The sequence below is a fragment of the Cuculus canorus genome, chromosome Z (assembly GCF_017976375.1).
Source record: "Cuculus canorus isolate bCucCan1 chromosome Z, bCucCan1.pri, whole genome shotgun sequence".
Classification (NCBI taxonomy): domain Eukaryota; kingdom Metazoa; phylum Chordata; class Aves; order Cuculiformes; family Cuculidae; genus Cuculus; species Cuculus canorus.
In genome coordinates this window covers 72,974,834-73,263,191 of record NC_071441.1, presented here as the reverse complement: position 1 = coordinate 73,263,191, position 288,358 = coordinate 72,974,834, and the positions used below count along the sequence as shown (strand labels likewise).

The following is a 288,358-nucleotide window of genomic DNA, read 5'->3' as shown; positions in this document are numbered from 1 at the left end:
TCTTAAAGAATGCAAGTAGTCTTTAGTTAAGGAATTAGAACCTGCTAGAAACCATGTTAATCACGTAGTAGTATGCTGTTCTTGAATTTCAGTGCTGTTACTACCTTCTCTCTCAAGAAGTGTGGCACAGGCTGCAGCTCTGCTAAGGGTAGTAAGACAAGAGGGAGAAGCCAAAGCCTTAGTGAAGTCAATGTCAAAACATACTGCCTTCACAGGGCTAAAAGTATGTCATACCATTTTGTCCATTTCAGAATGTAAAGATCATTTACAACCATCACAGAAGTACAGAAATGTGCATGCATCACACACATCTCTTAATCTCTACTAAGGAAGTAGAATGTGTATTGACTTTCAAATTCATTGTTTTCAAAGAGCAAGCAAGCTGCCAAATCAAATAAATAACTACCACACAGATACCTATAACTAATACCGTTATTTTGCAATCCTATCACTGTATTACAACAACTTTAACTATGTCATCAATATTTTGTTGATAACTTATTTGGTTTTCTGGTGTATAAGGTATTATTTTTGCTTGTTTCTTTTGCCTTCCTCCTTTCTGTGAAATAAAACACTCCCACAGATTCAAATTTAATAATCATAAAATCTTTGATCAAATCTTTATTTCATGTGTATTAAACTACAAAAGAAAGTGTCAAGGATGGGATTTCAGTAACTCTTTCAATCCTTCTTGCTTAAAAACAGTTTACTGAAGATTTTTTAAATTTACCTTTACTAATTTTTTCTTCAATGTATATTTAGAAAATTTTGTTTTGCTTAAGATCCTCTGCTTTCACTGAGATTTATTTCTCACATTGTTTTGTTCAGTCTTATACCTGACCATAAGAAGAGTTACATAACCATAGCAGAGTAAAATCATATTTCGTATGCAAATCAGCGTAACTCCATAAGTTACATCATTTTACACCATTTCAGAACACATAGTTATGTGATCTTTCATAAATCTTAATTCTGTTTTAAAGTTTTGTCACTATAATTACTTACAAATGGTTTTATTTCTTTTTTCTTTCATTTCCTCAGAAGTCATCTGGGCGTGGAGAATTACTGATCTCTCTCTGTTATCAGTCTACAACAAACACGCTCACTGTGGTTGTTTTAAAAGCCAGGCATCTACCTAAATCTGATGTGTCAGGATTATCAGGTAATAGTGGTATTGATGAATATGCCCTAATAATATAAAACAAACAGACAGAAAAGAGCTGAAATGTAGCATTTTAAAGACTAAAAATAGCCCATAAATGCACAAATAATGTCTCTATTATTTGCAGCCAATCCATGTTATTCATTTCTTGGTCAAGTCTTTATTTGTTCTTCAATCACATGTTAAAAAAACAGGACATGTATTAGGAGTAGAAACCAGTGAGTTTTGTTATTGTCTTTATTAGAATCTATCTGCCCTAAATGTGGGATGTTTTTTGCAGATACTAAGAACTTTTATTTATGACAAAATAGTCAGTTTATTTTCAAAAGATCAGTGTTGAGTGAGATCACTATATTTATATTTATTTCAGCTTAACACCAAGAAAAGCACCCCTTTACCTCTGTGCTGAATTTGGCCCACTGAATCCTAACATTCATTCAGTGAAGTGAAAAGGTGAACTGTGCCAGTGCTAAAAGTAAGCTGTAACAGAACACCCATGCTTTACTATAAGCTGAACTTGAGGTGCATGAAGAAAGGGCAGTAGATGAGTTTTCCAATCCCTTCTCCTGGTCTTGTTGTTCTATTTGGTATTCAATGGAATGTCCTTTGAAGCCAATACTGGAACTGGACTTACAAACACATTTTTTCTAATTAGAGTACGAACAGAATAATGTTTAATGTATTATGTACTAAGAATAAGACAACAGTCCCCCAAAACCACTATAAAATAAAGTACTATACAAACAGTAGCATATCTGCAGTTGATTCTGTACAGGATTGATAGTCTTTCATTTTACAGGATTTTTTGAAAGAAGCAGAAAAGAAGGTAGTTTTGTGAACCACTGAAACATAAGTACTTCAGCTAGTAATAGTCTTTTTACTTCTTATACCAACAAATACTGCAGTTTACACAGAAAGTTAACCCATCCTGGATACAATACAACAAAGCTATAGATATTTCCAATTTACACCATGAAGCTTCACTGAACTTTTCATTCTGATTTTAATTTTATTCACATATCATAAGGAGAAAATATATCAACGAAGCCTGGCAGTTTATTTCACTACACATGAGCCTATGTAAGTTTAATAATCAATCCCGAAGTCACAGCAAATAGTAGAGGTTTCATGAAGACAGCACAACAGCAAGCTGATCTCAACAGACCAAGTCTTGCTGAGTTTCACCTAGATGAGGACACAATCTGAAAACAAAAACCCTCCCTAGTCTCAGCAGCCACTTGGACTGCATATTGTGTGCAAACAATAACAGATTTGTTTACAGTACCTCATGAAGAAAGCTACAGGAATATAATATTTGTAAGACATACAGGCAACTTGGATACCCAGATCACTTAGATAGTTCTTTGTTATTTGCTGTTCATCAGCAAGGCCAAACTCAACAGGTATTTGAGTGTCAGTAACATACTGCACTGATAATAGTTCTTATTTCCTCTGTGAGTTTCCCTTCAGCCAAAGATAAATCTTGGCAAAGAAGAAGGATGAAACGGTGTTTCTATGGGGAAATCTAAACAACTGCATAACTCAATCTAGTTAAGAAAGTCGGAACTTTTTACTCAAAATCTGTTTGATTCCCACAACCTCTTTGATTTTCTTGATCATTAGTGTTAAGGTCTCTTAATAGATCTAGTAAAATCAAGAGGAACATTCTAGCCTTATTTAGTAGATGGCTAAAAGTAACAGTCAGAAAATGTCCTTTAAACAAAAATGAGCAACAACATGAATACACCAATGGATAGTCGTGTTTGTGTGCATAAATTCATTCTAAAATCAATGAACATTGTAATAACATTAAACTCTATTTTTAAAATGTTTATTATGGTGGTAGAGCATGAAAGTGAAGATGTATTCTACCAAACTTTACTCCTGTTAAACTGTTGCCAATTCAAGGAAATAAAAACTTTCCACTAGTCAATGTTTTCGGTCTAATAACCTTGGCATAGCATTTTTAAATGTAATTAAGTTTTAAATTACATTTTAAAAAAATATTCAATTATTCTTTATGATTATTATCTGTTCGTTTCCAACGACTGTCTTGTTTTGTTAGAAGGAATTTTATATTGCATTTTTGCACCATGAGAATTTGGACACAAGCCCACATTTGCACTGAAATAAATGCCAAAGTACTTGGATGATTTTTAAAACATTCTCTAGAATGTCTCTTATGGAAGAAATAGACCCATTGTTGAAGACAATAGGAAAGGAATCTTGCAACAGTTGAATAATTATGAGGAATACAAACACTCAGAGCTGGTTGATAGCTAAAAATATGGACATTTTCCCTTCCTTTTGTCAATGTTAGTACAGTACAGAAATAAAGTCAAGTACAAATCCTAACAGAAAACATATCATTACATTTAAAGTTTAGTGTTAAATTAGTTCAATGAAAATTGATGGAAGTAATTTAGCCAAGCTAATTGACTTTTGTAGAACCACAACAGAAATTAAGCATATCTAGTCGTCCATTCTCTAAGCATGATTTCATTCTCGTTTTTGAGACTTTTATTTCCATGAGTCGTAATAACAGTAATGATTATCCTCTACTAGTAGAATGTGTGAAAAGCAAATTTCTGTTACACATGAATATGTAATAATCCATGTTTTTCCATTAGGATTTTGTGTACTTACTCATGAAGAAGTCATCCATATTTGGTCAGATGAATCACACTCTAAACTTTACTGACTATTACGGTTACATCATCAGTAGCCACTGGGAACTTAAAGGGACTAATTAAGTTGTAAACACAGAAATTGTATGACATTAATCATCTTTAATAAGAAGAAGCCTCTATTGATGTAACTAATAACTGATTTGTGCTCCCTCTTTTCATCGCAGATCCTTATGTGAAAGTGAACTTGTACCATGCTAAGAAGAGAATTTCTAAGAAGAAAACTCATGTGAAGAAATGCACGCCCAATGCCGTGTTCAATGAATTGTTTGTTTTTGACATTCCTTGTGAGGGCCTTGATGATATCAGTATTGAATTTTTGGTTTTAGATTCGGATAGGGGGTCAAGGAATGAGGTTATTGGCCGGTTAACATTGGGGTCTTCAGCAGAAGGAACAGGTGGAGAGCACTGGAAAGAAATTTGTGAATATCCCAGGAGACAAATTGCCAAATGGCATATGTTGTGTGATGGTTAGCAGCTTAGAGAGGGGTTGGAACTTAAAAATATATTTCCATAGGCAAGGAGCAATTTTCTTTCTTTGCTATATATACTTACAGGCTTGTAACTACAAGACTTTTTTTTTTTGGGGGGGGGGAGGGCAATAAAAATTGGATTGAATTATCAAAACAGAAGGTAACTAAATTTTCACAGTAAATAAAGGACTTTCGGTTTCATTAGACTTTAACATAATTGGATTAGATTCAAATTCTTCTGGAGTTTAAGTAGTCTGAAACTTCTGAAGCAGTGTAAACTACAAGAACAGAACATGTTTTACTATAAAGTACAACCTTATTAGTACCATAAAAGAAACATTATTAGTACTGTTATACAGAAGAAGATAACCTCATTAAAATATATTGCTAGACCTAAAATTCCACCTGTGGCTTTCTGGGGAAAGGGACTGAGTTTATAAAAGCCATGGGGGATGAGGGTGACCAGGAGGGGAATTTCTTCTGTCCCTCCATCAAAAACCTTCTTTTATGAAAATTCAATCATTATTTTAAGTTTTGGTCACTTGTACTTTGATCATCCCAAAGACTGAAGAGATTTTCAGCAATTTGCTTTACATATCACATCATGTCTAACTAGTTGTTTTTAGTGTGGAAATACATATTTACACTTGGATTTTTTTAATATGTTCATATATAACTTGTTTTACTACAGTGACTGTAACAGATACATTCTACAAATTGTTGAGCAAGTTAACACTCACTTTTTTTGTTAAAAGGGCTCCTTTATCAGTGACTCCACATGTTACAGCATAGCTAGAATTTGGGTTTGAATACAGTTTATGCTTTTTTCCTCTAGCACAGATTACACTTTAAGCATTTCAAGCCATCAGAAAGCATTTCTATTGACATGAGGTAACATACTGGACATCACAGTCAACAATCTTTCACCAACTACATTTTAAGCCATTCAGGAAAACATAACAATGTTGTTTCTATATTTGTTTCATTCAAGAACAACCAAAATAGTGAGAAAGTGAACAAAACATTATTCTGCTGTTTAGCTTCCTGAACTGTGAGTGATGTCATTACAGTCAGGAAGACTACTCCAAATATACAAAGTTTATTGCATTTTTAAACTTTTGCAGGATGGGAAACAAAGATCACATTTTAATTCATTGAATATTGTGTTACACCAATTACTTTAAAAGTACATTTCACTTAGATTATATGCATTAATGTTCATTACAGGTTGTACTGAAAATTGGTCGTGATAAGAGGAAATAACAATCTGATTTCATGTCAGTGTGACGTGTGTGTTTAAACTTGAACTGCACCAGGGTAGGTCAGTATCAAGTGTAACATAAACAAGTGTATAAATAAAGCATTTGGATCTGTGAAATTTACCCTTGGTCACACCAGATAGATTTTTAAACTGTCAGAAATATAGCACAAATGTAAGCAGATCATTTCCTGAAGTTTCTATACTGATTTCTGATACAGAATAATTTTCAAATATTATTCTTCCATAATTTTCAATTATTACACATGAAGAATATAACTATGTTAGTTGTTGGCATAAGAAGGGTTTAAAAAGAAGAAAACTGTTTTCAGTATTTTTACATACATTATTTCGTCACATGTAGTGCCATTGTAGTGAATTATACTCTTTGGGGATTAAAATGTTGCTCAGTGCAAGTAAAGGTAATTAAATGGGCATGCCAAGTAAAAAAAATATACATTGGCTGTCAAATTACTCTCATTAAACAACAGATCCAGGTCATATTCAAAACTATTAGAGATTTGTTGTTGACTTTACTTGTTCTCATGCAGCCAAATTATGTTTGCAGTAAAGGACACTGAAATATGAAATATGCAAGTAGACAAATAGTACTGGAAGAATTCTAGCGAGGCTCTTCCAGGTTTTGTGTCAGTATTTTCTCCAGTTTTTGAGAATGTGTTTGATATAACAGTGTTTATAAAGTTCTGTAAAAATACATTTTCAAAATATCATAAACATGCTTTTTACGACACTGCTCAACATCAAAAACCTGCGTATTTTATGTATAAAGGAGAGGAATCTTTTTTGCTTATTTCTTCTGAAAGCTGATTAACTGCTTAAGGGCTAGAATCTGCCAGCCACATTCAAGCAGACCTAATCCAGAGCCACAAAGACAAAGAAAATATGCCCACAAGCTTCAATGGTTTGGAAGTGTAATCATGGAACAAAACTCTTCCTGTAAGACCACACAGCGATACCAATGGGCCTATGGATAAAAGGAAGCATGGTTTGATCTAACAGAGGCTGGGAGAGTTTAAGTCAGGACCATACTACCAGAGTTCCTACAATTTCTAGTAAGGAATCTTTACACCTAAAGTGATAGCATGGAAGAAAGTGAGACAGCTTATAACTAACAAAAAAGTCAAGGTTTTGTTTATTGGCCCATATTAGCTCGACAAATGAGATGACAAGAGTCATCTGTCTCCAATGGACAAAAATTCTGACATCAGGAGAAAAAAAAAATCCACTTTTTTGAATTAATCATGAGCTGTGGCCATCCTTCATTTTGCATTCAACAATTTGTCATCATTTTTTTTTGACAAGTTTCTATAGCGGTTTGAGGGTTAATATTTCTACCTGCTAAATGACAGCTGTTGTTGGGGATAAAGGGTAGAAATAAGAAAGGGAAGCAAAGGCATTTTTATTAAATCTAAAAAAACCTGTAAATAGATTTTTGTTTCTCATTTAAAGGAATGTTTAGCTTGGAAAGTTGAGTAAAGAAAACTTGTAACACATTTGTAAACCAGAAAAGTCTGGTGCGAATGTAGACGTGTACCGACATGAGAAATTCTGCTGTTTTATAAAGTATTCAATTATCATTGTGAATATCTTGAACTCTGTTAAGGATACTGTACTGTATTAAAAATGTAAAAAAAAAAAAAAGATGTTTGTCTAAGTAGCATACAAAAATAGGAACTCCTTGAATAGGAGGCTATCCATGTCTGGAGATCTGTCGTAACTAAATTCTTGATTTGTTATGGTGTTGTAACTTAATAGAAACTATTAGAGAGGAAGCATGGTGTATGAGATTTTGTAAGTTATTTGTGCTGGTTCTGTATGTTGTGCCATGTGTGTAAGACAAGAATAAACTGCTGCTTTTGTTCATCCCATCCAAAAAAAATTATCCCACCAATGTATCTTTTCCAAAGATTTTTCCTATTGTTTGTGTTCATAGTCTACTCTTTCATGCTTCTATCCAAATACATTTGCCTTGCAAACTCTTCCTTTTCTCACAGAAGTGGATTAGACTTGTTCTGCCAAATACTTCCTAGGCATATCGTATGTTCTGTATTTGTAGCTTCTTGCTGCATACTTACATTTGTCTTGAATTGCTCTGTACACTTGGGCTAAAACCAGAGACAGAGCCCATGACAGAAAATCTGAGTCCTAAACAGATCCTACAGGGACTAAAATATATATTTAATTAATAATGAATCCTAGCATATTGGGTGGAAGAATGCAGTTCGCTTACTATTAGAATCCTGGTGATATTCCATTTGTTTTCCAGAAGCAAAAATTAACCTTTGGGGAATCAAACTGTCCCACTCTTATTTCCTTTGATATGAGGAGGTCATGTCAGGCACCAGCTTGTCAGGTGAGTATGGAAGTTACAGTAGAGAAAGCATTTCTTCAGCTACTGTACACACATAAAAACTTGGCTGCTGAAGTCTCTAAGGTTATTAAAGTATTATATTACTACAGAATCTAAAGCTAGGCAAGAAAGAAGGCCGTTGCAGCTGTGATGCACTCTGACGCTTAATGACTCACATTTTGAGCCTAAAAGTGATTACCTGAAAGGTAATTTCTCTCCCCAAGAAACAGATATCAAGTGTGAAGGACTTTTTTACTCCATTCTATAAATCCTTTTTTCTTCCCTGCATTGTAGGGTTCTCCTCAAACAATGTGAATCACATTGGTTATGTTTCAGGGGTTTGTCTTCAAGACAGACATCAAGAATGCCTGTAGGTTTACCAATTATAATGCAGCTAAGTTTCAAGGGAAGTCTCAAGGCTACTGTCCTGATTGCTATTTATATCTTAAATTACTGCAACAGATAAGTACTGTGAGGCCTAAAGTAAGCCCTTACAGATGTCCTTCTGTCATTCCTGGGGTGTAACACTATTTTATAACCCCCTTGTATATATCTGACATAACAGACAGCAATAAGCAGCACACACAGTAATAATGTCTATTTCTTTTCCTCCAACAGGATTCAGATATGTTCCATGTAAGCTTCTGTAATGTAAAGTTCTATGATCATAGAAGTGAATGCTGTGATTTCACCACTAGCACAACAATGAAATGTTGTCCAGTCAGATGAGTAGATTTCTACCCTAGATTTTCACCCTAAGTAACAGGATTGAGGAGAAACCACCCAGGTCCCTATGCTGTACTCCTGCCCGCAGAGGTCTGCAGTCACTCTTGACATGCTCTGTGTTACCTAGCAGTACTGTCGCTGCCCACGTGTAAAAGCTGTAATGGTCCAACAGCTGGACAAGCCTTGCCAACATCCTGGATCCTAACCTCATGACAAGCACCATGATATCATCAGGGCAGGTCAGAAGATTGTATCTCTCTCTCCAGGTAGATTGTTTCTCCTGTAACTATCACACTCCATTTCTCCTTTATGAGGACACAAAATTTGAGCTCAGCTGTTTCTGACAAAACCCAGCATAAGAGGTTTGTCCTGAAGTTGGAGGTGGGATCACATACTCTTTTGGCTGTAGCCATAAGTAATAGAATCATAGCATCATAGAGTATTTTAGTTTGGAAAAGAACTTTAAAATCGTGGAGTCCAACTGCAAGTCTAACACTGCCAAGTTCACCTCTAAGCCATGTCACAAGCATTCAGCTTTCCCCACTCTGAAAGCCACCTGTCTACAAATGCTACCTTCTTCCCTAGCTCTGTCCGAAACCAGGCACCACTTAGTGTTGCAAAGCATGATTCTTAGTGTGCCGAGACTGCATAATTTTCCAGCAGCCATAGCCAGTCCTCTGACGCAGGGCCTCAGCACACAGTGATACACTAACTTCTGCTACGATTCCTGTGTCCGCTTTGCTGCTCAGTACTTCACTCTCCCCTGAATGGTACTAAACTTCCCCAGCAGCAGCCCGAAACATTAGGTGACTTCCAGCATTGGCAGCAGAGCCCAGAGGTACTACTGCATGCTCAGAGATCACTGGCTGCTGGCAGCCACCTGCTCGTTTGGACCGTGCCACTGTTCACAGTCCCTGGACTGCAAGGCTCTCCGAGGAACCACTCCACAACTGCCTGAAATGGCGTTGCTCTCAGGTGAGGCTTCCAGCCCCTCTACAGAAGACGTGCCCCATCTCCAGAGTCTGTAAACCTCTCCTGATGGACCTGTGTGCTGCCACCCACCCTTACTGCACCAGAAGCTGCAACAACCCCAGCCATGTATCTCCCAGGTATTATAAAGTTCCTGGAACTATTAACCTGTTTCTCTTTAGAGAGCAGGACGTCAGTCACTCTGAAGATTGAATGGGATGCCTCATTATGAATGTCTCTGGCAGTAAGATGTTCTTAAGCCATTAAAGAACCAGTTGAGTGTGACTGGAAAATGCTCAGCTTCCTCTTGTCCTGACAAAGGAGGTTTCATTCATTATTGAATCTTATTCTTCCTCTTTTGGCAGTCTCTCAAGAGATTTTTTTAGGTAACTGAGCTGTAAGAAGACATGTAGGTTTGCTTTTTTTGTAAGTGGACGATGTGGCAGGGAGTTTGGATTTACGTGAAATGTGCAGGAATTTAAGGTCCCACTGGGTGACAGATAAGTGCTGTATTATTGCAAGCAGCTTCACTAGGGCTGTGTTCGTGCATAGGGCTGAGGTTGTAATTGTGTGTAGCAGTTCAGAGTCATAGTGTTTTGTATTATGAGTTAATCAGCAAATACAAATTAGAATAGAGTGTTTGTAATATAAGTTAATGTTCCAAAAAGATCCCTGTCTTTCCTCTATGTCAGAAATATTGCACTATGAAAGGCTCTAGTTCTAATAAAACTCAAACCAATAGAGAAGAAAACACAGAATCCAAGGTCTAGAAAGTAAAAATGCACAAAGAAGAATGTCAGAGCTATTTTCCCTTGAAATCAACAGAGAAGCATCATTTTAAGACACTATCATTGCTGTTACACTTGTTTTTTTTCTCTAACCAGGCAAAGGTGGTGCTAACCATGAATTTTCTCTGACAGATGCTGTAAATATTTTACATGGCTTTGAAAACACAGCCAGTTTAACAGAAACAACAAGCATTTCACTCTACCACTAGCATTATTGATTAAATTTCAGTATTATCCTCCAAACAAGATTACCTTTAGGACTGTGTGAACAAAAGTTTCTAGTGGGACACTAACAGATGGACAGGGAAGCCTCTGTAAGTTAGCAACTGCAGTACCTACACACATTGATTTACAGGCAAACAAACAGTATTCTAGCCTCAATTTTCCTTTCAGTAGCATGGGATGAAGCTTAACAATATCAATAATAGCTACTAACTTTTGTTACGAATTATTATTTTCACTCTTCTCCAGGGTTGTAACGCCACTTGGGGGATTGCATTTTCTTGAGATAAATGCTTCAGAGCTGTGTGTTGTAATGGTATGTATGGAGAAGAAAAATAGCTGTGAACTACAAATATGCATACAAAAATGAGGAATTAAACCGGACTAAAATCGGAAGTGATGTTAAGAAACAGTAAATGTTATTGATGAGTAAATGAGCGTGGAGACAGTACACATAAGTACAATGTTGTTAACAGAGGCAAGGACGTAGAAGTTTGTTAGTTCTTCATAACGAGAAAAAACAGGTGTAAGCTGACTTCTGATACATATTTGTGTTTGTTGTTTTCCTCCTTATTCCCTCAATGAAAGCAACATATTCTTATTTTAGTTTGCTTTAGGTCACAACAGTTAATGGATATTTGTTCTAATTTGAAGTCCTCTGTGTGTGATTTGTCTTGAATTTGCTTTGAACAAGGGTTGCAAGAGTCGAGTATTGCATTTCTCTATGTGTACGAAAACTGCCTGAGGAAGTGCCAAGATTTTGCTGTTAGGATGTGCTTGGGATAAGGCTGATGTTGTCAAACCTGGACAGGCACAGTGATAATCTCAGTTTGTCTCAGGTGTTCCTCTGCTATTGAGGGGAAGTATGGAGTCCTGTAATCCAAGGAGAAATGGTTAGCATCCTGCTTTTCCACCTAGATATGCAGAAGTCTGTAGGACTGAATAAGAGTCAAACAAGGGTGCTGAAGAAAGTTGTCACTAATCCACTTTCCGTCATTTAGAGGAAGTTCCCACTAAGCAACTTTCCGTCGTTTATCAGCAGTCCCAGCTATATAGGGAGGTCCCACTTGGCTGAAGGTTAACGAATGTGAAGTCCATGCACAACAAGGATCAGGAGGATCTGGGAAGCAGCAGGTCTGTCGGCCTGACCTCGATGCTGGGGAAGGTTCTTCCTGTCTAACAATTTAAAACTTTATTAGTCTTCATGCATTTAAAGGCAGCCTCATTGAAGTTTGCCACAATTATATGAACAGTTCTCTTCCTAAATATCATTAGAACTGATCCTTAGAACAAATTAGATGACTCTGAGCTGGAAAGTTACTGGATATTAGAGACAGGAGTGACAGGAACTACTTATTTTTATGAACTTTAAAAGGGAAAACATTAATGATCGTAATATACTTAGTAACTCTCTGTAGCTTAGTATCACTTAAACACAAGTACAGCATTAAAATGAACCTAAAAACTTCTCAACTTCCTCTGCTGGCTTTCTGCCTAAATTTATAGGAGTCTCTCCACATTTGAAGTGTTCCCAGTAATCACAGAGAACTAAGCCAATGCCAATTTGGCAATGAAGTTCTCTTCAAAAGCTCATTTGTTCTTTACCCCCTGCTTGGAGAAGGAATTCAGCTAAAATACAGTCACCAGCATCAGAGAGAACAGTTACAGTAGTTGCCTACATAGTGCATCAGAAAAGTAAGACAAAATCTTTTTACTTTTGCATTTTGAATGAATCCTCTTTCTAATTTCCTACATAGATAACAGGTACACTGGACACCGTTCAGCATGAGAAATAACAGTTGGTATTTTAATTAAATCGAAAACCATAATTTTCCTGACTTTACAAAAAAAAAAACACCCTGTTGATACCTTTAAACAAAAATACTGCATTTATTTTGCAGAATTATTTCAAAGGGAATTAGAGACATCATTTAAAAAAGGACACTTGGAAAAAAATGAAAAGATAATATTGCACATTTTCATTGTTTTTAAGAACAGTTCCATTTTTCCACCCCAGAAGTAAAAATCTACAGAAGTAGCCCAATTTAGAGTGGTATTCTGACTGAAAAGGTAGCTGAAAAGGTAAAAATGGTATCTGAAATTATTGTCATCAAGGTTACATGAATTCTTCATAAAGACGACCAAACCACGTAATCATTAATTCAGTTGAAAGACAGAAACATTAGCAGTTATTTTTGCCAAAGTCATAAGTTTCATAATATAGGAATGCTATAGAATGACTATAGAATAATATAGAGTAAGAATTTTCAGTATAAAATTAATATATTGAATTAATTATATTTAAAATGTTAAATATTTCATTGCAACAGCTATATTCAGATAGAAATATGTTTTGAACAAAGCTTTTGCAGGGTAATGTTAAGGACTTTCTTTAGAAGTTTTTCTAATGCCTTTAAAGACTGTGTGATGTGGATCCCTTTTAGGGATCTGTTTTATCTAAAATCCCTCTTTATAAAAGAGTCATATAGATTTACAAGGTCATGCTTTACCAGCTTCCTCAGAGGGAGGAAGTGACACTACAGTCATAACTGAAAAGGAGACTTTGATTTCCTCGGGCTTTTTCTTTCAGTGGGATTATGGAACAAATGAATATCTAACACTCAAAGACAAAAATACTGAACATAATCTAATAAAGAATGCTTTTATTAGAATGATACTAATCTTCAAATGAGAGAGGGATGTATCTTAATGTTTTTATGACTTCCTGTGAAGTGGACAAGATGCTGCTGTTTCAGGTCAGATGTGAACAACGTTCATTCCATTGCCTGGATGAACTGGGAGAAGTAACATCAAAAAATGGCCCATTTTCATTCTAGTTGTATCAACAAAAAACCAAGATACTGCAGCAATGACAATTGAGAGGAGCAAAGCTGTCTGCGTTTTATGAATTAAAAAGTAAGTTGGAGCAGAACAGTCCACACCATGCTGAGGATGAGTAGAGCTTTTTTCTATGAATATTATTGGGATCACAAAGAACAAGATGTAGTTCAAACTTCCCTCTAATGTAAGTGTCACATTTTCCACGGACAGGCCAGGTCTCAACCTCTAGCCTTATGCTGCTCCCTTCCTATGTTGCAGAAGATAGAGGACGTTATAGTGAAGAATTGTGCAGCAATTGAAGGTTATCAGGCTTATAAACAAAGGTATACAGAAACTATCTTACAATGTATTTAGATGTGGTAAACAAAATAAAAGGCAGCAGGTTAAAAAAGCCACATCCAGACTGGGATGCTTTTGATGAGAAGTAACATCCAATGACCCAAGAAGAGCTTTAGTTCCAGAGAAGATCAAAGGAGATATAATTAAAATTTAATTTGACTGAAGAAATTATTTTCAAAAATAACATAGAAAAGTTATTAGTCTTTGAAATTTCTACTAAGTTTACCAACATATTGGCACTAAAAACACATCAGTTATAAAATAATGAAATTTGTACTCACTGAGTTCATATAAATTCTTTAAAAACAACAGGTTCATAGTGGCTTTATTGTAGCAGAAATTTAATATGCAAGAAACTTATTACAGAAGGGGATAGTCGAGATGGATTTCCACAACTAAATCAGGATTCTAAGTCTTAACTTTACTTACAGACCTGATTTCCCACAACTTTGTCCCTAAAACATCATCGCTTTGCTTGTAATCATCAGTCTGCAACAAAAGGCATGATAGTAATCTGAAAAAGAGGTCGGTGGTCTCTAGAGGGAAACAAAATTAGTACTGAGATGACCTTTATACAGAAATCTAGAAGGCTGTATAATCTGATTATCAGACTTTACTGCAACAACAGAGATTCATATTTATATGCTCAGGCAGGCGTTCATGTAATGATCTGATTTATTAATCCACGCCAATACTAAGTAGTATTTGTAAAAATAAAAGCTAGCAATGTGCAAAAGGAAAATACAGAAATGGAAAACTTCATTGTTCAAAACATGTTGTAACATGCAGAAAGAAAATATTTTATTAACTCTGTGCACTAATCTTAACATTTTAGTGATTTTAATAGTGTCTCACATTTTTATATTCCAAGGTTAAAAAACTCCATCAATAACAAAAATTCTGTTTGTTTTGGCTGGCTACCTGAAATGAATATAATTAAAGGCTGAGGTGAGTATTGAATTAGTAAAAAGAAATAAATTCTCTCTTAATTAACAACATTAAAATTAACATTTTTGGTTTTAACACACATGGAGTTATTATGTTTCTTTTCATAACAGCCAAGGAAATCATTGGAATGACAAAGGGCACCTATGTTTGTGTTAAATTCAGATGGAACCAAAGTGTAAAATAGCTTAAATTGTGCCTGGCATTAAGCTATCACATCAGCGATAATTTGTTTGGCCAAATGCCACCCTCTTTACTTGTATAGATGAACAAACATAAAAAGAATTTCAATAGAGAATGTTTTTGAGTGGTTTAAATATTTGTAAATAATGAACTCTGAAAACTGCAGTCAGACTTAACTGATTGGGGAAAAAAAGGTACGCAAATGTATCTTTTGTAGCTAGAATGGCACGGTGTTATTGCCATACAAGTTCTTAACAGTTCCACTGTAACTTTCAGAATAAGTAAATAGCCACAAATCCAAGACATCCTGTCTTTGTTGCTCTCCTCAGCTAGGCTGCTTGCTGAATAAACAAGGACCTCAGCAAAGTTGTGCAGAGGTTTCTCAAACATGGGCTCAGATATTGACTAAGCAAGGTAGTATTTTACTACTTTAGTGCAGCTTCATTAGAGTGTTTGATGTTGTGTCTAATTGTGAGTTGGAATGAGCAGTATAAATATGTCTTCGGAGGAAATAGTGAATCAGAGCTTCCAGTAGTTTCCTAGTCAAATCCTTGTCTGTCCTATAGAATTGATCAACAGTCAGGATTCATTTAGTTTAGCCATAAAACAATAATATTTCCCTAGAAAGGGAGTACAACTGAGTGCTTAGTGGCCTTCTATTCACTTTAATTCATCACCCCTCTAAGTGCAGTCTGATTTTTGTTTTTCTCCCGTTTTTGTTTTGAGACAGTAAAGGAATGTTGAGTATTCATCATATTGTTCTCTTAAGTGGAAACCCACTGCAACTGTGTCAGCCTCAATGCAATAATAATTTGTATTTACCACAAAAATAATTGTTGTTTACAAAGAAGCTATGGAATTCTTCTATCTTCTGTACAAGGAAGTAGGTCATAGTATTCCATTTTCCTCTTTGTCTCACATCAGCTTTACTAGAAGCACTCATGCAGAGAAAACATCTCCATTTCCCTCGTGCCCAGGAATAATCATTCACTGTTTAAAACTCTCTTGTCTTCCTTGATATTCTCTGTATTGAAAAAATATCCAGTTCACCAAACTCTCTTCCTAGTGGACAAGAATTTATTTTTAAATTTATTTTTTCTCAACAAATGCTTCCTGTGCTTTCTGGTGTTTTATGTGTGTGGTTTGTGTGTGAGTGAGTTTGTTGGTTTGTTTTTTTTTTTTTTAGTTCTCAGGAAGAGCATCCTAGACAGAACAAAAGCAATGCTATATATGCCATAAATTAATATCTTTAAGAGTTTGTAAGTAATCTGCTCTATGTCTTTATCAATGACCTGGATAAGGGGATCAAATGCACCCTAAGTAAGTTTGCAGACAACACTAAGCTGCGTAGAAGTGTGGATCTGCTGGAGGGTAAGGAGCCTCTTCAAAGGGACCTGAACAGGCTGGACCACTGGGCCGAGGCCAATGGCATGAGGTTTAAGAAGGTCAAATGCCGGGTCCTACACTTGGGGCACAACAACCCTGTGCAGTGCTACAGACTGGGGGAAGAGTGGCTGGAGACCTGCACGGAGGAGAAGGACCTGGGGGTGTTGGTTGACAGCCGACTGAACATGAGCCAGCAGTGTGCCCAGGTGGCCAAGAAGGCCAATGGCATCTTGGCTTGGATGAGAAACGGCATGACCAGCAGGTCCAGGGAGGTTATTCTCCCTCTGAACTTGGCACTGGTGAGACCTCACCTTGAGTCCTGTGTTCAGTTCTGGGCTCTCGCCACAAGAAGAATGTTGAGGCTCTGGAGTGTGTCCAGAGAAGAGCAACGAAGCTGATGAGGGGGCTGAAGAACAAGTCTTATGAGGAGCGGCTGAGAGAGCTGGGGTTGTTTAGCCTGGAGAAGAGGAGGCTGAGGGGAGACCTTATTGCTGTCCACAACTACCTGAAAGAAGATTGTGGAGAGGAAGGTGCTGGTCTATTCTCCCAAGTGACAGGGGATTTTTTTTTTTTCTTTGGTTTTGAGTCCAATAAACAGATAGTGGTGGTTGTGGTGAAATAATATGGAAGAATTATCTTTCCTCAAATTATTCATTTAAACAGTACAAAAAGAAGGAGAAGCAAAGACTGTATTGACAAGATTCTTGATTAGAAGTCTAAGAAAAGAAATACACATAGAAATGAGTGAAAGCCACTGCTAACAGGCTATAGCCTTTAAGAGAGGGGAAAAAAGAGACAAATCCAGCAGTGCAGTGGTTTTCAGCATATAACCTCTGATTGGAAGAAAAGGGCATTATCAAATATGAAAGTGGCAAGTCTGTTTCTAGAATCTCAGATATTCTACACAGCGTTTACATGTTTCCTGGAAAGTTTTTGAACTCTGCAATCAAAAAAAATGTAAATATCTTCAGTTTAAACTTTTTCAACAGAATCTTAGGGTGGTTAGACCTAGTGTGATTCAATTTCTGATTTTCAAAACAGAGATCCTTTCCAGGGTCCATTTAGAGGTCTTCACATACTCTAAAGGACTAAGATTTCATGAAATTTACTGAGGGCAGTCAATTGAGTCTGTAGAGCTAGGGGGCTTCCTGGATAGAACAGTTGCTTCAGAAAGAGCAATTCAGGGAATTCTGGAGCTGGTGACAGTGGATTGTTTGGCCCTGGGCTGAGTTACATATTAGTTCTAACTGATAAAAAAAAATCAGTTTCATTTACCTGGGTTTAGCTTGATGCACTGTACGGATCTTCACACTTACTGTGATTGAATCTGGCAACATACCTAACATTTGGAAAGATCTGACTCGTCTGTTCAGTTGAAATTAGTCAACCAGTCTTCCTTCTTAAGCAGTAAAGAACTATACGATGTTTATCTTAGAAATGTCCTTTAATGTAGCATAAACCCTCTTTGAGGTTTGTTTTTGCTTTTGACTCTAGAGAAAGTAAAAGCAACTATCATACACTGTGGAGTGAGATTCAAGTGAGATAAATGCTAACCATAACATTATATCTTTCTTGTCAGAGAAGAAAAAGGTAAAGATAGATAGATATGTGGGGAGAGAATCTTATTGAGCTGTGTTATTTTGCTCTGGGTTTTCCAGAGGGATTTTCAGGACAGACTTTATGTTGTGTGGGGGAAGGAAATTCTGCACCTAGCCTTCCAGTTTCTTTCTGAGTAAAGAGTTATACGATAGTATCCTGACATAAAATAATTTACAGTAAACATCATTGCATAAAAGTACAAATTACAAGTATACTATTCATAATTACATAACTTGAGTTACGATTCAAATCTACTCTTGTATTTAAGTAGTTGTTCTGAATTTGTTTTGGTTTTCTCTTTGTATTTTTGAATATGTTCCTTTCCTAAATCTTCTTAGTATCTGTGATATTTTTTTAAAAAGAAGAAATACAAACCATACTGTTCCACATAAGCATTGCAGCTGGAGAAACCTACACTTACAGTCTGCAAACATTTCCATTACACCTTTGTCTACTCAGTTGTTCATAACTTTCTGAAGCTTCAGGCTACAAGTTTATAATCTTGACATGACCCTTACAGTTTTTTTTTCTAGGAGTAAATGTAGCAAAGTCCTTTCTCACTTTCAGTTCTTCTACATGAAACAGAGCACCAGCGCATTATGAACATATTTTTCACTACGTTAATGGGTCACATAAGTGATCTACTTCATACATTTTCCTCGAGTCAGAGGTACGCATTGTTGCACCTGTACATATATATCGCTTATCAGTTATAGCCACATAGCTACAGATAATAGCTGAATGCAAAGCAACTGGATTATTTTGTTCTACAAACAGGGGATTTTGCCAACAGAGCTAAATGATTTCTTCTACCTCATGTCTTTCTTGGAGAACTTAGTGCTCCTATATGTTTTAGTAACATCCTTCACAACATGGAAATATCAATACCCATGATTGTTACAGAACTTGTCAGACTGGAACTGAAGGTGAAAATCACCCCACGGATAAAAGATTTTCCCACAAATATCTAGTACTCTTCCTCTGCAGCTCTCTTGATGGTTCATTTCCAGATCTAAGCTTATGAATCTGTAAAGAGAAATTCAAATCAGAGGACACAATTTGATCTTAGAAGCTGCTTAGGGCAGTCATCTACTTGTACCATTTACATTCCTGTATCTTATCCAGGTAGCTCTGAGAATAAGGTGAAAGTAGAAGCAGAGGTAGAGAAGAGGCTGTATCTGGTATTGCATTAAGGGTATTGTTTAAAGCAGAAATTATGGTGGCTTCTTGTGAAGGATTTTGTCTCTGTTGTTACTATCCACTTTGGGTCAAGATTTCTGGGCATATCTGAGGCTCCTGCCATATATTCTAAACTTCACTGCCCCAGCAAAATAAATTGAATTACTCTATACAAAAATATATATTTCTTTACTTCCTCCTTTGAGAATTTGAGATAATTTTTTTCTCTGAAAGGGTTTTAGTGCCATTAGTTTTCAACCTAAATTTCAACTGAAAATATTTAATTAACATAAGACTATGACCTACCAAACTTTTGGCTCGTAAACAACTTAGTAACTTTGTCACTTCTCATTTTTTCCCATGGTCTGTATGCACCTATTTATCATTGTTAAAATGGGGTATGCAAGGTCATTATTACTTCAAAGATATATATTGACACTTTCTTACAGAACTGAAACAGAATAATTTCACAGAAACACTTTTTTTTTCTCACCTTCATGAGGTGGGAAATTCATAAGATATGTACTTATACTGAACCAGAAATTCTTCACTGTAAGAGCTGTAACAACTTGTAATCTGTTGACACATCTTGTAGCCTATTAAGATATACATTAGTGTATTTATGCACAGTGAAATAACTTCTATGTTTCATTATTGGTTAATAGGCATTATTAGTCATTATTTTAATACAAGAACATATGCAATGCTAATCAAGTACAGAAAAAACAAGTGTGAGTACAGAATGAAAGACCTACTAAATGTTGTCCAATCAAATGAGCTAAATGGAATGGAACAGAGCTTTCATTGAAATAATGACTTGATAGTTTTATCCTTCCCTTTCTAAGAGTCTGATCCCACAAGAAACCCTGGATTGCAGCGTTCCCATAATGACAGGAGGTATAACATACAGTCACTTAAATACACTTAGAACTTGATCAAAATTTTATTTGTTAAGCTGAGCTCCCCATTCCCTTCCGTAGAAAATAAACTCAGCAGGTTCACAGTCACCAGAATGTCATGATCTATTGTCAGAAACAGATCTGTGATACCTCTTTAATGATATAGCTTAAGAATGTGGAATACCTAGTGACGGCTGCTATGTGAAAATAATCAGCATTCAATCAGTGCAAATGATCTCACAGTAGGCTTCTATAATTCAATAGCAAATGTTTAGAATAAACATTTTATTGGTGCAGAAAGGAAAAAGAATTAAGGAATAAACAGCTTGTCAGAAACCACATAGCAAGTTTGATTAGGGTTATACTATTACAAATATACTCTAGAGACAGAGAATAATATTTGGGATTTTTTCATCCAAGACTGCAGCACGTTGCTATCCCTGTTGATTTCATTTTTCTTTCTTTTTTCATAAATGCTCAATAATAGGAAATGAATTATTTATGGAAATACAAACTTGAAATGCTGACCTGCAACTTCATATATCAGTAAAAATCAGCAGTTTTAGCACCCACAACTAACAAGCTCTTGTTTCACTGAAAGTCACGGAGTTTCACTACTGAGAGCTGTTGATGCCTCTATGCTAACCCTGAGCTACTCCAATGGGTTCAACAGAAGCCATAATAATAAGCACAACGCAACAACAGATTATATGGAATTGGACATTTTGAACACATATTTTTGCGATAGGATTACAGGTTAGTCATCCTAAACTAAAATAATAATAATATTGCATTTTAAGTGCCTCAATAAACCACAAAGAGGTTAGATTCTATGGTACTGCTCTCTGACCTTGAAAAATCTTAGATGAATAACCTTTTTACAGTTACAATGGATAAATTAAGACCTGAGTTAAAAGACACAATGAAATTTGTATTTTGTGTAGGATGTAGAGTATCTTTGATTGTCCTTTTGGTCAAGTAGTTGGCATGGCAAGAGTGGATGTGTAAGGATAAACTGATTGCGTTCCTTACTACTATTTTATACAGTGATTGGTTTGACAGCAATGATAAATAGTGAATCAATTCATTAAAAATCAGACTTTTCCCCTCACTTTATTTCAGTTCTCTTTTAAAATCCCTTTAGGTTAGTTGATTTAGACACCGTTCCATAGTTATTGTAATGCCAGGACAGAGGGAGGCCTCATTTTTGTGCACAGAAGAGACTCACCTCTTATAAAACCTAAGCACATTTTGGAAAAAAAAGGAATTGGTTGAAATGTCCTGTCTGGGGAACCCCACTGAACTTTTTGGTAGAACTGAGACTGGATGTGATCCAATAAATTTTTCTAGTGCATACACTGTATTCATTTGACACATCCATTAATATATATTAAAATATTATTGCACTAAATACAGTGGCTTTAATAAACTTTTTCTCAGGAAGAAAGCAAATCCTTCACAAAGGAACATTTATTACACTACACATTACTTAAGGCTTTGTTCTTCGTCTCGGTAACTGTTTTATGCATCTTATGTCAGCAAAAAAATCTGTGCTGTGAAAAACTACATGTGAAGATTTTGTCATGATGCAATCTGATCACTGGACTCAAGACAAGAACAACTGTATTTATCTTCAAACTCTGGGACAGTTTTTGAAGGAAGATCAGCCTGCTGCGACTGTGAAATTAAACAGAGAGGAAAAAGGGAGTTGGCTCACTACCTCTATAAAGTGCCTATCCAAACCTGGCTTTATTTCACATGAGAACACAATTACTCTTACTGTATCTGCAATACTGTTTGAAACATTCCATTGGGTTCTTTTATTATTATTAATTTAATTGGTTTTTTTTTTTTTATCTATAGTCATTGTGTTCAAGTTGAAGTTAGCTGGATACTCTGGAAAGATATGAAAGATATGTCCCGGAGCATTTGGTTACAAAGCACATTAGTACATCATTCTGTTCCTTATTTCAAATGATGAGTTGCCTAAAGGAGGATAAATGGCTCATAAAGTTCTCAATGGCCGAAAAGCAGGACCATCTGTTGAAGTCATCAGTGACTTTGTGGCTGAGTTTAGCAGCTGGGAAGCCTTCAACTCATCAGCTCTTCCTTAATCAGGTAGGCATCTCTGAAGCCAGTGGGAATTATTGTAATAGATTCTCATAGCGCTGAGACAATGATAAGATCTTTGCCCATTCTGAAATTATATCCATATTTCAACTTATTTCCATACCCAGACTTTCAGTTGTTCAGGTACCTGGCACTCTCATGGTAAAACTGTTCCACATCTGTTCATATTGCTCAGAGAGATTTATCAAAATACTAGAAAGTGATGAAGATCCACTCGACCTTGATTTTTGATACTGCTGGTGAATTTGAATGCTCAGATTTACATACATGTTTGTAATCAATTATTGCTTTTGGATATTGTCACCCTTAGGAAGAGAAAGTATGAAATGCCAGGACAAAGGAAGAGGCTAAAATCTTGCTGCAAATGAGAAAGAATGTGATTTTCTTGTCCCCAGAAGACCTGAAATTTCTGTTTTCCGTTTCTATGTGAGCTGTAGAAATCATTTAATGTATACTTAGATTGATATATTTAAGTTTAATTACTGACCTGAAATCATATATAAACTCTTTAGGCACTACATAGGGAACGTGCTATGAATCAGAGTGCGACACGCAACACAAAATGTGGAGCGTAGACTGTTTCAGCTATTTACTAAGGCACCAATAGGGATAGAACTGGGTTTTACATGAACCTTCTTTGACAGGTAAATTGCTTTGACTTGTAACATTGTATATTCTCAATGAAACTCTCCCCAAAATGCAGGAAATGGATCACCACCTTTGAAACTTCTTTCAGGAAACTGGAGATAGATAGGAAGGTTGGTCATTCATGCAAAAGATCTCACCTACCCTTTCCAGTAACATAAAATAGTAAAATATTAATTTTAAAGTTATTTTTAAAGTAATAAAAAATTACAAAATCCTGTCCTTTCCCTAACAAGATTTAAACATGGAGATCTTGTTTTCTTAACCTCAGGATTTGGAAAATACTGCTTCACTCAGGATAAAAGTGTAAATGACAACAATTGCTGGATAATATATTTTGTCTGTTTATATATTTATCACAATTTTTTATGACTTCCAAAATGACAAATCAGTTAGAGAATGTACTTCATCTCTCTATTACCTGTATCTCCTTTGCCTAGTAGCTATTCTACACAAATTTCCATCAAAGTATTGGTACTGGAATTTCAAAAGAGACGTAAAATGCAAAATTATGACGCCCTTATGCACCAGTAATTCTGCTTATCTAAGAGAAATATTGTTATACTAATGTTGGGACAGAAGGTACTACTCAAAATTAGTTTGACTTTCACAGTATGCAAATTCAAAATATATTAATGGGAAATGTAAAATCCTATATACTGAAGATTAAATTCTGCAAGAAGTTTTTTACCCTTTTACAAATACACGAAGAGGAAAAAAATGACTCCATCGTAAATTTCCTTGTCCGTCCAGAATAAAAGCTAATATTTTGATACATCTTGTTTGTGATACTTCGTTAGATTACAGTTGTCTTACAAGACCCAACTCAAAGCCTATCAAAATCAGGAGGGAGAAATCGATTAACTGAGAAGGATTTCAATTGTAATTTGGGTGGTTTTGGTTGCATTTCTTTATTTATTGTGAGTTTATTAACCCCAGAAAAAGTAGAAGATTATGAGAAATAAGAATACCTGTTTTCTGTGTAAAGACATCCACTAATGCATAAATAGCCAGAAATAATTAAATAAAAAGTAGGTCTTGGTTTAGTTGGTATTCTCTTCCTGTAGTTTCACTATCTGAGGATAAAGGCTTTTTTGTGGATCACATCAGCATTCTTTTTCATATTATTACTATTTGAAGGAAAATTAGTAGACACTCAGCTTGTAAAGAAGAACTTGAAAGACATTGTGAACATACCGTCCCCTGATTAACCACCAATGAGGAAAAAAAATGAAATGTAATTCAAAATTACCTCAAGATTTTAAGCAGGTAGTACTTACTACTTCTACATCCTTCAAAGAATCATGGAATCATAGAATCATAGAATCAATAGGTTGGAAGGGACCCACTGGGTCATCAAATACAATCATTTGTTAATATTGGATAAATATCTTAAAGACCAAAACAACCTGGTTAGTTTCTTCTGTCATACGAGGAAGATTTTACTTTTGAGTGTCCTGTTGTGCTTTGTGTATTAAATTTTATTATCACAGCAAGAAGATCTGTGCAATTTTCTTTCAAGGACCTCAGGTAACATTTTTTAGCTTCTATATGAAACTGAATAAATAGCTAACTTCTTTTGTTGGGCAAATATTATGAGATCTGTTCAGCTGCAGCAAGTATATCAGAAACCACTGCATATTGCAAACCCATCTTGCGAGATTTCTTGCTTTTAAGTAGCTATCGCTCACAGAGAGAGACTAGAAAGACACAAGGCAACATACACATGGTTAAAACGTCTCGGTGCCCAACTGGGAGGCATATCCTGGGAAATAAAAGGAGTTAGAGAGAACCTGAAAGATAGGTTTTGTCAATCAACAAGTTTCTTGTTGATTGCTGGTTTTGTGATTGCGTGGTGGAAGCAAGGCTGGAGGCAAAAAACTTTGCAGAATTGGAAGCCTGTTCCCTTGCCGTCAGACATCATCACACATAAACCTTATAGGAAGGGTTAACTGGCTGCTGTATGCTCTCCTGCTCAGGGATAAGCGTATCATATAAAGGAGTATAAACTGATAATTTCAGCTTTCCTTCTCTTCTCACTCAGCAAGAGCCAGAAATACTGAAGCACTAATTTAAAACATTGCTTTGTGGGTTTTTTTTTCCATTTGTAAGTATTTTCCTTGCATTGGGAGTGGTTCTACTAAGGACTCAATCAGCATTACTTCTACTAAGTACTCAATTAACATTTCTTTTAGCCTTTTGATGGAAAGTGCAGGGCACCCTGAGTGAAGATTCTGGTTTCCTAATCGTCCAGGCAATCTCCTCTTAAGGACATGTCACACTGTGGTTGGTGAGCAAGAATAATAATGGAGGTGGGGTAAAAATGATTGGGATAGTCATAGTTCAAAAGCATACAGAGGTATTCATCCAGTGATTGGAAAAAGAAAGTACTCTAGAGTGTACTGTTGAAGAGACCGCTGTCTTATATAAAAACCACAGCTCACAGCACATTTGCATCATACCAGTTCCACCTGTCGCTGAGTCTTGAGATGCCTATGTAGTTGCATAAGACAGATAACCCTGATAGATAGGTCAACCTACTGTAACCAATAAGCAACAGCAAAGCAGCTGATCAGAAATTACTTGTCTGATGTGCATTAATACCTTACCCACCCAGTAATGTAGCGGTCTTGTATTATAAATTTGGTGTCAGAATAGTGAGGATTAGTCAAAAGTATTTTGTTTAATAACCTTGCTTCTCATACAGTTTTCCTGACGTAAATATTCATTTTCCTTCTTTCTATTCAGTACTTCCCACACTATCTGGCAGACCTCTGAATCACCCTTTCTTTGCTTATACAATATTCCTTCCTCCCCAACACATATCTCTTCTCCTGACTGCAGTAACCAAGCTTTGTCCTTCACACTTTTAACTCTTAGATAATTTCCAGGAACCACTCCATGTAGTCTGCCAGTCAAGTGGAGACTCAAAAAGTCAGGCTCTCCTGTTAGTGTTGTATGGTTCTATCCCCTGCTGAATGACTGCAATCACCAGCCCCAATAGCTGTGGCCCTTGGCCATTAAATATTTGATCGAAATGGAGGAACACGTGTACAGTTGTGAGCTGCCAAGTCTGGCAGGGCACATACGTAATTTGGTGGGAGTTAAACTGCATCATTGAACTGGCCTGTTAAAATCATTCTCCATGTAGAGAGCATTAAATCATTAGACTCATCTCAGTGGGTTGCCTGGAAAGCTGGCTAACATATCAGGGAACAAGAGAATACGATGATCTTAGGAAAGAAAATTGTGAACCTGGCTTGTACTTCAAGAAACATCAAGAGCGACTTTTGATGATCTTGCAGTTGAAATATTATTCTGCAGCTGAGAATGTTGTAAGTCTGAAGCAGTCAATGTGCCTGAGGCAAAGCCTTGCAGGGCCCCTCTAGATTTTGCAAACACTTTCCAGAAATTGAACTTTTTGTTGTTATGTCTATGTAACAACACTACATGAGTGCTTCTAGGGGAAATAAACCCAAAACATCCTATGAAGCTTTATGAAGTCACATCACTGTGTATAGGAAACTTTTTTCACTGGGAACAAAAGTTGACTGTAAGTACCAGGGCATTTAGAAGTACCTGGGTGTCAGCTAGAGCACAAAGATTTTCAGTAGCTCTTCTAAAGATAGCAGGAAAGAGGAAGAAAAATATGGCACTCCCAGTGATAAAGTTCAAAGGATAGGCTAGAAACCATACAGATTGAATAACACAGATTTAAGGATTCAAGGATGGTGTGATTGTGTAACAATTTTCCTCCAGATGGTCCAGAACTACTAGCTGATCTAGGTGAATAAACTGGATTTGTTTCGTATGATTTGAGTCTATTCCAAATGATTAAGCTCTGCAGATGGTTACGATGAGTGATATTCTGTGTTGTTACATTTTTGAAGAGCCATCTCCCTGTAAAAATGGAAAAGTCAATATTATTGCATCGATTGCAAAAGACTTTTTTCTTCTTTATTACTAAAGAAGATGTCAGTGTAATTTCATAAAGTGATATGATATCCTGAGTTACTAAGCTGGATGTTTGCTTGCTTGTTTATGATCTTTTTTCCTTCCCTTTTCCTAAACCCAAGAAACACATTATTATCAGGCCAAGTAAAGTAGTCTCCACTCAATAAGTATTAGTCAATCTTCAAAATACAGAAACAAGTTTTCTGGAACCTCTGTACCTCTTATGTCAGCTTATACACCTGTACAAGCCCCAAGGCACAAAGAGGCAAAGGTGAGGCTGTTTTAAGTATTCCACTCTAAGATCAAGCTCTTGGTTATGATTCTCATATTACAGTAAAACTAGAGTAAATCCAAGATAAAGCCAATGGAAACTGAGAATGCATTCTTATCCCTTTCTAGAATTCTATATTTTTTCCCTCTAAGCCTTAGCCCTTTCTTTCTCCCTGATATTTTTCTCTTTTTTCAGCCTCCTTGAGTTCAGCATGGTTTTCTCTTGATGTTTAGGCACTTAAGGAAATACTGGCTTGCTGTGTTATACTCTAGGAAGCTGCGAAAGCAAATGTTGTTTCAGCATTTTCTTTCATAATACTCATTTAAAATACTTCTGAAAATAATAAGAATAGTCATGTTCTCAGGTACTACTCTAGGATGGAGCTTTCTTAGTTGTGTTCTGGAACTAAAGCTCTATCTTTCCTATATGAATTGAATTTTACCTATTATAATGGAGACATGAATATACCGATGAAAATAGTCTCCGTTCTGCATTAATATTAAAGTGTACCTTCACTCTTGCTTCTTCACAGAAATAGTACCGCATCAACAATGTTTTCTTGGTTTTAATCACTTTTATATGTGTTCTTCTGAGCAAAAAATTATTAATTGTTCTGTAGAATACAGGACAGACTTCTGACGTCTTTTGGGCTAAGGTAAGTTATCATATTGAACAATGGAATTCTATCAGTCTGAAAACCAAATGTACTTCAGGCAACTAATTATTATATAGATGCTTCCCATTCTGGATCTTCTTTCTTATTATCAAGATTTGTTTTTTTTGACAGGATTTCACTTATCTATGCTAACTGGATGGTGAATATCAGCTGCAGGGGTTTTTTGTTTGTTTTTTTTTGTTTTGTTTTGTTTTGGTTTTGTTTTTTGGGTTTTTTTGCTTTTTGTGTTTTGTTTTTTTTTTAAAAGACTTTCAGTAGAGCATAAACAATCCTCCAGCAGTTATACTAAGAATTGTTTTCTTTCTGCCCCTGTCATTGCAAGAAACACCATGATTTAATCACCAACATAAGTCCTAACTTTAGCTAGGCAAGATCAGAGGGCTGAAAATACTATTTTTAAGTTCTTTTTCAGTAAAAAAGACAAATAAAGTGATCTAAAGCTCCCAGCCTTCAGCTGTACCTAAAGTTCCTTACAACTCAGAAGGTGGAAAAACTGCTCATACTGAAAGAACCCAAAAACTGAAAAGTGCTGCTGCTATATAAAATAAACAAGAGAAAAAAAAATTCTTCTCTCCTTCTCACAAAACTGTCTTCCCTATTGTTGATGTAGTAAATATTTTCATCTTACTTCTTGCTTAATTATAAGTGATCTGAGAGGCATATGCGGAACTGTATATCACTTAAGAAGGGAATGTCAAAGAAGAAGACATCAGGAAAAATAGATATTTTTTAAATCAAAAGGAAGAAGCTGTGCTTCTGAGATCAGGAAGAAAATACAAGTCTTATTTTACAGATATTAGTTTAGACATGTCACATTGTGTTGTGTCAAATATGCTTCTCCGTTTGAGAAGTGATGATGTGACTAATGCCAAAAGATGCATAGTATTATAACATTTTGTGTCAGAAAAAAACATTTCCAAACTATATTCTCCAAATCTTTAACCCTTCCCTTGCCTTGCAGTCTTTTTGAATGTGTTTTCAAATTTTTATTGTTTTATATTACTAGGGGTAAATTCCAAAGGCTTATTTATATATTATTACAAGTTTATAATCGCCTCTGTCAAGAATATATAATACAGTTTTCTGCTTCTACGTGTGGCTTCTAGTGAGGCAATGACACTGACAGGATTCATATCTGAGTCTTCTGCCAATAAGTAACAGCTTCAGGGTGGAAAAGACTAAAGTTAGCTGCATAAAGTAAAGCATTCAGAGTTTCAAGAGACAAGAAATTGAGCTTTTGTTTATCTTACCAGTAAAAATAGAATTAAAAAAATTCTTCTGTGAAGGCAAATTTAAACATTACACTGAACAAACCGATACAAAAGGATTTAAATTCATTGAGTTTCTGCGCTGAGAATTTGCCGGTGCAGTTTGAATGATAGCAAAGGGCATGATAATGTAACAGGTAAAAAATAATCATTATGGAGACCGCTGTATCAGAATAGAACCGCACTACACAGCAAAAATGACAACCAAAGAAAACAAAATCTTGAAGTAATCTATGACTTCTGAAGCCATTTGTTTGAGATTGCCAGCAGAAAAGACCCAGAGTAATGTTACCCAGGATGTTAATTGTGACAGTATATGAATGGGAACTGTCAGCTTGTAAGGGACTACTTTCAGTTTTATAAACTTCTATAAAACTGAGTACACTTAAGAGGATTTGCAGACATTTTACACTGCAGGTTGAAAACATTTGCATTACATCTTGGATGGATTTGTGTAAGACAAAGAAGAAATCTTATTAGACTATGAGGAAAAAAAGTATAGAAATTTTGTCATGACAGTGATAGCATCAATCAGAGAAAAGACTGAGGGCTGACGAAGATACTGGATACAGGTAGACAGGAAATTTAATCTGAGTGCAATCTCATTTGCCCAAATTGTCATCTATTTCCAGAACTACAGAAAGTCACTGTAAGTCAAGTTCCAGCCTAAGATATAAATCAAGTACTAGAAAAAACTTTAAGATGACTAACAGCAAGTCTGCCTCAGAGGCTGAGGTTCCAGTGTCACGGCTGAAATTCAGCTTTCCTAAATATAGCTCTCTAAAGAGTGATCATCAGGCTCTCCCTATGATCAGTGAGCACAGGTGAATAACTCACTTATCTGATTCAGTCTTGGGGTAGGAGGAATGTTAGCACTTTTCCATCGATCTGACAATGCAGAACAAGAGAGGTGATTCAAGAAAGCATGACTTCACCAAGGGCAACTCTTGTCTGACCAACCAAATGTCCTTCTAAGATGGAGTGACTACATCAGTGTACAAGGGAAGGACTTCTGCAAGGCCATTGAAAGAGTTCTCCACAAAATTCTTCTTTCTAAATTGGAGAGATATGGTTTTGATGGGTGAGCTATTTGGTGGAAGAGAAATTGGTTTAATGGTCACATCCAGAGGGTAGTGGTTAAGGGCTCAATGTCCAGATGGAGATGAGTGATGAGTGATATGCTTCAGAAGCCCATACCGGGACAATAATTGCTTAGTATCTTCACCAATGACATAGACAGTGCAAACAAGTGCACCTTACACAAGTTTTCAGACACCACCAAACTGAGCAGAGAGGTTGACATACCAGACCATTAGGACCTGGACAAGTTTGAGAAGCTGGCTCATGTGGACCTTGTAAGGTTCAACAACTCCAAGTGCAGAGCCCTGCACCCGGGTTGGTGCAAACTCCAATATTAATGCAACCTGGGGGATGATGGCATTGAGAGCAATCCTGAGAAGAAGGACCTGGGGATACCAGTAGATAAAAATATAGACATGAACTGGCAACGTGCACCGGCAGCCCAGAAAGCCAAGTGTATACTGTTCTGCATCAAAAGAAGCGTGGCCAGCAGGTTGAGGGAGGTGATTCTGCCCCCCTACTTGATCCTGGTGGGACCTCATCTGGAGTACTGCATCTGGTTCTGGAGCACTCAGCACAGGAAAGGCATGGACTGTTTGCAGCAGGTCCAGAGGCAGCCAGAAAAATGATCATAGGGATGTGAAGAAAGGCTATGAGAATTGGGATCATTCAGCCTCAAGAACAAAAGGCTGTTGGGAGACCTTATTGCAGTCTTTCAGTACTTGAGAGGAGCTTATACAAAAAATGAGGCTTTTTAGTAGCTCCTGTTGTGATAGGACAAGAGACAATGGTTTTAAACGAAAAAAAAACCCAAACATGTAGATTTACAGTAGATATAAGGAAGACATTTTTTCAGTGAGTGTGTTAGAACAGGAGTAGGTTACCTGGAGAGGTGATAGAAGCCCCATCCCTGGAAATATGCAAAGTTAGGGGTCTCTGAACAATCTGACTCAGTTGAAGATGTCCCTGTTTATTGCGGGGGGGGGGTTGGACTAGATGATGTTTGAAGGATCTTTCCCAGCCCAAACTATTCTACGATTCTGAGACCATCTTTACTAATAGGCTTATTAATCTAGGAAGGTTTTAAAACAGGTTTATTGAATGGTGGAAACCAATGTACACAGAACAGTGGAGAGACTGAAGGATAAGGCAGAATTATTTACTGGTGAAGCAATGGGCAATTTCCAGATTTCCCTTAAGAAGAAGTGTAACACAGACCTATCTCATGTAGCAGTGACAAATAAATGCACCTAGCAAAGCATAAACAAGAACCAAGTTAATCAGCATGTATGAACATGAAAACTTTCATGTAATAATTGAGCTGTGAAAATACCACAATGTTGTGGTGTATCTTACATTCTGGAAATCCTAATGAAGTGATGGTCATAGGTTATGTCAGGAAAGACAGGTAGGGAACATGAGCTGAGGAGGGATGGATTTTGTCTTCCAAGAAACAAATAGGACACAATTAGGCTTTATTGTTGAATGGATGATAGACATGTAAGAGAGGGTAAAACATTTTCTGGTCAAGAAGTTGGGTCAAGGCTTCTTGCTACAGATGGCAGAAGTCTGATTGCAGTCCCTGGTTCTTATGGACGACTTCAAATAACTCAGCCTCTGCTGAAATCATCGTATGGTGAGGAGACTGGATTGCCTGGAGATTTCTGAATTGTCAGGGGCATTGCCAGTACAGCAGGAGATGGAATGGATGGCAAAAGAAGGTGCTCTGTGGGATTTGATAATCATAAATAAGGACTAGCTGACCAAGGGAGAGTCTGAGGGAAATGAGTAAGTTGTTGACTAAAGATCCAGGAACTGTAGGAAGTAAACTTCAACTTGCTAAGTGAATGGGTACACAGTTTCCTTTGCGAAGTTCTTGTGGAGGACAACAGGACCGAGAAGAGTCCTGAGTGTCAGAGGTGACTACTTCAAAGCCTAAGAACTACCTGTCATGATTTGCACTAAAACAGGTAGAACTAGAAGCCAGATTAAAATCATCATAGAATGGTTAGTGTGGAAGGGACCTTAAAGATCATCTAGTTCCAATTCCCCTGCCATGGGCAGGGACATCCTACTGGATCAGTCTGCCCAAGGCCCATCCAACCTGGCCTTGAACACTTCCAGGGATGGGGCAGACACAACTTCCCTGGGAAACCTGTTACAGTGTCTCACCACTCTCATGGTGAAGAAATTGCCCAGCTTCTTTGAATAGGGAATTCCAAACTGATATTAGGCACAAAAGAAGGGAACACATAGGAGAAGTAGGGAAAGACAAGAAAAGGGGTATGTAGAAGTGTCACCTAGACTTTTTGGGATGGAGTTAAAGAAGAGCGAAACTGTATAGGACATGACGTGGAAGGAGGGTAAGGAGGACAATAATAAAAGGGCTTCTACGTGGTAATAACATGATTGAGGTGCTCAGTTGACTTCTTTGCCTAAGTCTGTTAGACCAGGTCTGCTGCTGAGCCTCCCTAGTCTCTCTGTATAGTTGCCAATATTTACAATGACAGACATAATACCCACAGCAGAAAAGAATAAAGTAGGGGATGACTTAGTTAACCTCGACAACCTCTGAGACCATGTAGAATGGGTATAAGCAGGTGTCTTCAGCCAGATAGAATAGACTGAAGGATCTGCATTGTGAGACTGTTCTGTCTCAGAGTTAAAGGTACTGTGGTGATACAAAAATGCAAACATTCCAGCAATATCCCAGACAGTTAAAAAATGAGCTAGAGATTGGACAGTCTCACTTCTGCCCCGGGGAATAAATTTTCAGGTACACAAAGGACAGGAAAATGATTAAGAAAAGCCAGCATGGATTTAGAAGGTTAAATTATGCTAGACCAACCTCATTACCTTTTTATTTTGAATTGACTAGGTCTATGAACAAGAGGAAGGCAGAGAAAGTGGCTTACCTTGATACTAACAAGACATCTGTTTGTCTGACACAGTATCTTACCAGTTAGAGTGAGGAGATGCAGACTGAACTGGTGCCTTAGGAGATGGATGGAAAATCCGCTAGACTGTTGGTTATAAAGGGCAAATGTCACTGATGGAAAGTCTAACAGGTTGCCAGACATGAGTAGTATTCCTCAGGGCTGCTGCTCAAAGGTAGTTAAACAGATTGAAGAGGGTGCTGATAGCAAACCTAGGAATTTCAACAGGCAAATCTGAAATCCTGTGCTGGGGACAGAAATACCCCATGCCTTAAAATATGCTAGGAACTGACTGCCTGGACAGTAGCTTCATATGTCCCTATACCTTGATAGTGGTTTTGACAAGAAGTTCTTCTTAAGAGAGGTGAGGAGGAGGGAAGAAGAGACAGCTAATATTTCTGTTATATATACACACACAAACACACACATATATATGTGTGTATATATCCATAAAAAGGAAACCAGAGCATCAATATTTAAGACTTTTTTCTTTTTTTTTGAGGAAAAGACAAGCTGATTTCTCTTCCATTCATTTATAAGCCTACAGAGTATTGGATGACAGGGACTTCTGTCATCCTTGCTTCTCAGCTACTGCTATTCTAAGCAAAAATACAATGCATATCCAAATTATTATTTGTCACCCACAAACATGTAAATGCAAAGTGATTCCTGAAAATGTTTTCAGGTCTAGAGGGTTCGATGTGTTTGAGGTTATTTGCTGCTCCAGTGGTTGATGTCAGTAGTGCTTTAGTACTACAGTCAGAATTTTGTGATCCTTAGCAGGATTGTTAGCCATGCAAGCAAGGAATAGTCCATTACTGAGCTTTAACAGTAAAGCCTAAAAAACACTGATTGTTTCTAGGGCTTAAATTACTGGCAAGAACCTTTGGCTGTTAGAACTCTAATTGTGCTATCAGTGTGAAGCATATCTTACTTCAGATTATATATAAAACAGAAAGTCGTTCTAACTCATTGTAAGAAGCATTACAAGACTCTATGGAAGTGAAACTCTGGTCTATTAAATCTGCTGTTGTATAAACAGTTACAGCAAAAATCTTGCCTCTATCACTAAGGCAGTAAAGTTATATAAATATTTTAACAGGTATTTCTGTTGTGGTGCTTGGAGAAATTATTCCCTGAAATGCTTAAAATGAGCATACGGGGTGTATATCAAACTGAATATAATACACAGTGGTTTGAATCACAAAAATAGGAAAAAAAGAAAAGTCTGGCAGAGCTTTTCTGAGAGGTGACAATACAGCTTTAAATAGTTTTTCACTCTGTGTTCCTGTAGAGATGCTCAGCAAAGAAGAAAATATCAAAATTTTATTCATAGGACTGTAACGTGAAAGGCATTATAAGGCTCTCAGGGTCTTATGGGAATTGTACTGGAACTCACAGTGTCACAAAACTAAATGCACCCTTATATTACAATTGGACATGAGAGGTTTTTTTCCATGGAGAATGTTTTTTACAATTTTTCCTTTGTAATTAAATAGATAACAGAATCCTCCCATTCTTGTGGCATTTTCTTATGTTTTACTATTTGCCAGGAAAAAATAATACAAACCACAGTCACAGAATCACAGAATCACAGAATCACAGAATCACAAGGTTGGAAAGGACCCATTGGATCATCGAGTCCAACCATTCCTAACACTCCCTAAACCATGTCCCTAAGCACTTCATCCACCCGTTCCTTAAACACCTCCAGGGAAGGTGACTTGACCACCTCCCTGGGCAGCTGTTCCAGTACCCGATGACTCTTACTGTGAAGAATTTTTTTCTGATATCCAACCTGAACCTCCCCTGGCGGAGCTTCAGGCCATTCCCCCTTGTCCTGTCCCCTGTCACTTGGGAGAAGAGCCCAGCTCCCTCCTCTCCACAACCTCCTTTCAGGTAGTTGTAGAGAGTAATAAGGTCTCCCCTCAGCCTCCTCTTCTCCAGGCTGAACAACCCCAGCTCTCTCAGCCGCTCCTCATAAGACTTGTTCTCCAGCCCCCTCACCAGCTTTGTTGCTCTTCTCTGGACACACTCCAGAGCCTCAACATCCTTCTTGTGGTGAGGGGTCCAGAACTGAACACAGTATTCAAGGTGCGGTCTCACCAGTGCTGAGTACAGAGGAAGAATAACCTCCCTGGACCTGCTGGTGACCCCATTTCTGATACAAGCCAAGATGCCATTGGCCTTCTTGGCCACCTGGGCACACTGCTGGCTCATATTCAGTCGGCTGTCAACCAGCACCCCCAGGTCCTTCTCTTCCGTGCAGCTCTCCAGCCACTCTTCCCCCAGTCTGTAGCGCTGCACAGGGTTGTTGTGCCCCAAGTACAGGACCCGGCATTTGGCCTTGTTAAACCTCATCCCATTGGTCTCGGCCCAGCAGTCCAGCCTGTTCAGTCCAACTGAACTCTTTTGGCTTGACATGCACTTCTGGTTCTTTGGTCAAAATTAACTCTACTGTAGGAAAAGTTTCCTATATAAATTCTTTTAAGGTCTTCATTTTGAAAATTCAAGAGCTTTAAATGATTTAAGTAAGCATAGATACATTATTGTGTCAATATGTAAGTGCGATGCTGAGACTTAATATCTCAAGTAGTCATATAAAAAACATCAAACCATTTTGGATTTGATTGAAGTCAAATAAACATTTGAAAAAGGCCACAATGTTTGGGGCATTTTTGTGACTATGGCACCTAATAGTGCTACATTTACTGTTGGAGAGAAGAAGCAGTAATACTAAGTGCCTTGCAGGAAGTCTGTGACAGAACCACAGATTTTGTGTCAGATCAGTACTTTAAACGTTACAGTCCTATGAATAAGTACCAATAATGTTGTTCCGTTTTGCGGATGCTGGAGGTAGACAGGTCTATCAACTTTAATTGAACAGTTCTGATTTTACATACTGACAAGTAAAAAACAGTTTGCTTCCTTTTGATATAATTTCATTCTGTGTTATGCTTAAATTATACAATAGTACTATCATTATTGTCCTTACGGAATTATATAAAATGGAAGAAAAAGACACAATTGTCAGGGATTGTAGAAGATTATGTAGAGATGATCTTTCCCAGAAATGCATGAAGCAGGCCAAGCTGGAAAAATATAACAGTGAAAGAGAAACGAGACAAGATGGTTACTTAACCTCTGTACTGTCACAGAAATTCTAATTTACCTATGAATGTAAAGGGAAAAGGAAAAGATAGGAAATCAGTTTGTTATGGTGACTAATAAACTGGGAAACCAGTAGGGAAAATTGATTTCTTCAATATTTCAATAATTCTCTCTCCCACTTTCCTTTTCTTCTGTTTCGGATGGATTTATCACCTCAGACTTAGGACTGATTGGCATTTAAACTACTTTTTAAAGTAAATCTATTTGGAGTACAGATATAAAAAATCCTACTTGTTTAAAGTCTTTTATCTGAGGAAGAAACAAAAAGAAAGAAAAAACCAAACCAAAACAAAACTCTACAGGTTTTGAATATAAGTTTATCCTTCATTTGGATCATGTGGGCTTTTTTTGCCCAGATGGTAAGTTGCAATTCATGTTATTGCTTGCTAAATTTTTACTCATTTTTTTAAGTGAGAATATACATATTCCTATGTAGACTTAGGCACAAATTGATTTTAAGATACACACAGTTCAATGTTGTGTTAACTAGGTACAGGAAACTTGCTTGATATATAGGAAACATTCTCAGAATTAAGTTTGCAATAGGAAAGGAATCATGAAAAAAAACAGAAAAGCTGGTTGTCTGTAGACAAGAACAGCTGCTGCAATAAAACATGAGTTTAATCCAGTTTTACAGCTTGGCAAGGGTAGTTCATTGGTGTTTACACAGTTTTATGAAAAAAAACAACTCAAAATATTTGTGTCCATGCATGTCACTTGGATTGTCCAGTAAAAGCGGAGGACTGAGTCGGTAGAAATAAACATAAGAATAAAACTGGCCAAATCAAATTTGGCTAACTGAAATTTCATTTTATAGAACAAATAAATGACAATGAAATAGTGTGGAAGCATCTCAGGGCTCCAGGCTTATTTGACAGTGAAAAATCAATGAATCCTCTGGAGAGATTCAAATTCAGATTCAGCTCCACATTGGCAGTATTGTATGGGACTCAAGATAAAAGTGATAAAGGGTAATTTAAAAGCTCCACTTGTATTCCAGTACTTAAAAGTTAGGTATAATGTTTTTTGAGATTGCTTTTAAAACTTGTGTTCAGGAATAGATTGACTTGCTACAAAAAATCGAGTAGTTAAATAAACAGAAAATATATGTTTTTAAAAAATTACATAAGAATTATTTTAAAAATGTGATTGTCATTTTCTCTTATCAAAATTCAGTGAGACCCCTCCTCTCTAAATTAACTTATTTAAAATAAATGACAGAACAATGCACCAATATCCCATTTGGGAACAATTTTTATCACAAAATAGAGTAAAATAAAATCAAGAGGTGGTCATTAGAGTTCAGCAAATACAGACTGAGTTTACCACCACTGAAAGGAAGATATTTATCTGTGTTTGAGAGAAGAACCTGACAAGCAAAGGGAGTAGCATTTTGAGAGTAAAGAAAGGCAGACATTCCATAGTTTGCTACGAACCACTGAACAGCAGATTAATATATGTCTATCTATCAGGAAGAGTGATGTTGCTCTGCTACTCATTAATACCAGGTCCTTTTTCATCCACAGAGTTGTCTCTGTGATGGGTGTTTTGTGTCTCTACAACTTTCCAAGGTTACTGTATTTATGATAGCTAATAACTTGCAAAATCTACTTATGTTACTAGAACTAACGGTCATTCTACCCTAAAATTAGAAATTACTAGCTATCAGTATCTACTGGGAATAGTTCTAACTCATACAAATACACTGGGAGCAGTAAGGTCTCAATTTGCTGATTTGTTAACAATCGACAAAATTATTTTATGGCTAAAGATTTTATTTACAAGAACTGAGATCCAGAGATTGCACTATCTGTGCAATACTATCTGTGTTTAATCAAAATAACATATTTTCTAATTTGCATCATTGTTATGAAATTTAAGTTTTTAATCAATGATTCCCTAAAGTAAAATAGAACCCTTTTTCTACAGTTTTTTCTAACACTACTGCTCATGTTTTGATATGCAATTCACTTTGGATTGGTGCTGTAAGTCCTTTTTGTACAAATCACAGTGAAAATTGAAAAAAAACACACAGAAGTTTGGAATAAACATATATTTGTTACAGTTTACTCTATTTGTAGCAACTTGATGAAAAATGAATTCAAAGAAAATTATAGAAAGCCAAATCATTACTTTGAGTACTTATTCTTTTAATAATCTCCCTTTTTTTTGACTTTTGTATATTTTTTTAAGAAACTGAAAACTTTTCATAACCTGTGTCTTATCCAGCCTGTTTTGATCAGAATATCTTTATACGTTATATGTTGTGTATTATATGTCTTTATATGTTATCAGTGATACACTTCAGCATTTTTCTTCTGTGTCCAAAAGATACCAAAGTAACCCAAATTCTGTGAGGTGAAATACGTGTTTTAGAGCAAAGTTAAATTACAGTGTCCATAACAAAAAGCTAAAAAAAAAAATAAATCACATCCATAATACTACATGCACTGATTGTGGGACAAAGTTGTCTATCGTTATTATAAAGGAAATGTGTTAACTAGGGCTAAAGGCATGGCTTTAGGATATAGTGTTCTTTTGGTTGACTCCTAATGTTCGTTGTTATGTCATTATGTCATACAGAAAAGTATTTTTAGCAGTCCGAAGATATTTACAGTTAAAAAAAAAAAAATCTAACTACTTTTATATGAATACTTCCATTTTTCAAGTAGTAATTTTCATACGATTTGTAGATTTGGACACCAAACTGAAAACTTCATTATTCATCCGGACCAATTCTATGGCATTGCTGAGAGGTAAATGTATTAACCTAAAGAAGCACCGGAGTTCTGTATAGTCTTTTTCCAAGTCTGTTTTCCAGTTACTGCTAGCTTTGTAGCTAATACAAATTTGCCTGTGACTGAACACAACTTCGCATTGGTGTCAAAATTTTGTATTGTAATGTCTGTATGGATGGACTATTTTTCCTTGCAGCATCCACTGTTGCTAGATTAAGTTACTTCTTTGTTATTCATGCATGAGATTACTCTCCTGCCAGTTTGTATCATTATCAACATGTCTTTGAACAGACACCTGTGCAGTAAGGATCCTTCCCCAGAACATCAGACTCAAACATGGCAATCATTCTTAACTCAAATTGAGAGTTTTTAATGAACCAGGCAGAGAAAAAATTGGGATTTTTTTTGGTCATACCACAGTTCATCTAAACAAAATGATAAAAAAAGAAATAAAAATAAAATTATTCTTCAATTCTATAAGAACATTTACCGAGTCAAAAGAAAAAAAGAAACTTAGGGTTTCCTAAGTGGAGTTTACAGATAATTCTGGACTGAGGTTCAGGAAATACAGGTGCTTTGTCTGTGCAAAGGTTATCTTGCCTAAGCTCATCTCTTCAAAGCGAAGTAGGTTGTCAACATTTTTAAGAAAATCTATAGCAAGCTGAAATCCATGAGGGAATCATAACTTTAATTTGAAGCAGCTGGGTAGCCTGAAAAATCTATTCGCTTTAACAAAGGACAGAAAAATATGCTAATACTGAGGCATAAGTCTTGACATGAGGTGCTGAAACCCTACAGCAGTTTATAAACCAAGCCTGCAAAAAAAAAATCAATGACTTAGCCCTAAGTGTTTAAATCAGTGTATATGGGTGTTAGTCATTTGAATCCTAACAGTCAATAGGATTTCCATATATCCCCAAACCATGCTTTGAAAATGCACTTCTTATCCAGAGCTGCCTGAAGCTGATGAGGGAAAAAAAATTCCTTTTGATTTCACTGTGCCCTGAATAGGCCACTTATGAAGAGCATATTTTTTCTAGGAGGCATCCCTAAAAAATCTATTATAGGACGGCCACAAAGATATTTTTGTAGGAAAAGAAAAATTATGTAGTTTAAAAGCAAAAGTGATGGATGCTTTTTTTTTGAGTGTAGAAGGAAGGGGTTTGTTAGTGAAAGGTGTTTCCTAGACAAATGCAGAAGTTGTATGAATATTTAAGACTAACAAGTACTGTAAATCATACAAATTACTACTAAGTTTAAGAAATACTTAAGAAAATCAACACAACTTTTTTCTTTTTTTTTTTTTTTTATCTTGAGTTTTGGGTTAAAAAAACAAAACAAACCTTACATAGAAATACTCTGCTCTTGCAGATGTTTAATGGGTTTTGATTCTTATTACAGTATGTCTGTTCATTCACAATTCCTGGAAAAATCAATAGGAAAGTAATGGGAAGGATGTCTCTGTAAACAGTGTTCAGAGAAGTTCACATAGCAAAAGACTTGCCACACTTCTGTGATTATCCTATGTGTATCACGATTGTATTTTACCCCAATTGTGTAGCTTCGTAATATGTAATTCAGTGCTAAAAAAAAAATCACCCGCCCCATCACTAAACATCTGAACGTGTAATTTAGTACACTTGACTGATATATTTTTCATTGATCAGTTATTGCTCTTCTGAGTTACACTACGTTTCTTTGACAAATTGAATGTAATGCCATTATTATATATAATTCTCTTCCTCAGCATTTGTAAACCTTGCAGATTTATTCCTTCTGAATAAAACAGCTACAGACTCAACTAAACTATCAAAAAGCAATTTGAAAGTTAGGGATGTTCCTAGTGACTGCCTGCAGTTCACATTGAATGAATTCTCAGATAAGATTAAGATTTAACTGCTACATATAAACTGAGCATTATTGCATTCAGAGTCACTAGGAAAAGAAAAATTACTGAGAATCTTAAAGTAAGGCATAAGCACAAGTTTTATTAAGTGCAAATATTCACAAGTAAGTTCATCTCCTCATCTGCTTTTGTAATCTAAAATTAAGTAAGAGGAATCCTCCCACACGTTCTTGTGTCTAAAACTGGGTTTCAGAACACTACTATCCACATGGCAAACAATAATGCAACAGCTGAAAACACCAGACACCACCTTAAACCCATCTTTGAGACTGGAAGAGATCACAGCCCTCTTTGTCTTGATGTGTCTTAACAAGCTGGTTTCTCTCTCATGATGTATATTGCACAACTGCAAAAGTATATGGCAGAGGGGGTTACTTCTTTCTAACTCTTCTGTACTAGTCTACAACTTGGGGGATCAGAATCAAACTGTAGCTTCCCAGTTCCTGCAGGAGTTCTAGATTTTTTGCAGAGGTTAGTATAAAAACGTAAGTAGCTGCACTGTGCTCTGTTACCTCTCATTCTTGCTTCATCTGCTTCATCTCTTCAGGAAGGAAAGGACATGAAACTGTCTCACCTCCAAATGAAATTAAACCTCTAAGTCTGTGCGGTTATTGTTTGCGTTAGAAGCTGCCATAAAGAAAACAAACCTGTGTGTCGGGGACTGAAAGAGAGTGCCATGATTGTTTACAAGTGCAAACTCAAGTTTATACTAGGCTTTTAGTTTTCATTAATTAGGGATATAGATTTACAGGAGAAAGTAAATATCCATTCCACTAACATTTACTACCAGTCACCTCTCTTGGGCAATAGCAGCCATTATTTGCTTTATGCACATTTTGTTCTATTTTATTATGGAACATTTTTCTTCATTTGTACATTTTGAATCTAATTCTCTCTACAATTCTCACAGTAAACTCAGCTTTCCACCTATACAAAGAACAGTATTTTACTCTTTTAAACAGTTTTATTCTTCACACATTCCACATTTCCTATAGATGTACTTCTTCAAGGAAGTTATTCAAGCGTGTATTCAGAGTAACAAAAATAGTGAATACCGTTTTATACATCTTGCAAGGCATGTTGTCTTCCATTTCTGTTATTTATATTTTTGTGTGTATAATTTGAAGATAGTAGAGTACTTTGTGTGGCACTGAAGCGAGCATTTAGTAGTGAATGTTTTCCTATGATTTTTCCTGTTATCAAATCTTTAAACATAATTATAAAAGTACATTGAGATTTGGACTTTGAAGGATGGGGGACCGTATACAAGTCTGCCATCTTAATAGAGTTTTATAGGCTATTTGCATCTTAGTTTAAGTTATGATGATGAACTGAATATGCATGAAATAAGGGTAAAAGGGCATGCAAGAGGAACTGAGAAGATGGAAGTTACCCCTCCAGTAAATATTTCTGCACGTTCTAGTTCAGATTTTGATGACTGTGTTGCATGGACACTCAGGCAAGAATCTGATATACTGAAATGTTAATTCATTATCAGAGTGAGTTTGGATCTGAGTAGGAGATGGGAGAAAAGCACATCATATTACTGATTCTGATATTTGTTCAGTATTGTGGTTAGAATTTACTGCCTTGGTGTCTGCTGAACTGCCTGTTTTGTTGTGTCCTCTTGTTCTTGCTTTGCACTAGCAAAAATGACACCTAGGGAGAACAGGGACAAGGGTGAATGCTGACCCAGACTTCAGTGAAATTTTGGAAAAGCATGGGATATCATGGGGTTTGATATTTTAAGTCATAGCTGACACCCAAATTTCTGAAAAGCTAAATTTCTGTACGAAACCCACAAATTGTTAGGTGAAGACTAGTAAGTCACTGAATGTTTATATTTGTCATTATGCTTAATGAAATAAAGGAATGAATGCAACTTTCTGGGAACTCATTTTCTTATATGACTACAGGGACTCAAGTCACTTGATACCTGTTTCATTCTTGATGGGAGGGAATGCTTGCTTGCAGTGGGTTAAGTGCAATCCATTTATTCTGCTTGAATGCCAATCACCAAAGGGTTTTTGCTACAAGGGTACATCACATTTTATACCCTCTATCATCACGCTATTTAATGCACATTCTCTACACAAGGAAATGATGCTGAACATGATGTCCAGCTTATCATATCAGTATCATTCATATCCATGTCACCAGTGATAATAAAAATCTAGGCTTACTGACAACTCAATGCCATCTCAGAGAAATGGGGAATGAGGAGCATGAGCCTGGTGCACAGAGCATTTAAGAAGTGCAGTATCACTATGATCATCTGAAATTATTATAGCAAGCCTAAATGTGTTTTTTGATGCAATGAAGGTGGAAAGGCATGAGCCTAGAGCTAGAGCTATGTAAATGCAGTAAAATATTGTGTTAGAAGTGATGATTATTTCTACAGAAGTTAAGGAAATGCTCTGTGTAAATGGAGTATAATTGCTGGGTCAAGATTTGGAGGTTTGCTAAAATGATCATGAATTTACATGCTGCCAAGGTTATGTCATATCTGCTCATGTATTATCTTATTCTGAAAACAGAAACATTCTCTTTCTGGCTCTGCTAGTTCACAGTAAAATACTGCTACTTCTCATATGACTAGCAATATATGAATTTTTCAGAAATCATCAGGTCACTCTTAGCTGACCAATCCAACAAGTACATCAGAGCTGTCTTCTTATAATACTCTCTTATCAATCCTGTTTGTCTCCCCAGTGGCAAAGTTGCAGTAGGACAAATTGAATCTGTCCTAGCAGCCAATATTCAGTGGTTTAATATGTTCTTCTGCAAGATGTGAGTTATGTGATTAAGTTCTTAAATTCTTTAAAGAGAGTGGTGAAGCTGGAATAATACTTCTGGTTCTTTTTTTCTTGCATTTTTGATGATGTAGTGTGCTGGCACAACAAATAGTAATGTTTCGTATCTCTCTTTTCCCTGAATTGCTCATAGGCTGAAACCAAAGGGTTTCTTCTATGGTATAGGAAATATGATTTCAAAGAGCTTCCGAACTGTAATGGGAAAAATGTTCTTTGAACAAAATGAGTTGTAGTTATAATGGCATTTTTAAAAGAAATGTCTTTTTCTGATGTGTCATAGACACACTTTAGTCATGTTCATTGGATAAAGAAACTGAAGAGAAATACCCAGAGTGAAACAGAAATGTAGAGTTTTCACTTTACCTCATTGCCAAACCACAAGGTTTCTGAGTGTGATAAGCATCACGGGAAACTTATGAACAGGCTAGGGAAGCAATTCCTTTTTAGATGCCCTAGCAATTGTTAGTGTTGGCTACTGATTTTCTGGAATATATGCAACCAGGGCGTTTAGGCATTCTAGGTTTTTTTACCTATGAAGGATCTAAATCAAACATCCCTCCTCTCTTCTCTGTGTATCTCTCTGGTATTTTTCTCTTCGTGTCCTTTGTCTTTGCCTTCCTTTCTCCTTTGCACTCTTTGACCTTTATTCCCTTTCTCTCTCTTACTTTCTTCTGCCTCTATCTCTGTTTTTCCCTTTAGGAGCCAAACTTATATTCTTACAACTAAAGTAGGAATTGCGCTGTTTCTGAAATTCCATTTGGCAGGATTACTGTTTTTCACACCGTAGCAAGCTAAGAAACACAGTGCTAACACTAAGGTTACTTTGCCACTGTGTTTCCCTTGCTAAATTCCTTCGCAAATTCTAGTTGTTGTTGCTACTAGTGTTGTGTTGATTAATAGATGTAAAAGTAGAACTTGTATACCCAATCAGAGAGGCAGTGAAACATTATAAGAATGTTGCTATAGGCACTCTTTCAGCCCTCAAGGGATGTTGTTTAAAATCAGGGCTTGTCATACATTATGTTAGGCCATATGCTCTGACTGTTCTGTGGATACTGTTCAGCACTGGTGCGTAGCCTTCAGTGTCAGATGTAAAATGAAACTCCAGTTTGAAATCTATAGCTGTCATGTTCTTGTGTTTTTGGGTCCCTGAGCACTTCGCGTAATTCCAGAGACACCTGTTTGTTAGAAATCCTTAAAAACAGTTTCAGGTTTTGAAAGTACTATACAGGCTTATGATTTATGGATGTGTCTGACTGTTGTCTTTATTAGGAGTTTTTAAGTACTTGAAGTAAGCATGCTGTAAACTTCGAACCAATTGTTTGTGGGAACTGAGATATGTTTTATTAAGAACGACATGATTTTGAAGTTTTAATACTTTTCTCTTGTAACAATTAGTGGCTTGTATTGATTTGGTTGGTCTTAACCCAGCACCAGATTAGAAGTAGTTCCACAGTAGCTTGAAAGCTACTTAAATGTCTCAGAGCTTTTCTGACTGGCTTTTTGAAGTAGATTTCTCCAGTCTGAGGGGTTTATTAAAGTACAATACTCCTCAAACACTCCTCAAACACTCCTGACACATCACCAGACAGCTATGAGTCAAGTAGAGAGAAGAAAAACATGATCTTCACCCTCCTTGAGACCAAAATATTGTAGGTTTGGCCTCAGGACTCACTACTGATTTCTCCCTATCGGGAAAAGATTTTATCCTGGGTTGGTTTACTAAGCTATGGATAGCTTTGGATGAGCTATCCTGATCTAAAAGCTGTGTAACAGGTTTAGTCTTAAAGCTCATTAGAAGTGCTGTTACTGAAATAAGACATGAAATATTTTTGTGAAGTGAGACCCTTGGTACTCAAAAAGCAATATGGGAAACTTGATACTGAAGCTTTAAATGGATGCAAAATATAAACAAAAATATATTTTATTTTGTAGTAGATAGTGCTAGACACCTTGCAACTCTTTACACTTCTTTTTTTTCAAGAATAGATTTTTCTTAAAACTATGATTTAAGCCAATATTACATTAAAAATATTGTAATTGTTTCCTTTTTCTGAAGAATGTTGAAATATTATTTTTATGGGAATAGAATTACTCTCTTATCACCACTTCATAAAGAACTGGTGAAACTGTTATACCCAAAACTACCATGTATACACATATATCCAGTTTTATCTTATCATATTTTCCAGCCCTTTTGCATATTTGCATATGCTAGTTCTTTGAAACTAGCAGTGTGAGGGAAAAAAAAATCACTAAACATATTACCGAGGGCAGCCAATTAATTTTCTTCAAAAGCACACTCCTAGTCCAAAGTAATAAGGACTTTTAAGGACTTCTACTGTTATACCCTGTAAAGTCTATAATAAAAAACAAAGCAAAACTAATCTAGTTCAGTTGAGGTTAAAACCAGTGCAGTGCCATTTTCGTTAGTAACATCACGGTAAGCAAGGTTAGATCAGACTCTAAAAGTCCCAAATATTATTGCCTGGTCTTTCTGCTGTGTGCTATTATGGTATATATGATAGAAACAACTAAGTTGGTTGACAGGGTCAAAAGCAGAAGGCAAAGTTATTATGAAATACAGAGGAACTGCTTGCATGGGTAGCATAAAAGCCCAAGATGAACACTTCACAATGTTAAAGTAAGCCAAAATAGAAATATCATGTAAGTGATCTGTAGTAAATTCAGATGGGTATCATATTCATTTTTTTGACCATTTGCCAATGTGAAAACTGTCAACTTCATGGCACGTTAGAGTATGTTTGCTGTCAAAACTGGGTGGTGTACTGTTTATGGAAGCATAATATCTGTATTTGGGTTAGGGGTTGGCTCTCATCAAAGCTTGTCTCTGATGCAGGTCTCAGCTGTTGTTTGTTCTGCACAATAAATTGAACAGATCTGTGACCTTAACAGCCTACAGAGGATCAGCTTGCTTCTCTGTCTTCAGTCATCCATCACTTAGAATGACTTATGAAATTAATACTTTTTTAAAAAGGAATTTTTTAAGGTCTTTATCTTAGAAAAGCCTATACCAAAAATTAGCACTATGTCTCACTGTTAATCAATGAGTCATGCTGATGAAGGTATGCAGAAACATAACAACTGGAGGCTTGGCACCTCATTTCCCTAAACATTTCAACTTAGTAAGTAAAATAGTTCTTCCCTGTTCTCCTACAAAGTCTCTCTAAACATTTTCTTGGTATATTAGAACAGAGAATGTTTTTAACTTGGGTTAATGAAGACCTGAATACCGATCTGAAGCATCTCATCTTTCAGACAGTTACAAAATTCGATATTCTGAATGTTTAGGGGCGTAGCAAAACATCGCAAACTTGAGGAGTTAGGATGTTGTGAAACTTCAAAGTGAACAAATCCTGTGGTCCATTTAACAGCAAAATGGGAAAGTAGAGAGACTGAGCAAAAGGATTCCTGGAATTATATATTACTTTCATAGTTTGAAAGAAGTATTTTGTGTTAAGACTTTGAACCCACTTAACTTTCTTTTCATTCCAATATGACTACTAAAGGGAAAAATAACAGAAATCCAGAGGAATGTGATTCTTATATTGAGGTCTTCTTCAATCTGACCACCGCAGGTACAGATTTACTTTAGTTAAAATAAAAATAAAAATAAAAATAAAAATAAAAATAAACATTCTGAGAAGTTATCATTGTTAGATAACCTCTGTCTAGCTTCAGTAAATACCTTGAGGACCCACAATCATATTTATCCACAGTAAGGATATGTATACATGCACAAATGCACAAGCACACACATACATCTCACATAATGAACAGTACAATGAGAAAATGTCAGTGCAAAAGTCTCCTGTGATTGTAAATGATTTTGAGGAAGCAATGTAATAGCGGTTATTGTTCTGGTGGATATTAATTTGTCAGACAGATCTCCATTAATATGAATCACTTTGAAGAAAAGTAGGTAGATGGGAGAAGGCCAGGTGGTTTGAATAACTGTTCAAGTCAGACTCCACTTCTGGTTTTCCCAATTTATGGTTAGTCTCAGTTCACACAAACCAAATCCAAAGTCCAGGAAAAAGAAATAAACCTTGATTTTTATTACTGAAATGTAAGAGATTGACTAACCCTGCCCAAAGATTAGAGGAAGCAACAAGTAACAGGCAAATTAGGCGTCCTCTACTATGTGCTTCAGTGAATTCTATGCAAATAAAAGGGTACCAGACGAAATAACGATGTAATTTCAGTTGTGAACTGGATATGATTGTGTGGAAAGAACATCAGAAAGATTTGTGAAAGAAATTTTATAATGGTTATATATGATATCCACATAAAATAGAAGTATATTAAAAAAAGAAAATATTAATAGATGAAGCTTTGTACATGAAAGAAAAAGAAGAGAATGTCATAAAGAACTATTCGTATTGCTAATGATTTAGGAAAGAAAATGAAAGCCCATTGAAAAAATAAAACTCAGTAGGAAACCATCTATTTGACATTACTGTCTTAGATACAACAGGATGTGAGGCAATCACCATCTTGTAAAGTGCATCAGTAAACAAATTGTGATTAATTGGACAGTCTTTGACAGTATCAGTCTTAATTGCCTGCCTTTAATTTGAGGTTTCCAAAGATTCAGAACTCTAAAAAATCAAATCTCCTTAAGTTCCAGTGGGCTGTCAATTAAATTTGACTGATTACACTCACCGTTATCCTATAAAGATAATCCACAATTAATTGCTATACTGTGCAAATTGTAGCAGGACAAGAATAGTTTACAGGCTTAGGGAAATGTATGGTAATGGGCACCCAAGCTCTCCAGACACCTGAATCTCAATTTTAATATTCCCAATGTCCTTCCAATGTCAAACTTAGTGATTTTTATGAGACTCATTATAGTGCATTTCTGCTGCAATTGGAAGATTCTTTAGCATGGTTCATGGCCCATACCTGCCAGATGAATCACTATTGCATATACATGAGAAGAAAAAGAAACATAGGCTGGCAAATTCAGTATTCCAGATTTGCTTTGGGAATGTTCTGTTCCAGATTCTGTGGGCTCAGGGAAGGAACTTTCTCCGGAGGGCTTTCTTTACTCTCTCTGTATGCGAGCTTGGCCATTAAAACTACCCTTATTTAGAATAAAACTGTGTATCATCTCATCATATGAATAGGATTTATAGGAAGATTTAAATTAGGTAATCCTGTCATTTTTTTTTTTTATACAAATGAGTGCTGACATTGAGTACAAATAAAAAAAAATAGCCAGAAACATGAACATTAGGCATTCAGCAGGTGTAAGTGGCATGCTGGAATAGCACTGTTAGACAAAAGTCCACTGGAGGTACCTACAGTTTGTGGAGAAAGTGGTCAGAGAACTGTTCTTCCCAAAAGAGTTGGGAGAGGGAAGATTGTTAAAAAGTAAGAACAAAATGGTGATGATTTTGGTTTTGCAAATAAAAAGACAATGTTTGTGTTGAGAAAATTTTAGCCATGACTTCTGCTTACTGTGAGTGGAAATTACTACCACATAGAAATCATAATCAAACTTATTTTGACTCATTAATCTCTTAATGTAATACAGATATTGTCAGTGACACTTTCTACAAAATCAAACAAATTTATGTTACTAAGAGAAATGAAAAAGGTGTCAAAGGTGATTAAGGAATTACTAAGCTAAGTCACTAGTCATGTAGCAATTACAGTAAGGGATTTCTTACTCATCTGTAAATGTATTTACAGTATCTCAAATATAGCTTTACAATGAATCGTTATCCTTGTATTTTGCTTTACCTTTCTATTTCTTATTTGTTAACTCATAACTTTATTTTTTTACTTTATTTTCACAAAGATATATCACTTAATTCATGGAATAATCTAACTGTGTTTAACAAGGTTCTTGAAAAATGTAGACAAAATTTATTTCAGGCAAACTAGAAACTGGACAGCCTTCTAAAAGAGCAGAATGAAGAGAAAAAAGAAGGAAGAATTCCATTTTAAATTTACACAGTTTCTCCTATGAAATCCTTTGCATCCCACAAACTTTCTAGGGAATGAGGGGATTAAATATTGTACAGAATTTTGATGTAGGACAGGCAACAGTTATGTCAAAGCCATAGAACACTTCTCACCTGCTGATTAAGACACTGGGAAAGATTTTTATTGGCAATACTTATCTAAGAGTGGGTCTTTAGATAAGAGCATGAGTTACTGTACTGTTTTGGGGATGTATATGCTTTACTAAAAAATTAAGAAGTTGTTTCTCAAGAAAAAATAAATTATCAGTATAATTTTGAGGAATTTGCAGAAGAATGGAGAGTGTTTTACAACACAGAAAGAGGAGAACCTTTCCAGGTATAATAGGTTAGACAAGGCAGTTGATTTTAGTATCATTAGAATGTGAAAGCATTTAGAGGCATTTAAGTATGAATGAAAATACAAACCTGGCAAACAGATCCTCCTAGAGGCACATGGAGGACAGAGAGGAGATTAATGGCAGCCAGCATGGCTTCACCAGGGGCAAGGCCTGTATGACCAATGTGGTGGCTTTCTTTGACAGAGTAACCACATCAGTGGACGTGGGGAAAAGCAATGGATATAACCCATCTGGACTTCCGTAAAGCCTTTGACACAGTCCCTCACAACATCCTTCTCATTAAGTTGGAGAGATATGGATTTAATAGGTGGACTCTTTGGTGGATGAGGAGTTGGGTGGGTGGTTGCCTTCAGAGAGTAGTCGTCAATGTCTCGCTGTCCAAATGGAGATCTGTGATAAGTTGTGTCCCTTAGGGGTCCGTACTGGGACCAGTGCTATTTAATATTTTCATTGATGATGTAGACAGTGAGATTAGGTGCACCCTCAGTAAGTTTGCAGATGCCACCAAGCTGAGTGGGGCAGTTGCCACATCAAAATGATGGGATGTCATCTAGAGGGAAGTGGACAGGCTGGAGATATGGGACTCTGTGAACCTCATGAGGTTCAACAAGGCCAAGTGCAAGGTCCTGCACCTGGGTCAGGGCAATCCACGGTTTCAATACATGAAATGTATTGATGTGATTGGGATGATGTGATTGAGAGCAGCCCTGCAGAGAAGGACTTAGGGGTGCTGATTCATGAGAAGCTTGACACGAGATGGCACTCACAGCCCAGAAGGCCAACGGTATCCTGGGCTGCATTGAAGAATCACGGACAGCAGGTTGAGGTGGGTGATTCCACCCCTTTATTCTGTTCTTGTGAGACCCCATTTGGAGTATTGCAGCCAGTTCTGGAATCCTCAACATAAGGATCCAGAGGTCCAGAGGGATGGCTACAAGGATGATCAGAGGGCTGGAGCACCTCCCATTTGAGGACATTCTGGGACATTTAGAGTTGTTCAGCCTGGAAAAGAGAAGGCACCTTATAGCGACCTCCCAGTACACCTGGGGGTGTACAAGAAAGTTGGAGAGGGACTGTTTACGGAGGCATGTAGTGCAGGATGAGGGGGAATGTCTATAAATTGGAAAGGAGAAGATTTAGACTAGACATAAGAAGGAAATTCTTCACAGTAAGGGTGGTGAGGCACCGGCACAGGTTGCCCAGGGAAGTTGTGGTTGCCCCGTCCTTGGAGATGTTCAAGGCCAGGTTGGATGGGGCCTTAAGCAGCCTGATCTGGTGGGAGGTGTCCCTGCCCATGGCAGGAGGGTTGTAATTAGATGATCTATAAGGTCCCTTCCAATTCAAACAATTTCATGTTTCTATGATTCAAGTCTTGTTGATCACGTGGTTTCAATAACCGATGTACCTCACTTAAAGTAGGCAGGATTTTGCCCCTTTATGAGTTTTCTAAATTGAAGTAAGACAGACATAAAGGGATTTAGCTTCCATTAACCCCTCTGAGTCCCTTCCTCAGGCTTTATTAACTATGGCCTTTTGAGATGATCCTCAGCATAGAATTTGAAAAAGCATGTTTTCTTTGTGAAGAGATACAAGTCCTCTTAAGAGAAGAAAATATTTGATTTTGCAATATTTGTTAAAAGAACACTTCACAGGAATAAGAAAGGTTTTATCAAGCTAACCACTCTTTAATGGTTGATGTCTTTTTCTTAATAACGTAGACTCAAATAATATTTTTAAGCATTTCTCTGTCATATATCATTTCCCAGAACTTTGCTGAAGACACTATGTCACCAAAGCAGGGTTAATTTGGCATTTTTTTGGCTTCCCTTCAGGATACATTTTTATTACTGTTATAGGAATATCAGGGAATAAATAAGTGAAATATTGTTTTTTGCTGAGCAGAGAGATTGCTGTTTGTGAGTATCTACAAAGTCTACTTTTGGCAATCTCACTATGTTGATAGCTGTAAAAAAGTCATCACTTTGTGAATTTAACCCCTCAACATGTTCAGTATTTTAATTTTCAGAGCTGTCACGTGTTTTTATAACTTTTCGTCCAGACTGTAGAGGGTTTTCTTTTCTTCATAGAGCAATGAAAACCAGACTTGGTATGAAAACTGACATAAAAGTTTGGAAATAGATTCATAGCACACCCAGTAGAAAGTATTGTCTTGAATGACCCCAGTAAGAGACATTGAGCATTTTGAATACTCAGAACCGGGGTTCTGATTTTGCATTAGTTTTCTGAATGAAATTTATTTTCCTGAAGCTGAACTTTTTAAAGTTAAGGAGTCAGTGATACAATAAAGCCTACAGTGATGGATTTTTCCACTCATGGTTAATTAACATTATAAAATTACTGCACTACTTTGCTTTTCATGAGATACAGAGGTTAGATTAGCTCTTTCCTAACACGTAAGCCTATTGATCTTAGAGTATTTTGTAGGAATAGTATCTTTAAACTGATTAACAGAATAGGGACAGATGGAAGTGTCTAGCATTTTTGATATAAGCAGTTTCTGAAGCACAGTAGACTCCACAAGTCGAATATTTTTTACAACACAGCTCTGTAAGAACTTTTAAAACAGATTACTTCACATACTTCTCTAGATCATAATGCATGTAGTAGAGTTTAAATGCAAGATTTTATCTCACATTTTTAAAACATAATGATAGCTTCCATGCAGGATTCCTAACGTTTTCAGTGCTATTTTTACCCATGAAACTGGTCCTTCTGTCTAGATTGGAAGCTTTCAAAATCCGTGGGTTCATCAGAATTCAAGCATGGATGTGAACCGAATGACAACAGAAACTTTCAGTCAAGAAAGTCAGTCACTGCTACTTTTGAAGACAAACCCAGTATTTATATTAATTTTTGTGTTGTTTCTTGTAATCCTTTATTCAGTCTTTTAGATTTCTGAGTCCAAACCTCCATTAATTTGAACTTACTAAATATTGCTCTGTTCAACATAGGGAACAACATGTCCAGTGGGAGACTTAGCTCATCAAATGTCTGAATTTTCTTTAAAAAAACCCTTTCACTGATGATTTTAAAGGAACAGATTGGTTTTGGTTTTTTTTTATTGTTGATAGAGTTGTTCAGATTAATTATACATTTAGAAGATTTGTTAATTGCAACAGATTTAAGAACTGCAAAATAATCACTTCAATTCAACCAATAGAATACCAATATACAATTTGATTTCTAGAATAAACCAATCTGAACATAGAAAATAATCTATGATATGAGGAAAAGCCTAAGTTAGAAAAAATTCAGATTTATCCTATTTGGAGTTTCCCTGAAGAAACTGAACATAGTCTCTGTAAATCTATGGGCAGCAAAGCAGAAGACATATAAATGACTGATTGCAGATCAAATTCAAGACTGTCTGCTACCATTTGACATTGTTCTGTGTTAAAAGTCGCACGCTTGAAGTAGAGTTCAGGAAACTATTTTCATATGTAAGGACTTCTGGGATGCAGTTATTATTGTCATCTAAAACCACCCTCAAGGAAGCAGTCAAAATAAGAGAACCTTCTTAAAAGAAGAAGAACCTTCTTAGAAGATAAACTAAAATTTAGAAACTGGTTCAATCAGAGAAAAATGTTATTTTACAAGATAGCATGCAAACACAGAATAAAAATACCAAAGATTTTCCATTTGTTATTGTCAATTGTCTGTGTTTATTGTAGTTATTTTAAGCTTGAATTGCACTGGTAGTAGGTGTAAATGCATATCATATGAAGTCTTGAAAGAATAGTATGGCCAGATTTAGGAAGCATGATTCAAAATAGACAGTGGATAACCTTCAGAGACAAAAGAAGCATAAAAGGTCAATGAATGATCTGTGAAGGAGGATTGATAGGGCTACCTTTCTGGTGAAATGGAAGAAGCATGAAAGAAAAAGAAGAGACAGAAGGCTGAAAAGAAATTTATATATTTACCATGGCCGTTTGATTCACTATCTCACTCTTCAAATGCATTCAGTATGTTCCCTATGCCTTTTCATAATATCTGTAGCAGGTGGGATGAGAAGTCTTGTTGTGTAGTAAAATACACAGATTTCAGATATATTTCTAATAAGACAGTGGGGTAATTTATTTCAATGTTTGTGAAATTGGGTAATTTCTCTTACTGGAAGACTTTAATGAAAGGTTAAGCAAATATTGTTCAAATTACTTAACTGGATTTGTGAAGTGTGGCAGGGATGAAAAATATGGTCTCATTGGAGCACTTCTAACTGATTTTTTATAGTATTTTGTATTATATCCATGCTTACGATTTTCCTTCTTAGCAAAAGCACTGGACGGTGAATGAATTTAGAATAAACATATGCTCATGCTCACAAAGAACATGTTTATACGTAGTTAAGGGTTTGAGATCCTTAAGATTTGCACGTCCTGAATATCAGTGTTGCGTTAGAAATTACAAAAGCCTTATCTATAAATGTAATTAAAATTCAACGGAAATCCATAAATGACCCACAATCATTAGTGTTCCTTGACAGTAAGATCATAAATCATTTGTGAAACCTTATTGGAAACCCAGAGAATATAGCTTTTTCCTTTGACATACTTTAGAACATGACCTTCAATATTTCTGTTCCATAAGAAGATAATCACATATAACAATTTTAAAGTTAACACTATTTGAGTGTTCTCAAGAATGTGACAAACCGCCTCTATTTTCCAAATGTTTGCACAGCAGGTAGTTTATTAGTTGCACTGGTTTGACTATGTTGCTCATGGCAAACATCCTTTATTTGACAAGACCAAAACCACAATGCTCCTTTGCTTTATGGATTTTGAAGTTGTTTCACAATTTCTGTTAATCTTTTGTTCTTTCATTTGTTTTTGACACTTAATGTACTAATAAGGCTTAGATTAAAATGATTTGTAACATAGGCGGTGGATGGTATGTTGTCTGACACTAGGGATTGAAATAAATACTTCAGAATAAAAGGTTTATGTCTTAACAGCTTGAGCTAGAGAACCGGCTTTAAGGTGGGATGTTGTCAAGTCCCCTATTAGGTATACTATGTGTGACACACTGAGTCATTCTACAGAAGAGTTATACAGAGAACAGAAAATGGATGAGGTTTAACTAAGGAAAACAGAGTGCCTATGGCAGATGGGTGATTGAACCACTGGATTTTTGTACTAGGAATCTTAATTCCAAAAATGCAAAGGTGTTTCTATGGTGGTTGGAGGTCCCTTAGCAATAACATTAGAGGAGCTCAGCATATTTAAGAATTAATACATTAAATCTGTGAACGTAAAATTTAAGTTAATATTTTTCAGGTCCTCTAGAAATTATTCTATTATGTTATCTTTATTCAGAATTGATCAATTTAAGCTAGTGTGCTAAATGCATTTTTTTCTCAGGAGCAGATTGAATTAGTTCTCCAGTGCTATACAATGATTTCTGCATTAGCACTCTTTCTTGTCATAGCAGCACTTCAGCAGTTCAGCAAGGTGGGTTTATATGCCCTTTTAAGGATGCTTTTTACATTTCCTCTCTCTGCTGTGCCTAATATGTAAACACAAGGGACAAAGACTGGTCAGTCTTTCCATAATGGCATGAACCCCAGTGGGCTCATGCATATTCGCTTATTATTTAATGTTCACATGCCTTTAAACCCATCACTTACTGGAGCAGAAATCAGTCAAGATTTGCATTTTGCTTACTATTCAAGTTTTTAAACTCATGAACTCCTGCCTAATTACAAGAATATTTATCCAGGTTAATTGATAAAATCTCCTCAACATAAAGAGCTCTAGGAAACAATTTCAGAACATTTACATGTCGTACTAACATCTCATTATTTTATTCAACACCCCATAGCAAGTGTGGTTGTAGGATGAATGGAACATGTTTTCTAATGGCATTTTCTATTGAAAAAGCTCATCTATTTCTCTTCAAATATACCTATCTGTAGCTTGTTTTTTCTTCAGACCTAAGCATCCTTTAAGATCCATGCATGCAACTATTTCAATATTAAATGTCAAAATATGAATTAAAACAAAACAATTGCTCAACTTTGAATACTGAACGCTTTCAGTTGATTGTTGTATTTTAGAGTGAGTTTGAATACCAAGTTAAAAACAACTAAAAAAAATCAGCAGATTTTGCTGTATGGTCATGACCAATATATAAATAGTATTACACTCTAAATTTGCTAAATAAATTATTCATTGTAGGCTAGTACCCCAAGCTTGTTTCACACCTGTGCAGCTACTCTTGTTTGCCTGAGGACAGTTTTCATTGAACTTACTTCACAATAAGTGTGTTCTTAAAGCAGAGGAACAAACAGATAAAGAGTAGGCAGTTGGAATTTTTTTGTGGAATGTTTCAGTTGTTGTAAAAACTCCAGTATCTCAGGTTCAATTGTTGCATTTGGTACTGTTTCCTCCTGTTCTCTGTAAAACATTTACAGAGGTGATTTCTTTACTGCATTATTCAGCTTTTCAAGCAGAGCTGTTTCAAATAATCTCAGAATTAATTTCATTGTCAAGAGACTGAAAGCAAAACCTTGTACTTTTCTGTGCAGGTAGGGGAAGGAAGACTGATTCACATTGTAACAAATGGGAATGAAGCTAAATACTTGTCCTCCACTACTGAATTGGAAGAAAATAGGGTGGAGTAGGGTGTTTGCTAATAAGAAGCTATGATGAAAATCAAGTAGAGTAAGTCCTGCATTATAAATGGGAATGTAGTATCACCTTTTAAAGCTCTGTAGAAGTTTGTAGCGTATGTTTATCAAAATAGTTATATAACGTAATAATAATGATTAAATTGTTAACGTTTAAAAAACCTTTTTATTTCTCCTAAAAACAATTATTTTAAATGGTTAATTCCCAATCAATACATTAAAAAAAAACATTTAATTCCACTCTTTCAGTCAGAAAAATGCTGTTTTCACATTTCTGGATTTCCTTAAAAGATCAGGAAGTGGCTTTCCATGCATTTCTATCTTATTGTGTTTCCTGCTCTATCATAACTTTATTTTGTAGCCTCTTCCATCTCTTATATTCCTCCTCTCTTTTCAGCTCTAAATAAAAAAAAAAAAAAGGTTACTTGCTACCTCTATTTGATGAACACCATTATCAGGAAAAATATCTGACATATTTGTTACATACACATAACTTTCACCAACATTTTGGGTTAATATATTGCTTAGCTTGTCTTTTGAATCACAGCAACAATCACTTACTTTCTTGACATTTTAATGTCAGCCAGATGTATCTACCACCTATGGGGTTTAAAGCTCCTGAGGTGGAGGTTGCTGTGTTGATGGAGATTACAAGGAATACTCATCTATTCTAAGGAGCAGTTTCAATATCATTATTAGTTTTATCTCATATGTCAATGCTGAACACTTGAGAGAAAATGGAATTCTAATCATGACACAGATTTATTCACCTATCTGTTGCTTTTTGCTGAAGTTCAATCTTTAGTTGTCATATTGTTATATTCAGAATTTCCTGGTAAAGTTTATAATTGGAAGATCAAATCCTTCATAATTCTGAGGTTAGCAGCCAGGCATCAATACAGCCAACCACTCCTTGTGGTACAAAGTTGCTCACAGCATGGCTAATACAGAAATCATCTAGGACAACAGGAGCAGATCCTGATTCTGTAGGAGTTCTTGGAACACAGGCTCTCTTGTTATCTTTTGATGTGGAGTTGTAAACAAGTCACCATACTTTCATTCTGCAGTATTTTCACAGGACCCATTAGTGTGAGTCTTCAGCATTACTCAAGCAAGGTGTGGTGACTTTAGTAGTCCACAGTGGATTTTGTACTACTCTGTATCCAAATTCCTTTTCATTTTAAGTTCATTTCCATCACCCAAAATGCCAAGTTCCTTAAGTCAGTGATGACACTTACAAGTACTTTGTTTTTGAACCCTGCTGCTGTCTGTTTCATCTGATGCTTCCTAATTTCTGTAACAGGAAGGAAAATGAGTATTAATGTTCTGTTTGGCTCCTTCGCTATAATTATATTTATATTATCATACCTCTGTATTTCTTCTCTTTAAACATCTATTTTCTTAGTCCATTAAACTATATTTCATACACGTTCTCTTCTATAACTTTTCCTCTCCTTCCTAATTTTCTTTAAATTATGTCCTTAATTAGGTTATGATTTTTTTTCTTTCTCTTTCAGTTTTTAATTCTGTATTCCTGCATAATGCTGTATGTTTGCTCTCTGTGAGGCAATTGAACGAGCACACAAGTGAAGTTGTCTGACTTCCTAGACTGATTACTTCACTCATTGCCTCTCCTGCTTCCATTTCACTGCCTCCTTAATAGCCGCACACTTCATGAAGCCCCAGCACTTTGCAAAGAAGACTAAGTTTTTGCTTCCCATTCCCTTTGCAGTATACGTTTTTTTGGTCCTCAAAAATATTGCAAATTTTTAAAGCTAGGCAAGTTTCTTATAACTCAGCATCATGTTCTTTAAATATACCAGATCTGTTAAGAACACCATTACAAATCAATTAATAGCTGCAGTTTTTCTTTATAAATTTTCACTGAATAATTCTAATGGTAGATTTTCACACAGGATATCATTTATAAACATTTTGTTTTATACTCTTCTTTTTTCTTTGGACTGACCAGGCTGGTTAGATAAACCACTTGATATGAGTATGAAATATTTATAACACTTTGTTTTTCTTCTTTACTTACATATATGTATTCTCAATTAATAGATCTCTCCCCCTCTTTTCAGTTCCAATACCCTTCAGAAATTTGTTCTAGAAAAAAAAAAACAACAACAAAACAATAAACAAATCATTTTTCAAAACACCTGGCTTAGTTATGCAAATAATCTGTGCAAATTGAAATTACAGAGACTTGATCTAGGAGCAAAGCTAATGTTAGAAAACCTCTCTGCTTTACACTAAGCTTCATGAAGAACAAAGACTCTGAGAAGTTGTTGCTTATTTCACTTCTAATAGTTTTAAATGTAAATCTAGCAAATATAATGAATATTTAACTCCAAGGTGACAGAGATTGTTTGGTCTGTTTTATTATTGTCCATGATTAAAGCAAATGCTGCATGGAATAACAAGCATAATTGGGAAATGTGAACCATTTTCTTTTTTCTGGAGGCTCTGCTTAATTAGACTCTAACGACACAGCAACACCCAGAGGTACCAGGGCTCTTGAGTCTCACAAAACTGCTTCTGTCCAGGAAGAGAAACACAGAGAACGATACAGAACTGGGAGGGGGCAGAGAGAGATTTTTATTGGAAGCTGTTAAAGTGGTTGCTATGAGACCTTCTCTAGCTAACACAGGCACAGCAGCGAGTGTGAGGCTGATAAATCGTACCTCGTGTATTATACCTTCCCTTTCTGCTTTTTTTCCCCCTAATACAGCTTTTATAGTTGTTTAAGATTAGAGAAAGCTCCTGCCAGTTTCTTTTTTCTCCCTTTTGCTCCCTTCTGCCTTGTGCAAGATGGAGCTAGAAAACGAAATGATCAGCTCTTCCAGCAATTCTTCAGCAGGCTCCAGAGAGTACAAGGTGGTGATGCTAGGAGCTGGGGGAGTTGGCAAAAGCGGTAAGTTTGAGCAATAACATTTTTGGGGAGAAGGGGTGAATTGGGAGTTTAAAGTTTACAGAACAAGAATGTTTTTTGGTGAGGGGTGTCAATGCTTTTTCTCTTGTACATAGACTGGATAAAAGATTATAATTCATGACTGGGGCAATGAGTCAGCTTAATTTGTTACAGACTGAAATGTTATAAGCCTTTTTAATTCATCATTTTTGTAGAATTCACCTTGGCTCCGTTGTATACAATGAGAAAGTGATCAGCTTGCTGCTGTTCGTGGAACAGCAAGTGGTCCTGTCACTCTAACACTTGATGAGGGGTAATAGTTTCCTGGATAGTGTAAATGTAACTTGCTGGCCTGACAGTCCTTGTGCTCAGGCAGAAATTAAACTAACTGCAAAGTAAGTCGTACATTGCAAAGTGTGGAGGATGCCTACAGTGATTCTCTTTTCTTCCCCTCATCTTCTTTTGACATTTTTGCTGAGAGTTGCTACGGCTCAGCCGGTCTTAGTCTCCTTTCCTATCCAGAGAGTTACAAAATGCATGTCTGAGTCTCACTTCAGGCGATAAGATAGATTTGCAGTATATTTTAATATAACTGTCCAGTGCTGGCAAGATATGCTAGTGTCTGACAATGGTATCTCTTCAGAGGAGTCATTATTTTCTCTGGACAATGTTTTCTTTTTCCCAGATATTATCACCTTTGATTTATTCTCACTGACATCAACATTCTCTGTTCTTAAGAAGACTTTGCTGAATGTGCAGTGTTTGTCTTAGAAGCCAGTGTACTGAGCTGGCCACACAACAAGCATCTGATTACTTCTTCTGGAAATTCAAAAGAAAAAGCGAAGAAGAAAACAAACAGCAAAAAAGGTTTATATAATATAATATACCCAGTGTAAATTACAAAGAAATCTGGGAATAAATTATCTCTGACATTAAACTGTAGTAATTTTATAGATCAAATAATTTTTATTTCTTACTCAAACAACTAAACAAATACAGATGCAAAAATTTAAATACTGTGAGTGGATATAACTTCCTCTCTGTATCTCTGTTTTCTTGTTATGTTTGGCTTCAGCTTCAGTGGTATCTTTCAGTGAAGGCTATTTCCCATCAATATTGCTTAACCAAGAAAAAATTCTTGCATAGATGTTATGCTTCAATTACTATAAAAAAAAATGAGAAAGAAGAAAATATTAGTTACCTCAGAGTAACTTTCTACAATTTAAATTTATCTTCTCAATAGTAAAACAGGTATCCAGGATGTGTCAGTTGAAACTTTCAGTAAAATGTCACTGTTTTTTTTCTTTTTTTTTTCTCCTGAGTCCATCCAAAAGATGGCAGCAATTTTTCCCAAACATATTATTGTAATAACAATGTCATTTCAAAGACTCATTCACCAAAATAAAAGCTGTTACAAATTATACCATATTCGTTGCATAACCAAGTCATAACAGACAAATTTTATTTACACATTGAGGAAATTTTAGAATTTCCATTTACTATTAGATAAGAATTTTAAAGTACAAATGAAGTTTATTCATATCTCCTTTTCAGAAATATTAGCTGTTGATTTAATGAGATGTGTGAATTACACAAGGTAAAGATACTTCTCCAAGGCTGAGGACCTCATAATTATTTAAGAAGATTTGAGTGTCTGTGTGGTCTAGAGAAATAAAAATAGCATGAAGTAGATAGTTATGAGTAAGATTAATGATAACTATTTGGTTTTTGTTTTCACAAAAGTGAAACCTCTTGGGGAAAATACTCCAACAACTGAGAAATAAGAGTACAGAAAAAAGAAAGTATACGTTTCGTCACATCCTGGCTATGAACTTCCAATGTGGAATGCGCATTAAATATTTTAGTAGAAACTTGAGATAGTCCAGCTGATAGAATTCTAATAGAGATAAAGAAGAACTGATGTAATTTCATAAATCATGAATTCATTCTGACTGTTGTATAGGCAGGAATAATTTACGCTGGATTAAAAGAAGAAAAAGGCCTGAAGGACTATTTTCATTGTCCAAGATGAGCTCTGCTTTCCCTTAATGACCTACATTCACTCTTTCAAGGAAATAATGAATTTAACCGTAATAAAGGGTCAAGGTAGAACAAGGATGAGAGATAAAAAAGTTCACTTTACAATTCAAAATTTGACAGATAGTGATATGTAGCATGATGCATTGATAATACCCTGGTTTCTTTCCCCTTTCTTCTCCCTCCTTTGGTTTTTAAGTCATAGTAAGAGCAGTAACAGCCAAAGTTAATTTGCTGAGTGGGAAACTTCTTTTAGATAAAAGACTTTCCATCTCCCATTTTCTTCACTATTAAATAATTCATGTGGGGAAAGAAGTTTCCTTAAAAACCAATCTACAAAAATCTTACAAGGTTTCTTTTTGCCCTGGACATGGATAATTTCTAGGGATCTCCTGTGTATTTTGATCTTCTGTTTCCCACCCTCTTCTACATTCTTAGTGTGTCATTTCATACTGTATGTGTGGAGGTCTTTGCACTGAAAATTTCATGCTCATTACAAGAGGCTGAAGGTGGTGATTGTATGTGTGGACAGGAATAAATGAGTATGAGGACAGCAACAATGGATGTTCCTTTGGTTTTGGTGTTTATAGAATATTTACTTTGGGTTGTAAGGCTTCTTTCTTCAATTCTGTCTTCCGAGAAGGCAGACGATAGAGGAGGATAGCCAGCCTCCTGTAATTAGGTCTATTGAATGTTCACCATAATAGATATTTTACAAGAATTGGTAGTATAAGATAAACTCAGCACATCTAGATCTGATATCTATCACATTCAGAGAAAAAATGTGGAAACAAAATATGATAGTTTCAGGTTCATTACTTAAGTGTCTTCACTTAAGTGAAAGAATTAAAAAAAAAAAGAATTCATGTTAGTATTTTAAAGGCGAACACCCCCCCCCCCCGAGCCTCAGAGTTCATAACAAACAGGTAATAATGGCATTTAATTAAAATGTAAAAAGCTATAAATTGGTAGTGTTAAGATTATGATTGGACTCAGTGATCTTAAGTGTCTTTTACAACCTAAATGATTCTACGATTCTATATGTAAATTTTTCTGGGAAGTGATTTGTGTATTATAATTACAGATTATAAATTCCCTAGAATGATTTATCCCTTCTAAGACTTCTGAAAATAGAACTATTTTTGTTTCCAGAGCAATATGCTAATTCGTTACTGTGCGTAGGTTGTGTCTGATAATCGAGAACAGCTATATACTCTGCTGTAAGTTCAAACCTAAACTAGACAAGGAACGAAAATGAAATGGTATACAATAAAATAAAAGTAATTTTTCTCCCAACTGTCATTTGATTATAGTCCACAACAAAATTAAACATTTTTAATATGATTGAATTTCAATTACAAAAATGATTTTGACACTCATTCTTCTCTGGTTCAAAGACAAATCTCAGGGTAGCTCAGAACTATTGAAATCTACCCCAAGTTACCTGATGTATGGTTTAAACCCAAAGAATCTCAATAGGTTTAAAACTGATTTTACTTATAAATACCTTCACAGTCCTGAATACGGACAGTGAAGCTAGCACTCTTATGGTCTTAGTCTGCTGCAGCTCGCACCTCTGGGTTTAGCTCTGTTTTTCTGTATTACAAAAAGTACACACAAAACAACTTCTAAATCCTGAGATAATGCATTGCTGGTTTATATTTAGCCAACTGATTGCACTAATAACAATAATTCACTGCAGCATATTCTGCAAAACGTTAGCAATAATTAACTGAGCAGTTGCACCCTGACTACCACAAACAAATTGATGTACCTGTGCAACTGAATAAGAGAGAAAACCTCTGTTTAACAACATTATTGTTATGTAGGCATCCTTCAAATGTTAATCAGATTGCATCGTAATCTAACTTTATGCTCATCTTTGTGGCTGAATGAGAATGTTGTTCTAGCTTTTGGGATTTTTTTCCCTAATACCAGTAAAAGTTGATTTATTTATGGGTGAAGATAATCTACTGTTATTTCTGGTAAATGGAATTACTTGTTTATCCACAGAATAAGTGTATCACAGATGCATAATGAATGTCATGCTAGCTATCTTGTGAAAGTCACATTTCAGATCAGAAGAAGATTTTTTAAAAATTCATAAACTAATAAATATTTATTACTAGTAAATTTGGGTCTTTTTTATCTTAGAGAAAATGTGTATTTTCAAGATTCATTTCTCAAACTAATTGCCAGTTTATTTGTTGCTATCATAAAAAAAGAAGGTATTTTCAACTAATTAACCTAAGATTTGCATAAAACTAACGTAATTTTCATTTTAATCTAGATGTTGGGAAGGCATTTAGGTATATGTTTCCAAACTTCAATCTTAAAAATTAAAAAGATGGGCAGAGAAGGGATTTTGAAAGGATCTCTTAGGTGTGTTAGAGGAAGAGTATGAAGAAATGTATTTCTCAGACTTATCTGGTGAAGGGAGCAATGCCTACCTCATTGATTTAATTAATATTTTTTTTTGCCAGTGTCGCACAAATGTTGTATTTCTACAGCTACAGGTGACTTATCCAATTAATTTCAAAATAAATAAAATAAATCTCAGAATATGTGAAAACAGCAAGTTTTTTGTGATGTGGGAATTTCTGTGATAAGAATTCGATTAAAATCTCAACTTTCTTTTATTTATGTGATCAAGTAACTTTTTTGTTTGATTAGTTTTATGTCTTCTTCTGTCTAGATATAACAAATTCTCTGCCTATTCATTACAAGCATGTGTTCATAACAACAGTCCTCAGTAAACAGAGTACTCGAGAACTGACTCACTCCAGTTGTCTATTAATCCATTGGAGATGAGTTAGTACATGATCCAGCCTACACTGGAAAAGGTTGAAGAGAAAAAGTAGATGTCATGGGCATCTAATGAGCTGAGGTTGAAAAGTACTTTATGAATATGCTGATGCTGTTTTAACGTCATCGCAAGACTCTCAGTATTGTGGAATGCACTTCATACCTTGACAAAGTAACTTCTCAGCGGGCTTTATTTTAGGGGGGTGTGTGTGTTGGTTTTTGGTTTAGGTTTTGTCTTTTTTTTCCCTCCTGAATATGTTCTCAGGTGTAGCTATGTTTCCTAAAGTGCCTGGTAAATGGAGCAAGGGAAAGAGTCTGGCCTTCTATTGCCTCTGAAATTAACCAATAGCCAGAGTGAAGGTGGAGGATTAAGTTACCGTTCAGTGTGAATCAGGGTGAAAAAATTAGATTTTCAAGTGCCTGGGCGTGGTGTGGATTACAGTTAAGCAAATCAATTTTTTTTTTTCCCCAACAAAGTCAATGTAAATATAGTCTGTTCCTCCTGTGACTTCACAAACACTTTTTTTTTTTTTTTGGAATAGAAAATGAGATATTGAACTCATAAAGACACACATCTGCATTTATCTGAAAAGAAAAGTTTGTTCACTTATCATCCTCTGCTTGAAAAAAATTGTTCTTTGGATTTTTAAAGCCAAGCATAAGACCTGGAATGGAATTTCAGGGGAAAAATTAATTAATTAATTATACTCATTCAGATGCAGAAAAAGAATTTTAAATATGGGAAAGAATAAAGGATATGTGTTTGTCGACTGGAGGAAAACTTCTTTGCTTGATGGTAGTTCTGAAAGTGTAAGGGTATCAAACAGTCAAAATAACACATAAATTCCATTAGTCACTTCATAGCATTGACTGCAGCCTGTGATCAGATGTGACCTGTTGTGTAAATGTCAGTGCAAAGCTGAGAAAAGAAGAGAGGAGGCAGCAGACACCAAGTGTGACAGCCAAAAAGATATAGTAGTATTTCTTGACAATCATGTATCTGTGGAGAAAAAGTCATAAATGGACACTGTAATCTACCAGCTAAGTTGGTCGCTTCTGAGATGCCTTAAACTGATTACAGTAGTACTCCTAATGAATGTACAGATATAGTACAAATGCTATATGCAGATTGGTGTTCATGTGAGTTGTATTTGATCCACGAAGAAGAAACTTTGTAGAGAAGGCCTATCAGATCCAGAGAACCATATTCCTAGACATGGGCAACTTCCATTTTTCCCCATAAACCAAATAATGCCTTGGAGATTTTATAAATGCAGAGTTTTGATATTTTTTTCATCTTTGGTAACAAAACTGATTTTATGTTTCAATTCTGTTCTCAGATAGGTTACTGATTTTTTAGTCAAGCTTGATTTTGTGTGAGCTTAACTTTTAACCATTTTATTATATTACTCCCTTGTTAAAAATTTTTAAAAACTCACTACTCTCTTACTTTCTTCTCTGTTAATATGTACAGACATTGATCACTTTACACTTTGATCTTCTTTCTCTTCATTGAGAATCTGAAACTTCACTTATAGAAGATTATTTTCCTGCTCAGAGTATTTTGTATCCTCAATTTGGGTGCCCTAGTATTTCCACATTGTTTTCTTAATAAGAATTCAAAATATTCACTTGCTGTTCTGTTAGTGGTCTTACTAGAAACAAGATTCCTAACTGATTTTCTTTCAACAGTCCTTTTTTTGTTCTTCTGAGAATGGATTATTTTGTCTAGGACTAATTCACAGAGATCATATATAGAGAAATATTCGCAGTAGCCCTTAAGTTATTTGTTCTTTCCCCAAACATAGTCACCTGTGTTATCACATCTCTAGTGAAGAGCTGAATTCTGTATTATCCTATTTTGGAAGTATTTTGTACTGTTTTGTCTATTGAAGTGCAGGATTCAAGTCATTCTGAACCCTTTTCTGGACCCATATTCTACATTGATCTTTAGAGTGTTTGTTATCTACTTGAAATGATTAAACACATTGCTTATTCATTAATTTTCTTGACTTTGGGCAGACCTTATGACCAGAATTATTTGTCTTGGGAAAATAAGCTAAAGAGTTTTTCATTATTTTGCCAGTTCACATAATTCAATGGCTGGGGGGCTGGAGGATTCAATTATGACTCCTGCATTTAATAGGATGGTTTCTGCATGTGAGATACCAACTGGCTACAGAGAAAGCTGTCTGCAGTTCTGGTTTCTTCAGTATCAGAAGCCATCCGATGAATAAGACAGAGTTCAGAGAAGATCAACAGAGATGATAAAAAGGCTGATACAATATGATTTATAGTGACAAATGACTATGACTATATTCAAATAGCTCTGTCAACTACTATCCAATAATTCTTTATTATGCAACTTGCATATATGTTTAGTGCTTTAATGTAAATGTGACTGGATGCAGCTGTAATGTGAATAGGTTGATCTATCCTGCTTCCCCCATCATAACATCGAGATGATGAATACCCACTTGGATAAGGCTAGCCAGTGGGCTGGTCACCGTCTGTGCCACTTTGGCACAGGAACAGGGAATTTAGGATATCTGAAGGTAATAAATATAAAGAAAAGAAGACAAGTTTTCCAAAATTTAAGGAGGAAGGGGGCCAGAAATTCTTAATGGGGAATAACCAAATAAGTGATAAAATTAGAATTAAAAAGTGCGTAATTAGAGATGTGTGAGATCTTCAGGCTCAACTTCCTTTGGTTAATAAGAGCAGTATATACCCTTAACAATTTGCTAAAAAGTAAGGTGGATATATGGTGGAATACTCTTGAAATGGAACAGGCTGCTGAATGTTCTATTAGTCTAATTGGTTTACACTAATTTAAGATAGAATAACACATTACGAAGACTGAGAACTAATGATCAAATACACCTGAACTGAAAACGCACTTACCGTCTTCATGCACAGATTCTCTTGCAGAGAAGAAATACTGTCATCCTCAAAATTTTAGAATGCACTAGAACTTATGAGGACTTCTGGCTGATATAGCATTACTAACATGTATAAACAGAATCTTTTCTTATGTTCAGACTGTTTCAGAGAGATCTTAAGGCTAAACTTGATGTTGCGTACAAAAAAGGCAATTTATGTTTCTTCACACAGAGAAAAATGCATCCTTTGGAGTATTACAGTCTTGTGTAACTGGAAACACATTAGGGTGTGTTACCCTAACAGTGATGTCCACGTAATGTATATGTTGGATAGTGGTGCAGCTGGAAAGTAAGTAGATCTGTAAGATCAACACTCATGAAAAAACTCTATTCTGTTCTGCTGATTGAAATGTGATTTACAGATCCAGGACCTTCATTTGAACCTCTTCTGTGTGAATGATGACATGAAGTGATTAGAATGCATAACTGTTTATACTAACGAATCTGCTTTTCATATGAGATTTAATGAAAGAAGCCTTCACTTACACAGTGAAGATTTCAGTGAGATGTATACTGCTCAATGTCACCCATCTATGCTGCTTTCTATCAACAGGTAGGAAACCTTCTGGGCTGTTCCTTAACAACAGGAATTGAACTATCAATGGCTCTCTTGGTTTCAACCACACACATTTGAAATACCCAGACTGAAGTCTCAAATAAGGGAACAAGCACTGTTTCATGACAATGACCGGGCACTGTCAGTATCTTTGCTGTAAACAATCTGTTGAGGCAGCCACAGGAGCTGTTTCCCTTCCAAGCCATCCCTGCTGCTGAGCTAAGCCATCTGCAGCATTTTTGGCACATGCTATCCGCTAGAATTTGGATGAGATTAAACCCATTAGGGACACTCTTGAAAGCACAATTAGGGAAGAACTTTTTTTTCCCCTTCTGTTGCTGTTTTCATATCTCTTCCTTCCATACTTTTCATTTTATTTCCTTCCATTCCTCTAGTCATCCTTTTCCACTTTTAATTTGTTCATTGACTTTAATTAGTCTCCCTTAATGCTTACAAAACTTTATAATTATTTTTTTTCTAGAAGCTAGAAGATTCATCATGCTCATACAGCTCCAGCAACAGGTACCAAACAGGGTCCCAGTTTCAGAGGTTTTGCTGTCATGGAAAGAAATTTTGCTGCAAGCTGTAGTGATTTGCTAATGCATTACCCACCAGCTAACCACGCCCTGGTGGAGACACCATCTAATATCACCTTGTTGCAAGTTTCGTGATGAATATCCAAAAGAATGGCAGAACAGTTTAAGTTGGAAGGGACCTTAAAGATAATGTAATTCCAGCCCTCCAGCCATATGCAGGGACACCTCCCACTAGATCAGGTTCCTCAAGGTTGCAGGACTCAGCACTTGGCCTTGCTGAACCTCATCCCATTGGTCTCAGACCATCAATCCGGCCTGTTCAGATGCCTCTGGAGAGCCTCCCTACCCTCAAGCAGATTAACACTTCCTCCCAGCTTAGTGTCATCTGTGAAGATACTAAGTGTACATTCAACTCCCTCATCCAGGTCATTGATCAAGATATGGAACAGAAATGGACCCAGCACCACGCTCTGGGGAACACCACTTGTGACTGGCTGCCACCTAGATTTAACTCCATACTCCATCACTTTTTGTGCTGGGCCATCCAGCCATTTTTTTACCCAGCAGAGGGTTTGCTGGTCCAGGACAGTGACAGACAGTTTCTCAAGCAGAATGTTGTGAGTAACAGCATCAAAAGCTTTACTAAAGTCCAAGGACATTCTATCCACAGCCTTTCCCTCATCCACTAAGCCTCTCCTTCTTGTCATAGAAGGACATCAGTTTAGTTTGTCAGGACCTGCCTTTCATGAACCCATGCTGCATGGGCTTTGTCTTGCATGTGCTGGGTGATAGTACCCAAGATGACGTGTTCCGTCACCTTTGCCCACACTGAGGTCAGACTGAGAGGCCTACAGTTTCCTGTATCCTCTCTCTGGCGCTTCTTGTAAATGAGCATAACATCTGCCAGCCTCCAGTCAGGCGGAACTTCCCCAGTCAGTCAGCATTGCTGGTAGATAATGGAAAGGGTTTTGGTGAGCACCTCCACCATCTCCCTTAAAAACATTGAGTGGGTCCCATCTGGCCGCATAGACTTATGAATGTCTAACTGGCCAAGCAGATGTCTAAACATTTCCTCTTGGATCATTGAAATGTTATTCTGCTCTTCCTCCCTGTCTGCTGTCTCGTGAGGCCGAGTACCTGGGAAATATCTTACTTTACTATTAAAGAATGAAGCAGAGAAAGCATTAAGTACTTCACCCTAATCCTCATCCTATGTCACTATGTCCAGTAAAGGACAGAGATTCTCCTTGGCCTTCCTTTTGGTGTTAATATATTTGCACAAAGATTTTCTATATTCTGTCACAGAATTGGTCAATCAAAGTTTCAGTTGGGCTTTAGCCTTTCTGATTTTCTCTCTTCATTATCCTACTTCACCCTTGTAGTACTGCTGAGATGCCTGCCCCTTCTCCAAAACTCATATACTTTTCACTTTCTTTTTTTTGAGATCCACACAGACCTCTCTGTTCAGCCAAACCAATTTTCTTTTCTACCTGCTCATTTTCTGGCACACAAGGATGGCCGGCACAGGCACAGTTTTCATAAACCTTTGAAACACAAAAGTTGTAATTGGCTGAGAGATTGATATATGTAATTCTTCTTTAGCTTATACAGGCTACAGCTATGAGAAGAGTTGTTTAATTTCATCCTTGCAATCTCATTGAAGTGGTATGCAGTAATTCCATGATTATCTTCCATTTTCACATGCACAAAATAAAGAAACCTTAGCTGAAATTCATATTCTTTGTTAGATCCTGTGATTCCTTTAGTACCTCTGCTAGCATGCTGCCTGCATGGTATCTTGTTGCTATACTGAACTGCTGCCTGCCTAACAGGATCTGCAGTGTCTACAGAAATGTCACTTTAGTAGCTCACAAAATATGTAAGTTTTTATTTTTCAAATTTTTACGCAGAAAGTTCAAAACCAAAACAAAGTATTGTCAAATTCATGATTATTTCATATCAGCAGAACTCTAGCTTCTTAGATCATACAGAATGCCTAGCAGTTTTCCTTTCATAGAGATGATGTTCCTTCCTGGATTTGAATAAAAAGTAATCATTAAACATTTTCTGTACTATGAATAATCATACTTGGGTTGCCTGTTAACAGGGTCCTTTGTTTAGTCATCACACACAGTATACCAGAGGTCTGCTTCCTGCAAGATCTGGCTCTGCACCCAGCCAAGGAATGTATGAGGATTTATGAGGTCCTTATATTTGTAGATATGCTCTAGAGACTCTTTTCCTCTACCAGGAATAGGAGACAAGAAAGAGCAGTCTACTACAGCAATCAAGTAGCCCTTCATAAGCTTCAAAAACCTAGTTTCCTGTGCTTTTCTTCCACCTACAGCAGTTTCAGTGGATTTTCCAGTGTTAATAATGGCTGTGAATTTTCATCCTAGTCTCCCTCACAGTGGATATTCTGTTTAATGATCTGGTTTTATAAAAGTGGAAGTCAAAATATCCAGTTTAGAAATCTTTTCTCCTTGAACATCATCCAAGAAATTTAAAAGTTATTAAATGTCTGACATAACAGTAAGTAGTAAATCACATCAGCTTCCAGATTTTATGCAGATAACATGCTGAAAATGACAAATGACTGAGATATTTAAGGGTGGTTGTTATAAAAAAGGGGAAACCAGAAGACACAAATGAAATGAACCAAGCATTGGGAGGGGGAAATGTAACAGAGATTAACTAAAACTAATGAACAAGGAATTATAGAAAAACGGAAGCATAGGAAAAGGACTAAGAAAACAGAAAACTAGACAGAGATCAGTCAAAGTAATGGTAGGGAAAAACAGGGATAAAAGGAAAAGGCAATAGTTCATTTGTCAAAGAGCACTACTCGTAAATGCTGTCTTTTTATTGTACATATTCTACCAGATACTACTGGCCCGTGGTTATACCCCAACATCTCCTGCAGGTACTGGTGGCTGAAACAAGTATGCAGAGCTCACATTAGTGTATCTTTCTACTGCCTCTGTGATTTCTTATCCCATATTTCTCACCCACTGTCTTTCTAGAATAGGGAGCTGGAGAGGCAACACCATAAACCTTCCGAACATGGCTCAATTTTTTTCCCAAGTCTTCAGGTGGTGTAGGAGTTTATCTCAGCCATGATCAAGGATATGTAAATCTAACATTGATATAAAATTATGGGTTGTTAGACAAAGCAATGCTTTTCCTGTGTGGTGTTTTTAGAATCATCCCGAACCAGGAAGAGTTTGTGGACCCCAGCTTTAGCAACAGGCAGAATCTAGTGAAATCAATTGGAGGCGCAGAATTTGTCAGACTCTTCTCTGTTTTTTGAAGAATTAGATCTATCCACACACCAAAATCTCAAACAAAATAATGAATCATAGTACTACTAGAGATATGTTTCACTCGACACCAGGAAATAAAATTAAGTTCTGTTTTTCCCAGTCTGGGAAAAATGTCAAGATGCAAAACAAGAATATATGCATTTATATTTCTTTCATTCTTTGTGACCCAGCTGTTATTGTCACTTTTATTCCCCAGCTTTTGTTGCTTATCACACTTTCCTGTAAACAAATATCTACCTCTCTATCATCAAAAGCGGACAAATGGCAGTAGGAGGAAAAATGAAAAAACAAAATGCCAATGACTATAAACAAATTTAAATACACATATCGTCAGAACACACTCATGTAAGACTTATTTAAGTGCAAAGTAATGCACATTTTCACTCTTTAAGCAAAATAGTTAATGCCAATGTGTTATTCAAAGAACCGTACATGACTCTGCAAAAAACAGTGAGATAACCACTTCTAGTGGTTGACAGTCACAGTGATTGAAAACTTTTATCACTCAATGCCATTTACATAAAAAGAACTACGGATCAAACTAGTTGCAAAACTACATCATATGTTTCTAAAGTGTCATTATATATACTGGATGAATATTAGTATGTTAAGGCCCAAGTATTAGTTAAACCCTTCACCTGTTCCCTTCCTGACTCTGAGTATCTCAAATGAAGTTGACAAAAATTATATGCTGTGAATACTTTACAGGGTGGTAACTCAAGGGAATATCTTTGGCACCGCTGATGTTAATTTAATCACAACAAATGGCAAGATGTGGATTGAGAACAGATTAGAAAGGCTGTAGTAGACATGACTGCTCAGGAAATGACCTAGGTAGACAGAATATCAGCTTGCACTGTGATGAAAGTTCCTGTGGGAATCAAAGGTTTCCCTGGCTCACAGTTCAAGTTCAATAAAACAGACAAATTCCATGAATAATTCTTTTAAGGTTTAGTCTATAACAGGTTGCTAAAAAATCATTAAGAGGTTGGTGACAGAATTACTTGATTCTAAGTACTCATTCCTTCCTTCCACTTTTCTTTCTTTTTTCTTGCAAGCTCTCTCTTCAAGCATATGATAGAATTTATGAGGGATGTGGGAAATGTAAAATACCACCTGTTCATGTTAGTACAGTGTGTGAAGCCCATAAGATCTTTCAAAATTCTTTTTTTCTTTCTCATAAACTTACTTTAAGTGTACTTCCTGCTAGTAAAATATTTTACCAGGAATGTGGCAGTGCTGAAAGGTGTAGATTGATAACCTATTGTGAAATACCTTTTCTGTTCCCATTTTGATTTTTTTTTTATGTTTCTATATCTTTATTTCTATATTTATACTAATTTCAGGAATAAAACCTACGATGAGTTTCTCACCATAGAATGGTGTTAAAAACTCACCTACCTTCAAAGCCATCTCTCTACACTGATAAACAAATACTTATTTGCTTACTTCTGCACTGGAAAATCAAGATAGTATGGGCCTTATTTGTTCTGTCAGTGTCTTTTGTGTCACGTCTGTTCAGCTCAATGATTACTGTCAGTATTGTGACATTTAAAAGAAGAGCTGAAGAGAGAGTGGAAATGCAATTTTTGTTCTGCATTGCCTCATGTATCACAAAGAAAACTGGCGGCTTAAAACAGACTCTTTACTTGACCTCAGCAGCAGAGCAGAAAGAATAGAGTTTTTTCTCTTATACTGAAAATTCCATCCAAATTAACGCCTCTTAATGCAGAAGCCACTCATACTGGAGTAGGTTGGGAGGGGAGGGAAAAACGATACAGATGAAGAAGAAATCTGCATTTGTTCTTGACTGTCTTTTTGAAACTACCAGAGAATGCCTCGACCTCTGTTTTCCGTCCTACTCATTCAAGTATCTGTATAAAAATAGCTAAATCAGTGCATGAAGATGAAAGAATTACTTCATCAAACATTGTAACAGAATTTATAGCAGAAATTAAAGTACAAATAACCACAAGTGTGTTTTGAGTTTGATGCATTATAGAAGACAATAGTTAACAGGATAAATGTTCCTGAGTTACAAAAAAGTTTCTGAAGTTTAAGACATAAGTTTTTGAGTTGGCAATTATGGCAGATTGACTCCAGCCAACAGCCAAACACCCACCCAGCCACTTGCTCACTCCCTTCTCCTACAAGAAAGAAAGAGGAAGACGAGAGGACTTGTGGTTCAAAATAGATAAAAGCATAAGGACTGAAGCAAAAGCTACACGCACAAGCAAAGAAAAATAATTTATTCCCTACTTCCCTTTGGCAAGGAAATTTTTATCCACTTTCTGAAAAGTAGGGCCTTAGCACACATAATGCTTACTCTGGAATACCAACAATATGACCATGAATCTCCTCACATCCTCCTTTTTCCCTGGGCATGACATCATAGGATATGAAATATCTCTTTGGTCAGTTTAGACCAGCTGTATCAGCTTTGTCTCTTCCCAGTTCCTTTCCTATCCCCAGCCTGCACGCTGGGGCCATAGTGGAAAATAGTCCTTATGCAATGCAATGCTGTACAGTAACAGCCAAACCATTGGAGGATTATCAACACTGGTTTAGTCAGAGATCCAAAACATAACACCATTAAGGCTGCCATCAAGAAAATTAATTCTATCACAACCAGACTCCATACAGCAATTTGTAGTTTAAAAAAAAAAAAAAGTAAAGGAGATATAATTTTTCTTTGTAGCTTTTTTTTTTCTGGCATCATGTCTATATCGTATTAACTGTATTTTGGTACTGCCATACTCTTCATTCTGTTGAATTGCTATTGAAGGCCACAAAATGAGCAGGGGTCAGAACTATTTTCCTTAGCTTTTCTCCTTATTTGTGATTTGACTATGAAAAGCTATCTGTTGTTTCTTCATTTCTTCACTTTTATTAGAAACATCATGGTTGGTATCTAACTATCGATGGGAATCTTGGTGGCTATACGCCTTACACATGTACTCTTTAATTGAAGGTCATTTCTGCAGAGTACACACAGTGGTTTAGAAATATTTGTTGTCCAGCTATCACATATTCCTGGAGAACACCAGCATTGAATCCAGGTCTTACTGTCAGGTGCTAAGATACTTAAGAGTTCTGTAGATTTTTCACACAGGAAGCTTTTTCACACATGCCATAATACATTTTTTTGCAATTGAAATGAAGAATGCTATATTTATGGTGTCAGTAAACCATCACTGGCAAAAGGTGGGTTGGTATCCCTAACATGTGGTGCAGCTGCTGGAGTACCTCTAGTTTCAAAGAGAATTAAATCACTTTGAACTGTCTTTCCTGGAAGGAACCTGTTGAAGCCCACACTGCAGTTCAGCAGCAGCCCGTATTACAGTGATTCTCCATACCAGGTCTTTGATTGTCAGTCTCAGGTTTCTCCATACAGCACAGCATTTGGAAGGTAGTCTGGGAAGCCAAACCGCTTTTGAAATCTAAGACTATTTAATTCAGCTGTTCTGTTAAGCTTGGTAACTCTGAGCCAATATCAATCACATGTAGAAATCAGACAGTGATGTTTTGCTGAGACAGCGGAACGGGTCAGCAGCAGTCTCCCTGGCAATTGTGATGTCATTCAGCATAGACACTGGAGCTGGATACTGACTCCATCTTCACACTGCAACTCTCGTCATTGCTGCGAGACTGCCTGCGGTATTCAAATCTCTAGGTGGTATTTTTCAAAGCCTATCAATTTCTTGACCTCACCACGATTCTTGACAAATCTTTAGATCTGCTCTGTGGTAGTGAATGACCAGTTCTGAATGGTTATTCCCAAAGATTGTTGACGAGTTTGTCACAACCCCAGTATAAAAAAATTGAAGTATCCAGACCGACTGAAGTGCCAGTTACTAAAGGTAAGATGAGGTTTGCATAGAATTATAGAATCACGACATTGGAAAATACCTTTGAGATCATCAGCTCCAACAATACCTGTCTACTAATCATGTCCTCAAGCACCTCATCTACCCATCTTTTAAACACCTCCAGGGACGGTGACTCAACCACTTCCCTGGGCAGCCTCTGTGCTTGATAACCGTTTCTGTGAAGAAATTTTCCCAATTTCCAATCTTAACTTCCGCTTATGTAGCTTAAGGCCATTCCCTCTTGTCCTATCAGCTATCGCTTGGGAGAAGAGACCAACACCCACCTTTCTACAACCTCCTGTCAGGTAGTTGTAGAGAGTAATAAGGTCTCCCCCCAGCCTCCTCTTCTCCAGGCTAAGAACCCCAGTTCCATCACCTGCCCCTCTTTCCTTCAGTTAAGTTAATTCTGTAGACATAAATGCAATTAAAATATAAAAATAAAAGCTAAAATTATTTTCTTCACTATTTCTTCTAACATAATGTTGTGCTTAGGATTGTAGCTTGAGGTTGTGTATTTCTGTGTTTTTTCCCCTGTTGTTGTCTTGGTTTATACATATGTTTACATAATTGTTATTTTTGGGGAATCGAAAAGACACAAAATGTTTGGGTGAACTAATAGTCCCTAGGCGGCCATAAATGTGCCAATAGGTTTTAATTTTCAGTTTTTAAATACATGGATCTGTATGATTAATTATCACATTATTTACCTATGGAAAAAAAAAGCTACATGATGTGTTGCAATCAAGTCACTGGTATTGTTATTGTGGCAACTAATGGATATACCAGTGGAAGTGAAAAAGATATTGCAAGCATAATACATGAGTACATGTAAATGTCTTTCTGGCCTAAGCTTCCTAATCCTCTGTCACTGGAACATGGCTCTGAGTTGATATTGATTATCTAAATGCAAGAATTTGTGTTGCTGCACAAAATCTTAGACTTTCTTTTGTTTTCTGTGGTTTATATTGTTTTGTGGTCTAGTGTACATCCCATCTCTCTGCTTCCCATCTGTAAAATATGAGCAGAAATACCTGTCTGTCTTTGTATGTAACAAGCTTTCTGACCTTCAAAATATCTTAACACTTCTTTAAAGCTATCAAATTAAACATCTCAGTAGATATTTAAGCCACTAGGGATCACGATGTACAGGATAGTTAAGTGAATGGCACCAGGTGGCAAGTTCTGTGAATTTTATTCAGCAACTTCAGAATCCATGTCATCTCAATAAGAAAATTAAAATCAACATGATAAACACAAAAATAAATTATGTGAATATGTTACAACTATGTGTAAAGATTCAAGGAAACAAAGTTTATAACATGCTTTGATAAATGAAGCAGTCAGTGAAATTAGCATATATCTCTCCAAACACAAAAGACATTGTGAATGCCTACTTGATACAGCCACCGAATTATTGAGCAGATGGGGAGGCACAAACAGGATCTTCTTGGCCATGTTATGGGCAGAGGGCAGTATCTCAGTATTCTTCTTCTTCTCTGAGAATTCTTCTCAAAATGAAACTCAAATAGCCAAATACAAATTTATTTTAAACCTGGATAGACTTTAATATGAAACACTTAATTAGGTATTCAGGATTCAGGCAGCTCTGGGATTGGCCAGGAAGAAGCACCTAAGAAACACTGTAGGGAGATATTTAGGTACTAGTACTGAAATTCATCTCATCTAAATTCAGCTTCTGAAAATGTTGTCTAAGTCTGGGTATGTAGGTGCTCTCTGTAGACTTGCACTGTCTTAGATATGTAATGATTTCCATTGTTTGAGAGAAGCCTGGCTGATGAGGCAAATATGATGACTAGCTGTCAAAGAATAGGTGGGAATGGCCAGATTTCAAGTGTTGGCAGGGGAGGATTTCATTGATATGGATAGTACTAGAGCATAATAAATTGTGATATTCAGTACGAGTTCCTATTACTACAGAATTTATCAATGTTTCCTCTTTTTTTTTTTTTGTAAGATATATATGATAGCTTCGCTTAAATTTGTTTTGAAGATGTTTTTCCTGTATTAAAACCTTCTGTAATTTCAGGGATACTGATGATCCCATTTAAACAGAGCATATACAGTCTGGGGGCCACTGTGGTGTGTCTTTCTCAGAGCTTAAGCCAGCAATATGTGAGAATTTTCAGTCCCCAGTCTAAAGAATTTATTTCTTTTAACTCTCGGAGAATGACGAATTTAACTTTGGAGTTCTCTCTTGTAATACAATAGCCTTCAACATGTCAAGAGGTGAAGCTTCCAGTCACGTTTTATTTTTATTAAAGTGAGTTAGAGTTATGGATTTTTAATTTCAGTGACGCAAACAGTAAGCAATTACCGTCCTCCTGAAATCTTCTTTTAATTCATTTTCCACCTGAAACAATTTAGTTTCTATTCATGAAAAAATTGTGGATCAGTTATTACTCAGGAATTGTTAATTTTTTCTGCAGTAAGTACCTTGAGTTTTAGTGACTTATTTACAAAATGCACGTTACTGAAAATTCCTCTAAGGATCTCATAAAGGAGAAGCACTATCTTCTTACAAGGAAGATTACTTCTCTGTAAGGAATAGTTTTAATCACAATGTATTTAAGTTTTCCAAAAATGCATGACTAAAGGTAGCTGACAGGATGCAAGACTTTGTTCTGCTTGTATTCAGGCAGAGAATTCTTACCAGATAAGTACTTGGTATTCGTAGTTTCAGTGAAGCAATTTAAATCAACAGTTTCAGAATGTATTGCCGTGTTTAGAGGGTTGGGTGAAAGATGAGTCAGTGCTACATGGAGCAGACATGTCTTCTGACATTGATATCATTTTGTCTGCTGCGCTTCTCACTTTTGCTGGCACTTGTTCTTGATTGATCTCTTGTTCTGTGCCACTTGATACATCACGGTCAGTGATGCAAGGGCATGAAAAATTCATTCCAAGACAACAAATACTTGTAAGTTTATGATATTTCTTTCTCTTTAGATTCAAGACAATTAATTCCTCCAGACAGGAGAAAAATTATGGAGTATGGAAATTCTGTCATTTCTGGGGTAAGACTGAGTAGAATCATAGAATCATTAAGGCTGGAAAGACCTCTAACATAAGTCCAATTGTCAGTCCAAAACCACCATGACTACTAAATCATGTGAAAAGCCACATCTACATGATTTTCGAACACGTTCGGGGATGGAGACTCTACTACTTTCCTGGCCAGCCTGATCCAATTCTACATGACTCAGTAGAGATTTTTTTTCCTAATATCCAGTCTAAATCTCCCCTGATGCAACAGGAGGCCATTTCCTCTTATTCTATCACTTATCACTTGGGAGAAGAGACAAATATCCACCTTGCTCAAACCTCCTTTCACGTAGTTGTAGAGAGTAAAAAAGTCTCAACTCCACTCCCCTGTTCTCCAGGCTAAACAACCCCAGTTCCTTTATCTGCTCTTCATAAAACTTGTGCTCCAGACCCTTCACCATTTTTGTTGCCCTCCTCTAGACACGCTCCACCTCCTCAATGTCTTTCTTGTAGTGAAGGGCCCAAAAATTAAACAGAAGATTCAAGCTGAGTCCTCACCAGTACTGAGTACTGGGGAGGAATCACTTCCATGATCCTGTTAGCCACTCCATTTCTGATACAAGCCAAGATGCTGTCGGCCTTCTTAGCAACAGGAGCACACTGCTAGCTCATGTTCAGCCAGCTGTCCATCAACACTTCCAGACCTTTTTCCACTGAGCTGCTTTTCAGCCACTCTTCCCCAGGTCTGCAGCATTGCACAGGACTGTTGTGACTTACGTGCAGGACCCGACGCTTGGCCTTGTTGAACCCCATACAACTGACCTCAGCCCATCAATCCAGCCTGTGCAGATCCATCTATAGTTCATTCCTACCCTGAAGCAGATCGACACTCCTGCCTGGTTAGGTATCACCTGCAAACTTACTGAGGAAGTGCTCAGGAAGTTATTAAATAGAACTGTCCTTAACAGTGAGACCTGGGGAACAGCACTTATGATGGGCTGCCAACTGGATTTGGCTCTCTTCACCACAAGCCTCCAGGCTCAGCCATGCAGTCATTTTTTACCCAGTGAAGAGCACACCTGGCCATGCCGTGAGACATCACCTTCTCGAGTGCTGTGGGACACAGCAAAAGTTTTACTGAAGATCAGGTAGATCACATCCACAGCCTTTTCCTCATCTGCTGCGCAGGTCACCTGGTCACAGGGAAAGATCATGTTGGTCGAGCAGGAGCTGCCTTTTATCAATCCGTGGTGACTGGGCCTCTTCACCTGATTGACCTTCATGTACCTTATTAGCTCTCCCAACATGAATAGCTCCATAATCTTCCCTGGTATTAAGGTCAGGTTGATAGGCTTGTAGTTTCTCATATCCTCCTTCCAGGTCTTTTTGTAGGCAGGCATTCACATTGGCAAACCTCTAGTCATCCAGGACATCCCCTGTTTACTTACAACTGCTGATAAATGATTCAGTGGCTTAGCTCCCTCTGTAGTGTCAGGTGGGTCTCATCAGAACCCACAGACTTATGAGTGTCCAGGTGTCCTAGCCAGTCACTTATTGCTTCCTCCTGGGCTATAGAGAGTTCATCTTGCTTTCCATCCCTGTATTCCTACTCAGGGGCTGAGTACCCTGGAGGTAATTGAGGCAGAGAAGGCATGAAGTACCTCAGGTTTTTCCTCATCTTTGTAACAATGTTCAACCCAGCATCCAATAAAAGGTGGATATTCTCCTTGGCTCTCTTTTTGCTGTTTTCCCTGCCAGTTTATCATGTGGCATATGGAGACAGCCTGTTTCTGCACTTTTAATAGTCCCTTCTTGAAGAAAGTCCAGCTTTTCTGGACCTCTGGGCCTCTTTTCCCTTCAGAACCATCTGCACACAACTCTCTCTACCAGTATTCTGAACAGGCCAAAGTCTCCCTGTTTTTTAAACTGCTGCCTTCATGCCTGTCCCTGCTCAGAGGTGCCCCTTGTCAGGACCTCCCCCCTTACCTCTGCGTCAGTGTATGTCCTGGGTTCCACTATCTCCATGTTGTTTTGTCAGCATGGTTTTGCCATCATACTTTTGCCACCATAGTTTTGCCACGTTAAGAAGAGTCTCCGAGTGCAGTTCTCTGCTCTGAGGCACTTTGTCTCTGTACACTTTTGTGTCTCCTTTCTCTCGTGCAAGAATAAACTGTGTGTTACAAAGCTGAATTACCTAAATAATGAAAAAAACTAATTCTCCTAAAGAAATGGGTTTTGCGAAAGAAATACTTTTCTGCCCTAGTGGTAAGTACTACTAAATGTTATGTGCTAAAATTCTAGGAAGATGTATGGACTTATATCAAAACCAATTTTCGTTGTAAGCAATTCCATTTTAGAATACTTATATTATTTGTGTAAATGCTGTTTAATATCTTCATCAATGACATAATAGGATTGAGTGCACTCTCAGCAAATTTGCAGCCAATTTGCAACCATACATTTGCAAGCTGTAGGGTGTGGTTGACACACCTGAGCAATTGGATGTCATTCACAGGGATCTGGACAAGGGCCCAAGAAGGGGTCAATGTAAACCTCATGAGATTCAATAAGGTCAAGCTCAAGGTCCTGCACCTGGGTCAGGATAAACCCTTGTATCAATACAGGCTAGGGGATGGAGGGATTGAGAGTAGCCCCACTCCAAAGGATTTGGGGTTAGTGGTGGATGAAAAGCTGGGCATGAGCCAATTATTACAGCCCAGAAGGCCAACTTTATCTTGGGCTTCATAAAAAGCATCTGAAAAAAAAAGCTTCTCTACTCCTTTCTGGCAAGACTGTGTATGGAATACTGCATCCAGCTCTGGACTCCTCAGCACAGGAAGGACATGGAACTGTTAGAGAGGGCCCAGAGGATGGCCAAAAAAAAATGATCAAAGGAATGGAGCATTTCTGTGAAGAAAGGCAGCCAGAGTTGAGTTTGTTCAGCCTGGAGAAGAGAATGCTCCATGTAGACCTTATAGGACCTTCGTAGTACCTAAAAGGCACTTACATGAAAGCTGTAGAAAGACTGTAGAAAGCTGTAGAGACTGGCATGGCTGAGTCAAGACCTGCTGATTAAACTAAAAAAGAAGGACCTGCACAGGCAGTGCAAGCAGGGACAGGGAACCGGGGGCATGTATAGAGACACTGCCGGGTTGTGTGAGGATGAAGTCAGGAAGGCCAAGGAGTAGCTGAAGCTGAACTTGTCAAGGGAAGTAAAGACCACCAAGAAGGGCTTCTACAGGTAAATCAGTCAAAAGAGGAAGATCAAAGAAAATGTACCCCCACTGATGACTGGAAATGGGGATCATGTATCAACAGAGGAGGAAAAGGCTAAGGCTCTCAACCTGATGGTCTTCACCAATAACTCTTCTCCTTGCCCCTCCTGGGTCATGGGACAGAAAGATGGTGACCAGAGGGGTAGACCCTTCCTACTGTAGAGGAGGAACATATATAAGTCCATGGGACCCGATGAGATGCCTCTATGAGGGAGCTGACAGATGTGGTGTCCAAGCCACTCTTCCTGACATTTGAAAAGTCATGGCAGTCAGGAGAATTCCCTGGTGACTGGAAGAAGGGTAACATTGTGCCCATTTTTAAAAAAGGTAGAAAATATAACCCTGAGAACTACCAACCTGTCAGCCTCACCTCTGTGCCTGGGAAGATCGTGGAACAGATCCTCCTAGAAGCACATGGAGGGCAGGGAGGTGATTAATGGCAGCCAGCATGGCTTCACCAGGGGCAAGTCCTCTCTGACCAACTTGGTGGCTTTCTGTGATGGGGTAACTGCAGCAGTGGACATGGGTAAACCAACAGATGTGACCTATCTAGACTTATGTAAAGCCTTTGACACGGTCCTTATCTCTAAATTGGAGAGATATGGATTTGATGGGTGGACAGTATGGTGGATGAGAAACTGGTTGGATGGTCATATTCAGAAAGTAGTGGTCAATGGCTCAAAGTCCAGATGGAGATCCGTGACAAGTGGTGTCCCTCAGGAGTCCGTATTGGGACCGGTGTTGTTTAATATCTTTATCAATGATATAGACAGCGAGATTGAGTGCATCCTCAGCAAGTTTGCAGATGACACCAACCTGAGTGGCGTAGTTGCCACACTGGGAAGGACAGAGGGATCTGGACAGACTGGAGAAGTGGGCCTGTGAGAACCTCATGAGGTTAAACAAGGCCAAGCGTAAGGTCCTGCACCTTGGTCAGGGCAATCCCCATTTTCAGTACATGGTGGTGGATGGCGTGCTTGAGAACAGCCCTGCAGAGAAGGACTTGGGAGTGCTGGTCAATGGGAAGCGCGATATGAGCCGGCAACGTGCGCGACCGGCCAACCATGTCCTGGGCTGCATAAAAAGCAGTGTGGCCAGCAGGGCGAGGGAGGGGATTCTGCCCCTCTATTCCTCTCTTGTGAGACCTCATCTAGAATACCGTGTCCAGTTCTGGAATCCTCAACGTGAGAAGGATATGGAGCTGTTGGAAAGAGGTGCAGAGGAGGGCTACAAAGATGATCAGAGGGCTGGAGCACCTTCCCTACGAGGATAGGTTGAGAGAGTTGGGGTTGTTCAGCCTGGAGAAGAGAAGGCTCTGAGGAGACCTTATAGCGACCTTCCAGTACATGAAGTTCAGAAGACTAATCTCTCATTTCTTTCTTTATGAGTTTTACAAAAATGTTTAAGAATCTGAGCATGATATAAGTGCTTGGAAATAAAAGGAGTAAAATTTTGACAATACAACACTGAAAGATGACAGTTTAGCCACTAGAAATTCATATTGAATGATAACGTGCTGAAGTTGATTTAATAATTTCAAAGGTTTCAGGTTCAGATTCAGAAGTATTTCCCTCTTTATGAAAGGATTGATCTCTGTTTCAGCATCATTTATACTTGCTAGAGATGGGGTTTTGGTAATTCTTGAACTGGGCTGTTGCAATTGTATTCAAAATCTACTGATCCATTGGAAAGTCCACCTAGATTCCCATAGACTTTGATAAAATATTATGGTGAGATAATGTCTTCTATTAGAATGTGTATTACATAGGAAAATAGCTTTCAGTCATGAAATGCCAATGTTTTAAATCAGCTGCCAGCGTTTCAATGTGTCGTTTCTATACTAAAGTGTCCACTGCCAGTTCTCTGCATTTTAGAAGAGATGGCCAAACTATGGTCTTAGACTTTGTGAGAAGCTTCTTTTCCTTTTCCATGGTACATAGTAACAGGAGAAAGGGGAGGGGATAATTAAGATATCATGGTGAGACTGATAGAAAGCTGAACGTAGTAACATATTAAAAATACAAGAGCTAATATTTCTTAGAATTCACAGAGCAAACAAATCTCTTGATTGTCACACTAGGAAGTAAGGAGAAGGGAGTAATTCCTGCCATGTGTCCATTAGAAAGATCCTGCTTTTGGTACAAAAAATACACTGTCTGCTTGAATTAAGTACCCAAGAGACTTCTGTGCAAGTATTATCTTGGAGGGAAGAGATGACCTATGTGCAACACCTATAACCAATAGTTATCTTTGTATCTGAATAAAGCCCCAGAGAGCCATCTCTATTCTAAACTTAACAAAGAAAAGCCAGGAATTACATGGAGAAGTAAAAATTAAATAAGGTTTTAAGGCAGATTTCAATGGACAAATTGAATTAAATTCTAATATTTGCTCTTTTTTAATCTTTCTGAAGATTAGCCAGCCTTATGTGTTCATAGCGCCACTTAAACAGTACAGCTACAGAATAGTCTGATAAGCTACTACAGTGCCCTGAAAAGGCTATTTGAGTGTTTTTATTCTACTTTGTCTCTATATACAGATTTGTTTAGTGAAAAATAGAGGTATTTACTGAAGTGCTGGGAAAATATTTCACCCTAACAATATATAAGCAAAGCAGATCACATATAATATCATTCACTTTAATTCTTATTTTTGCATTCTGCTAATTATTATATAATAACAAAAAGTTATATCGGAATGAGTACTGAAAAAAAGAAAAATCTGAATTAAAACCATAGATTACTTCAAAGAAACAAAAGAAACAATTTTCCTGAAAGCTTTGTTCTTGTAATATATGAACATAATCTTATAACAACTTGCTTTAAAGAAAAATGTCCAAGCCTACTCCTCTCTGTTTCGGACCATTCTTCAGGAGACAATTTCAAATAACTATGTTCTGACATAGAGAATGTATGAAGTTACAATGAGAATGCTTAAAGAATTTACTCTGTGATGTACCAGAGTTATCAGGGAGTATCAAGACCGTCCTAGATGAAGAGAACTAAGCTAGCTAGATTTCATGCATTTCATTCCCTGAATGTTGCTTGAATGGTTATTCAGTGTACACTAAGGGTTAATTTGTGCCTTTGTACTGTTTTGAAGAAATGAAGACACACCAAAAGAAGAATCTCAAGAGATATTTTCCTCGGGCAGAAACACTACCTATTGTTGACTCTTCCACTTTAGAGGTCTGATTCATGTAATTTGAAGGAAGTTGAAAGATTCCCTTGATACCAAGAGGCTTCTTAACTAGGTGGTTTAAAGAACACTGCTGTGTTCTTATGAGTGTTCAGAATTGGTAAAGTATGACTTTTAAAACCCTTTCTGAGCATGTCTGTTGCTGAGGTGGCCTTGAGTTTATGAATCACCAGAGGACTTATTTGAGAATAAATTTTACATCCACTTACTTCTGAGAAAGCCCAGAAACAAGTATGTTTGAGCAGATATGGTGAAAGTGAGTTTGAATAAAAAACCCTTCAGATATGATGAATGGATGCTTCTCCAGGCAACTGAGATAAGGTTTAGAAAGTTCAAATTTTGCGCGCAAACATTTCAAGTAGCGTTCAGGCCTAAATTTTCAGAAAATCAAAGTGTTAACTCTTACTCAAGTATACTCAATTAGTGCTTTAACTAAATGAATGTATAAGCCCTCAGGCTCTTATTAGACATATTCTGCATATGAAGACATGTTTATACATAGCTTGTACACCTTCTGAGAATGAAATATCAGACTAAAAACTCAAAAAAAACCCCAAAATTAAAATAAGAAATTATTCATAGCTCTTTTGTTCCATGGTACAATGGATGAAATAGAGCTGATTCCATAGACTTTAATGGATATGGAACAGATTCTAAATTAAGGAAGAGACACTAAACTCACTAGTTAAAATAATAGGATGGCTGAAACATTCTGTGTTAAATTCTACTCAGCATCTAAATAGAGAAAAAATGCAACTCTGCCTTTAAAGACATCGGTGAGAGTTGTCCAAGCATGTATGACTGAAAACAAAAATTACCTGGTGGGAAGTACTCAACACAATAAACTTTGACTTTGCTACTTGATTAGCTCTGTTTTTCAAAGTATTGTATGAAGAAGTATTAGCTGATTTTGACACGAATCCTTGTCTTTCCATTGCAAGGTAAGGGACACATTAGCAAATCGCTGATATATTTAATGAGTAATCCTAAAAGAAAATGGCATCAGTTTTCTATAAATGAAATGGTCAGTGACAGCCATTTCTGTGCTCTCAAGACTATCTTATTCTTAAAAATATATCTGCTCTGTGTGAGCCAGGAGAAAGCATTATTTTCAGTTGATTTCAAACCTCAGTTGGAGAGAAAACCTCTTTAACACTCCATAGAGAGTTAGTGGAAGAGAAGGGTTTAATTAACAAGCAGACCTAGAGCTAAACTGAAACTACATTGACAGTGACCAAACCTTGAAAACAAGGCAAAAAAATAATTTCCTTTCTTATGATGTACTCATGCTTTTCTTTCTAAACAGATATGCAACGGTTTCATTCTCTTCTTTTGATTCATATTAGCAGAGATGAGAATGACTGTAAAAATCGAGGATTTGCTAATTGCTTTTCCACAACACATTTGGGTTTTTTGACAAACGTTTTAAAAGTGTGACAGAAGCTCTAAACCATCTTTAGATCACACGTACTTTAAAACTAAGATTTTTCATTATCGAAGTGAATACCTTTTTTTTTCTTTGTTTTTTAGGAGGCGAGAGGGTGATATTGCACTTTCCACTTGTTATTTTATCTTCTCATTGATAATTTAGCTTGCTGACAGGAATGTATTAGCTTCTGGCAAGTATAACCAGCACAGAGCTCATTAACCTTATGACTAGTGTCTGGGACCTTCTGGCCCAGAACATAACTGTGGACAGCTGTGGATTCCTGGTGTTAGAAAACAGCTTTACAGGCGGTGTGTCTTGGTGCTGAAGACTTCGGTGATGTGCTCTGTTAATACAGATCTATTGAAACAGTGCCTGAGAAGTCTCTGTTGTTTTCAAGTGCCTGGGTTATTCATGTGTCTTTTAAATTACACTTTGAAACACCCTAACTTTAGATAGTGGGGTGAATATATATAACAATCTTTGCCTCTAATGAACACTTAAGTATTGTTTTTACTTTCCCAGAGTAATTATTTCTCTAGCTTTGTTTTTAACTAAACTCTATGTAACTGCAAATAAATTATAATAGGAATTATCAACGTAATTTTTAAAGGGACAATTCTATAAGGATCAAGAACAATGCTTAGTAACTTGAATGTGTAATTTATTATCAGCTTTTTATAAAATTAGTATAATTATCCAATGTTAATGTTCAGAGCAGGATGTTGAGCTAGACTTCTTCCTGAAATGCATTTCAAACAGAATGATTATATGATTTTATAATTCTTAATAAATCCTGAGTAAGGGAAACAAGATGTCTTGTTCATCCTCACCAGTATGTTTTGTTTCTAGATGACCATTTATGTCTTCTCTTTGGATATACCTCTTAGAGTGAAGATATAAACCAAATGCTACTAAGTTATATTTTGGGGAAGAAGGTAAAATGAATATATGAAGTGTGCTGCATATCTTCACAGTAGACTTAGGAAGGATCTCGGAAATCTCTTGCAACGGTCTCTAAATGATCTTTAAAAACTCACATATACACTAAATATTGACTATATTTTCTTTTTAATAGAATGTAGTTTACATCAATTGTCTTAGTGGACTCATTTTTTTAATAGGTTAAAATTTCCTGATATTGCAGATGGTCAAAATGTCATTGTTTTCAGTCATTTCGCCTGCCACTTTCATAATCAGCAATTTCTTTTTATTTCAGAAACTGGCCTTTCTTAGGTGTTTTATGATGTTTTTAGCTATCTTTTGACATTTATTTTAAAATGGAGTTACCTATTTCACATTTTCAAGTCTTGGCTGTCTGCAACTCTCAATTATCCTCAGCTTGTGTAGCTCAGTGGGCCTGAAGATTTATGTCTTTGATGTTGTATAGCTTGCCTTGTAATGAAAATGGTCATGTAGTTTTTAATAACAAGATCAAAACCTAGACGGATGAGACAGGAACAATTCTGTAAAACTGTTGTTGTTCTATAGGCTCATGAATCTTCCACACCTTTTTGTCCTCTCTCAGATATTCTGAAAGAGCATCACTAATCCAGACTAATAATGTGCTAGGACAAGGACAAATTATAATTACACAGTGAGGAATACCTGAGCAGAAAATGTAAAGTAGATGAGCTTGTAGAAAGTAGAGTTCCTCCTTGAGCATAGAAAGAATGTGTTTGTTTTGTTCACTCATCCATTCGTGGGAGACAGGAAGGGAAGAACTTCCAGCTATGTGCAGCACAGATCAGCTCAGCTGTTGCTGAGCACAGTGCAATTCCTGTCTGCTCAGTCTATCAACCAACAGCTTTCTGTCTTGTAACCTTGCCCAAATAGAAAGCTGATCGTTAGAAACAGTAACCATTGTATAAGCTGGTGTATATTCGGACTTCATAACTCTGATTTCTTAATTTATCTCTTGCACTTCAATACTTATACTGTGAAAATTCCAGAGTGGGTATTTTCAGCTTTGACACTTATCCGGGACAAGTGCCGTCTCTCTTTGCATATACCGAGTCTTTAATACACAGGAAAATCGTCAGTCTTCTTTTTTTTTTTTTTTTTTTTTCATTACTCGGTTTTTCAGTTTTGTCTTCTCCTCAAAGTACAGCACACTTTGTTTACAATAATTCAAATAGCCCCAGGGTTCAATCACATCAATAGCATGCACAATAAAACTGACAGTCAGACAAATGCTGACCCATCAGACATAACATGGTCAACAATTCTGCATCTGCCAATCAATCGGATCAATCTGATCACCTGCAAAATGGTCCTATATATCTTTTTTCTGTTGACTGATGTACTACATCATGACAGAGTAATGATGGAGGGTAAAATGAATCAGCATTGACATATGTCATCTTGTATCGCTATTTTAAATATTGAGCATATTCATCAAAAGGCTTGCCATGTTGTCATATATTTTGTCATTTATTTATTGCTAATGTTCTTAAAGACAAAGCTGATATTGGAACATAATTTTCACAATGAGGTTTATAGACACAAGCTCTTGCATGATCTCTGGCATACAAAATGGAGACCTGATTCCCGATACATAATTTAATGTTGTTGACCTTATACAGAGATCAAATATGTGTACTTCCCTCACTATTTTCTACCTGAAATCTGGCCTGTTTCTTAGAATGTAGTCTGTGTAACCCTATTCTTGGGTAGGAGGATCCTTGAAGACTAAAGCAGGATTTTCATTCTTTGTTTTTAAAACCCTAGATAAACAAAGACCTATTACAGATTAAGAATCATCTTACTTCTTTCCTGGACAGAAAATTTTATTAATAAAGGAAGAAACATAAAGAATATGCACATATTCACACACATACATGTTAAAGTAACAGAGATAAATACTGTTCATGGAGCCCTTTGGAGAGCTGTCACTGGTGTGTGTGTGAACAGAATCATCTATCTCTCTTTCTGTCTGTCTATCTATGTCTGTTCTGCATATGATCTGATTCATCTGCCTCACAGCATTAGACCATCTCTATACATTTCTTGAACTGTCAGCAAACAGCAGTCCAGCTATTCCATTGAAATGCTGAGCTGTTCAATGATATTGAATAGCTAAATCATCAGATTTGCAGTTATGAAATGTTATTTCCTACTAAGATTAGGCTAATTCTCCAAATATACAGTCTATCAAGTGGTTAAGGAACCAAAAACATGCCTGAATTTCTCTTTAGCTTTGAGTTTGTACATGGCTTTCTGTATTGTTTCTGAAGAATTTTTAAGGACAAAGATTTTTGTATCCATGAGAAATATTAGACTTATAAACAACCATGATATGGTTACATTAGAAATAAAAGCAAAATCCTATGCAGAAATAAAATTTTCTTAATTCAGTAAGTCCTTTATTTTGAAATGTCTTTAAACATTGACGTGAACATAAATAGGAAAAGCAATCATTCTTAGGACCATGTTTCATAATACTGTGCTGTAAGCGGCACAGTGTTATCAGATCCAGTTATGCCAAGTATTCTTTCTGAATTATTTCTTGTTATTTAATTCATATATTACACTGTGTAAAATGGCATCGTTTAGTAACAGGAGATAGGAAAATACGTTATCTATAAAATAAGTACAAATTAGTTGGAAATATTACAGAAATGGAGAAGAGTGTACTGTTTATCTGAAAGATCTTTTTTCCCTCTGAAAGGGCTGGGTTGTAATATTCAGGATCTACATCTTCAACTTTTTTTCCAGTCCAGCATCTAATGCTTAAAAATACTTTAAAATGAAAGATCTCTTATGACTCTCCTTTCAGAGATTCAAAACTGTCATAAACTTTCTTATGGGACAACTTATCAATGCTTCAAAGCAAGCTCTCTAGAACACTTAAACACACAGTTAGCTGTAAGTGTATATCTAAATCCCCATGAAAACCATTTTATACATACATGCTTGAATACTTGTGTAATTAAATTCTTAAGCAGTTTTGCTGAATAATCTCTATAGAAAGACTCTGCAGGATCAGGCCTTGCCAAGATCCAGAATTGGTCTATAATTTTCCCAATTTAAAACTTGAACCACAGGTTTATGCCAATGATTTTTCATTCATTTGTATGCAGGACAAATAATTTCTTTCTGTGAGAATGTGGAAGAAAAGCACCTAATGTGCTTATTTTTACTTGAAGTTTTTGTTTTGTGTTGACAGCTTTTAACTCATTTGTTCCACTAATGTCCTCTTTGGTTTTAATGCTTTTTGTTCTTTCCATCTTAATTCCATCAGCACCATCAACAGTTGTATCACTGTTTTTCAGCAAATAATGTGGTAAATATATAAGGTACTATCTGTATCCTCTTTAAAGTCCTGTTAGCAATATAGCTTTCATTATAGTATAGAAGCCTATAATTCTTCCAAATTCATATTGGAGGTTGGGTATACAGAAATTTTGTTCCTTCATTTCCAGGTTCCTGCGGCAAAAAGAAGCCTCTCTGAATCTAAATATCTACATTATGTTTATAAGAAATTGTAGCCAGGACTGTCCATCTGTAATCTGCCTACAGTGTGGAAATCAGTTCTTCTAGTTCTTGCGGATTCATCAGGACTTTAAGGCTGGGACATTTTGTCCTTTTCTTCCTCCTTCGTATCTAATAGCCTTTAGAATCAATTGAGAGAGCTCCGGTGAGACTTTTACTACTTCAGGGCGGTTTCAGGAAAGAGAGTTTTTACCAAGGTCTGTAGTGATAGGGCAAGGAGTAACAGTTTTAAACTGAAAGGGTAGATTTAGATCGGATCAAAGGAAGAATTGTTTTATTATTATTATTATAATGGTTGTGAGATACTGCAACCAATTGCCCAGAGAAGTCATGAATTCGTTCTGGCTGGAAATGTCTTTGAACAACCTGATATAGAAAATTATGTCCCTGTTCATGGCAGGAGGATGGGACCAGATATCTGTTTCCACCCAAATCATTCTATGATGCTATGATTCTATGAAACTTAATGGTACACAAACTGTGAAATCACTGCACATCCATCATTGTTTATAACAGTTACTACCTTGACACAACACTCTAAGCAAATAAATCAAGTTGACTTAAAAGGCCTGTATTATCAGCTAGTAACAAACCACTCTGGCAAAGTCCTGCAATTTCACACTACAGAAATGTACCTTATTCTTCAGTTACTGATGTATAGCGGTATGTAAATATGATTGTAATGATCATCAAAATTAGACAGAATTAGCGACAACCTTCCTGCATGGAGTCTAGGACTGAAACAGTGGTACACCACTGTTTCAAGGCTATTGAAGTGCTAAAAATATATCTAATTGAAATAGAAAATGTAGTAATTTTGAGAGCTTTAGAATTCTTTTTCACGAAATATGAAATTTCATGAACCATGACTTTAAAGCATCTCTTAAATAAACAAATGCCAGCCTGTGGACTATGCAAAGATTGTGTCCTGTCAGTACTTGATTTTTTTAACTCTAGATTTACTTTCTTTTGCACTGAATGAATTTTTTCTATCCATATACTCTACAAAAATTTATATTATTCTTTGGAAATTATGTAAATATTCCAAGTACAAAAATCTTGATGTTGATATATTTCACTCAATTTTCATTATCCTGCAAGTTATACATTGTCCTTTGCAGTTCTCAACATATTTCACATCTAAGTACCACCATAAGTAAAATTGTTGATTTTATGCTTTCACAGTTGATCAACTAAAGAAATATTTCAGTTTCATTTATCATAAAATTAAGCTTCATACTTTTTCGATTTTCCTTCTATTTTCCCTAAAATCATGCCTGTCTTTTTAAGGAAATGTAATAAGTAGATTAACCCAATCTCATGTGAGATGTATGCTACCTTTCTAAGAGCAAAATTTTTTGTTATGCAAACTACAATGATTTACAATGGTTGCTTTTAGCCTACAGTTTATGCATGGCCCACAGGATTCTAAAGGAAGACATGCTTGTTTACCTATGTTGTCTTATAAAGCATACTTTAATACTCTTCTAGGCACATAGTATGTATTTCTGTAGTAGTACTGGAGCTGGAAAACGGCAAGTTTTGCTTTTTTTCAGTCGTACACTAATGGACTCTCATTCTGTCCCTTTGAGCTAATCTGAATAACACAGGTTACACTAGCTTTTTATAGATAGTTATTCAAATGGAGCTATGGCAGTACAGAACTAAATTGCCTGTAGCTCTGGAATATAAATGTATACATGAGTATGTGTCTGTACATATATACATACATGTCTGTATGTATGATTGTGTGCATAAATATGTATATAAAGCAAACATATAAAAGGCTGAAAATCTAAAGAATTAAAAGTTAGCACAAGACCATGTTAAATATGTTAAAACCATCACCTACTTCGTATACCAAGGCTGACATGCTATAGAGTGTTGTTAACTCCAGAGCAAAAGGAAATATTTAAGTATATACATCTGTATGTGTAGGTAGAACAATGTATACACATAACTATATGCATAGATACATGCACATAGATATTTATTATGAAAACATAAATCTATGCTCTGGTCGCTTTTTAACAGTAATTCTGAAAAAAATCATATGATCAGAACATATGTCCGATTGCCATTAGGACCATCTGTTTTTTTCAGAGTAACTTTCATGAAGCAATCAGAGCATAGACTTAAATGTAATTTACATTAAGCACCTTTTTTTCATTCTATTGTCAACATTTCTGTGTGCAATGCAAAACTCGGGAGGTAGAAGTATACCTTATTGTTAGATGATACCACCACATATTTTCTTGTCATCCATCATTTTAGATCTTTACAATATCCAGTGCAAATTCAAACATATGATTAACTTTAAAGAAGAATTTATGATAACAAAAAGAAGACTTAGTTTTTGTATATATTCCTCAAATATATTAAAAAGATAGAAACAGTACTTCTCTGTGAATTACTATGTAATATTCCCTTCACATAGTTATTTTAACAATAGCTAAAATCAGTGACATTTCTTCACTTGATACCACTAGAAACACAAACCCTTGTCACCACAAAATTCCATGACAGCTTCAAGAAGTGTGGAATTGTGGTAGGGGGTAACAAATCAGAGCTATCTCCTGCTAACGGTCTTCCGCCTGTATCTAGGCACTTATTTTGCATTACTTGAGCATTATATCAGTAAAAAATGAATAAAAATAACTTTTCTGAAGACTTGTAAAGTATTGTTTATTCCTAAATAAATACTTGACATTTAGCCCCCTGCAAGTGCCAGAATACAGTTAATTTTACAGCTTTCTGAGGCATTAAAGAAGACTTAAGTAATACTTGCACAAGGGAAAGTTGTTGAATTGAAAGGAAATTGTGGTGAAATTGTTGAATGAAATGAGTAGTATAATTTTGAATTTATTTGGTCCATAGAAGAATCTGGAACAGAATTTTTTTATAATCTATGAGTCAGTGCACTTTCAGCATAGGTCTCTTACAACGGAAGATATGAAGTTTAACAGCTGAGCCTGGTCTGTAAATTTCCCAGAAATGGTCCAGCAGTTGGTACTGAGCCAGAATGAGTTTCTTAGCTATTGGCAGTGTTCTGAGCTTCGGAGTTTGCTGTAATGTTTGTTATACTCAGAGAGGTCACGCAACTATATTTTAAGTACTGGGTGTAAAGCTCTGCATCTATTCTAAAGGGGAGGTCACCTGTCAAGGATTCTTCAATCAAAACCTGGTAGTTGCAGGCAGGTATGACATATAGGAAACTCATTCTTCTTAACTTAGGAACAAGCATGTGCTTTCTTGGACATGTCTACCCAAGCTGCTGAAATAAATATTGACTTTAGGGCTGTGAGTATAAACCAATGATCACTTTAGTTTGCAGTGCTCCAGGACTGAACACAGATGCCTGTATAAAGACAAAAATGGCAAGACAATTTCCCTAGTATAAACATGAATTTCAGAGTGACCATAAATATTTTAAGAACTCAGATAAAAGAACCATAAAGTCCTTATAGAGCTGAACCAACCTATCCACTGAAATAAGGCCTGAATGTTTGCATTTGTATGTAATAGATTTTTAATGCCGCACTTCATCATAATGTCTTCGAGCTTTTGATTGTCTTAAGCAACCAGACCTCAAATATCATCCCAGATTTCCCCTTTACTAAATCAAATGCCATCTTCAAACTGCTGTGCTATTATTTCAAACATGGTTTGGTTAATTTTGCTGTTATTTTGGCTGTTAAATTTGATACAAGTTGAAATTTAAAAACCAGGTAGGGTGGCAGCAGAGATAAACTCATCCAAATTAAGCCCTGGCTACTACTTGGAATACAATTACTTCAGCATTCTGATGATCTATGACTATTTAGTTGAGAGTTTAAATCAGATCTTCCCAGGCTCCCCAGATTTCAGGAGTTTTATCGTTAACACCAAAGAGTGCAGAATCAGACTCTTTTTGGCAGAAATAACTCCTAAAATCCCAACATTTATTGCCCACCCCGCTGTCTATTAAGGAAACATGTCTTTGCTTCCTGTCTCTAAATGATTTTGTATCTGGCTAATAGCAGCTTCAGCATTTTAGAAAAAAATTACTGTGGATGATAACAAGAAAGCGTGTAGGTCTATTAGGAAGGAAAATCCTGGAGGTAAAGGTGACAGCTTTACGACACTAACTCTCGCCTTATTTGCAGTAACTCATTTTGTACGTAGAGTTTCACATTGGTGAAGGCAAGGGCTAGAGCTGTTTGTTATTTACGTCAACCCATAAGGGGGATGGTAGCATCCAAGAGGGCAGAAAATAGGTCTGTTGATTAGAACAGTAAATTAGAGGAAGACAGAAAGACAGAGAAGAATAACTGGGTTCCATAGACATGCATAAACATTTCATGTTGTTCACTGCTTGTTACTCGGCTTTCCTATAAACTCTGGTCCAGAAGTCTTTAAACTAATAATAAAGGTTTCCTCCTCATCACACTCTCTGGGTTATTTATCTCTCTTTGGTTAGTTAGACCTTCTGTTTGTCTGACCTCTGCCAGGGTAACATAAAAAAAAGTTGTTTTGTTCAGAGAGCTCAAACTGCCAAGAAGGCAAAACTATCTTCCATGCAGCTGAGCAAACACTTGGTTTTGACATAGATGAAAAGGAACCCTATAAAAGGGGAAGTACATTTGTCCTTCCTTATACCATACTGGATTCAGCTCTTTCCCTGAAGGACCACTGGCTTCCACGCACCAATTCAGAGACTATCACACAGCAGTCTTCTTGAGATGTTATTTCTTGCCTTGCTAGGGTATTTTACAAAATTCTGTTTTGTTTCATGATACATTTTATCTAGTTTGTTTCAGCTACAATTAAATAAGTAAAAAAAAAAATGAGAGTTTTAATTATGTAACAATATTAACCATCTATCAAGATGATATACAAGGCTGGTAGTATTTAATTTCTTTACAAATTTTGTTTCTCTAAATAAAAATATATTGAATGTATAAGCATTTCAAAACACAGAAATGTCAAATAAATTTTACCCTTTAGTTTCTAAGTGTACAGGTTTTGCAACAGTTTCTCTAAATACCTTACTTTAACAAGAATTTTCTCTGGTTTGATTTGCTTTGATTTTCAACACTGTACATTCTTCCTAATTTAAAATAATAGTAACAGAACTCACTGAGGATTGCTGAATTTTGATAATTATCATACCATACACAGTTATGGTGATTCACATGAACATAATAGTATATTTAAACATAAAAACAACCTCATTGCCTCTAATGTAAAGCAAGTGCTCCAGCTTTGACTTCAAAATTATGTATTATTAGCAGTAGAATTTAACATTCATTGGAAAATAAAAACATTTTGAGATACATATACTGATAAAAAGTAGAATTTTGTTAGATTTACTTCTACTATTACTTATTTTTGCATTCTTTCTGCTTTATTGAATATTCTTTCTGTTTTCAGACACCATTGTCAACTTCAAAAGCGTTAAGATGTTATATGAACATATTGTTCAACTGTTGTATCAAAGTAAGGAGAAAGCTGTTACAAATGCATCCAAAAATGGAAGTCTGCTATATAGAAAATGAGATAAGTTCACATGCATACCCACTGGCCGTTATGTAATCAGGATTTCACCAATCTAAATCTCCATAATAACAAATATAGACCAGCTGTATGAAATAAAAAATAGAAAACATCTTTGTTTTGTCAAATTAATTTACATGTTGCTCTTTCTATAGTACCACATAAAACTCGGGTTGAAAAGAACAACAGTATCACCGTGTCTATTTTACAACTGAGAAAAATAAGCTATAGAGTGAAAATGATAAACCTAGAGTCACTAAGACCAGCTTCTCAGCTTTTGCCTGATGAAACATCTAAGCTACTTGATTACTCTGATGAGAACCTGGAAGTTAAAATGATTTTGTCGGCATTATTACTTTTCTTTTTTTTCCTCTAGCAAATATTTGCCTTTATTTCTAAAAAGTATTACCTTATTCTTAGAAAAATTCTGAGAATGTGTGAATTATAGAGTACAAAAAACCTGGCTGAGAATCAAGTCCTCTTGAATGCAGTTAACACATATTGTTTGGTTTGGTCATTAGATAAAATCTGTCAATTTGCAGTTCCTATTTATTAATTTTAGCGTAATATATGTACTTTGAATTTGCTTGTGTTTCACCTGTGCACCCATTTTAAAATCCTGTATAATCGTAACTTCTTTATATCTTACTTGAATGTATCTATCATGGGCTAATTTAGAACTATCTTCATGGGGGACAGAGAGTAGTGTCAAAGAAACGTTCAAATGCAACTCTACCACTCAGTTGTGAAAACTGGGTGCAGTTTAACCGAGTGCAGAAATCTCAGTTTCTTAACCTACTTAATAAACTGCCTAAACCACTGAATACTGGAAGCAGAAGAGTATGCACTAGGAGAGATCACCTCATGTCTATTGAGTTTCTTGTACTCTCTTACCTTCCTGTTGTTGGAGATAAGTCGCTGCCCTAGATAGACCTTTGGACTAAACACATGACGAAGCTTTTATGAATGTGAAATGTAGCTGGATGACAACGTCCAAACAGTTTGAAAACCTGTAACAAAAGATGTCGTTATATTTAGACTACAGTCTGTTTTTTCCAGAGTTCATTCAATTTTCAGATCATTTTAATAATACAGCTTCCTGGAGATAACTGTGTTTTAGATCTCAGTGTTTTTAAGATATTCCTTCTTTACAAAAAAAAAAAAAGACATTTCTCAGTTAAAAATCATTATCTGATTCACTTATTTTATTACTGAAAACTGGAAAAAGATAAGTTTATGCTTTTTAGGTATTTCTTCTTTTTTCCACTTCAGAATTCATAAGAAATTTTGAAGTGTGAAAATATATTTACACCAAAGTAAAATTACATGTAGTGAATTATTAGTTTATACAATGTAAAGGCAAATAACCACAGTCATACAATGATATCAGAGAAATTGCAATAACATCAGAGAAAGATTCATTGCTTGTTTCAAAGGATTCACAATTTCATCCATTTTATATCTTTTGAAAGGTATTTGATTGCTCATACTCGAGATCATTGTGGGAAAAGCACTGTGGAATTAAAAATTTAATGAAACATCTACTAATAACAATTGAAAATCACCCACTGTTATCTGTAGTTCTTGGTTCATGTCCTTCAAAAATTTTATTAAGGGATCTTTCAAAAGAAAAGGTCCCAAGCCCTGAATGATATTTAAAACTGAAGTAAAACCTGTGCTGAAGGAAATACTACAGATGCAAAAATTGCTTTCACAGGACAATGGACTGAAATTGTGAATGTGGCAGCAAGCTTACGTCTTCTGAATCAGGAACAGAGAGAAATGCATGGAGCACATTGTAAAGTGTGTTGGACTTGCATAGATACTGTTATTATAACGGTTATTATGTAAGGTTACAGTTGTCATCATAGTTGGATGTCATAGAAGAGGTTTATCACCCAGACCTTTTTTGCTTACTTCATTTTAATTGCCTCCTTTTATTTTCCAGTTATAAATACTTGCATTGAGCCAAAGACTTTGCTGACTAAACCTGTGATGACAGATGAGTCATTCTGTCCAATCTATATTACTGCAAGTACCATCAAAAAAGACCTGATTCTCCTCTTTTCTGGTAACTGAGCTGACTCATTTCTGAATCAGCATAGCACACTGTCATCAAACTGCTGGGAATATGGAATACTTCAATACCATCTTCTCAACTGAGCCTGAATGTTCACCCAGTTTCTTTTTAGCATGCATAATGGAATGTTTCCAGTTGTTATAACTTAAAGCTGTGTGTTGCTTTGTGGTTTCAGTACCCATAATCTTATCATGGTCTTGAAAAAGTTCCTCTGTTGTTTTCCAGTCATCTCCCCAATCCTTATTTTCAAGGAACTGAGTTATGATGTCATGGCATCACCAATTAAAAATTTCAGTATTGTGATTGATGCAGAAATTGGGAAAACACAAATCCCAGTCCTTTGATGGAGCAGTGAAATACATCTCCTAACTTTAGGGAAAAATTATTTCTGTTAAGGAGATTTGATTACAGAACAACTTTCTACAGTAATTAGAAGAATCCAGAAGTGGTTAAATATATCCATGTCTTTTACAGCCTTTTATGAATAAGAAGATCATTTTGGTTCCACAGATTTTTCTCCCAGTTTTAAGAACTGTTTTTACTCATCAGTGTTATCCCAATACATAATTTTCACAATTAAATGTCAGAAATACTAAGAAGAATTTTGCGTCTCAGTATGAGGGAAGTCTCAGACTCCTATTAATCTACTCCACTGTTTATTCCCTTGTCTGGGGGGCTGGGAGAGGTTTTGGGTTTTGTGTTGTTTTACTTGCTGCTGGTTTTGCATGGAAAGGTCTAGGGTCACCAAATACTGCTTCTGTTACCCATCAAGCCAAGGTGATACATGGCACCATAAACCCCTGAGACAGCTAGTTTCACACCAGAATAAATGACAAGTACATCAAGGGCAGAAAGTGCATTGTGAAATACACAAAGGTAAGTTTACCCTAGAAGGATGAAAGACTGAGACTCAGCCTATTCTAGGGGTCTAGGTTTTCTGAAGCTCATTCCTGAGTCACGAGCCATGTCCTTCTTGCTGTAGGATAAAAACCACTGTAAACACTTGCCATGCTCCTGGTATTGATGACTTTAACATTCTTTACATTGAGGGTACAAACCTGAATAGGCTAATGTAGATCAACCCTCTAGAACTTTTGTGTTTTGTAGCTGTCTGACCTTTTCAGTGTCAGGCTAATGCTATAATAAATCACCTCTTATAGTGCCTGAAGTGCTACCTTTCCCCCTAAACATGTCTGGCAATTGTGCCTGCTGTCAATATATCATCATAATGTAGTGTGTACATGTGTCAAGAAATATGAATGCACTTTTGGTAGATGTAAACTTCCAGTCAGATTTGTACAATGAGAGGGGAAATGAGATGGAAGAATATTAGCTTTTTTACCTTATCACCTTCGTATTTTGTATTCTCTTCGTCTCCACTCTATTAGTAATTCATGCCTTCTTCTTCCTTTCATCCAGGTAACTTTGTGTTGGGGGGATTGGTTAAATTTGTTCTTAAAAATGTTGTGGGTTTACTAACTTGATTTTAGATAAATAGTTGAGGAAAGCGTATATGCTTGGATCATATGCAGCAGTCTTGTAGATGTCAGAGATCTCTGTCCATATTGCTGTTGTCTTGGTTTTTTTGCAGGAGTGGAAACTGAAATAAAAATGATGTTGATGATAATAATCAAAGGATAAAGATCTGACAACAGAGACAAAAGCTAGAAACACCTCTCCCCAGATTTCCATGACTGCATAGGCCTTTTTCAGTAGTTTTATAGTCATTGTTAAGTCATTACAAAGTACAAGTAAGAGAGAGCTTCAGGCCAGTGCTGTCCTCTGAGAGGGGTCAGTACTTCCTACTCTTTTGTCTCCAAATTACGTGGTGTTTTCCAGATCCAGAAGCTCTCTTCTTCCCAATCCACTTGAACATCTGAAGCTTCTATGAGTTTAGCTACTCAATTTATTTGCATGTCCTTGAAATATTAAAGCCCATGTTTAAAACTGCAAGATTTCTATTCCGAGGTGTCTAAAATTTGCAGAGGTCAGATCCTAAGAACTGAATATTTAGGGCCTCTCCAGTGTCCTGTCTCTGAGTAATATTGAGAATCCACTGCGAAACACGTATATCGGCTATCACCAGAAACAGCGTGGTGTCTCACAGTGTGATTAGAAAGGCAGCACTCATAGCTGGGAGCCACCTAAAGTCAGCACAAAAGGTCCGCAGCCCTTTAGAGTCTGTCTGATAGCTTTTCTTTTGTGTGCATTTATGATGTAGCAGCTGAAATGTGTTTTTTAACAGTGTAAGAGTATTCAATAACAGTGATAAATCTAGGAGTTCTTTTACAATGGAAAGGATTGCACCAGAACTAGAGCCTTATTTCAACATTTTTTTTTCAATATTGTTACCTTCGAGATTTTAATTTTTCTTCCGTAGCCATGTTCTAAGGTGTCTGGGATGATACTCCACAGCCAACTCCCAGTAGCCAACTCTCTGTAAGACAACTACAGAGAGACAACTCTCTGCAGAGGCAACTCTCTTCATGACAATTCTACACAGCCAAATGTCCATGGGGACAGTACTCCATGGGGACAGCCCTCCATGGCCACATTTCTGCATGAGAAAGCTATTATCTGCAGAGATAACTATCTGTGGGAAGACATTAGCATAAGGGTTAGGCTTGGGGTCAGGGTTATGGCTAGAGATATTCTGCATAGAGTTCTCTCCATATAAAATTGTCCCTGCATAAAGTTGTCCTTGTGGAGAGTTGGCTCTTTCTGTGTTCCAAGTGGTGCTTGTAAGAAAATAGAACTACTTCTTCCCTATCCAGAAGTCCCTGTTATCCTTAATTCCAGGATTTCTCAACTATTTTATTTACTGGTAGGGTTACAGTTCATAGTTATCAGGATTTTTGATTTGTGTGTGTGCACATGTTTGTGCAGAAGGGAGTTAAAAACGTGAAAAGCCTCATCAGCCTTTCCTAATCTTACGGAAATTCATAGAATTATGGAATCATAGAATGGTTTGGGCTGGAAGGGACCATAAAGATGGCACACCTCCCACTAGACCAGCAAGGCTTCATCCAGCCTGGCCTTGAACACCTCCAAGGATGGGGTATCTACAGCTTCCCTGGGCAAACTGTGCCAGTGCCTCACCACTCTCATCGTGAAGAATTTCTTTCTGATGTCTGACCTAAATCTTCCCCCTTCCAATTTAAAGCCGTTCCCCTTGTCTTATCAGTAGGTACCCTTGTAAAAGGTGCCTCCCCAGATTTCCTGTAGGCACCCAACTAATTAATAACTTATGTTGGTATAAGTGATGATGTGTCAGATTTGACTTCATTGTGTGGTATTGCCTAATTAGCTGAGAGAGAAACATCTCTGAGATCTGACAAGGAAAATATGTTCAGTTCAAAGTCATGTTAGTAGTGAAGAACACTTTTCAATCTACGTGATGCAAATTACGTGATATTTAGCTCCACTGAGATAAGTAATTCCACTAAGATAAATATAAATTTAAATATATCGGTAGGAAATAAATTGTGGAGGTAGGTGTTTTGAGAATAATCAAAAGTTTTTGATGAATTAAAATTTTTATTGGAATTTAGCAATCTCCTGATATCATTTTTCTTATCTATCAAATCTATTCTCAGAAATTCTTCCACATTTCTAGGTGTATTTCCTTTAAATATGACTTGAACATCATTGTTCCGACTGGATAAATTATGTTGGGTATTAAAAGAATGGATCAGAGAATTTCTGAGCAAAATAAAATATTTTAAACTTTGGTTTTCTTTACATTTTACATTGAAAGAGAAAGTCAACATATTAAACCACCCTAGTAAATAGAAATTTTGCAAAAGATCATGAAAGTGATGAAAAATTATCTGTAAATCACATAATTTATAGTAGAAGTACAACTGTATGTAATATGCTATAAAATATTTAACAGTAAAATTAATAAATCAGTTCTATACTTGGAAAAAAATTGATATCATGGATCCAAAGCAATAAATTTATCCGTTATTTGGTTTACTTTATCTCCTGAACTTCATCCAAGTCAGTTTTGTGCCATGAAGTTCTTTTATTTAAATGAAAATTCATTCAGTAGCAGAAAGGAAGTTCGTCTTTCTAATCATCACACTTATAAAAAATAGGTTATTTTTTTTAGATATACAGGTTATTGTTCAGGTCAGCAAGGAAAGATGAACACCTAACTCTTGTTAAGTTAAAGGGAATTACATGCCAACAACTTCTGCGAATCTGAATATTATCCTCTACAAGACTTTAACTGATACATTGAGAAACCCGAGTGAAAAAGAAAAAAAGCTAGGTTCTGTTTTAACCCTGAACAAGACTTCCGTGAGGGATTAAACAGAAGATTTGTATCATCATCTTTGATGTGCCATCGATTTTCCAGACCGTAGCTTTGAACTATGAAAAGCTGGTACCACATTGCAGAAAAGCAACTATTCTACTTCTCACAAGAAAATACAGCTTCTGTCACTGCCAATTCATCGCTGCTTGACGTATAGGGTATAATTTCACATGGAAGGTACCACAGGAGCTAACCACTAGTTTATGTTAGGAAACCTACAAACAATGTCAATCTACCACTACCTGAAACAGCAGTAAACCAAGTCACTGCATCTCAAGTTATCATTACATGGAAACACGTCAGGAGTTTAAAAAAAAGAGAGAAAAATCAACGTGGTTGCTGAGAGATTTCTTTCCATGAAAGGAAATGACTTTATCCTTTCTTGAAAGTCTCTTTCACAGTGAGTTGATTGTACTTGAGACTAGCAACTGCAAGCCAGGCCCGCATGTGTAAACAACCAGCCTGCATTTTCCTTGCTTGCAGTAAGCTTCCTTTTTAAAATTAGGAGATTAATCCTGTGTCTTTAATCGAAATGGGTCTGTTTGCAATAGTTCAGGATTGTCTTTATTGTTCTCTGACATAATATGTGAAAATCAAGTCTTTCTAGCTTTATTCAATGTATTCTGTTTTAAAAAAAAAATCACATTATATTGGAGTCTGGTTTAAAACCTTTTTATGTCATTACATTTTGGATTGCTCACTAATGGGAGGCTTAAGTTACCATAGCTGAAGTACAGTGGAAGACACATTAAGTTTTCTTACTGATTTTAACATGATGGGTGAAACGCAGTAGGAAAATGTGTTAATAGCAGCATTTGCCAGGAGTAATTTCTGTTTATTAATGTGTCTTGTCAAGTTACACAAGCTAAGCAGGGTAGAGAATGTTCAGTATTTCGTGAGTGACCTTTCTGGTAAGGGTCAGAGACATACTGTGGAGGAAATGGTGCATGAGTGGTAGCAATCTAGCTTGTCATTATTGTTAATTTGTACCACATTATGATGATCTCTTATATGAGGAATAAATACAAGTCTCATCTGCTTCCTTGTTTCCTTAAACACTGAACAGGATTTTTAACGTGAATCCTACAAGGCAGTATATTCTGCCTTCCTATATTGCACCAGGAACTTTGTCTGGATATAGATATTAATGACAGTCAGAAATTTTTAGTACAATCATTTTTCATTTTTCAATGTGCTGATTCAGAAGATATGGAACTTTATTGCAGTGAAAGCACTTTTGCTGAAGGTTTTCTATAAGTTTTTCTAATCTAGGATGATTTTTTTTTTAAGTTCTCTTTTTATCTTTCAGTCCCTGCTGGAAACCTGTAACTAGAACCTGGTGTATGTCTTTGTTTCACTGATCACACTTTGAGGAGAAATAGTTAGCACTCATGTTTTCACATCTTGTGCTTGTGAGAAGGAGAAATATGAGACATACTCTTTTATCAATGATTTTTAATTATTGGGACCCAAAAATATACTTTGCTTTTTTCTATTTTTTTCCTTCTGAGGGAGTAATTCTCCTTATCTCTTTCGTAGTTCTTTAGTTTTACCCTGGGGTCACATATTGCCACAATGTATGAATTTCTAAGTGAAGACTTTTGTTTCTTTCTGATAAAAAAAAGAAAAAAAAATTGAAAATATTATCCAAAGAAAGCTGTTTTCTGCCTTGTTCTGTCACAACCAACTCAACTTCTACGTGTCTTACTTACGGTTTGCTCTTACTTTACAGCAGAGGGCACAAAACCACATGAACAAATATTTCTCCTGTTCTGTAGGAATAACAAAGCTAGCTCTCCTATTTCAATCACTGTAAACACTCTTCTTTGTTTGTTTGTTTTTTTTTTCCTCAAGACTTTTTTAAACAGTTTTTGCTAGTAGTTTTGTTTTATGCTTTTTCAACAAAGAAATGACGGATCTAGCTGGGAACCCCTGAAGAGAAACACTACGACTTTCCTGGGAGGTGTTTATGGATTCACAGAGAAGAAATAGGTTGCAAGATGGTGAGAGTCAAAATAGACTAGAGCAAATAGAACATTGAGGGGACTTGAAAGAGATGGGAATACATTTTCAGGGGACCACAGAAGCCTGTGGAGTGCTTTCAGCTGCTCAGTCTTTAACCAAGACCAAGTCAACAGTAGTTAACAGAAGAATCCATTTGATAGCAATTCAATGGACAGGGACAAGTTCCCTAGTTTTGTTCCTGCTTTCCTAGTAACTAGAGTTTTCTCTCTTTAAAATTTATGTGCTCTGGGTTTGAGTGTGTTTGAGTTTCATTTTAATAAGGCATTTAATTTAAAAGATTTGGGTTTTAAGACTCTGCCCTTCTGACGCTTACTACTCTTTGCTATGGTCTTCAGCTTCTGTAGGTGAACAAAACACCTACCACTTCAGCAAAAAATAATGTGAAAGGCAGTGCTGTATCAGCAGCCTAGCATATGCAGTAGGTTGTTATAAAGCAAGCTTCTGTATTTTTCTACTACACCAGAATGAATGTAACACAGGGAAATAAAATTTAACTTGCCTTCATTTCACAGCCAACACTCAATAAATAATACATTGTAATACCTAAAAAATTAATAATATCACCTCACAGACTTTGCTGCATTCCTTCACGAAATGATGTGGTAGGACTCATACTATTTTTTACAGACTCTAACAATTTAAAATGGCTGTACTGGCTCAGAACAAAGGGGCTTCTAGGCAAGCATGCCGTCAGAGAATCCAACCAGTGTTGGTTGCATTTGGAAGCATATATGAAGAAAATTAAATGTGTTAAAGCACCTCCTTGAAAATCTTCACATCCTCCAGCAGGATAACAATAAGATTGTCTTATCGCATGGTGAGATCTCTTGAGTCTATTAGGGCCAGTTTCAAAAAAATCCATTTTTTTAATCCAGGAATACACTGCCATTTTCTATATTATGAGACAGCCATACAGCTAACTACACTCAATGTAAAAAAAAATTTTATTGCCAAACTATAGAACCTCGTAGAGTGAGGGAATAAATAAGCATTCTCTATTTATCCTCCCTGTACTCTTAAAATTTATTTGAACTCTTAGCACCCTGCATCGTTTTGACTTAAACTGATATTCCTCAAGGCACCTGTAATATACCTTGTGGTAGACATAACATACAGCTGCTACGGATCTAACTGAATAAATACTTCAACATGGTGAAATGGGCAATTTCAGTGTGAATCAGGGCCTCCACATACCTTTCCAGTTAAAGTTTTTGGTCTTCATGTAATCAAGTTAGCTACATGCCATCAAAGACTGCTGGTTTAGATGATTTTCTCTCCACTGGCATCAAACATCCTCTCTCACCTTTGACATGGCAGCTGTTGTTTGGCATCTTTGTTTCACGCTGATATGAAACATTTGGTTGTAACAACATTATTTCATCATTCTGATTCCTTTTGTTTTGGTTCAGGTGGCTTCTGCCAGTTACTTATTCCAAAACATACTATGGTCTAAAAGCGGCTTGAATAGAAAAAATAAATACAAATAAAACAGAGGAAATATACTGTGTACTGAAATCACAAAGTCCTTTGTGTACTGGAAAGCTGTCATCTGATAGAGATGTCTGTTATTTCATAAGATATCATACGAAGGGTAGGAAAAAAGATAACAGTGTAATATCTCAAAAGCAAAATATTTTGTTGAAGATGTCCAAGGCTGCAAAGGCTGCAGATGGGCAGATGGTCTTCGACTGTATCAATTGTATATGAAGTCCTTTCAGATTCTTTCGTTTTTTGTTTTTGTTTTTTTTTTCTCTGTACAAGTATATCATAAATCTAAAGTCATTTATATTATCCCTATTTACTACAGAGCAATGTTTTCCATATGAAAATTTTTCCCTGGAAAACAAGAGGCTCTTCTCAAAATGCTTGAGATCAGAGACACTTAATATATTAGGAAAGCAAGAAGTCATTTCCAACACTGGTATTAGTTGAAGACCTGATTAAAGATGCTCTCTATACTAAAATATCATATGACAAGTTAACAATTTCTGCACTTGAAATTGAGAATACAAGGGAAAATTCTCCAAAAGAACCTCCTGTGTCATTGATTCCAGGCAATTATTTCACTTACGAAGCAACTTAAAATGAAAGAGGTTTATTGCCTCTTCCATTTATGTATGAATTCTGTTTCAGAAAATCTGTCATTTTTTTGGCTATAAATATTTTCTAACTTGTAGCCTGAATTTGTTCCCTGTCTGCCATTTGTTTCACATGTAAAATTTCCCTTTAGCTTTAAGAGCTTTTTTATTTCATGGGTTTCTTTTACCTTGATTCACTAAACTTGCAGAAACTGAACATACATGGAATCTTCCCTAGACTGTATTTAGAGTTTTTCTAACTTTTTCTATTATCTCTTCTCCTAATATTCTAGCATTATTGGTATCTTCATCGATTCGGTCTTATTTTTAAGTGTTAGTGCAAGTCAGAGAGTGGATAAGATTTCAGAAAAAAAAAACCTGCTGTCTTCAACTGTTGTTTATCATGTATATGTTTGCACACTGTTATTACAAAGTCTATTTGATGATATCCAACTGGCAGGAGAATGATTGCAAATGACTTTTTACTTGACAAGTCAATCTAAAAATTCAGGAATGATCTCCAAAAGCGTTAGTTATAAGGAAGTTTGGCACATGTCCAAGCCAATGAAACAGAAGTCGATGTACCCATTTTCAGACATAAACACTGGAAAAGTTCACACATTTTAGAAGATGATAGGTAGTTTCTTGTGTGTTTGAAACCATCATAAATACCAGAATATTTTCAACTCTCCACTATTTTGGTATAAAAGCCTAGTAAGAAAATACTTGTTTCTGAAACAGTCTAACTTTGATATTGCAATATTTCTACATGTTTAGTTATGTAAAAACACCTTGTTAAAAGAATAAGATCAGGTATGTTTTACATGTCATGGCCATGTTTTTAGAAAGTTACTTATTTTTACAAATCTATAGAAGCAATCATGTGTTTTTCAAACTTTTATTTGTTTCTTTTTCATTTCTGTGACAGTCTCTTTCTGTGGTGCATACTTTGTTGATATGATCTTTTGCCCAGTTTTTAGACTCTGTAGCTTGTTTGCCACCTTCTCTGTGCTTGTAATACCTTTATCCTTTCTTCTATTCACTTGAATATCATGAACTAATCTATAAGTCTACTGCCTTTACAATATTTGGTTATTTTAAGGCCCTTTTTCTATGCTGGCATCTTCAACACTTCGGTGTCTATACAAACACAAGACCTGCTAGAATAGTGATCTAAAAATTAATCTAAAGTGAATCAATAGTGAGTCACATAACTCTAAATTGTAACTACTCTGATCATTCATGAGACTATTGAAAGCATAGGGTTTTGTGATGAATGCAAAGATTCTTTGGAAACAGATTAATACATGATCATACATAGCAGCCAAAAGAGTATGATTATGAAGTTTTTGGGTGAAAAGAGGAATAGGAAGCTCAGGATGAGATATTTACATCAGGGATTCTATTACAATTAGGAATACTGTATAAGCTCACGACACACTCTTCTGCTTTGAAAAACAAGTATAAAACTTTCAAGGTTGTCCATACAAGTGAAACTTAGAAGAAATTAGGAGAAGAGTGGGATTCTACTCTACCTGCTCTCACAACTGCCTAGGTGTTGAATTTTTTCTTTTGGCCTATGGGCCCCACAAACATACACATTTTTAAAGCCAGATACCTTCTTTACATTATATTTAATATTGCTGCACTGATCAAAAGTGTGCTTTAAAATAAATGTGTAATCTCAGCCTTTTTCTAAGCATGACTCTTCCTGCTGGAAGGTAAATAAATTATTACTATGAAAAAAAGTAAGTAGATTTTAAAGTAGCAGACAGGACTAAGTTATTCATTCCTTGAAAACATACGTATTTCAGTGCCAGCATAGATACCATATGTACCATTCTAGATAGTTAATTAACACTGGATAAGTGTAATTGGAATAAACAAATAATGAAATTCAGGATCGGAACAACTTTCTTAATTTGAAAACACAAGAGAGCTCAAAAGTTAGATAGTTACTTATGCATATTAGGCTTAGATTTATTCAACCGAAACAATCTGCCCTTGCTTAGCCACAGATGGATATAAAGAAGATACTATTAATCTGAAAAAACGATCCTTTTACTTATAGTAGTTGCCATGTGATGTACATGACCCATTTAAATGGAATGATCTTCACAGTGTTATAAAATATTCATTAAAAATTTTCGGGCAACTTGCAATTCAAAATGTTTCAAGTATCTGCTATGGATTAAAAGGTGACTTTTTTGGTACATTTTTTTAACTGACTCTGCTTTTACATGTATATGTATTTATTCAAATACTGGTCTTATCCATTTATTCTGTTTTAATATCCTGCTTTAAAGTCACATTTTGATACAGTGTTTTGTAGGATAGCATAAATTAGAGTTAAAAGTCCCTAATTTATAGATCTGTAAAAATTTGGAGCAGTGTTATTTGGATTTCAAAAGGAAAATGATCACAACAATATCTGATGATGGTTTGGATTTTTTAGGTGTGTTAATTTATATGGAAAGAAGGATAATGGATAAGGAAGAAAGGAGGAACTAAGAAGACTATTTTTGTAAACCAGCATGGAACACCCGTATCATTTTTTTATTAGTTTTCAAAATTAATTTGCTCTGGAAAATGGCTTTGGAGCTGACTTTAATATCAGTGAAGAGGGTAGTGCATTCCAGCTGAGGCAGCTGTTCTGCTGGGCAAATCAGACAGAGCAGGTTATAAGCAGGCGGCATTTGTGAGGCTCCAGCTGAGTTGTGTGGTTTCATGCCAGTGGTGACTGAGCCTTCTTTTGCTCTGGGACATATTTCACCAACTTCTGAGCATCCTTCATAACTCATTCTTGTCTGCTAAATTTGGACGCAGTTGTTGTATATCAGATCTGATGTTTTGAGAATTCCTAGTTCTCCACCTTCATGGAGTAAAGGATTTGGTGTTTGAAGCGAAAAGCTACTTGTTTCTTTCCCTTAGGGGAAGTGGCTTGTTATGTGTGCTCTGAAAATGCTGTTCATATTCATTAGGGTTTAAAAGAAAATATTAATTCTTATAAAGAACTTGCAGACTGTAATTCCACTTCTTGTAGACCTGATTCCTTATTTTCCATTCTAACTCAGTGATCAGGGAATGTAGTTAAATTCCTTCTGTCTGAGAAAACAAAACCAAGCAACGTGCTTCAGGGAGAAGATGCTGATTCCCATGCAAGAGACGAAAACCAATAAAGAGATCAAAGAGGTTGCTTACCCTTATGACTGGGTAGACCCCCTGTCATGGGTCTGTCTTGAAAGCAGTTGTGAGGGAAAATACTTGGAAAATGAAGTTTTTATCCCCGTTGTGTTAGCTGACTATAAGATGTTTTCGTTTAGGTATGAAGATTGTCTCTGTGAACACCTCTTTCAAATTCTGTGTCTCTCCAGAGTAGTTTTATATATAGACAAATCAGCTCATGCAGAGCTCTGGACTGAGATTGGGATCACACATACGCAAGTCAAGTACAGTTGTACTTGACATTACCAGACACGAGTTCCTCCTCAGATCTGCATCTAAACCATGGTGTGTAGCCTCAGTTCTTGTGAAAGTTTTGATGATGCATATTCACCCACAGACTGTGGTCTGGAAGACATAAATTTTAAACATCTTAGTGGCTAATCTTTTCCATGTTACAGTAGGATATTGGTAGGATGCTTCCAAACTATTTCAGTCCTCTCAGTTCCTGTGGATTTAATGAGGATATAAATGATGTATTGATTGGGGCCCATCTCAGGAGAGAGAACAAACATTTACTATGAGTTCTGTGTATCTTCTTAGGATTTCTGTTTCAGTTGTAACAATAGGTTTTATGATGCAGATTTTGTCACATATCTCCAAAAGGAAAGAGAAAGATATCAGATAGAGTAGTTAGCAAGAAAAAAGAGCAGGAAGTGAAACAAATTGTATTCATTCCTGATACAGGCCCTCAGAAAGCTCAAAATGTTCAGGCATCAACCATGGGCATGAGCCATAGGCAAAACCCATATGATGAACATCTCTGCTAAACTGCCTCTGCTTCTCAGAGCAAACTAAGCAGCTCGTATTATGCATCATAAACTAACAATTATCAGATAGAGGTGCCTAAAAATGTCATGATTAAAAAAAACCTAGTGTCCTAGAAATGAGTGTCCAAATACATACGGTTCTTAAAAGTAATGCATCTAACAACAGATAATATAGAAAAAATAAGTGTCACTGCGCAGAGATTTATTCCCCTATAATTTGTATAAACTCCATGTGCTTTTCTAACACAAAGAGTTACCCTCTTTGAGTTACTATGAATTTATAATGCTGCTTCTTAACATTTATATTTGTCTATACTAAAGATGCAATAATTTATTAACATGGTAATAAATGTTTAATACTCCTTGTCTGTATCATTTATAAAACTATCTCCTTAATCCCTTGATTCTTGAAAACAGAAGGACAAACATTAAACTAAAACAATACTGTTTTAAAAATAGGTGTGTTCATATATAGAATTTTTCAAGTGTTTTATTTCTTTTTCATAACCTGTGCTGTTATGAAAGTAGCTGAGGTATTCAAGAAAAGACATAGAATTTCATGTTTAATTTAATGTGTTGTGACTGATACTTATCTTTCAGGTGGGGTACATTTTTTCAACAGAACTCCACATAACAGCTATAAAAGAACTTTAATGGAAGTATTAAAAAAGCCATGAACACTTGAAATAATTAAGTTGGCTTAAAAATCAAGCAATATTTAAAGAAGACCCATTAGGTCCTATTTTATTTTTCCCATTTTTTTCAATTATAATTCACCTATTTTACTTCTGAAGGTCTTTTTGTCACAGGTCTCAGTGTTAGGTAGATAAATTTATTTTTCAAATGAACCACGATTCAAGCTCCTTAGGAAAAACAACAAAGATAACATAATTTCCCATGATATGCTGATGACTAATATCATTATTGTGACCACTGAATTTCCAAGCCGACTTTGATGGTTATTGAAAGTCCAAAATCTTTAGAAAGCATGTAGGAAACTAATGGTTGAAGAGAATATGTGTGCTTCTGGCTTTCTACATAAGTTGGAATTTCACTTCAAGTGCCACCTCTTTCAAATAATGGAAAGCAATATTCCTGAAGACTTGTATATCTTTCATAAAATTTCTGAAAGCAAGAAATATTCAACCATAAAATATTCTGTTCAGAAACTGAGGTCTAGGTGGTTAACAGAAGAGTTTGTCTGCTGCAAAAAGTTTAATAAACTAGATAGTCTTAAAATGCACCAGAAATCAAGTCAGGTACCGGAGATAGTAGCATTTTGTAACATTATGAAAACTTTTATGAATCAAACTTGTAAATAACATTTCATGTTTTCTTTTATCTGTAGATAATATCATGCTAGCAGTATCTACCAAGTATTAAAAAATGGTGGCATTTTAATACAGCAATTGATAAAATGCCATTTAAACCAGATGAAATTAAAACAAACAAAGTTTATTTCATGTTTTTTTCCATTACCTGTCCTTAATTATTACTGTAATGGCAATTCATTCTTCCAGCTGTAGACATAGCATAGGTTTTTGACTCATTTTCTAAGCTGGTACTTGGACTGTTTATTCTTTTCCCTGTAGTCATTTAAATTCAGTATTATCATTCTGTTTTCTTCCCTCTGTCTTTGTTCTCTCCAGCAATGACAATGCAGTTTATAAGCCATCGGTTCCCTGACTATCATGACCCAACTATAGGTGAGTAGAAGTTATCTTCTTCTTCATCCCTTTCAATCTCTCTTCTTATTTGAGATTCCATACAGAAAAAACCTGCTCCTAAAGCGCACTTAGATAGACGCACCGTAGGTAAACTTTAGGTCAGACTCTGATTTTGCAATGTCAATTAAATTATGTCATAGTAATGCCATAGTTACTTCTTCCTTGAATGATTTCTCCATGAAGAAGAGAAATCTGAGGCAAATTTCTATTTCTAAAACAATTAATTCAAAAAGCCTTTGGAAAAAGTTATGTCATGTTAGAACTATTGAAAAGATGTATACAGATGCAAAGGGATCTGAACAGGCTGGACCGCTGGGCCGAGACCAATGGCATGAGGTGTAACAAGGCCAAATGCCGGATCCTGCATTTGGGGCACAGCAACCCTATGCAGTGCTACAGATTGGGGGAAGAGTGGCTGGAAAGCTGCACGGAGGAGAAGGACCTGGGGGTGTTGGTTGACAGCCGACTGAACATGAGCCAGCAGTGTGCCCAGGTGGCCAAGAAGGTCAATGGCATCTTGGCTTGGATCAGAAATGGGGTCACCAGCAGGTCCAGGGAGGTGATTCTCCCTCTGTACTCGGCACTGGTGAGACCGCATCTCGAATACTGTGTTCAGTTCTGGGCCCCTCACCACAAGAAGGATGTTGAGGCTCTGGAGCGTGTCCAGAGAAGAGCAACAAAGCTGGTGAGGGGGCTGGAGAACAAGTCTTATGAGGAGCGGCTGGGAGAGCTGGGGTTGTTTAGCCTGGAGAAGAGGAGGCTGAGGGGAGACCTTATTACTCTCTACAACTACCTGAAAGGAGGGTATGGAGAGGAGGGAGCTGGGCTCTTCTCCCAAGGGACAGGGGACAGGACAAGGGGGAATGGCCTGAAGCTCCACCAGGGGAGGTTCAGGTTGGATATCAGAAAAAAATTCTTCACAGAAAGAGTCATTGGGCACTGGCAGAGGCTGCCCAGGGAGGGGGTCAAGTCGCCTTCCCTGGAGGTGTTTAAGGAACGGGTGGATGAAGTGCTGAGGGACATGGTTTAGGGATTGTTAGGAATGGTTGGACTCGATGATCCAGTGGGTCCTTTCCAACCTGGTGATTCTGTCATTCTGTGATTCTGTGATCTGGAAGATATTTACAGGGTGTAAACCCAAGTAACTTAATGCCTTGACCATCCATGGATTCTTATTGTTGTATTGGCTATCACCTATGCACATCCTGCCAGGTACCTGGTGGACTTCAAGTCGAGCACGAGCCAGCAGGACACATGGTAAAGAAGACTCATGGTATCCTAGGCTGCATTAAGAATGCTGGCAGAAGGTTGAGGGAGTACTCTCCCTACTCAGTACTGTTGAGGCCCCACTTGAATTACAGTGTTCGGTTCTAGGCTTCCCAGTGCAAGAGAGCATTGGCACAAGTTGCCCAGAGAGATTGTGGAGTCTTCGTCCTTGAAAATATTCAAACCAGTACAGACATAGTACTGGGAAGCTTCCTATAGGTGGCCCTACTTGAGCAAGGACTTGGACCAGAAGATCCCCAGAAGATCCCCTGAAAACCTCATTCATTCTGTAACTCTATGACACCAAGTATGGTTGTAAAAAGACTTATCTTCTTGCAGTTAAAGCATCTTTTGGGCATTACTACAATTATTAATACAAATGAATGTGATAAAAAATGTGACACTGAGGTAGAAATCAACAGAATTGAATGTTTATTCATTTAAGAGTCATTGTTTTAATCAGTTTTTCTAAAACATTCTTGTATTTGTAGGGATTGTCCATGTGTAATACTGAGTTATAACAAGGAGATTGCAGAATCTTGCCTTGATAAGTGGGAGGCAGAAAAAATATTAACATTTACAGAAACTGATTGAGGGAAAAAAAATAAAGATTTTTCAACCCCAACCATCAAAACAATTTTTTTGTTGACTTTGAAATTTTTAAATATTCCCAACTTAGGTTTAACCTCTGTAAAATTATTGCATTGCTAAGTACAGCAGCTAAAGGTAGTATTTCTTTTAAATTTTTGTTTCTATAATATTCTACATTTCCTGGGTATTAGCTCCAAGTAAACTGTGGCATTCTAAAGGTGAAAAAAAATGATGTATAAATTCTTCATGTTACTAGTAATTTTATAATTATTAGAAATAGTACAAAATCAAATATGTCAACTGTAAAGAAGGCTCTGAGGAGATCTTACAGCAGCCTTCCCGTACTTAAAGGGTGCCTACAGGAAAGATGTTGATGGATTTTTTATCATGAGATGAGGGATGATGGTTGTAAACTGAAAGAGGGGACATTAAGATAAGATATTAGGAAGATTTTTTTTTTTTTTCTGTGGGTGTAGTGAGGCACTGGAACAAGTTGCTCAGAGAAATAATGGAAACCTCATCCCTGAAGGTGTTCGAGGCCAGCCTGGACGAGGCTTTGAGCACTCTGGTCCAGTGGAAGGTGTCCTTGCCCGTGGCCGGTTGTGTGTGGAACTAGATAATCTTTAAGATCACTTCCAACTCAAACCTTTTTATGACTCTGATTCTATGAATTGTTGCAAATTTTGTTTCACTCAGGAAACAAAGTAGTCATTAGATTTAATTGGAAAAGAGAAGCATTAGTAGTTACTGACACTATTAAGTTATGTACATACACCCATCATTATTATTGAGTATGCATCTACCATCTGTATAAATCCATATATTGTATCTCGTCATAATCTAAACTTATTGGTCTCTAGACACTACCAAAATATGAATAATAGATAATCATAAAGAGAAGGAAATCTTCTAATGCATTATGAGTATGTACTGCAAGAATACCTAGAGGACCTAATCAAGATGAAGATCTACTTGAATAACAGATAGCTTCTACATGGCAAAAAACAATACTCTAAATAGGACAAGGGAGAGGGAAACAGAGAATAGGGATGTGTCATGGTTTAGCCCCACCCAGTTAAATCTTGGCAGCTAAAAGCATGCAGTTCAGCCCTCAAAATCCCTCCCCCTCTGATCCTGCAGGGAAAGGGAGGAAGGGAATTAGAGGAAAAGGACTTGTGGGTTGGAAATTAAAACAACAGCTTTAATGTACAAATAATAATAATAATAATAATTTCAAAACTAATAACATTTATACAAATATATGAGATCACTCTCCCATCCCTCGATAACCGTGTGTCACCACAAAAGCTCCAGAGCAGACACAAGGGAATGGATCCATGGCTAGGAGGGATCTGGACTCAGGAACTGGATTCAGGAAACACGGGGACCTGGGATCAGGAACATAGAGACAGACGAGGTCCACCATCACAGAGGAGAAAAAGACCTTCAGGATCTCTCAAGTTTATACAGAGTACGACGTATAGGGGATACAATTCTCTGTTGGTCAGTTTAAGGTCACCTTTTCCCTAAAGCCCTATTTTTCCCTCCTCACAGGTGCAGCCCCTTTTCACCAACTCAAAGATGGCCTTGGTTAAACCTAAACATTGGCCTTTTTGCATAGCAGTGCCCCGTGTTATCACTTTTAAAGAAGAGCGCTGTCTCAAAAACACGCAGTTAGCTTTCAGAAAAATGAAGTTAAAAAATGAAGTTACTTACAGCCACTGAGTTAGTCACAAAACTGACTCCCATTTATCTCAAACTACAACAACATGGAATATTGAATTCAAATACACAGAGCCAGCTAGAGGCAGAACTGGAAGTACAACCCAGTTTTATCTGTTCAGCACTTCTGTCTCTCAGACAAGGACATCCTGAGAAACGGTTATTTCTATTCATGCTGTGAAATATAAACTAAGCAGGATAGTGTCTTGGGCTAATTTTATATGTTTCCTTTTAGGTATCTGTGGTATGAACCCTCAAAATGGTCATAAACCCAAACACCGCATAGAAGTAATCACTTGTTATGTGACCTGTAATAACAAATACGTTGAAAAATCTCAGTATGCTGAAAAAGTTTGTACTGTTGTGATTGCTTTTGCTACTTTTGAATCCCTGGTGTCAAATCACAGAACTCATCTCATGGCTTTTTGTTCATCCACTGGTAGGCATATATTCTGTTCATTTAAAAAATATTAGGCAATCTGACTATGCTTATTCCAGGGGTTGATAGAAAAGAGCTTATTCCTTGAAGGTTAAGGGACAGTTATCGTATTGGGGCAGACCACTGATCTGTCTAATCAGAGTTTTGTTTCTCATAATAACCTAGAAGCAGATGATGAGAAAATTAAAAAACAGGCCACGTATGAAATGTACCTTCACTCCATCAGACTGCTAAAGCATAAAATTGAGCATAACTTTTCAGCTGTGTCTGAGATCATCGATCTCTCTGTATATCAATACATTGCCTTTCTTTTTTGTCATACATTTTAGGCTATTTTCATTCCTCAGCAATTTGTTTCCTGGTTATGGAACTCATGAACTGTCCTGAACTTCTCCAGATATGATGACCTCAGATTTCAGTGTACTTCTTTGGAATTAACATATTCTGCCTACCTGTGAATTCTATTTTTTTCTTTGTCTTTGGGCATTTAAAGGAACAACAGTTTCCACAAGTGTCATTAAGAGGATGATACCTTCTGGAATTAATAGAAAAACTTCTAGGATATGTTTCAATCTAGCCCGCAGATTTACAATGTTAACCCTCCTGTTGATTCTACTTTTCTTCGGTCGAAATTTAAAATGTGGTCTATTGTTTCTTTGATTTTATATGGATAAAAAGATCTAATAGATCCAATAAATAACTACATTTATTTCATAGCTTACGTGTGTTAGCAACTCTGTTCTTCCTGCTTTCTATGGTTTGAAATTGTGGCAATAGTGACTGCAGTACTTCACTGCACAAATTTAGCCATGATTTAAGCAGGTAGTGTTGCTGCAATTGATACTGTACTTCCTTGTATTTGGTGGGCCTTTTTGGAAGAGCTACCCTAATAGAAACCGGAGAGGTCTGTAATATGAAGGACCCTTTGTAAGTATCATCACTATCTTTTAAGTCACAGAATTCTGTAACTTTCAGTTTTACAGGTAAGACTTCAACGACTCCTGTGCCTATTGAATGTTATAGGAACATTATCCATTTTAATTTTTCATTCTCCACCTTATTCTACATGGAAGTAGAATAATAATTGCAGCAGTCTTCCATTCCTGTAGATTCTTGTGAAATATATTTGCATCTAGGTACAGAAGACAGGCGGTAATAAATCATTCTCAAATCACATGAGTGTAGGACTGATATAATGTTGTTAATATCTTGGCTGAAAAGCAGAAGCAAACTGCTTTCAGTACATACAAAGGATCTCTTCTTGTATTATCAGTTAAGAGCACATAAAAAAAAAAAAACAAAACAAGGGATCTACAATAGTTTTTGCTTTTGCTTAAAAATAAATGGCTGCCAACGGGGTTTCCATATTTTATTTCATAAAAGACCAAATCTTTTCAATACAAAGAAATGTTCTGAAGTTTAATTCTTTTTGTACCAAGAGCAGATTTCATGTTCTGACCTATTATTTACTCTGTAGAAACTTATCCACGGGCAACTGACTTCTGAAAATCTTTAGATTCTATATCTTCTTGTTTTATTTCTATTTTGTACTTTATTTGTAAACTGGAAAGACAATGGGCTTTAAATGGTCTCTAAATATGAGAATATATTTCTCTATTGTCTAGCTCAACATGAGGCTATGGTGAAAATGTCTTACTGTTACTGACAACAGAATACAGAGGAGTTCTTTCACTTTAGTATAATGCCAAATATCCTTCCCCTTCCCACTTCTGCTTCCCTCTAAAAATACAGGAATTTATCTCAAACATTGTGTGGTAATAATCATGTAGCTTTAGAAATACAGAGATATTATTTTTTCCTTTTTTGTGACAGTTCCTAGAAATATGAGTTTTCCCTATCATTCCTTTTCATTGTGGTTCAAGGTTATGTTACTAAAGATAAAGTTAGAATTCTCTACAATGACATATCTCTAGCAATGCAGTAGAAATACATAATTCAAATATAGTCCTCATTTATACTTACAAATATTTTTTTTTTACTTTTATTCACTGGCTTTTTTAAAAATATTGTAGGGAATCTTGTTATCATAGAAAGCTGCTGCTACTGTGAGATGATGCAGAATTTTTGTTAGGAGGATATTTCAGCTGCTGTATTATATTATATTATATACACTCTATATTATAGAGTGTCAAATATGTACACTTCTCAGATATGTTAATATTGATCCTAAAAGACCTATGCAAATATATTTACACTTTTTATATGTTTTCCCTTCTGTATTTATTATTTAGAATACTACTTACACTCCTGAAGAATTTACCAGATGTTCTTATAGCTAGTCCAACATTTTTTAAGTCTGAGATATTTTTAAACTTTTAAGGATATATATTTTTTTTTTTTTTGAGACTTCTGGTTAGTTTGGTGCTGGGATATTTTTTGATTACTTGGTTGCAATTTCTGCTTGGCTGTTTTTTTGTTTGGATTGTGTTTGGGTTTGGTTTTTATTTTGGAAGTATGTGGTGAATTTTTGTGTTAACAGGAATTTATCCAGAGAAGTCCTCTGTACAGTGCGGATCAGGCATACAGTATTATAAGTAAGGACAAGAAATCGTCCCTTCTAATATATGTAACTTTTTTATTTTAGCTGTTTTTTTAGTTTTGAAAAACTAAATCAGTTTTGAACTGATAAGTTCTTGAAAAAAATAGACTGCAGACATTAAGTACAGATAAAAATAAATATGCATACATATCAATGCACAAATAGATGTGTCAGTATTTGTTTAAAATACATACTTTGATTAAAAAGTTAAATGCTACCTGAAGTTGCAATTTAAATGTTGACATTTAGATTTTATTACCATTTCAAGATAAAATAGGAATAATGACTGCATTTTAAACTTGCTATAACCTTGCTGTTCAAAATTTTGAGAGAGAAACATATTATTTTTGGAAGAAAATAGGGAGAGGAAGACCAAAATTCTTTTTAGCATTAGACTGTACGTGGGCAAAGTTTCAGAGGTTAGCACTTCATGAAAATAAAATTATTTCAGTACACATTTTAATTGCAGTCAACAACGGGAACAATTTCCAAATAGCAGTGGATGTGATCATTTTCTGGAACAAATGGATAAGAGCAATTTACATTCTGTACAGTCTTTGGCAATATCACAGAGAGTTAATGCAAGTAGAGTGGCAGAAAAGGAAGGATGACACAGTGTAGAAAACTGGAGAGCCTCCAAGATGCTCATTAGCCATGTGACTAATCTTAAAATGAATACATAATGCAAACGAAACATGAAAGTGGCTTCCTGTTTTGGTGAGATATCACTGCATGAGACTGTGTCAAATGAGCAGTTGAGGGCATTAAGGCTGTGTCAATGTCATACTTTAATTGAAATGGGTGTGGAATGGAGGCACTTTAGCATTGAGCGCATGAATTTCCATGAGGTTTCCTAGAGAAGTAATGCATTCACCAATGCTTCAAATGAAACACATTTAAACTCATCTTTAATAAGATGGTTGAAATGTGTGGGTGAATTTTAGAAAAAAGGTAAAATGTGACTGAAAATATTCTAAGCTTCTATAATGTGTACCAAAAAAATGTCCATTTGGTAAAGAATATTATATCTATTTTCAAGGCACATTAATGAAAAGGTTAAAGCAAGGGAAATACGAAGTCACTAGTAATTACACAATGACAGAATATAAAACGGAGCACATCTACTACACCAGGAGAGGGACTCTTGCCACAAAAGTACAATTCAAATTCGTTTTTCAGGCACAAAATTTTTCTAGATCATCTTAACTATTATTTAAGGTATGTATGATCCCTGAATTCATTTTCAATTCTCCTAAATAAAGGATTTGGATTGGACTGACCAAGCCACAACTGGATTTGATCTCTGAAATTGATTTTCAAAAAATTAATATGATCGATAGCCAAATAGTCACCATTGATTTTCATTCATCATTCTTTATACACTTTTTAGCCCTGCCTAAGACTGGATAAACAACTTGTGTGAAATTATCGGGAACTAGTACAATTTGTCTTCAAATGCTGTCTCCAAGGATATTCAGACTTACTGTGTAGACACAGCTGCATTGCTTATATTTGTATTCCATATTCATCATCATTCAAAATGAGAAATGGAAAATATGTAAGAGTAAAGGTGCATGTGTTTGAACCACAACCTTAAACCTGTGTTTTATTATTTCTTTTAATTTTCTATTTGTTGGTCTCATCTGCATCATATGTCAGATTAGGAGGTTAATGCCTTCAGTACAACGCGTTTTGACTTAGGTACATGAAAGAGAACAAACAGAGATTATGCCTACTGTGCTGGGAACAAGACATCCAGACAACGAAAATAAAATGCCTACACATGAGCTGTGTATCTAGGTTCCACTTTTCTGGGATTCAGAAGGATTTCGGAATGCAGACTTAGGTCTTTGCTCATTTCCTTATCACAGGCTTCAAGAGCCATTTGAGATTTAGATTAGACATGAGGAGGAATTTCTTCACCATGAGAGTGGTGAGACACTACAACAGGTTGTCCAGGGAAGTTGTGGCTTCCCCATCCCTGGAGGTGTTCAAAGCCAGGTTGGATGGGCGTTGGGCAGTCTGATTTAGTGGGATGTCCCTGCCCATGGCAGGGGGTGGAACTAGATGATCTTTAAGGTCTCTTTCAACCCTAACTATTCTATGATTCTATGTCTTACAGCATCCTACTCAGGTTCAGATTCCTGATCCAGAATGCTGTGGATCTCCCACAGGTTTTGTGTCATCATCTTATGGCCCCTTGCAAGTGTCAGACAGGACTTATGGGGTACCAGAGCCAGTCCAGCCCAAGACAGGAAAGCCAGACAAGATTCCTGAGACCATATGAGTTAGCAAGTGTCACGTGTGGGCAACTGGACATAGTCTACACTTCCATTAAGCTTTAGGGGATTTTAAACACCTACCTTCTCTGTAGACACCTATTTTACAGCTGTCTAAATGTAGAAGCCTGAACACAAATCGCAGTGTATTCCCTGGAAGCTTGTCAGAACAAGGGTCTCCACATATCATGATATCTTTCAGAGTACCTAGGTAGATGTCCTGCTGTGAAGAGAAGAAAATGCAAGTGGGACTTGCCATGCGGAATCTGTATGAGGGTGGCAACAGAAAGAAGATCATTGGCATGTCTGGCATCACAGGTACTCCAACCACAAAATTAAAAACCACCCATGAATAAATAGGAAGGATTAACATTAAGAATGCAAGAATATACCTAAGCTGCTCAGTTAGTTTAGATTTCAATGAGGCAACAAAATACCTCCTTCTTACTATTGTTATTATATTCTGCCATAATGGCAAATAGATATCATTTGAAGTCATGGAGGATGGAAACTGGAAAATCATAGCAGATTTTTCTCTCTATGAAAATAACCAATATGATTGAAAAGAAGAAGTTCCATTCCCCCTTGGAAGAATTATTGTAAAGTTGGTAGTTTCCCTCTAAAGAACACATTAATTATGGTTGTATCATGGCTTAACATTTCAGTCTGAGCTATATCCTTTATCTTAGATGTATTCTCAACCTAAGAAGATTCTTTACACCTTCCTCTGTTTAGAACTTGAGTATTTTCCTTGTTTGTGAAACAGTCTGTTCCAATTCTAAAGATGCTGTGTTACCCAAATAGGTGATCCACAGCTCTGCTGTTAAACTTTCATTCTTGGGATTTCGCTCTGATAAGCCGATTAGTCAGCCCTAAACGATTTGCAGTCTTTGTGTAAGAAATAACCAGAGCAACCTGTCCATACTCAAGATAAATAACATCTAAAATCCTGGAAGTACATTTAATGTCTGCTACTGCTTTGTCATATTCATATTTTCTTACAAACATAACTCATCATGCAATTACTTGAGGGCTGTTTACACTAGGTGACAGCTACTGTCACTTAGCATTTTCACACATTCAGGAAACAGTGCTTAGTCTAGTAATTTTCCTTTGCTAATGTCCCTGATATAAACAGTAGCAGACAGGAAAATGCAGTCTATGTCTTTCCAGAGAGTAGGTGGCCCAGAAAGCTGTTCCTACAGTCATCATCTTCTCTCTATCATTCTACTGCACACCTGCTCAAAGGCTGAAGGTTAATCAGAACACCTTGATGAAAATTTAGGCTTACCGTTCAGTCTTGGAAATGCAGCTGTCTGTTTGTGTCCATCACTCATGCCCCTGGAAAAAAAGTAATGCAGCAGCTTTGCTGGCAGATTAATTTTTTCCAGAGTAATACCAGACAACAACTACAGTTATGAGTCTCTGCAGCTCATGGTGAGGTATCAGGGAAGGAAATAACACATAGACAAGACTCAGTGTAGAGCTATCTAATTTCTTTACCCTAAATCATAAACAAGCAGTGATGCATGAACTGTCACCTGCTAGGAACAAACTTTGGAGGCTCTACAATAGATTGTAATTTTGTGAGATGGGATGAGCCAAATCTAACAACTCAGTTGTGTGGAAAAGGAGGCAGTCCCATACTATGTCTCCGCTCTCCTCCCTGTCTTATTTGCTCTCTGGCATTCATTGAACAATTTTACAGGCTGGTTCAATAGTAGTCCAGAAGAAAATTAAACCACCTCAAACCAGTAGAATTTTCTACCAAATTACTCTAGTTAAAATAAATCACTAAGGTGAAAAAGTGGCAAAAGTGATGATGTAAAACCACTTATGGGGAAATGGGAGTATAAGTGGGCACAAAAAAAAAGAAAAAAAGAAGAGATCCTTTTATTTCTGGGACAGGCAAGAGGTGAAGACTGAGTCAACCAGCTCATGCAGAGCTACGGCCAGGCAACAGCCTGTGAGCCAAAATTCCTTCTTAAACTGATCTCTGTTCTCAAATCCAATAGGGATAATTACCTGTGCAGAAATATGAATCTCTGTCTATGATGGCTGCAACAGGAGAGAAAAGTGTTGCTCCTTTGTGTTGCCATGAAAGACCTATGCTGCATGTTCATGTGCAGAAAACCACCAATACCTCTTAACTGTAAATGGTTCACAGTTTTTTTATTCTATCCTCAAAAAAAAAATTTCTTTACAAGTAAGATACATACCTGCCTTGGCCATCTCTGCTGCACTGAATAAAGTGTCAATGGAGGACCAAACCACAGTATATCATTTTTTCTAATCCTCCTATAAACCTCTGATTTTAATTGTGTATATGCTAAATATAAAGAGAAGAAAATAACCAAAAACTGTATGGAAATATGGCCTTGTGGCTGCTATGCTTATCACTAATCAACCACACTGAAACTTAGGAAGGAAAACAAAGGCTTTACTCATAATTCTGATAATATAAACACATTTCTGTGCTATATTTTTAATATTAGAGTTAATAACAATAATAATTAAACATTTTTATGAGTATTGTTTTATAATGATACACAACATATTCAGAATCTACAAAAAATCAGCCAAGAATAAAAATCATTGTTAAAATTATTTTGTCTATTCTACACAAAAGAGGCTATTCATTTTTTTATATATCAACCTCATACAGGCCAAAGACCTCCATTTCAGCAGCTGATTTTTTTATTATTATATTTATTATTTATTTATGTCCAACAATCTTCCTTCCTTGGTTCACGAAGTCTGTAACTGATCAATCTAATAAACTGAAGTAGCAAAAGGAGTCGGAGAGCGCTGCTTCTTATCACTGAAGAGCTTTTTCTCAGAGCTGAGTTCTTCAGGCCTTCCTTGAAGCCTACGGTGATACTTCATAGAACAATCTATCAGAAAACCAGGACAACACCTGCTTCTTAGCTTCTTAGCTGCTGTAGGGCTTTCAGTAGCATTTCATGTAGACGCTTTCATTTGTTTGAGCCATGGTAATAATCTGAGGAATTCCACTCCTAATCTATACACGTGGACTGGATTTAAGTTTGAGCAAAAATATCCACCTGGCTGCTAATGTTAAGGCAGGAGAACCTATATATTTATCCAGAACTACAAACCAAAGTGAAGTCATATGTGGGTTGGGGTTTCTAATTCATAACATAAATGTGCTGAAGTTCTAGATTATGATCGACCTCACCCTAACATTTTCATCTCAAGTTAGTCAGGTGAATAATGCTGTCAAATGTGAAATACTATAAAGAAAGCTTAGGGGTTTAGGAATATAGCAGGGTGAAATGTCATATTATGTGGCAACCTAAGAGATTCAAAGGTCCTGGGAATTATATGACTGGAGTTGGAGTAAACATCTAAGTCATTCTGTGGTTTTAGCCCAGTTGTTCTGATGTAGGTATCACAATCCACATACAAAGATGATAGTTATGATTGGGATCATGAACTTAAGAGCTGTAATGGGACTTGCAACCCGTAAACAGAATCACCCATGGAATATTTGCTTGCCTATTTCCTGCATGTGATGATTTGTAAAAATATTTCTTTAATGATTTTTGAAACTGGAAGAAAAACTAATGACACAGTTTCCCAGAGGTGTATGACTCATCATGCTCAATTCAGAAGACTTATCACAGGACAAATGTCTCCATTGACCTTTCTTTGATGGAAGCCAGAAGACATCTACACATCACTAAATCCAAGGCACCATGTTAATAGCCATACAGATGTAGTCAACTTGTTAATTACTCCCCTTGAAATGACAAGAAATGAATTCATAGCCGTCAATTCTTCCCATCCAGTAGAACAATCCTGGACTTGAAGTAGTAGTGCAATTGCTACCCACTATCCTTGTTCCCCAAGATAAGAGTACCTGGACTCCTGTTAATTATCATGTTTTGATGAAACAGAATTACTTTGTTCACTTTGTTCATGTACAACTTTGAAGTAATGATATTCCTTTATTAAATATTAGTAGCACTATCTATATTGCAAGTGGTTTCTAACAGAAAAGCAAGTGCTACATCTAAGTTTTTCCTGAGTTATCTTTAGGCCTGATTTGTGCAAATGCTGAAGTGTAAGAAATTGTATTTTCTTTTTGAGAGATGGTTCTAAGAAAAATATTGTCACTTCAATAACCTTATTCACATGAGTGGGACAGTTTGCAGGCAAAACTTAGCCTATTTGAATGACTGTAGTACGAGGTCTGAGGAAAAGTATAGTGAGTTTTCTAGGCAGGAAGTCATATCCTTTCTAAATGATTCTGCAAGTCTGGTGAGACGCATGATTGCAGATAAAAAAATAAATGGTAGCTTTGTTGATAGCAACATTTGCATCACAAATGATAGTAAATGCACTGGGCTAAATTATAGAGATAGAATTTTTCGGTCTTTTATCCAAAACTCTGTTGTATCTCAGCTTCTCTGCAGAAGACAAATACTTATAAGAGGTGACTGTTCGACACGTAGGGGAATCCTACATTTCACCATATGTTTTAGTATAAAATGTAATTGACTTTGTATGTCTATGAGAAATAAGGAAAAGAAACACTTTGTTTTCTAGACTTTGTCTTGGCTATATGAATTGCAATTAGAACTTGATCAGAACTCTCGATTCTGTTTTTCATGGGCCATTGTGAATATAACATTTTCCTTTTTTAAATAATTATCTCTTAAGAGGGAAAATGTATTTCGGCAACTAGAAAATAAATTTTACTACCAGTAAAATATTTTTGTAAAGTAGTAGTATGAAAATAGCTTATATTCTATAGCAGAAGGTATTTGTATTGGATCTTTTTGAGTTTAACTTTCAATCTACTCTTGGTGCTGAATGTTTTTCAGATTAAGTAAGCAGTTTTACATACTGTAGGTGCTCCACATATGGATTAATTTATTATATTCTCTTCTTACACAGACACAATCTCTTACATGTCTTTCTACGTATACATAGGTATATACCTCCCAATACACAAACACATGAAAACACAGAAATGCGTGTATATGTCTAATCTTCCTGTGACGAAATATCTCATGGGAAAGAATAGATATCAGTATTTGTTGTAAAAAGGTCTGTTGACTTACTGCATCAGAATATTGAGAGGGAACTGAAGTAAAAGGGATATGGTGCACCCAAGTCAAGAGTCAAGACAAAAGCACCCACTACTTGGGTGGGAAAGTAATATTGGAGAAGGTATTTCTCGTAGTCAGTATTGTTATAAAAAATGGATAGCTTCAATTGATATTTGTGGAACATTTCCTACCACAACTGAAGACTGGAGGTGTTATGTTCACTTCACATATTCTAATTTTTTGCAGTATATAAAAACTGTGAGCCCTGATGTTAGAGACCTGACTGTGTGCAAGGTGCTGTATGATCAGTGAATGTGGTAAAGAGTTTGCCTTGCTGGTCACTGGGGTCTTAGATTTTTTACCTTCTTTGCCTGAAAGCAGATATCTTATTTTGAGTTTTCATTGTACATTGTGCTTTTTCTCCTTCTTGATGAGTACATGAAGATGAAAATCTCTCCCATGAAACACTTTGTACAACAAAATCAATCTTAATTTTGGTTCTTCTTGAAAGCCACTCAGGCCGTTTTCCTGTTTTCCAACTGTTTTGCTAGTAAACATCATGATAATGAGGACCCAAAGGGAGAAGACAAACCAGATTTAATTGACTCAAAGTTCAATTCAGTCAGATTTCTGTTCACACAAAACCTTTTAAAGCACAGATAATGCTACTTTTTCGTGCCTACTACACGCTAAGTGAGATTAAGTTTCTTTCACTTTCCCTGCTTTTCAGTAAAGAATGAAAGGGTGCAACAATAATGAAACTGCTAACATTGAAGAAGGTTTGTGCACATGTGTAGGTACAATAGGGAGAAAGGCAAGGCAAGGCAAAGCAAGGCAAGGCAAGGGAAGGCAAGGCAAGGCAAAGCAAGGCAAGGCAAGGCAAGGCAAGGCAAGGCAAGGCAAGGCAAGGCAGGGCAAGGCAAGGCAAGGCAAGGCAAGGCAAGGCAAGGCAAGGCAAGGAAAGGAAAGGAAAGGAAAGGAAAGGAAAGGCAAGGAAAGGAAAGGAAAGGAAAGGCAAGGAAAGGAAAGGAAAGGAAAGGAAAGGAAAGGAAAGGAAAGGAAAGGAAAGGAAAGGAAAGGAAAGGAAAGGAAAGGAAAGGAAAGGAAAGGAAAGGAAAGGAAAGGAAAGGAAAGGAAAGGAAAGGAAAGGAAAGGAAAGGAAAGGAAAGGAAAGGAAAGGCAAGGAAAGGCAAGGCAAGGCAAGGCAAGGCAAGGCAAGGCAAGGAAAGGCAAGGAAAGGCAAGGCAAGGCAAGGCAAGGCAAGGCAAGGCAAGGCAAGGCAAGGCAAGGCAAGGCAAGGAAAGGAAAGGCAAGGAAAGGAAAGGAAAGGAAAGGCAAGGCAAGGAAAGGAAAGGAAAGGAAAGGAAAGGAAAGGAAAGGAAAGGAAAGGAAAGGAAAGGAAAGGAAAGGAAAGGAAAGGAAAGGAAAGGAAAGGAAAGGAAAGGAAAGGAAAGGAAAGGAAAGGAAAGGAAAGGAAAGGAAAGGAAAGGAAAGGAAAGGAAAGGAAAGGAAAGGAAAGGAAAGGAAAGGAAAGGAAAGGAAAGGAAAGGAAAGGAAAGGAAAGGAAAGGAAAGGAAAGGAAAGGAAAGGAAAGGAAAGGAAAAAGTCAGAGTAAAATGCATAAACCACTTCCCAATTTGGAAGGCACTGAGTGCATTTCAGGTCGCCATGAAAACTGCCAAGGAAGCAACCGAAGCTGAAAATCAATCAGGCTCCTTCAGCAGCTGTGTGCTATCAGTCTTGCCCTGCAGAGCACACATCTAAAACATTAGGCAGACCAACAAGAGACAGGAACTTAATTTGAAAGTGCACAGGATGCCCAGGGAGGTGTTTGAGTCCCCATCTCTGGAGTTATTTAAAAGACGGGTGGATGAGATGCTCAGCAGCATGGTTTAGTTGTTGATAGGAATGGTTGGACTCGATGATCCTGGAGGTCTTTTCCAATCTAGTGATTCTGTGATTCTATGAAAGCAGCTGTTTTAACACAGATACATAATGATATTAAAAAAGAAGCACTGCAGTGAGATAAGAATGAAAAAGAACACCCATTAGGCTGAGGATGCTTTTACTTTTGTTACTGTAACCCGACCCAGAAAGAGTACCGCCAATGCTGCCAGAGCCTCAGTTAAAGGAGTGAGATGAGAGTATGACAAAGGAGAAGGCTCAGGTAAAAACTACTAATAAGAGACCATGTGGGGCTTACTGGGCCTAAACTCAATTCTTTATTATACAGCAACAATTCCAGATGCTCAACAGATAATTTAGATTCTGTGTCACTCCAGGTATTTAGGCACCACTTTTTATTAACGGTAGCAGCATTAAGTGCACAGGTTTATTTAAAGATCTAAGCATAGTCTAGTCATGTGTTTGCTTTCCACTGAAGATCCTAGCACTGCTTATTCCAGGAGGATAAAATTAACTAAAAATTATGAATTGTTCTGCTCTGTTGTTTTCAGACTTGGAGAGTAGAAGTACGTTACCATGTTTGTGTTTGCATCTTTACTCCTTGAAATCACAAATTATTTTATGAAGAATCAAGGATTTGGTTTTATGTGCCCCTGAAGACACAGGAACTCTAAACCAGACTTTAGCTAGAAGCACACCGCTATACTGAACAAAAGCTAAATAAAGGAAATGAGGAATTGCATCTTCAATTGGAATTAATAAGGAAAGTTGGAAGGTACAACAGTAATCTGCATATGAATTTAGCAAGACCATTTGAAAACAACATTACAGAATATTTTCTGAAGACATATGTGGCCAAGACCTTGATTTAATATCTTGAAAATATGTTTATGGTAATTTGAATGCTAAAACGAGAACTGAAACATGGAAAGTGCTGTGTTTCTCATCATGCAACTGAATGTATAATGAATAAATGTATGAATTCCTTTTACCATAAGCACTTAACTGCCTAATGCATTGGCTTTTTTTCTGAGATTATTTTAAATTTTTTCATGACTACACTATAGTCTTTATGTGAGAATAAGTGTAGCAGAGAGGCACTATCTGTGTTAAATGCAGCATTACATATCTGCTTCTTTTTCTTAGAAACAGGAGAAATGTTGATAGTGTGTGGCTACTGAAGAAAGCGTTTCTGCCTGTGGGTTTGGAAAGGCAGCAGACACTACTCCTTTCATTGGCAAACCATTAAGCAAAATTCTTTTGCCTTAAATGATGTCGTCTGTTACCACCACATGTATAGGTGTGAGAAGGTAACTTGTGTCCTTAACGCAAAACTGAACAAAACCTGAAAGATCTAGCAAAGACCTGACAAAGCTAAATAAGTTACAGCATAATTGCAAATGTAGTTTAATGCTGAGAAATCAGCAGCACTGAAAGGATATTCTGGATTATTCTTAATTGTCAGTGTACTATAGAATTTTATAACACTAGACAGAATTGTGAATGGGATATTTAAGTAAACTAGCTGCTAGTCTAATAACAATTTTCCTACTTGTCTTATTTTAAAGAATACTGCTATCTACGTGAGTATTTACAGAATATAAGGCAAACAAAACTGTCAGTTCTACTGTTCTAAGCCATTCATTGTTTATCATGTGTCTATATAGCTCACATAAAGGCAACCTCTGTGACTTGGTGTTCCTGTCTGCAAAAGGCTGATAGCAATGCTCACCCAAGTTATAACCCATGAATAGTTTAGGAAAATAATAGTGTGATAAAGGAAACGGTAAGACCAAAGTATTTTGATGGGCAGTTGGTGCAGTGGTTTAAGTCCCTGGTCATGCACTGCCTTTTTTTCAGAAGAGTCATTGTTGTAAATAGAAACACTCATCCAGACAACCACTCGAGATCGACCGACATTCAAGAGTATCTCTGGTTTAAAATGAGGATGTAGCAGATAATCTAAACACTACCAAGAGCTGGGTTTTCTCCTGCAGTTTTGGCACACAGGAGGATCAAGAAGCAGAACTCCAGATGTGGCTGACAAAGTTTGGACTACCTTCTGCTGGTTTGGCGCCTCCATAACAAAATAAAATACATTTTGGCTCAGATATGCATATAGGAATCTGACTGATTTTATCTGCAATTTATGGTATATAAGACAGACAAAAAGACAGAATAATGAATATAAAGAATATAAGCAGAATCAACAAATAGAAGAAAGAAGCAGGTGACCTATATTTCAGAGACAGGAACATCTCTGTAATGCAGATGAAAAGCCCATTCCAACTCCCCTTCAAATTGTACACCATCCAAATCTATTTGTCATGAAGCAATTACCTGCTCATAGCTGAAAAAATGCTTTGATATATTTTTTATGAATCTAGCTTCTCGAGTGCTACGATAACTGATTGCAACACAATCTTGCATTAATTATTGTACTTCTGTCTCCAGAATGATGCCTTACTAAAAAAAGAAAGATGAAAAAGAGGATGCATTCATTTTACAGAAAAAAAAAGAAAAAAAAGCCACATATCGAAAGGTTTGAGGGAGAAATTTTTTTCTCCTTTTCTTTCATAATACCACAAGGGACAATGAAATAATTAGGAAAAAAAACCTTTAAAAATTCCATTTTGAAAGAATATTTTTTCTTGATGCAAATGATATATTCAACAAAGAAAGGATTCATTAATAATAAAAAAGAATAGATGTCATTCAGAAAAGAGTTGGAGCTCTATTTGGGTTTTTCCCACCCTGGAAAACAGTAAACAGTCAGCAATAATTCATGCTAAGTAAAATAATTTTTAAGGTAATTTATCTTAGTTTTTATTTTTAATATTTGTAGGTAATTATTATCGAAGTAACACATATTCTGTACAGATAGAAAGACAATAGTTCCATTTATAAATTAAGCTTTATCAGATATTTTAACTATGCTGTTCATATATTCATGTTTTCATGTACTATTCAGTTTGTAAGGACACAGGAGCTCTTATTTATTTTTTTCTCTTTGATACCTAAAAAGCACTCATTCTTACTGTGTTTGAACCTTTTATATCTCACAGCAGTATCAGTAAACTCCATCCACAATATTTTCTTATAATAGTCTTTTTTCTGCTGTATTTTACCTATATCAAAACGCAGTACTCTGCTGTTAGCTTCACAGAAGGAAACTTAGAGTGAGTTTAAGGTAAGAGATACAGTTATTATAAGTTATTATAAGAGATATGTCTGATATCTTGTTATTATCCTTATATCTTTTTTGAACCTTATCTTAAAGCTTCACAGAAATGTTAGGTAGACTTTACACTTGTTGCCTCAGTGGAACATCTTCACTTTCCGTCCACACACAAACAGAATGTTCCTCTCACAGCTCATGTTTCTGTTCCATTAATGTGACCATAACTTGCACAGTGTTGCCTGGGTTATAGTCACTAGCCTCATAGTAGTCCCTTTGGAAATCTTTTAGGAAGCAGGCAAAGATCCCAGGGTTTCTGTTTAACGTTATAGATAATAATGAAAAAAAATGTTACCTGGGTCTGACACACATATGTAACCAGCTCTTGATCTCTAGGCTGTTGTTTCTTTCCATGTTAAAGCTTATGCCCCATAGTATTTTTACTGAGTAAAACAAAGATGTTTATCGATGTAATGTCTCACACAACTTTCTTTCCATTACTTTCTGAGATGAAATCCATGTTTAAAAGTATTGACTGTAAACCATATACAAATAATACTGCTCTTCCACCCTTAGCTTAACTAAGTGCAATAAGAAAAATAGACTTTACACCTGCAATGTATTGTTTTTTTTCCATTCAAAACCAGGTTGAGAACACACCTGCTTGCCACACCCCAATTTAGGACTTTTTGAAACTTTTCTGAATTGTTTGCACTCTCCTGCTTTTTGTTTGTACACAGAGGGAATATTACGAAAGAAAATAACATCTTACTATTTCATCCCTACATTTCTTGGGGCAAAGGCAAATCCTGTAAGTAAAAAATATCTTCCAAATACAATTGCCTAGAAAACCATTTAGATTCATGTGCTTGGGCAATGCTGAACAGAATATGTTTCTCTACTGCAAACAGAAGACATCACTATATATTAAGAATGAAAACAAAGTAGTGATTCTGGCACATCTTTGTGAAGTGTTTTAAAGTCAGCAATTTGACTAAACAAAGCAAGTGAAAATAAAGCAGTGGGTTTGCATGTCCAGTGTTATTTCTGCAAAGTAAAAGAGTAATAAACATTTCCTTGTTCCAGATTTTAACAGCTGAAACTTTACTGAATGCAGTGGCATGGTATCAGGGTACACTTGAAGTATCTCAAGAGGGTATTAGACATAGATATCTAACATTTACTTACTGAAAGGTATGACATATTCAGAAGCCAGAAAGTCTTCTAGTTACAACTGACTCTGTACTCCTAATTAATTTTCTTAGCAAGTAAGATGGGATTTATCTAGATTCCAACTTCATTTTTAGAAGAGTTGAATTTAAATTTGCACATATTGCTCTACATTAGCTGTTTTAAAGCTAGTGCATTAAAACTCATAGAGGTCTAAGTGAAGAGAGAAATAGGACCATGGTGTACTGGCTTTAAAGCATCCAAATGCAGAGCCAAGAGCGAAAGGTAAGTTTTTACAAGTCAGAGGTTAATTATGTTTCCGTTAATGTAATGCAAATGGGCCCCAACCTGCACGGAAATAATTAGTATTTTATAGTGTTAATAGAATTCATATGAAGGAAATAACTGAGTTCATTTTACATATTTTAATCTTTTGTTTTTCATTTTCAGTTAAGAAAAAAAGATAAAAATAAAACAATTCTACTGCACGTCATTGTTGTGACTCCTCCTTATAGTTTGTCTTTGGCACAGATGGACTTTTTGCTTTCTTATTCAGCAACCTCTAGAAAATGATCTTTTGACTGAAACATATTCTGATTGGAGTGCTCTGGTTTTCTCAGCAATGCAATGCATCATAGAATTAAATAAGCCTCTGGGTCATCCTGATATCAATAGGATTAGATATTTGTTTAGAGAGAGGCATATGCCTAAGTGATTTGCTGAACTGAGGTCTGGAAGGAGCAGGAGAATAAAGGAAATTTCTGTATGTGATCATGTCATTAAAGGTGGCTTACTACTGACTACATAGGAGTGAGACGAGTTAAGGCCATTCAGAAAGCTTCATATCCAAAAGCTTTAGTGTTTCCTTTGTGTATGCAGAAAGCATGTTTTTACATGCTTTTATTTCATATCATAAGATGCAAGTTATATAAAAGAGGACAAACTGTAATGTTCTGAGAATTCCAGCTACCTCACATACAATCCCATATTATAATCACAATATTATCTCAATAGTTATTGAAAGCCTAGTCCTGAGGGTCTCTGTCAGCCAGAGCTTGCAGGGCTGAGTCTTTTTATGGGTCTGGCCATATGCTCACGATGATTAAGGACAATTCTCAGATGCATGAAATGCATTTGTTTTGTCTTCACACCTCAATGCACAGCAAAGGCATGATATCAGTCACTAAAACCACTCAGGCTGCTATGCATTATTGTTTAATTAAACAATATGGATAATTTCCAAGACTGTTTCAGGTATAACCATGGTCTAATATCTAAGCTCTGTTTAACCTTAGGAAGAAAGAGCAAATTTACAGAGGGTATTGAAGCTGAAATGTGAGGAAAACAACTTACTCAAATATTAGTTCAGATTTTTTGTTTTCTCCTCCTGGATTTAGATTGACACAATCATGAGATATGGGAATCAACTACCAAACACAGTTCTTTCCTTGTTCACTCCCAGCTGTGCTGTGTGAGGACACTGATTACAGAACTTAATTTTGAAAATTCATTTGCATCCTTTTCAGAGATATACAGAGGTCTAATTAGTTGGTCTGATCTATCAGAGCTAGAAACCTCCTTTGGCTACAAGGAGACTTTCCTAGTAAATGAGACAACCTTTAACTTAAAACTATTTGCTGGAAAATCTCTGTGGAAGTATAATTGTGGTAAGTAAAAACACCCTGCTGCATATCACCAGCACAACACTTTTGAAGCTTTCTGACTTAAACACTACCTGTGGTCTGTGCTAGGCTTTTAAAGAGAGGCAAATTTATTTCTTTGATATTCTGCAGTAATGCAGCAGAAAAGACTGTATGACTCTTTGTTAATACTTCGAAGTGATGGTAGGATTTCAAAAAGCATCTTTTTGACTCAAAAGAAAGCAAAGTTGTGTCAGACTGGAAAGCTTTTGAAAAACCTACTCTAGCAAAGCCATTTAATTTTCTGTTCTCCAAGCCACTTCTATGCTTAGCCATACTGCCCTGTGTTTTTCAGAGGATGCCTATAAAACTCAAGTCCGAATTGATGATGAACCAGCCTATTTGGACATTCTAGACACTGCTGGACAGGTGAGTAATTTCCCAATGTGAACCATCCGATCAGAAATAAACCCAAAGATTTTTAACCTCAGATGCTTGAGTCACAGAGTTAGAAACAAACTTTGTATACAAACATATAAGGAACAGTGAAAGAATAACATTGAGGAATTAACCAAGAAGATTAAAGAAGTGTTTCAGTGGTATAGCATAACTTCAAAATCTAACCAGAACAGTAAATTTCATCAAGTAGAAGACAAAAAGCTCTTTGTTTCTTTTTTCTGTTGTATGCAGAAATATCTTTCACAAGCATGGAATGAACAAAAGATGTGATTAGTTTGTCTTATATGTTTATCATTCTCGCTGTTCTATATATTATGGGAACATTTTGGTTGAATTTTTGATCAAGTATTTTGTTACCATTGTACTCCTCCTCACATTATATTTAAACATCAAGTTCTTGTTCACAAGGAGATGATCTTAATGCCAAAAGTAACACAGTGGTGCTTACTGCAAGTGGGGGTATCAGTCAGAGAATTAATTTCACATTCAGCAAGGCAAAAGGAGTTAAATACAAGTTCCTCCCCTTTCCATCTCATAAATATTTTTACCATTTAACAAAGATGTTGAGACTGGTTGATCTTTTCCTGAGGTATGTGTCAGCTTCTGTTCGAAGGCTTTGATAGTTTCATGAGTTTCCATGCTGTATGTACACATTGTACAGCAATGAGTCATTCAACAACGACAGTAAATGCTTAAAATAAACAAACAAAAAATGTTTAGGATCTATGAGCCAGGAAATCCTATTCTCAGCTTCCCAAACCTGTAATGTACCTCAGCTGAGCACTGCAAATGCCTGAAAATGCATTCTGCTGCCAGGAATTAAAAAGGCATCAAGTTATATAAATTGAATATGGTTCAGGGGTATTGTGGTGTGAATTTTACATGTGAATGAAATATAGGAGAATTTCAAAGCGAACTCAACCCAATTTCAGGAATCAAAAGATGCCCTGAATTATTCTCTCTTGACCCAAAATTATACAGTCTTAACTGTTAATTAGTGATTTGCTGTTGAGTTTCCTGTGAGAGTGTTTGATTCTCCAGAAAATTTAAGCTAAATTTCAAGAATTATCTCCAAAGCTGTGAATTTAGTTGACCTAGAATTTATTATTATATCAGACACAAGAGGTTTCTTATGCATAACAGTCATAGAAAAGCTTTAGCAATGATTCGGCTGGGGGAAAGAACATCATAGTTGCTACTCAGTATGTCTGAAAACATCTCTACTTCTTTTGGAGAAGAGGAAGCAACATCTTTGCTCAGTCTATGCAGGATTTACTGATCTTTACAGAGGTATTCCTAATTTCCTGTGGAAACTGTAAGAGAATGCAGGAGTTAAACTCTGTAAATCAAAGAAGAAGGTACAGCAGGTACAGAACTACTTACCTTGTTCTCTTGCTTACAGACAGGTGCAGAAAAGATGAGCTACTTGATGCTGTTTTCATCAATAACACAAATATTAGTCTAGGGAAATAAAGGAGCTTATAATCAAAGCAAAGAATGGATGATTAACAACAAAAAAAAAGTGGATGAAGTGTTTTTATTTTGAGCTGAGAGTAATATGTTGTAAAAGCCAAGAGAAATAATTAGTTCCACTTGGATTTTTTTCCATTTGTTTTTGTTCATAGACAGATAAAATTTGTGTTGTTGATAAAAAAATTGTAGAATCAGATATTGACAATTTCCTTCTCCTCCTAGGTCCCCACCAAAATGAAACTTTCTTCTTTTTCTTTCAATGGTATTTCATTTTCTGTCAGCTTATTTGAAAGAAAAGGATTGGAGTAAAATTTTCAATCCTTTTATATTTTATTATTTGTGGGTTTTTTTAGATTCAGGAAAAGGGAAATAATATGCCTACGCAACAGTTCTTGAAGTAGCTGTAAATATTATGTTTTCCAATTTAGACAATCCTCATCTTTTCTTTTCAGTCACATTCAGTTTTTAGAATAATACTCCTGCAACTGTCCAATTTCTAAATTGTATTTTGTTTTTTACCATATAAAAAAAGAGCAAAACCTTGTTTTTAATGAGGTAAGGGATTTATTGCCAATATGGTGAATTTTAGTAAAACTGAAAGTTGTAAGGTAGAGAAAAGATATCAGAATAATGAAACAGTGAAAGCTGGTAAGAAAAATAGTAGAGAAAAATCTCGGCTTTAAATTTCCCTGTTCTTACATGGGAGACTGTCACTAAAACTTGTTTCAATATATCTATGCCAGGAAGCAATTCCTACTTTTCTAGGCCCCAGTTTTTCAGAAACTGTCCGTTCTAAGTACTCTGTTTCCAGCTGCTTGTCTTTGCAGATATCTTTGAATTTGTTGCCTCTCTATCTGCACTACAGAGATCCAGAATAAATCAAGACCTAATACAACTCCCATTGAATTCAACAGCTGAAACTGCCTCTTTTCTCACAGAGGGCTAAATGTTGCTGTCAGCAAAGTTCAGACTGAAATTCTCCTGTGACTTTAGTGACTGAGGATAAAAATCCAAAGCACCCAGTTATACCGGGGATGGTGTGTTCTGATGGTACATTGTTTTGTTTCAAGTTAAAGCAGAGAAGGCATTACAGTTTCTAAATAATGTAGTGGAAATCTTATTTCCTTCTGAGTGTCCTCACAGTCAGAAATACTTCACCATCAACTTTGAATCATGACTTTAATCCCTTCAGAAGATCAAGGAGAATCACAGAATCATAGTGTCATAGTATACTTAGGGTTGGAAGGGACGTTAAAGATCATCTAGTTCTAAACCCCCGCCACGGGCAGGGACATCCCACTGGATCAGGCTGCCCAACACCCCATTCTACCTGGCCTTGAACACCTCCAGGGATGGGGCAGCCACAACCTCCCTGGGCAACCTGGGCCAGTGAGAAGAATCCCCATAGTGAAGAAATTCTTCCTAATGTCTAGTCTAAATCTGCCCCTCTCCATTTTATTCTTGTTTCCCCTCATTATTCTTGTTTCCACCAGCCTTTATGAACAGTCCCTCTCCAGCTTTTCTGTAGCCCCTTTAGAGACTGGAAGGTTGCTATAAGGTGTCCTAGGAGCCTTCTCTTCTCCAGGCTGAACAGGCTCAACTTTCTCAACCTGTCCTCATAGGGAAGGTACTCCAGCCCTCCAACCATCTTTGTAGCCCTCTCCTGGACCCGTTCCAGCAGCTCCATGTCCTTCTCACATTGAGGATTCCTGAACTGGACACAGTATTACAGATGAGGTCTCACAAGAAAGGGATAGAGGGGCAGAATCCCTTCCCTCGCCCTGCTGGCCACGCTACTTTTGATGCAGCCCAGGACACGGTTGTCCTTCTGGGCTGCAAGAGCACATTGCCGGCTCATGCCGAGCTTCTCATTGACCAGCACCCCCAAGTCCTTCTCTGCAGGGCTGCTCTCAATCACATCATCTTCATTGTGTGCTGAAAACAGGGATTGCCCTTACGCAGGTACAGAACCTTACACTTGTCCTTGTAAAGAGCTAAAATTTTAAGTCTTTCCTCTTTGGGAAGCACAAGCAGTAAATAATAAAAATGACTGAATTAGTATGTATTTTGTTGTTGTTCTAGAGAATATGTTTCAACAAATATGTTTCTCTTTTCCTTGATCTACCTATGCAGTAATCACACACTTTCACACTGACCAAATATTGTGATGTTTTAATAATTAATACTTCTTGCCAAGTTCAGAGTTAAAAATCCATATCTGATTTCACAACTGAAACTGGACAAAAAAAAAAATTGTATTTTATCTGACAGATACACTTTGGAGCACCAAAAACAAAGATAGTTCTTCAGAAATACAATTCAAGTTCTTAACTTTGTGAAGTTAAAACACATTCAAACGAAAAGCAGAAACATAAAAAACCTATTAGTATTGCTCATCTAGTTATGGGTCTTCCTCTTCTCACAGATATACATAGACACCATTAAATATGAGAGATCACTTCTCTCTGGAAGCAGATTGGAGTTGTTCAAATTCTGGATGCATATTTTTTATCTCACCAATTGTCCTGTAATTCTCTTCCAGTATCATTTTTCTAGCCGAGATACAGTAAGAGGAGCACTCTTAATGTATGTAGGGCCAGTGTAAGTAGTTATGCTTCACTGAACTCACCAGCCCTGCTTTTCACCACCTGCTGCAGCTGTCAGTGGTGTAGCCTGTCTTTGCTCACCCCAATCAACTTCAGACACAATAAGGTTATATTTACCTAAGAGAGTTTCAATAGCAAGCATTTCTGCTGTAGCTGCTTGTATGTGAATTGTCATAAAAAACACTTACTTGAGCAGTTCTTGCTGTAAGACTTCAAAATATGAGGTGCAGTGAGAAGGAAATGAACAGAAATTGGTGATGGTTTTCTTTTTCAATGCCACAGCTGCATCTAGAAGATGTATATCCTAGCAGCCTATTTGATGCTACAAGTTATCAATGATGCCTTTTGCTCTTTAATGAGAAGTTCTCTTCTTAAAGCAAAATTTTTCTTTTTACATATATTTCAATTAAAATGAGACTGAAAAGCAAATTAAAACAGAGAGCAAATGTGAGATTGAGCGTTAGGAGGAATTTTTTTTTTTTTTTAGATAACTTTTAACCCTCTAGGCTACCTGCTATTTTGCATGTAGAGTGAACAAAAAAATACCTTAACGGAAACCTGCAAATACCAGATAAAGATAGCTTGAGGTTCCCAGGGAAGTTAAGTTCTCAGTAGAGGGGAACCTAAATCTGTCCTTCTCCTACCAATTTGATGCCAGTGTCAGTAACAGATGCCCAGAACCAAGAAAAGGAATACAGGTCAACAGGAAAGCACCCAAAGAACAGAACAAATGAATTCCATCACTCCAGTCAGTAAGTCAGGCTATTTTGGCTGTGCCCTCCCTGGGAGTATTGAAAGCCAGGCTGCATGGGACTTCGAGCAACCTTTTCTAGTAGAAGGTCTCCCTACCCATGACAAGGGAGATGGAACTGGATGATCTCTAAGGTCCCTTTCAAACCCAACATTCTGTGATTCTATTATACTATTATTTTATGATTCCTTGTTCAACCATGTTTCTAGGACACTATTTGAGTAATGCTTCCTTGAAATTCACTCATGTACCTCTCTCTCTCTCCGTCCCTTATGGCTGAGAGAGGTGTTGGGGCAGAGGTAGATCTACAGTTTCTCTTATCTTATCCAGTGTGCCACAAATCTCATTGGCTTTTACCTATACTTGATTTAAACTGGTGTAACATCTTTGACTTTTAGGAAACTTGTGAACACAAATGAAAGGATATTCAGTCCTTTATTCTGTGTTCAATTCCCTTCTCAATTATTCTCGGAGACTGACAACGCTCAGCTTCTCTAACCCTGCATGAAAATCCTCCACACAGAGTTACAGAAACATTCTGTTCACTCATTTACGCTTTCTCACTCTCTCTTCTAACTTAAAAATATGTCGTTACTTCAGGAGCCTACTTTCAACCCCCCCCCTCCCCTTGGAGCATACAGAACAGTTATCTCTCCTGTTGTATTTATAAACTATTGACTGATACAGGAGTTTTTATTCTTCCCGCAGTTTTACTCCGGGAGACACATTACCCATCCTCCCCATTTAGATCTCAAGATAAATGTTAAAAGAGCATCAGACAGCACTCCCTTCACCCAAAACCAATCTAAGTTGACCCTTCATTGGAAAGAAACACTTGTTTTCAGGCACAAAGCAGGCAAATATGCAGCAAAATGGATTCCTGTACCTGTCAGTGAGACAGTAACTTTCAAGATTATTGGACCAATTTTTGCTTGTTAAAATGTGAGCTTTTTATGATGAACTTAGTGCACCAGTGTATTTCCCGAGTGTGAATCAGAGACTTGAAAAACTGGCCTTAAAATGTGATTGTGTGCCATTTAGGAGATACTTCCCTTTGTCTGCAGCTGTGTGCACATGAATTCGTTTCCAGGTAGACACTTTTCAACCTGACAACAACAGTGCACTCTGTAGTGAAATCCATCTCTCAAATTGCTAGCAAATCACAAGACATGTTTATCCTGCCAACCTCCAGGACTATGATTTTTGCCTCCTGCTTCAGGCTTTGAAGAGGAACTGTATTAGTCCCAAGAGCCCTTCAGATAAACACACTTTCTCAGACTAAACGTTATAGTCCGATGACTCATTCAGGCTGTTATCTGAGATCCTTCTGCTTATTATCTAAACATGCTGCTCTAATCTTGAATCAATGGAAGTCGAATTTGAAACTACACTGCTGCAGCTTATCTCAAGGAAATGTAAAATGCCTTTTTGGCGGTAATTATATTTTAATGAGCCTTTACAGCGTGTTCTATTAAGGAGAAAATAATTTTAGAGCACTTTATGCTAGGTACTGCAGTGAGTAAATGAAATCCATTTTCCTTCTAAGGCATGGTGGTACTGAACTAAGTAACAATCATTAACAGAGTGTATTAGGTGAAGAACATTAATTTTATTTTCTTTATATGTCATTGTTTCACAGCCTGGTGGTGACACACTTAGAAAGTGAAATCATAGCATGGAAAATTTGGTGGACTCTCAAGACAAGCTGTTTTGAACTTTCTAGAGAAAGCTAAACTCTCTCCCATGACTAAATCATTTTATTTGGGAATGGGCAGATTTTGAAGAAACATTTATTTGACACAGATATTGAGTGAAAAAAAACAGTTCCAGTAAATCACAGATGAAATTGCTGGCCTGGCTACAATTTCCTTCAAATTATGGGCAAAATATTCTTGGGATTTATTGGGAAAAGATTGAAACATCTACTGTAAAAAAAAAAAAAAATAGTTAAACAAACTCAGGTGCCTGGTAGCTAAGATTCCCAACTTCGTTTTCCATTCCTGTCAATGAATGAATCATGGTGCAATAAAGGATGTATCAGTTTGTATTTCTAGATATGCATTTATCTTTCTGACAGACAGGTGCAATAACATGCTGCAAGGATCAGGAATTTAGGGTGAACGTCATGGTTTATTGAGTCTGTTGATACTGATTTCCTGCTGCTCGTCACCATTCCACTTCAGCAAAGTCAATGCCAGCAGAGGAGTCCTTTCCAGCGTTATCTTTTCTTTTTCAATAAATTGTTCTTTTTAATCTTGAAGTGCTTTCTCCCTCACTGGTAAATGCCTTTCTTCAACTAATAACTTTCAAAAATAGATAAATAGCCAAGGATATTACTTATTTGATTAATTTTTTTTAAATAAGATAACAGTCTTAAGAAAAGAAAATATATTATTACAAATTCTGGTAAAAGTAGCAAAATACTTCTTTCAAGATCTTTCCTTGTTGCATTCCCTGGTGTTTTTTTTTTCCTTTGCATTCTGTTGTGTATTGTATGGAAAACACCTATATACATACATCTTTTGATTAAATTCATTCAGATCTTTCATAAGACTGCAATTAAGTAAATCTGTCTTTTCTTCTAGCATTACAAAATTTATCGTATATTTTTCTTCCCACTGTTGAATGGCACCAAAACCCTTTGAAGTTACTTCCAGCCGACACTGGGCATGCTCTAAGTGTGCCCTCTTTTCTCTCTATGTAAGTCACGGTCCTAGATCACCTCACTAGCAATTCCATTTTACACAATTCTGTCTACCAAAAGATATTAAAAGTTACTGAGAAAATCTACACAGACCAGGGATTTCAATGGACGGGAAACTGTTTTCCACCTGTATCAATTTTCACAAAACTAACACAAAAAAAAAGTTACTTCCAGGACTAAAAACCTGCCTTGCAAGCTGAGAAAACAAACATGTCTAATAGCATCGTCTGGTGCCATCTGACAATGGCAAATGACAAAGAGAACACTCTTTTCCAGAGTGAGTTCTAAATGATTCTTAGAAAAAATGAGTTGTCCCTAAGAACTATAATTTAACAAAACTTATTTGTCTTTAGTGCTATTCTGTAGCTGTTGGATATTCTGCCAATACATTGAATCGTGGCATCTCCAGAAAAAAACAAAAAAGAGCAGAAATTTACATAGTGTTATCTGAACCATACAAACCTTTTAACTATAAGACTATATGAGATATTTGGCAGGAAAAGTTTTTTTAAAGATATTCTTTTGATTTCATACTGACAGGATGGGGTTAGAAAAGCCTGAAAAAACCCACATCTTCTGAGCTGAAATTTCAATAATTTTTGTACTGAAATAGTTTTGTCCTGAGTGGCATTTTCTCCTCGACAATAAAACAAGGAAAAGGAAAAATAAACCCCAGTAAATTATGAACTTTATTCCTCCTCACCTCTCTTTTATAATCTGAAAAATGCTACTATACAGTTGGGTTTTTTAAAAGAGGAAGTGAAGAGTAAAAAATAATTACTGAAAATACAGAACATTTTCTATTTTCTTTTCTCAACTGTACATATTTATTATGTGTCTTTTTGTTCCTTCCATAGAAGCAAATTGCATAACCTGCATAGATTTTAGTTTGTATATTTAGATTGTGCCTAATGGTTCAGGGGAATAAATTGTTGCCACTAGAGTTCCATGTCCTTGTCTGAGCAGCAGGATGATGTGAAACAAACCATGCCAAGTCAATCTTTCCTTTTAAAAAGACAAAATAAAAAATCTTAGCAGTAGCTGCACTGGCTGCACCTATGTAAGAAATCAGATCTTCTCTTATTTGAAGTGGGGTACCTGTTTAACACCTCAACGCAAGCTGAAGAAGTCGGACTCCACTAACATTTAGAAACGTGAAAAAAGTATGGCATTGCGTCGGACAGTCTTGGCATACCTCAGAATCTACAGAGCATCCCTCAGGAACTGTTGATGAGATACCTCATGCATGCAGTTTTGGAGCTCCCTGTTTGTCCTCACAACTTTCTTTTAAAGAAATGAAGACTGTATATCCATTTTATAGGCGGATACAGAAGTTACGGATCTGCAAATGGGACTTTGTGTAATTTACACCACTGGGTGTCTTTTAACCACCCAGAAGGGAATTAACTTAAAAATTAAAATATTCCTCATTTAGTTTAAAGCCTAAATATCTTAGTAATGTATCTGGATGAAATCTTCAGTGTATGCACAATATGTGAAATGATGAGCCACTCCACAAAAAGCTGGGAATTTTTTTGAATTGTTAGAGAAGACTTGGTCCCACTTAACATCTCTTAGTGTGGGGTAGCTGTGAAGGTGCCTTAGAAAGATTCTGTGAACTGCTCACAGCTGAAGTGACAGATGTTCCTGCTCTTTCAGCTAAGACTGTTCCCACAAGTTCCCAGAAGGTCGCTAAGAATGGTTTCGCAGGGCTGTATAGATGCCAGATCATTGACTAACTTCGTGCGTGTAATACTAGCTAGTCATCTCACCTATGGTAGAAACATTAATGTAAATGCAAAGACATCAAAAACCAGTAGAATATCTTTCACCCTAGAAAACATCTATAAGTGACAGGGACATGACAATCATTCTTTTTCACTGAGTCACACCAGATTTTAGCAATGTAAGAAACACAAAATCAGTACAGCTATAACACAGCTATTTTGCATTTATATCTGTGATGATTTAGGCAGTTGCCCAGGAGCAAACCCCTCCAATAAACACTGAATTAAATTTCAGTGGTAGAAGAGAGTACACAATTGGTTAAAGGCTACAAAAGTCTAAAAAAACCACCCTGAAGGTTGTTTACTTCTTTTCTTCCCCCTCCCTTTCAGATTCTTAGTTCAAATTCTATCTCTGGTGATGAGTAGGGCACAGGGGAAGGGAGAGAAATTCCTATGCTGTGGAATTTTTAAGGTAAGCACGCTTGTTATGGAAGTCATCATGAGAGAATATATATGCAAGCCAGAATATAATTTACAGTCATTTATCAGAGCAATAAGGTGTCTGACTCCAGCCTCCTATTTCACTTCTGCAAGGCTGCACAAGCCTCACCGGGGAAGTCAGCGAGTCTGCAATCCGCATGTAAGCTGACAAGAGCTTATTTGAATCCCTGGCGAGACCTTGCTTGCAGCTGCAGTCATTACCTCTTCACTAGTGGGTTGTTGTCTTTCTTTTTTTTTCCCCTCTGCTGTTTACTGAAATGTAATTACTGAGCTATTAATTCTTTCCCTTTACCATTTATGATGCATTTGTGATAAAAGGTGAAAATTGACTTTATTCCTTCTTGCATACCAATGAGGAGGAAGGAAAAGTATTATAGAGTGCATGATAAACCAAATACAGTTGGAGGTTTTAGAGGTAGTTAACAGTGAAGATTGCTTCAGTGCCTGCATTTAAGAGAAAATTACTAAGGTGTTTATCCCTAAGAGAGAAACCATTAACTTTAATATGAAAGAAAAAGACAGTTCTCTGAGTTAGGAACTGTGTCACTGAGGCATTTTTACTTGCATTATGAAGAACTGATTCGGTGATTTCATCCATATTTTGGGATGAGTGAAAAGCAGATATCATCTCCCGGGTGATGGACTGCATTTTTTCATTACTGCATATGACAAACAGTCTTTGGAAGGGCAGGATTAATAAAGTTAACAAAAGCACAGTTGCAGCAAACTGGCAAATATATTATCACCAAAAGGCAGTAGGGCAATTAGAGTGGGAACATTTGGAACTTCAGTGCAGAGAAGCTATTTCTGGAGGGATGGTCTGAGTGCCATTGCAGGTTATTTAGTAGTTTCTTGGTGAGAAAAAAAGGGTCACTGTGCAATGCTATTTTTTGAAGTCCTGACATTTTATTGGAAGTCGTTCTCATTTGTCTCTTTTTCCTCTTATTTATTTTTCTTACTTTTCTTTTTTTTTTTTTTTTGTTTGATGCCAGGCTGATGTGCTTCAATCCTGCTTTATAATCCGACCATGATACTTAGCAGTATGTGGATATAGAGTAGCAAGTGCATACCAAAACTTCTGCAGTTACAAATGGGGCAGTGCAATAGTCATCAATCAGTGTTCAAGCTCTGAAGGGACATCTACGCTTGTCTTTCATAAGACTTAATCTTCCATGGTCTATGACAGTAAGCAACACTAGGTATGATGGGAAGTAGTATCACCGGTGAAAAGAGAAGAATGACATGATTTCACAAGTGATGAAAATAGATTCTGTTTGAAAATTATACTTAAAGAAGTCAGTAATTAAACTAACCTCACAAGCTGGTCATTTGCAGAAAGGGTGAAAATTTAGACATACCACTTCGATATCTCAGAGTCATCCGAATAAAGATGAGACTAACATCTTTATGAATAAATCTGATATGGTAACTTATATTAAGAATGAAAGTTTTTATTTCAGAGATTAAAGAAATTGTAACGAGTATATTGTGAGTTCAGACAATGTCTCAAGAGAAGGTTAAGTCAGGAGGAGGGGCCTACTGTAATTTCTTTTGATTTTTCACTTCTCTTGATCTCACGGGTTTCTCAAATAGTCTTGATATTAGGGCAAGAGAAGGTTCCAGAAGCCCAGGAACTGGACCAATAAATAAAGGCATATATGAGTCTCTGGGGTTGTACTGCAAACACTCCTATTGGCCAGTGTGATGCTGGATTTAGGACTAGTGATCTCTGATTCCCTTTTTCCTCTTAAAGTTGTTAAGTAATGCAAAGCTTACCTTGATTTTCCGTAAAGCCACATAGCTTAGGTAGGTGTAATTTTTATGAGTGATATTGAGAGTGAGATTGAGTGCACCCTCAGCAAGTTTGCGGATAACACCAAGCTGAGTGGTGCAGTTGCCACACCAGAAGAACGGAGCGTCATACACAGGGACCTGGACAGGCTGGAGAAGTGGGACTCTGAGAACATTTTCAGGTTCAAGCAAGGCCAGTCCAGAGGAGGGCTACAAAGATGATCGGAGGGCTGGAACACATTCCCTATGAGGACAGGCTGAGAGAGTTGGAGTTGTTCAGCCTGGAGAAGAGAAGGCTTAGGGGAGATCTTATAGCGACCTTCCAGGAGCTGAAAGGGGCTGCAGGAAAGCTGGAGAGGGGCTATTTGTAAAGGCTTGTGGGGATAGGACCAGGAGCAATGAGTACAAACTGGGGAGGGGCAGATTTAGACTAGACATTAGGAAGAATTTGTTCATTCTGAGAGTGGTGAGGCCCTGGCCCAGATTGCCCAGGGAGATTGTGGCTGCCCCATTCCTGGAGGTATTCAAGGCCAGGTTGGATGGGGCCTTGGGCAGCCTGATCTAGCAGGATGTCCCTGCCTGTGGCAGAGGGGTTAGAACTAGATGATCTTTAAGGTCACTTCCAACCCAAACTATTGATTCTATCATTCTATGATTCTATGATTCTATGATTCTATGATTAGGAGAGGGCCAACATATACAGAATATTCATCCTATAGAAAGCTCCCAGAAAACATAGCGTTTAAGTACCAGCCTTGATTGTACCAACTTAATCCAGGACATTCGCTAACCTTTGTCAGTCCCACCTCCTCACAGGTGGGACATGACATATTAATTGGCATCACAGACAGATGTCCTCAGTTTTGGAAGCTTCTAAGGAATACAGACGATAAATATATTTTATTTTGGGGCAAAATCTCTGCAGAACCAACTGGTTGCTGAACATCATACCATTCAACAGGTTCATGTGGCTCCATCAGATGAGAAACAAAATTATGGTCTGAATTAGAGGTAGGGGGACAAAGATCTCCTGGTTGGATACGCTTTGATTCTGTCTGGGATAGTAAACTGAGATTCACGAGCTCAGCACAGTTGGATGGGAACCAGTACCTAAAACCCTTGTACTGACCGTGGAACTGGAAATTAGCCAAGAAATATTTTAACATAAGAATGAGGAAGTGGTGATGAAGCCCTTAATCAAAATAGACTACCGATAACAGCCAAGGTAAGGGAGCTTTGCAAGTTACTGTCTGGATGGTGCCGCACTCAGCTGCTGGAATGCCAAAGATCCAGGAAAAATACACCAGATTAGCTCAAGCAACTGAGCCAGTGTACATATGGAGTGCCTTATTGACCAGTGGTAATTGAGCTTTGCTGTTGAAAAGCAAGGCTTAGGCTGCTGAGGGCCTACCTACTGATGACCCAACAGAGCCGTGGTCATTAACTCTATGAGCTGCCTATGGTACAGGGGTCTGGACCCCTTGGAAAGTGAAGTTCTAATATGTATTGAAACCCCAGTTATAAACCCTTTGACTGAAAGTTTACAGAAATTTACTTGTCTTCAGTTATAGGTGTTTCAATGGCTGTCCCCGATGTTTTTAATTGCTAACCCTGATAGAATGGCTCCCCTTATTCAGAGTCTGTTGGATTCTTTGAAACCATATGTAGTACATTTCCAAGACCACTTGCAGGACACATTGGCCCATGAAAGTTGGAGATGGGCCAAATAAGAAGGGTCTGTGACTTGGCGGGAGGTAGACCAAGAGTTAATAAATTATGCTAGAAAAATGGGCATTACCAAGCAAGCTGCAAAGTCAAAGACCACTGTGTGAAGAGTGGAACATCAGGAAAATCAATGTTGTCAGCTTCAGGGGCAAAGAGAAACCTGTTGTGGGCTTAAGGAATAAAAAAATGGGATTTTACAGGATGTAATGAACATTTTGCCTACTATGGATTTATAAAAGCTCATTCAAACATGGAAAGACAAAAGGAAGTTACCCTCCAAAAATGAGAGGCCTGCTCAAGTGAGTATGAGAGTGGAACCCTGACCTCATGACATTGTTGTAATTGCCTTCAAGGCACTTACGATCCCTAAAAAGGACTTTAATGATCTAGAGAAGGGGAACTGGACACATTGTTCCCAGGAAGTGAGCCAGGGGTGGGGATACGGCAGTGGGACCATTTATGAAGACTCATGGAAGGTAATAACAGGGATTTTTTTATTACTATTCCCCTTGTTCCCTTTAAAATTCCAGTTATACAGTAGATACAGGTGCTCAAACGTCAGCACTTCAGGTGAATGTCATTAACTGCAGTGGCACAGTTGACAATAAAAAACAAATTTGGGTCGTAGATGTTTTCAGAAACACCAAACTGCAGCCAACAGCTCAAGTCAGTTACTGATTACTGGTAAATATATCTTCTGTTCCGGTCGCAATTATGCTGGGTGTTTTGCCTACAAATATTTTAGGTCTTGATTTATTGAAGAGAAGAGCACAGGTAGATTCAAAAAGAAGGGAGCAGAAATTTGGACTCCCTATGATTTCTTTAAGACTTTTACAACTGGTGCCTGCACTTCCTCCATCTAAAATCATTAATGTGAAACCCTACATCTAGTGTAACGGGCAAGGGATGGAATCACTCTGGTGATAACTGAACTGTGAGAAGAAGGGATAATTATCCCAACTCACTCACCTTAATCCACATTGAGGGGATCTGTGAATCTTAGTCACTCTCTGCTCCTCAGAGGTGGAACGTGACAGGTGTATTAATTGGTGTGAAGGAATTCATCTTGTTCCATGCAAATACATTAGTCTCCAGAAAGAGTCTTGAACTGACGTCTAGTGTGATAACAGCTCCTGTCTGGGACCAAAAACTCCTAAAAAGAGCAGATTGCCGCTGAAGAACATAACTGTGGGGGAAGGATAGGAAAAGGAAACTATTTTAGAAAGTTTTCCAACAAAATTTTATGAAAATTAAGGATAAAATTATGCTTGTATTTCATGTTCAGTGGGAGTCTGATTGTGTCTCTTCAACTGTCAATCATCCACTCAAATTACTTGTTTAGCTTGGATCAACTTCTTGCCTGTAGGCAAGGTCTTGAGGTGCTCTCTGTCTGTCATTCAGCCTACCTAGGTGAACTTAGATTCTCCATTTCCAGGGCATATACTGAACCCCAGAAAAGCCCGGAATTTGGCAGCTAAAAGAAATGCTTACCTGTGTCTTCCAGCAAAGATGACCTGTCATGAATATTCTCCTCCTTCCTGCTTGTTTCCTTTCCCAGGTAAATAAATTAGCTTAAAAGAAGGGAGGAATGGCCAAATAAATAGGCACTGATTTCAAAAATGTTGATAATGTTGTCTTCTATATTATGGATTCATTTCAGTATTTGACTCAGCTTTTCACTTGCACATTCCCAGAGTCATGAAAAGTCTTGTACAATGTGGAGTTCATAATATTGATTTGGAAAACTGTTGGATTAAGTTCAAAAAGACATCAGTTTGCTAGGAACATGGACAGTATCTTTTATGTTGCATTTATACTGTTCTGATCATCAGTGATGTACATTTTGTCCCCAGTACAAATTCACTTCTGTCTTACAACAGAAATAAGGATTCCTTCCTCTAATTACAAGACTTGAGACGCTGACTGATCACTAATCAAGGGACTGATTATAGTAATAATCCATTTCCACTGTGGGCTTATCGGCAAATTCTCAGTTATACAATCCTATTTTGAATTCCTCTTGGATCATAAATAGAGCAGGCAAAAAAAGGTTGTGAGAGAGAGGTTTGATGTATAAGCAGAAGTAGATAGAGACCTGATGCAGAGAAGAATCAGTCCCTGTCTTTCAGTATTTAAGCCAGAGCCCCTGCACTTCCTTTGATCTGTGTCTGAGCTGTTATTCAGCTCCCTTCCTTCCTCCCAGTGATGTGGCAGATGGTTTAGGCTGGCACAGGTGGCCGAGTACCACCTGCTGAAAACTTCCCTGTATCTTTTGCTACATAACTCCTTTGTTGTTGCTGTTTGCAGAGGATGACTGGAAATAGGAGGGAAGCAAGAGGAGAGTGTGAAGTGATGATGATAATGTTCAGTGCTTTCTTGTTCTCTGTTCTGTCATTTCTGGGAACCTATAGTTGCTGCATGCTAGAATCTTGGGAGCAAAGACAGAAGATTTGAAACTTTAACTTCTGTGAGGGGAAAAAAAAAATGATGTTTTTTATCTCTTAATGGAACTTAAATCATGCTGGTGGATAGCATTTCCCACTGTTAAATGCTGTAAAGGGACAACTCTTTTATTCACTCTAGGCACTAGATGTAACTTCCCCATGACCTTTCAGACTCCATTGGAAATAAAACAGTCTTGTAGAAACTAAACGAAAAAATTAAAATGAAGAGGACAACAGACTTTATCATCTGAATGCACAAAAGATATAACTGTGCAAGGGCTGTGGCTGATATTTTGGACCTCAGAGGCTGGCACTGGTGTTCAGTCTCTTTCAAGGCAGTAAGAAAGGTAAGAAGGAAAGTCATCCTTGGCTTCTTAAATCCTTCTCTGAGGATGGTTTGAATTACTCTCCGGAGTTGATCATCTCTCTCTCCTGATATAGACTTGAAGACTAATGTATATCAGGAGAGACAGAAACTGGTTGAAACAAGGCCCATCCTTTGCAGCTAGGTTAGTAGAGGAGTTATGGTACTTATGAGAGATAAAATCCATCCAACTTCTATCTGGATACCTTTTCATTTGAAATGTAAATGCTAAAGGTTTCTTGCTGCTTGCTTTTATAAATAAGCTTTTAAAGGTACTTGCTTTTATTTTCCCTGCCCAAAAAAAGATGACGAAAAAATGAGTGAAAACCAAGTAATTATTGCAGCACTTCTCATCAGTATGAATTCCTTAGGTAAAACTACTTCAGGAGGCAAAGGAAAAGCAAAGCACACCTTACGACAGGCAGTGCCAAGTTAACGATAGGAAATCCCAGTCAAGTTAACAGTGATGTTTATGTGTGTAAAATAATTTATTAACAGACAGATATGGAGAGATGAACTTTGGCTTTAATAAATCAGCTGTTCAATAAATTAGCTGTTCAAAAATAATCTTTGACCATATAAAAAAAAATTCCTGAGACAGAAGAAATTCTCAACATTTTTGTAATAAAAAATTCTGGTTTTTAAAGTGAGCAATACGTTTTCATGTATTATTTTATGTTATGTGATCTCTATTTTTGATTCTCTCACTCAATGTTGAAAAGACTTTTCTTTTATTTCCCTTTGAGTTTTCTATGTCCTTTTAGTTCATTTTATCCTTGTTTGTTCATTGTCATAGACGACCAATATATTGCCTGCTTCCAAGAATATACCCCCCTCTCTCAGCTTTCACTAGAAATGTAAAAAAAAAAACCCTTCATAATAAGAATGACCCCCGTGGTAATCAGGCAGACAGCTTTGATTAAGAACATCTGTTAGCAGATTCCCGATTCTAAAGTCAAGCAGAACATGAGACGAGAAGGTATAGAAAATGGCATTTCTCAAACTGTGAGGCTGGCCTCCCTGAGGAGACTCTGACCTCTTCCAGAGATACAAGCCAAGATCATAAACAAAGAACAGACATCAAAATGTGTAGAGTGTGTATGTAGTTTGAAAAACATGACACCGTTTTTTCTGAGGTGCTGTGTCTTTAAATTTCTAAGCACTACATTCCTGAGGGGTGTGAATGAGGACTGCACTTCTAAGCATTTCACAATGTTTACTCCTCAAACACATCACCACACAATGAAGAAGAAGGCATAGATGTGGTGACCCCCTACTCACTGCCTGCATCCTTTTTTTTTTTAGTTCTTCTCTTCCCTGACTTTTTTCTTTTATCTTTGTGAGGCTGACAAGGCTGTCTATTAGAAATTCATAACACTGACATCAAGGAGACTTGACTTCAGTTTTTAGTTCTGTTGGTGTAAAATGATGATATGGAAGAAGTTGATTCTTAATAATTTCTGTTCTAAGTCGGACAAAAGCTTTCTTTGTCCAGCAAATTTCTGCAGCATTTTTTTTGAGGAAATATTAAGAAACAGTAAAGAAACATACTTGGCTTCAGTGAACTTTGTGGTAGTTTTTTTCCTAGCTTTTTTCCTAGATTTTTTTAGTGAAATAGCACTGACGTGAGCTAAACATTAGATCTGGACTGTTATGTCTGATAGCAACCCCCAGACTAATCCTTCATAAGGATCTGCGCATGTAAATGTAGTCTATCTGATTTGCTGCTCAATGTCTTTGTTTCCTTTTCTGAAGACATTAAGATATTGATCCTATTTGGAATGGATTCTAATCTCTAATAAAAAAAAAAAAATAAAAGAGAAAGTTCACACATCCTATTTATATTTATTTGAAGACAAAATTAATTTTAAACCTAATTAAAAGATTGCTCTTTATGAAAATCTTTCTGTTGTTCATTATGAAAAGTGGGAGAAAAGAGCATAAATCAAGATGACCGAGAGAAAACAGAGAATAAGTCATTTCTTCTTTGCTAAGTTTTTCTCCAAATCATTAACCAAAAAAAGTAAACATTTACAGAAGGATGAAAGGTGGAATGAATAACAGTCTCTCAAAGATCAGTATGAAATTATTTCTTGGGCATGAATGGATTGGATTATGAAACCAAAGTGTTTCTAGAGGTAAACCTTTCGAGAGATGCAAAAGGCCACAGATAGGTTTCTACAAGTACAATGGACACTAAACAAAGACAAAGAATATGTGGAACTGCTGCTGAAGGGAGCGAGTAGCGTAACAATGGGGAAGGTAGGGAGGTCTAACACACTTAGGACTTCTTCTATTCCAGCCTTTACAGGCAAGATATGCCCTTATACTTCCCAAGTCTCTGTAAGTTTGAGGAAGAGGTACACTATCCTTAGTAGAGGAGGATTGTTAAGAGACAAATTGGTTAAGCTGGGTACATACAATCCAATACAACTGGATGGGTGCATCTGGGCATGTTGAGGGAGCTGCTCTCTGCCATTATGAAACAATTCTATCATCTCTAAAAAACATGAGAGATGCCTGACAATTGATAAAAAGCAAATGTCATATCTTGTTAGAAGGAACATAATCATTGGGATATCTTTTTGCTAAATTTCTTCAACAACAGATACACATATAATATCAAGGGGATTAGTATCAGGTTTTTTTTCTGCATTCAGTTAGAGTGGAAATAGAAAAGGAAAAAGTTATGTTTCCTTCTTTCAACTTATAGAAAGTTTTATTTTGTTCCTATCCAGACTCAACGCTTGTTCTCAAGTATAGTAACTTTCCTGAGAAGAACGGTGATTTTGATTCAAAAGTTTTCCTATTACACTTTTCAGTTAAGTCTTAGTCAAAATACACAAGAGAGTACTAGAGTCTGATGTCAAGCTGCAAAGTTCTACAAGCATGACAAATCTTCACTGTAATTCTCAGAACTGATTTCCTTTTGAGGAGGTGTGATGTCTTGCTGTCTCTTCCTTTTTGCACTTAGGGACTTGGGAGTATTTGATATTGTCCCTCTATTGAGCAGCAATTGACATCTAGTACTATTTCTGAATAATTTTTTAAAAGGCTCGTTTTACAGCAGAAAACAAGATACATTGCCAGGTGCACAGATATACTGTTGCTTGTTTTATAAGAGAACTAAGAAAAACATGAAAATAAAACCACTGAAAAATCTGGAAAATCTTTGGGCCTTTCTCCATCTATCTCTGAACAACCACAAAATCCAGGTGAGCTTGGATTCCAGTTGTGCTTACAGCAGGGATACATGTAAACTTTGAAATCTACAGTAGGACATGAGCTGAAAAATGAACAAAGAGATTCAATTTCATCTTTGTAATTTGTTTTGTATTTATAATACATATTATGGCAAGAGTTATAGTATACGTATTGGACATTTCATTGATTATGTTTTATAATATATTTTAATATTTTTGTTGTCTTGGTGAACATAGACATCAAATTTGTCTTTTTCTGAAATTCAAGGAAAGGCTTATTTATATTTGACCTTGGAGTCCTTGCCTTTGTAATAAGCAGCAACTCCAAGGGGAAAAACCTAGAGTTGAAAGTCAGCATCAAAAAATAAGAATGGAAATTACTGAGTTAACAGAAGAAAACCAAGTGGATGTCCCCAATCCTCTTTGCTTAGAATAATTAATGACTCTGAAAATAGATCACTGCAAACATGACACTAAAGTATTTTGGCTATTTAATCTTACATATCAGCAGTAATAACATGTCATAACAAAAAAAATGCAGATGTAAATTAATTCATATCCTTAAAATCATAACTATGCCCAGAACACTCCAACTCTAGAATGGGCCTCCCTAAAGCTGAACACTTTGTCCCTTTGGAATGATTCACATCATGTAAAATTAGGAAACCAGAGCTTTGCAGCAGTCAGAAAACGTCATTAAGCATTCCTGGGAGTGATTCTGGGTGTCTTCATGCTGCAGAAAGTCACTCACCATGAGCACCTTAAACAGGCATATGTGACCTAATAACTTCTTGGTTTGCTGTTAGTATTTATAAGAAGAGGATATAATTACATATACATATATAAAAGAGGCTCCTTGCAGACTTTACAGCAGCCTTCCAGCACCTAACGGAAGCCTGCAGGACAGCCGGTGGGAGACATTTTGTAAAGGTATATAGTGATAGAACAAGGGGTAATGGCTTTAAACTGAAAAAGGAAAGCTTTAGATTAAATACAATGAAATTATTTTTTACCATGAGGGTGGTGAGGTCCTGGAACAGGTTATCCAGAGGAATCATGGATTACTCCTCCCTGGAAGCATTCACAGCAGGGCTGGATGGGACTTTGAGCAGCCTGATCTAGTGAAAGGTGCCCCCATTTATGACAGGGGAGTTGGAACTAAATGATCTTTCTGGTGCTATTGTTCACAAGACTTTTTATGATCCTGTGTTTCTAAACCAACTACTTCTAAGTGTCTATGTTGAATACAGAGGTTCTACTTAGCTGTAGACTTATTCAATCCACTGTGAAATCAAAGGCAGATAAACAAAAAATAGATAACTAGTTAAATGGTGCAGCAAGACCCGTTTCTGGCAAGGAAGCCTGGCATCCAAGGGTGAGTTGTGGAAAGAGAGTATGTCTCCATGTTTAGACATTAACACTCCCTGCACACAACCTGGAGAAAGGAAACAGAAGCGCAGAAGCACCACACCACTTCTAATAGAACCAGGATGCTGTTGGCCTTCTTGGTCTTGTTGAAACTCGTACAGTCGTCCTCTAGCCATTGATCCAGACGGTCCAGATCCCTCTGTAGAGTCTTCCTACCCTCAAGCAGATAAACAATCTTGCCCAATTTGGTGTCTGCAAACTGACTGAAGTTTTAGTGTACTAAAATCCTGGTGTTTACCTCTCGGCTCTTATTACCTTAGTGGTCTGAGTCTCATGCCTGTACAACTTCAACTGTCCTCTGGTGTACCCATCATGTCTCAGACACACAGGCTGAGAGCCCTCACTACTATCGCCTCCCTCTAACCTTGGTGTATTATCCCTCTGCTTGCTTAGTGCAGACCTCATATCTCCCTCCCATTTGAAGCATAGTTTAAATCCCTGTAAATAAGCCCTGCAAGGTCCTGAGCAAAGACCCTCTAACCCTTTTTGAGAAAGGTGAATCTCTTCAGACACCCGCTAGCTTGGTGCCTTTTAAGCCACCTCGTTATAAAAGAACCCAGAACTACGATGATGACATCAATGTTGGAGTCATGCGTTAATAGGCTGGGATCCAAGCAACCTGGTATTGTGGTGATGACACCCACAATGGAGCCGTGTGTTAATAGTTTAGAACCTTAGGTATGGTCTTCGGTTTTGTATTATGTCGTTTATTGATCTAGCAGCAATCTAAGAAGACAGTATGCAAAGATCTGGGAACAAAGATCAGTCCCCATTCGTTGTGTCACCTGCACCTGTAGAGTGTAGAATCCTTTTTGTCTGACATCTTCTGTGCTTCTCTCCACCATTGCCTTCCTTCTTAAATATTACGTTCAAGAGAATAGATAGAATATGGCCCAAACCACTCTAAGCTGTGTCTTGGTAGTTAATGTAGCCTCCTGGGATGTTAGTGGTGATAGTTTAGACATTTTGAAATTCTGAGTAAGTCGCAAAAGCGAATCTTATCCTTAAATTGGCTATTAGTCTGCTATTTTGGAGGTTAGTCTACAAACATTTTTCCTGTAGAATGTGAAATATTTTGAATGATATATAAGAAAGCCCTTGGGTAAAAGATACATCATGAATAAATTATAATGGTCAACATGAAAGTCTATTCACAGGAAGTATTATCAATCAACGCAGGTGACTTTTGAGAGTGATTTAAGGCTGAGGCTTTTAAAAGAGCATAAGCAATCCATTTCCCTTCAATTTTCACCAAGAACTGAGGTTATACACATCTCTATATATAACCTAAACTGTTTTAAAAAATCCTAGTCTAAATTCTCAACTGAGTGAAAAATATAGACTTGCTACTGCATCCACCTGCTCATAGAAATAGTTCAGTGTTGATATGTGTATTCCTTGCTTTATCAGACCATCCTGCATCTTAATATCTCTAGAGAACTGATTCTGTCAGGAGGATTCTGATCCTGACCGACTGTTGCTATGGTATTGGGTTATTCTGGGCTGTGATGAAGAAGAACAAACAAACTTAAAAAAAAGGAACTGGCTTTAAACCATGTTCTCAAGCCACAGTGCCTGAGACTAGATTTTGAAAATTAAATCTGGGTTTTTGTACAATGTGGCACTTGTTAAATACTTCTTAAAAAACATGCTGATAACCAGAAGTGTTGCTGTGACAATGAATACATCCATAAATAGAAGAAAATGCAGGAGAAGAAAATACAGCCAATTCTCATGCTATTTGAAATTGTTCATTTTCACTTGATGCTATTATCCTGCAGTCAACTGAAACCCAAACTTCTCTGGAAGCATTTCAAAGAGCAAAACTTTTTTGCAGATCACATTCTTGTTTTACTAGGCACTTTTCCAAAGGTATTGGGAGTTAATGAAGGTCTTTTTGATATTACTGAGCTTTTGAGTTGAGTGCATAATACGGAATTTATATCTGTTGCCCATCCCTAGATAGTAATATAACTCTCCTTTTGCACTTGTTAGTGTTCATTCAATCACAAGTTATGTATGTGTACTGAAAGTGCTGCAGAAACTTCTTGAAATACGTGAGAGGAAACTGTCTGTATGCAGGCACTGGCATAATAAGTTGATATTCTTAGAAGACAGAGCTCCTTCGAGGGAAAAGCAAAAAATAAAAATGATTCTGCGGGAAATCTTGTTAGTGTATTACCAAGGATGATGACACAAAAAAGATGCATGAGTTTCAGCAAGCAGTATTTAAAATGGTGAAACAAGTGATGTAAAATTATGAAGGGAATGGTAGAGGTTTTCGGCAAGTTCGTTATTTACAGATGAGTAACTTTGTTTGCCAAAATTACAGATCACGTTCTTCTTGTTCCACAGGCAGAATTCACAGCCATGAGGGACCAATACATGCGTGGTGGAGAAGGCTTCATTATCTGCTATTCCATCACAGACCGCCAATCCTTTCAAGAAGCTGCTGAATTTAAGGAACTCATTTATCGTGTCCGGCACACTTACGACATCCCCTTAGTGCTGGTGGGAAACAAAATAGATCTTGAAGAGTTCAGACAGGTGAGCAACTTCTCTGCTGCTTTTGGCTTGGTTTCCCTTGGCTGCCTCAGTGATTTCTGTAGCATGCATTGCACAGTACTACTGAAAATTTTTTAACACAAGACGAGGTTCAATCAAAAAGCAACAAATGCAGATTGATAATGAATTAAGGATTTAGCAGTACTTTCATGCTTACGTTATGGATCTTAAAGTAGTCTTAGACAATCATGTTCAAATGTTCTTCCTTTTTCCTTGAAGAGGAATACTGTTGTTTTCATTGGAAATGTTATTTTATTCAACATGGAAATACAGTCAGTCAGGATCTTTGTGGCAAACCCCCTGTTTTCTTTGGAAGTTACTCACCATTAAATACAGACTTTTTTTCATAAGTGTAATAGAGTTCATTAAAGGCTTCTGAAACTCATATTGAAAAAAGTTCCAGTTAAAATAAATAAATGCATATAACACTATCTTTACCTGAAAAGCCAGTGGCTGTGTTCTTAGAGTGTTCAGTTAAGACAGGGACTAGCAAGACTTCACTTTGATGTGTATTTAAGATTTGAGTCATCACTGCTCATAGACAAATACATTTATATGACTATGAGGTCTTTGACCATGCGTCTCCCACAGTCTTTAGCAATCTTTGCTAGCCTTTTCCTTCTGCTTCTTCTGTGTTCCCTCCTTGCTGCTTATGTTGATATGTTTGTGTGCAAGGAATGGATTAGAAAATACTAGCAATGGCTTGTTTGTGACCTGGTTATACTGAACAGAAACTATTGTTAAGCTGAAGAAGAAACTTTCAAAAAGCGAAAAAAATATGTTCTTATCTGGAAGTATTAAGCGGCTCTTTATAAGCCCTACAATTGCTTTCAAATGACTGATTTCTGCACAGACATATGTAACAGTTAAATCAAATAGTGTTTTTCAGTTCAGTAGCATCTGTGCTCACATGATCCTGTCTACTCTTTCCCACTTATCTTGTCACTCTTCTCCCCATTTCTTTGTCTTGTTCCTTCTACCTGAAGAAAAATCCAAAGCAGTGTTAAGTCTGAAATTATTCCTGAAGTCTAATGATGTACATTAAAAACTTCACATCTGTTTCCAGATCATTAACATTCTCCCTAAATCAGACTGTAGCAAAATCTTAATGGTGACAATCCTGTTGCAGTTTAACACACAGCTTGAGACTTCAAATAACAGTGCCATGTGCAACGTGGAGCATAATCTGAGCAGCTTCTAGGGTCCTTATATACCAGATGGGGGAGGGATATGGTTTCCATTGTTCTGCTTAGTGAACAGGACACTGCAGCTGATCCCAACAAAAATGGGGAATGGTTGATTACCTACAGTTAACTATAGATGAGGTTTTCAGGAATACCCTATTCACTAAGTGATATTAAGACTGAGGACAGTTGTATTTGACATTCAATGCATATAAAAAATACATGTCAAATTTAAATGTTTTACGTGGTCCTTGATAATCTTGTCTGGTCTCCCAGAATGGCAAATTTGTGTGTGAATATCTGAATTGGATATAACAAATAGCAGTCAAGATTAAAGGTCATGGAGAGGCTCTTGGGAATGATATTAGAAATTATGTCTTTGAGGTGTGGCTGGATCACAAAAGAACTGCTTTACAAGGTTGTCACTGAAGATCTTGCCAGAATGTGTATCAAGGCAGCTCCAAATCATGGTCCTATTTTTTTACAAAAGCTTTCAAAGAGTCAGGATTTAAGTCTTCAGCTTCATTTCTCCACAACCCCCTTACAACTATAAACAAGCTCAATGATATTAGAAGGGTTTCCTCAAATATTCTGCAAGCCAGATATTGAGCCATGGGGTACATTTACATCAAAGACTAGTATGATGATGCGATGCAGAACTAATTCATTGAATAAAGCACTTGAATAAGATTATGTCTGCGTGAGCAAGTTGCTTGAACCAACAGAAGTAGAACTGTAAAACAAAGTGATTTATTCTGAAGTCTACATTTTTGGAGTTTATTTTTAATTTTGGACTACCTCTGCTCCAGGTCCATTGTCCCCATGATTAGCAGTTGCTGAGTTGTAAGAGTTGTACTCCTGGAATGCGTCTTCACGCAGGTCGTGTTCTGAAAGACCACACCACAATTCAAAGCAGAGCACGATTAAGTGGAGGTGATTAAGAGACACTGCTCAGAGTGCCTCTCTGATCTAAACTAAATCACAAGTGTTGGGGAGATCACCTCTGCTCCCAGCTTCAAGAGCATGCTAATGAAGTTCAGCAGCTCATTATTTCAGGACTGGAATGTGATGTTGTGCAGTATGTTTAACAAACACTGAAGTAAATTTTATCTATGCTCACTTCTTGGGTTAAGAAATTTCAAAGTAACATGATGAACTGCAGTGAGGTAGATTGAAAGGAATCTTTTCAAGGTCTTGTACTGTAGTTATGGCCTCATTAATAACAGTGCTTGGATGGTCAAGACTGGTAGCCAGTTAACTCTAGGGTGACAGAGCAATCAACTGACGATGCATGGGATTAACATATCAATGAACAAACTGTAAGGTACACAAACATACCAAATTCAAACAACTGAGAAACAGTAGGTGTTAGAACACAATTAGCCAGATCGGAATTTGTCTAGGGCACCAGGGTTAATATTGTTCCTTTGTTTAACGACATTTTTCTCCTATGAAGTTCATTAAAGCTGCCGTAATGTTATTCATGGTATTTGGAAACATAAGATTAAGTTCAACATGCCTGGGCATCCTTTTCATTTAATGACAATTCTGCAACAATCAGACAGGCTATAGTAGCTCAGTCAGACAAAGCTCTTGTTTGAAATGTGATCCCCTACATAATACAATTAATGATGTATGTCGCTTGCCTCATATCTTTCAACAGGATGACAAGAATGAAACTAATCTGCAATTAAAATTTTGTGCTAGGAGAAACACAACTGAAAAACAAATCCAACAAGCTTATTATTTTAAAATAATGTTTTTATTTTGTGATGGCTTCAGTGAAATTATTGTCGTCTTTAACTATGTGTGTTATTTTAAAGTCTTAAGAAATGAGTTTGTCTGTTCTTCTTGTTAAAATAAGTTTTAATTACATCCATCAGCCTAAAGAACAAACACTTTCCATTTTCTCTGAAACAATTGTGGGGGAACAACTGTGAAAAAACTGCAGGGGAAAAAATATAGTAACCTATGATCTTGATGTGCGTATCCAATTGGGTGGCAAGGCTCTCTCCATCTTCTCATACTGCAGATTTGTTCGGTCCTTTCTGACTTTGTTCTATTTTGTGTTCAGAGATTCACTCGGAAAGTGAATGGATCTGAATGATTAAGACATTCATCTGTGTTCATTCCTTGATTTTTCAGTCATTGCTCAAAAAAAATATTTAAGTATTCAATGTATTTTGCCCCATAGCCATTTGAAGTAAAAAATAGACCACAAAGTGCTAGATAAGATATTATTTTAATTTTGGTGGTTTTGAATATTATACTCAGATTAATAAAAGTGGTTTGTATATGTCTTTTAATGTCATTAAAGTCTCACAGACATTTAAAACAAGCTAATACGCAACACAAGAGGTACTTTTACTTCAGGTAAGTTTTGTCACTTTAAACCCAAGTGAACATCTGGTTCTTACTGAAGTGTAAAATCTGTGTAATGGATAAATACTTAATTAAAATATATTGATCTTTATAGAAATGCTATAAACAACTGGTTCTGTTTGAGTTCATGCCATGCTAATGCTAATTTGCAGCCTTTAAGATATTTTATAATAAAGACATGTGGCACATTAGGAAATTTGATTAAAAAAATATCCGTAAGTCTTTGTGTACTCATCATTGCTATATATTACATTCAGAAGCTCAGAGGAAAATGAGCTACATGTGGACAATGTGCTATAGCTCTGAGCTGGAAATAATAGATATTTTCTAAGAGCTTTTTCAAAATTTTAATGTGGATGTGGAGATCCCCTTTGGAAATTCTACCTACATAGAAACTGCATACCCTTCATGGAGTGAATTTTCCTATACGCTTTTGTTTGACCCCAGGGGAATAAGTTGTGGGCTCTGTCGAGTCTGTGGAAAAGAAGTTGATGTCCATTGAGTCCAAGGTTATAAGGGCAGCTCATGCTTCACTCAGCTCTCGGCCTCTCTGGGAAGCCTGTCACCAAAGTTGTTAGTTTCACCAGTGCAGTCTTGGTCATGAAAAGAATTATTCAGTTGTTTACCCTTCCACACATGAGTTGTCTTATTGGTTTCAAGTACAAATATGACCAGAAACACTGCTTTTGAAAGCATCTTCTTCCTTCTCTTTCCACTTACAGCTTCCCTCCTTCAGTAGGAAATCTGAAATAAATATGAAATACCTGTTTAAAGTGGAACAACACCTTATTTGGAGTGTAAATTAATTACAAGGTCTGAGGCTTCATTGTATTTTCTTTCTAAGGTTTTATTATATTAAAAGATAATTCTCAAACCAGGATTACAGCAGCTCGGTACATTCTCATGGTCTGAACCAGCTGCCTGCAGTATGTTCTCACTTCACTGAGGTTTTACTTTAGAATATTTTTAAGATGATCTGACTGGCTATCAGATACTCTGAGCATCAACTTCTAGATTTCTCATTTTGACAGTTGCTCTATTTTCCTGCTGGCCACAAAATATCTGTTGAGTTTGAGATAGTGGCATTTGTTTATTTATTTATTTATTTTCATATTCCAGTGCACGACTATGAGACTTTATTTACTAGATGCTCTCTTACCCATGTTAGTCTTGAAATAAAAGTACTATGAACTTCTTACCTTAGTATTCTTTGGTTTTGTGATTAAAACTACTTGCAAATTTTAAAACGTCCTTTATCTCCACCAGTTTCATTTTGTCTTAAAGGCATTTGAGTAGAAAAGCGTGTCTGAGGAAGACTCCTGTTTCCCACTTATCAGGCTAGTGTCCTGGGCAGAATGAAAGTTTTCATTGTTTCTGTGGGAAAATTATTTTCTACTATTTACAGAAAAAGAATAGTATATGTTTGAGTTAATATTAGACTAAATGAGTTGGCCAGATGCTCTGAGTCCATATAGAAACACAAGAATTACCACATATTGTAGAAGTGTATCGTAACATGAGATTAATCTGCTTATGAAGATGTCTGTCTTTCGGTTAGGATGAAGGATGGGTGACTAACTTCCAAGCCATTAGACAACACTGCATGGATAAGACAAAGAGCAACAATTTTTTTTGTAACATCCTTTCAGTTAAAAATGTAAACTTTTTGATTCACTGTGTTGTTGTTCTTGCTGCTAACTGCAGGATACACTCCTGAAGCACATTTAGCTTTCCTTAGGTTTTTGAATGAACAAAATATAATAAATAGTCATTCTTAAGAGGAAATTCCTTATAAAGATTGGTGTGATCTGTGATCTTACAATATCTCGGATGTATTCAGACGGGCTCAAACTATATAATAACTACAAAAAATATGGTGGTATATTTAATAGAAAAAAATCAGGGAAGAATATGGCACAGAACAGAAAAGTCTTAGAGACTATTTATTTGAATTTTTTAATGAACTTTTAGATTAGTTCAGTCATACAACTTGATGTCATTTTGAATGTTCATTTTCCATGGACATCCATGCAGTTCCATTTTGCTAGCATGAATGCTTACTGAAAATGAATTACATTTGTAAAGAATTAGTTGTCTTCATCACTTATATTTTCTTGCATGCATATTGCCTTTCCCACATGAAATCCTATGATATTCTTCCTTTTCTTTTCAAGATCTGAATAATGTAAGCGTTTTTGCTGCTTTGATGGAGCTATGGCAGGTGTCTGAATATTTGGAACTAAAACCACTGAAGTTGTCATGATATTTTATTACCTTAGAAAACTGTCAAACCTTTGATAATTGCTTTCTTACATTATTGAAATATATATACGGATTCTGTCATGTTCCTTCTATTTACTTTTAATTCATTTAGATTTTTCAGCATTGCTTTCCTACTGTTCATTATCCTAATAAGTCTCCCTCATACTGTTTAAATAAAATCTATTAGTGTTTGCCCTCCCCTCCAAAAAAATTGTGTGTGCTTTTCTATACCAATGCAAATGTAGAAGTCAATTTGGCAGGTGTAGCCTTTTGGAATGAATTTCTACTATCATTAACTTAACTATCTCTAGGAAACATTCATTTATTCATAGTTTATATATTTGTCATTACAATGTTTTCAGATTTCCGCAAGAAAACCCCAAACCACAGCTTCATATTACCCAGGCTGCAGTAAACACAATCAGACACATAGACAATTGTAATGAAATTGTTGGCTCATTTCTTGATTCATAATTGTGTTAACCTCTAGTGAACCATCCAGTAAGCCTTATAATCCTTTCAACACAGAGCAGAAGACATTTGAAGGAGAACAAGATGCAGATAACAGGCTGCAGATAATCAGCCAAGAAACAAAAGAAAAACAATAGCTGAACTGTAGATGAAAAAAAAAAAATTAACAGAAAACATGGATGTTCAGAGATAAAAACAGGGACAACTAATTCTTGTAGCTGACAAGACACCTCGTAGCCGAAGCAGAACAACACAAAACATAGAAAGGGACATACACTAGGGATGGTTCTGCAAGGTTACATCATGACTAGGGGTATTAATCAGCAACACACTTTATAATTCTTTAAAAGGCCCCCAGTACTTGTCACCCCTTGTGTTTAAACTTCACCCTGCAACTCGGAGATTTTGTCATTGCTGTTCTTCCCCCCTCCTACTAAATTCGATCTTGGTGTTACCTTGTTTAACTTTCCACCTGAAGAAGTGTGATGCCACAAGGGTACTCTCTCACCTCTTGACTTCTTGATCTAAGTTGCTCCTTGAGGTCAACTTCAGACTATGAGATTTGTCTATTTGGTCTTTAAATTGGGAGATTGGCTGTTCTAAAGATTTTAATCCACTTTTCAGCTAGCAGCCATGCTAGCAGGTTCTTTCTTCTTAACTAAAGCAAGCAAGTGCTGTTGGAAAACTACCTGCAAAAGGCTTCTGCAAAACAAACTCATGTAGGGCTTTTATAAGTTTATAAGTTCTGGGTGGTGTTTCATCCCTCAAAGCATCTCAGAGGGAAACACAATGGTTACACAGTGAACACACACAACCATACAGATTGCAAAGAAAACCACAGTAGGATCATTTGTTGGGTGACTAGGGGTTAGTTAGGAGCCTGAACAGATTCCTGTCTTGGAAAGAAAATTTGCAAGAAAGTTAATTATCTCTGAATGACTTCCATAGTTCGTATTTTGCCAGCAGGGAAAACAGTAAGGAGAAACCTCTGTGTGACTCTGACTTGCTCTAGAGGCAGTGTTCCAAAAGTACGGTTGCAAAAATTCTATTTTATTAAATTTCAGTTTAATTGATGGAATAATCATGGTCCTGTCTGAGAATCTTCCTCCTGCACACTATGCACAAGCCAGGCATCAGCCTATTCTTAACACAGAAAGAGGAGAGGCATGAACGTACCATATCGAGCAGTACTAATTGGGGCACAGTTTTGCCTCTCCACCATCTATGCCTGAAGCAATGCGACCTCCCATCTCATTTTCTCCACAGGGGCACATATACCTGAAAAAGAATGGCATGCAGTGGAAAAGAATCTTTTTATATACATGCTGCTATTTTTATATCACCAAAATCAAGGTTTCAATCTAACTTTTATATACTATTTACTACTGTTACAGTCCAGGAAACTCTTTAAACAAGTGCTTAATTAGAGTGGAACTAATTTATGTTCTTCATGTTAATTTCCACTTGAGCAAAGATGCTGTCCTGAAAGTGAGACAGTAATGAGCAACTTTGTAAAAATGAAAATCCATTGGCAAAGCAGCAGATTAATATAGGAGACAACATTTAGTGAATGCATTGTTTATATAAAAAAGTGAATTCATGGTACAAAGGAGAGTGTGTTTGTGCAACAGTAGCTCAAACAACTTGAAAGAAGAGATTTTGCCAGAATTTAATTACAGCTCATCACAGTGTCACAAATAATAAGAGCATGACCTAGTCTTTAAAGAAAAAAGATTAATCGATTTAATCATATTTGCTTTTCGCAGATTTGCCTGTATCCTTGTCTTAATGACTTGCTTCTCACCCTGCTCCCCAGATGAATTAGGAAGTTAGAGAGATTTGTTTTTATCCAGATCTAACAACTTGGCTAAGAATAGCAGGATGTTAACTTCACACCCTGCAATGTTGTTTAAATAATGCAGTCATGACAAGAAAAAAAAATGTAAAAAGACAAAAAAGGTTTAGCCAAAAAAAAAAAAAACTATCTCAAAAAGAAAATTAAAGGGAAAATATCTCTGCATTATATCCATTCTGGAAAATTCCAATCTTTCATCTACAGTGTCCGAGTCTTACTCTGTAATGTAATACATTGTGTAATATCACAGTTTCTAAATCTCTGAGTAAATTGTTTGATATAGCATAACCCAAGAAGCTGCAGGAAATTACCTATGATAAAACAATACTAAAGCACATTATTACAGTTGAAACCCAACATGTTAAATGTCTATAAAATATCAGCACTCAGGGTTTGATGTTGCAGTCATCAAGACTATTATTCATATAGTTTTACTGATCAGAACCACAGATCTTGTCTGAGAGTCATGGCATATTTTTTACTCAAAATTACTCAATATTTAAGTTTATACTGTTTCATATCTTCATCAACTTTGTCCTGATGGATGTTATTTGAAAAATAAAAACAAGGATGCGCATTCCTTATGTCATTGCTGCATTTACTTCCTCTTGCCCAGGGAATGTTCTCTCTGTTTCTGTCTATGTCTTTTTTACCACCTACTGCAATCCAAAAAGGTTAACAATGAGGAAAATAATATGTCTTGTCATTTTTTTTTTAAATTGTCTAATACAAGCACTGACACAAATGCATGGGGTTTTGTGTGTGCTTGTGTGTGTCTGCATGTTTTAACATTGTAATCTAACACCAACAATGTGCTCAGTGCAGGATATTCAGCAGCACCACAGGCCACCCTTTGGGTATTCCTGTCATACATTGTTAATCATTGAAATTTTGAACTTGCTTTACAGCTCCTCTGAGGTGACGGGGAAGACAGTGTCTTTGCATTTAATGAAGTTTGTCATTACCAAAACCATGGGGTAACTCTTCCATTCTTTTCCTGGTTGTGATTCATATAATCTCTCCTTTTATTATTATCAAAAAAGTAATTTCATTTTTCTGAGATTCTATACATTTCTACACCTGACAATTTATTCTTAGATTTTCAAACCTGAGAAATGTATAAGACAGGTATGATTTGTTGGGTATTTTTTTCCCATGTCTGCAATCTGAGTGTTATTAGCCCTGTTGTTTAGTCTTAGCCCACTGAAACTACGGATCAAACCTAGTCACCTTCCTGTCATTGTGTCAAAACTTCCTAACAATTTCTTCAAACAACACACAAGGAATTGCCACAAAGTCTTGGTCTATTTGTGACTGAAGCCAGACAGAATGCAGACATTGACTACAAAGAATGGGCTGGGAGGTATGGTCAGATTCTCAGAATTATCAGAGCATTCTCATTTAATGAGTTCTGAACTGATGCGGAAAAGTGAGCATAAGGTGGTATTGCTGATACAACAAATTGTATGAAGAAAATTTTGTGGATTTTCTCAATCCAATTTAAAATAGAGATACTCGTGATAGTTGTTGTTTAATAGGTTATTTGTTGTAGGTTCAGAAGGGATTTGCAGGTGATTGTGTGCTTGTTGTAGTCAGAAGATGGAAGAGCAGGAGATTGGAAGATGAGGTAGAGGTGATTTGTGCCTTCATTGGAGTAACATACGCATGGAGCACTTATCAAATCTGGTGGCCTCTGACTTGATTTGGGCTACAGACCTGTGTAGCTACATTCTCAGAGCACCCCACTGAAAAAATGTTGCTTATGGAGAGTTGTATTCCCTTCTAATTCCATTTTCTTTCCGATCTGATGTGAACGAGATGTTTTCACTGATGACTGCCTGTGACTACAGGATGACTGGTGATGCCAATTACCCTCAGGATTATAGTGCTTTCAAAACAAGGAAAGGGTTAGAGCTTGAAAACAGTTTGATTTAATTTTAAAGATCTGCAGTTGTGAGAATCCTTGAGATTTGTCAGAAAAAAAAAAGAGGAATGACAGAGTAATAGAGATCATAGATGGGTTAGCAATGCTTTGTGATCAGTGAGACTGAAGCCTGGAAGTGGTCTGGGAAACAGCAGGTAGGACTTCAGACATGATGGCCGCAAAGAAATTCTTACTTCTGCTCTTGAATAATTGCTGAATGAGACTTTGGAAGTATCTAGTGTTGCCATACTTCTGAATTTTGTGGCAAAAAGTATTTCACTGCTATATCTGATGTCTTTATTCTTGCTAGGGTTTTGTACTTCACTTGAGAAACACTTGAGTGCGTGAGGAGGAAGATGCAGAAGACATGGAAAGTGCATAGATCTCAGTTCATTAGTTATTGCTCTTCCTTGCTGAAAGTATATGCTTCAGTCCTTTACATTTCACTGCAAGGCAATCAGTACCAGGGAACTGTGTTAAAGGATAATTCCCAGATTAAAAGTGTCCATATAAATTATTAAAAACCCAGGGAAGAGAGAATATTTTTCACCTCAAAATCTGTGGAATCCAGAATATGAAGCCATGGCTGTATGGGACAGTGGGAAATATGTCCTTGTCTCTCTTCTGAAAAAAATTCCTAGCATTCTTAAGAACAAGGGTGAGAAATTTAGAGGTAATAGGAACTGAAATTTGTCCATGCCAATGTTTTGTCTGTCTGAGGTGCAACCAGTTTCTCAGAACATGCTGGAGAAAATCCCACTGTTTGTACTACTGTTCCGCAGACAGAATGAGTGTCTGATTCTCTGTGGTTATCAGCCTGGCACCATTTATGTCATTTAAATTAAAAGACACACACAAAAAATATACTGGTTTTACTACTTTTAAATAATTTTATACTTGTCTGATTGTCTGATATTTTCAACATGGGAAGTCTGTAAAAGAGAAATTGATTTTTATGAACCATAGCCAAAAAAAGCAATAAGGGAAAGACATGATAATTAATAAAAAAATCATAAAACCCTGTGGAATAATTCTGATAGGAATTCTTTCATTTCCTTTGTGCACTTGAGTTAAAGGCTTGCTATTATGCCCTATAATACTACTATAAAACATACTACTAAACATACTACTATAAAAATCTTTAATTTTTTTAATTAGCAAATTCCTTAACTTTATGACTAAAAAGTCTGCTGATCCTTGGAAGTGTGTTTCATTAAAGGAAAAGAAGGGCTGGAATGGCTATTTTTCGTCACAAAGTAAACCCATAAGGAATCAGCACAAATCTTCACAGTGTTGAAATATCTGGTAGGAAGTAGTTGTGTAGGATAGTGATAGAGAGAAAACTAACACAGTAATATAAAAGAAAATATTTCATGATAACAGAAATTAGGTAGTAAGTTATTACTAATAAACTTCTTAATGTCATCACCTATTAAAATATATTAAGCCTTCTACCTCTTCAATATATGGTTTTATTTTTCAAGAGAGTGATCAAAAATAGATGGATAATTTAGTATAAATTATCACAATTTTTTCTATATTTATGACACAACAGTACCTATGTCATATTTTTTTCCTCCCGTTTATGGTTCTCATTGAAACTCTGTCTAAGGTCTAAACAAAGTTGGTAACATCCTACCTTTCCCTGCCTTCACATCTGTGGTTTTATCTTGATGAATAATGTACCCAAATAAAAGGATTTTATGATATTTGTATTCTGAGCAATCACAGGAAAGACTAAGAATGTTGACATGACTTCAGCTAATAGAAATATAGGTACTTAGAAGTGGAAAATTTGATTGTGACATTAAGTTTAGTTAGTTACTTGTATCAGAAAAAGAGTGATGGTTATAGAAAATCTGCAATCAGAACATAAGTTTACCAAAACTTAGAATTGGGACTTCAAATCTGAGCGTTTATCTAGTGGACTGTGTAAATTCAGAACTTAGGCAGCTTAAAAATTCCTGGAAATGACAGGTTTTACAACTAACTGGTAATATGAACGGTAATAAATCATGAGGAACAGATGGTATTCACCCAAGAGTTCTAAAAGTTTTCGAGTATAAAATTGCTTAACCATTAACTGTGTTTAAAATGGAATCAGCACCAGGGAAATGGAAGATGGCAAGTTTAGAACAATCCAGGGAACCACTGACCAGTAAATCTGAGTTTTGCTGAGTGAATTGATAGTTACTATAAGAAAGAACAGAATTAACAAGTACATGAATAAATGTGTTTTTACAGGCAGAAGCCATCATGGTTTTCGCAGAAGTTACTCATGCCTAACAAAACTTTTAGAGTTCTTTGATTAAGTCAAGAAAGATACGGGGAACAGTGTTCCAATTGTTATGTTTTCCCTCAATCTCCCTATGACGTTTGTGTGAATAACATTAAGATATGTCACTTGTCAATAAATGCCAAAAGGCAGGGATAAATTCGCAACAATGAACAGATATTATGATAATTCCACGTAGATACAGATATTCCTGTTGTAAATACCTCCGTTAGTAAATGCACAATAAGATGAAACATTTCCAATGATATTTAACTGTCTTTGGTGGTGAAAATGACAGTAGCCCATGATGAGGTTTATGAGTAATTCATAGTACATTTAAAGCCTGGATGATAAGCTGACATTCAGTGCTAAAGATTGGAGTAAGTAGTAAATGGACAGCCATAACAATAAATACATGGAAAAAGTCTGTAAACAAGCTGTCATCACTTAAAAATCTCACTTTAGGATTACTGATGACTGAGTTAATGCTTTGTAGGAGCCAAAAAAGCAAACTGGAATATTAACAACAGAATAAAGAGCAGAGCAGAGTGGAACAAACCAAATGCTCCATGTCATTAAGTGTTACTCAAATACTATGAGAAGCAGTAGTGTTCTCATCCTCATTTTGCTCAAAAGCAATACAGTAGAATTTGAAAATATATAAGTAGATAGGCAAAGATAATCTGCAATACTAAACAGTTTCCACATGTGGCTACATCAAATAAATATTGATATTTCAGTTACAAAGTTGGGAGAATTTTGACTTTGAAAGAAAAATTCATGAAAAATATGAATAAATAAAGAATATTAGTTGTTCCTCACAATACAAGAATTGGAGATAATTAAATTGTTATCTGATTAATCAGGTTTGTGGTAAACAAATGGCAATACTTTCCTGCACTAACTGTAGAAATCATTGCTGCAAGAATTGTAAGTGTGAATTTTTTTTTTTTAAGGATTAAATTATTCATTCAACCAGCCATCCAAGGAGTATTAAAGAAAAACATGACATTTCTAGCTCAGGAAGTGCCTGAGCTTTAGACTCCCAGAATCTGCAAGGATATGGCAGAAGAAGTATTCTCTATGCTTCGTCTATTTTCGTGTCCTGTCCCTAAGCAAGTTGCTGCTGTTGATGATAGCATGGGAGACAAGACAGAACTGTGGGTTGATTTTAGCATATCTGCTCTTCCGCTATAACATGTGTATAAAAAAGGGAACATAAAATCCAGTTTTGACAGGGCAAACACAAAGAAGTCTCATGAAAACATACATTTACATAAATATTTAAATTACCATCAGCTCATATATAACACAATAATGTGCACTGCAAATTAACGTGGTATTAATATAGAGTAACCACTGTAATTATTGTATGATCATATGATTATTATATGATATTATATGATAAGTAATGCTGTCTGGTACATCCTTTCCACTGGGACTCTTTATTATTGATTCTTTGGTTCATTTTCTTAGATACGGTGTTTTCCAAGAAAACCTTAGCTTCACATAAGAATCACTGAATTAAGACGCTCAGTCTTTACTATAATGCATATATAGATAGATATATGCAAAATCTATATGCAAAAGTATATAGATCTTCTGATATGCTTTTATTTTCTCTTTAAGTATAAGGGTGTTCTTAATAGTAGTCATATTTAGTAGAATATTTTCCAAAAAGGATAATCAAAGAATCATCATATGTTGACAAACAATCGAATTCAAACTGAAGTTTTCCAGAAACTTTTCTTATACATGTGGTTGTATTCTCTAATTTAATGTACACATTAAATATCACAGAAGACAAGAGTCACAAGAGAATCAGGAATGGTGTCAGAGTCCACGAATCCTGACTTCTATTCACCAGAACAAAATGCCAGATAATGTCTCCCCCGTGCACGATTATGTGCTTTGTGTCTTTTCACAGCAGAAAATAACAAGTAGTAAGGGGTGGAGAGATTCACTGATGCATCTGAGGAGGCAGGCTCCAAAGCCTAAGGCTGACATTGCTTTTCAAAACAATTTTGGCTGTGAGTGTTTGCAAACAGATGTCAAGCTGGGGAAAAAAACTGATCAGCAGTGCCACTAATTTGATGTCCTCAATGCTTCACTAACTGGATGATTTCCCATTCTGGACTAGTGGCCCATTAAACCTGTCTTTTAATGCACAGTCATAAACCTGAATGACAGAAAATAAATAATTAAGACCAGTCAAATAGAAGGCAAAGGATCTACGTGACCCCATTTGTCTAAGATAGTGAGGGAGAAATTGGAATCTAAGGACTAATACGGGGAAACGAAAAAAAGTGTTTGTTTTCTGTAGCACAAAGCTGAGGTGTTTATAGCAATGTGGGGAAAACATCAGGTACATAGACAGATCTATTATCCCATTATATGATGTGCCAGAAAGGAAAAATCAAGCTTGCTTCCTGTGCTCTCGGTTTTACCAACACCATTCTCCCAAGAAGAGGAGTGTGGGTAAAATTTTCTGTGAAGCTGGACAGTCGGCAGTGGAGCTCTCTTTAGCCTTGTGTTTGTTTTGAGGAAAAATCTTTCATTTCTGTTACTCATCAATATGATCTTAACTTTCTGAGCCAACACTACTGAATTGAAAACCTTGCAAGTTCAAGCTTACACTGCCCATAATTTAAAGTATACTTGACAAGTACACAGAGCTAAAAATAAGTGAAAGACAATGTCCTGGTATGCTTTGTGTTTCTTCTTAATAAACATTATAGCTTTTTAATGTTGTAACTTTCCAGAGATCCTTATCCAAAGACAATGAAATTCAAGTAGGACTTAGCATAATGGGCTATATTAACTTACAAAACTAGAAGAAACAAATATTTATTGCCTCTGAGCTGCACCTTTGAAAACAGAGAAATACTGGAGACAACTGGCACTTGCCACTTCATTCTCATTTCCAAAAGGTGCAAACAAGGCCACTGTGTTTTATTGTTCAAGAAGGCTGTGAATGATTTCAGTCATTATTCTGCTGTGAAATGCTGTGTTTTTAAAAGCAGGTTAATTTTCCTCAATAAATGTTAACATTCCAGGCAAAGTTGAATTTTCATTCTACTCTGTTTATCAATATCATTTGGCAGTTTCCTTTCCTAATATTTACAATTTTGTAAATTTTTTTTAGGTAAACTCCAGATATGTATTAAAGCATCTATTTGCCTATTTAAAATCCAACACAAATTTCTGAATTTTCTGGTCATACTAAATATTTTTAGGTAATCACAAGATTTACTGTTGTGTGTCATAATTTACTGTGCCTCACAATTTTTTTTTTACTTTATTTTCTCAAAATAAAGACTGGAAATCTAGATTAAGATTGATGATTTGGTCCAAAAATAATCCTATTCTAGTAGCCTTGAATTTCAATGAACTGTGAATTTAATACTGTTTTTGAGACTGTGTACTCTGAGATCAGAGTCTGTCTTTCATTAAGCGCTTTTTTGGTATCTATAGCGGAATGGTTTTCTGGTCAGTATAAATTAACTACCCAAGTACTGGCAGCAGAAATATAAATGTTTCAAATGTCACTTCCTCCTGAAAACATCTCAAAGAGTGAACTGGCTTCCTTTGAATGCACTAATATTTTAGATCCTGCATGAGAACTGCACTTAGTAATCCCACTTTTTGTCTTACATACATCCTGGAAGATCTATACTACTTGATTCAACAAAAAGTACTACACGTGACTTGTACAACTCCCGAAAGCCTTCTTTCCTAAGAAAGTGCTTTCCCGAAGTGTTAGGTGTCACTCCAGGTTAGTCAAGGCTTTCCTGGAGGGTTTTCTTTATTTCAATCTCTTAGTACTTGTCTAAATGTGGAACTGGACACTATCAGAAGTTGTCAGTAAAAAATAAACTGTTTAGGTTTTTTTGTTCTTGTTGTTGTTCCTTTCAGACTGGTTGTGTTGGAGTTCTGTGTTACTCAGCCATGTGAGTAGTGTAGATTTTTCCATGACTGATCTACAGATTTTTTTCCTGTGGCCTGCATTCTAATAAATGTTGTCAAGAATCAGTAAATTACTGTAGGTGTTTCAGTGAAAAAGATACACTTAAAAAAGCCTTCAGCAATAACAGACCATGAATGCGGAAACTGATAAACCTTCTCCGTAATTTCTGTTAACAAGTTTCTAGTTCTTCCTTTCATTTTTTTCAATTCCTATTTTTTGAGCTTTCTCTTGTGTTTGCCTCACAGAAGCATCATTAACTTACAAAGCCTGTGAAAAAATCAGATGATTTCTTTTTAATAGAAAAGAAGATTAATTTGTTGTGCTGTAGATAAAATAACATTTTAATGATAATTAGGGTTATATAAATAGTTTTCAATAAGAAAGATTAATGCAATTTTGATAGCCATTACAGCGAAATATTGGGGGCAAACTGCTGATACACTGGCATCGCTGATTATATGAACTCATTTTATTTCAATTCCTGCTGTCATACCATGCAGTATCCTTGAATGTTTCAGAAGCATATATAAATATCATTTTCTATGCAAAATAAAATAGATAGGAATATGCAGTGAAAAACATCTGAACAATTACGTAAATTGTTGTGATTCTTGGAAAGCAGAGCCTAGTAAGCAGTTAAGTTTTAGTGTGCTATTTTTATTGTTATTATTATTTCACTTTTAATAGAGGCTATTTCGTGTGTGGCTTAACCCAAAGATTATGTTGTAGCTAGCAAGAATGTTAACATAATTTTGGGTACACTGTGTTAATAAAACAAGTGTAATGAGCCATAGTGATGTGTAATATCAGGTCAATGTGAGAATTAAGCTGCAAGTAATTATAATACTAAGATTGGTTGTATTCTAATTATCCTGTGGCTAATAGTACAGAGACGACTGTCTGAAACCAAAATTATTTGGGCTGGAGTAGTTTTAGTTTAAATTAATATTAGCTGTTGCATTGCTACTGTGCTTCTGTGAAAAGATATGGTCATTTGTTTTTCACTAAAAACAGCATACTCCTCAAAGAAGCAGTTAGGTTTTCCTTCTAAATTGAAATGAAAACTCTTGCTAGATTGTGAGAAGCAATGATACAAAGTCCCTGTATTTATTCTACAGTTTATTGTGTAAGTAATGTTAAGCAAATTTGTATTCCGTGTTCTGTTAATGAAAGAACATGACTGAAGAAATGATCCCCATGAAACTAGTAATTACCAGAGAGAAGCAGTAGATGGATATAGTTATATTCTGAGCACAAATAGAACATCAGTCTTGAGTGAAAACTTACTTCATGCACAAGCTGTTTAAAGACAAGCTTATTCTCAGCTGTGAGCTTTAGGTAAGATTTCAGGCATAGTGAAAAACGATGAGGGAAGAGTTGGACTTGGATACACTAGCACGTCATCTCCTACATAAAAGTCATGGTCAGAAGTATTCCTTAATTCCATAGGTTTCACCTCATCTGACTAAACTGCTGTAGCTACAATCAGCTACAAAAAAAGCTGATTTGAGCACCCATTCTCTTGGTGTTCAAGAGGAGAAAGAGACGTTCTGTGCAATTGGATAATCATCTGTCCTATTTAAGAGTTTTTTCTTGGGATGCCTGGCTTGACACTGACTATAGCATCCTAATTATTATGAAATATCTATGACCAGTCTTAGAGGCACTTGGACACTTTATATAAAACGTATGCCTGCAAGGGTTCTCATGTCTTTAAGAGATGGCAGAAAGGTCAGCCACTAGGTTCATCACTGGCATGTGCTAAAATCATGTGTTGGAACATTCAAAGGAATTTGTAGGAAGCACCCTTCATGTAGCTTTTTAAATGAGAATATCTGGATCACACCAAGCTGCAACTGCCCTACTTTTGGCATCCGGATATAGAGAATCTGGTCTGCAAAGTATACTGGAATGTGGTTCCCTTGAAGGCTTATAATTTTGAAAATAAAATAAACATAGGGAATGTTTATTGCCTATGATCAGGGAAGAGTTGGATGATGAAATTAAATAAAATTAAAATAAATATATAGAGAGATCACAAATATATCCTGGTGAATACTAACTGTAGAAGGGGTCTGCTACTTGAAAGCATTATATTTTCTACAAATTACATGAGTTTAATAAATTAACAGTTTGGCTAGGTGGAAATATTGCCCAAAGGATATGGTTCCTAAAGAGTGCCTTCTGCAGAGGTCTTTGCTGCATAGCTGGTAATGACTAACAGAGACTGTACTTGCAATTTTGTTCCTTTGACTAAGTATGTAAATTTATTTCACGTATAACCTTCACAACAAATAATATTCTCAATCCGTTTTTATCACTAGTAGACTTTTCAGCCAATTTATACTTCTTTCTCGCTGTACTTTATCAGTGAACAAGTTTTACTTACGTGAACCTCTTTATTATTCAAAATCTCCATAAAGATAAGAATGCAGTTTATTTCGGAGATTGTTCTTCAATTTTGCTCCAAGGCTGTTACAAAGAATACTGGTTCATCATCATTTGCAATTCATGTTGCTTAATGGATTGCATTTTTCAGAAGTTTATCTCCCTATTAAGAGACTTATAAATAGGAGCTGAAGCAGAAGCAGACATACATGTACCTGCTGCTAAGACCTCGTGAGATACTGTCCTACCAGGCTGTTGTCTCGTTTTGAGAACCCTCACAGTGGAGATTACCAGCCAATTCCCTTCATTTTCTAAGCTGATGAGGATCCAGGTAATAAGTTTTCTACAGAAAAGGGAAGTATTCACCCATGAACGCATTCTTCTTACCGAAGTAAATGAAAGGTCATTACATACATCAGAGACTTCAGTGTAAAAACCAGGACTGGGCTAGTTACTGGTGTAACCGCAGGATGAACTTGCTGCTCTGTAAGGGCGGTGGAGCCAGAATTTAGGAGGCAAAAAGCAGGTGTCAAAACAAGGTAGTGGCTTTGCCAACACGGAGTAGTCCCACAACACCCGAGTGAGATGAGCAGAGCGTATCCAGAGATGGACATCAGGGTTGACTGAGAGTCCATATCCTTAGATGAGTCTGTGATGAGGAGGTGAATCTAAGGCGAAGCCAGGAACAGGAGCCACAAAGTCAGGGTCAGGATCAGGACTGGTGGCAGTAACCGGCATCAATCATAATACAGAGATCATCAGGCAAGTCCATAAAGATGGGACTATTCCATGTGTGAAATTATCTAGAAGAAAAACTTGTAACAAGTTATAGTTAAGTTCCAGACAAAATCAGATTCTAAAGAGGTAAATAAAAATCCCAGTGTTCTGATCAGTTCTTTAATTACCCCAGCTCTTTGGAGAACCTAAATTTAGTACTCGATCTTAGCACCTTGGCATATCTGCATTCAGTTTGTGAAGTTTTCTAATGCACAGGTGATGTGGGAAAGGAAACATCTCAGAGGACTTTGTAATCAGCAAGATTGCAGCTGAGTTTCATAAAGGTTAGTGAACTTGGGAAAAGGACGCCTATATCAACAAAAAGAAGGAGGCCAAGGGTAATCTCCATCCTTTACTGGGGAACAGTCACCACAAAGGATGAGGATAAGGCTGAGATACTTATTGCCCTCTTTCCCTCACTCTTTAATAGTAAGATCAGATGTTTCCTGGGTACTCAGCCTCATGAGACAGTAGACAGGGAGGAAGAGCAGAACAAAGCTCTCTTGATCCAAAAGGAAATGTTTAGAGACCTGCTAGGCAAATTAGATATTTTTGGGATCCATCCAAGGTTATTAAGGGAAGCTGGCAGAGGTTCTCATCAAAACCATTTCCATCATCTACCAGCAGTCCTGGCTGACTGGGGAAGCTCCATTGGACTGGAGGCTGGTAAATGTTACACCCATTTACAAGAAGGGCCAGAGAGAGGATCCAGGAAACTACAGACCTGTCTGTCTGACCTCAGTGCCAGGGAAAGTTATGGAGCAGGTCATCTTGGGTGCCATCTCACAGCACACACCAGACAACCACGTGATCAGGCCCAGTCAGCAGGCATTTATGGAAGGCAGGTCCTGCCAAACTAACCTGATCACCTCCTATGCAAGCTGACAATCTTGATGGATGAGGGAAAGGCTATGGATATAGCGTACCTAGACTTTAGTAAAGCATTTGACACCATTTCTCACAGTATTCTGCCTGAGAAACCAGCTGTCACTGGCCTGGACGGGGAAACCCTCTGCTAGGTTAAAATCTCTTTGGTTGGCTGGGCCCAAAGAGTTGTGGGAAATGGAGTTGTGGGAAATGGAGTTAAATACCGTTGGAGGCTGGTCAAAAGTGGTGTTCCCCGCTGCTCAGTGCTGGGTCCAGTCCTGTTCAATATCTTTATCAACGGCTTGTATGAGGTGATCGAATACACCTTTTGCAGGTGTGCAGGTTTGCGGACGACACTAAACTGGGAGGAAGTGTTCATCTGCTGGAGGGTAGAGAGACTATACAGAGGGATTTGAACAGGCTGGATTGATGGACTGAGGCCAATGGTGTGAGGTTTAATCAGTTCAAGAGCAGAGTCTTGCACTTGGGATGTAAAACCCAGTGCAGCACTACAGGCTTGTGGAAGAGTGGCTGGAAAGCTGCCTGGCAGAGAAAGACCTGGGGGTCAACAGCAGATTGAACGTGAGCCATCAGTGTGCCCAGGTGGCCAAGAAAGCCAATAGCACCTTGACTTGTATTAAAAATGATGTGGCCAGCAGCACCAGGGAAGTCATTTTCCCCCTGTACTCGGCAATAGTGTGGCCAAACCTTGAACACTGTTCAGTTTTGGGCTTCTCACTATACAAAAGGCATTGAGGTTCTGGAGTGTGTCCAGAGAAGAGCGATGAAACTGGCAACGGGGCTGGAGAACATCTTACAAGAAGCAGAGAAAAACTGGGGTTGTTTAGACTGCAGAAGAGAAGACTAAAAGGAGATCTTATCACTGCCTACAATTACCTAAAAGAGGTTGTAGAGAGGTGGGTATTGGTCTCTTCTCCCAAGTGACAGATGATAGGGCAAGAAGAAATAGCCTTAAGCTCTGTCAGGGGAAGTTTAGATTGGACACTAGGAGAAATTTCTTCACCAAAAGGGTTCTAAAGCACTAGAACAGTCTGTCCATGGAGGTGGTTGAATCCCCATCCCTGGAGGTGTTTAAAGGCGGGTAGATGAGGTGCTTGCCGATATGATTTAGTAGCGGACAGGTACGGTTGGAGTTGATGGTCTCAAAGGACTTTTCTAACCTGATGATTCCATGATTCTATCTTCTGTCTTCAAACTTATTTACTATAAAATACCAGAAACTGGAAGATCCAAGTTGTTGTATTAGAACTACAATAAACAGTCTTCTAGATTATGTGCAATGGGAAACTGTGTGGATGGAATACTAAGCAGGGCTGTGGAAAAAAAGTATTTTTTTATGGTTACCTTTTCATGTTTGCAATGTTTTTGACTGTTTCAATTTTTAATGGCAGTTGATACCTATGTCTCAATGAAAATTTTTACAAAGAAGCTCTAACTGCTTCTTTATATAATGTTTTTATTTTCATTCTGTATCATATATACTGTGAGAGTGATAGTGTAACTTGATTATAACTATGAAAAAATATTCAGGAGGGATTTTTTTTCTCTTTTATTACCAAGTTTCCTTCACAGTTCTGTCATGTTTCTTAACACAGTAGAGACAACGTCAATATTTATATCTTAAAGAAAGTTATTGAGATCTTATATGTGTCTCTTGCTTAATAATATGTAGATTCTGTATTCTTGTGAGACAGAACAAATGGAATTTAGAAACAGATCTGGATTAATAACTAAGAACACTGGTTATGCAATTCTATTACTTTACCTTTGAAGAGAGAGCTTGTAGGTACATCTTGTTCAACACAGACTCGGAGGAATTTAGGCTTCCCTCCATAAGGAGAGTCAAATTTCTAATAATGTAAGAAAGAAAACAAAGAAAGAAGAATATAAAGAATATTCTCCAGTATGTGTTGCAGACTGAGAGCTTTTCACTCCAGTAAAACTAGTATTTTGCCACATAAAATTCAGTTCAGGTAAGTGAAATTAATGTTATAGAGCTTCCATGAGAAAATGGGTAACGAGCTATTTCGTTTTCTTATAGACACAGAAGACCACTTTTTTCAAGAAGACAGGTCTGGGTCTGAGTTTGCTACATAGTTTTCTCCTTTCTTCTCCAAGCTTTTGTTTTGTATATGTTCTATAGTAGTGATGATCCCTAGCACTGTAATTAGCTATGGAATTTACTTATATGTGCATGCATTAATCAATGGGGTTCCTACCATTTCCTAAATTATTATTAGCAAGAATATTCCCTCTTTTCTTTTGAAAGCTGGCAAATTAACAGAACATGTCTATCTGTGTAGCTTCAAAAAAACATAACTACTTCTGCCTCGTTGCAATACAGTCAGATAAAACCTCTTATCTTGTGATTGTATCGTTCTGTCTATCACCATATCCCACTAACACTTCTATTTAGATTCCAGGTGAATATTTATTTCCTGAGTACATACATCTGGCAGGATTTAGACAGAAGCTGCAGACTGCCCAAGAGGACACAGCCCCTATAAATGCCCTCATTGGGTCAAATCTTAAATTCACATCCCTTAGAAGCATTAGAATTGGGATGAATCGCTCCTAGCTTTGTGTATCTACAATTCAGAGCTCTACAGCAGGATGAGCAGCATCCTAAAGAGATTCCCTGAATAAACCATACATGAGAATGTTGATTTCTTTTCACTGATAGAAAATAGAGTCAAGTTACTAGCTCAGATGTAAGATTATTATGTTTTATAGCAGGTGAATATCTCATCAATCTTAGCTATTCTTAAATGCTATGATATGTCCACATAAAATCCCAGTGAAAATGAAATTCACAGCAGTCCATCTGTCAGAGTCTACAGGTAGAAACTTCTGCATTATTCCTTATGGAGTTTTGTGTTTGTAAATTTGGATGTTGTATGTGTTGTGTTTAAACAAAGCAATTGTAAGAACAAAACACAATACGTGTTTAACCAAGAGCATCCATAACAGACGGAGATAAATTATGGAGACTCTGAATGGTATACAGAAACAATCTGTTAAATAGGACAAGAGATAATAACACAGTAAAGTGGAAAGCCTTTGTAGCTTATTTCCTAGCAGGTGCACCTATGATTTAAGAAGGACAATGATGAAAATTCTATTGACTAATTGTTTCCCACAGAACTTTTTTCCAGAATCAATCACCATCTGGAGACATGGCTAGTCCACAAAAAGTTCCACAAATGCGGATAATAGTAATAATAACAGTGCATACTTATATGGAGCCTGACATTTGGGGATCATAAGCACTTCATAAATAGGGTGAAAGCTTTCAAAACCACAGTAAAGATGTTTTATAATAGAACTAAGAAGTCTTGTGGGTCAAGCAGACCCATTTTCTGTTAATATTTAAAGTGACCCTTGAACTGTCTGAAGTTTGCATGGACTTCTAATTAGAAGATTTTAGCCAGTGAAAATCTCTGTTCCAAGAAACGGAGTCTGATTTTCCCTGAACTGTTTGTGATGGAGTTGTGTAAATAACAGATATGTTCCTTTATACACTGTCCAAAATGAAAGTGAATAAATAATTCAGAATTATATTAAATTAATGCATTTTTTAAAGAATATATCCAACCAAAAATGTGCATTAAATCAAACATTCTGACTAAAGTGAAAACTGTGATTTACAACACCTAAAAAAGGTTAACTATGGAAATGCCAGTGTTGTATCAACATCCCTTTGTTACTGATGATCCTTGTAGGATCACCATATGAAATATGGATGATCTGTATTTAGGTTCTTTTTTGTTTAATTCATAAGAAGGCCTCAAAAATCTCACAGTTTTCACAGGGAATAAATGGTCACAAGTTTTGACCTATTATCGGGATGTAGCCTGAGCCTTAGCATGCGTCTCAGAACAATTATTTCAGGAATATAAATCTATATACACTCTTCAATAAACATAGAATATGGGTTGCTTTATAATTATTTATTTAATTTATTAAGTTATTTAATTTCACTCTTTTTCAAGTACATATTTATGTCTCTCACAAATACATTGTCTGAGTGGTTTCCTGTAGTACAAAAAGCAAAATGTTCATCACTTGTCACACGTGGCTCATTTTTAGCATAGGAGGAGTGATATATGATCAGTGAAGTGTTTTGTTTTGTCAATGTTCTGTTTTATTTGATTTTTTAAATCCATTCTGTTATATATTTGTCTTAGAAAAAGTATTTTAGAGAAAAGTGATCATGGTCTTGAATGAAAAATAACATTTCAGTCTTAGATCCTTAAAAAAGTTTTTCTAGATGTGGCTCAAAGAACGTTTTGGATAGAGATTTGTTGTTGAGAGATTCTTAACAGTAGTTTAAAATTCTTTACTGCATTTGAGAAATGAAGTTATCAACCGCAGTGCTTATTCAATCACTTCAGATAATGTTTCAATTGTTATAAATATGGGTCATTAAGCACTGCAGGTATAATGCCAGAGACTGTGAATCTCTCTGACAAGGTGATGCCATGTGCTAGGAACCAGGTCTAATGTAAGCCTTGTACAAGAAAGGCACATACCTGTCAGGGCATAACGCTTGATGACTTCACGCCAAAGTTTGCTGCATCATAAGCACGAACTTGGAATGTGAGTTTCAGCTGTTAAAACTTTTCCCGTATTTCCCCAACGAACTCTGTCCATGGCCCATCAGAGATCACATAGGTTTGCTTAGCAGGTAGTCTGATCTCTTGAATTTAACCTATAAGATAGCCTTAGAAAGGCAGACGCACGATGTGGATTTGGGGGTTGTTCTACGCAGGGATAGGAGTTGGACTCAATAATCCTTGTGTGTCTCTTCCAACTCAGGGCATCCTGTCATTCTTTGATTCTGTGGCAGATATTATAAATTATTTTAGGCTAGTGGGTCATCACTTAAGTCTTGAAGAGACAAAACCCCTAGGGTTTAGCTATAGTTAAAGTTATTCTTGAAAACGTAATTAAATGATTGTTAAGTAATAAGGCACATGCTTTTATCAGTAAGAAGATAAATAAGCATACTTCTGCACCTATATTTCCTAGCAAGACTTTGTTATGGTTGGACTCGGTGACCCAGTGGGTCCCTTCCAATCTAGTGATTCTATTCTATGCTATCAGACACATGGATTTACCAGGTTTCTCAGAATTACCTCAGTACTGAGAGAGCTAAACAATAAACCTAGCTGTCTAAAAGACTTGCAGAATCTTGGGATTTCTTCAGGTTCAAAAATGATTGACAGAGTTGTGGGGCTGGGAAGGAAGAGGAGACATTTCTATTAAAACATTTATTCAGGAATGACAATCTATTCTGAAGTCAGTGCAAAGAGGCCAAGAAGCAAAGAGTGAGAGAACAACTAAAATCTGTATTTTGTTAGATCTTAAAAAAAAAAAAAAAAGAAATCAAAATAAACACTAAAAGATACTAATCCAAAATAAGTGACAAAAGAATGTGAAAAGATGAAGTAGCATCAATCATTTATAGAGGCTGTAACTGACACTGTTGAATTATAGCCCCAAAGTTAAACAAATGTCTTGTTTATGTTTTAAAGCAGAATGTGTTGAAATTGAGCAATAGCTTGATGTTTGCAGGGAGTGATGGAGGGAAAGGAAGTTTGACATAAAATGAAACCTTAAAATATCCTTAAATCTGCAGAATTGGACAACATATATCCTAGAACTGAGAATAAAATAGGAGATGGAATTACAGGCCTGGTTCAAAGCAGGGTTTAGTAAAGATCTTAAGATGAATGATGCTGAAAGACCAAAGTATAGTGAAGAAAATATTGTAGCTTTTTAACTATTCTTTATTTACTATTTCTTCTATTTTCTTCACTATTTTAAGGAAAAAAAAAATCTTTTCTATTTTCCTGTTTTCCCTTTTTTCTTTTTTTTTGCATAAACTTTGCTTAAATTAGGATACTAAAAAGGTTGCACCAGGATTCCATTAAAGATTTAGTTACCTTCTGTGGTGAACATTAAGAAGTTATTACTCAAATTCTATTTAAACATTTAAAGGAATTATAATGTATAGGAAAGATCATTACATATCATGACCTAATTTTCTAACAAAAGCTTATCAAGTGATAGATTGTGTTTGTCTCTCAAAGGTTTTAGATTTATGCTCAATTGTTCAGAGATGAGAGTGGGTAAAGTTGGTTCATAATTAGTTACCATGGGTATTTCTCAGACAGTGAATACTGTGGTACAGTATCCACACGTATTTTTCCTTTCATGTAGCATTTGTCATACTTAAAGTTGAAAGAGAAAATAGCAACCCCTCTCCAAAACTGACCCTGTTCCAAGGACAGCAGAGTTTTCTACTCAAGTCACCTGAAAAATGAAATCCAGCCTTTTTTTCTTCCTCCTGATTGTTTCAGGATCCTAATTTTGAGACTTCTGTAACTGCTTTCATTCCACAATTAACAATTATTTTATAGTTACAATTTTTTATTTGCTTGTTTTGCAGAAAACTGTACTCAAGGTTCACCTTAGTTTCACGATTTTTTACCAGCAATTCATCATTTTTAGGAGAGTTTAAGAAAGTTCAGTAAGCCTGAATCAACCTCTGTCAAAACTACCAAAAAAGTAGTTTTCAAAATAATAATAAAATAATAATTATTAATTAAATAATTAAATTAATAATAATTTTAAAAAAAAGTAGAATTCAAAATAATTGCAGAAAGAGTTGTATAGAGTCATAATTAAAAGTTCAACTGGGAAAGGATCTGTCCCAGTATCCAGGCCACACAGTCTCATTATTCTTATTACTTTCGTATTAATGTTAGAAATGTTAATAAATTTCTAGGGAGTTTGTGTACTCTTAATTTGCATAAGAATTGCTCTTGTCCAAGACCATTGGAAGATCAAAACTACGTCATATATTTGTGGCAAAATGATTTCCTTATTCTTTCATTAAGGTTTGGATTTTCATGAGATGAGTTTCATGAGAGTTTAAGCATTTTTAATATAGTCAGCCTTCAATTGGATACTCTATTTTTAAAAATCAAGTGTAATTTAATTTCTTATCAATCAGACTTATGGATAGGATTTTACTTTAAAGCTTTTTTTCTCCCTGTGAAGTTAATATTTCTCACAAAGTAATTGATTTTTTTAAAAAAAAACTCATATTCAGGTAAGCTAGTCTTAGTAAGATTGTCTGCTTTGTATGGATATGGTGAAAATTGTTCTAATTATAGGATGATCTTACCTAAAGACAAGGGCTGTGTGCACCGTACACCGAAAGGCTGGGCAGACCCCTCTAGGGGTGCATGAAATGAAAGAAATTAAGCTGGCACTACCAGGGGCTCTGTGCAACGCTGGTCCTAGATTGTCACCTGGGTTTTGGAAGGTGTGTTGCTTAGTTAGCAGCGAATGAGCTGACTAAATCAGACAATGAACATGGGGATATAAATCCATTGTTTTGTTTTAAACTGGTAAAGACATTCTGGGTCCATTGCATGGGGCAGATGTTTCCACGCTATTCCTTTAACATCAGTGTTAATATTACTGTGTAGCAGTAATCAAAGTAGCACATTATTTTCTCTCTCTTGCCTACATCCTTTTCCACGTCTTGCTCATTTTACAATCAGTTTTTGCATCATTGATCACTGTCTTCCAGGACTCCCATATTAATGGGGATGAACATGTGTAAATACAAACAGCACATTAAGATGCCAGTTCAGGGGTCTCAGCATTGTGGTATGCATCCAGTGTTTTACAGAACAACCCGTTCCACATTGCTAACGATTTTTTTGAGTACCTTTTTTTTCTGGGGAAGTTTACGTGTTCAAGATCTCCTGTGGAGTCAAGAATAAGGGGAAATACATCTTTGGAAATATCTCAAAGCACACTCTTCTAAGAAGTACCAGCAATTACCGACAATATTCTGTCCTCTGACCAGAGAATACCACTTTGTTCATTCCTTCTCTTTACCGTGTATGGACAACCTTTGGCAACTGAAGGAGATATGTTAGTGCAAAAAAAAAAATCCCACCCTGTGACACTGCATTCTCCGATCCTCAGAAAGCAGGCAGTAACAGCAATTCTACTGCCACAATTTCTAAGTAACTGTTCTTTGGATGAATTGACTGCAGATTTAACCTTCTGGATAATGACACCAGTTAGCTGCTCTGAAAACTTCAGGAAGAGTCCAACAACTCTTGCATTTGAAAAAAAGAATAATGGAAAAGAACAGAAAAAAAAGTGAAATAAAGAGATTTCCCTTCTCTTAGGAATATAATCAGCATACACAAAGCAAATGAAATTCCAATTACTGCTTCAATGATAACAGTAGAAAGCCCTGAATAATTAAATTATTATTGTGAACAGGGGTTTTGGTGGGATTTGTAATTCACAGAACTTTTTCAATTATTTAGATTCCTAAGGTGAAAAAAAGAAAAAATTGAAAAGCAAATTCAAAAACTCATTAACTGTTCCTGCTAGCCATGTACCTACACAGACACGTGTCTCATTCCCTTTGCAACTGCATATGTTTTAAGACAAAGAACACCTGTAAAGAATGACTGCCAGAAAAACACAGTTGGGTTGGAAAGAAGCAATGCCTATTCCTGTGGTACAGGCCAGGGAATTAGTGAAAAGCTCAGAGATGATTTTAAAAGCTATCAAACCCTATAATAAATGTTCTCTTGCCTGTTAACAGTTCATCTGGGACCACATGCAGCCAACATGTTTATCTGATAGGTTGCTGCCTATTAAAATGAGAAGGTATGGCTGGAATGACACTAAGCTGGGAGAAAGTGTGGATCTGCTGGAGGGTAGGGAGGCTCTGCAAAGGGATCTGAACAGGCTGGACTGCTGGGCTGAGACCAATGGCATGAGGTTTAACAAGGCCAAATGCCGGGTCCTGCACTTGGGGCACAACAACCCTGTGCAGCGCTACAGACTGGGGCAAGAGTGGCTGGAAAGCTGTCTGGAGGAGAAGGACCTGGGGGTGTTGGTTGACAGATGACATAAACATGAGCCAGCAGTGTGCCCAGGTGGCCAAGAAGGCCAAAGGCATCTTGGCTTGGATCAGAAATGGCGTGACCAGCAGGTCCAGGGAGGTGATTCTCCTTCTGTACTCGACACTGGTGAGACCACACCTTGAATGCTGTGTTGAGTTCTGGCCCCTCACCACAAGAAGGATGTTGAGGCTCTGGAGTGTGTCCAGAGTAGAGCAACGCAGCTGGTGAGGGGCTGGAGAACAAGTGTTACGAGGCTGGGAGAGCTGGGGTTGTTTAGCCTGGAATAGAGGAGGCTGAGAGGAGACCTTATTACTCTCTACAGCTACCTGAAAGGAGGTTGTGGAGAGGAGGGGGCTGGCCTCTTCTCCCAAGTGACAGGGGACAGGACAAGGGGGAATGCCCTCAAGCTCCACCAGGGGAGGTTCAGGCTGGATATCAGAAAAAAATTCTTCACAGAAAGGGTCATTGGGTACTGGAACAGCTGCCCAGGGATGTGGTCGAGTCATCTTCCCTGGAGGTGCTTTAGGAACGGGTGGATGAAGTGCCTAGGGACATGGTTTAAGGAGTGTTAGGAATGGTTGGACTCGATGATCCAGTGGGTCCTTTCCAACCTGGTGATTCTATGATTCTATGAATATTTCTACTTGAGCTGAAACTGAGGTTTCAGCTACATTTTTTTAAATTATTATTTTAATCATAGAATCATAGAGTGCATTGGATTGGAAGGAAACCTAAAAATCATCTAGTTCAACACATCTGTCATGGGCAGGAAAACCTTGCACTACATCAGTTTGCTCAAAGCCTTATCCAACCTGGCCTTGAAGACCTCTAGGGATGGTATTTTCAAGACTTCTGTGCGTAATTTGTTCCAGAACCTCATCATCCAATTTCTTTTCACAATATTCATGCTTAGAAAATTGTACATCAAAAAGTAAAAAAGTTTTAGAACTTCAATTGGATTTTCCAGGAACAGCTTTTACCATTGCTTTGAAATTTATTTAGAAAGAAACCCACCTATTCTGACCAGGCGTAGTTATGACTGAATCATGTAGTATCAATTACTCTGAATATTATAGAATCACAGAATAATTTAGGCTGGAAGGGACCATTAAGATCATTGAGTATAATTGTCAAACTAACACTGCCAATTCACCACTAAACCATGTCCTTAAGCACCACATCTGCATGTCTTTTAAATTCCTCCAAGGATGGTGACTCAACCATTTCCCCAGGCAGCCTGTTCCACTGCTCAACAATCTTTTCAGAGAAGAAATTTTCTTAATTTCTAATTTAAAGCTCCCCTGGCAAAACCTGAAGATATTTTCTCCCTTTTTCTATCACTTGTTTCTTGGAAGAAGAACCTGACCCCTGGATACAGGCTCCTTTCGTGTAGCTATAGAGAGCAATAAGGTCTTCCAACAGCTTCTTTTTCTAGAGACCAATCAGCCTCAGTTCCCTCAAGATCATCAAGGTACATAAAAGGAATTCCTTTGGCTTTTGTCAACCTGTGTGGCTGGTAGCAAACAGCTTCACAATCAAGCTCAAATATGTTACAACAATCAGTTAATTATACCATATTCATGTTTGTTGTTTCCATGCCTGGCTGATCTAAGAAACCTGTTTTGATTAACAATTTTTTCTACCACTCCAGGTTCATACTTAAATCTATAATATCTTTTTTTAACGGCTTTAATATATGTAGTTTTTATTAATCAACACTTTTTTGCTCATGAACTGCTGCAATAACTGGAAAGGTCTCTTTGGTATACAGTGGACATCAGATGAGACCTCACACATTTTGGGACGTTGATTGCTGTATATGACCTAATAGATATAATACCTGTGTCTGCCTGGAGCTGTAGGAAGAGGAAAAGAGGGTTTAAAAAATGAAATTGTATACCAGATAATAAAATAATAATAATAATAAAAAAATAGAGTAGGACAATTAGAGATCACTGAAATAATCTCATGGAAAAGGTTTTGCCAATGCTTCATTAACCACTGAGAAAGAAGATGGTAGTATCAGTAAAGTTTTACAGGAGAGTCCTGTGTCATATAGAAAAAAAAGAGAAGAGTGAGCAGCAAAGCTATAGTAGCCTTTTACTACCTTATAACACTGAAGCATAGTGACCTAAAGCAGCAGGAGGAGATTTTGCTGGATATGCTCTACTGACACAAAAAAATTAAGGATTTGAATCTTCCTTTATAAAGTCTTGGAAGCATTTCCAGCAGGATGACTGCTGCTGAGGACAATTACAGAAAGAGGAAAATGAGATTCCGGGCTTGTTTATCTGCCAACTTTCATCATCACATAGTTTTCAAAAAGTACAAAAACAAATAGTTCTTTTGAAAAAAATAAAAGGATCTGCTGGAAGTTTCTAAAATCTTTGGCACATTGAAATCTTCGTATAGAAGAAAAACCACCATCTTTTTGTATCTTTATAGAAACGAGATCTTAGATGTTTGATTTTTTATGACTATTTGAGTTTGTTTCTCTCAGCTATAACACTAATCGCAAGAGAGGGACATTGATTAGATAATGCCACCCAAGCACCAGTTCTTAATGATGCAAAACTGGAGCCTCAGAACTGAATCGTGTTTTCAAAAAATCGTTGTGCTCACGGTACCTATATACCCTTACCTTGTCAGTCCTGTCTTCCACAGCTTGAGGCCAGCAACAGTGTTGTTTTGTTGTTATAACAGAGAAGAAAGGAGGAACAGAAAAACACAGGGTACTGCTCCTGCTTTATTTAGAGAAAGAGACTGTACAAGGATTTTGGTGAAGAAAAAGAGCAGAGAAAAACATTAATGTAAAAACCTTTTCAGAGATCTTAAGATTTTTTGAGTAATGTTTAAGGACGTAGTAATCTAATTTCTACCGCCTCACCTGCTCAGCTGTTATAAGTAATTTGTTTTTTCCCCACCCTTCTTTCACAACTAGTATGTATAATAATTCTTTATTTCACTTCATGTTGAATAACATAATAGAGACTAAAATAACATGCACAGTTTAGCATATTGCATATTCCTTAAAGCCTACCATATTAAAAACTCTGCACTGCGTTGTAGCCAGTGGATGCTATTGTAGAGCACCATCGTCTTATTAAATGTTGGACAGATTATCTGTTCCCCAGTTCTTTCATTCAGCATGGGTTTATTTCCTTCTAGATGCTTTTAACTCAGTGTATATTGTATAAACATCATTCTCAGTCATTGGAGTGGATTTGTGCATGCTAAGAAAGAGCTGCCGATTCTCTCATGTGTAAACCATAGCTGCAAGGAAAGTCTGACTTCTGAGGGAAAGGAGGAGTAGAGATCTACCACAGAGTTCAGGATACCTTTTAAAAAAATGGTGACGGTAGATGAGTAGAATTCATACAGAATAGATATATTCTTTTCTTCTCTTCTTCTGTTCTGAACTGCGTGTTTTTTCTTCAAAGTGAGAAGTTATAATAGTCCAAATCATCTTGCCTTTAAATGCAAAATAAAGGAGCCTTGCTCTAAGGAGAAATCACAGCAGAAGTATGCTTACTTCTCAATAGTCCATTCTTTTCAGTGACTTACATTTATACTTTTGTTATCTTAATTCCTTGTTCATCTGGAGAAGATTAATTCACAAAACAAAAAAAAATGATATTATAGAATTACAGTCGTAGCTTGTAAAAAGACATCACCAATTTCATTATAGTCCAACAGTATGTTTGCTTAACAGTATGAAGAATTAAACAATCCAGAAAGTAAGGGTGAAAATATTTCCAAATCATAACTAATTCCTTAATTGGAGGAGAGATGATTTTAACTCATTTCTGCCTAGGTCATATTAATTATTAAATAAATACTAATTAAGTAATAAAAAGAACTCTTGCAACAATCCAAAAGAAAAAATATCACATTGGTAAATCTATCACCTGACACTGAACCTTAGTAGAAAACAATTTACAAAAAATCCATTTCCTTAAAATGGTTACTTCAGTTGCTCAGTCGGTCTGTTAAAAAGAAATTAATGCCAATTTCATTGACATGAAAGGGATCCATGCTTGGTTTGATAAATAGTTTGACTGATGCTGCAAGTATGAAAGAACATCTGAAGAATGTTTTGTATGTAAGATGAGAGTTTTAGTTAATGTAGCTTGAAAAGTTGCCTGAAGAGGAATATATACAAGAAAATGTTACATGTACAAGTAAAGTAAAATATATAGTTATACAATTTTAAATTAATTCCTTCTTCATTTATTTTAAACATTGATAGAATATAAGAAAAACAAATGCCATCACAAGGATACTGTATGTTTCTCTACATGACATAATATAGAGATCTCAGACCTAAAATAAAATAAAAGAAATTGTGCAGATGAGAGCTACTGACATAACTTGTCAGCCAGAAACAGTTCAGTCTCTCCTGTAAAGATGCTGTTCGAAGCACTAATTAGTCCTGTTTAATTAGTCTCTGCTCAGAACTATGTTGATACAACCATACTGTTTCCATTTCTGGAGCTTAGTCCAAGGATCTCTGATGAGTATCTCTGCATTACAAGGTGGATGTTTTCATTTTAAGCAGTGTGGGCCACTCCTCCCTGTGACAGAGTCCTGATGATGTGGCCTCAAGATGCAGACCACGTTCTTCCAGCCTTCAGCCTCTAACAATGACCACCAGCAGAGCCCAGGGAGGTGAGGAAGCAAGATAAAGACCTTTTTTTTCCAGGGCACATTCTAAGCCTTAAGCACCTTCTAGCCTAAAAAGCTTCGTAAGCTGGAGGTGAAATTTTTGTATTTACTAGCCCTAGTGAATTTTTCTCCTAGGATTTCAATCAATTTTTTTTAAGGTAATGTAAATTTTTTTAACATTTGAGGCTCAGTTCTTCTGCATAATAAATATCTCAGTTTGTTTTTTTTTTTTGCTTTCTGTTTGTGTTTGGAAAGTGAAAAATGATTCTTTAATCACCTTGCTCCTACCACTTGTATTTTTGTAAACGTCTGTCACTAACAATTCCAGAGTGCTAACAGCACTGGCATTAGATGAGCTTAATTGTGCAAGCAACAATTGCAAATATAGTTTGGGCTCCAGAAGCTATATCAATGCCTCAGCAGAGGATCTCTTCAGATATGTCTTTCTTTATAGTGCCAGTAAAGAACTATGAAAAAATGTCAGCTCCAAGCTTCTCTGAAACAAGTAATATGAAAAGAAGTATAATACAGGTGACATGCTGAATAATAATAAATGAAGTTCAAGGCTAGAAATAAAAGGTAGGCAGCCGTATCTGGAAGAGGTACTGTATAAAGGAAAAAATAAGAAAAAGAAATGTAGTTTCTGGTGGACTGTCAGGATAGCCCAGAAAAACATCCAGTGATAGATATACTATTTCATGAAAGAATACTCCATCCCTGTGCTCTGTTTCATAGTCAAGAAACACAGAAATTAAAAATTATGTATCACTTGCTGCACAGAGATGCGATGAAGTAAAATAAATGTTGAAATACTGTGTTCCTCCCTCTGAGCTGTAAGTCCTTCTCTTCTGAATATTCTACTTTTTCAATTCCTTTTCTTTTCCCAGTTTTCTTTTACAGATCGATGCCTTTGCTTGAGCTGTCTACTTCCAAGAACAATTTCCCGTGGTTTCCAACCTCTGCTAAATATACCTCTGCTATTTTTTGTCATTTTTATTAGTAAATCTGAATCTGTTATCTTCTCCTTATTCATGCTTTGCCATGAGTCTTTTCCTATCGTTTCTTCTGTATTTCTTCCTCTATCACCTTCTTTTCTTCTTTTATTTTGCTTTCTCCTACATCCGTACTCCTTCCCAGCCAAGGACACACCTGTTAAACTTGATGTGAAAGGTGGAGGGAGTTTCTCTTCTTCTCTGACAACTCTCCAGAGAGTGGAAGTCTTCAGAATTTACTTGTATATGTCACAGTAGGTATCCAATCACTTCTATTATCTCCTGAAAAAGAACTAGCCAGGGAATAGATCTCACTACTGATGTCATACAAGAGAACAGAAAGACATAGATTGTGAAAGAAAATGATCCTCAATATACAAGGATGTCACTTTATTCACAATAACAGGATGTCGGTCCATTTACTTGAAAACTCATTATCACTCAAATCTGTAAACACATGTTGCCTTATAACAAAGAGAGGCATTCATTCTAACCCACTGACGAGATCAAATTGTTATCAGTTGCTTGCATTATTGGTGTTTTAACACAATATGTGTCACAGAATGTTACCTTTTCAGTCCATATTGTCCTTCATATTATGTCATGCTTCATCAAAGAAAGGGCTGTCAACAGGTTAGTAACAAAAGAGGAGCTGTTATGGCGTGACAAGACAGGTCATTTTTATACTGTATGATGTAGTTTTCCAGGATGTATGAGCAATGCCACTGCTTTAATATTTTTAAGCTTTCTGTTTTCATATAATTTTATGTAGTTGAGCCACCTCCTTACCCATATTTTGGTGACATGCTCTGTACCTCTTCACTCAGTTCTTCAGAGATATTGAAGGTGTTTCAACCTCTCAGTTAAAAAGATCAAAGTTCAAACTCTCCTTTAGTCATTTGAGACCCCTCATCAGAGTCTTTGAACACTGGATACAGAAGAAGTTTCAGAATCAGCCTTGTTTCAACACATTCTTTCATGGCTTCTTGCAAGTATATGGAGAATTTGCATTACTTGTATCCACTATTTCCATTTTTTCCAGTCCCATCATCTATGTAAGAAGTAAAACTGCATTGAACTTAGGATCTCTCTATAGACACTTGGATTGAGGCACTGGCCTTTTGAAGATGGGACTAACAAAGTTCCTGCATTTCCTTGTTACCTTGCAGTTTATTGTTAAACATACCATATGTTCCTTACTTATAGTGTCTTCATAAAATGGAGAGATGTCGTCTGTTTGCTAAGCAAATACAAATTTGATGAGTTAAAAATAATAAAGGAAGTCAGGTTTATTTAAATGGGGAATAGATATTCATGGAATCATAGCATCATTAAGGTTTGAAAAGACCTTTAAAATCATCAAGTCCAACCATCAGCCCAACACAGCCATGCCTGCTAAACCATGCCCTGAAGTGCCATGTCTACACTCTTTTTGACAGCCTCCAGGGATTGTGACTTCATCTCTTCCTTGAGCAGTCTCTTTCAATTCTTGAGCACTCTGAGTAAAGTAATCTTTCCTAGAATTTAATCTAAACTTTCCCTGGCGCAACTTAATATCATTCCCCTTCGTCCTGTCACTAGTCATTCTGGAGAAGTGACCAACGCTTACCTCACCACAGCCTCCTTTCAGGCAGTGGTAGAGAGCAATAAGGTCTCCCCTCAGCCTTCTAAATAGCCCCGTTCCTTCAGCTGCTCCACATAACCATTCTTCTCCAGATCCTTCACTAGCTTCATTGCAGTTCTCTGCACATGCTTCAACAGCTCAGTGTCTTGTACTGGAAGGCCCAAAAGTGAACACAGTGCTCGAGCAGTTAAGTGAACACATTATTAAACAATGGCTTAGATACACATCTAAATTCAATTGAAGTCTGGATTGTTTTTTTGTTCCATAGAAATAGGCACGATATAACTAGACACTTTCAAATGTTCCTTTTCATTCTTTTGTGGTTATTCCTTTTTAGTAATAACTAAAGTGCTACTAGAAAGGTACTTGAGAGAAAGAAAGTAAATAAATTCAAGAACTACCATTCAAGTCTACAGCCAAGGAGAAACATCTGCTTTCAGTTGTGTGACCATGACAAGAACGGGTTAATTCTGGGCTAGCTTTTCTCCTTCTAGTTACAATCTATGTCAAGTGAATAGATGAATTTGACCCATTTTCACTTCTCATTACAAGGTTTGTCGTGAAAAGTGAGTTATCACAGGATTTTATTGCCTGATATATATTTAGTGAATTATGACAGTGTGCAGAGGATTTTTAACCTCTTTCAATATTGTGTGGCTTGATTGACTGACTGTGCCTGGGCATGGAAGGTGGTACATGGGAATTCAGTGCATTATTTCTTTGCATATAAAGTCAGAGATGACTCTTCAACAAAGAAAGAGCAAAGTTGAATACCATTTAAGTGCATATCGTAATGAGGCAATATTATCCCTGCGCAACAGTCTTGTAAAATTAAAGGAAACAAAAACGAACGCTGCAAGCTATGGTTGTAGAAGTGCTTAGTGTAGTTAAAATGTTTGGCCTGTAAAAGCAATTGCTTTCACCTTGCTTGAGTTCTGACCTCTAGAATGTCGTTTCTCCATGATGCATTTGGTCCTTCATGTTGAAAATGTTAACAAGTACAGGGGGTATTATTCCTGGGGAGAAACATTGTCACTTGAGGATTTTCTGATAAGGTCATATGTCAAGATGACCATCACCTTCTACTTTTCTGTTATTACCAGGATATTTTACAGAACATTATCCAATTACAATTACTGGGAAGGAGGGACAGCAGAAAGCTACTAAAGCAGAAAGCTTTCCCTATCATTCCTCTGCAGATAGGCTTATTATATTTAAGATGCGAGGGGTATGGAGAGAAAGATTGATTTCCCTTTACAGATGTTAAAGGAGCACACATTTCCTCATTTTGCACATTACAGATATTGCCACATCTTCTGTCTTCTGTGTGATACTACTAGTAATGATAATATTGGTCACTAGATTAGGTCTCTCAACTTAATAAATAAATAAGTCATAAATATCTACTACAAGATGCTAATAGCCAATTTACAGGATGGAAGGAAAAAATGCAGACCCAATACAAACAAAGACACTATGAAATTGTAGAGTCACAAAAATACAATGGTACTTCACTATTTATGTAAAATCTACCAATATTAGGAGGATCAGAGGTAACATGATCTTAACCCAGTTTTACAAATCCACACGAAACACATGCATAACCTCTTCATTTCCCCAGAAAGAAAGTCTCAGCTGTTACTCAAGTGTACGACACATATGTGAAGTACAAGGTGAAGTAAATGCGTAGCAGAATATATGTAGAACATACATACTTAAATACATGTAGGTACATATAATGTAATTTTAATTAATAAAGACTGTGGAAGCAGTGCTCTAATCTGATACCAGGGAATGAAAAAAGGACTTCAGTACTGGCAGCATGAACTTCCACAGTGAGGAATAAAGAACATAGCTACATCAGGAAAGAAGAGGCCCCATTGTCTGTTCTTTGGCTTTGAGACCAACTGCCATGGTCTATGTAAATGTGTTCCTTTTAATCAAAAAGTGCTTTATGTAAAGTATGGACAGGTTTTCTCCATCAGCAGAGGATAAGCTACGGTACTGCAGAAATCTTGCAGATACTAGAAAAACTGTTTACCTTTGAGATGAGAAGAAAACAAAGGAACATTTCCCTAAGGAGTTACAGATCCTTTGATGAGCTACTATGCAGGACTAAGTTCTGTTTTACTGAGTTTAAGTTGCAGAATGGAGGTCCACAAAGAGTGGTCAATCAGTTTCATAAATATGGTTGTTCCAAGGATGACAACTAGTAATTAGTCATGCAAAGCTACCTAAAAAAAAGCAAATCTTAATCTCCTTAATCAATCTCAAACAAGGGATTATTATAGGCAGAAAATTTAATGTGTTTTAAACAAAGGCCACAATCATCTAAATCTAATGTTTTAAAGATATTATACTATCAGTCATCAAAAATACTGCCTGCCAATTGTTCACTGTGTGGAAGTACAAACAAATCATGCGTAAATTCTGTTAACATATTTATCATGGAATGAGGTATAAAACCACATTTATGTCTAGCCAAAACATTATTCCTTACAATGCAATCCATTAGCTGTGCATAAACATGTTTAAGCAATTTAGATAATGTGGGTAATGGCAGAACAGACGATATCAGTACCCCAGGGTAAAATGATTCAGAGACTGGTGTCACTCTGAGCTTCATGTCCAGATGTAAACTGACTATTCATAACAGCAAATTAATCATGAGAAAGCAAAAGGATAGGGGGAGGGCAATTGCAGGTGTTATATTCTGGAATCCAAATGTATTCATTCTGAACAAACGATCTTAAATAATCCTATTGCTTAGTGGAAAAACTATAGAAAAAGGTGGAAGAAGGTAAATTTCTTTTACTTTGCTCGATCTTGTAACATTGTAAATGTTATCCCATAGCACTTATTCAGGCAACTAATCTTGTTTAAGATGTTTGAATGACAGTAATCAGTACTTACAAGTACTCATCAACTTGAACAAGGAACGGATATCACTAAAAAGGAGGGCAACACGCTCGGGACATCCAGATGGATGAAACCTAAAATCAATATTAACAATAGAATTATGATTTCATTAATGCTACTGTTTTTTGTCAATACTAGAATGTGTAAAATTCTTCTAACAACAATTTTTTGAGGAAATCAAAAAGTTGATGTTCTCCTAGTTTAAAGCAGTGCATCTACTTTGAAATTATCTGAGGAACATTAAAGACATTGTACACAACCTGGTTTTAGGAAGCTTGTTGTCTTTCCCTTTTGGGAAAGGACCTCCTAGTTTTAAATTACAAAAATTTTAGTACTTTTACTTTAGTCCTTTTTGATTTTACTGTTTTATTCTGACTGATCCGACAACTATGAGGGGATCCTGGGCAGGATCACAAAGAATAGTTAAATACTCTCTGTATAAAAATCCATGTGCTGTCTGTAGAAACCATGTCCCAGGGATAATTTTCATCAATGTTCTTTGACTGCAGGAGGAGGAATGTGCATATGTGAAACTATGGTAAATGTGTTCTGTATTATCTAGCTGACTGACGACTGTCTCTCGGTGAATGTAAATTAGACTGCAAAAATTACAAATCAGGAATATTTTCTGAAATATAAAGTACAGCTCTGAAGGACTGTTCAAGACTGATTTTCTAGCAGTGATCAGGAAATAATACTAAATTATTTTTTGCAGTTCGGTCTTCATCAAGAGCCAGATTCAATGTTGCTTGGATTCAATAAAAGAGTTTCTTCCTTTCCTTCATCAGACATTTCATTGCACTTCAGGTTAAGGCCCTTAAAGTTTATATCCTCCATCTACAGGAGGTTCGCCATGTCAACAAAAGCCTTCCGGTTTAGGCCTTTTGCTTTTGTATTTTCTGTTGTCCTGGTAAAGGAACAATATTTTGATTAGATTCTGATCTCAAAAAGCCAAGTGAAGAGTGGTGTTTATTTTCACAAGAAACATGCAAAGTTTATAGGGATTCTTCAGGAATGTTGACTATCCATACACCAAAAAAACGGACTTGTACTGAAGCTTATAATTAGGCAGCTGCATTACGATCAGATCATTTAACTCAGTTGTATAGGACAGATTTTAAAAAGAATATTATGTATATTATGGAAACTATTGAAATTGCAGACTTTGATGAATCCTGGTTCACACAGTGGTTTTCCAAAGTCAAAAAGTAATATATTTTCCTCAACTTCTTGGGCAAGTGCATACCAGACTGCATTATTGATCACCATTCTTTTACCACTTTCCATTGAACATTTCTGTCCGTAGTTATGCATAAGGACTATTGATTGGGTAGTAATTACCCTTTAATGTAGGGCAGCTAAGGTCACTGGTACAAACTTGCCCTTCTTGATTTTTGTTAATTTAGTTTATTGGGATTTTGGTTTTCTTATTTTCAGTTTTGGAATTGATTCCCTTTTTTGTGCCTTTTCACATGTCATGCAATATTCAAGTTGTTTACAAGCTACAAAGAACCTTCAACTTAATCAGTTGTGTGAGGAATATTTATTTCTGCTGTTACTATATGCTAGTCTTCAAGACTATGATATTCATTTTTCTGAGTAAAATCTAAAGTGGAAATAATTAGTGTGAAAAACACAACGTACTCAGAATGATTGCTTTTATTTGTTTCCCTTTAGGACACTGGTAAACTGTAACTCAGGTTGCCTCTCCTCTTCAGAATACGTAATGACTTTACCTTTTTGGAGGAGCTACTGAAATGTAGTAGGCTGCAAGTATGTTTTAAAACACGGGTCAGAACTTTAATTCTGGTCTTATAGTCACAATAGCTGAGCCAGCACAAGGAGTGGGAGTATTAATTTACTCCTGAAGTGTGTGTCCATGATGAATTATTGCACTCTGCAAGCAAATAATTAGAGATGAAACCGTGAGATGGGGCCATTGTTTGTTATACTCGTCTGCTGTGTCTGAAATCGCATTTTGAGTTGTTCCAGGAAGAGGTCATACGTCCCAATTCACTTTCACAGAACCTGGCACACAAGAGTTCTGATCCTCACTGAGTATGTCTTTGAGATGACACAGCAACAGAAGTTATGATAGGCAGTAATAGATTTTATTCGGCCATCAAATTGCAACAAATGCAGATGATGTTCATTCAGACACTTTTGGAGGCAGTAAAGCTAATCAGCTAGTATTTTGCTTTTTTTTTTTTATGGACTTCTGTATTTATATCCATTTTTATACCCACATATACAAAGGACATTTGCATTTCATGGCACATACATATATGAAACATCTACCAAAACTGTTTGAATGCCCTAGACTGTTTGTTTCTCCCTCCGCCCCCAGGCCTGCATCATCAAGTTTACATTTTATCTCCTCTGGATTGCCTTTATTCTAAATCTATGCTATGAATATGTTCACACAACTTCTGAAGTAAATGCAATTCTAATTGTTTCCTTCTCCAGGCAGTTCATAACAATAATATTGATGGTTGATGAGTGACTAAGCTTTTAGGACATGTTTGTAGGAACACTGAATCCATGTCTGTAAATTAAGAGGCAGACTTCTAAAATTATCCATTATAAAACATATCTGACTGTCACAGAGAGGAAAATGAAACATATAATTCCGTTAGTATGTATACTTTACCCAAAATGTTATTAGTGATGCACAGTCAAAGAGTTTTGCTGAAAATGTGTTGAACCCTGTTAAACAATTGAGTCTTTTTTAAGTGTAAAATCAGTTTCAGAAAGTCTTTCATTCATTTCAGACTTTCCAGACTTCATAACCACTGACCATACTGCTTCATCTTTGGAAGTCCGAAATTCCCCATGGCTATTGTTCACGCTGACCTTTACATTGGCTCATTGTCCACACTTGACATAGGTCAGGCAGACAAAAGCTGCTTTCCTCTTGTCAGTCAAGCAGAGTTCTTTCTAATTTGTCCTTTAAGGCCATGTCATGCCTTTTGTGAAAATTTTGGACATGACAAATCATATGAGAATGTGTTTCTTGAGGAAAGCCAAAGTATTGTATTCTTTTATAAAAACTATGAAAATCACTTCAAGTATTTACTGTCGCTACTATGCACAAAACTAAAGAAAATCTTCATGTATTAGAGGTTCATATAGCTTAGTTATTCCAGCCTTAAGATCAAACTGTGCCATTTGATTTGATGTATGATTTGCCTACCTCTACATATATGATTTGCCTCTACATGGCAAAGACAGCTTTGCCATGAAAAAGCTATGCATGAGGATTCACTTTTCTGATCCCCTGGGAGGGTAGCTACACAGACAGGCAGTTTTAGCCAGTGAAGAAAAACAGAAGTCCTCTCCAAAGAGCACATTAACCTGAAATTTTACCTAAAGCTATGTGTTTTCCAGGCCAGAGATGATGTATGCCTTGCTGTTTCAAAGAAAGAACACAATTAGTTGTTTTCATTAGCTATCTGATTATGCATTGTCCGCTCTTATGTAATAGTCTCCTGTGAAAACAAACCAAACATGACTATACCTTATTTTGCAGAAAATAAAGTGCTGTTAAATACATAGGCCAGAGATAACACATTGTTCATCGTGTCATAGTAGTACTGAAGATTCCCATTTTGCTCAGTAGTCAGATGCTGCTACTCCAGTTAAATTTCAGGACTTGATAAACTCTAATGGAAATAATACTAGTCCTCAAAAAAAGAAAAGCAGAAGCACTAGGAATTTAGGTTAAAAAAAAAGTGGAAAAAGTAGAGATGAATGAATGCGTGCTAATAGAGCTACTCTTCAAACAGGTTTTATTACACTGAAAATATCTTCCAGATATCATGCTTATGTATGATGTCGGCTGACATCCTACTTGCAACAATTTTTGAAAGGAACTGAGAATCAGCCAATGCAGCTGAGTTCTGCAGCTAGTAACATCTCTTAGGATTAGGATTGAACTACAAAGTGGGATATGTTTCAGCTCTCTAAGTGGTTTTGAAAAAATCAGTCTATAATGGTGGCCAGCTCTGGACATTTGCAAAATGCAATTTCACTGTGTTATCTTTCATTAGGTAAGTTATCTAACGCATCTGTCATACAAAGAAAGCAATTTTAAAACACTCAGGGTGGGATTCTTCTTACTACACTTAAGAAGTTTAAGACTAGGTTTCTAAACAAAATAGTTGTTTGCAGACACTATCTGTAATCATTAGAAATAAATACATCCAGAGAGAAATCTGACCACTCTAAAAGTAGAAATTCAAGTCAGGTGGTTTGCATGGCCAAGGAGTATCTACCGCTTCTCTTGAGTAAGAAAGGAAGCTAGACAACGAGGTAAAAATTCATTCTTAACTTCCAGGTGGCTGTACTTAAGAAAACACTATTCAATTTGCGATGCATTTAAAAAAAAAGTTTATTTAAAAAAATATTTATCATTTTATAATGTTAACATAGTTTTTCACTCTGTTTTTTCCCCACTGCACTGATTTTCCCCAGCCACCCTTTAATGTTGTCTCTTATTGAAGGGTGAAATGGAGCCCTCTTCCTTTTAGGATTTACTATTAGACTGTCTTGATCACACTTCCAAGAATATAGCTTAGTAAATATAACTATTCACCACTAATTTTGAATTTCATGTAGCTAAGTGCTAAGGAATCTGATAACTTCTATTTAGACAAATTTGACACTGATTTTAAGCACTTTCAAAAACAAAGCATCAAATCCTATACTGGGTCCACCGAGTTAGGTTCTGCTAAAAGGCATATTACATTTTGCCTGGTCTTTCCCTATAATTCTTCTTCTGTTTATGTTTATGGATAGAATAAGGAGAGCTAAAGGACTCTTACCTGACAAGCTCATTCAGCAATATTAAGTGAACTTTGTTTTATGTTCAGATAGTTTAGCAATGATGCCTTTTATATGACTAATTTATGTCAAACATGTCAAGAGTGCTTTTTTTTCAGATCTACAGCATCCAGTATGACATCAGCTAGCCGCCGTTCAATACACAGCTGCATACCTAAGTAAGCAAAGTATTAAACATATCTATCAGGACTGAGGAATTGTTACTAAGAAAATCCCATAGAAGTCAAGACGTGGTAGCACTCTATTGTACGAAGTAAATTTTCCTGTGAACTTGCTGTAATGTCCTCGGTTTCAGCATCCCTTATTTTAATTTTATTTGATGAAACAATAGCATAAAACTTATAATTTCTCTCCCATTCATGAAGGGAAGACACAAAACCTGCTGAGGATTTGTAATGTGTCATGAATAAAACTTGCGCCAGTTTGCAATGTACTTGCCATATGGCATTTATAATATCATGATTAATGTCATGAAGTCCAGTGTTGTATCCTAATAAGGTGTTATATCTCAGTTGTGAATTTTTTACCTTGGACCGCGGCTGATGTTTCATCCATGGTTAATATTTGCAACAATGCTGAAGGGACCTAAATGCTTAAGCCCCATTTGTAAAAATACTGTCATACAGCAAGATTCAGGCTCCTATTTGAGAGTTTTTTCAAAGGATAGTACGTATTTAAAAGTACCTAAAAATACATTTGCAGGCTTAAAGATATTTTAAAAATATCTGATCGTGTTAGGTGCTTAATTAACATAGGGTTGCTTATCTGCCCCTCATCCAGAGTGGAACAGTCATTTCCACAACGCCCAGGGAACAGAGACAAGGAATGAAAGATGAAAAAGTTTATTTCTTTTTAGCTGTTCCAATGCCTTCAAGAAACATTGGAGAACAATCATCAGAGCAGTTCTAGGTACAAAAACATGTAATGAAATCAGGCCATTGAAAACATCCTGAGGAATATTAGGTCAGTTTGTAGTGCAGTGCCTCTAAGACTTCCCTAATGTCTCGAAGTACTACATCATTCTCCAAAATCGCTTGCCCTTTTAGCTGCTTCTCTGTTGAACACAAATTTGGAACTTCAACACTGGCTTCAAATTATGCCTTTGCTAGTGTCCTCCTGGGGTCATTGTATTCAATAAATATAGCATTAAAATAAGCTACCTCTCTTCAAAATTGAATTAAATATTTCACTGTGGCTCTGGCTGTTACAATATTGAAGAGAACACACGAATATACATTATATACTATGCACTGTTATGAACCTTTGAGACTGGAAAGTTTCAGGTGCAAAAGGATTAAAATAAGAAAGGCACTTCTAGGTGTTTGTGAACCATGTTAGGTTTTATTCATCCTAATTACTTACCTAAGTGCAGACACTGAATTAGAAACCTAATGTCGCAAAACTTGCAGTTTTTCATCTTAAACAGTGTATCAGGAAAAAAGAAATCCTTTGAGGGAGAAGAATTCCAATTCACTTTTGAAGCATATTCCATATCATATTCAGGGTTCTAATTAATTTACCATAGAAGCAAGAGTCATTAATGGATCCACAAAAATAAGAGTATTTAAAAAATCTCCATGTACTTTTCTTTCATTCTTGGTCATTTTTTTCTAAATCAAATGAATATTTAGTCTTGTTTGTTTTCCTTTAGGAAATGAAGTCCAGGTAGTAAAACTGTTAGGAAATATTGTTTTCTAAAAATTTGGATATTATTTGACAGTAAGAGGAAGGGGCTATACTTCTTGAATGTTCTGGCCCAGTTCTTCATTTGACTTTGAAGACTTTCATTTATTCTGTAAATTTTTTATGAAGTTCAAAAAGATCTTTACTTAGGAAGATAGGTATTTAAAACCAGTAGATATAAATTGAATATTTGGCCAAGAAGCCTATGAAAGAAAACACAGCAAATCTTGAAAACCAGCCAGAGTATTTTACTATTCTGAATAATAATAATTCTAGGGATGTCAGTCTGGCTGTTTTCAATAATAATGCTTAAAGAAAATACAAATTATGAAATATAGCATGATCCATTAAGACCAAAGTTTGATCAGAAATATTATTGTCTCCAGTCCTCTCTCCATTCCTATAAAATATACCTAGAGAAATTAAAAAGCAGTGGGAGGGGTGAGTGGAAATCCTGGGTGAAACTGAGAAAAGTTTTGACAAAAAAAGTAATGACAAAATGTTTTCTCTTTGAAATCCCATAGAGTATGTGGAGAGGAGGGAGCTGGCCTCTTCTCCCAAGTGACAGAGGACAGGACAAGAGGGAATGGCCTGAAGCTCCGTTGGGGAGGTTCAGGTTGGATATCAGAAAAAAATTCTTCACAGTAAGAGTCATTGGGCACTGGAACAGCTGCCCAGGGAGGGGGTCGAGTCACCTTCCCTGGAGGTGTTTAAGGAATGGGTGGATGAAGTGCTGAGGGACATGGTTTAGGGAGTGTTAGGAATGGTTGGACTCGATGATCCAATGGGTCCTTTCCAACCTTGTGATTCTGTGATTCTGTGATTCTGTGATTCTGTGATTTGTTTGATGGTAAAAGACACTTCACATTTGTAGCCTTATTGAAGGAAAATGATGAATCTGTATCTCCCATCATAACATTAAGCAAGAAATAGTAAGAATTTCTTTAATGATTGTGTAGCATAAAGCAAGTAAAGTTCACTTATTCCTTTCCTAGACAGCAAAAAGACTCATTTGAGCAATAGGCTGGAAATACATTTCCAACCAGCCTACGACTCCACTGGAGAGAACTTGAGTTGCTGACTGTGTGTGTAGCAAGGATCATGCAATATAATACTGTTGTAGATGAGCAGCAGATTACAGACTCTGAAATTAAAGAACAAACAGGAAAGATGTTATGATTTAGATGCATTATGTTACTACCTAGGGCTACTACTGGCTAAATGCTACTCATATATCAACCTTTGCTTTTGGCTGTATATTAAGTCAAAAAAACCCAGATGTTGAATGCTGGGTTGATGGGAGAAATCTTAGCCCCACTGAAGTCAGTGAAAAGAGTCCTAATGGCTTAAATTGAACTTATATTTCACACCTGGCATTTGCAGAGTGGTGGGAAGCATCTGTTCCAGATATTTCATGGGCTTAAAATAGCACAAACAACACAGCAAAACGAGGATGTACATTATTCATAAAAATGACAACACTGTACTTATGTGATATTCTTAAGGACTTCTTTAAAAAAGAAGTTCTTCTTCTTTAAAAAAGAAGTTCCTTTGTAGCTTTCTTATTTATTTAAAAAAAAAAAAATAGTATTTCGGGTAGCATTAGCACTAGATTAGTCTTAGAAAGCAACTTAATGTGAATATCATTATTAAAATTCCACTTCTTCTAATGTTTTTTTCAGATTAATAAATCTGTTGAGAGATAAAATCATCTGATTTGTAACTATGTGTTAGTAGACCTGAAATATCAGTTATTATCTCCGTGCTTCATGGTTAGATTGTTCTCTAATTTTATGCAGATTCTAGAATAGGTTCAAAAGGAAGAGGAACAAGATTTTTCTGGGCACAATTTCAATTAGATTTCCAGACAAGAGAATAACACTCCAGGTTACATTTCCTCTGATTAACATAATCTGAAATAAGATATCATAGTGTTAGTAATTGGCATGGTAAATAGTTTCATTTACAAGAGTCATTTGTTCTGTAATCGAAACCTGGGAACTGGATACATTGGAAATAATTTACAATATGAGGACTCTGTTTCAGCAGGAGTCTTAGTCATTATGCTGGAAATTTTGCTAATAAATCAAGTGAAAACAACACAGTGTCCACAAAAGGATACAAAGATAGTAAACCTAGAGTCTGGAAATTAAATAAAAATCCTTTGTACATAATGAGAAAGTCTCAACCTAATACTGAGTAGTAGGAAAACTTCACTGGCAACGCATTTGATAATGATGGATGATGGGTCAATAATTACTGGAGATGTATTTTTTCCCAATAATTTTCAACCAAGCCAAAAAAAATATACGAAAATCTACGAAAATGGAAAAAAAAAAAAGTAATTTAATAATTTAGTAAAACTGACAACTGACTTAATTAGAGCCCTGATTCTATCTTATTCTTGACAAAACCCTTTCTTTTAAACCTCAGATTTCTTTAGTGAAAATATTCTCATTCAGTACCAATCCTCCTTTGATTTCAAATACAGTGCACTGGTAATACAGCCCTTGTGTAGAAAATGCTTTAATTCCTGATGGGATTTCTATGTGCAAATTTATTAGGTAAGCAGCAAGTGATTCCACAAACCATAAACATGTTATTTGCTGAAAACTATTTTCTCCCACACCAGCACCTATAGGGTTTCTACATTCAGTTCAAGACGAATAACACAAGGGATTTGTGGGCTCTTAATGCCATAGTTCATACAAAGACAGAGCATTCCCTAAAGGAAAATGCCCCAAAATGTGATTTTTACGAGTCTTACCACCCTGCATGCACACCAAGAAGTAAAGTTACATTTAATTAAATATTTTTGAGAAAACTAAAAATAAAAAACACAACTCAAGGAACAATAAAATGAGTTGTAGGGCCTCTCTCTGAAGAAAAAACATGTGCATACTGCTTACATAGTAAGCAAAATCAGCTGTGGAGCTCATGGGATCTCAGAAACCAGCATCTGGCAATGACCAATATAAAAAGCTTAGTTCTCAATTTACCTTGTGTCAGTTCCTTTCTTTTCGGTAGCTGCATGATATTAGCATGGTTAGGGAAACATAAATCTCAATATTATACAGTTCCCTCAATCGCTGCGCATCTCTTAGAGTCAGAGTACATGGAAGCTTTTTTGTAGCTGTTTAAAGCTAAGCACAATAGCTACCTTTGCTCCTAATTCAGGCTTTGTTTTAGGTCACTGAGCCATCAGACAGAAAACTTGCCAGTCTAAGGCAGAGTCTTGATGTCAGGTACTCAGCTGAAAATGTTCTGGCCATGCAAAGTTCATTTCACTTCTTCAATAATAATGATAGTGAAAAACTCTTCCAATCATAGTTATATCGCTAGAACTATTTTTGTTCTGTTTATGTCATATCCTTTTTCTATCAATGCTCTGCTGGGCTCCAAGACCACTGGAGCACCTTTTCAATTCTCTTCCAGAATATTATTAGTCTGTAATTGGGACAAGGTGACACCTCTGAACCCTTAAGTATCAAAGCTGTGCCGTGAAAACTGGTTAGGTGGGCAAACCAAAAGAGTTGCAATGAAATCAGTTTGACGATTAGAGGCGAGTTCTGTTTAATACCTTTGTCAACGATCAATGATCTGGATGAAGTGTTTGAGAGAAGTCTCTGTAAGTTTGCAGAGGAAATCAAGTTGGGCAAAAGTGTCAATCTGCTTGAGGGAAAGAAAACTCTGCAAAGTTTTCTTTCTGGATGGGGTGAGTCATTAAGCCAAGGTAAACTGGATGCGGGTCAACAAGTTTCAGTGTCAGGTACTGCACTTGGATCACAACAACCCCATGAAACGCTAGAGCAGCTGGAAAGCTGCCCAGTGGGAAAAGACCTAGGGGTCTTGGTTGACAAACAACTGAATGTGAACCAGCAGTGTTCTCCACTGGCCAAGAAGGTCAACAGCATTCTGTACTTGGTGCTGGTGAGGCCACACCTTGAAGCCTGTGTTCAGTTTTGGGCGTCTCACTACAAGATTTAGGTGCTGAAGCGTGTCCAAAGAAGGATAACGGAGCTGGTGAAGAGTCCAGAACATAAGTGTTATAAGGAGCAGCTGAGGGAACTGGCGTTGTTTAGCCTGGAGAAAAGGAGGCTGAGGGGAGATCTTGTGGCTTTTCACAACTACCTGGAGATCGTGGTGGGGTAAGCCTTGGTCTCTTCTCCCAAGCAACAAGTGATAGGATGACAGGAAATGCCCTTAAACTGAGCCAAGTTTAGACTGGATATTATGAAAAATTAGATTGTCAAAGACTGGAAAAGGGCTGCGTAAGGTAATCTTTGAGTCACTGTCTCAGGAGGTGTTTAAAAGATGTGTAGATGTGATGCTTAGAGACATGATTTAGTTGTAGCTTGGCAGTGCTTGTTTAAAGATTGGACTTGATCTTAAAGGTCTTTTTTGAATCTAAATGATTCTGTGATTCTGTGATTTTCTTATATACCGGAAGACTTCTAGTTTACTTTCCCACAGTTTACCAAAAAAATAAAAAGCACTGAAATTAATCTTTTGAGTGTTTAAATGCAATAAGTCACATATCTAAAAAAAAAAAATTTTGACTAAGACCAAAAAAAAACCCTTCAAAATTTCACTCCATTGTTCTCACATGTGATAGCCTTCAAAATACTCAAGACTCTCCCCATGTATGGATGCTACTTACTAGAGAAAGAACAGCATTTAGAACAGAAAAAAATAACAATTAAAAAATTGTTTGTGGTATCCTAGGAGATGGCTAGGATTTCACCTATTTTTTCTATGCAGCATGTGTCCTTTAATTTGGGTAAAACATTCATACTTCTCAATACAGATTTAAAATCACTTCTAGCAAAATCAGAAGAAATATTATATGTGTACTAATATTGCTATTGGACAACAGTCTCCTGTTAATCTTCCCTGTAAAGCAGATGAAACATAATTTCTCGCATAGAGCTAATTCTGTGGTTTCCTGGTTCCTGTGGGCTGTACTAGCAGATGGTATCAGCAGCATCCCTTCAGCTTTGGCTGAGACTCAGCTTTTCATTTCAATTTCTCTCTTTTTAATTTCAACCATGGGCACTATATACTGTAACTACTCAAGTTAGTCAAATAATTATTGCAAAATACTGTTTGTGGTGAAATTTAATGTCTACCTACTGAATAGCTATTTGCAGATAACATTTTTTTTCTCTGCAAGCAGATGTAGAACAAATTCAAATGGACATTCCTCATAAGCTAGCTAAGGCAGATTTCATGCAGTGTCACTGGGTGTTCATCTTTCCTAACATTTTGGATCTCTTTTACTGTGGTACTTTTCAAGTGTGTTTCCATATTAGTCATGAGCCCAACTGGTTATGCAAAGATCCTTAGAGACTCATCTGGTCATAGGACTTAGGAAGAAATTCTGAAGCTGGCATTGTATCTCCTCATAGATAGAAATGATTCTTCAGGAGATATAGGTCTCCTTCCAACACTTCAAATTCTCACACCCTGCAACTTATTTTCCTCAGTCTTTGAGATGAATCTGCCTGTCCTTAAAAGCAGAAACCGTACGTCTGTCAATGGTGTTGGTGAACCTGTGGAGCACATTTTCTTCCTTAGCTTGCTTGCTGTTGAAGGAATGTCGGAGTGGGAGGCGGACCCGGAGTAACGATGGAGTCTCAATATGAGTATGATCGTTCACATTTATTCATACACCTTACACTTCTTATATACTTATCCCAATAGTGCACGCGCTAACAAACAAATCCTAATTAGTTATGTCCCGCTGTTCACGCGCCTTATGCTGTCACACAACTGGCCGGACGCTCTTGAGCACACGAAAGGGACAGATACAAGGTTCTCATCACAACTCTTCAGGACTTTCCCGTGCTGGATTCCACATTCCTGTATTCTACTTCCTTTTCTCTTATCTCAAGGTCAGGCTTAGCTACAGACAGCAAACCCTGGATTGTTCACTGCTATTAAATCATGAGCCATCCTTCTGCAAAGGAGGGCAAGCAGAGAAGTCAAGATGAATGAAATGAAATTTTCCTGTGCAGGTTTGATTTCTTCATACAGAATAAGGATAATTGTTATCATCAGTCCCTCTGCTTTTTATGGATGATGGGAAAGGGGAGAATACCTTTCTTGACTGTTATATGGGGAACGCCATTCTGTACATCTCCACAAGTGGTAGGCATGTAATGCTAACAGAATCATTGAATCATAGAGTGGCTTGGGTTGGAAGGAATCTAAAGATCATCTAATTCTAGCTCCCCCTGTGGTGGGCAGAGATAGGTCCCACTACAGCAGGCTGCTCAAGGACCCATCAGTCTGATCTGGAACACTTCCAGGGAAGGAGCATCCACAGCTTCCCTGGACAACCTGTTCCAGTGTCTTCTTCCTAAAATTTACTCTAAATCTTCCCCCTTGCAATTTATAGCCACTCCCACTTGTCTTACCACTACACCCTCTCATAAAAGTCCCTCCCTAGCTTTCTTATAGCCTCCTTCAGAAACTGGAAGGTTACTATAAATTCTCCCCAGAGCCTTCTCATCTCCAGGCTGAACAACCCGGACTTTCTCAGCTTGTCCTCATAGCAGATGTTCTCCATCCCTCTGATCATCTTTGTGGGCCTCATTTGGACCTGTTCTAACAGTTCCATATCCTTTTTTATTTGAGGATTCCAGGACTGGACACAAGACTCCAGGTGGGTTCTCACGAGTGGAGTAAAGGGGCAGAATCACTTCTCTCGACCTGCTGCTCATGCTTCCTTTGATGCAGCCCAGGATATGGTTGGTCATATTGCCATCTGATGTTGAGCCTCTCACCAATTAATACCCCCAAGTCCTTCTCTGCAGGGCTGCTCTCAATCATGGCATTCCCCATCTTGAATTGAAACTGTGGACTGACCTGACCCAGATGTAGGACCTTACACTTGGCCTTGTTGAACTTTGTGAGGTTCACACAAGCCCACTTCTTCAGCTTGTCTAGGTCCATCTAGATGACATCCTACCCTTCCAGTGGGACAATTGCACCACTCAGCTTAGTGTGTTCTAAACTTTCTGAGGGTGCACTCCATCTCGCTGTCTATATCATTGATAAAACTGTTACATACCACTGGCCCCAGTACAGACCCCTGAGGGACACCACTTGTCAAAGATCTCCATTTGGACATTGAGCTGTTGATCACTACTTTCTGAATGCAACCATACAACCTGTTCCTTATCCTCTGAACAGTCCACCTATCAAATTCGTCTCTCTCCAATTTAGACAGAAGGATGTTGTGGGGGACCATGTCAAAGACTTTACAGAAGTCCAGATAGGTTATATCCATTGCTTTTCCTGTGTCCACTGATGTGGTCACCCCATCATAAAAAATTACTACATTGATTGTACACCAGCACAGGCATTATTAAAACAAAGTCAGGTATGCTTAAAAGAAAAATCAGAAAGTCTAGTTAAGAAAGTATTACTGATTTCTATAACAAGATTGCACAGAAGATGGGCAGAATTAATATCGCACAGAAAATATGATATGATATACACTTATAAAATTGAACAACTGAGAATAAGCATTTTATCAGTGATAGTTTTTATATCTAGATGTTCTTTGTAAAATTTTGTGAATTCTATACATGAAATAAAAAATAATTGATGATCGAAGACTGTGTGAAAGGGAATCACAAACCTACTGGCATACATGAATATAAGCTATAACTTCAGGATAGAAAGTTGTACCTTTTAATTTGTTTTTTTTCAATCTCATGTTGAGATCCTTAACCTTATTCTTCATAAACTGCATCCAGTCTTATTTTTTTACATTTATTATTACTGATGGGATTATAATCTCTTATGTTTACTTTTTAAATTATTTTTATCTGCAAAAAATGACTGTTCTTAACAAGTGAAAATGTCTATTATTTCAGCATCTAAGCCATACTTTGTGATGGGAAAAATGTTCATTTCAAATGACCAGAATGATTCTAAGTTGTTAAGTTTTACTATTTTTCATCAGAACAGTAACAGTGTATTAGAAAAAAGATCTGCCTCTAGGCTTATGATAAGCATAATGCCATACAAACCTTTTATCCTGAAATTATGAAGAGTATATACTATCTCAGTCATTTAAAATTGCATTAAAGTGTCTAGTGAGATTAAAATAACAGTGTTTCACTTCTGAAAGTAACAGCATGAATTTAGGTCTGTGTGACTATCTTTGTAAATCTTCCCTAGGGTACCCATTAGGACCATTTAGAAAATAGCGGATTGGTGCTCAGAAAAAAAAAAAAAAAAGAAAAAAAAAGAAAAAAGAAAATCCTACAACTTTCTTTTATTAATTTTAAAATTCTTAGAAATGTAACTCTGCCCTTGTCTTGATGACATTCATCAAACATTTACATAATGCGTCCTTCCACATCATCATAGTATGTAACTGTTGAAACATTAAAAATTGTCAGCAGTGGTATATTTATAAGTTGGACTACAAAATCATGACATTGCCTATAAATGTTGCTATCATGGACTAAACAATTCCTATGCAGGAAAAAAAAATAAAAAAGGAGAGAAGGCCCCTCTGGCATTTTCTGGACAGGTATTCTGGGCTGTTCAACTAAAAATTTCATTTCGCAAATGCCAGGCCTTATGTTCAGTCATAAAAGCATGGAGGTGGTGCTAGGGAATATTGGATGGGAATGTTGGCTGCGTTGTATGACTATTGATGCTTGCTTTAGTACTTTAATGTTGAGAGATAGACAAAACTGTCTCATTAGTGCTAAGTCAAGTATCACAATATTTAACCATCCCCTTAACATTAAGGAATATAAGTACCTCTATTATATTAAGAGGTGTTTATCTGCCCTGTTGCATCAGAACTATAGTATTATCTACCCACCTATTAGTAGGATAAGGAAGAACTGCTCAGGATGATGGAAGAACAGGTGATAGGCAGTGATCAGCTCTGGTGATGATCAGTTTAGAGCAGGTAGACAGGTAGGAGTTAAAAATATTGATAAGGGATTGTATAACACCAAAAAAGGAGAAAGATTCAGCAGCAAGAGTAAAGTTCCTAACACTGACATCTGTTAGTAGATGAAATTGTCTGCCGTGGGAAATGATAGATATTCTATACTTTACTTACTGCACACTAGATGGGATAACGTATTCATAAACAGACAATAGTAGGAAAAAATATCCTGTTCTTACAAGCAGAAAGACAACAAAATAGCCTTAACAAGGCTTTCCAATTTTGTAATTTCCTTGGTGCAGTTTACATGACTTAGTGGTAGATACTGCAGAGCAGTCTATCTGTCTGAGATTTTTAATAGGTTGTTTTAATAAGCCTTTCTTGTGATTTGTGTTCCTGATACGAACAGCAATTACCCAGCCAAGTAATGAGACTCTAATGAACATGTCTTTCCTAGATTACTTTAGAAGTTCATCAGAGAAACTCAATAGCCTGGTAAAACTAAAATCTATTTTTATTCTGTCAAGACACATCTGATTGTTCTCTAAGTAATTTCTACATGAGTAATTGAGAGATTAAAATACAAATATATATAGGTGTATGTGTTAAGAGGAAATACATGCTATTTTTATTTACCATTAGTTTTGTTATAGTATGATATAAAAAATTAATATTTTTTTCTGCATATGGTTTCATCTAAATCTGTGTATCAATTTGTGTTTATTTCTACCACAAGTTTCATGCTGATATGTATCTAGCCTGTGTGAAGGAGTGAGATTTTTACTATTTCTGAAATTTTACATATTTATCATTTCTGAAAAAAAAAACCAAACCAAAAAAAACCCAAAAAAAAATAGAGGACCTAAACAGTGCTATGAAATTCAGTTCTGTGCAGTTCCATAAAGGACTGGCACTGTATGATGAAGAAAGAGAAAGCAGGGTGATAATCTACCTCTTCTTGCAATAAGTATGATCAATAATCTTTGGTCACTGGACTATATGCTAAAATTTCTGTACAATCAAGTGTTGCAAATTGTGTACCATAAAACTTAGAGGAATGAAAGACTAGGGTGACTTTTTGAAGTAGTTTGCTGGCAAAGAACTGCACATCCTTTTTTAAATTCTTTTATATATTTGTCTTACGCTGAGATGAAATCCACCCTAGAAGTTCTTACTTCTCCATCTTAATACACAAGGAGTCACTTGTAAGACTAATTCTAATGTCGAGGATGCCACTAAGGAGAATAACATTTGGTCACAATAATAATACTACCAAAGGCAGTTCACGACCCATGTGACTCAACACATTTTATTGGTAACAAGTCTTAGTTTAAACTGTGGAACAAAAGTTTCTTTTATAGGTCAATAAAGTATGCCTTATGACTTCAACTGCTCACGGTTAGTCATGAAACAAAATAATACTGTGAATTGCTTCACTGGAATAACACTTAAAAACAATTTTAATCATTTTGATAAGGTTTTAATTTTTGCCGTATGATTTATTTATTTATTTATTTGTGTATTTGTTTTGATATATCTTTTCCTCTCACAATGTGCCCAATAAATAGATGGAGGAAAAAATAGAGAAATTGATACTATGAATTGGAAATAGTTGTTTTCTTTATAATATCTATGTTTTTTTTCCAGAACTGTTTTCTTTACTGAAAATTACTTGAAAATAATTTGGCAAGAATTTAACATCATTTCAGATATATGAGTTGTTCATATTAAATGATGCTCTAAACTTCAGTTGGATAGTTTCCTGGTTTAGGAATTTAAATTCCAGTTTTGAGATTCAAAGTTCTTGAGATGTTAATTCTTAATAGCATCTGTGTTTTTAACGTTAGAAAAGTATTTAAAAAGCAGATTTTTTTTGTTTTGTTTTCTTACAGGTAGTCAGTAAAATTTTGGAAAAACAGATACTGGTAATTGTTCTGTCAGTATTTGTGTAAAACTAACACAAAAATCTAACTAAAAATCTAGCTAGGCTTTTGAATAGAGCTTTAAACTAGATGTGAAAGGGGAGGGGGATGAGACCAGGCCGGTTGGGAGTAAGCCTGGAAGTGGGACTCCGGTAACTGAGAGATGGTGTGCTGGAGAGGACCACCACTACACCACCTCAGAGCAAGTGGGGGCCATTATACCTTGGGACAGTAAGGATGAAACTGGCACTGTGGAGTTAGTTATTCCAAGGACCAGTCGATTTGATAAAGGGAATTAACTCTATTCCCTTTATGAGGGCTGAAGGTTTGCCAGCTGAAGTGCATTTACACCAATACACGCAGCATGGGCAATGAGAAGGAGGAGTTGGAAGCTGTTGTAGGGCAAGGTGACTATGATGTCATTGCCATCACAGAAACGTGGTGGGACGACTCATACAACTGGAGTGCAGCCAAGGAGGGGTATAAACTCTTCAGGCGGGATAGGAAGGATGGGAAAGGAAGAAGTGTAGCCCTCTGTGTTAGAGTGTGTTTTGATACCCTTGAGCTCAGTTACAGTGAGGGAGGGACTGAGTGCCTGTGGGTAAAATCAGAGGAGCCCACAAGAAGGCAGACATAGTGATGGGAGTCTGTTACAGACCACCCAGCCAAGAGGAAGCAGCTGATGAGCTCTTCTATAAATGGCTGGGGATGGTCTCTAGATCACTACCTCTTGTCCTCGTGGGAGAATTCAATCTTCCTGATATCTGCTGGAAGTACAATACAGCAGAAAATAAGCAGTCTAGGAGGTTCCAGGAGTGCGTGGAAGAAAACTTCCTCACACAGCTGGTGAGTGAGCCGATGAGGGAGGGTGCCCTCCTGAACCTGCTGTTTGTGAACTGAAAAGGTCTTGTGGGGGATGTGATGATTGGAGGACGCCTGGGACAAAGCAATCATGAGATGATAGGGTTTTCATTTCTAGGTGTGATGAAGAAGAGGATCAGCAAAACAGTCACATTAAACTTCCAGAGGGCAGACTTTGGACTGTTCAGAAGGTTGGTTGGCGAAGTCCCATGGGAGACAGTCCTTAAGGGCAAGGGAGCCCACGAGTGCTGAGTGCTCTTCAGAAATGAAATCCTAGCAGCTCAGGAGCAAGCCATCCCCATGTTCTGGAAGAGGAGCTGGCAGGGGATAAAACAGCTTGGTTGAGTAGGGAGATCTTGAGAGGCATCAAAAAGAAGAGGAATGTCTATGAGCTTTAGAAGAAGAGACAGGAGTCTTGAGTAGACTACAGGGAGGAAGTGAGGTCGTGCAGGGAAAAAATCAGGAGGGCTAAGGCCCAACTAGAAATCAAACTGGCTAAGTCTGTGAAAGATAATAAAAATATTTCTACAAATATATCAACAAGACAAGGAGGACTGGGGAGAACTATTCAGTCCCTATTGGATGCAGAAGGAACAACAATGACATGGGATGAAGATAAGGCTGAGGTACTTAATGCTTTCTTTTCCTCAGTGTTTAATAGTAAAGGAAGTTGTTCCCCCTGTGTACAAATCCAGGAATTAGAGGAGCAGAATGAGGCTCCCATGATCCAAAAGGAGGTATTAGAGACTTGCTTGCCCACCTAGACACCCACAAGTCTATGGGGTTGGATGAGATCCACCCAAGAGTATCAAAGGAGCTGGCGGATGTCCTTTCCAAACCCCTTCCCATCATCTTCCAGCGGTCCTGGCTGACTGGGGAAGTTCCACTGGACTGATGTTGTGCCCATCTACAAGAAGGGTTGCAAGGAAGATCTGGGGAACTACAGGTCTGTCAGTCTGACGTCAGTGCCAGGGAAAGTCATGGAACAGGTGATGTTGGGTGCTATCATGAAGCACATGCAAGAGAACCAGATAATCAGGCCGAGGTAACACGGGTTTGTGAAAGGCAGGTCTTGCCAAACTAACCTGATCACCTTCTATGACAAAGTGACTCAACTACTGGATAGGGGAAAGGCTGTGGATGGAGTCTTCTTGGACTTCAGCAAAGCCTTTGACACAGTTTCTCACAGCATTCTGCTTCAGAAACTGTCAGCCTCTGGCCTGGACAGGCGCACACTCTCCTGGGTTGAAAACTGGTTGGATGGCCGGGCCCAGAGAGTGGTGGTCAATGGAGTTAACTCCAGCTGGAGGACAGTTACAAGCGGGGTTCCTCAGGGCTCAGTACTGGGTCCAGCTCTGTTCAATGTCTTTATCAATGACCTGGATGAAGGCATTGAGTGCACTCTCAGCAAGTTTGCAGATGACACTAAGCTGGGAGGAAGTGTGGACCTGCTGGAGGGTAGGGAGGCTCTGCAAAGGGATCTGAACAGGCTGGACTGCTGGGCCGAGACCAATGGGATGAGGTTTAACAAGGCCAAATGCCGGGTCCTGCACTTGGGTCATAATAACCCTGTTCAGTGCTACAGACTGGGAGAAGTCTGGCAAGAAAGCTGTCTGAAGGAGAAGGACCTGGGGGTGTTGGTTGACAGCCGACTGAACGTGAGCCAGCGGTGTACCCAGGTGGCCAAGAAGACCAATGGCATCTTGGCTTGGATGAGAAACGGCGTGACCAGCAGGTCCAGGGAGATGATTCTCCCTCTGTACTCGGCACTGGTGAGACCACACCTTGAGTACTGTGTTCTTTTCTGGGCCCCTCACCACAAGAAGGATGTTGAGGCTCTGGAGTGTGTCCAGAGAAGAGCAACGAAGCTGGTGAAGGGGCTGGAGAACAAGTCTTACGAGGAGCGGCTGAGAGAGCTGGGTTGTTTAGCCTGGAGAAGAGGAGGCTGAGGGAAGACCTTATTACTCTCTACAACTACCTGAAAGGAGGTTGTGGAGAGGAGGGAGCTGGGCTCTTCTCCTGAGTGACAGGGGATAGGACAAGGGGGAATGGCCTGAAGCTTCGCCAGAGGAGGTTCAGGCTGGACATCAGGAAAAAAATTTTCACGGAAAGTGTCATTGGGCACTGGCAGAGGCTGCCCAGGGAGGGGATTGAGTCACCTTTCCTGGAGGGGTTTAAGGAATGGGTGGACGAGGTGCTGAGGGGGATGGTTTAGAGAGTGTTAGGAATGGTTGGACTCTATGACCCAGTGGGTCTCTTCCAGCCTAGGAATTCTATGATTCTGTATAGCTTGTCTCAAACAAGATTCAATGTAAAAAATATCAGTTCAGTCAAGATACTTTTAACGGATAAGAAATACTACATCCAATCACAAAAGCTCTCTTTACCCCAGAAAGAGACCTGGGAAGTAGACTCCTAGATTAAAAGCCCCAGAATCTTTCCTGGGAGTGAAAAATTTTACTCCTTGAATTCTAAGTATGTAATTTCTGAGATAAACAATGAAGGAACAAACCTTACCTTGCATATTGATGGCTGCAGATTGCTGGTGCACAGTAACAAATGGTGACTCTGCTTAGAATGTGTTTGCAAACAGAGAAATACATGATGGGCTATGTGCATCAAATGCTTAACATTACATTGAATAATGTGACTGTACTCAACAGTCAGTAGAAAACTTTGGAAAAAGGAGGCAGTGTTTTCACAGGGTGAAACAAATGGCGCAGCAGAAGAAAAAAGGCTTTGAATATATGTGCAGAGGGTAAAATTTAAAGTGTTTGCAGGAGAAAAAAAGAACAGAAGGAAGATATAATAAAGGTGATGGAGCAACATTGTAAGAGTAATGAGACGTGGTCACCAAATTAATGTAGGCCCAAGCATCTTAGTTCATTGAAAAGAAATTATTAGTCAGATATGGTGCCAGGAAATTAAATCTTGCAACTAAATGAAGAGCAAGTCTATGTTTGGGCTTGAAATCTACTGTTGGAACTAGAGAATTTATGTGATTACCCTCCATCACCAAGCATTGCTACCCATAATCATACAGCTTCAAATGTCACCATAGTACCAGACAGAACACTGACATCAGCCATTTAACGCTCTTAGGTGAACAGAAAGTATAGACGGAGGGAAATCACAAGAAAAAGAGGTTGTCTTAGGAGCTAAAAAATTACATCTTTGAATGCATGCTTTATTGACCAAAATATACTTTGACATTTTTTTCATGAAAGAGGAATGTGTTTACTTTTATTTTATTCTCTTTGACATTTAAATATACTTTTCAGATAGTTCTAAAAATTGTTGACAGTCTTTTGGTTATCCTTTTTTCTTCTAAATCTGGTTCATATAGTAACAGGTACTTTATAAGTACTTAAAAACATTAAACACTGGTAATTTTATACAATAAGACTTGAAATAGTCACTGTAATATCCTGACAGTTTTGCTTTGCTTCATGGAAAACGAATGATGAGAAAAGTGCTACCAAACAGTGCTGCAGATTGCTGAGCTAATGTGAATCCCTCATTTATGTAGAATAGAGGGTGAAGGGAGACTTGATGAGTGAACTGAAGTCATACATAAGAGAAAACACTTTTCAGAATTGACCTGAGAATGATGAATTTTGTCATTACTCTAACATTGTACACAGGGAAATCGGTGATCTAAGAAAAAAAATGAAAACCCCATATTCTTATTAAACAAACTTTCTGTATTCATCTCAGTAAATTCCACTAAATTCCACCGAATTTTGTGCAGTACTCTTTTGAAAATGTTAATATCCTTTGTACACTTAGAAGGGCGTTTTCTTAATATCTTCCCTTCACTTTCTCTTTTGTGCCTCGGGATACTATTTTGTGAAAAATCTCAAGAGAAAAGGCTATTCTTTTACTTTGTGTGTGCAGTGGCCCACACGAGGTAGAAACATCAAGCAAATTTTGCAGCTGGCCTTCACTGTTAACTGTTGCTTTATACATCATCAATAATCATAGACACGTGAAAGCTTTAAAACAGAAATCTTTCAATTTCAGGAACAATATTTTTTGATATATTCTTGTCCTGTTTTTTGATTTGAGGTCACTAGGATTTTCTCTGAGGTGTTACATATATTTTGCTGAAAGTCAGGATATAACTCTTCAGTTATTGTTTCCTTTTGTAATTTATGTATTTGTAGGACTGCTATGTTTAACTCACTGTTTATATCTGAATCAATGTTTTGTTTTATATAGGCAAGTTAAACTGGATATGTCAAAGGCATAAACCACCATAATCTCTCTAGAAATGAAGTGACATTCATGACACTACAGCAGTAAATTAACAAGATTAATGGGAGATTTCTTCTTACTTTGTGAACCCAAGAAATCCCTCTCTTTGTTCATACTAGATTAATTTTACTCTTTGCAAGTGGCCTATTCCTAATTTTACATTCTTTAAAGGTTATGAATAATATGAGACTGTAAATTTACAACGTAACACTTTAGTGGGATGCCCTCTGGGATACTGTTTTCAAGTCTACATTCAGAATTGAATTGAGTCTGGTTCTGCATATAGTTATTGTCTTCAGATTCAGAGCAGATTTACTACAAAAAATGGTGCAGATGGTGCAAAAAATACCCACACAAATAAAACTCTAAACCTGGGAAACACCCTAATCCAGGGGGCTTGAATCTTATTTCCACCATAGAAGATACATTTGACTTCTCTTTTTTCAATTTACTACTTTAGGTATGTGGAAATTCTTGTTCTAAACAGAGCCATACAACGAGTTACTAAGAAATCTATTCATTTCTGAATAGATTCCTAATTTAATTTAAAAAAAAAATCATAAAAAAATAGAATCACAAACTACTTGTGGCTTGAAAGGACCTCTGGAGATCTTTAAGTCCAAAATCACTGTTCAGAGCAGAGTCGACTAAGGCAGTTTCTTCAGAGTTGTATAGAGTTTTGAACGTCTCCAAGGATGGAGACTCCACAACTTCTCTGGGCGATTTGTCCCAGTGTCGGATCACCCTTAGAATAAGAAAGTCTCATCCTTTGGTGGAGTTGATTCAAATTCAGATAAATAAATAATAAATTCAGATGCAGATAAAAATGAGAAAGAGGCTTAAAATTGTTAGTGCACTTTTTTGAGGGAACAACCTTGATAACTTTCATCCATCACTCAGATGCTGTAATTCCAATGTATTTTAGAATGATATTCCCTTCCCTTCCCTTCCCTTCCCTTCCCTTCCCTTCCCTTCCCTTCCCTTCCCTTCCCTTCCCTTCCCTTCCCTTCCCTTCCCTTCCCTTCCCTTCCCTTCCCTTCCCTTCCCTTCCCTTCCCTTCCCTTCCCTTCCCTTCCCTTCCCTTCCCTTCCCTTCCCTTCCCTTCCCTTCCCTTCCCTTCCCTTCCCTTCCCTTCCCTTCCCTTCCCTTCCCTTCCCTTCCCTTCCCTTCCCTTCCCTTCCCTTCCCTTCCCTTCCCTTCCCTTCCCTTCCCTTCCCTTCCCTTCCCTTCCCTTCCCTTCCCTTCCCTTCCCTTCCCTTCCCTTCCCTTCCCTTCCCTTCCCGTCCCTTCCCTTCCCTTCCCTTCCCTTCCCTTCCCTTCCCTTCCCTTCCCTTCCCTTCCCTTCCCTTCCCTTCCCTTCAATATAACTAAATATGTTCCAGAAATCAGAGTGGAATTTCCCTCCTCAGATAACGTTCTGAGACATTTATAGCCACTTATTTATGAACTAGGAAAAGACATTTGATTTTTGCTCATGACTGACACTTTCTACCTCTCACTGCTGATTATAACTCTTGTAACAAAAACACAAATATCTGCTCACAAAGTTTCCAGGAATTTCACAAAACAATTAAAGGCAGATTTTGGAGAATGATGTTTTGATAAAAAAAAAAAAAAAGAAAAAAAAAGTAGAGAAATTCAGCTGAAACTTCTTTAAATTCACCATCTCTCATTCTCTAAAATCCATGGACAACCATCAGTACATATGACCTAATATTTGGGATTTATGATAACAATTTGAAGGACAAATAAGATGGAACTAGGTGATCTTTAAGGTCCTTCCAACCCAAACTGTTTTACGTAGTTCCAGATTTCATAATATAATCTCAAAACAGTAGCTATTTTTATAAGTGTTTACAAAGGTACAAATAAAGACAAACTTCAGTCTAGAATAGATCACGTTTTAGATAACTGAAAAAAATCATATGTGGTTGCAGATTAAGTCATTGTGACTTTCTCACCACCACAGGGGAAGCCTAGGTCTTACAAAGAGCAACTCAGATGTTAGTTGAAGTGGCTGTTACCTGTTGTTAACTTTACAGGGAACAAGAAGTAAGTACAGCATTAAGTTAGTTAAGTACCTAAAGCTCATGTGTTGAAAACAGGTCTTTATGTTCAGTAGGTAAGCTGAATCAAGGGTATCGAGGGTATGAAGTCCACAATAAACCCTCTCATATATAAGAGGAATGTAGAAGTTCAAATGTAAAATAAAAATGAGATCTTGAATAAGACAAGGGGAAAAAAAGCAATGACTCTACTTAAAATTAAAATAGTTAAATGTCAGATTGAGGTTTCAGAAATTGGAACCTTTTTTTCTTTACCATTTAAGAATATTTTACATGATACATTTAATTGCAGCTACATAAACTCTCACTTTCTTACAAAGCTACAGCTACATTTTTGCTAATTTTTTCTTCTTTTTGCTGTACTGCATTTTTGAAGACAATAGATAATATCTTCTTACTTCACTGTTACCCTGCTGAGAAGAGAATTAGTAAAATAGCATTACATTCCAAACTGGTCCCACGCCTATAATAAGATTCTAATTTTGTTGTTGCACTTTCAGGTCATAAAGCTTTCTTGTGAGGGCAAACCTTCAAGATGATCTTTTTCTTTGGGAAATTCAAGTTATATTTAGTGTATTTTGAGAATTACCAATAAAGAAGACAGAAAAGAAGCTATTTTCTATATTCTGCTTCAACAGTATGGAGCCAACGAGTAGCTGCAAACCACAGTCTCCAGCATTTTAGCAGACCTCGAATTGCTTTCTGTTTGACAAGGTCTTTTAGAAATTTACTTTTTCACAAATTTACTTTTCTTTTTCTTGCTTTCCAGGTTTTTTTTCTCTCTCTCCTTATATCCACCTCTCCAAAACAAAAGGGAAATTCTTACACAATTATGTGTGTGTGTGTGTGTGAATGTTTGAAAAATGTAAGCAGATTGCATTTTTCTGTTAAAGACATATTTGCAGAATTCATAATATCACAAGAATAGTTTGGATCGGAAGGGACCATGAAAGTCATCAAGTCCAAACCCCAGCAGTGAGCAGAGACATCAACTGGATGAGGCTGCTCAGAGCCCCGTCCAATCTGGCCTGCAATATTTCCAAATTATGGGGCATTTACCACCTATCTCGGCAACCTGTTCCAGTGCTTCACCACCCTCAGATTGAAAAATGTCTTCCTAATATCTAGTCTAAAATTCTTTTCTTTTAGTCTAAAACCATTACTCCTTGTTGTATTGCTAAGAAAGTTCTTCCTGATCTTTCTTGTAAGGACCCTTTTAGTATTGAAAAGCTGCAAAGAGGTCTCCTCAGAGTCTTCTCTTCTCCAAGCTGGACAACACCAACTCTCTCAGACACTTTTCATAAGAGAAAGGTTCTAGGCCTCCCCTTATTTTTGCGACCATACCCTGGATCTGTTCTAAGAGTCATAGAATCATAGAATCACTAGGTGGGAAGGGACCCACAGGGTCATAGAGTCCAACCATTCCTAACACTCTCTAAACCATGTCCCTCAGCACCTCACCCACCCATCCCTTAAACCCCTCCAGGAAAGGTGAATCCGCCCCCTCCCTGGGCAGCCTGTTCTAGTGCCCAATGACCCTTTCTGTGAAAAATGTATTCCTGATGTCCAGCCTGAACCTCCCCTGGCAGAGCTTCAGGCCATTCCCCCTTGTCCTGTCCCCAGTCACTTGGGAGAAGAGCCCAGCTCCCTCCTCTCCACAACATCCTTTCAGGTAGTTGTAGAGAGTGACAAGGTCTCCCCTCAGCCTCCTCCTCTCCAGGATAAGCAACCCCAGCTCTCCCAGCCACTCCTCATAAGCCTTGTTCTCCAGCCCCCTCACCAGCTTCGTTGCTCTTCTCTGGACACGCTCCAGAGCCTCAACATCCTTCTTGTGGTGAAGAAGCCCCATCTTTCTGGGGCCCAGAACTGAACACAGTACTCAAGGTGCAGTCTCATCAGTGCTGAGTTCAGAGGGAGAATAACCTCCCTGGACCTGCTGGTCACACCGTTTCTGATACAAGCCAAGATGCCATTGGCCTTCTTGGCCACCTGGGCACACCACTGGCTCATGTTCAGTCAGCTGTCAAGCAGCACCCCCAGGTCCTTCTCCTCCAGACAGCTTTCCAGCCACTCTTCTCCCAGTCTGTAGCACTGCACAGGGTTGCAGCCTGTTCAGGTCCCTTTGCAGAGCCTCCCTACCCTCCAGCAGATCCACACTTCCACCCACCTTAGTGTCATCCGCAAACTTGCTGAGGGTGCACTCAATGCCTTCATCCAGGTCATTGATAAAGACATTGAACAGGGCTGGACCCAGTACTGAGCCCTGAGGAACCCCACTTGTACCTGTCCTCCAGCTGGAGTTAACTCCATTGACCACCACTCTCTGGGCCCGGCCATCCAACCAGTTTTCAACCCAGGAGAGTGTGCACCTGTCCAGGCCAGAGGCTGACAGTTTCTGAAGGAGAATGCTGTGAGAAACTGTGTCAAAAGCTTTCCTGAAGTCCAAGAAGACTACATCCACAGCCTTTCCCCTATCCAGTAGTTGAGTCACTTTGTCATAGAAGGCGATCAGGTTAGTTTGGCAAGATCTGCCTTTCGTGAACCCGTGTTGACTGGGCCTGAAGTTCATGTGCCTCCTGTGTGAGGGCTTTATTGTTGGACACAGTATTCCAGGTGTGGTCTCACAACAGTGGAGTAGAGGGACAGAATCACCTCTCTTGACCTGCCAGCAATATTTCTATTGATGCAGCCCAGGAAATGCTCAGCCTTCTGAGCTGCAAGCATACATTATTTTCTCATGTCCAGCTTCTCATCCACCAGAAGCCTTAAGTCCTTTTCCACAGGACTGCTCTTAATCTCTTCATCCCTCAGCCTGTATCGATACTGAGGCTTTCCCCAACCAGGTGCAGGCCCTTGCATTTCTCCTTGTTGAACCTCATGAAGTTTTTACAAGCCTACTTCTTCAGCTTGTCAAGATCCCTCTGGATGGCATCCTGTCCCTCAGGGATGTCAACCTCATCACTCAGCTTGGTGTCATCTACAAACTTGCTGAGGGTGCACTGGATCCCATCGTCTATGTCATTGATGAAAATGTTAAACACCACCAGTGTCAGAACACACCCCCGAGGGACTCATTACTGGTCGATATCAAGCTATTGACCACTACCTTCTGGGTGTGACCATCCAACCAATTTCTTATCCACTGTACAGTCCACCTATCAAATCAATACGTCTCTAGTTTAGAGAGAAGAATATTGTGGGGGACCATGTCAAAGGCCTTAGGGAAGTCCAGAGAGATGACACCTGTGAGTTTTCCCTTGTCCTCTTATTTGATCGCTTCCTCATAGAAAGCCACTGGGTTGGTGTGGCTAGACTTGCCCTCGGGGAAACCATGCCGGCTGCCTCAAATCACCTCCCCGTTCTCTACGTGCTTTAGCATAACTGCCAGGAGGATCTGGTCCATGATCTGCCCAGGCACAGAGGTGAGGCTGACAGGCAGCAGCTCCCAGGGTCCTCCTTTTGACCCCTTTTAAAAATGGGCACAATGTTACCCTTTTTCAGCCACTGAGGACTTTCTCTGACTGTCATGACTTTTCAAATATCACAGAGAGTGGCTTGGTGACTGTATCAGCCAGTTCTTAGAGAATGTCACAAGTAATACTCAAATGACCCATTTAAGGCTTCCAATACCCGAATCATAGCCCAAGTAATTCAAAACAGAACCTGATTTTAAGTCTTTCTTGACATTCTCCATATATTTCCTTTATTTAAGTGAGTTTTTTCAGTATTTCTCATTTCGTAGCTAATAAAATATCTTGGATCATTTGATTAGGTGTCAAGAATAAGGTCTTCACTTCAACATACCCCTTAGAGATAAAAGTGGAATGGACTTGTTAAAATGTCTGTAATCTGTGGCAAAGCAAATGTGATATTGAGGAAAAGTTCTGATGTCTTCCCAAGCATTGTGCAATCCCTGTGGGACTGGATAAACATCATTTACACAGCAATAATGCACAAAGATTGGAGGCAGTTTCATGGCACATGGAGCAGTCTGGGACGTCTTCTGTCTGTAGAAGCATTCCAAAATCTTTCAGGCCACAAAGGTGCCTGCTTTATCCAGCCCTACACTGTCAACAGTCACCTCCTGACTTATCCCTGCATAAATTTTCTGGGCTATGTGACACAGGATCCTAATGTCTTGATTGACACTAGTTATTCAATGTGAGTTTTAAGCTGGCAACTGTCCATTCACATCTGTTTTATCCATAATAACCAAAGCAGCTTCTGAACCACAGTATTGCTGCAGCATGTCTTCCTAGCAGAAACCATCGAGATGCCATATTTTCACAACTTATCATTTTTAAATTGCTTCACAGTTATTTCTCCCATTATTATTTATCATGTTTTATTCCTCATAAAGTGGAAAAAAAGGTGTTTTTTTTTCTGGTAAACAGGGTCTAAGAGGAAGATATCTCTTGATAAATGACAGGATATGAATCAGGGTGTATCTCACATTGTGAAACATTTTCCCACAGTAAAAGTGCAACAAATAATAATTCTATCAGCTTTATTGGATATTGGTTGTTACTGGAGTTGCTCAGACTCATACATTAAATGGATCTTTTAGAGCAGTCATCAAATCCAGTATGGTGTAAAATACACATCCCTAAGCACTCAGCACCTGTTTTTATATGAGAAAGTAAGGATATGACACAATTATATTCTAAGAAGACTATATCAATCACGGGAAACAGCTGATACAGTGTACCGGATCAGTGAGGAAAAACGCTGTAGACTTAAAACTGGGATGAGTTTTATAATTGCAAATACTAGGAATAAAATCTTCTTTGACAGAAATGAAGTCCATGGTAGTGTCTACAGAGAAGTCCTCCAAAGTGAATGCCTCTCTACTTTGAACTAGAGTAAATTGGTAATATTAATAACAACAGTGATAGTAATAATAATAATAATAGCAACAATCATGTGAGGTCTTTGGAGTAGAACATATTCTTGGGAAGTGCTCAAGCACCTCTGCCTGGACTAAGGAATCAACATCAATGCATACTATCCCGGTGTCTTCAACTCTCCTTTGTCCTCTTCTACCTGATAGAAGTCCTTAGCAACAAGTATAGTAACAAACTAAAGAAAACCCATTTAAATACCTGCCACAACAGGTAGATCCAAGACATTCTATGACATATGTCACACTTGGGCAGCGATTCATCCTATTTGTAATGAGACAATCAAGGCTGTCTCTCAGCCACTTAACAGTTGGGGAAGGCATCTCCAGAGTGTGGTTTAGCACTGTATTCACTATTTATAGCAAGATCCTAGACTACGCAAGTCTGTACTGTGAGTATCTCTGGAGACAAGTTTGTGACCCTACTTTGTTAGACACATTATAATGACATAGAGATCAGCCCAAAAGCTCTTCTGACATTTATGTTTAGGGCCACAGAGTGGGCTCAATCACTTATCCATAGTTATTTGTGCTGTTTAGTAGTTAGCATGTTCCCTCAGGAGAGAGAGTGTATATATATGCATGTCAAGTAACAGCTCCCAGTATAATGTCCACAGGTGTTTTTGAGAGAGGCAAGGCCAGAGGCTATTATTATAATACAGGCAAGGGGATATTTCTTCGTGGTAAAAAGTTCAGCTGTATATCGCTAGGATTAATGAATGATCTCTAGTCCACTTTATTTTTTTTTTTTTCTAATAGAAGAGTTTTAGACTGGGTAATTTTAATTTTAATTGTTTTACATAAAAACCCAACCCTTACCTAGATCTGTTTCCTGCCTTGGGACTGCCTGACATTGTTAGTCTCTGGATGTAGCATTTGTGGTCACTTACTAGTAATAATATGTTTGCCTTTCTTGTAATCTATAAGTTTTTCATAATCTGGATACTCTTCAGTGCAAATCATTTCATGAAGTCCTCTCTATCCTTTCACTAATTAGCCTTAAGGAGAGCATGTTCATTAGTAGTTTACAAAACAATAGTCATTCTAACTATGTTTTCTGGAAAAAAAGTGAATTACTCTTTTACCTTCTAGCTGTTTTTCCATTCCCACAAGGTAGGATGCAATTCGGGAAGTAGTTTAAAGCAGTAAAGCCCCAGTGTATGCATCAAGAGAGATCTCTACATTACATACTATACAGAAGAAAACCAAAACCCTCATCCAACAACATGTGAAATAGTGCATCCAGCATGTTTAATGCGGGGTTTCCGGGTCTGCTTCTTATAGCAGCTGGCTGCTACTGCAGAGAGCACGCAGGGTTTGGGGAGGAAGAAGAGTCTTTGTCCTTTTCTCTCTCTGTCATCCTCATTTCTTTATCAGTCTTAAAGGGAGCAATGTTGAAGACCAGTCAACCGCTGCAGCTGCCAGAGCAAAATCAAACATATCCACTAGAAAAACACAGAGGGCTATACATCAGCACAGTGACTGAGCAGAAGAGAACTTGATCTCTGGCATCAGTGTTCGCAGAACACATTAATAAACTAATTTAAAGAAAAAGGGAAGGAGTAGAGGCAATCCACAAAGAGTCAAAGAGCTACTTTTTATTCCCAGCCCTCTCTTAGACCTTCTCCTTAAATTAAGCAAGACGTTTTATCCCTTCATGCCTTTTTCTAGCTTATGTCTTTTCTTTGTCCTCTGTAGATTGAGTACACAGATCTCTAGGCTGTGTTTTTTTCATGGAGTATGAAATCTAGCCCAACATTGGCTACAGTCTCTAGATACTACTTTAATAAAAGATCTACCAATTTTCACAATATGCTTTGCTTTAAAATTGAGTTGTCTTCAGTCCTGTTGTCCAATGTTAGTATGTCTGGTTTTTTTGACTGCTAGAACAGCCTCTGTATCACACTGCTATTAAACCAGAATGGAACAAAAACCAAAAAATATATTTTTTTCATTTCATAAAATATATATCATCCCAGGGATTAGGCCTGCAGGACACAAATTACTATGAAAGTCTTAAAGAGCTCAGTCTGTTTGCCTTATTAAAAAGGAGGTTGAGAGGTCACTTGGTTGTGGAGTTTGAATACTCCAGGGGGAATAGAAATGGGGGCAGAATCCCTGCTAATGTTTACCATAGCCAGTATTGAAACAAGTAGCAATGGCTGGGAGCTAAATTCAATTACAGTTAAAGCACATTCATATTGGCAAGCAAGCCTGGTGTTTTCAACAGTGCTTGACCACTACAACATGTTACCATAAAATGTTCTCCTTCTATTATGTCCTTCCTGCCAAGGTTGGATACTTTCCTTTGCAGATTTTTAACACAAGGTACTGAAAAAAAAAATGAAACTATACAGCCTTTGTTACTCTGGAGGAGGTCTGATTAGTTAATTGCACCTTAAAACCTGTAAATATTATGTATTATTATGTCTACATATTATGCGTATTTGAGACTGTCGTAGTAGGAAAAATACCGAAGAAAATTATGCGTCTGTTCCCACTTTTATTTCTTCATCTTTGAATAGAGGCAATCGTAATAAATGCATAGGGGCAATTTGAAGCTTAATAAGTCAAAAACTGTGTTAGATGTGGTAGTGGAAAAGAGTTAGTTATTGGTATCATTATTCTTATTGCCGCAAGTACAGTCCTAGAGTTCAAAATTCACCACATTTGCCTTTGAGGGACAGAGGAGAAGTATTTTCTTTCTGGAAGATATCTGCAAGTCTTAGAAAGCAGATCTACAGACTGTGAAGAAACTTATTCTGACAAGTTATACAAAATGGATGATTGTGAATTTCTTTCAGTGACAAAGCAGCATCTCCTTTATATAAGCACAATGGTTCATAAAACACCTTTTGATGACTGCTCTATCTGATAACCACAATTACTTATAATGGGAAATGGAGGGTGACATGTTTCTATGTTAAGAGAACTCACCAGACCCAAAAATTATCTACATTACCTCTAACAGACTTCACTTCCTTTTCTTATGCTCCATGCCTCTACACATCTGAAAAGATGTGGAGGAGGGATGGGCAACAGGCAAGTGAAAATAGCCTTCTACAGAATGCATCACAAAGGCTTCACAAAATAAAAATAAAACATGGTAAGGATTGATTTTTTTCTGATAGAAGACTTAATATTGCTGCCTAATTGCCTCTATCATTTTAATTTTATTTTTTTTTTAACAATATGCATGGAACCACATGGATCTGACCAAATACAAATGAGTGTCTTTTTGACCTTTGTTTGGTTGATTAGGTTTTGTTTGGGTGACTGATGACTGTCATTGATTTTAATGTGACTCTGATGATGATGTATATGTGATATGTGGTTTGATTTTCAAAAGCACTTCTTACTTGTCTTACTCTAACTATTACAGGTCAGCAAAACAATTGCAGTGAGAGTAAAGTTAAGTCACTGATGAGCAAATGAAAGAAAAATCCATGTACAGTAGATTTTGGGATATTTTTTCAGGGAATATTTAGAAAGTGTCTCTTATTTAGAAAAGACTGTAAAACCTGACCTTTGAAAATTAGGACCAATCAGTGGTTCTGCAATCATAAGACAAAGAATAGAAACAACTAAAATAGAAAGTCAGTTCTGAAAGCATTGGAAGGATGCAGAGATGAAAGAAAAAGGAGGATAACAATCTCAAAATATATGTTAAATTTTACTTCAGTAATGTGGGAATTGCCATGATATTATCACAGAGCTAAATTCTCCTTGCATTAATTTGGGTGAAACTATGTTATTCAGAGGCCACAGTATTCTGAAGGATGTCTAGACTTGATAATTATTTTAACAACCCGCTACTTTCTAGCACAAAATGAAAGAAATTATATTACTGAGACTATATTAAGCAGACGGGTCTGTCAGTACGTTTATGAATCTCTGATCACCATGAAACAGCATCATGCAGTAAGGACCGCCAAAGAGACTATATTGCCTGCCTAATTACTTAATTGTTTTTAAACTCATCTTTCAAAAGAGATGAGTAAAATTAGGCCACATAGAAGTACTGAAAGTCAACAAAACATCTGCACTCAAGTGTTGTCTGGAGAAACCTTGTGAAAATATCCCAACACAGAGCCTTGTCAGTACAGTGCAACCCTAACCTCATTATAATGCCTAACTTCTTTCCAGTAAAAACTGCCCGTCTGCCAAATTCTGCCAGTATGTGGTGGTTTCACTGCACAGACTCAGACGAGATGCCCAGTTTCTTGTTTGTAACCCATGCGAAATGAAGTTTGAATGAAAAAAGAAATGCTCCAGCAGCCGTTTCAGTACATGGCAGGGTAGATAGGACAGCCACCCCAGAAGCTAAATATAGAAATGAGCAATCTGTTCTTAATTATAAGAGAACAAGCATGACATTTTACTATGCTTTTATGTGGTGGTTAAAACTGAAGCTGGAATATTCAATTTAGTACATATTATTAATTATATTAAAGAACACAGTAGAGATGGAAAACTATTTTATATCCATCTACTCCTCATTATCCAAATATAGTTTTGATACATATCACGGGATTTGAAAGGTATTATAAGATTATGCTATACACAGGTTGATATAAAACTTAATTAGATAGCTGCAGGGAGCTTAGAACATGAAAGGAGATATATAATATGTTCTATATGGTACATCGAAATATAGAATAAAATTTAGAATTTTACTCATATTCATGTCTCTTCAAGGAAAATCTATGCATACTTAAATATATCCTTTAAAAAAAAATCTCAAAACTTCAGCTTTTATTTAAAAAAATACACATATCATTTATCTGTCTCATCTCTTAAAGGAAACAAAGTTTACTCAACTTGTTGCCCAAATAAGACTGGTACTGTGTTAAAACAGAGAAGAATAATATCCTTAAATGACTTAAATAATAACTGTTGGATTTATCCCTTGGTTTGTTCTGCCATTTTTTGTTTCATAGAATCATAGAATCATATTTTATCTGTTCTATAATGGAATTCAATGTACTCTCTTGAGAATGACCTTACAACTGTGTTGCCAGAGGCAAACAAACAAGGTACAGATGCTTAAGGGAGATAAAAAAAATAAATGCTTATATTTTTAGTGACATTAGAAAAGAAAAAGGTGTCAGGGCAGGAACAATGTTCAGTGTTTTTGTCTGCGTTGAAAGAGTAGTTCTCCCATATATGGGGCAGTTACCATTTTAAACACATAGATTTTATATCCACAGTTTTTAGTGTTAGGGAATGTGACAAAGTAGTTTCTGACAGATTGCCCTGAGCACATATCTGATCTTGCCAACTGCTTCTCTACGGTTCATTGAGAGGAGATCAGAAGGCCTGAGGTTGGCAGGTGGCAATGCAAAGCACACAAACTAAAGGTTTCTCTTTCACATCTTCCCCCCTCCCCCCCTCCTTTTTTTTTCCCTCCTCCTTATCTCTGTTTTCCAACACTTTGGCCTGTACAAATCCCCATTTGCTCTATCCCCATCTCCAAAAAATGGCACTTAGAAGCAAGCCTGCACAGTTAATTCATACAGAAGCCTCAAGGCATTGGATTATTGGAATTAAAGCTGCTCTGCCGACCATTGTGGGTCATGAAGCTGAGCCCCACGTTGTGCTAGGAGCCACATGAAAGGTTATTCACAGAGTGGGGTGTCTGAAGCAGCACAGCTTCATGGCTCCTTGCCATGGAGCATTTAGTGTCTGTCAACTCAGTATTTTTGCATAGAAAGTGATGGCATTATATTGTTTTCACCCAATGTAGCCGGAAAGTCATGATCACAAATTAACCAAAATAGAGACTATCATCAAGCATTTCATAAATCAGCCGTTTCTTGACTATGTTCTGTACAACTGTAACAGATGGGTTAGTTGAGATGGGCCAACAGAGATAGGTGATTTACTGGCAAAAAAAAAAATATGACAGCTGGATTGCACACATATACAATGACACACGCTCTTAAATTTAAGTAACATTTTAGAAAAGGAGTATTTGGTTCTGGCCTCACCATTTGGAACTGGATCTACACCCTAAAAATATTAAATATTACCCTTCAATTTGCTGACCTTTAACATTTTCATTAATGACTGAGGCATAAAAATGCAGGAGTATACTGACACAATTTGCTGATAACACAAAGTGGGAGCATTTTCTATCTAGAAGAGACAGGATTATTGTAGAGGAAAAGCTGTGTGACCCAGAGGAGTGATAGAAGTGGAATTAAATGTAATTGTAAAAAGTGCAAGGCCATGCCCTTAAGGACTAATAACAAGGCTGTTTGCTATAACACATCAGCTGGCAGACAGGAGAGAAAGCCTGGGATATATCAGCCACTTACAGAGCGATTATAAACCACAAACCTCTTGCAATTGTGCATAAAAAACAGAAATTACTTCAAGAAGTATTTAGAGTGATCTATTTATCAGAGGCATGGAAGCACTGAAGGTATTACAGAAGACACAGTGAAATCTCAGTTAAGATTAGCTGTTGTTGCTTATGAATGATGGAAAATTCAGACTGGGACAGGTGCAAGCAATGCCTATCAGGTTAGTCCTATCAGAGGAAATTAAAGACAGTTTAATTTCTTTAGCCTAGGTAAATAAAAGTAGAAAGGTGATAAAAGTAGTGTGCAAATGTTGATAAGAAGCAAAGGGACATAAAGAATTGTGTGGAAGAACCATTTAAAATGAGAACGATGATGTGAAAACACCTAATGGGTATTAAGTGGCAAGGAACACATTCTGCCTGGAAGTTACGTGATGGTTACTAATCATCTCACAATGGTACAGAGGCTCCGGGACAGATATACAGTGGGAATTAAGGACTTTCCCCTTCCCCTTCCCCTTCCCCTTCCCTTTCTTTCTTATTCAGTACCTATTTTGGGTAGGTGTCAGTGTCTAGAGCTGTGTATGAAAAGATGTAGTCATTCTGGGTTAAAAACAAATAAAAACTTTGATAATTTTAAGCTTAAGTTTAAACTGTTTACTTCTTTCACTGCCCCCTGTCCTCCTCCAATTTTTTTTTTTTTTTTTTTTTTTTTTGCACTCAACTATACCACCTGTTCAGAAATGGTTGGCTGCTTATTACTAAACTGTTTCTTTAGGACCTGAACTGAAGTACACTAGGAATTATTCCATTTACTTAAACAACTTTACTTTATTTGCTCAACCCTCTTGCCCATATGGCATGAGATTTCAGTCCTGCTGTTCTCTTTTTCATTATCTCAGGCAGGGAGGCTGTGTTCTACTCTCTGACAATATGTGTTCTACTTTGGTTTTACATTTCTTCAATAAAATACTAGTAAGAAAAAGAAAAGAAAAAAAGAGGTTGCAAGTATTTAATCAAGCTTTTAAACTATGAAAACTGTTTAGAAAAACAAACCAATAAGAGGTAAAGCAAAAATCCGGCAGGCAGAAAAATTCAAGCTTCGGCTCAAAATCTTTAATTATCAAAAATTTCCACCTGTCTTCACTTACACGAGATGGGATCATCTCTTGTTACGTTTATTTTAATTCAGCAGTTACATTTGCATGTTCATTCTTTGAGAAGCCTTAGAAGAAGCTTCAGTGAGGCTGAAGCGACAGTGGGGTCAGCTGGTGAGTGTACACGCAACTTCCGCATGGGACCGCACAGCCTGTGCTGATGTCTGTATTTTATAATATCAATACCTGACCTAAGTAATTTAAAGTGAAAGCAATTATGTTTGTAATTTTTTTCAGTCTCAGTTGTCTTAAAAGAAATAGATGATTTGTTTATGAAACAAATCCTCCATAGAGCCGTGTCTAGGCACATGATGGATAAGAGGTGCCTAGGAGCAGCTAGCATGGATTCACTAAGAGCTAGTCGTGCCAGACAAGTTTTGTGACAGCCCTCACATGAGTAATTCTGTGGATAAGAGAAGAAGATTATGTTTACCTCGACTATAACAAGACTTTCAGCTCAGTCTCTCTTAGTGATCTTGTAGCCAAACAAGTGAGATATGGTTTAGAGAGAGACTACGAAATGGAAGGGAATTAGCCAGACCGCCAAGCTCAAAGGGTTACGATGTGCAGTACAAAGACCAGTTAACACTGAATTACTAGTAGCATTCCTGAGAGGTCACCTAGGAGGCAGTATCTTCATAGACTCATGGAATCACTAAGTTGGAAGGGACCTACTGGGTCATAGAGTCCAACCATTCCTAACACTCCCTCAACCACGTCCCTCAGCACCTCACCCACCCATGCCTTAAACAACAACAGGGAAGGTGACTCAACCACCTCCCTGGGCAGCCTTTCCGTGAAAAATATATTCCTGATGTCCAGCCTGAACCTCCCCTGGTGGAGCTTCAGGCCATTCCCTCTTGTCCTGTCCCCTGTCACTTGGGAGAAGAGCCCAGCTCCCTCCTCTCCACAGCCTCCTTTTAGATAGTTGTAGAGAGTAATAAGGTCTCCCCTCAGCCTCCTCTTCTCCAGGCTAAACAACCCCAGCTCTCTTAGCTGCTCCTTGTAAGACTCATTCTCCAGCACCCTCATCAGCTTCTTGGCTCTTCTCTGGACACACTCCAGGGCCTCAACATCCTTCTTGTGCTGAGGGGCCCAGAACTGAACACAGGACTCAAGGTGTGGTCTCCCCAGTGCTGAGTTCAGAGGGAGAATAACCTCCCTGGACCTGCTGGTCACACCGTTTCTGATCCAAGCCAAGATGCCACTGACCTTCTTAGTCACCTAGGCACACTGTTGGCTGATGTTCAGTCAGCTGTCAACCAACACCCCCAGGTCCTTCTCTTCCAGACAGCTCTCCAGCCACTCTTCTCCCAGTCTGTAGCACTGCACAGAGTTGTTGTGACCCAAGTGCAGGACCTGGCATTTGGCCTTGTTAAACCTCATGCCATTGGCCTTGGCCCAGCGGTCCAGCCTGTTCAGATCCCCTTTGCAGAGCCTCCTTACCCTCCAGCAGATCCACACTTCCACCCACCTTAGTGTCATCCGCAAACTTGCTGAGGGTGCACTCAATGCCTTCATCCAGGTCATTGAGAAAGACATTGAACAGAGCTGGACCCAGTACCGAGACCTGAGGAACCCCACTTGTAAGCGGCGTCCAGCTGGAGTTAACTCCATTGACCACCACTCTCTGGGCCCGGCCATCCAACCAGTTTTCAACCCAGGAGAGTGTGCGCCTGTCCAGGCCAGAGGCTGACAGTTTCTGAAGCAGAATGCTGTGAGAAACTGTGTCAAAGACTTTCCTGAAGTCCAAGAAGACTACATCCACAGCCTTTCCCCCATCCAGTAGTCGAGTGATTTTTTCATAGAAGGTGATCAGGTTAGTTTGGCAAGATCTGCCGTTCATGAACCCGTGTTGACTGGGCCTGATCACCCGGTTCTCTTGCATGTGCTTCATGATAGTACTCAAGATCACTGGTTACAGACTTTCCCTGGCACCGAGGTCAGACTGACAGACCTGTTTTGACAGTATTTTGATGGTTACCAATCATCTCAACAGTACAGAGGCTCCAGGACAGCCATAAAGTGGGAATGACTGACAGTGATTTCACTAACGACTGAATGCTAGGACAGAAGGTAGCATTATGGTACTAACTGAGTGGTACAGCTGATACACTCACAGCTTGGGTTTATACACAGAGGGTATATTGTCAGACTGGAGAAACGGCCTGACAGGAACTGCTTGAAGTTCAGCAAAAGCAAATGCTAAGCCTAAACCTGGGATGGACAACGGCATGCAGCAGTACCACTTGGACACTATTGGAGAGAAAGCAGTTCTGCCAAAGAGGGTATGGAAGACCTGGTAGATGAGTTGACATGAACCAAAAAGCGTCCTTACCCTGAAGATGACCAGTTGCCTCCTGGTTTGTATTACTAGAAGTATAACGAGCTGGTCCAAGGAAGTGATCCCTGGTCATTATTCAGCACTTATTGGAATTTATCTGGAATATTGTGTCTGTTTGAGGCCTCACAGTACAAGAAATAACTTAAAGTACTTGAGTGAGTTCAGCAGAAATCCCCAATATAGTATTAGGGGTGAAGCACAAAAAGTAACAGGAGAGGATGAGATATCTGAGCCTGTGGATTTATTCAGCAAGATCAATCAAAGGGAATCATCTTGCTGTCTTTAACCATCTAATAATTGATACAGATATCTTTGAGGTACACAGTGAAAAGATGAGGAGAAAAGAAAAAAGATTTGCAGCAAAATAAAGTTCAATCAATTATGAGGAATTATTTCTCATTGTGGGAGTGCTACATTGTGGAACAAACAGCCAGAGATGCTGTGAGATTTCCTTTGTTGGAGGTATTCAAAACCCAACTGAACATGACATGACTGACCTGCTCTGTGCAGACACAGTAGGAGCAGGAATTTGGACTAGATGACTGTTACAGAGATCTCTTCCCTCCTAAACCATGTTATGATTCTCTGTTTTCTATACGTGTTTTAGTAGAATATATTTAATTCCATCTCAAAAAATTTGTCTGTCATAACAACTCCCTCTTCTCTCTGAAACGAGATCTACATTGCTTTTTCCACATCCTTTTTCTTAAAGCTACGATACCTATCTGCTTATTAATATTCCTTCCATTGAGAACAACAAAATGTTACCACAGGCAGTTGTTGTTTTCTAAACCATTTCATAACACTCATTTTATTTCTAAGGTAAAAAAATAATGGGGTGATAACATGTCCTGAATTGCTAGTGACAGTAACTGTTAAGGCTTCAAGCACTTGCTATTTTTCACCAGCTGTTGCTTTTAGTACCAGCAATTTTATTCCCCCAAACCTGGGCTTATTTATGTATTTAAGAAAAAAATCCCAACCATTAGGAAATTGTGAGCAAGCTTCCTGAGAGAAATCAAATCAGTTATTGTCTGTCTTTGTCATTGTCATACCTGTGCGGCTGGGTAAAGATGTTACATTTCCACTCTGTAGTCTGCACAGTGGTGTTGCTCATCTAGGCATGCATAGCATCTCAGCCGGTTCCAGATATACCTATCAGCCTCCATGATTATCAGTGATAAAATACCATTAATATTTTATCAGCCACATTGAGTTACTTTTGAGATAATGTATTATTCTTCCCTCCAGGCCTTAATACTCTTTACGTTTTAAGGTACTTGTTTCTCACATAGTATTATTTAAGTATTTATTATAATGTATGTTCTATCTCTTTCCTGTCCTTCATTTTTGATTTTTGCTCTCTGGGAGCACGAAGAAGTAGTGGTTTACTCCAGCTTATGACTCACCATTTTTCCTGTAAGAAAATTTGAAAAATCTTCAATAGAAGCAGGAGGACAGCCTGGCTTGTGCTATCCTCACTACATACACTGTTTTTTCACCTTTTCAGTGCCTTTTCCAGAGTCTGGCCAGACTGCAGGTTTGAACTAGCTAGCTGAAACACAGGAAATAAGTAAATGTCAGAAACCAGCCCTAATCTGCAGTGGAGCTGTTGCTGAATGCATTCCGGTATCAAAGGGACTGCTTAGAGCAGTGTTTTGTCAGCATCCGCATCCAAGTTTTGCTGTAGGGCCAATCTTTTCTGCCAGGTATGTTGGAGAAACACAATGTGATCCCAGAAGCATTTGTTGTGTGTGTGTGCTTATGTGTGCCGCTAAGTAAGCTGAGCCATAGCTTTATCAGTGGAAGACTGAAAAGTCTATTACACTGGATGAGAATGTGATTTTATCAGCTGTAATCTTGATTTGGGCTCCCAGGGTGTATTAATACAGCATCTTTTACACATCAAAAGAATATCTGCATAATTAGAGGGATACATCGTGGATAGAGGAGGTTAAACAGATGCTTCTAGCAAGGAGTTTCTGCCATTCTGTTTTTTAAGGTTCTGTTTTCTCATTCTGCCCTCCAGCTAGCATAATAAAGATATAATCTGCTTTTCTCCCTTCCATTATCCATACTCTTCCAAGCTTCTTCTTCTCTCTTCTTCTTTCTTCACTATATCCGTTCCTTTGTGGCAATAAACAAGAACCAGCACCTCAGCCAGCCTGTGTGGATTTGGTCAAAAACTAAGATTATAGGAAAAAAACCCTACCGATTAATCCTTAAATATCATCATCACTTTCTCTTCCCTTAGTATGGTATCTAAGCTGTCTTGAGGATATATGAAAGAAAGTTTGGGGCTGTATTCAACAAAGTTAAGATTCTGCCAGCTGTTAGCTGTTACTTTGCTTACTTTAAGGTGCTTAGCCTTCTGAGTGAAAAACAAAGCCCACAGGCAACAAATGCAGAAGAGTTATCCAAAGACACTGCCTGTCAAATGAGGAGTTTGCTAACAGGAAAACTAACTACAGGTGTACAAAAAAGTTACCACGGAAATTATCCAACTGCATGTTCTTAGCCTGTGGCGAAAGAGAGGTAATTTGAGGGAGGTTAGCAGGCAAAAAGAGAGCTTGTTATGTCTAATTAACTAAATGCATTCTTAGAGCTCTTCCTACCCACTGGCCATTTAAGATTTTTAATTTTTCTCCTTCAGCACACTAATTTCTCATTGTTATCTCCTTCATGCGCAGTTCCTCAGACTCAATATTTTATTATGCATTGTCCATGATGGCAAACCACATCACATGGCGGAGCTAAGTGGATACTTTTTATGCAGTTGTCTTTTAAGGATTCTATACAATGGGCCTCTCTCTTTCAGTGTTCCTGTGACCAAGAAAAGACCCTTTGTACATCCATGAGCTCTCCTTTCAGGATGCTGCAAAGAAGCTGAAAAGAATGATTCCAATGAAACCCCCATGAATTTTCTTCAATCCATTAGCATTCTGAAAGGTGTAATATTTTCCCCGTACTAATATTGACATGGTAAAGATCAATGTCGTTAGCTTAATAAAGATACTGTGCAAGTGTGTCCCGTAATGAGATTGTTTGACAAGCTTTCCCGATAAACTTCAAAATTACTCAGCCCTCAAAATAAAGTACATATTCTAGAAAAATTCTCACCCCTCCCTTTCCCTCATGTAATGTCCCCTATCATTGTATTAAATAAGTTTTCTTCAAAAAGAAACCCAAGTAATTGGTGGAAAGGTGAGACATCATTCTGTAAATTATACATAAGCACTTTGATACCACGTACATGTCAACATTTCCTTACTTTTGCAAATGACTTCTGAGAAGAAAAATACTAAACTATTCCTTTGCAGTCCAAATCTCTATACATCCCTTATAAATTCTTCCTCTGCCTCCCTTCTGTTGAATACCCATTTCAGCAGCATGGACTAAATCCCTGAATCCCAGAAGATGACAATTGTATGGATATAAAGGGAGAAGTGAGAGATTTGTTGCAAGTTTCTTTTCACCAATTTAGCATGATGTTCTCCATCTGCCTGCAAGCTGTGTCTGGGAGTGTTTGTGGATGTGAAAGCTGTACACCAGAATGCATATGTATTGTACCCCACATAGCGTGAAGCAATATGTGGTGTGAGGACACACAGCACTGCTTACTGCACTGGGACAAACATTTTTTTATGACCTTTTTATTCCACTATTGGAAACTCATGTTTAGCTTATGCATAAAGGGAACATTCAGAGCTTAATTCCAATAGTCTCTTCATATGTCTAAAAATGACACAAGCTTCAAATGTTTTAACTCAAAAGATTATTACACTTCTGTAAATCACCAATACTTTTGTTTGGTTATGAAGGTTTTTTGTTTTATTTTATTTAGAGTTTTTCTTTGTGACTCTGCGTACAAATATTCACAAATAAATATACTGCATTTTCTGTCTCTTCTCTCATACTTCTTTCTAATTTACTTCAATTTTTTTGAATTATATTTTCCATTCTTCAGCAGACAACTGTGGAAAACAGCACATTGAAAGCAGCAGCCTGCTCCGCCCTCCTCACTGACTCCTGCTCTGTTTTCTTATCTTCTCATGTCAGTGGAGTGTTTTTCAGCACAAAATATCGCTTTTAGAGGCTGTGTTCTTCCCATCTTCAGAGTGATATAACAAAAAAGAGATTTGCATAAGCTACCAGGTATTAAGTGGATTTACTCAGTACCCAGAGTGTCCAGAGAAGAGCAACGAAGCTGGTGAGGGGGCTGGAGAACAAGTCTTATGAGGAGCGGCTGAGAGAGCTGGGGTTGTTTAGCCTGGAGAAGAGGAGGCTGAGGGGAGACCTTATTACTCTCTACAACTACCTGAAAGGAGGTTGTGGAGAGGTGGGAGCTGGCCTCTTCTCCCAAGTGACAGGGGACAGGACAAGAGGGAATGTCCTGAAGCTCCGTCAGGGGAGGTTCAGGTTGGATATCAGAAAAAAATTCTTCACAGAAAGAGTCATTGGGCAGAGGCTGCCCAGGGAAGTGGTTGAGTCGCCTTCCCTGGAGGTGTTTAAGGAACGGGTGGATGAAGTGCTGAGGGACATGGTTTAGGGAGTGTTAGGAATGGTTGGGCTCAATGATCCAATGGGTCCTTTCCAACCTTGTGATTCTGTGATTCAGTCTACATCCAAATTAAGAACTCAGTTCAAGTGACTAGTGGATTTTTAATGTCTAACACAAAAATGAATATAGCATACACCAGTCTATAGATAGGGAAAAGGTATGGGAGCTGGCTTTGACAGACTGATAGATAACTCACCAAGAAATAGAAATCACTTACAGTGTTTAAATAAGAGTTCAACACTACTAACATTCAATTTGCTTTTTAAAAAGTGTAAAATTTCCATTTGCAATTTCTTTTGCATGTAATTTTTTTAATAACCATCTGTTGTTAACAGATAATAATTTATTATTTTTGCTTTTGCTCATAAAAGAAGTAAAACATTAATTTCTTGTGAACTTCAAACTGCAGTTTCTAGGGTTTTTTCCCTAAAAAACTAGTCTCTTCCTCTAAGTGTTTCAAGACAACGTAGACATGCCTGATTTTTGCAACCATCTTATGGCCATCTTCAGCTGAGCGTTGCAATCACAGTACCTTTAAAGATGATGGACAATTTAGAAAATTGTCAGATCTCTGAAAAATGCTTTGAGCAATTGACCTGTACTTGTTCGTCTTGGAAACTGATGCTAAGGATTTAACACTTCCACACTGTCTTCAAATTAGACTCAGAGCTATTGCTGACTGATGCAAGATCACATGGCTTTAACTATCCAATTCAGTCAGATCCTGAGGCCATCTCTCTAGAAACATTTTCTGGTATAAAGATGCTTTAACGCACTCATCGATCTTGCTTTTGACAGGAAAAAAAGCCATAAAAGTACAGTCTGTAGTAGAGAAGAACAACTTCAGAGTCTATCTTGCATACAGCACTCCTATTCCATAGTGATTTTTACATAAAATGAGACATCGGTTTAATTATTTAGCATTACAGTCGTGAAATAATGAAATAACATTATCACATTTTGGAAACAATAGGAGCCTCATATGCTTTGCGTGTTTTGAAACTAGGCAGCTGCTCAAAGAATGTTTCTGTTTATTCAAAACCTTCTCCCAAAGAAGAAACTAAATTACCTGGAGGCATAGCTCCTGTGTTACAAGGATATGGTGGATTCAAAATGTGGAAAATTCCCAAAAGGCAGAGAAAGACTAGACAGAAATCCATTCTGGGCAGTAATCTCCATCACAAAAGACTCTAAAAATCTTCAGAAATTATTCCAGTGTGAATTAACATTGGATCTAGAATATTTTTATATGAAAAAGAGTGAGATGGGTGTATTTGATGAATAGTAATAGCTTAAACTTTTCATTTGAGTTTAGTGATGACCATAGCAGGAGGGAGAAAATGTCAATCTAATCTAGCAGGTTCAATAATGAAAAGCTTAGAGAAAAGTGTTCAGTGGTGCTTCTTCAGACTCTTTTCTCAACCCTCAATAATTTGCCGTTTCCTCGAACTGGATGAATGATTCTTCCTGGCTTGGAGTTTAATTTGTGTTTCACTTCCTACCTCAGTGACCAACCATGTGAGTAGTGCATAATTTGTGAAAGATTAATCTTGGTTTGTTTAGAAATTTGTTATTTCTAAGCACCATTTTAAAGTTTTCCTTTAAAAAATAAGAAAATGCATTTTACAGTCCCATATTCGTTATCCTCCGTCCCCTGAAGATTACATACAAAGCTCATCACAGGAGACCCAGAGAGTCCTCTTATTTCCTGAAGGGCTAAAACTGCATTTTCCTTCCTGCCCAAATGCAAAAGCCAGGTTATGCAGGGAAGGGAAAGAATATCTGAGCCTCTGTAATGCAAGGGCCTTCAGAAGTTGAAACAGCTGATATTGTGGGATGTGTAGTACTGTGACATGCACTGTTTCCATATTATCAAGTTTGCCAGGGAATAACTTCACACAGCAAGACCATATCTTCTTCTTGGCCCGGTCTGTTAATCTTATCTACTTCCATGGCTCTAAGGTCCATTTTGATCACCGATAATTCTTGAGTGTGAAAGCAGCAAAAACTATCATAGAGTGGAAATTCAGAAAGGAAAGCATGGAACACCCTTGTAAGACCTCAGCTTTCAGGTAACTCCAGGGAGCAAGAAAAAAGAACAGAACTAATTGCAGTACTTTCATAATAAAGATTAATTGTATGGTGGCTTTTATCTCATCTACCCTTGTAATCTAGAAAGCTGGCAAAGCTGAACCTTCAGAATTGCCTGTCATGAAATCAGAGTGAGGTTTGTTCAACTAATTACTTCCGAAGACCTCCAAATGTATTTAGAAGTAATATTGTTAACACAAATTTCTCCTTTCACATTTCTGCAGCATGCTACTCATTTACTGTTCAGGCTGTTGAAAAGAAGTGACTATTTCCCCATGGATTGAGGGGAAAAATAAGGTGCACTTTGGTTGAATGAGAAATGCTGGTTTGTCCCAGCAGGAACTACTTGTGAATTCTAGTGGAATGTTGGCCAATACAAATCTGCACCTGGAGAGTAAACATTTGTGTTTCATGCATAAATTTTAAAATGTTTACATGTGCAGAAGGAAATATATTTTTAAGAAAAAAGATCACTTTAAAATTCATTTCAAATTCTGAAATAAAACCAAATATTTGTGTGGAGGGAGATGGAAACAGGCAATTTCAACACTAAGGATTTTTTTACTTCTGCATTTATTATGCATTTGTTTAGACATGAAACAGTCACATTGAATGTCTGGCCACAGAGAAGAAACAGTGATTACTCACAAAACCTAGTCTTTAACATTTCTTTCAGCCTGAATGGATTTCCGCTTGATTTTGTTCTTTCCCCTCTTTTCAGGAATGTCACTGCTCAGTGGTTAGAATATGATAGGTAGTTTATAAACAAATATTTTGAGAAAGAGAAGAAGCGCAAAAGGGCTTGAAACATTTGTTTCCTTCTTTTTAAAAAAATATTCCATGACAAATATTATGTGAATAAATAACAGTGCTGCTTGTCTTAAAAAGACAGAAAGATTGTTTTTTCTGATTTATGTGATTCTGCTCAGGTTTTCAACACCATCCACTGCTGTAATATCCAAGTATTTGAGGTCTGACTTGAACAACAGCATTTCACACTTGGGAAGATCCTTATGCCAGCCTGCAGAAAGTCTCTGCCACCATGCCTGTTGATACAACTCTTGTCCAAGGAAAAATTAATATCTGTCAAAAATGACAGAGGTATAATAGATCTGCTCTGGGGTTAGTGAATGGGGTTGCATGTTTCTCAAAACAAGGATCAAATGTTTATTTTGAAAGACTTTAGTGCAAGGAAAGGCAGGTGGCAATGTAAGAATGTCAGGCTCAGCCTTCGCCGTATCCTGCCCCATCTATCAAAGTACAGTCCCTGTTCAGATTACTGAGCAGTGCCTTGATGCTTGCCAGTGCTCGTGCAAATTGGTCAGTCTGGTTTGTTTTTCATCATTAGTGAGAAAATTCATATAGCCAAACCCCAATCTTTTCTGACCAATTCACTTTCTAGACCCAGGAGATTATTTTTCTCTTTTTCTCCTGACAAATTTGTTTATTAAAAACTGATGAAATTGTGAACACTTTGAACTCTCCAGCTTTTCCCTAAGGCATATGATAGGTTTGTACTTGTAGGAAAGGGTTATTATGTTTATACAGATATGTTGAAGAAACGGGCTGCAATAAAAAAGAATCCAAATATTTGTTTGAATTCTTCTGGATTGCCTGCTTGCCTCTATACAGGTAACCAGGTGCTAATACACAACCTGGTACCTGGTTCATGTTTTCTGGAATGGGGTCTGTTGGGAAAAAGTCCACCAAAGCTGAAGGGAAAGGACATGGATCTTTCCTAGGCGTTATTCATAGTACTCGTGGCTTTTCTTATTCTTTCTATTATTTTCTGTGAGCCTGACTAGGCTGCGCAAGAAGCTGCTTCCCTCCTCATGTTCTTCAATAGTTATCTTTTGTCTAGAGTTAGTGTTAAGTATTGCCTGTCAAAAATAGAGGCTGAACAGAAATCACTGGAATTCCTGTTAACTTCAGTAAGATTTAGATAAGCACTCTGTTAAGTAGCATGTATCTGCTTCTGACTCTGGTTTGTGATCAGGAACACAGGTCTTCAGAAAAAAAATCACAGAACAAATGTATTTTATCTGTAATTATTACTCTATCTCCCATTGCAAAGTTCATGAGGGTTAATGGTTGAAATCTGTAACAAAAATGTAGGAGAATCCTTGCAACACAAAGCACTCCACTTGCAGCCTCCAAACCTTTCCATGGCAACCTGGAGGTCCTAATCACAGGGAGAAAGCTGTAAAAGCCACCTCAAATAGACCATGCTGTTGCAGGGGTGAGATATACTAGTGGAAGTGCATTGTTTTCCTGCATTAAGACCACCACTAGCTCTCCCAAGGTGATGGTATTGACTCTGCTAATATGATCTGTGTCATTGAAATCTACTTTGGGATGCTTCTGTTGCTGCTTTGACCAAAGGGGAGACAAAGCTGAACACAAAATAGTCTGATCCTGATGGAGATTTTCCAGCAAATGACAGTCCAAGGTCAAAAGTAGACTATTGATCTGCTGTTTCTTTGCGCTTTCATTCTCAGATACAGGTATTTTTATGTTCTGCCTATAGGGGACAATGATTGCCAGTGCCTCCCCACCCACCATCCAGCCCAGGTGGCTTTGTGCTCTCCTTTTCTTTGTGCAGGAGCTGATCTAAGTGGAAACTGGCTGTCTTAAAGATGGCAGCTCATCCATCATGGCTTTCACAGGCTGTCAGCGTTGCATTTAATCTCATTTGTAATTTTCCAAGGAAGGTTTGCAGAAGCCACAAACAGAATCTTAATGCTATAAAATGTGGTTTGTGGCCAGTGAATACTTCCTGTCTTGGTGAAGCTGTGCTGAGTTTCAGCTGCCCTGAACTATCCAGAGATTAAAAACTATAGTCAAGTCTATCCACAGTCCATGTGCTGTTGGACTGGTGTATCTTTCCTCTCAATTTACATGTGCTTAAATTCAGAATAAGGCACTTTGCAATGACAACACGAAAATATTGTTTTCTCAGGACTCACACATCATGTTCACGAGGCTTCAGTGCCCCATTTATGTACTTGTTCTTCAGGGGGATCTTGTCCTTCGGTTATACGACAAGCTTCATGACCTGCTTCTGTAAGCCCTGATCCAAAACTTGCCTAGATAATCAGTTTTTAAAGTTTGGACTAAACTCAGGAAGCATCTGCCATCTTTTAGAGTCTTCATTAACTTCACTACACCAGTCTTCCACCTTCATTTGCTTCTTAAGGTTTACCAGCAAAGGAACAAGCTAAATTGGAATCAATATAACCCGAATTATACTTCGGGAAACAATGCCAGATTCAATCACAGAGGGTTACTCTAAAGATGAGATATAAGGCTCTGCTTCTCAGATATATATTCAACAGGGTGACCTCGCTCCCTGACCTGTCTGTCTATGTCATGCTGACAGATCATATCTTCCATCGATACAAATCCACAGAAGCTGCAATTTGTCAACAAGTCCCTAAGCTGTGCAGATTTGGGACGGATTTCTACTTTATAGTTTCTCTTCTGGCAATAAGATGGAAACAAGGTAAATCCCTGGAATTATGTGGGTGTCAGTGACCTCATCAAGGGCTTTATCCCTTGTTTCTCATTCCATCAGTGTCTAGTCTCTTGACTGAACTATGAACCAAGAGAACAATACGTATTTTTCCTCTAAACTTCTCTCTATATGTACAGTTTTCTCAGCAAACAAATTAATTAAATTACCATAGCTATGTTTTCATTGGTGCTGGAAGCAGTAATGATAATTATGAGAGCATTGGATTTCAGAGAAGCTTGTTTTCAGCCTTGAAGCTGTAAAAATTCAGCTAAATGTCCTGAAAAATTGTTTGTGCCAGGTGTCCTCCTCATGCTGATTTAGTTCATAAAATTTCACCGAAGCAGTTAATCAGTTCCTGAGGGCAAGATTTAAAGAAAAAATACCATGCTTTGAAATTAATTATTGCCATTAATAATTTTAATGTCTGTGTAATTTGGCAGGAAGCTAGTGTGCAAAACCAAACTTTTGCTGCTTTTATAGAATTCCAGCCAAATTTGGACAAGTTACAAGCCTTAAGACACAAAGAGAGTGGGAAGAAGTTTTTGTGCACAATTTATTTCTCCTGAGTATTCTTTAATACTCTAAGCTCTTATAGTCTTGTTTCTTTATAGAGCATAGTATGTCTTTCCTGCAGGTTTTTTCCTTGCAAGGGGGATAAAACACAGCTTCAATCCTAGGAAAGAAAAAAAAAAAAGGAATAAATAGAGTGTAACAAAGCACGAACAAGATGGGCAAAGACTAGAAAATCGCAGAGCAAAAGGAAGAGCAATTTTTTATATTTGAGTATTGCTGTGCTTGCAGTCTAATTATATTTATCACCTTACCATTCGTTAACATAAGGATGTTTCAATTTATGTACATTATTTTTTTCCCTTTTAGCTAATGAATGTGTAAAATCTTCGCTGAAATGGCAGCTCTGTGCAATCATTTGCTCAGAACTGCGGTGTATTTAAAAATATAAAATAAAATCCTCTTTCAGCTCAAACAAGGCATAGCAAAGAAAAAAATGATTAAAAAGTCCAAAATAGACCAAAATAGTCTTCTATCCAGACAATCAATTTCTGAATGGTGCCCAATAGACATTTTGAATCACGCATTTTGCTTACACAGCTGCCCAGAGAAAAACAAGGACCATATTGCTACCCATCTCCTTTTGCTAAAGGTTGGCAATTATAGCACTTGGAAAGCGGTAACAATCATTCATTGTGTCAGCCAGTGTTATTCAGGTTGGCTTACGAAGTCCCTGCTTACCCTTACAATATTCTTAACTAAATTGAGATTATACTCGTAGCAAAGAGGGATGATTCTAGTACTGTTACAAAGTTTGTAACTCAATGCAAATGTGATGGGGAGGAATTCTATGGTCTGTGTTACGCAGGTACATGCTTGGTGCAGTTTTCCCTCCAGCTTGGTAAGAATTGATTTTCTGTTTCACCCCAAATCCTTTTTCTCACTCTGTGCAGCTTTACAGACAAATGCAAAAAACGCCATGAGGTGTTGTCATAACTTGGTTATTAAGGCCATTTCCCTTGTGGTAAGTAAGAGAGTTTGTTTGGATCTTCAAGTCTTAGTTCCCTCATAAATATAAACAGCACTTTTTATGCATAAAGCTAGAAATAAGAGAAAAAAAAAATCCAAGATCAGTCTTGTGATAGATGATAGCAACTGAGACTTTCCATAGCCTGTTACATAGCCTTTCACAAGGCAGTCTCAAAACACTTTTTTGCCTTTTTATCCAGATGGTGGAAAAGTTACACAAATCAATCATGATATCCAAATGAAAACAATAAAAAAAAAAGGCTGGAATTTCTGTACTAGGATTTGAATACATGGCATACCTGTCCTTCATACAGTTAACTCATTCAGTTTTGTGTTCCTGAGAAGAAAGGAGAGTCTACTGGCTGTAAATCCATCTTAACATTCAGAAGCTCATAGGAGTTGCTCCTTGCTTTTTCTGCTACGTGTTACTGGATTCACTCCCAAAGAGAAAAAACTACCCTAAGTGGGCAGCAGTGGTACTCCCTATGATAAGCATTTAAACCCTATTTAAACCACACATAAATCAGATTGCCAAGCACTCTTCCATTTACCAGGATTGCAGATCAAATGCCAAAAGGTAACCAGTATGGAAATATTAGGAGTGAAAACCCTGTTTAAAGAATCAAGTTCATGGTGATTCCTTCTCTTACTGTTACTTCAAAATTCAAATATACATTTCCTCTGAGTTCTCTGAGAACAGTTAGCGCACAAGTCCACTTAGGGAAAATGATCTGAAAAACAAATAGATTTTGGATGTCTGTACAGCTCAAGCATGAGCTAAATGATAGGATTACAGGCCTGCCAAGACCAAAACACTTAAAGGTGAGTTCAGAAATTAATGTGGCTGAAAAATCTTCAGGTATGGAAGGTGGTGTGCTCAGAGTCAAGGTGCCTCCAGGATTAGGTTAATACTGAACAGGGATTTTCTAGGACCTCATTCTGTGTAGGCCTTTTTGGAATTATGTTCTACTCTATTGAATAAATGTACCAAAGTTATCAAATTACAGGATTACTGCACTAAAGAGACTAAATGTCAGGCAAAATTGATGCATCAGAATTAGGGAAATAACATATCTGAGCACAGGAATATCACTGGTATACTCTGTTCGAGCATCTAGTGGATTCAGTCTGATTCTTTACTCTTTATTCTTCTCTGTTGGGTACTGTTAGAATATATTCCTGTAAAAGTAGAGACTGGTGATTTGCACTATCCAAAATGTCAGACTGCGTATACTGTGAATTTCTTGTGTTTGTTCATGCTCTATGCATTAGGTAATACTTATGGACTCTTCTCCTCCTTATAGGTCTCAACTGAAGAAGGAATGAGCTTAGCCAGAGAATACTCCTGCTCTTTTTTTGAGACTTCAGCTGCCCTCCGCTTCTACATTGATGATGTCTTTCATGGACTAGTGAGAGAAATCCGAAGGAAGGAGTCCTCACTGTCCATGGCAGAGAAGAAGATGAAGAGGAAGGATAGTCTGTGGTGGAAACTGAAAGGATCCTTGAAGAAAAAAAAAGAAAGTACAACTTGATGGCAACTCCCCATGAGCCACCCATCAGGAGCTGACCACAGTAACCTGTGACAGTTCAAAAAGGAAGCATTGATACAGCATTCTCCAGACCAGGTCCTGGAGTTCCTTCCCTTCAGCCCTTATGCAGAAATAGCTCCTTGAAGGCCCAATTCATGGTTGCCCTGTGGCTCCTTGGTATTGTATATAAAGTCACTCAGCATCTGCTTTTATCACTCCTCTGCAAATCTGAGTGGAGAAAATACTGTGGTTTTTTTTCCCTGTGGTCTCTGCCTGGTCTTCAAGTGCTGGGATTCAAGCCAGCATCCAAGGTAGAAGCAACTTCCACCAGCTTTTGGACAAGGGATGCACTTATTGCCTCCTCTCTACTTGCATGGATAATGTCACCATCTAAGGAATGAATAACATTGATCTCAATGGACCTTTTTACCCCTTAAGGACTTCTACGATTTCGCCTTCAGCTTTGTATTCACACATAGGTTTAGGGTTAGACTGCTCTCAGCCCACAAGTGCATGTGTCTGTCTGCAATGTGTGTGCGTGAACCAGGCCCAAATGGAATGATGGGGGCTTCCAATTTTGACCCTGTAGAGTTCCATTCTCATTGCATTCCATTCCATTCAGGAGGAAGAATTGGCAAGCACAGTACAAATCACATTCTAGTTGTCTGGAGTTTTCGTGTCCACTGCTCTGTGTCCTCTACTCATTGCTCACCAGGACTTGCAGCAGAGGTGCCATGTCCTATAGGCATGTGCCACATTGGAATAGGTTGGAAAGGACCATTAAAGGTCAGCTAGTCTGATCTCTTTCAAAAGAACAGGGACATCTTCAACTAGATCAGGTTGCCTTGTCCAAGCCAACCTTGAGTGTTTCCAGGGATGGGATATCGATCAGTTCACTGGGTAACTTGTTCCAGTGTTTCACCATTGGCCACATTCCTGCGCCTCACTAAGGAGCACACAAAGGCATTGTCTCTCTGATGCTTTCCAGAGCCCTTCCTAGAGCGGTACAGCTCTGTCTCAGCATGTAGTAACATCTGTGATGTAGCGGTCATCCACCAGCAAACTAGAGAATTGCATCAGGTCAGTCGCCATATTTCACAGTACTTGACCATCCAAGTGAATAATTTCATTGATCAGCTGGACAGGTGTTTCAAATACTCCTTTTCAAAGGTGGCATGAAGTAGAGTATAGTTTGATCAACATTTCCCCTCCCAGATTATCAAATTCATTTATAAATTTTACGATGAAAGCATTCATACATATTGCCAAAAAATAAAGATTGTGATTTCCATGAAACCATGCCTGTGATCGGCGTCATTTATGTATGTCCTGGAGTCAAAATTGATATAATTAGAAAAATATGTATATTTGTTAGTAAATGTTCCTTTTTTCACTTTTCTTCTTCGACTACTTTGCAAGGTTTTAACTAATTGCATTGTGGGTGGTACGGGGGCAAGTTGATCTGTTTTGCTCTATTACATTTGAAAAGTTTATGATTTCATGAAGGATTTCATTTCATTACAATCTGATGTTTTGTTCTTGACTTTCCTTTCCTTACAAGAAAATCCAGAAATATTTTTTGAATTGTCAAAATTTCTAGATGAAAAATACAGATTTACTCTGTTTTGTTAGATCTTATATCTATTAAATATCTATTTTGGAAAGACTATTTCAGAAACATACAAACATTTACATACATTTAAGGAGAATTTTCTGTTTTCCGACCTCCAAAACAGCAGTCTGAATTTATACTATAGTAATTACTATTATTCTTTTACATGTATTGCCACAGAGATTTTAGGTTAAGCATCCTAGAGACAAAGAGATGTGTTTGTCTGAAGACTTTATGAGCTAAGAATTGGTGGAGAGACAACAAGAGGCTGTACTGAACAGATGGCAGCTATGAGACAATAAATAACAAGGGGAAACATCTGTGACTGTTCCAATACTGCAAACTGCATGGAGGGGAATGAAGCAGTTGTTCCATACATAAGAGACCATAGAAATTACTGTCCTGAGAAACCTTGAGGGATTCTCATTGGTCTTTTTCAGGCAAATGCCTAAGCTTTGAGTCAATTGAAAGCCATTTAGTATTGATTATTGTGTCATTCCACCCACCCTACTGAGGGTCATATTATTTCAACACTGGCCTGTCTCTGTAGTTTTAGGGGTACTTTGCTTCAAGACAATTTGCAATACAGAAAAGGTTGCAGAAGAGGGCATAGATACAATCTAAGATTAAACCTTAAATGGATTCATACATTAAACATGTACATTTTCTGACACTGAGGTCATCTGGCATGAAGCAACATCTTTCCATACTATTAAACTCTCTTAGCCTTCACAGCATGGTTATCGCACACAAACTGCTGTTGGAAGTGTTCCCTGGACTATGCTAGGTTCTGCACCATGATCAGCAACTGGTTAAAAAAATGGTAGCCTGCCATTGTCTGAAACCAAGCTAGGATCAGTTTGATGTGCTCAGAAGTCTTCCTCAGTCTGTTTAAATTGCTAGTATAGACACAGCTTACAAAGTCATATTTTCAGCCCCTACGTGCCACATTTTGAAAGATACTTAGTAGTAGGTTAATCTCTTCAAGAAGAGTAAAGCATCATACCTTCCAAGGGTCTTCTGTGACATCTTCCATGACAGCAATTTCAGGAATCTGAATATGTATTGGGTGGAAAAATATGCATTTATTTATTTCCACTTTGATCATATAAAATTTGAACATGGCATCTATTTACAAAGAGTGCCTCTTTGGTTAATAAAGAGAGAGAAAGGTTCCTCTGGTTGGTGATTTGTCCTGTCTGGCTTGGATGCTTAGTGTAGGGAGAATTGACACCTGAAATGGCTGGCTTTTTTTCCAGTGACTCTATGTTAGTCCTGTTGTACAATAAGCTTGCTAGGTCTTGTGGGAGGAAAATACCAAACTCACTATGAGTTTGGAAAAGGGAAGAGTTTGCAAAAGAGAGTGGTTCTATTTGAACAACAAACAACCTTATCTCACAAGACCGACTGGATGGTGGTCTCTCAAATCAGCTGAGTGACATTTGGGGTGAGGCAGAAGCCTCATAGCCTGATATTGCTTTGTTTAAGAACAAAACCTACTCTGAAAGATCAGACTGAGCTCCCTGCCCCAAATGAACTCTCGTTTCTGATGACACAACTAGCCTCACCAAGAACCAATTAACATGTAATAATTGACTTAGTCTCACCTCACCAAGAGGCACCAAAGAATTTACACAAAGTATAAAACTGGCAGCTGAAATAATTTTGTAGAGGAGGAGGCAAAGACCACCTTACTTGATGGTTGTGTTGATGGACTTACACCTCTCTTCCCCTCCAAGAATGGATGCCTTTTTTGTAACAGTAGTGTGCCTATGACTTTGCTCAATGTCCCTCCTGGGAAAATAACTACTAACTTGAGTTTCAGTTGTTACTTCTGATGTTCTGATGTTGTTACTTCTATTATTAACCAGTTGCAAGCATCTAACAGTAATGCAACCAGTGAATTTATCAACAGCAATCCCAAAGTTGGTTTTGTCCGTAACTTTCAATAAGTTACCTACTGTTTCAACACTGCAAAATTGTCTCTTTGACAGGCATTTCAAAACTGTCTAAACTGCTAAGGTGACACGCTATCCGGCTGGCTGGCAGCAAGTTTTAAGCCTGTGAGAGACAGCCTCTGAGGAGACTTTCACAGATAACACTAACTCTGGCTGGTGGCTAACACATATCTCTCAACTATGTACTAAAGATTTACCTATTTAACATGACAGATCCATAAAGAACAGCTTGTTCTCCAAGCCTCACTTTTGATTTCTAAATTCAGGTGTGATAAACCCCATCTTTAATGATTTGTTGGCCCAATGTCTATGACACAGAATGGGGCTGTAAATGCTTGGCATTGAATCTTGTCTCTGAAATGCCTAACCTTCCTCTACTGGGGAAATCCATTCTGATTTACCGACACCCAATTCCCCAATAATCTATAATGCTTGACCTCAGTTAATTGAGCAGAAATGGAGGAGGTTATAGTCAGTGAGTATAACATAAGTCATAACTGCACAAAAGGCTGGGTGCAATTGTTTTACCTAATTAATCATTACGATTTCATCACAGAAGATTGCATTTAGCTGTCAGACACAGTTGACAGAATAAAAAAGCAATAGCTTTGTGTCTAAACACTTTTCTATCTCTGACTAGTCTCTCGTCTAATCATGTCTGGAAGATTTGAAGAAGGGAACTGATCATTATATTTTGCTGTGTTGCTTACAGTCCCATGAAGGTGGCAGATACAATTTACTCCTCTCTCAGACTGTGTTGCATTTGGATGATAATTCAGTTTCCTCCAGTACTATAATTAAAGCCAGCTAATAAATAAAATAAAATAATAACACTTTGCAAATATATCTATAGTGTCTCTCACAAATATTTAATATACGGCCGTTAATTACCCTTCTTCTCAGTTATGGCAGATCACACATTGTATCTAGTGCAGAAGTAATCTGAGAAGGCTGTAAGTCAAAGTAGAGTATTGCAGTACTTACATTTTCCTTTTTCATGGACTTTACATATAGGCCTTAAGATTGAAGCACAGAATTTTCTGTATTGTCTCAGATTGTCTCTTAATGAAATTTGTTAATAGTTTTATGTCTTTACAAATGATTGAAAATAATTTTCTTTACACACAAACCCCCTATATATTTTAAGACTAAGTTGTAACAATGCATAGCTGGAATAAAATGAAGGAATTCTCATTTTGTCCACTATATACGTTACTTAATATACACAGACGATATATATATAAAGAGTATATATAAAAGACGATACATATATATTTTTTCTGTCTCTCATTCTTAGCCTTTCTTAGATATTTGAGCCCTCCTTTTATCATGACAGGCAGAAAAAAACCCATATAACATGCAAAAGTTGGGCCTCAGCAGAGTTTGGTGTCTCATTGTGATGATTTATGCTCTACAACTATGTCAATGTCTTCTCCCAGGTTGAATGTTACAGTCTCTGAAGGCCAGATTGTAATATTTGTGATAAGCAAAGTAGCTGCCAGTGAATCTTCTTGTAGAGACAGTAAATAAATGTACCTGCTACATCCACCAGAGAAGGTGGTACTGAGATAATGCTATCAACTGTTGAAAACTAAAGAGAAGACCATAAATTAATTTCATGTGAATCACACAAAGTTTAGCATTAGCCATAGGAATGAACCAGTCTTTGCCTGAATTTGCACAGCAATTGAAATATGGATGACTAGGATAGACAATTATGTTGAAATAATTCAATTCATTATACTTACAGCAGTTAGCCATAGTTAGACATTCCCCCTCAGGGACTGTTATTTATAGAAGTGTGCATCATGCTTACTGCTCATTGTTCATGACTCTGAAAAAATCCCACAAAATTAGCAGAGAAAAGGAAAAATCATAGAATATTAGTTTAATACAGTATTAAAATCTATGTTCTCATAAAATTGATTGGCAGTTGAACAGAATAATCTTTTAGAGCAGTTCTGATCAGCCCCCTTTTAGCACTATTTCTAGCTTAATCTGTCCCTTCAAGTATGTGGAGCTCCTTTAGGATGTCTGCCTGGCAAAAATGATTTGTAATGGGGATGGCATTGTCTCACAGATGCTGTGAAAGTCACCCCAAGCAGCATTGCCCTGCACCTCTAGCCTGATTTATCACTTCCTGATCCTCCTGGTTCTAAGCCTCCTCAATTTGAGCTCTCCAATTTTGTTACACCATGCTGAATTATGAGGTTGTTTTGTGATGAGGACAAATGTCCACTCAAGAGCACCAAACTCATTTCATGATCTGAACTCTTCCCCCAAGAGGTAATAAAGACAAGAACATCCAAAGCCATTGCATCACCTACTGTATATCTTCTGTCAACAGATAATTAATGTGACAAGGAGATTTTCCCATTCCCACACTTTATCATGCATCATTCTTTTTACAGTTCTTTTAGACTTACAACTGTTTCAACAACTACGTGACCAGGCTCCAAAGCCATTATTTTTCATGGCTGCCGTTGAAATTGAATGCCAGTTAAAGGACAGTTTTAGGAGGGTAAAGAATATATTTTGCATTAATATTATATTACCTTTCTTTGTATAAAGGAAAACAGAATCATTTTGCCCTTATAGTTTAAGTATAATTAATAGAAAAGGAGGGCAGTCTGTTTCATATCTTTGAAATGGAGTGAACAAAAGTTTTACATTTGTCTACTCTTGCTGCTCTCTGCGAACAAGGCAGTTTGGAATTCCTGGTCTTGGAAAGAATGAATCAGAATAGAGGTCATAGATTCAAGATTTGTTTCATAAATTATGCTTGTGACTTCATTAGGCTCCTTCCAACATTATAGACTGACAAAGTTTCCTAGGCAGTTCCTTCCATTAATTTCTCTGCAGCCTCAAAACATCAAGGTTAAGCTTTCCATCTTCAGCTCTTTTCAGATGAACTCATCCTTTTTCAACTTTATTTCACTTATTCTATTACATCACTCTCACCAATGTAAAAGAACAGTCCAGGTATATTTAACAAACTAAAGATACTGCATCTTCCATCTTCTTCATAAACTTCCCATTCATTTCATATTCATAATGTGGAAAATGAGTAATATTATTAATGACAAGGTTTTCCAAAGTCACTAATCCTATTGAATAAGAAGCTGATGATTCCTGCAAACTGACTTCGCCTCCACTGCTAGGCACTGCTGACTAATCACAGGTGCCTCTTTATCTAGGACATTGAATGAATAATCTTGAACACTTGAGATATTCAGTCAGTGTAAGTGGGCAGGTCCTCTGAAGATAATGGAAATCTTACAGCTGATTCACATCTGTCTCCAGAAAAGAATTACACATTATAGCATGATGATGAATTTATTTTAATCACAGAGAAGAAAATGAAGTTTCTGTCTCTGAAAATTTACAAAAGTCATATCCTCAAATAAAAGACAACTTAAAGAAGAAAGAAGAAGCAGACAATTAGTAATGGGAAGAACGATCAGAGGTAGTAAGGGAGAACACAGTATGAGTAAATCTACGAAAACCAAGTGAATTTAGAATGCCTTACACTACTCTCTACTCTGAATGTATCTTACTGCCTTCTATAAAGAGAATAAGAGCAGATGTAATGACAAAAATATCCAAGAGAAGTCCCAGAGATTCAATTCAAGTGAACACACCATAGGAGTTTGATGGAGGTTATTAGGATGAGATGGGTGATACAAAGAGCAAGAGAAATCAATAATGATTTTCTTCATGCTCCGGATGATGCAATTTGGTTGGCCAACAAAAAGAAAGGAAGAGGTCACAGAAATTATTACTGCTGTGAATATTTGTCTCATCCTGTAAGGGGAGAGGGGACTAATATTTGTTAATTCCCTCCACTTAGAAATCCAGTGAAAAAAAAACACTGAAGGTCCATAAACACAAAACTACTTATTGTTAATATGTGCCCACACTACTTAATTACACAGGGAAAACATGTGACCTTGAACACAAACACTGCACTAAAAAGGTAAGGCTCCAAACAGAATACCAAACAAAGTACTACAATACATGTGTAAAATGTACAGCACTAAGCCCAATGCGATGATAGGCCATGAATTAACCAAAAGGAGGAAAAGAGAAGGCTGTACACTCTATTTAAAAAAAAATAGGAAATAAAAAGAGAAGAGAGAAAAACGTCACCGAGTGGTTCAGTTTGTAGAAGCCCTCTGCCTGAAGTTTCCCAATTGCTGGTCTCTATCCATCCGCTTTTAAAGGTGCAAGACTCCCATGTCTTTAAAGTATGTAATTTAGTGCCTTTTTAACACCCCAGGGGTGTTTGAGACAGAGAAGACCAAGACAGCCTCTGCCCCTTGTCCTCATCTTTGACTTCTGTGTACCCTTTCCAGGTGCATCACCTCCCATTAATCAATACTTTCTCTCAAGACATTAAAGGGAGATAGGGCCGTCAGTGTCTTTGTTTTGTTCTGGTCTCCTACAATATGCAAGACACTTTGGGACCCATTTCAGTGAAAAAAAAAAAAGAAATGGAGAACACAACACAAAATACAAAATTAAACAAGAAGAAATTACACCGAAACTCAGTGAAGTCATTGGAATGTTTTAATTTCCTTCTCTGCAGTACATATTAGGTTTCTCATGACAAACTGACTATAGGTGACTATGGAATAAGTTGCCCCTTCACTAAGGCGTCTTTGAATACTTATAAGGACAAATGTCTCTGTGGTGTCTATTGACTCCTCATCCTGTGTATGCTTCAGAAACTGAAAGCAGCTGGTTTCAACTGAACAGCTGAAAAAGTAAGGGAAAGGCAGAATGTTCAGTTCTGTATTTTGGAAGGATAGCAGCAAACCCCTCATTTATATGCCTCATAACTCACATAAAAGGTGGTATGATAGCTCCCTGCTGAAGATTTTAAATGGTACTTCAAATATGTGGTTTCATCTGGGAGAGCAGCTACCGGTTTGCAACCAGTGCATGCAGATCATTCGCTGCTGGCTTTTTCCCTCCCACTGTTCTCAGACCAGATGTTAGTGAAAAATGTAGGAACCTGCTTCTGCTCTCCTGTTTAGTTAATAAGGTGTTCACCAAATACTCGTAAGCCTTTATCCAGCAAAACTGGATGAGATCCAAGTTATCAGAGAATACAGCAGGGATGTCTTTGACGAGGCAGATGTTCAAAGGAGTACTTTGAAGAGTTCTTCGACCTGTGCGGATGTGGATGAAAGAAGAGAAGAAAAATAGATGAAACCGTAAAGCCTAGGAGAATATGCTATACCTGCCAACAATAAACTTTAGAAAGACTTAAGTTATAGAAGCTGTAAAATATTGCTGTGATAAAACTTCCTAGCTACGATAGACCTCCAGGGACTGCTGAGAAATTTGAGAACAGTCAGTACCATATCAATGCTTTCACTTGACAGAGTCTTTTCAAACGACTTACCACTGAGTGACAGAAGTCCTTACAGGGGATCTCAGTGATTCAGATAGGCAGGAGAGGAGCGGACGCACAGAGACATAAAAAGACCTTAACTTTTAATGGGTAAGGAGGTCTGATCGGTTTGAAGACTGCCCACCTTGAGTTAGATTTTGTAAATCAAGAATGGATCTGAATAACACTGTTTAAATCTCTCAGAATATTATGGCAGTATATTAGTGTCAATAATTTCACTGATACACAAATGCACGTGATGATCTTCCGCTTGATATTGAAGCAGGCTGTACTCTTTGGACAACATCTCCCAGATACCACACAGAAACTGCAGTTCTAGGTATTCCTTTATTGCCATATGGATCACCAGGAGAATCATGTTGGGTGCTAAACCTCACTCTTTGCTTTACAAACCTGCTGTTGGGCCTATGGTCACCCACCAGTCTCACTTAGGGAACAGAGGCAAGCAGAGATGGGGATTAGAAAAGGAATTCCCTTTGTTACTGAGTGCTTATGGGTTAAAATCAGAGGAGCCCACAAGAAGGCAGACATTGTGATGGGAGTCTGTTACAGACCACCCAGCCAAGAAGAAGCAGCTGATGAGCTCTTCTATAAAGAGCTGGAAATAGTCTCTAGATCTCTACCTCTTGTCCTCGTGGATGACTTCAATCTTTTGGATATCTGCTAGGAGTACAATACAGCAGAAAGGAAGCAGTCTAGGAGTTTCCTGGAGTGCGTGGAAGACAACTTCCACACAAAACTGGTTAGTGAACCAACAAGGGAGGGTGCCCTCCGGGATCTGCTGTTTGTGAACAGAAAAGGCCTTGTGGCTGATGTGACGGTCGGGGGACGCCTGGGACTAAGCGATCATGAGATGACAGGGTTTTCAGTTCTAGGTGGGATAAAGAAGGGGATTAGCAAAACAGTCACATTAAACTTCCAGAGGGTCATTCTTTGGACTGTTCAGAAGGTTGGTTGGCAAAGTCCCATGGGAGACAGTCCTTCAGGGCAAGAGAGCCCACGAGGGCTGGGCGCTCTTCAAAAATGCAATCTTAGCAGCTCAGGAGCAAGCCATCCCTGTGTTCCGGAAAAGGAGCCAGCGGGGAAAAAGCCAGCTTGATTGAGTAGGGAGATCTTGAGAGGCATCAAAAAGAAGAAGGTCTATGAGCTTTGGCGGAAAAGGCAGGCGTCTTGGGTGTACTACAAGGAGGAAGTGAGATCATGCAGGGAAAAAATCAGGAGGGCTAAGGCCCAACTAGAAATCAAACTGGCTAAGTCTGTGAAAGATAATAAAAAATCTTTCTACAAATACATCAACAAGAAAAGGAGGACTGGGGAGGATATTCAGTCCCTATTGGATGCAGAAGGAACAACAGTGACAGGGGATGAGGACAAGACTGAGGTACTTAATGCCTTCTTTGCCTCAGTCTTTAATAGCAAGGAAAGTTGTTCCCTCTGTGTACAAACCCAGGAGTTAGAGGAGCAGAATGAGGCTCCCATGATCCAAGAGGAGGCGGTTAGAGACTTGCTTGCCCACCTAGACACCCACAAGTCTATGGGGCCGGATGGGATCCACCCAAGAGTATTGAAGGAGCTGGCGGATGTCCTTTCCAAATCCCTTTCCATCATCTTCCAGCGGTCCTGGCTGACTGGGGAAGTTCCACTGGACTGGAGGCTGGCTGATGTTGTGCCCATCTACAAGAAAGGTTGCAGGGAGGATCCAGGGAACTACAGGCCTGTCAGTCTCACCTCAGTGCCAGGGAAAGTCATGGAACAGGTAATCTTGAGTGCTATCATGAAGCACATGCAAGAGAACCGGGTGATCAGGCCCAGTCAACACAGGTTCACGAAAGGCAGATCTTGCCAAACTAACCTGATTGCCTTCTATGACAAAGTAACTCGACTACTGGATGGGGGAAAGGCTGTGGATGTAGTCTTCTTGGACTTCAGGAAAGCCTTTGACACAGTTTCTCACAGCATTCTGCTTCAGAAACTGTCAGCCTCTGGCCTGGACAGGCGCACACTCTCCTGGGTGGAAAACTGGTTGGATGGCCGGGCCCAGAGAGTGGTGGTCAATGGAGTTAACTCCAGCTGGAGGCCAGTCACAAGTGGAGTTCCTCAGGGCTCAGTACTGGGTCCAGCCCTGTTCAATGTCTTTATCAATGACCTGGATGAAGGCATTGAGTGCACCCTCAGCAAGTTTGCGGATGACACTAAGCTGGGTGGGAGCGTGGATCTGCTGGAGGGTAGGGAGGCTCTGCAAAGGGATCTGAACAGGCTGGACTGCTGGGCCGAGACCAATAGGATGAGATTTAACAAGGCCAAATGCCAGGTCCTACACTGGGGTCACAACAACCCTATGCAGTGCTACAGATTGGGAGAAGAGTGGCTGGAAAGCTGTCTGGAGGAGAAGGACTTGGGGGTGTTGGTTGACAGCTGACTGAACATGAGCCAGCAGTGTGCCCAGGTGGCCAAGAAGGCCAACAGCATCTTGGCTTGGATGAGAAACGGCGTGACCAGCAGGTCCAGGGAGGTTATTCTCCCTCTGTACTCGGCACTGGTGAGACCGCACCTTGAGTCCTGTGTTGAGTTCTGGGCCCCTCAGCACAAGAAGGATGTTGAGGCTCTGGAGTGTGTCCAGAGAAGAGCAACAAAGCTGGTGAAGGGGCTGGAGAATGAGTCTTATGAGGAGCAGCTGAGAGAGATGGTGTTGTTTAGCCTGGAGAAGAGGAGGCTGAGGGGAGACCTTGCTACTCTCTACAACTACCTGAAAGGATGTTGTGGAGAGGAGGGAGCTGGCCTCTTCTCCCAAGTGACAGGGGACAGGACAAGGGGGAATGGCCTCAATCTCTGCCAGGGGAGGTTCAGGCTGGATATCAGAAAAAAATTCTTCACAGAAAGAGTCATGGGGCACTGGAACAGCTGCCCAGGGAAGTGGTCGAGTCGCCTTCCCTGGAGGTGTTTAAGGAACAGGTGGATGAAGTGCTTAAGGACATGGTTTAAAGGAGTGTTAGGAATGATTGGACTCGATGATCCAGTGGGTCCTTTCCAACCTGGTGATTCTATGATTCTATGATTCTATGGTTGCTTCATCTTGTTGTAGCCCTTTGGTTTCTGTCTGGTCCTTTATTCTCAGGGGGGCCATGAGATACAGCAGGAGCACCATTGCTGCTGGGATGGTATCTGAAAGTAGATGTTCTTCCTCAACCATCCCTCAGCTGTACTGATCAAACAGCAGGAGAATGACAGAACTTGACACATTTTTTTCCTGTAAAAAAAAGTCAAAATGATGAATCTAAATATAATGTATTTTTGTCATTTTGGAGCTATATATATTCTTTTCATCTCATAAAGCAGGGCAGGCACTGTCTGACTTCTTTCTCCCTGGAAAATATGTGACTACACATCCTAAATAATCTCAGAGACACACATGTATAATCATACACATGCATTTTGTGTTCAAATTCTAGAATTTCATCTGCATCTATCTATCTTGCAGCCTGTATCTATAGCAAGGCTGGGGTGAAAAAAAAATTTGAAAGTATTTTATTCTCCATATCTTTTTGCCACCAAAATAAAATAGGAGAGACCATGCTCAGATGTTGCTGATGATACACACAGCACATACATTCTGTAGGTCTTTTTGGTATCTTTCAGTCACTCTTTTCCAAAACATACACACTAGAATACTTTTACTAAAAAAATCCAGAAAAATTACCTTCCATTAAATGTATAAACAGCATGTGGCCATGTTTTCCTAAAAGAAATACCAAATGTGTACAAGTGCATCAGACTGGGCTTGTAATAATTCACAGTGAGGGTAAGCTGGCTATTTGCACTTAGTAGACTATTTGCTTATAACTTATCCTACGGAATTCAAATGTAATAAAAGTCAGCAAGAGAGAGAGAGAGAGAGGAGTCTTCTGAGATGACTTTAGGTATGTACATTAGATCAGTAGTCACAGAAAGAGCTAAATAGGTATTCAATATTTGGCTAAATTCCAACAGGTGAAACACATTTGGTGGTAGGCAAAGCTTCCAAGGGAAATGGTAGTGGCCTTTATATTTAGGTCACTTATATTTAGACAAGACAAAGCACTATGCCTTGTGCTACTAAGAACTGTCCTGGCTTAATAGATCGTTTCTCTCTCAAGCTTTCATAATTCGGGGGTGTGGGGTGTTCTGGTGCCAACAATAAAACAATGCCTGAATTAAAAAGAATTACAAGTATTATTTACCTAGAAATAAAACACATTTATCTTTAGAAAATAATAATTTGAAAGAGAAAGAGTTGTACATCGTCCTAATCAATTAATAGTATTTTTTTTATATATATTTTTGGCTTAGGTTCCTGAGTTTAAGCACTTGCAATGACTTAGGCAGCATGACTAAATTCTGTTATGTGTTTCCCTCTTCTTATAGGAGGAAATGCTCTCAGGAGGTTCTTGTCTTGCTATATGTCTTGTTACTTTATCTTATTTAAAGATTTACAATACAGAATTTTGTATATTTCATGCTATAGCCAAACAAATATCTGTTTCCTGCTGACGTCAAAGCTGAATGCCAGGAAAGAGAAATAAGACATATTCAGATATGTTGTGTATTTACTTTCAGACACCATTCACCAGAAACTTCCTGAGTCAGAAATTACTTCTCTGAATTCAGTGATCCTTCATTGATCCTGTTCAATAAACTTGTTCTGGAAACCTTTTTTGGGCCTGTAAACTTCTGCATCTATAACATTGAGGCTGATTTGCGTGAGATCTCTCTGAGAAACCTGGAGAAACATGAATGATTTTCCTTTTTTCTATAGTGGTGGAAAGGGTATTTTATAGGAGTCATAACATTTCACAGACATTCTCTGGATTTTATCTGTGGAAAACAGCGTTTAGGCTACTAAGGCTTGATGTCAGTAGCTAAGCATGGGCTTTTCTTGCCTCTTGAGCAACCCAAAGGCATTTGCAACACCCACACAGACCTGATAGACATAGCACAAAGAGGACACTCCAGCACATCAGCAGCAGCAGCTAGAAACCCTGCAGAACACTCTGGGACACCCCAATGGCATGATGATTCCTTGGATAGATAGTCATTCAAGAGAATAGGGAAGAGAGATACACCGTAAGAAGGTGTTTCATTGTGAATTACTTGCATAAGATGATTCCCCACCTGTGTTGATGCCCAAGCAGTGCCAGATCATTGCATCTGAGGAAGTGGGTTTGCCCTGAAAGAATACACATCCAGGTAACACCCTCAGTACCCTGAGATATGCCAGATACAAATGTTGTAGAGATAAGTTTCTATGTATATTTTTTCTGGACATCAGGAAAAAAATTTTCTTGGAAAGGGTCATTGGGTACTGGCAGAGGCTGCCCAGGGAGGTGGTGGAGTTATGCTGAGGGGCATGTTTTAGGGAGTGTTAGGAATGGTTGGACTCGATGATCCAGTGGGTCCCTTCCAACCCAGTGATTCTATGATTCTATATATATGCCCCAGTCATAACTCTGGAAAACATACTCTTCAACACAAAACAAAAAGTTTACCCTCTAATGTAATTACTACAGAAAAAAACTATAATTCCCCACCACCAAGGGCAGCAAACAACTTCACGCTTCTCACAGCAGTTGCTTGAAGGAATTTTGAGTTCTGTGTGTGACACAGCAAAGCAACATGGGACCAATGCAGCCAACAAAACTATTTCTGGCTTATTTTCAAGACACAGACTATGTCGGAGATGTTTATGTGGTTTTTTGTTGCCTTGTAAATACAGAAACAAGTTTGAGAGAATTGTAGCAGTAGCTCTGAGATATGATAGAAGTTTGGCTTCTATGGGTCGTCAGAAAGAAATTTGAGTAATCTGAGTCTGCAGTGAAAATGACTGTTAGAGAGTCCAGTGTAATCATGTATTGAGCAAGTGCATTTTGCTGGAAAAAAGACCATCCCCATGGAGAAAAATATGCAAAGCAGTTACTCATTTACTTGAATGGATCTTAAACATTTGAGAAAGATGTCCCATTACACATTGGCTTTGTGTAACTCTATGTGCTTTTCTCCAGGTACATTTCTTTTAGTCTTAGTTTCTTAATTTGAACACAGAAATTAAAAACTAAGCATTAACTCTGTGGGTTGTATAATCTAAGCCTTAGGGATATTTTTGAAATCTTCCCTGAACTATATTTGTTAGGCCTTCTTCAGTTTATAAAATTATCCGGAAATTCATTGAACTTATCACTTTTCTTAGATGTCAAGCCAATGTCTAATATGGCCTTGTCCCAAGATATTTTAATGAGGATACTGTACAATACTACTGCCTCCAACTCCAAAAATCACACAAACATATACTTAAAAGGAAGGCACAACTGTATCTTATCAGAACAAGAAACTTGGGTTTTGGTTACTTCTTTTTTTTTTTTTTTCTTTTAAATCCTGGAATTCTTCAGCAAAATAAGAATTAAGTTGAAATATTCATATTCAACCAGTCCTTAGTGACTTAAGAACTATTTCTATTAGGAAATACTGTGAAAACAGAGCAGATTTTGAAATTGATTTTAAATGGAGTAAATACGTTTCTTGAAGGCTTCCCATGGCTACACCATTTCCGATGAGATGTTTCCCTTGTTTAAAGATAGACCTAGAGTGCATTTTTTTTACTATCTGATGTATATAAATTTAAGAGCATATTTTTTTTTTCAGAATATATATAAAAATTTCATAAGTCTCAGATTATTTATATAAAAAAAAAATATTCAGTACCTAGACATCTGTAACCGCTTCACAGACAACATTAATTTTGATCATTAAAAACACTCTTTGCATGTTTTTCTTGCTTCTACTTCAAGTTTTATGCAATAAACACTGAAGAATTGTTTTCTTGTACCTTTGAAAGTACTTTTGATGGCAAACATATTCCCCAATACATTGGAAGTTTAAGATTTGAAGAAAACTTTTGTCTTTTCCTTTTCCTTTTCCTTTTTTCTTCTTTTTTCTCTTCTTTTTTCCTTTTTTTTTTTTTAATTTTTTTTTTTTTCAATCTCAACTGGTTGATGGTTGCCAAGGAATCAGCAAAATTTGTTTTCATATTTATAAGGGCTTTGTCTGCACGGCCTTTCTTTATAGCAGTGGCATTCCTCATGTTCCTACAAGACCAGGTAGGGCTTAAAGCAATGCTATTGTCTCTCACTTCTTGCAGAGCTAATATTCAGTGACCCTTTTTGTGAACCGATCCACATTGGCTAAACCTGTGGAGCAGAAATGTCACTCAGCAAAACAAAAGCAGCAAAATTATGAGTTTCCTGCCACGTTAGCACTCAAAATCTGGCAGGACAAGGAGGCGGGCAGGGCCGTGGGAGTTTTAGTTTGATGGATTCCAACAGGCTTAGAAATGTATCTTTGAGCCCTTAGTAACTGTGTTTGGCAAACATGTTTAAAAGTTAAAGAAAATAAAGAAATTATAAAGGTTGTTTTTACATTAAGCTTGAAAGAAATTTGCTTTATAGTACTATTAAATGTCAATTTGGATCGCAAAGGAATGGTGAAACTTTATTAGAGTCATAGAATTGTCTAGGTTGGAAGAGACATTTACAAGCCATCTAGTGCAACACTCCTGCAATAAACAGGGACATCTTCAACTGGGTAAAGTTGCTTAGAGCCCCACTTGACCTGACTTTGAACGTTGAACGGGGCATCTACCGTCTTTATGGGCAACCTCTTTCCAGGGTTTTATTCACCATGAGACCCAGATCTGCCTAAGGATTGCTCTCAATCTCTTCATCCCTCAGCCTGTACCGATACTGAGGCTTGCCCTGACCACGATGCAGGACCTTGCATTTCTCCTTGTTGAACCTCATGAAGTTTTTACAAGCCTACTTCTCCAGCTTGTCAAGGTCCCTCTGGATGGCATCCTGTCCCTCAGGGATGTCAACCTCATCACTCAGCTTGGTGTCATCTACAAACTTGCTGAGGGTGCACTGGATCCCATCGTCTATGTTATTGATGAAAATGTTAAACACCACCAGTGTCAGAACACACCCCTGAGGGACTCATCACTGATCGATATACTACCTTCTGGGTGTGACCATGCAACCAATTTCTTATCCACTGTACAGGCCATCTATCACATCAATATCTCTCTAGTTTAGAGAGAAGGATATTGTGAGGGATCACGTCAAAAGCATTAGAGAAGTCCAGAGAGATGACACCTGTGGGTCTTCCTTTTTCCTCTTATGAGGTCACTCCCTCAAAGAAAGCCACTAGGTTGGTGAGGCTGGACTTGCCCTCAGTGAAGCCATGCGGGCTGTCTCAAATCACTTCTCTTTGTCCTTCATGTGCTTTATCAGATCTTCTAGAAGGATCTATCCATGATCTTCCCAGGCACTGAGGTGAGGCCGACAGTTCGGTAGTTCCGAGGGTCCTCCTTTCTGCCCTTTTCAAAAATTACTGCAATATTGCCTTATTCCTGTCACTGGTTACGTCCCCTGACTGCTATGACTTTTCAGATATCATGGAGAGTGGCTTGGCAACTACATCAGACAATTTCCTCAGAATTCTCAAATATACCTCATCTGGTCCCTTGGACTCATGTACATCCATGTTGCTCAAATAGTCACATACCTGTTCTTCTCTTACACTGTGAGGGACTTTGCCCTTTAACACCACATCTTACAGCCCACCCCCTCAACAGATGTGGGAAGGTAGGAAACATTTTCTATCCTTGATATCATATACATTATTTTTTTATACCATTGTCCAGGAGAATAGCATAACTTTTTTTACACACAATAGCTATGGTTTCACACCATCTTTCAACTATCAAGTCTGCAGTATAATTGAGTTCATAAGGGATCTTCCAGTGCCATAAGTGTATTTTCAGCTTAGTACGTTGAAGGAAAAAAAAAAAAAGATAAACTTTAAGTGTTCAAAAATGTGTTTATATAGCTTTAGTTCAAAGCATGTGTAAGGGCACTCAAAGGACTCAAGTTGTATCAAAATTTTCTCTTAGATATGCAAAGAAACGTTCAACAGGATAGATGAGTCTGCTGTAAAGAGTCAAAATAACACAAAACCAAACCGATACAAAATTGATGGAAATTCCTACCATTTCCCGAAAGAGAGTTGCACTTCTGCACCAAATCAGACATGAACCTGCTGTCCTATGATGTTGTCTCTGAGAGCAAAAAATCTTTTTTAAGCACTTAAAAGCTATCTATAGAAACTTTGTTTATTCCTCCTTGAAAACGTCTTACCATACACCAGATAACAGTTTTATGTTTTTTCTCAAAATGACATTAGTAAGTTTCTGCTTTACTTTGTAACATCAGTAGTATTGCTAAGGAATGTGAGAAACTAAATGGCAAGATGAGATTTCGATTTAAATTTTAAAACCAGATCTGATATAATTTTATAAAATATTTTCTATTTGTTGCAAGCAAATAATTTTTTTCACAGAAAAATCTGCTTCAGGTCCTTTTTTCAATCTGCTCATTTTCCACAATAGCTCATATATCCTAGTTAAAAAGCATAAAAACAACAACAAGACCCTATGTATGTACAGGCACACAATTTCAACAAGTCCGGCTACATGATGGAGGTGATTAACCTAGAAAAAGTCACATACTTACACACATATCCATGAACACCTCACATCATGTCTGTCCTCAGCACATGTAACTGCAGACTGAAGAACAAACCAAATATCATGTGAGAAGATTTTACTCCCAGTCTGCTAAATCAGGTTCCCAAAATGGGTTTATAAATTCTTTAATCAAACTGTAAGCAGTGCTGGGAGATGAACAATGGGATTTAAAGGCCAACACTGATAAATAATTGATCTCCTTGGCAGAAAGCAGTGTTTGAGGAGACTGAGTGAGATCTGGCTTATTTTATTATTTAGTGTCCTAGTTAATACTCTGAGTTAAACCCATGTCTAAGGCTCATGTCTTCCTCTGTAATTAAGCACCTAAAAATGTTCAGTTTAACTTGAAATTAATTGAGAAAAGTAGAGTAGGATAGTAAGTGAAAAATACTCTGAATTCAGAATTTGGAGGTTGTGATTCAGAGAGCTCATCCATCCACAGGCCCAAATTTATGCATCTGAGACAATTCCAACTGTTCCTTGTCTTAGAAGTCTGGGCATACACCACATTGAGATAACTATGAAAGTTATTAAAATACAACATGCGTTGAAGGAGTCAGGCAGGGATATTAGTGCCTTAATTTTGATTTTTAATTTTCATGTTAGAAGCAGAAAATTGTTACCCTCTATTTCACATGCCTTGATTTGGTGAGTTTTAAACTGCACAGTTTCTGTCAAAGTTTCAAAACGCATTATCTGCATAAGCATCGTCCTAAGGAGAACAGCATAGACTCTTAGATTTGCAGATGAAGTTTAGGAGTTCTACATAAGCAAGGTGGTGCCTGCAATAAAATCGTGCTTCATTTTTTCAGGTCTCTGCTGCAATTAAGGGACTGACCAGTAACAGCAGTTACATAAAACCATTATCTCGCTGGAGCAGTAGAAGTAATGTTGCCAAGGTGATTCTGGTTTTTGTGATATTCTAAACATATGGTGAGACAAAACAACTACAATACAAAGGCTTAAGTCTTGCTGGGCACAAAGGCTACACTTCAAGTCTCAACTGAGAAACTGGGACTTTCATTACTACGATAATTTCATGTAAAAGGGCCAATAAATGGTTACTCTTTTCTACAGATTTTTAAATGAAAATTCTTGCAGAACCTGGAACATCTTAGCACAGCAGCAGGTTTTTATGAAGATAGTGTTATTTAACACATCCGCGTTACTCTATGTTTCAGTTTTAAAAAATTTCCAAGTTATGTTGGATTCAGATCAAATCATTCAGGCAAGCTTCCAGAGAGTGGGCTGTTTCCCAAATGACAATAATTTCATTAATATACTTCCTGTGTCTCAGCCAGCATGCTAAACCAAGAGCTTGGTAGTAGATGCTGTTGGCATTTTTTCTGCTACTATAATAAAGCTTTTATAAGCTTTTTAACTCTGTTTTAACTAAATAAGTTATTTGTTATTTCCCTGAGTATGCAAGTATCAAGGCAAGTGCTTTATGCAATCGCACTTTTGACTGGGTGTATTTTGCAGTTATTACCTACTACTGTCTTTCAAGAGGCAGAAGTGCCCACAAGTAGACAGTGGACAGATTCGTGGCTTGTACGAATCACTGGTTTAATTTCTGGGAGCATAGAAAATCTGGAATATATTAAGGAAATAAGGCACAAGAATAATTAGAGTAAGATTGACGGGGATCTTGGCATGATTTTACATCCTGCTGCAATGTGAGGCAGCAATCTGTGAGTGGATGGTGGGGCCAAACAGTGGTGGTAAACGGAGTTAAATCAGCTGGAGGCTGGTCACAAGTTGTGCTCTCCATGGCTCAGTGTTGGGTCCAGTTCTGTTCAATATCTTTATCAATGGTAACTCAATGATCTGGATAAAGGAATTGAGTGTACCCTCAGTAAGACTGTGGATGACACTAAACTGAGCAGAATTGTTGATCTGTTTGAGGGTAGGGAGGCTCTGCAGAGGGATCTGAACAGGCTGGATTGATGGGCTGTGACCAAGAGTATGGGGTTCAACAAAGTCAAGTGCTGTGACCTTCATCTGGGGCATAAAAATCCTGTGCAGTTCTACAGGCTCAGGGAAGAGTAGCTGGAAAACTGACTGGCAGGGAATCACCTGGGAGTGTTGCTTGACAGACTGCTAAATATGAGTCAGCAGTGTGCCCAGGTGGCCAAAGTCAACGGCATCTTGGCCTCTATTAGAAAGAGTATGGCCAGCAGGAGCAGGGAGGTGATTGTGTCCCTGTACTTGGCAATGGTGAGACCACAGCTGCAATACTGTGCCCAATTTTGTGCCCGTCACTACAAGAGGGACATCGAGGGGCTGGATCATGTCCATAGAAGGGCACTAGAGCTGGAAAAGGGGCTGGAGAACAACTCTTATGAGGAGCAGCTGAGGAAACTGGAGTTGTTTAGCCTGGAGAAAAGGAGGCTCAAAAGAGGCCTTATCACTGCCTGCGATTATATGATAGTAGGTTGTAACTAAGCAGATGTTGGTCTTTTCTCCTAAGGGATTAGTGACAGGATGAAAGGAAATGGACTCAAGCTGCCTCAGGGCAGGTTCAGATTAGATATCAGGAAAAAATTCTTCACCAAAAGGGTTATTAGGCACTGGGAGAGACTGCCCAGATAAGTGGTGGAGTTACCAACCCGGGTGGTGTTTAAAAGAGTGGTGGGTGAGGTGCTCAGGGATATGGTTTAGTACTGGACAGGTATGGTTGGATTCAATGATCTCAAAGGTCCTTCACAAACAAACAATTCTGTGATTCTATGGTTCTATGAGTCTATTCTGATAAAGAACAGCCAGACTTCACTGTTATCAATGACATTATTAATCATTGTTTCCTAGACTTCTTCATGTTGTAATTATTTCTTTATCTCTCTTTATTTTGGGGGGGGGGGGTTAACAATAGTGATAAAAATAAATTTAGAAATCCCACCACCAACCCCACCAGGTGGGTGAGGAACTTTTTCAGCATGGGTTTTTGAGTGATGAGATTTATTATTCTACCTGCAGGTGTCTGCCTGTCTGTGCATCTCTGTTATAGTAAGGGCTTAAATGTGAGAATATACAAGAGATTCTTGGGAGGAAAGGAGACGGGTTTCAGCATTGTTTTCTCGTGGAAAATAGCCTTTCATAAATTATCTATATAGTTTATCATCCTTACTTGCTTAACATTCACTGCTAAATCAGCCCTCACATATTGTCAGAAATGGCAGAAGGAAGGCAAAATACTAATGATCTTAAGTCATAGATCTACATCATGAGCGGCGCAATAAATCTTTTCCAAATAGTTTTATCATTTTGCTCCATGTAGCAGTTCTGCACAGTTTCTCATAAATTATTTTAGAAAATTGGCATCCATTTGAAAATTCTGAGTATGACTATGATTTATTAGAGTAAAACATCATAGCAATTAAAAATAAATCGAAAAATGCAGAGAAAATTCAGCTTTCTCATCATCGTATCCAAGAAGATTACAACGTTATAATCCAGAAACACCCTAATACATATTTTATTGTCTTCAATGTTGATGCAAATAATTATATGGAATCAAATCTCCTAGGCCTTCCAAATTTCAGTTTTATTTTGTTGGGTCCAAAATGTTCAATAACGTTGATTAAATGCCAGCAAGGGATCTGTGTCTGAGACATCACATAATAAAGCTGAGTCAAATATTAGTTCTGCACAATCCTGGCTCACTTTACACCACCTTTGGGAATGCTTCAAACTGTTACTACCCGGTGATTTCAACAGAATTGCAAAGACCACTCTCCTAGCATATCTTAAACACTAGATTCGTTAGATTGTGGAGAAAGTGCAATAAGTCTCTGATTTACATTTACTTTTCAAAAGCGCAGTCCAGCTTCCTCCATACCAAGTTTATATTCTGAGTATGTCTGGTCACAATCCACGATAGTTATTTTTTTCTCATCAGCAAAACCGGGCTTCAAAGGAGGAGAAGGAAATGCAATCGCACTTCTCATGAAGAATTGCCATGGTGGGGGCAGGAATGTCAAAATCTTTCATGATTTCCTAACATGTGAGTTTGGTTGGTTTTTTTTTTGCATCCTCCCATTTTGCTCTTTTTCATTAAAGTTAAGAAAAAACAATCAAAAGCAAGCAAACAGCCATAAAGAAAAATAAATACTAGATTAAGTTTTAATCTATGTATTTGTTCATTGCAGAAACTGAGATAAATTGGGTAACATTTGTAGACACTTGAATATGATCTTTTACACTGTTCATCTGACAGAACATTTACCACTTTGTTCAGCCAGTACTTTCCCTAAATAATTCTTGGATTTCATTTTATAATTAGAATATCTGAAGACCATTTCCCTGTGATTAACATGCAACCTCATTTTTTTTTTAAATTCGAATCATTTCCTGGCATAGAGATGAGACATTTGATTCCTGTTGACTACCATGTCCTAGAGCATTCCCACGTGCACTCAATTTATTAGTATACAATTTACCCAAAATTCCTTTATTCTGGAACATTCTTGATTGCGGAAACAAAATCACATCATTTTATGAAGCAAAACAAACAGCTACGCAAGGGGAAGAATCAGGACTAAAAGAAACTTTCTTCCATGTGGTTCTACTTTCTGACATTATTTGATGTTGACAATTAGTTTCTTAATTCTCGCACTCCATAGATGAATGCACGAATTAAAAGGTTTTTCTCACATACAGATAATATTTTAGAATTCATTCTTGTGTGCAACTTCTGGTACTGATGAAAAGCAAAGAACACACTGTAGCTCGAACCTCAGCTGGAATGCTGGCAGATTTCTCTCTTCTCTCATATATTCCCATGAACATTGTTAAAAGTCCATGTATATCTAAAGTTCTCACTCTTTTGTTAAACATGGTAAAAAAATGTCAAATACATTTATATGTTATCAGAGAAGGAAGTAAACCAATAAACACATAAACAAGTGTGCAGTCATGCACACAAGCCTTGTTTTTGTTAGGAAATCAATTTGATGATAATTTCTCTTACTATTATTATGATTTTTTTTTTTGGATTCTTTTCTTCCAAAATGATATCATTAAGGATCTCACTAACTGAAAAGAAATAGTGTGTTGCTGGTAAACGATAAGCTCTTCTTTTAGCCTATGGACCTTAAGTAAAAATGTTAAAAAGTTGAAAAAGGAAAAGAATAGATATGACCCTGTTGTATATTTTCCTTTGGAGGTCCACAACTAAAGCTTACGAACACCTTTGACTTCTAGTCCCGGAAATAGCATCAGTTATGAAGTTTAATGATGTAGAATATAGTGATGTAGAATACAGTATAGTGAACAAATAACTTCATTATGTTGTCATACTGTTAACATCCTATCACAACTCCACATAGAGATATGTTGTGTTTTGGGACTGCACTGTGAACATGGTTCAGTTAATCTTTCTTTAATTACACCTTTTTTTCTGGGGCCCTCCAAACAGTGGTGAAGTCATGTATAAAGATGTCAAAATAGGATGACACACTAACATCTCAGTTTGAAATTAAAATTTCAAAAGTTTCTTGAGATCGTACATAAAAAGCAACAGTACTAAAATAATAAGAGTCATCTTTATCATCAATTACGTTTATATATATTATAGCTCTGGAAACCCAAGGATTGTAAACTATTTTACAAACTTTAATTAATCACATCTCAGTGCAGCAGCTGTGTGAACCTAATATGAATTATTAATCTTAAAACTTATTAGTGAACAGGTACTTCACTTTTATTTTTCTCCTCCATAGTAATGTATACTTCTTTTCCCAGTATATTCTGAATTATCTGAGAGTCTTCAAACTATTATATGTGTGTTCTCTCTATATATCTTTTTTTTTCTTTCTTTAACAATAAGAAACTCCCAATATGTTTTTATGAACATCCACATTTGCAAAAAGATATCTGCATTGATTTTTCCTGGAGAGCTGCTGCTCCACATAAAAGAGAAAAGTCCCCTTTCATAATTTCTGCAGTTTAGCAATTAGTTTACTGTATCTTACAGTTGCACATGCGTGTCGTATTTCTTCAGTCATTCAGAGTTATATAGCTCTGATCGAGTTTAACTAGAGTGGTGTTTATCTGTCCTCATCTGTGTGTCGATTATATAACCCAGAAATTGGTTTGTGTCATAACTGTAATAGCCACTTTTTTTTAAAGCAGAAAGGAAATAAACAATATAGGGGTATACGAAAGCAAATAATAAAATTACAAGACAAAAGATAACATAACCCTTATTCAGCTGCAAATGAAAAATAAAGTTTGGTCACATTACTAGGATTGTTAGTGGGATTTTTAATTATGAGGCGAGATAGAAGGTTTTTAGCTTTAAAAGGCTGAGAGACACTCCTCAAGACACTCTGATTCTAGCTTCTGACCTAATTCTGTCTAGGTGACTAACCCAGAAAAAGAAGATTCATTTCTTATTGATTCTATTTTCCTATTGTTATTCAGGGGAAAGTTAATAATTTTCTTCTGTAAAAAAAAAATATATATATATATCCACTGAAAGGAATCTACTATTTGTTCTTTATTTTTTTTGTTTTATACTAATAATAACTTTTCCCTTGCAGTCCCAAGCCTATGTAATACACCTGCCAGATGGAGCCTGGACCAAGTCTTTCAAGGTCACTTTCTTACTGCTGTAGAAAATGGTCTTCAAAATGGCAACTTTTTAAAGACTTGGAGCGCCAATGAAAATTTCCAGTTTATGTCTCTGACAGTGGACTCATTCTCAATGAAAGAGAAAGCTGTGATGAAAGGCTGGATGAAGTTCTAATTTTGTCTTGGTCAGCTATGTCCCAGTTCGGAACCATGCGTGATGTCTCTAAATATCTCTTGACTCACAAGTGTCATTGTCAGTCCCTGGACCAAACATGAGTTCATCCATGGGACAGTCAGTGAATCCAGAGGTTTGAAGCTGTGGGACACTTACTACCTACATCATGGCTTTGTGTTCAGTCAACCAAAGGCATCTGTGATATACAGATCATTTGTTCTGCAAATCTGACATTCCCCAGATGTGTCAGGCTAACGGAATGTGCAGAGCTGTTTCTCACACATGCCATGAATATATTCCAGATTCCTGTGTATCTGGCAGTCTTACGAAAGATTTTTTTTTTCTCCCAGGGAAAATCTAGCCAAATAGCAGACGTGTACATCAAGTCAGGATTTTTGGGTAGAGAACACAACAGCCCAGACACAGGGTCATTCTACTGAAAAATTCCCACCCTTGCTCCACAGCTGTTCTTTCTCTTTCAGGGGTCCTAAACATATGTGGATCCCATTGGTCAACATTGGTGTTTAGGAAAGTTCGTTCTTGTGCTCCTTTCTCCTCTGTGTTAGATTTTGCACAGACTGTATGAGCAAATGATTTGTTTGTTAATTTTTACTCAATTATATTACAAAAAGGATAGTCTTAGAAAAGAGAAGAGTGTAATGAATGTCACTCTGTCTTACATTACAGATGTGGATGAGCTGAAATGTTTTGAGACTAACCATTAATATGTGCCGGACCTATAAAGAAGAGATACCAAACTGCTTTCAAAATCCAAGCATGTCTGCTCATATCATCCAGTGATACCAGCTGCCAATGGATAACAATCATTGAAAAGGTCCACAAAATCATGACCAAGGCACCTTAGGGGACCTGTGACAATAATTGATATTATTGGCTGACCTCCATCTCTTCTTTTAAACTTCAAATTTGAAAAACTTTCCTTCAGTCTTGCTTAACAGAAGTTGATGTCATTGACATACAGTGGTGATGTTTTTGTACCGTTGGATCAAAAATTTTCTGACATAACAGTATGCTTACTTGTTTCTGCTAGTTAGCTTCTATCCAAAAGCATAACCTGTCTTCTCTCTGTCATTTTCTTCTACTGGTTTGAATCTGAGCAATTTTCAAACCCCTATGGGATGGCCACAATGAAGACTGCTGCCTGTTTGATTATGCCTTCTTTGGCACACACGATGTGCCAGCATTAAACAATTCTAGAAAATATGCACTATAGACTTGACATTTACTGTATCTCAGCATGAGGCTGTCTGTGGTTTTGATGGTTTTCAAACAATGGTGTGTGAGCCAGATTGCACGAACAGCCTTGTGTTGTTGAACAGCAGTAATGAGGGTGTCAGTTGAGAGTTTTAAATGAGCTTTCCTTAGTCATTTAAAGGATTTATGAGCGTATTCGTTCATTTATCAGCTTCATATTACATGAGAGGAATGACCCATATTTTTGTATCAATGGGATATGCTCGAATGTTCAAACAGGAGGGGAAGGGGAAAGTAGTGCAGAGTCCCTGCTGCGGTCTCCTTCAAGTTCTTGTGCAGATAAAATAAGAAAATAACACAGATTCAATAAGGGAATAGCTGTAGGTAAAATTACTTAGTTCCCATCCTCAATTACCTAAGTTACATGTACTTTGTGCTCCACTGCTGCTGCCACAGTAACTATAAAACAATAAAACTCCCCGTGTAACCTCTAATCACATACACAGCAAACAACACTGATGCATATTTACAAGTGCAGTAAGTGCTGAGACCAAAATACAAGTAGCACTTTACCTTGGAAAGTGCGTTCATTTTGAGGTTCTTATTTATTCAGCCAAACAGGATGCTGCTGAGAGCAAAATACTCTATATAGTCACAGGCCAAAAATACGTTCATTAAAGATTTCATACTGTCTCACACCTGCAGTTGACAAAGCTGAGCTAGAACCCCAGTGACCAGAAAGATCCAGGATCAGAAAAGGGAATAGCATGGATAAGAAGCACAGTAGAGGAAATTAATTTATTGTATTTAACTACTTGATTCTCTGAACACACCATAACACTAATAAAGACAATCACTTTTTATTAGCCTCAGGGAAAGAAAAATGATCCCCAAACTTATTATTTACTTTTTTGCTTTTAGAGGTAGTTTTAAAGCACTTTTTTTTTTTGTTTATCCTCCACACCCTTTCCACAGACATGAGGGAGTAGTCTCTGTTTCCCATTAGGAGGGTTTGTGAATCTCGGATCTCAGGGTGCCTTTTGAGATTTTACATTCCATGAGGGAGGGACCTATGTTCCGTGATTTTAAACTTCCTCAGATGGTTGGTGACTCATCTCTGAAACTTTACTTCTTAAATACCAGGGACTTCACCATGATCAGGTAAAAGGTATGTGGGGAGAATTACTGTAAAAACCCATGAGATAAAGAAAAGTAAGAGAGCACCAAAAAGCATCATAAAATATTTTCTCTGCCTTTTATTCTCTTGGTTCAGGGGAAGAAGCTGGGAAGGGAGGTTTTCTGACAAAGAAAATCTGTATTTCAAAATTTGTTTGAAGATCTTCTAAAACACCTAATTCTAAAAATATTATTTTCTTTTTTTTCTAAGAAAAATAAATTCACATTTCCAAACACAATCTAGTTGTTATCACCAACTTCTGATGCAAAACTGAAGCACAGAGAGATTTTATTTCCAGTCCAATGTCACAGCAAGGATTTCTTTTTTACCAGATGCTCTTTCAGAAGAAGATTGTAAAGACCTTCACTGTGACCAGGAGAATGCATCAGAAGAACTTGTGATAGCTTTGCCCTTGTGTGTCTTTCTTGACATAAAAAATGGTGTCAGTCTGGAATGTGGATCCTTAAAATACCTCCAGTATTTCTCCCCACCTGCAGGTATTGGGAGTCAGGAGACTAAGGTTATATTTATCACTTTTTCTAGAAACTTGCATTATCCACTCTAAATATTTTAGGAATGATCTCCCTGGAATCTGAATATGACAGCGAAGTGAGTTTCTCCTTAAATATTAATGAAAAGGAAAGCTGAAGGAAACAACAATGCATAAACCCCAAGCTATTTAAAAGGGACTCTTTATTAACGTGCACTTGTACTTCTGCTGACAGTATAGACATAAACCTATGTTTAGAAAACATTAAAATACACCCACAGAAGCAATCTCTCCAGCAAGCAGCCTGGCCACAAGAAAGCTGATTCTATAGCCACTTCACAAACTTGGCTTTAATTAGCTTTGTTCTTGCTTAAAACTGGGATTTTTTTTCACTTTTTTATAGCCAATATTGCATTTATTACACTGACTTTTTTGTTTTATCTTTCCACTCTGGTTTAAACCAAGTTAAAGTCAGTCCCTGTAAGTAGTTATCTGTTGTGTTCTCTGCTCAATATGTGGACACTAATGAGCTGAATATAAATAAAACAAGTATTAAAAATGTATTTGAGAAAAAAAAAAATGTGTTAATTAACATAAAGGGGTTTCTGTTCTGTGGTAGGAAGAACCAAACACCATTTGGAAGAGTTGTGTGGAAACACGTCGTATGATATTATTTTTTCCCCTCCAGTCTGTCTCAGGACTGTTTCAAGAGCTGTCAAATTTGCTATAAAAAATGAGGTTGAGAGACCTTCATCTACCCACAGCAGCTAATAGCCCAACCGTCACCTGCCATATCAGAGAGCTGCTTTACATTTCTTCTCTGCCTTTTACAGATCAAAGCCTGGAGCCTTCTGATGTGTGGTATCGACTCCTAAAAGTGTGCTGCAAAAGAAAGGAGTTTATAACTCTCCCAGTTGAAATGTTCCCAGTTTGTACACTTAAACACTAATTAGAGATAGAAATTGTACCCAGATCTTCACGTAAGATAAAGCTTGAAAACTTATACCAAGGCAATCTTGAGCATTTTTTAGCTCAATTTCATTCCTCATCCAGAGTTTCAAACTGGAAAATATATTCCACAAAGATACCTGGTGGTTTACTGCCTGTAGTTCTAATCTTTTTATGCCTGTGTGTCTTCGTGTATGACTAAAACGCCTCTAAGTGTATTCTTAGGACTTAGATATGCATGTTTTGCTCACTTTGACTCAGTAAAAAATTACTGCTGTTCTGTTGATTCAAATATGCCAAGGTGAATTACCCTTCTGGAGATTCAGCTCCAATGATGCTCAGCCAATGATAACCACTACCTCAGTTCTCTGAGACTCAGCACAAAAAAAAAATATAGCATAGGGTGTCAGAAGTCAGAAACTGGGGGAATATCCTTTCAAAAGTCTGTATTTTCTTGAGTAAACTGAGTCATTTCAACACAATTGTTTTATTTTTTTTTTGTGAGCCATAAAGAACATATTGTGTACTGAGAGGTTTTTACGAGGTCACATTTCCATCTGGGGCCATAAAAAAGCATTCGTAATCCAACACGTGTGCTACAACACAGAACAAACACTGCTTTAGTACATTTTTTTATTGGGAATCAACTGAGGCTTTTTATTCTGTTTTTGTTTTTCTAAGCTTAAAAGCACCAGCAGTGGAAAAGGCAGCATCTCCCAGCACGCGGAGGCTGCTAATCTTAACCTCCTTCTGTGCAAAAACGGCTTAAATTGACTTAATTATTTAATATCTCCTCCCTGACACAAGCTAGTAAAAAGATCAGCATGTTAATGCTCCTTTCTAGCACTTTCTTTCCAAAAGCCTTTAAGAAACTCATGAATATTTAATGTCCCTCGGTCAGTGCCAAAGAGATGGTGCCATTAATGATGAAACTGAATGCCAGTAGTTGTGTGTGCATCCCTGAGCTGGCCGAAACCTCACAGCGAGCCCTCTCCAAATGGCTCTGCCCTCACAGTTCAGCCTATACAACAAGCTTTAAGGGTTTTCCTTCCCTTCTCTTTTCCTCTTTTTGTCTCTCCACTTTTGCCCATCAGACAAGGAAATGGACCACTCCGTTGAAGAACCGACCCATGGCTGTGTATGTTATTTTTAAGTCTGACATCAGTTCAAGACTGAGTAAACAGACCCGTGTTAATGCATAAGAAGTATAAAAATTATTCAGACTTAAACACAGGGAAATTATGTTCACTCAACAGGGAACAGCAATTCCAGTGAATTCTTTTCTCCTATGTACACTAGAAAAATAACCCATCTTTTTACTTAGCACTATACATGAATTTGCTAGAACAGGAGTAGTTGATTTTTGATATGTCTGTGATCAATGCACATCATAATGTACGTGATTTAAATTTTGCTTTTTTTGTGTGTCGCTTAAAATAAAATAAGCAGAATAAGCCACCATATCCATACAGTTAAGATGATCAATATTTGTTCTAAAGTAGTAAGTGTTCGCATTGAGTTTTGCAACAGAATGTCTATCACTGTGGTTTTTTGATGGAAAAATACTTATTTCATGAGGCTGTTTTTTCCATTAAAAATATACATGATGAAAACCCATCATTTTGCTAACCCAACTTACCTCATTTCAAATAAACACCCAGTAACCTGACTGAAGACTGAAGCCGGCAAATTTAATAAGTTTTTGCATTGCATTCTAAAAATGCTGGGTTTGTTGGTTTCTCTCTTCCCACATCTCTGGGGATACCATCTGCAGAGAAGTACGTGCTCATACCTAACACTATGCCTAAGCTAATATTATAACAGTCAATTCTCTAAAACGGTAAAATAATGAATATTATTATTTGATAAGACAACCTGGCCCATAAATTTACTATAAACATAAGCAATTCAAAATATATTAGATTGTGCAGAACACTTGACAAAATTAAGATAGAAGCATTTTGCAATATCTGACTGACTCCATTATTTGTTTAAAATTTAATCCCAAACCTATTTGAAGATGAATCAATGTAATTGTGAGTTTCCTTATTTTTTCATTAAAATGTTATGGGTTTTTTAATCCGTAAATCCTGATGTTAATTATAAAACTGTTGTCAAAATGATAAATTGTTTTTTAATCTTTCTTTCCAATTCTAACTAATCCTTTGAGAGGACAAGACCCAGGTAACTTAATTGTTCTCAAGAAAGAAGCAAAGACAATTTTGCAAAAAAACAGTAAAAATAAAAAAAAAAAGACAAGCTCATCATCTAAAGAGGTTCCCATGAAAACAATTCTCTGGCTCTGCTTTTTATTGTAATGGACAGAAAATAATATAGCAATATATTGATAGCTAATATGATTCAATAGGCAATTAAGACCACAAACAACAATCTCTAAAGCTCAGTACTTATGAAAATTTTCCCATGAAATTTAAGGTACAGCTCACTTGTCCCTCACAAATCCAGGGGAACTGACAGGGAGGGAAGGCAACACTGAAAATGCCTTCATCACCAGGGACACGTGTAATGCGTGTCACTCAAAATCTGGCAGTGAATTACGACCAACCTAAGTGATGGGTTACATAATCTGTTTGCGTGAAATAGGCTTTCGCCACACTCACTGGGGTTATTTCAATACCTCTGCCACTCCAGAGTGCAGAGGCCATACCTGAGGAGACCAGTATTATTTAGGACAGTATGGCATCACCGTTAGATCTCCAAGCCAAGATGCTGGAAAGTGGACACCCCTCAACAATTTAGGAAAATAACCCACTGAATTTACTTGATGTAATCCATAACTCAGTTTTCCTTCTGCAATATTGACGATACCATCAAGCTTTGTGATGAGGCTGAACAAATTAAAGACTGTGAGAAGTTCAGATATAGCAGAGTATGTGAAGTTAATTGCTTGTCTACTTCTTCCTATTCCAGACAAATACTAGCAAAAAGCAATAAAATATTTGTGCAACAGATAAAACTGTTGACTCAAGACTAGTTACGAAGGAATGTGATCCTAGATTTTTATTTATTTCCAACAGCCTTGTGCAGCCACCAGTACTCTTGTAATCCATGTGAACAGGACTACTGGCACTGCCTCCTAGGTCCTGGGGGATGCTTTTGACCTAACAAGGCACTGTCATTATTAGGAAGGCTCCTGTGTAACTACAACATCATTGCATTCTGTCAATTTAGTTTTGCATGAACCACTTGGCTCATGACACTTTAAATTTAATACCTTGCTGCAGATAAACTAGAAACAGAATAAATATTGTAAGAACAAAGCTGTCACAGAAACACACTCAGAGTGTTTCGACCCCATTCAAAGACCCTTCACTATAATTGTCTCTGACAGAAGGCTCCTGTACAGTAAGTACTTTAGTTGCCAATGACCTTAAACACGATTATCATTAGCCTTCTTGTATTACAGTCTCTCCCTTGAACTCAAATTACTGTACTTCTCAGACGGGAGATCAACATTGTAGTTAGCATAATTCAAGCTATTTTAATTAATTCAGTCTCCTTTGTAAACAAAGCTGTGTTCTGAAATTCATGCTGTAATAATTACATCCATAATTTCTTATATTTATTGAAATAATTTTGACTACAGTAATTTGAATTACTGTTGCAAACAAGCAGTAAGGAAATAAGCAGATAATGATTTATACATATACTAGTCCCAAGCCTAAAGTTGAGCTTTGTTTAACTCAGATATTTGAATAATTAAACCATATTTCAGAGGCAGTAAAGAAAGCTACCTTGACTTGAGAGTGAAACTCATTTGTGGTCTCTAAACCTTTCTAATCTGAAATGAAAATAAAAACATGCCATTTTCTTGTCTGGTCTAAAAGCTGACGGCTTGCCAGAGGCTGACCAGCAATGAAAGAGCAGAGATCCCATCAGCCATAGGACGGCTCTACGAAAATTCATTTCCAGCCGTGGCTTGGACAGTTTAATCACTATGGGGAAATACTCACAGTCTAAATCAGTGAATAAAATCCATCTAGAAATAAGTATCTTGAGACACAAGAATTTTAGAATTTAGTAATTGCAGGACACAGAGGCTTTAAAGATAACGAGACAGAAGCAAGGGTTACCACAAACGTAGCTTTCCAGCAGCCACCACATATATTTTCTTTAATAATCCAGACTCTTCTTAAATGGGATGTATTTCTTGCCTTTAGTGTCCTAAATAGACAACTATTTCTTGAATCCCACTGGTTTTATTGCTAGAAACATTCTAATTTTCAGTCTAAACTTATAGTCTTGGGTTTTTTTTCCAACTTATCAGTGTCGTTTTGCATAAACTTTTCTCCTCCCTTCCTAGTATGCTACAGGGTACACTTTTCATGACCCTGAACACATGGCATTAAAGGCTATAGTAGGAATTTTATTAGATTATTTCCTTAGAGAATTAATTGCTAGTAACAAATTAATTAGTGCTTATTGAAGAACTAGTTTTACTCTTAAAAAAGAAGTAGCATCTAGAGGTTACACTTACGTGTTACTAAAAAGTAGTTTTACGGCATATTTACCTCTGCTTTAGTAAACTTAGTTAAATATAGTTAACTCGATTGATTTTATACAAATGTCATTTATAAAAATAATAATAAAATTATAACAGCAATCCCTATCCTGAGTAGTCTTGGAGAAAGACAATACTCTTCTCCAGTAATATAATTTAGCTTTCAGAAAGCTAATGGGTGCCTGGGTAGCTGGTTTCTTATCTATCATGCAATTATAATATTCATCCCTTTCTTCTCAAATATCACTGGCATTTCCTATGTGCACCATATCAAATGTTTTACTGAAGCCCAAACAAATGAGATCTAACATATTCCCCAGAGGAAATCAATTATCTTCTCAGTGAAAGATACCCAGCTGGTTCAACGTGGTTCAAATCTGATGTTAAATATTATAACAAGGCTACTCGCTATGCTTTTATTTGTTAAATCTCTGAGGGCAAGCTACCAGGACTACAGCCTGTTGTAAAAAAATGAACTTTTTTCCTTTTTCCCAGGTATGGTACTATGTATTCTGTGCAAGGCATACATCTCTGTTTAAGTAAAACATGGCATTTTTTCTTCCAATTTATCTTCAGGAGTATATGCAAAATATTCACCTTTCCTACTTACCTCACTTGCATGATGATTTAGTTCTTCAGACCCTATCACCTATGATTTTAATGGAGATTGGATGTGGTTTGATTTTGTATTATTTAATTTTTCTCTCTAAAAATTAAATTATAATTCACAAAGGAGTCAATTCAGGGAAAGTCTACAGTCCTTATTAATACAGGGAGTTAAACCAGGTCATTATAATTTTCTTTAACTTGTTAACCAGGCATTTAAGTTGTTCTTGCAGCCGTCAAGTTTTCGCTTGTATCAGAATGCAGACAGGGCTTCCAATATTAGAAAGTGGTATCTGGTGATAGTGTTTCAAATTAGACCCCTAAGAACTGAGTACTCAAATCTTTTGATTTTTTGTTTGTTTTTTGTTAAGTTCTGTTTTTTGTTAAAGAACTTAACAAAAAACTCACTTATAAACTCCATGACTTTTAAATTTAAAATATTCCAATAAGACAATTTTCAGTCATTTTTCTATGTACTATAAAATCCGTAAGTGGGACCCAAGCTTTGTAAGAAGCAGCTCACCAAACTCTTTGAAGAAAGCAGTATGACATCACTTTTTGTCTTGTTTTTATTTTACGTCCTTCTCTTTCACCTCCTAAGTTTGGAAGCAAACTTGAATGAAGCATTTCCAGACAAAAAATCTCCAAATATTATTTGTGGAGGATGAACTTCAGATCTCAGATCTATACTATCTAAGTGTATGCACAGGGCACTTTAGGGATAGAAGTCCCCATCTATCACCTCCCTGCACATGGGTAATGCAATGTGGCCTAACTGAAATATCCAATTTGCATCAAACCAGCCAAAAGCCTGACTCATAAAATATTTGAGCAGTAACTACGTTTTATTAGCCAACTGCATTCTTATCCCAGGTGTCACTGGAATGACTTAATGTCTTATTGCCATGAAGCTGATAGGTGATACTTATTTCCTAAAAGGCGCATCAAGGAGAATTTGCTTACAATGAGGCTTGTTATAGAAACAGAAAAAAAAAAAGAAAAACCAAACCAGAAAGCAACCAACTCACCAATAACTGTAAAACAGCAGGGACTGAAATTTATGATGTCTGGACTTGTAATTTCACTCACTTCCCCTCAGGGAATGTTCCTTCCCTCTCTACCACATTCACAGCCTTATGATTTTGCTTTCTGAAGTGACACAGAAGCCACAACTTTTCTCAATAATATGAGAGTCTATATCAAAGTTCTTCAATTATTACTTAAGAAAAAAATCCCATCCCGCAAAACAACAACAAAAACACCAAAAAAAACACCCGAAAAGCAAAACCTCAAGCGCTTAACAGAGCAGGAACAGAATATCACAGAGAAGCAGAGAATGTATAAGTGGTAATCATTGCTGGTGATTGTCCTGCTCTGATTCAATGTCTTCCCAGCTGTGATTTGAGACCACATATCCTGGATAAAAACAAGGAATAGGCGTATATTTTACTAGATAAAGGGGATACAAAATGTCTTCTGTCTACTGGTAGTGCACAAATGCCTTGCGTGAAAACAGCAGGCTCTTCTGCCTTCTCCCCTTTGGGAGTATAGGGACTTTAGAATCTTTTGTAAGACTTGCATGTATCCTTATTCCACCCCCAAGGCATGCAGCTAGTTATATAGCCTCATCTGTATACACTAAAACGTAAATTTTAAGGTTGCCACACTCTCGGACTTCAACCATTAGTCTTACTATCCTGCAGACCAACTAATCAGCACTACCAACTTTTCCACCGGTTCATTCTGTATGGAGAATAAGTATATTTTTATAAGACCAAAGCACCCTTTTCTATCTATTCTTTAAATGTAGAATTTACACACGGACACACTTTCTGAGGATCTAATTAAACTAAACCCATAAAGGGAAACAAGCATTTTTACTCTTGATGCTAAAGACCAATAACCCTTTTAACCTTGAGGACATTGCTTTAACCTGACATGATAAGAGCTTCATAAATTGTCTCTCTGACAATTCCAGAAACAGAAAGAAGCCAACAAGTGTGAAAAAACTGCCAGAAAGCACCAACAGCAAATATACCACTGCCCAGCATGGCAGGATGATGGAAGAGCCTGGTAAATTGATATGAAAAGAAAGTAGACTTGGGAAAGAACAGTGGTGCATGGAGAGCAATTAGAAGGGCCCCTTCATATACATTTTTTACTGTAACCTCCTTGGAATTTAATGGGTGTTTCTTTGAATAATATGCTTAAAATTACACAATGCTTAGTCGCATAAAATCTACTATTATGATCATTAAGATGATGATCATTATAATTACTGTTGTGGAAAAATAGTGTAATACACTCCGAAAGCTTAAATGTCAGCCATTGAGCAAAAAACTGTAAAGACTGTTCAAGACAGTCTTAGGAGTCGGCTCAGCATGAAGTTGTTAAAATTGTCTCCATTTTCTACATCAGGGTGAATTTAAAGACGATTTCAAGAAGGTTAATGAAGTGTGTTAGCAAATATTCATTATGTTGGGCTTTACCTACATGCACAAGACAGCATGAAAAGAAACCCTCAAAACTGCCTGTTGAAAAAATTTGGGAGTCCATATGTACTCTGTAAAGAAACAATAAATTGTTAAAATTTGAAATAATTTCCTTATTATTTTTTCTCTCTAGAAGAAAAATTCTTCAGAAATATGCTATATGCATCAGAAAAAATCCAAAAATTAACTATATATTCTACCTCTCTTGAACTAATCTTTTCACTGGAAAGTACCCTTAAATAACTGTAGCTTTTGATATTTGGAGATCTTGGGAATTAAAGTTCCTTGATATTTCCGAGTTTTTCTTGGAAACCTCATACAATCTACAGCAAATTTTTTTCTTATCTTAATTTTGCCCAAGAGGCTGTTGGAGATGGTTTGCTCAAGTTCTTTTCTTCAAAGGAAAGTCATCTCCAGATGTAGGACTTAGTAGGTAATTCCCTTTGTAGAACTTCACAAGATTCCCATGGGACCATTTTTCCAGCTCCTTAAGGCCTTTCTGAAAGGAGATGTAACCATCTGGTGTATCAACCCCTCCTCCTGGTGTTGTAACAACACCACACCATCATGACAGTTTACTTCATCTCTGGAAGAATCCTTCAACCATCCAGAACAGACAAGCTTTGCATTTCTGAGGTGACAGGTTTTTAGCCTGTATTCCTAAAGGAAAAACGTTCCCGTAGTCATGGTCACATTCTACATGTTCATCTGTCCGTAAAATTAACTCCCTCTAAAAACTTCTAAAACTTTTCTTGTTAGATTAAGTGAAATTTGATAGGCTGAATTCTGAAAGATATCAAATTTCTGTAGTGCTGGATGAAAGCGTTGTAGTTTGAAGTAAATTTGAATCAGTTTTTTGACTAACTCAGTTGCAGGAAGTAACTTCTATTTCTGAAAAATGACTGCATGTTTTTGAGAGCATTATTCTCTAAGGGGATAACACAGGGCATTGGTGTGCAAAAACACCAATGTTTACACTTAATCAAGGCCATCTTCAAGCTGGCAGAAAAGGAGCTTCATCTGCAAGGAGGGGTGAATAGAGCAGGTGACCCTAAAGTGACCAACAGAGAATTCCATCCTATATATGTCATTCTTAGTATAAACTTGAGAGATCACAACAGTCTCACTATCTTATGCGAAGGCTGACGTTCAGTGAAGACCTCGCCTGTTGGGTTGCTACGGATCCTGGAATCATGTCTTCCTGAATCCAGTTC

General features: G+C 37.2%; 2 protein-coding genes across 4 annotated transcripts in view; both read left to right on the top strand.

Annotated features, from left to right (window-relative positions):
- SYT4 (synaptotagmin 4) overlaps positions 1 to 7,479 on the top strand; it is a 12,051-nt gene extending 4,572 nt beyond the window's left edge. For both annotated transcript variants that reach the window (XM_054055430.1, XM_009570253.2), the window contains exons 3-4: positions 1,042 to 1,162; positions 4,017 to 7,479. In XM_054055430.1, coding sequence (XP_053911405.1) covers positions 1,042 to 1,162; positions 4,017 to 4,324 — 429 coding nt within the window. In that variant the 3' untranslated portion in view covers positions 4,325 to 7,479. The remainder of the gene's footprint in view (positions 1 to 1,041; positions 1,163 to 4,016) is intronic.
- Positions 7,480 to 59,226: 51,747 nt separating this feature from the next.
- Positions 59,227 to 253,571, top strand: RIT2 (Ras like without CAAX 2). Of its 2 annotated transcripts, XM_009570254.2 has the most exons (5): positions 59,230 to 59,539; positions 112,681 to 112,737; positions 134,942 to 135,015; positions 158,118 to 158,309; positions 250,123 to 253,571. In XM_009570254.2, exons 1-5 carry the CDS (start codon positions 59,437 to 59,439, stop codon positions 250,348 to 250,350), a joined length of 654 nt encoding a protein of 217 aa, XP_009568549.1. In that variant the 5' UTR covers positions 59,230 to 59,436; the 3' UTR covers positions 250,351 to 253,571. The 2 variants fall into 2 exon arrangements, with proteins under 2 accessions (XP_053910451.1, XP_009568549.1); XM_054054476.1 differs by lacking the exon at positions 112,681 to 112,737 and having other exon boundaries at positions 59,227 to 59,539.
- The last annotated feature ends 34,787 nt before the right edge of the window (positions 253,572 to 288,358 follow it).

What these genes read in the sequence shown, in the direction of transcription:
- RIT2 (XM_009570254.2), top strand. Translation starts at nt 59,437, where the DNA reads ATGGAGCTAGAAAACGAAATGATCAGCTCTTCCAGCAATTCTTCAGCA. An exon ending in TGGGGGAGTTGGCAAAAGCG is followed by an intron (nt 59,540 to 112,680) that starts GTAAGTTTGAGC and finishes TGTTCTCTCCAG; the next exon opens with CAATGACAATGCAGTTTATA. An exon ending in TTCTAGACACTGCTGGACAG is followed by an intron (nt 135,016 to 158,117) that starts GTGAGTAATTTC and finishes CTTGTTCCACAG; the next exon opens with GCAGAATTCACAGCCATGAG.